Raw genomic sequence first — 234130 nt, 5'->3', positions numbered from 1 at the left:
AAGACCTTCAGCAACGTTCCTTTTTTTTTTTTTAGGGGGGAAAAAACAAAGCAAGAAATACACTTGAAGGGATTCTCAATCAAGAGGCTCCAAGAAAACCACTGCTATTCTGCACAATGAACGTTCAAGTTCTCCTACCAGAAAAATACTCGAGTTGAGGAAAGAAATTCCTTGTGAAAGACGCCAAAATGCATGCTGATTACATCAGCCAAATGCAGACAATAAACTATCAGCTGATTGAAAAAGTTGCCATGGTCCAGCAGTGATAAAGAGCAGTACCGAGGACCATCAGAATGGAGATACGACCAAGTGGCGAAATAAGTGAAAAGAAGTAAACAAGGTGGCACGGAGTTATTGACATTTACAGATGATACGGCTGTAAAATGAACACTTGGTCTCGGCATTTATTGCCACCAGCTCAATACTAGTCGATCAGTGTGGGATTAATGATGCTGGTTCTTCAAAACGAAAGAATGCACTGTTTGTTCGTCTGCAGATTTGCGCACGGGCCCAGCGGGTATCTCCGTCAGTTCTATTCTAATCCGTTCTTTTTTTTTGATACGAAAGAGGGCAAAGCCCAGAATACTATATTAGATTACTCATGAGGGGATTAAATCCCATACATTCAGTAGCAACTAAAGTGCTTAGATGAGGGGACAAAAATGCAAAAAAAGCAGACTTGTTTAGTCCTTCCTTCGCCAATAAATCCGCTACTTTGTTCCTCTCACGCGGGATGTACTGCAATTTAACTTGCCAACTGAGTGCCAAAAGGTTTCTTATCCGCAACATTAGCAGACTGTCCATGATCACGTTGTTCTCGCCCTGTAAAGCCTGAATGAGATTATAAGCATCAGATTCCAACACCACTTTTTTGAAGCCCATACTCGAAGCTAATTCCAGGCCTTTGTAGATAGCCCATTGTTCGGCCTCCAAAACTGAGCAAGATCCTAAGAAATGTTTGAATCCAGCAAGCCAGGTACCATTGTGGTTGCGCAGAACACCCCCACATCCTGCTCTCAAGGCTGTTGAAGACACTGCTCCATCCACATTCAATTTTATCCAATCCCTATCAGGTGGTCGCCAACACATTTCCATTTTGTATTCCTTTTCCATCTGCACATAATTTCTCCAACTATTCATAATTATGAAAGCTGGTTCAACTGGTTTATTAAAACCTGGGTTGAAGATGGTCTCATTTCTCCATTTCCAAAGTCTCCAAATTGTTACTCCCCAGATTAAATCCCAAGATCCATCAGCTGTTGATCCCAGATCCCTTTTCAGATTGAGTGCAAACCAATCTTTTAAGGATGCTGAGAAGAAGGAGGAGTAATGCACAGGATTAAGAATTTGCTCCCACAGGTTTCGAGCAAAGATACAGTCACGTAATATATGTAGGGTGTTTTCACAGCTCTGATTACAGTGATCACAAATAGGAGAGGAAGCTGTCCATGTACTTCTCCATGCCTTTGTCGGTAGCCGATCATGATAAGCAATCCACATAAAGACTCTTATTCTCTCAATTCCTCCCCACCTCCATATGGCCTTGTAGGTAGCATTTCGAGCAGAATCCTTTCCTTCTTCAATCAAATAGTAGGCGCTCTTGATACTAAATTCCCCACTTGCTGTTTCACTCCAGGATAGAATGTCCTCTCCAGCAATGGGCAATGGCGGTAATTTGGCTATTAGGTGCTGCAACACGTGAGAAGGGAGGATTGTGGAAAGTCTTACAAAATCCCAAGCACCATAGGCTACCCAATCAGCAACTTTACTCTCTTCTTCCCTTGTTGACAGTGGCCTAAGACTCCAGTCTTTTATCACTTTGTCTTGAATAAGCCACTTATCAGTAAAGAACTTCACAGATGTGCCATTTCTGATATTCCATTTTGATCCCCTGTCCACAATATGCTTCTGCTGAGAAATAAATTTCCAGAGTTGTGAATCACTCTTCTGTGCTTCCAATAAGTTGGATTCATTCCTTATCATGTATTTTTTAAACAAAACATCGGCCCACAATCCTTTTGTTCCAATTATGAGCTGCCAAGCTAATTTAGCCCCAAAGGCATCATTCAGACTAGTAAGTCTCTTAAAGCCGAGCCCTCCTTGGTTTTTGGGCCGAAGAACTTGCTCCCAACTAATAGGATGGAATCCATGATTCTTGTTAGAGCTACCCCAAATAAAATTCCGTTGGAGTCTTTCTACCTCCATGCAGATAGAGTTTGGGATTCTCGCCACTTGCATCGGGTAAAGTGGAATGGCACTGATGACTGACTTTGCCAAAACAATTCTACCAGCAGTTGTGAGACAGTTTTCCTTCCAGGCTGACAGGCGAGATCTAACATTATCAATTATATATCTGAAAGTATCTTTCGGTCTCCTCCCTCTGGCGATTGGAAATCCAAGATATTTCCCTATCTCACAAGAATTCTTCATACTGGTTATTGAACAGATTTTACCTTTCAAGTCAGCATGTACTTTCGGAGAGAAGAAAATAGAAGATTTATTGATATTGATTTTCCCCCCAGATGCTGCACAAAAAGTATTCAAACAGTCCATCATATTATGGGCTTGTCTCTCTGTAGCCTCTCCAAAGAGTAATAAATCATCTGCAAACATGAGGTGAGATATGGCAGGCCCTTCTCTAGTAACCAGAATAGGTTTCCAAGCCCCATTACCAACAGCATCAGCAATCATATGAGAAATTCTGTCCATGCACAATACAAAAAGTAAAGGAGAAATAGGGTCACCCTGTCTAAGTCCCCTTTTTGGAAAGAAAAAATCAGTATAAGTGCCATTCCATAAAACATTATAGGAGACAGAGGTGACACAATTCATAATTAAATTGATGAACTTGTCATCTAAGCCCACATCAGTCAACACACACTTCAAAAAATCCCATCTCAGTCTATCGTAAGCTTTTTCAAAATCTATTTTAATTGCCATTAGGCCTTTTCGACCTTTGGCTTTCTTCATTATGTGAAGTATCTCCTGTCCCACCACTATGTTATCTTGAATATGCCTACCTTTGATAAAACCAGACTGGAAAGGAGATATCAGCCCATCCATCAGTCCCTTCAGTCTATTAGTAATTACTTTCGTCAAGCACTTATAATGAACAGAGCACAGTGAAATAGGCCGAAAGTGGCTCACTAACTCCGGATTATCTCTTTTTGGAATTAGTGAGATTAGGGTCCTATTGGCTTCCTGGAGAGGTAGCTCCTGATTGAACCCAGCTTTAACAAAATTGCAAATAGAGGGTCCTACAGTATCCCAATTTGCTTGATAAAAGATAGGCGAAAATCCATCATATCCTGGGGCCTTATAGGGGCCCATTGCAAACAAGGCAGCTTTAATTTCCTCATCATCAGGCAAAGAATTCAGGGTAGTTAAATTATCATTATCCAAGATGGGAAAATTCGTATCAGTTTGCAGCAAATAGGATTGCTCGTTATCCATTTGAAAAAGGTTTTGGAAATACTGGACCACATGCTTTCTTAACACTTCATCCCCTTCTAACCAATCACCTGCTTCATTTTTTAGGGTGATTACTCTATTCCTCCTTCTTCTAACATTTGTTTTGAGATGGTAATACCGAGTGTTACGATCACCCTTTGAAATCCATTGAGCTCTAGACTTTTGGAACCATTTCAGTTCCTCAAGTTTGAGAATTTCATCCAGTTCCAGTTGAAGAGACTGTTCAAGATTCATCAGAAAACCAGAAAAAGGATAGGCAGGCGAATGTTGAATACCATTTAATCTTGCCAAGATAATTCTCTTCCTTTTTTCCACGAACCCGAAAACTTCCTTATTCCAGACAGATACCGAATTTTTAAAAATCACCAGAGACTCGTTGATATTATCAGATACCGACCAGTTATCTTTTAAAAGGTCCTTGAAATTATCATGTGAGAGCCACATTGCTTCAAATCGAAAAGGCTTCGGCATGTATACAGACACAGGGGAATAAAATTAAAGGGAGATGGGATTATGATCAGAGAATTTCGTTCGAGGAAGTACCTTAAGAAAGCTATCTGGAAAAGTAGTCAGAAAATTTGAATTACAAAGAGCTCGATCCAGCCGTTCATATAACCGTGAGCATCCTGGGCGAAGAGGACCACGCCAGGTAAATTTTGGACCTTTGAAACCCATATCTACAAGTCCACACTCGCTGACTCTGTCCTGGAACCAATTTATCCTGTTGTGGCAGATGCGCGCCCCTCCAGTTCGATCTGTAGCTTCCAGGATATCATTGAAATCTCCCATTACTATCCAAGGTAAGGAGGAGGAAGATGATATGATTTTCAGCTTTTCCCATATCTGTGTTCTGGATTCGATATTCGGTGAGACATAGACTACAGTCATCATAAAGGTTTGTCGGTCGGGAATCTCACACAGAACATGGAAAAATTGTCGGTCTTGTTCTATAATGGAGATCTGAATCTGCGCACTCTTCCAAGCTATTACCAGCCCCCCAGAACGTCCGTTACTTGGCGATACACCTATACCATCGAAACCCAAGGAAGCAAGACATCGAAAGCGAGTTTCCCTTTCACATCTTGTTTCAGCCAGACCAATAAAAATGGGCTTAGGCCCATCACAAACTACTTTTAGATTTCTAAGGAGCCCCGAATCACAGGCCCCTCGAGTGTTCCAATAAAAAAGACTATCCATAAGAAAAATGGAATAGAAAGGAAGCAAGCCCATCAAGCTTCAGAAGGAGTCTCTGGAACAATAGTTCCTACATTCCACTTATCCTCCGTTGGGTCAACCTCTGAAGGGGTGTCACATTCCAGCCCACTCGCATGGTCTCTCGAGTCCACTTGCATTTGGGCCTCCCCTGGTTCAATATGAGGATTAATGATCCGGCCTGGGCTTCTAGTCTGTGGGTCCAGATCTTCATCCACATTAATTGGGTCCCCTTCCTCCCTTTCATTCTCTACTTCCTCACTCTGTGACCCCACTGATGCCATCATAATTTCTCCACTTCTCATCTCACCCTGGTACATTTCACGCGTCCTTTTCTCAATTCTTTTAATTAGGCTATCCTCTTGATTTTCCTCTTTTTTTCCCCTTTGTGATATCACTAACTTCCCAGCGAGCGTGCCTTCGGTGGTTTCCTGCCTCTTTTTTGTTGCGTTCTGTGGTTTAGCTTTTTGAGGTCGTACCTGTATAGTGCGCTGAGGTGAGGAGAAATGATGTGCGTCTCCCTGAATGTCTCCCTGCACGTTGCTCAGGTACGGAACAACGGCCCTATCCATATCCTCACGGCTTTCTTCCACGTCAGCAAGGACGTTGAATCGTGATCCCCTGTTTTTCGGCTGGTTCACTCCCATCTTCGTGTCTCTGCTCTTCCTTTGCCGGCGTGTTTTTTGAACAACTCGCCAATGATCCTGAACGTAAGAGGGAGGTTCTTGTTGAAACTCACCATGGCTAGTTCCATCTTTTTTACTGCTCCCTGCATTATCATTCATCTCTGGTATTTTCATTTTTGTTGGACAAGTCTCACATCTATGCCCATACACGCCACAATTTGAACAGAGCAAATGCAGCCCTTCATATTCCAGATAATAGTCCTCCCCATCCAGCGAAAATCCTGACATCAATTGTTTCCCTAAATCCACTAAAACACAGATGCGAGCATAATGTCCTCTAAGCTGACAAGAAGTGTTTATATCGATTTTCAAGGTCTCCCCAATCCGGTTGCCTATATAGGTTAACGCCACTTCATCATAGTATTCAAGTGAGACTCTTGGTAGACGGACCCATACTGCAACTTTATTAATGGTTGCTTGAGAAGGTTTGAATCTGGGTTCCCAAGGACGAACAGTTAGGTAATGATCATAGATCATCCATGGACCCCCTGTGAGAGCATTGAAATAATCCTCCCTGTTCGTGAGTTTGACGATAAAGAATCCATAACCTATGTTTATGAGACTTATAACCCCTCTTTTTGCCCATAGAGTTTGAAGACGAGTTAATAAAGCCTTGTAACCAATGTTCCTATCCAGTAGCTTGACAATAACCGCCTTGTTCCAGGCTCTGTAAAGACGTTTCTTCACCCTGCCAGAAAAACAGAAAGTAGGGAAGTTCCTATCAGGATGCTCTATAGTCTTGCAAGGTGGTTCTTCCTCTGAGTCATTGGCTTGTTCCGAGTCCTGAGACATGTGAGACTCAGATTGTGTATCTCCGACATCTTCCATGTCTTCCTCTTGTTCGTCATTCTGTCTGTTGATACCTTTGAGCTTATCAGCAAAAGAGGTTCCTCTCTTAGCGTTATCATTCTGGTTTGATCCCAGCTGGGGCCAATGACCCCCAAGAATATTCTGCTGTCCCTCCATTATCACTTTCTTAATCTTCTTTGAACTCCGAGCCACAAGGTCGCTTTCTTCCGGGGAAGAAGGAACGAGAGAATTTGGATTTCCCGAGAGAGCCATTCCACTAACTTATCCGTTCTGGTTTAAGTGGGAATGTGCTGTTTCTTACTTATCGAGTCCAATTTACCTTTTTTTTTGGTCAAAAGAGTCCAATTCACTTTACAAACAACAATGTTCTGTGGATCTTAGCCCAAATGAAAACAAGCATAATTATCCACATCTCACTCTTCCGACAACTTTCTTCTTTCATAGGCATATTGATTGATTGAGAGAGCGAATGATTCTGACAGAGGATCCGAGTAAACCAGGCGAAGCCAATCATTTTAAACCGCCCTTCTGCAACTAGGGAATCCATCCTCGCAATAGGGGACGGGGCTTTGAGCTTTGAGGGGTTGCAGCGTCACACCCTTCATGCTTTCAGAGATTAGGTAAATGATATCCCATGGAAAAGTGCTATATCCATCTTGAGAGTACGAGACAAGTGGAGACGAAGCAACCTATGGATTCAGCGAATAGTACAAGACAAACCAAACTAACTTTAATCAAATCGAAGAATTTTTAACCTTTTTCATTTCAATTCAATTGTCCTAACTCCTAATTCACATGTTTATTATATTTTCCAATACACATCACGTTTCAAATTTCAAGTTGATTATTGTTTTTGGTCCAAAGAAGTTACAATTATTATTTGTTTATTTAAAATAGCACGACATTACATCGCGAACAAAACTTGAAGAGAAAAAATAACTTTTAAATAATGAATATATTTAGATTTTACTCTCTCTTGGATTTATATATATATAAATTTTTTTAACTTTATACTAAATAGAATTAGGAAAAAAAATACAAAGAATAATACATTGAAGAAGAAACAAGAATCCGGAGATCAAAAAAGTAAAGAGGTTTTACTTTTGCCCCACAAGAAATTTCGGACACCTGCAACATTAATATCTCTACAGCCTTTAATTATTGGCCAGTAGGATGACTACACTAAACCATCGTGAACAAGAATGGGCAAGCGGCGTTCAAGTTGCCCCATGATCTGCTTACTCGGTCCATTAAGTTTCTGCCTCTCCCATGGGCCTGTACATTGTTTGCGGAATTGTGGCTTCCCATGAAAGCTCTTCCCAGCTGGCTCTAGGGCTCTGTTTTAAACAGCAGAAGGGCCATATCTCGACCCATCATTCCACATGAGAGGAATCACCCTCGGATGGCATCATATTGAGATCTGGGATCAAGAAGCCACTTTCCCCGGATGATTCGGTCCGGCCTGCCTTCGAATCTGATTGTGGATCACTACCGTCCTCTGCTGTTCGCGTTTGCACCTTACAAAGCGTATTTTCACCGGATGCTGAACTCGGACTGTTCTTACATGTGGCACCTAAATCAAACTGTGAATGACAACAAAACAGGGTATCAGAAACACAAGTCCCCCACAAACTCAAGGTGGGGAAAGAGAGATGGATCAAGAACCCTCCATTTTACCTTAATCCTCTTCAAGCTCTCATTTCTAGCCCTCTGCTCGTTAAAAGTTGCACTCAGAGTTGCTAACTCCTGGCACATTAAGAGGGACATTAGAAATCAGGCATAGGCAGCATAGAAGGAGTCGGAGAAACGCGGGGGAGGGCAAAAATATATTCTTTTTGAGGGGGAAAAAAAATCCAGGCAAGGTCCCCCCATGGATACCTTCTCTAAATGTGTCCTTTCCTTCAGCAGAACGCTCTCCTCCTCCTTCAATTCAGCAAAGGTCTAAAAGATGGCCAAAAGAATCACGATGAACGCACTTACACATGACATGAGCGCAGCCAATCAGAGGAAGTTGGCTTGCCAACTCAGATATCATATGGACCACAGTGAACGGCACTTACATAAATTTATGAGGAAAAGGAATGGGCAGCTTTACCTTGTTTTTTCTACACCTCTTGGTGGAGGCAGAGTTCCCAGTACATGCACTCGTAGCAGAAGCCGAAGCCTGAAAGCTTAGAAGGAATAAAATAATTAGGCTATCAACCCAGAAAAAAAGCATACAATGAAAAAAAAAAGACAATCAAAATCACAATCGAGTCGCACTAAAATACAGCACCCCCTCTGTAAAACTAAAATACAAGGGAGTTTGACCACAGAAAAACTAAAAAAGGAAAAGTGAGTGAGGCGCGGGCCCTCGAAATGTCCAAGGGCATGGAAAAGACCGGGAGCCCAGAAGATATCAAATGTTGACGCTTGGAAATCAATAATCAACAAAACAAATTGCGGTAGAGGTATGAAGAAAGCGTTCGCATCTGCAGAAACAATGGTCTAAAGCGACCTACCACTCGGAGTCGGCCGCGCCGGATACCGGGCACGTGATGGTGAGGTCACGTGACATAATGACATGCCAAGTAGGGAGGACCCACCCCCTGTAATTAGTAATTTTATGAAGATAGAAGAAGGTAAGAGACATAAAATGGAGTATTCCACCTGTGAAGGCGATAAGACGCCGCTATCAACGTCGTCCGCCACCGCATCGACGCACAAAACCACCCATCTCTTCCCCTACCTGTTTCCTGCCCAAACCCTGCCAATGGATCCAGATCTACACTTGAATATCCAACTAGACCCTCCGCACCTCACTTCTATAATCTAACCCGAAAGCGCCGGATTCCATCACTTTCACTTCACCCATCCAACACCTAGCATTTCCCAGGGTGTTTTTTGTCATTTTCCCGATAAAAGAGGCGAGATGAAAACGCCATCTCTTTTCTTTTCTTTTCTCCCGATGCTTCTACTCATCGCCTCACACTTGCCCAAATATCTCAAATCCTCCCCCTTCACTCGCCCCAGAAAGACTTACTCTTGATTATTTAATCATTTGCTTATTTCAAGAACAAGAACCGTCACAATAATCAATTTCAGTGATGGAACCAAATTAGAAACCAAAAAAAAAAAAAACTGAAAATTCTAACGGGACAGATTTGTCCCTGCTGGTGTGGTCAACAGAAGAACTGGAAATATGCGCGATTAGAGGACGGTGACGGTTCTGAAGACGATAATGCGTCATCGGCACATTAAGCCACCCAAAATCGCAAGATGACACCACACCCTCACCCGAATTAAGTATGGTATATGAGGATGATGTTCGGGTCAAGCAAGGCAAATTCGGAGGCGCCACCCCACAGAGATCGGGTGGCACGAAGATGGGGGTGAGATTCGCGGAGACGGAGACGGAGGAGTGAAGAAATACAGAAAGAGATGGGACCAACCTTGGATCTGGATGCTTGTTGAGAAACAAGGGAGGGACGGCTAGATTCTTCGCAACCATCAGCGGTGATGGAGGGAGAGGCGGCGCCACTCCAAGAGAGGGGCGTGGTGGGGCTACATCTGGTAGAATCGGCGTCCTTCCATCTGGGTGCGAGCCTAGAGCGCGGCTGCTTGAGACCCCAAGAGAGGGGGGCGGCGGCGGCGGTCAGAGGGCGAGATTTGGGGGCAGCTTGGGACTGGCGGAGATGAATCAGGAGCTCGACCACCACCATGTCATTAGTCATGGCCGCTCCTATCCACTCGTCGTTCACCATGGCGTGGCAGTGTGGGAAGAGAATAAGAGAGAGAGAGGGAGGGAGACGGAGTGTGCAGGGAGAGGGAGGAAGGGTGGAGAGGAAGGAGTAGAGGGAGAAAAGAAGAGTAAGAGAATGACAGGAAAAGGTATGTGCATATATATATAGAGGGAGGGAGAGGGAGGGGGGGGGGAGGTGAGAAAGGGGGGGGGGGAGGGGGAGGGGGGAGGAGGGTTGGATCTTGTGTGGTGGAGAGGATGGAGTAGATTCCAGTTATTCGTTTTTTGTGCAGTTGGTCATCGATAGTAAGGTTATGGCGCCTCACCCCTGTGGGTCTCACTCTTCTCTTCTTGGGTGCTTTGGGGCCCACCCCCGACATGTGGCACCTTCCTCATTTTCACTTCCCTCACTCATCATTCATCTCCTGCGCTTTTTTTTTTAACCACCATTTTTATTCCTAGTTGACAAACATTCATTTTCCTTAATTACGCCGCTTATCAATTTATATAATTCCATATGCTTGACTTAATTTTATTATTCTATTTCATTTCTTCTCCTATTTTTATGTTTACGTGGGTTTGTATAGTTTTATACTAATAGATATCCTATTTCTGTTCATTATTTTCTTTACTTTGCAGTCTTTTTAAGGGATAAAAACATTTTTTTCACAAGGTAATTTCGTTTAACAATGTCTGTGTCACCCGACCCCAACAGTGGGCAGTAACATCCAGAAAGAAGGAACTTTGTTGCTGATGGTAAATGAGTTGCATGAGAGCCAAGTCTTGAGAAGACGTTTGTTGGTCGATTCCTGTTTTAATTCACGGCGTTGTTCCTGTATTCTGCATTCCTAATGGCTGAAGTGGATGGATAACTTCTGAAAAATCTAACAACGACGACGAAATAAAGTAAATGTTTTATTTAAGAAGTGTTTAGATAGAAATCAAACTATTATTTTAAAAATAATTTTATGTTATATAAAAAAAAATTTTTTATCTCGACTTGTTTTTAAAAAGTATTTTCAGAAAAACCAAACACCCGCATTGGTATTAGATGGACAAACTATACCCTGCCATCTCCAAGCAGCGAGGGTAAAAACAACTCCTCTAAGCTAGATTACTCCATGCGTGAGGAAAATAATTCTAATTGCAATTGGTTAAGTGACAAAACCCCCGCCATTTAATCAGTAAAAGAGCGTTTCTATTTTAAAAATACGATTACAACAATAAAGAGGTCAAGAATTAACACATCGTCTGACACACTTTATCAACTATAAAACAGTGATGCGTGCCTCAATTGCCTCAGTCGAATAAGAACACTCCGAGAATATGTGAAAGTAGCTTTTCTCCAGCAAGATAAATTAAATTTTTAAAAAATGAAGTTAAACATATGGCATGGCGTGAATGATTAATTATGGTATATTTCTGCGTGACTTGTATAAATGATAGCACCTGTCAATGAACTTTCATAAAAAATTACGATCAGGGCTAAATAATCATTAGTAAAATCGTTTGCCAAGCATTTTCATTAGAAAGCATTTTAGCGAGGCAAAATTACTTATAACTTCCAGATAAAAAATTCAGCATTAACTCAATCTTTTACCTCTTAAATTTGTCCTCGTTTTGATTTCAGTCTCTCAAATTTTAAACAATAAATTTTGGTTATCAAGTTTTTTTTATTTAAAACATTCCCCCTGATAATTCAATAAAAATTTAGATTATTTTACCTATTAGGTGACCAAAATCAAAACGATAACAAATTTGAGAGAAAAAAATTATATTAAATACAAAAAAGTGTACAAAAGTTCTGATTTATTTTTGCATGTGTTATGAGTTGAATTTAATTATTTGTACTTACAAATTAAATTTTTATATTTGTAAATCAAGTAGCGACGTTTACATGTTGAATTCGTTAAAAAATTAAATTCCTCAAAAACTCTTTATATTTATGTCTTCCTTCATTGAAGCTGTGGATAATTTTTCAGTATTAGAGGTCCAATAATATCTGATAATCTGAATATAAATCGGTTGATAGCAGTAAATTGAAGAAATCTAAGTTTTTAATTCCTCGGTAATATTTCTGTACTGCACATTGTGATTATTATCACACTAACATTTTCAAGGAAGATGCTCTCTTGTGCTGCCAATGCATGGCTCACAGTTTTCTGAAATAGAATTTCAATCCTGCCCCGTTAGATATTTTTCGTTTCACCCTCCCATTAAAAATTTCCTGATCTGCTCTCTGGGCAGATCAAGTACAGTGTAAATTTATATGCTGCCATGAATGACAAATTTGTGATTTTCCCTCCAAAGCATTCCTTTTATCATGCAGCAAATTAGTTTGTTTTGTTACTCTGCACAATCAAGATGAGCATTCTAATACTGTATATTTATAGAGAACACATTTATAATAAAATTTTCAAGTTTATTTTGTCAGATGCATATATTTTTATTGTTATATGAGATTATCAGTTATAAGCAGCCTTTTTTGAAAAAATTACTCCTAACCTAACTTTCCTCCATATAATAAAAAAAAATGCCTATTTGGAGTTAAATCGGTAAATCCCACGACTTCTCTTTAAAGGGTCATGAGTTGTCGTCTGAGTAAAAAGTTTTACCAAACCAGCACACTCACTATACGCTGCACTGGAGAAAAAAGTTGCGAGCACCTTTTTTTTTTTTTTTTTTCTGGAAGAAATAAAAAATCATCAGGAAATGAGACATCTCTCCATTTTCTCAACAGCGCAGACGCAGAGCATCTTTTCATTTTGAATGACAATAAAATTTAGAATCTTCGCTTGCAAATTTAGTTGCACTGTGCAGTGTACATAACAAAAACAGCTTATAAACAACTTTTTAATTATAATTTATAAAATATAAAATAAATTTGTGAAAAAAATTGTGTCTCGACTTATAGAAAATATACTCCTCCGATCCTTATTATAAGACTCAATTTGACTTTTTATTTGGTCCTAATTATAAGACCCAATCCATTTTCTCTCTTATATTTATGCATTTTTTCCAAGATAATCCTTCTAATAATGATAGTTTTAGCCAATATACTTAATTAGCAAGGATATTTTAGGAATAACAACACTTATTTATTATAAATAATCAACTTAACTTACTTCCTTAATCTCCTCAAATAAATCAATTGGGTCTTATAATTAGGACCGGAGGAGTATTTATAAGTGATTTTTAGAGTAATGCCAAACTGGCCCAATATCTCATAAAGAAGATGGGAGACTGACGGATGTCGATGAATTTCTTGAGGAATCACGGCCACAGTTCTCTCCAATCCACACAAATTAACAGTACTACTCAATAATTCGTTCATTGACGTAAACAAATCGACTAGTTTTCCCGCACTTGTTTATTATCCCTGAAGCTGAACGAAATTGCAACGAGATCAGGGCGTTTCGTTGAATTTAATAGAAGGGATTTCGTGAGAGTTTATAAACATTAACATGAATATTGAATATTGGAATTCAAATTATTATTATGTTTTTGTTTTGTTTTTAATACCGGCTTCAATCATAATTACAAAAATGCCTAGCAAAAGCGTGAATGGGAGAGAATATATTGGTCCCGGAGAAGAGAAAGGAAAGCTATAATAATGAGAGAATTACCCTAAAAGCAAAAGCGTGAATGTCAAAAGCTGCCTTTCGGCGACCTCACGTCTCCCTCTCTTCTACGCTCTTCATCTCATACCTCTCAGACCAACCCAATGAATTCAATTTATCTGTATACTTTTTCAGATTAATTACCTTGCTCGAAGAAAATTAACAATAACCATTCCCCATCTCCGGAAATTTTCTTAATCTCGAACAGTTTCAAAGAACGGCTGCCTCCGAAGGACAGAGAGAATGCTCTTTGGCAGTATTTGTTTTTATTGATTCAGCCTTTAGAGAAAAAAAATGATCTTCTTACTTTAAAGTATAGATTCTTCAATTTAAAATTTCAAGACTTTCCCCTCCTCAGAGCATCGGGTCTATTGCTGTGTCCTGATTAAGTGCCAACATAAACAAGCCGCTAGTGTCAACTCACGCAACCCATTAATCAACTTTTGTCAGTGGGGAAAAAGAAGTGGGTCGTTCAAGTCTAACGAGCGCATTAATAAAAACATGGCGATAAAGAATATTAAAATTTGAATGAAGTTTTACTTTCAAATGCCATGATGAATAGTAGGTGGCAGAGGAAAATATCTTCCCTTCCCAAAATTCTTGATAATAGCAGTACTTCAGGATACTCGGTAAAATTATCAGAGATTATGTAAATCGATCAGATGCAAGTTTACTTTTCTAAAGGCCAGCAGAATCTAAACTCACAATCGGCCGCCTCTCCCTCCATCTACTTTCCAATTAGCATAACTCACGCTAACCAGACTTATATACGAAGTCACATATTCTGGTAGATCACATACTGCGGTAATCGAAACTCAAGCTAATCTCTACCCCGACAATTTTGAATCTGATGGTGTTGGCGCAATTGAATATAATCTTATTATGATTGGTTTTGTGCTCTCTATTTAGAATAACTCATTATTTTATTTAAGCCCGACTCAATCACATTAATTGTAATTATTATAATTATAATTATTTACAAATTATATTTTCCCATGGGGTGTTCGTCGGGGTTTCCTATTCATATATTTTTTATTTTATGCATTTTATTAGTTTTCCCTTACATGTCAGCCGAAAAGATCCATCCAATCTTTTGTCAACTAACTTGCATTTGGGTACTCTCTGATTTGAAATGATAACTAATCTCTTGTCAGCCACCGTCAATTTTCTCCCCAAACAGTTCATGATGGGCCATCATAGGAAATGACCATTTGATCAAATTGTCTCGTCGTTACCGTTCGGGGTTGAAGAAAGAAAATGTACCGTGTGCCAAAGTATGAACAAGGGTCAGCAGCAAAAGAGAGGGAGGTGCTACAGAAGTTGACCATGTCGATTCCTGAACGCTCCAAAACACACCACATAAGCAAGGGGTGTGGTTTTTTAAAATCAAAACCATTTGCTGGTCCCAAAAAAAAGAAAATCAAAACCAGCGGCAAATCACTAATTAGGTGGCAATAAAATACCACAATGATTCGTTGCTTCCCTGATTTCATTATTATTATTTTATAGATTACCGGGGGAGTCCTGACTTGCGGTGGGAGAGCCCGCGTGATCTCCCAGAAATATCAATTCATTATGGGAAAGGTATGTTCCTTATTTTATGGTGATCTCGTGACTTGTCATCACAAAGCCGGCCTCGCCTCCCAAAATATCAAGCTTCTCTTTCATTAGTTCTATCATCAACCAATTCATCTTATAACATTCTTACATCAGAAGCAAATTATTCCGGAAGCGCACACAAGCCACGTATAAACTATGATCCAGGCTTAGGGTAAGAGGAAATCGGAGAAAGCACACAACTTTGTATTACGATAAGAAAGGAATTAACATTTTCACTAAACAAAATACGTATGACAGGACAGACATTGGCAAGTTCTATATGCTGGATACCTGCTGCTACGGGCAACTACAGAACACAAGACGAGCTACTTTTCATACAATTGTAAACAAAACAACCTAATCAAATCCTACCACCAGATCCAACAAAAGATCGAACAAGAAAAAGCTGAAGCATCTACTCAGGTCTAAATCCTAATAATCCTATGTACGGTGGTAGTCTGAACAGAGCGTCAAAATAATTAGAGCCGTCCACCCCATCTTCCCGCTGAAAAAATAAGAGAAGATCGAGGGTTACAAGCCCCAATCACCAAAGACCAGTGTCCAAGTCCTTCCAATCACAGAATAAGTAAAGTCACTGCAGATCCAACCGCAGAATCCTCCGCAGGTCGCTCGTAGCGTCACTGACTGCCTTCTTAGTGAAAAAAGCAGGCAAGGGGACTGAACTGGGCGGCGGCGATGCCACAAACATAGAGGATCCAGCATAAAATCCCACAAGTCCTTCCACAGGAGCTGGTTCAGGATTCGGAACCATCCTGGCCATCGATTCCAGGTCTGTCTTTAACAGATCTGCCCGCTCGACGACGGGAGCCGGAGCAGGAGCAGGAGCCGGAGTCTGAGCGTCGGTTAGCAGTTCACCACGTTTGAGGATTTTTATTTGACCCATGACAGGTTTATGGGGCTGCGGTTTGACCATGAACGCGGACGTTGAGCGGGTCGGGCGCTCATCATCGTGGGGACGTGAGGAGCTCCGCTTGGGACGGGTGTTGGGGCGGCTGCGGCTGCTCCGGTTCGCTTTAGGGTTTGTGGTCTGGTGAGACGTCAAAACTTTCATTCTGGGGAGAGAAGAGGGAAGGGGTTGGGGAAAAGATGAATTGTTTAAGCAATCTCGAGGATTGATAACGGCGACACCCATCTGGGAGGATAATCAAAGACCAGAAATCAAGCAGAAGAAGGGAGGGATTGAGAAGATAGGGAAAAAAATCAAAGGGGATTGTTGAGCAGATCTGATACAAGAAGATGGATTATACAATGAGCAACGAGAAGAGAAGCAAGGACTTCAATTTGTAAGGGCAGAGCAGAGGAGTCCACAAAAAGGCACAAAGTCTTGCAGCACTCCGAACCCGAATGCGTGTATTCCACGCGCGGACAAACTCAATCATGAAATGGGAGCTGGCGGAGGATACGCGTTGCCAGAAGAGCGTGAGGGAGAGGCGAGGAAAGCGCGTGAAATAATATGGGTGCACCTAAAACGCAGTCGTAGGTGGAAGAGGGAGGAGGGGTCGTCCGACGTGGGCTCGTAACATCGGGTGATATGCTTATCCTCAAACTCCACACTTACCCCTCATTCCTGCCCTTAATTACACAGGCTGCCATCCAATTTCCGTATTTTGTAATTAATTCAAATCAATGAATTAGCCAAGAGGAACCACGCATGAAATCGGAGCCGCAGACAACAAATGAAACTATGAGAAGGCATCAGATACAAAATTACTTGGAAATACATTTTATATGAATTGAGATAAATTTTTTTGCATAATAATTTTATATTTTATAAATTATAATTAAAAAATTATTTATAAGTTGTTTAAACAGTTTTATATTATCTAATATTAGGAAGGGGAAATAAACATGGGGGGTGTTTCTGTTTCACAAAACAGTAAAAGAAGGCGATTGTGACATCCGCCAAAGAGGAAAGCGCGGGTGTCGCTTCTTGGTTCGTAAAGTGGGGAAAAGCTGGAAAAAGTGGAGAAAGGGGGGCATTGGTGGAATAAAAAGAAGAGGCCCGTTGGGGGAAGACAAGTGGTAAGTAAGAATTGGATGACGTGGCGGGAACGGGGAACCGACCTTCTTAGAAGGCGGCCTCAGCTGCCGGTCGTTGAGGTCCGAAAGTTCCCCCCCACCTTTCTTTATTTTTCTACTTTTTTTTTTTGTTTTAACTTTATTCATGCATTCATGAATCATGAGAAAATTGGGGAAAAAATTCCTCAAAATTTTACTAGTGGAAAATATTTAAATCGGATCACTGGAAATAGAATTTTCAAATTACTTGCATTTGTTATATATAAAAATTTGTCATATTTTTCCCTAATAAAATTTTAATGATTTGTTTCTTTTATATTTTTTCCTCCATTTATTCTCTTTCGTTTTCAATTTCTCATTGGTGACTGCCTGCCCATTGCTGAAACGGCGCGTTATGTTTGTCTATCCCTTTCAATTTTTTTCTCTCTCCAGAAAAGCCCAACATCGTATCATCAGAAGAATGTGAACGCGCAGGGGCAGAAAGGGCATTATCTATACCGGGCAGGGGGGGGGGGGGGGGAAAAAAAAAAAGAAAAAGGAGGGGGGTGTGGGCATTATAATATATAACCTGCTTTTCCGAGTCTGTGACTTTTATTCAAACCGCCATCGCCCATCGCCCAGCCTTTCCCCACAAGCCGACTTCAACCTGTAATTTCCCCCAGTACTTGGGGTTTATTCACATGAATCATTTCGCTTTGCTTATTTTTACCTCATTTCTCAAGACTTGAAAGTTACTGTAAGAGATCAATTGACACAAAGTACGCCGGCAAAATTACATATTTAATCAGAGAGATTTGTTTAATCGGAATCATAACGGGGACACAGGCACCACTTGGATGGGCTTCAATGGAATCAGCTCCGATATGGGCCTTACAATCGGGTCAGGCCCATGGGTGGGTCGTGCCACGAAGAAAAATTTGGAATCACCAAACCATGGGCATGTTGAATGCTGTGCTGCTTGCCACTGCCTCAGATACAGCGGAGGTTAAAAGAGTTCTAATATGTGTCATTTATGTGTGTTTATTTGAATATAATTTGTGTCACATTGTTTCTTGCTCTTCTCAAAACCAGTTTCTGAGATCCTCACGTCACTTGCAATGGCCTTATCAAACACTCTCTCTCTCTGTTTTTTTTTTTTTAAGTGAAAAGGAAATTTATCAAACACTCCAGCAGCACGACAAATGTGTGGTTTCGTCCCCTCCTTTTCTCCTGTTTTCTTCTTTTTAATATGCCTTCTCAAAGAATCGAAATCCCCACTCCTGCACATTTTAAAGATGACTCCACCATAATTTGATTTGTTGTTTTCACTGTGTTTCATTCAATGGCATATATTATGGCCTCAAGTTATTATTATGCGAAAAAGACGCATATTGAAAGACGGTGAAAATATAATCCAGAAACGATATCGTTCCCCCCGATTTGCATGCCAGTTTTTGTTTAGCCGATGATATAAAACTCATAGAAAATGGCGGGGTCTGTCATCTTCTATATCTATAATTTTATAATACAAGAGGCATGATATGTATCAATAGGAGAGAAGAAAATATGAGTGTGGATGCTGCAGGAACGCACGAGTCCACGTGGTTGTGGCGCGCTCAGCCCCATTATAACATATTCACTCTCCGCTCTCCACAATTCTCTGTGCTTCTGCGCGCACACAGAACGAGTGAGAAAGACAGTTAGGAGAAGCACTGCAATCACAGACTATGAGAAAAGGTTGAGCCTTTGTACAACTCAGAGCCCTTTTCCGTATCAATTTCGAAGGCCTCCACCAAGTCTCACCATGTTTTCTTCTTGGCACGTTGAAGACTCCATAAAAATGAAGCTTCTTTTGTTGCTTCTTCTATTGTTTCCTTTTCTTCAAGGCCCCATGTCGGTTTCTGTTGCCGCCGAACCTCTCCTTTTGTCACCTACAGTCCCACCACCTGTGTCCCCAGCATCAATGGCGGCATTTTCTCCAGGTACTCGTTCTATTTTCAGTTTTTCACCCACCTTCCTCTTTGTTTTGTTCGCTGTCTCTATCGCCTACCGGTCTCTGCGCATGCGATATATGTCATTTCATTTCCACAGTATCAAATTTAAAATTTCAAAACTTGCCACCGGCATTTATTGATATGGACCATATTTCTTTCGCCTACGCTCTCTCAGCTTATTAAATCTTTGAAACGGTTAAAACCTTTCCATGTTGTTGAAGCTCACTCACGTCACGTCCCATGATGATCAGATATTCAGGTGGAGAATGAACGGAACGGAACAGATTCAGACATGAAGGTGGTAATAGCTCTCGTCGTAGCCGGCACTGCACTTGGTGCAGTCATTTTGTCCTTCTTATGCCTCTGCGTTTGTTACGAGAAGTCCCCGTCCAAATTAAAGAGGAAAGATGTCCAAAGTTCAGGTTTTTCACTATTCTACCTCTGTTATGCTACACCATTATTTTCTGAGTTTTGTTTTTCACTCCGTCTTCTGTTGATGTCCAAGATGCGGAGAAAGGGCTTGCAAGAACCCCATTTCTGAGAAAATTTAGTTCACTCAAGATGAATGGTGAGAAGGGGTCTGTTTCCATAGTATTTGATCATAAGACGATAGAAAAAGCGACGAACAATTTTCTGGAAAGTAATATATTGGGAGAGGGCGGATTTGGATGCGTTTACAAGGCTCGATTACACAATAACTTGGATGTTGCCGTCAAAAAATTGCACTGTGAAAGTCAGGACGCTCAGAGAGAATTTCAGGTTATATCTGCTAATAATTCATTCTGCTTCTCTGTTTTTGAAACCCAGCTAAGTGATTACACGAAATTGCAGAACGAGGTGGACTTGTTATGTAAAATTCAGCATCCAAATATAATCTCTTTGCTGGGTTGCAGCAGTAATGGCGACACGAAGTTTATTGTCTATGAATTAATGCGAAATGGATCATTAGAGACTCAGTTACATGGTAAAACAATTTATCTAGTGCCTTATTTTCCCAAAAGAAGATGAAGTTTGAAGATCGTGAGGTTATTTATTGATACCAATTTTATCTTCCGCATACTGTTAATTATTAACTTCAAAGGACCATATCATGGCTCGGCGTTGACTTGGCACATGAGGATGAAGATTGCTCTCGACACAGCGAGGTTAGCTTCCTTAATCAAAGTTGGACCGTTCTTGTGCTTGATGCCTGTATTAACATAGCGAGTTACGTTTGCTGTCTGTCAACCAGAGGATTAGAATATCTGCATGAAATCTGTAACCCCGCAGTGATCCATAGAGATCTGAAATCATCTAATATTCTTTTAGACGCAAATTTCAATGCCAAGGTAACATCTTGTTCAAGTTACTGTCTGTCCATATATTTTTCCTCCCTTTGACCTACTACCAGTAAATACTTTAGAATTTCTGCAATACGTTGACTTGATAATTAATTGCATTCACCAAAGCTTGTTTCTGGGTGAGCTTATGTACGTATTGGTGGATTCAGCTGTGTGATTTCGGTCTTGCCGTAGCTGATGGGTCCCAATACAAGAATGACATAAAACTCTCAGGCACATTGGGATATGTAGCTCCCGAGTATATATTAGATGGTAAGCCAATCAAATTTTGTTATCCTTTTTTTGGGGGGAAAAAAATTGTTATCCTTTCCCGCCATATGCGTTGTTCTGACATTTTGCTGCATGCTTCACATATATTGCTGAGCTACCAGCAAACCAGATCCAATATATTGTTTCTTTTGGACGCATGAGGACTTTAATGATGTCATGAGGCTCGAAACTCATGATCTGCGTGCACCTGGTGCCTGTCTTCCGCACCTGACAGAAGGCAGGCCATTTATTAGAGTAGATTATTAAATTCGAATGTGGTGACTCCCACTTTAAGATCTCTTGAGCCCAGTTGCTCAGGTTGGTAATTTTCAGTGATAAAATAATCATACGGGTAATCGAAACTGAAACCTGATCTCAACTGATGTGAGAGAAGTATGGGTGAGGCGGATTTGATTATCGTGAGAAGATGGGAAAATTACAGAGCCTTCCCTCAAGGGAAATGCTATAACAGGCCGTACTAGTGGATAATGATTTTTATATGTTTTGACTGTTGAATGGTATATGTCTTGTATATGCTCTGCTTCCACTGATTTTTAAGGAATAAGGAGAAATGGGTTAGATATAAACAAGATTAGAGTGCACTTAACAATGACATACCCATTATGTGGAAGCGAAGAAATTGAAGTTTTCATATATTTACAGGTAAATTAACTGATAAAAGCGATGTGTATGCATTCGGAGTGGTGCTTCTAGAACTGGTGTTGGGGAGGAAGCCAGTGGAAAAGCTAACACCAACACAGTGCCGGTCTCTTGTCACATGGGTAGGAAACTGCTTTTGATGCCTTTATATTATGATGAAAAGCCATTAGGTTTTGCATCTGGAAATAACAGAGGCGCATTGATGATTGCAGGCGATGCCACAGCTCAGCGACAGATCCAAGCTTCCCAACATTGTGGATCCCATAATCAAGAATACAATGGATCTCAAGCATTTGTGTCAGGTTCCTAATAAACCTCGGAATTCATAAAATCTTGTTATTGATTCAGCGAATTCTTAAATGCTACATACACTGATGTTGTAGGTTGCAGCTGTGGCGGCGCTGTGCGTGCAACCAGAACCGAGTTATCGTCCGCTGATTACAGATGTGCTCCATTCTCTCATCCCTCTTGTGCCTGTAGAGCTTGGAGGAACACTCAGAATTCCACAATCGTCACAGCCTCTTTGTTCAACATAATTATAGTTACTATTAACTTCTGACGCTGACCAATCGCTTGGGTTATACCGTTATAGACTCGGATGATCACTCAGACGTCTTTGGCAAACCCGTTGCTTTGTGTAATACCCGCAGCGTTCGTCAGGGAATGTAGGCCCCATCAGAGGTTGATGAGTTTGGAGTTGCTAATGATGATGCGGCATGTAAAGTAACTTCAACGAAGAACAATATATAGAGGAAATTTGATTTTGTATACTGTGCACCTTTTCTCCTTTGATAAGTTACGGTCTGCTTCAAACTTGAAAGAATTCCCACATTATTTCCCATTAATACGCATGGGGATTGCAACTCTCCTTTTCTGCTAAGAAACGGCATCCAATGATGATGTCTCAATGCCTCCTGGCGCTAAGGAAGTCCACCGCATGATTGTACGAATAGCCCCAAGCTATTACTTGTCTCGTTCTTCTTACTAAAAGATTCCCTCTCCTTCTCCATTTCTTGATACACACTTCATTTTTACCAAATATATCCTTAAGTATTTTAATTGCATGTTACAAAGATTCCATTAGAACTTAAGTGAATTATTCAATGCCGCATTATTGAAGACTTGAGGAAAAAAATTAACTTGTTTAGTCCCATCGTCCAACTATTTTTTAATGTTCTAGTAACCAGTAATCCCTAATCACACGAACAATTGATCATCATGCATAAATACTTTTGATTCAACTCGCTTCAGGTTTGAGGTTACAAAATTTCTAATGGAACTTTCAGGTACACCAATGTACGCCGATCATGGCAACACAATTGTATTATTTTCATGTATGTCTAAACACATGGCAGCATGTTATTACTCGCCAAAGGGAGGGAAAAAAATAAAGTGAGGCTCTACGGCAAATTTCACCGAGTTTCAGCTGACATTGTGGAAGGAATCAATAATAGCATCTGCAAGGTAGTCACATTTGGCCAAAGACAAACCCGCCAGGGAAATCCTCCCATCCTTTGTCATGTATACGTGCCACTTATTTGTCATATTCTCACTCTGTTCAGACAGAAGTAAAACATGCATTATACATCCGGGATGGCACAGTCAAAATTGTGAAGCTGCAGAAACAAATAATAGGGCACACGAGTGCTATGAAGATTCGTAGTTTAAGGTTTCACTACTTTGGAAGGAAACTGTAAGGGCAAAAGGGAGTTAATAATAGAGGGGTTGTTCAAGAATGCAGATAGCACAGACACGTCAACATGCTACTTAAGGATCGGGGAACATCGTCACAAGAAGGTCATGGGTTAGCAAAATAGCATTGGCTGTCAAAAGTAACTGCTACCTAGAACAAAACAGATACAAGGACAAAAGGGAGAATGTATACGTGTGACAATAAGTGTTACCTGGTTTTTGTCCAAGCCTGTGTACGAGAACATGCCTATTTGCTTAAGGATAAATGACCAATCCTTTCCACTCTTGTCCTTCGAAGAAATGCTATCAAATAGATTTTGTCTTACATTCTTGATCCTTCCAGCCATCATTTCCATCTCTGCTTTCCATTCATTGAAGAGAGCTGGGTCTCCAACAACATTGGCGACAATCCTAGCTCCATGAACAGGGGGATTAGAGTACATTGGTCGGGCAAGCCTTTTCAGTTGACTTTTTACCCTGAAATATATAATTTAATTAGCAGATTGTTGACCAAGACAGGATCAGTCCGGCATAAATTCCCCAAAACAAAATGAGGCATCTTCTGTCTTGTAACATCTGAGCATTTTTTGATACTGGCGCAGCAATTAGCATGAAAACATAGTAGGAAAGACGTTTCCGTATATCAAAGCTTGAGGAAATTTTAGGAAGAAAAAGTAGAAAATCCAGGCATGTATAAATACCTACCCGCAATTACTAAAAACGGGAAAGCCAGCTATACTAACAAGTATTTCAATGTTAAAGATTCCTATTATTTCCTACTGCCTACACTCATTAGTAGAAAGATCCCTTTTACGGCAAAGGAAGAAAAGTTGAACAGGATTAACAAGAATCACATGCAGAGGTAGTTTTTATACATCCCCCTTTCCTCAGGCATGCACATAGTCATACAAGAGCAACATCAGATATGAGCAAGCAGTTAAAATTTCTCATACCTTGCTGCAGCTTCTGGTGATGAGGAAATGAGGTTTATTGCTCCAATCCTTTCAGCATAAAGACCCAGATTCTTACTGTATGACTGAGCAACCAGAACTTCCATGCCACGTGCTACAAACAATCTCACTGATGCTGCATCTTCATCAAGGCTTCCACTAGCAAACCCCTAAAATTGAATGACTTTAGATATCAATAAGCATGTCAGGGCTTCAACAATACCCAACTGTTTAGAATTCATCTTTATTATCTAAACAAATCTGTATCATTCACTATGTTAGACTAATTTCATCATTTCACATATGACAAAGGTATCGCATACATGCTTTCTAGTTTCCAGAAATACACTTAAATAATTGATATTCTCTGAAACATCAGTACCTGGTAGGCTACGTCAAAAAATGGAATGTGGTTCTTTTGCTGAATAACATCAGCTATTTTTTCCCACTGTTCAGGTGTTGGGTCAATACCAGTAGGGTTATGAGCACATCCATGAAGTAAGACAAAAGATCCTTCAGGAGCTGCCTATAAAAATAGAAAACGGCCAACCAGGTGAATTGAATCAACCTTATAAAACAATGAATGTGTGTGTGTCACAATGTCTGTTGGCTTTGGCAACAGAATGCCCAAGCTCCTGATACTAAATCATGAAATGAATGCATAGTATTACACTGATATGGCATACCAACAGTAATGGTTGTCAAGACTCAAGATTATGCTAAAGAAAAAAGGAGCTTCGAATAAAACATCAATGAAATCAATTCTCATCCAACACAATTAAATTAATACTGTTCTTAGCATATAAAGTTAACTTTGCATCAGGAGGTAACCGTCATATCTGTTTTTAGAGAGAGAGGGAGAGAAGGATTAAATTAAACTACCTTGAGCATCAATTTCCCATCCCAGATAGCTTAAGAAAAACACTTATTAGTTTTTTCCACCAACAAAACTATCATAAGTTCATACAAAGTAGAATCTGAATCAGGACATTACCTCAATATCTGCTATCATCCCCTCAAAATCCAAACCAACTGTCCTAGGATCGTAATATCTATACTCAGACCATGGAACTCTAGCATCATTGAAAATATTCTTGTGATTACCTGGAAGAGGCCCATATTGTTATCAATGAATTGTAATCTTTGAAAACAAATGTTGCAACGATGTTGAGCAGAAGAAGAACTATGTACTCACCCCACGTTGGAGATGATATCAGAACTTTTGCTCCAGGAAAGTATCTTTCTATCAGAGCTGCAGCTAATCGCAGAGAACCAGTTCCAGAAAGACCTTGGACAGTTGCAACCTGGGTGAATTTGTGGAATATAAATAAAAGCTAAAGTGATTATTTGCTACTTAAAAGTTATACCCAATGAATATAATATCATTAAGACATTTATATTTTCTGAGTCCGTTACATACTCTTTGTTGTTTGATCACAGGGTTGTCCGCTCCAAGTAATAGCTCTGCAGTTGCCTTATTAAATGCAGCCAAACCCTCAATGGGAAGGTACTGCAAGTAAAAATTGGATCGGAGTCAATAATCCAAATAACAATAGTTTCAGACCACAAAGAAAGGCTATCAATGCAAAGCAAAATACCTCTTTGTTTTCTCCTCGTTCCAGCATAAGTTTCTCTGCCTATAAAATGGAAAAATTCCTATTTAACTCCATGTTTTGGAATACCCAACATGAAGTAAAGTTGGGAACAAATATAAGAGAAGTGAAATGGTAATGTTAAAAAAGGGGATGCCCATTGGTCATGCGTCAAAAACGGAACACTGACCCTCTTGACAACATTAAGCACGTAAGGCTGTAGATCTTCAGTTCTGTAGGCCCCAACTCCGAGATTGAGTTTGACTTCGTTCGTGTCTGCTCTAAATGCTTCAGAAACTCCAAGAATTGGATCAGGGGGAGCCATTGGAATACCCTCAAATCGAGAAACGTTAACGGCAACAGTCATCGATATCCGGCCAGAAGACTGAGCCAGAATTGACAGAAATAAGATCAGGAAGCAGAATAATGATCATAGAATGAAAAGTTAAGTATAGTAGGCATAATAGATGGATTGTAGCAGAAGTAAAAACTTTAGTTCCTTATACTATACCTTGGCAGATGAGAAAGGGTTGCCTTTTTCCTTGCTAAATCTCAGACCACTACCTCCAAAGTTCGGCTTTCCCTATTGAAATCGCGAGGTGAAAAAATTATGACAGAGAGAATTAACATGAAGTGTCAAATTATAAACACAATGATACAATGAAGTTTTATGCCGAAACCATTGGGTGCAAAACATAAAACAGGGAAGTAGTAAGACAAATCAGGCTTTTGGCGCATTTCTAGCCAGCAGACTAAAGCCAAGGAAGGGGAGGTAACGGATTGAAAATTTACAGAATCAAGCCGGGATACCTTGTGAGAGTCATGCATCGAGAGTGAGGCGGAGGTTGAGGGCGAAGTTATAGAAAGCATTGCGGAAGCCATTGTCGGTGAATCAGAAAGTATCTGGCAAGAGGAAGAAGAAAAAGAAATTTATCAGAAAGTTTAAGCTACAGCGATCTGAACTCGCGAAGCAGAAAATGAAAGTAACAACAGAGTTTATAAGGGAGACGAACCGAACTAGCACGCCTGTGGGTCGAAGATTGGGCGATGCGATCAAAGGTAGGTTTAGAAGAGAAGAAGCGAAGGGGAGAAGGGGCGAAGAGCACGAAGCAGCAAAGCAGGCTTAGTTATAATGTTGAGAAAACACGAAATGGGACGAGAGTGAAGAAGTGCCTGGTGCAGTGTAAATACTGGGGTCATCTTAGGGGGAAAATCATCTTTTTGGGATAGTGCTTGCTGCCTGCCGGGAATTATCGTCTAGTATTTTCCCGCCACGTGGCTTTTTTCATTCATTCTTTTTTATTCCCCTCTGCGAATCGCTGAGTTCTGAGTCATGATATTCAACTGTTGGCCACGTTCCTTTCCTTCTGATGTCACTGTAAAACTGGCGCTGCTAAATCCATGGTCGAAAGGAGAAAAACCAGCTGAACTATAAATTATCTATAGCGCCCCTTCATCACTTCCACTAGTCATCTCAATTAAGTCAATTCTTAAATTATTTAGCTTCACGTTTTCGCTCCCCACCAGGCTAATCAATTAGTGTAAAAATATATGATTTATATCTTAATAAATAACTTTCACAATGGAGTGTCTTGGCTTTTTTTCCCCCCCCCCCCCCCCTTTTTTCACTTGCAGCAATCCGATCAAAAAGTCCATGCGATAAAGGGGAAATAAAAGGTGGATTGCAAACTTACACATCAGAGTCCCTCATGACAATGGGATCTCTCACCAACTTGGGCCACTGCTTTCCAGCAGATGTTTTAGCCCCACGGATATTAGAATTTGTGCTTAGTCCACTGTACGAGTGCCCGGAGAAGGATAAAAAAGAAAGGAGAAAAGATTTTAATGAATTTGATTTAAAAAAAAAAAAGATGAGCATGTTGTAAAATTTTAATAAAAAGAAATGGATATAAAACTTTAAGCACCATTCTCCATTTAAAAAAAAAAAATTGAATTCTTCGGGATCTTTCCTGTGCGTCCTTATGCTCATCCGTAGCTTTGCAGCTTGGGCTTTGTGATTAGAGCTGACATCATGGTAATCCAAACTCCCACAAACACAACTACTACAATCAATCCAGATTACGCAATTTCATGGTGCGAAGTCGGCACCCATCAACGGCCACGAATTTTTTGGGGAGGGGGGGGGGGGACATCATCTTCCTTCTTTCGTTCTACATTGTCCGTTGTCTCTCGACCCCTACATTTTCATAATTCTAGGTTAGATTTTTTTTTCTCATTTCCAATAATTTTGAAGTATTAGCTGTCCTTGAAATTTCCTATATTTAAATTCCTTTTTTAGTCATTTTCCCTATTTTCTAATTCTACATCTTCATTTTTTTTACCCTATGCTTTATGTTTGGCGTAAAATTAGAGAGGAAATAATATCAGGAGGTAAAAAAACTCCCCTGCTAGTGTTTCCTTCCCCATTGTTCTTCCACCCCCCCCAAAAAAAAAAAAACCCATGGGTTTAGTTTTTCTTTTTCCAAAGGAAATGGAAATTTCATTCAAAGTGTAACGAAGGAATGAGTACAAGAAACATCAAAGAGGGGCAAAGCCAGATAGAAAACAGAGTGAGGCTTAGTTTTCTTCAAATGCCACCAGCGTAAGCAATCTTGTGAAAATAGAAATTACAGACTATGTTCGAACTTCTAGTTGCAAGGCCATACTTGATTCAAGTGACATTAAACGGAACACACACAAATCACGCGGAACAACAGGCTCCAATCTGCAGATGTTTTTCCCTTTAACGCCCGGGTGTTACTGAGTCCCCCCCCCCCCCTTTTTGTTTTTATGATTCTTCCTTGAACATTATACTGCTTAAGATGAGAATAGTAAATGGGCCGGTGTGCTGAAAAAAATATCAAGACAAAATCGCATATCCACATCGCGCTCTGTATCTAGATCGCGCACCGCCATCAAAAACCATGTCATCACCATTCCGGATAAACCAACATACATGTAATCCATCAAATCCAACCAAGTAAAAGATGGATAATTTTTATGAATATATAGATGAATTTAGGAGGTGAATAAACCGAACCTGAATGGTGCGGGTCCAGCCCCGCGTTCAACCAACACAAATTCTTCGCCAAACTCTCTTCTAAAAGTTTATCAAGCAGTTCGTCCGAAAAGCATCCGGGAATCTATCTGAATATATCGTGTTGTTATGACAGGCGCACAAATAGAAATCAGAATGTTTTACGAGAAGAATTCAAATTACTTGAATGTGTCAGAGGAGTTGAGACCCATTAATGGAGTACAGTGTGTTCATTACAAAGTGGTTCTTAAATCACAAAAACAGGAGACGTCATCCGAGCTCAGGGACATTCTAATGAAAGAGGAAAATAGGGGGAAACACCTCAAAATCCGAGCTTGGTCCGACGCCAGTGGCGGCGCTTGGCGTTGTATCTGAAACAGAAAAGAGAGAGAATCAGGGAAAAGATGAGGAGAGGGTAAAAAGGGAAGAAGAAAGAGGCAAGAACCTGATGGTATTATCAGTCCTCATGCGGATCCAGTAGGGGATAGGCCTGTTCTGCCTCATCTTCTTGGCCAGCTTCTTCTTCACTCTGAACGTCTTGTGCGACGGCTGCAATCAAATTAACAAACGTCAATCGTATCATACTTTACAAATCCTCAAAACACCATTTCTTTAAGCTTCTTCGGATCAGCGACGCCTACCATTCTCACTTCAACTGCGCCTCACTGCCCCAGCTACCACAAACCCTAGCCACCGCTCTCTTCCTCCGTTTCTAACAACAAGTATTTTTCATTTGTCTTTAAAAAATTACGTGGAGGACAGAAGGGAGCACATGGACTGAAAATCCGATAGAGGAGGTTCCGGAATTTTGGGTCCTTCCAAAGGAACAGGGAAGCATCGACCTTATTGTTTGGAACGGGATCGACATTGGGCTTTTGGTCTCACTTGTGTCTTGGGTCTGGGAAACAATATTGGGCTTACATGAGTTCCTCAGAAGCTGTACTTATTCAACGGCCCAGCAATAGGGTAACACAAGAACTTTTTTATTTTGGGTTAAAACACAAGAGATCTTTGATTGCGGGGCATACTTGAATATTTAGTGAGGCCCAAGACCGCCGATAATGACAAAGTAGTTACTTCTTTCCTCTGAGCTCCATTCAGAGAGATGTCACGTACAGAATTGAAAACAGGAAACTCCATTCTATTTGGGAAGAAGAATGAATATTTTATATCTATATTACACGCCCTTTAATAAATATGATATGTTATAAAAACTTGGATTCAATGATACGATGCGGCATTATAAAAATGACGTTATTATTTACATCTGAAAATACAGTTTTCATATTTGTTTATTGAGCGAAATATGACATGAGAAACAGTGAGATCTTAATTTGACAAGCAACGCGGTTTTAGTAGGGAAAATTTAGCTGGTTCCATCAAATGTGAGAGGTCGATCGTAAGAGCGACCTTGGCTTTTGCTTAGAAGTGAAGTCACATGGGCAGAGCTTTTTGGTATTGTCTTGGCCTGCCTTCCTTAATCATCGCAATCTCTTGTAATTTTGAAACATGAGTCCCTTATTTAAAGCCATTCACTTAGCTGTCATCTCCTCTGCTCTCTCCGTGACAACAGTTGAATTGACCGCTTCGATCGATTCACAATTAAATGTCTTGTTATTTTCATAACTTCTTTCATAAACCACCTACTTAATGTTCCATCGATCCATCACTTAACTTCATGATACTATGCCAGAAACACAACAAAACACACAACCATTTTTTTTTTTTTTTTCAAATGGTGGCTTGTTTACTCGGTCTTGGTAGTTTTAATTTCAGACCAAGCACGTGCCTCCCCTTGACTAACTTCGATGGGGACAAACTCTGACCGCTGACTCTTTTCTCTGCCACATTCATGGCCCTTTTCTTTTATGCCGTAGCGGGAACACAGTTACATGCATTCCTGTGCTCCTTTGAAAAACAGGAAGAAGAAAAGCAGTAATAAAAATAGAGATTTTGTTACATTCACTAAACAGAAGCGTTCCGGAAAGTATATGCATAAATATATATGATCGAGCACCAATTATGTGTAAGTTATTAAGTTTGCAAAATACACGTTACCGGTGGAGACAAAATAGGAACTCGCACATGGGGATGGAAATTGCATATAATCTTGTTCGTGACGTTCAGTCGTAAAGATAAGTTGTTGGATATGTGTGGTGTTAAAAAAAAAGAAAAGAAAAGAAAAGAAAACATATCCCATGTGAAGAACCACATATCATTGTCACATCACCTTGAATTACTCTTGAGTTTTTTTTTTTAAATATAATTTTACTCGTTCTGTAACGAAACCGCGTTTTGATGACGATGAAATTCCAGTTTGACCTTCAGTCGCCCGAAAAACCCTCAGCGAACGAGAAAGTCAAGTGTTGGCCATCGCCAATCTGTGAACTTCATCGCCTCCAGCTGCTTCCCCCGTTGATGCGTATACATCCAACCGCGAGACCTAAACAAAAGAAGAAAAAATATCAAAGACAGAAACAGACAAGTGAAGCCCGCGAATATAATACGTGCATGCATATGGGCGTTCAAGTTAGGACTCGACACACAGAAAAAGACACAAGCTAGCTAGCTTCTCATCAAGTTATATAGGTGTGGTTGGCTGAGAAAATCTCATGTTATAGTTATTCCCGCCCCAACAAGCAGCCCATCCTTAACTTCGGCAGCTCTATTCAATGGATTTTGCATGTGGAGCACTGCTCTGTGTGAGGATCTTCATAGACTCATGAAGGGCATACCTAGGTTTTTGTTTTGATCACCCATGTTATGTTTCTGGAGTCTGGACCCACTTCACGCGTATGTATTCATTCATGGGTCCCAACAAATTTATCTATATCTTACTCTCTTGACCTCTTGTGCATATCGGTTTGATGTTAGCTGTAAGCCCATCCAAAAGTTTTATTTATATTAAAATTAATCAAAATATAAATAAAGAATGGTACACAGAGAGGCTAGGCTGAGAGAGACATAGATAGGGATATCGGTAAGGCTCCAAATCTAATTAATCCTTCGCATACATGCTGCTTGTTCTCTTATGTCTCCCTTCCCCTATTATTTTTTCCTCTCATTCATCACTGTGCTCTTTTGCTTCAGATACTTAACAAAGAAACAAAAAGTAAAACAGTTTTACCTTTGATTCTTCCTTTGGGTAACTAGGCAATCCAACAGCAACGTGCAGCTAAAAAGATGCAAGGAGCGAGGACCAAATATTCTCTCTTTTCCTTCTCCTAAAAGTCCGAACAGTTATAATATATTCTGCCGTAAAAGTGATTTTGGTTCCCCGATAAAATGAACAGCAAAATATTGGTCATCATCTGATTACGTTGCGACACGTGGCGGGTGGGCAGCCGGCATGACTTCACCCTCTGACCCCATCATTGTTTTATTCAAATGAGAAGGTATTTTGCCATCGGGAGTTTGGCCCGTGGGACAGACAGATCACAGATGGGAATGAGAGTGAGTGATGCGACCAATATGAGTAGTGCAGAATTGTTTAACATATTACAGTGGTCATGTCTGTAATTACTGAAAGAGGCATGTTGCTTAATTTGCAGCATTAAGAAAGTGGTAAGAAGGCTTTGCTTATATTACCCTTTAAATTTAACGTTAACTTATCTTTCTCAGGACTTTTCATTACCATTTTATCTCAGGTCACAGAAACTAGCCAAGAAGCTTAATCCCTTGATAGATGGATCTGTCATGGCGTATAGTAGCTGCAAGAACAGGGGCCATTGTCGATTAAATTCAAGAACCTGGAGAAACTGTTGATGCATCCAAGGCACTAAGCATTATAACATCATGAAGAATAACACAAACGAAGAAAAGTCTCAACTTGAAGTCACTAACTAATCAAACTATACATTATTATTTCTCAGCAATTTGCCTGCAACTGAAGGATTGCTCTTTGAGCGCACAGCTATTTCGTTTTGCAAATTTTTTCATGAAGAAATAAACGAATTGAAAAAAGGGAGGCTGTTGCTGATGCTCACGTCAGACGCATCAATTTGGGCTGATAATACTGGAGATGACAGATTTGATCTGTTGGGCTAATTATGACGGTTCAAGAATGTTTAGTCTTTAATTGATGAGTCTCAAACTTGAGTTTGACCAAATCATAATATTTACATAATTACATTGACTGCATATTCTACTATTTCGGCAACAGTAATGGTGAACTGTTGCCTTAACCTGATCCTACTTTCGAGTTGCAGAATTTGATCCTTATCTTGGTCTCCAGAAGGCCCAGACCAAGGTCCTTAACTCTCATATAAACAGACAAGATGATGCAGAAACTTCAATTATAGGGTTTCCATTCTTTGGCTGCAACTGGCAAGGCAATGGGTGCTTTATTTATATATTTGAGAATGATATATATATATATATATATATGTTAAAAGATAATGCAGTTCAAACTTCACAACACAGGGACTACTCCAAACTAGTCGTTATCTACAATTGCCCCCTTACCCGCATAGTCACATGAGAAGAATCTATAAGATTGCGACCTTAGATAACAGGGCGATGCTGTTTCCAGTTTATATCTTAATCAGAGACGGAGAGACATGTGATTTCAACTTGCCTGGCTACTTGAATTGTCACTTGAAGATTGGGAAATACTTATTCAATAATCATGAGGTTCAAATTACAATATAGCCATTTGCCGGTTAAAAAAGAAAAGAAAAACACAGTAAGAGCTGAAAAATCAAAATCCAAGTTGGGCCCACCGTGCACAATTGGGTGCCAGAATGGTAAGAAAAAGGGGGCGTGTGACTGTGAAAGAACTCAACTACAAATACCCTCCTCTCCTCCTTCTGGTGTTGGGAGACAAACACTTTCATAAACACTTTGCGAGCAAGAATACGTTTCGTCTTTTCCCTAGCATGGCCAGACCACAACAACGGTATCGAGGCGTCCGACAAAGGCATTGGGGGTCTTGGGTCTCTGAAATCCGCCACCCTCTATTGTAAGCTCACCTTAGTTTTCACGTCCATGCACGTTTCATTTGCGTCTCAGTTGGACTTGTTTCAGTACATCATACTAAATCACAAGGTTCTGTTTCGTGCAGGAAGACGAGGATATGGCTTGGTACATTTGAAACTGCAGAAGATGCAGCCAGAGCATACGATGAAGCAGCGAGGCTGATGTGTGGTCCGAGAGCAAGAACCAATTTCCCTTACAACCCCAATGCGTCTCAATCATCATCTTCTAAGCTTCTCTCCGCAACTTTGACCGCTAAACTGCATAGATGTTATATGGCTTCGCTTCAAATGACAAGACCTACAGTGCCGGAACCTCTGCGAGTAACTTCGCCAAATGTAGTGTCCACGAGTACAAGCAACTCGTCCACTGTGAAAAGGAGAGAGAACAATATTACAATGTTGGAAGGGAAGACAGCCAAGGAGGAGAAGGAAGAGACTGAAGAATCAGAGGCAAAGTGGGGTGTGAAGAAGGTGAAGGTGGAAAGTGGTGAGCAATTCAAGCCTCTTGAAGAGGATCATATAGAGCAAATGATTGAAGAGCTTCTTGATTATGGGTCTATTGAGCTCTGTTCTGTCATGCCATCTCAGTAATGTTGCCTCCTTAATATGCTCAACAATTTCAACATTTTGCTGCTTCAAATTCTTCTAGGAAAAGACGCTTATTCTACTAATTAACCCATTCTTCTTAATTCCCAGCCTCTTGAAGTGATTAATTCACCTACCCTAGATTATCCAGGAAACCTTCCAAGTGACCCATTAGATAATGCTATATGTACAGCCAATTGTGTTGTGATCCATGAAATTGTTGTTTATGTTTCATGTATGGCCTTGTTCTTAGATCATAGCCTCTGCAATTAGCGTTTGTAGTAGCGGATTGCAGAGATACTCTGATATGTACTGGAAGGTTTGTCAAAGGGCACGGCTTTTTAGAAAGTGGCCGTATCTCTTTATTTCAAACAACGTAGAATTTTATGCACCCGTATACTTCTCTTCATTCTAGCTCAATCATTGCATTTTCTTTGGTTCCCAAATTAATATAAATAAAAATTATCACTTTATCCTGCACCCATGGTGATATAAAGTAGAATTAACTAGATTCAATTTGGCATGGGGAATGAAATGTGTGATTATCCAGGTATGATTCAATCGTGTCACAGAACATAATTGATAGTGCTTTAAACTAGATAACAGATAGTGTTGTATCTAATTCTCCCTCAGTATATCCCCTGTCTTTTTGAAAGCACGGCAACTTGGTCCTTTTCCCAAAGTAACAGCCACTCAACGTATATCAGATACCTCCATGCACTGCCGGTGAAAACAACCATTTTAGCAAAAGTGTCACTTGCGCCACTTTCAAACGCAGCACAAGTGATAAGTAAAATTTGGAATGTAAGAGTTGTACCATCTGCCGGGACTGGAGTGAAAAGCGTAGTAGTTAGCAAGTATTTATGGGTTATTTAGATGAAACAATAGGGTTTTGATATGCTGCAGGAAAGAAATATTTATTGTTGCTGTATGGGATAACATTTTGAGAAAGAAAATGAGGACCTTTTTAAATTTGATAACTTTTAGTTGAAGAGAATAACCCCAGCTGAAACGAGTGCGTGATCAATTATTTATATCCAGGGGTCCCATTTGGCTCCTCTGTTATACTGATCCGACATGTCTCTAATCCCAATCTCCCTTCTTATAACTTCTTGTAGAAAATTACTACTTGGGTCCTTGTTCATTGCCTGTGACTTGTATCGAGATGGTTTTTACGTGGAGGAAAAGTGAGCGAACAGAGAGGTGCTTGTGTTTTCAGTAAAAGAATCTTAAAGTGTAAAGCAGAATCTTTGAAACTGTTCGAATACAAACATAAAAAAGATAGTGTGATCAAAATCACTAAATCGAGTTGGTAATCCAGAAAGGGAGTCGTCGTCATCATCAGCGTGTGGAAAACGGACGAATAAAAACAGTCTGATTGCTGAGGATTTCACGTATATTTCAAAAGCGAATATGTCGTTTTCTGGCCATCCCTGCTACTATTGGAACTTCAATCAGCTGTAACTTTCATCTTTACCGTTTCGGTTTCTTAATTCCGTCTTCAAACTTCCATTAAAGGCTAATTTTTTCCTAATCATCTTTGATAGTCTCACGTCATCTTCATTAACTCCAAATCTTATTCAGTTTCACAATAATTATGTGATTCTGCACTTCTCAATAACAATTATTGTATCTTTTGGAGGAAATGCCCACTCAAATTCCACATGATTAAGCGGAACAAGCTCAGGGAGAATTATAATTGAACCAATTATGTATCTCTGCAGCGGAATTCATATGATTGCTGCAGTTTTCTTATTTTCCATTTCTACCTAGTTATCATCAATACACATTCCAATCAGTTCCTCTAATGAGATTACAGAGATTTCGATGGCGTCTTTAACATTATTGATCACAAAATCTGTGGGGCATTCAATAGGAAATAAGTGATATCATTAACTTCAATTCAAAATAGCATTTCATTCTTCCCAAAGACATAAATGTACACTTGTCTGTCACTCGTCTTGTATTGTAGCAGCAAAGCATTCAATTTGATTCCTTATTATTGAGGCCTCGCAGGCTTCAACTTCTTTCGAATTAGTATGTTGGAGTTTTGGTGTCACATCTCTATCAATGAAACTTCATGATTATTCTCCTGTGTGTTGGAATTGATTTTGCCCCCCACAAGCATCATACACTAAAAGTAGCTTGCTCTCACTATTTCGTTTAACTTTTGAAATCATGGCATGTTAGTGAGTCTCTCATCATCCACAGTCTGAATCTTGTGAGCCAGATGGATGCGTCAAGGATGCTTTTAAGGTTCGCCTCATGGAAACTCCAACAGTTTGCTGGATTAGGTCAAATTTACTCGTACCTTGTCACACAGACAAAGAAAGAGAGGGGGCAAATGCTTTTATGCAGCATCTTCCTAGTGCAACATTTCCTTTTTAGTTAGGCTGGGTTAATCAAATAAGGATCAGTGAATGATTTGATGGTCTGATAAGATATATATTGGACCCATTTTTTTGTAATTCTGACTCTTCATGATTATCACTATACTTTTGTGTTTATCCATGTTTTAAGAATTCAGTACAGCTAAGAAGAAGGATGATAAGAGTAAGTTTAAAGATGAGAGATTTGATCCATTTATACTCCATCAACAATGGAAGCCCCGGTTCTTGTTAGAGACAGAGATGAACAGGGGTGTACTGTAATGAGCTGTGTAAGAGGTGGACAGAAAAGGCTCTCCCTCAATTTAATGTTGGGGGTACAAAATTCAATCAAAAGGCATTTCACAGAGTGAAGAAAAAGAAAGATAAACGAATTGGTATGAAAGGTGAGATGTTTTTGTTGAAAAGCAGTCAAAGCCAATGATGATTTAGGTAGGAGAGAGACAAACATAAAAGGCTTTAAACCCTTTTGTTTTCTGAGTTAACATGCCACCGAACTCACAAAGCTTATTTTAATGTGAAAAGAAGGGTATCATTTGCGGTTGATGAACGTGCCTTGGATCAGGTGAAGGAGGGTCATTCATAAATCCAAAAGAGAAAAAAAGGTACGTTGGCAGGGAAAGAAAAACAAATTAAAAAAAAAAAAAAAGTTGGGGGGCCTGCTCAGCTTAAAAGCCAGAATACCTTGAGGGCCCTTTGGCGACTCGCAAAAGTTTTTCGATGGTGGATATAAAAATGAAAATAAAACATACTCCGTAGTTCAAAAGAATATTTGGTATGTAGATGAAATTTTATATAGTTTTTTTTTATTCGATATTTGGACATATAATGTGACCTGCCACAAATTCCCTTTTAGATTTTTTTCCCACTTAAGAAAATTGTTATATGAAAGTCTAAATCCTACTCAATCTAACAATTATCAGGCTTCACAGTCCCTTCACCATGATCCCCGTGATATTCAGTTTCTGATCTATAACTCGGCAATTAATTTATCATGTTGGGCCTTATTATTGCGGAATTATCGTTTGCCCCAATTTGTGGGTTTCGTGAGCCTAAGAAGCCCATCAAAGAGAAAGCCATATCTCGTCATATCTCTCGGGATATTCCAGGCGCCCATTCTTTGGAAGTTGGATCGTATTTATCCGGAGTAAGAGTTGACGGTATACAATTATTTGAAAATCAAAAAGAAATACAAAAACACAACTCATTTAAATTTTCATTCTTTTACGTTACCTTCAACGTGCATCAGATAGATCAGTTTCTTCGTGTATTCTAGTATTCTACGAAACTTGATAATTTGAGCTCGTTAGTGATTGCTTGTTTTAAATTTTTGCGTCCTATTTTGTCTGGGTGTGTGTGTGTGTGATTGATTAGTACTAGCATTTAGTAGCATTCGGGAATGACTTTCCAGCTATGGATTTCGCAGTTCCTTTAAAATCTACACTCATGCTTCTTCAGGTTAACCAAGGGCTGCTTTTTTTTTTTTTTTTTAACTTCAGTTTTTTTCTAAGGACGTTCAAACCAAAAGTAGATTCATTGTATTTTTCGAAAGCACAAGTAGAGCAATAGAGGAAGTGACAGTCTCTAAGAATTTCTGGCCTGCCGGTATTCCCTATTTACACATAACGCATTCACTCACTTGGCCAAGCGCATAGACCCCCCATTCAAAATTTTACAATTATAGTCTTTTTTCTTTATTGATTTTGTCCTCTCGCATGTGCGTTTACTTTGACCGATGCTAGTCTTCCATCTTCACATCACCAGAAAACGCCAAGTTGGTACAAAGGCTCCTGATGGGCAGATAATTTTGACGAACGCAAGAACATGGACCGCTTTTCCAATCTTGAAGGCCATATTATATTCCATGAATATTACCGAGAAAAAATAAATTGACTGTTACTTAGGAGGCCGTATAAGCAGTTCTTAATTTCCCCGTTTATATGTTGCTTTTTTGTTTTCCAACCAGCAAATGTTAAATATTATATCGCAACCATAAGACAGGTTCTATAGTAGTGGCAGATGAAATTAAACCACAGATTGTTCACTTCAAAAGGCATTAAAATCTTGTAAGATCGAAATGAGATGGATATTCCCCCTCCCTTTCGATGTCCTGATGGATCTAATTAGGCGTTCACGATCATATAGAAATCTAAGCAGTTCCATTGCCAAATGAATATAATTAATCAAGTGCAATTGCTTCAGTTCGTGCTCATCACGCAGGGGAGTAGCTAGGGGATAATTAATTAGAAGGGTTTTGATTTGTTTGACAAATAAAAGCAGCTCACTAAAACCAAAACCCCAAAAGAACAAAGAAAGAAACTCCGTGGGGTTTTAGTTAACTGCAGGTTGTTGCATGAATTAATAGTCTAAGTTTAGGTTTTGATGAGGTCAGTCAACGTCGAGATTGGGCCAAAAAATAAAAAATCAGCGATGAAAGTTTTATGTGATGACAGTAACAGAGAACATGGTGGACCTTGAACAAGCTAAGGTACGATGTCACGGGGTGAATAGTCGTCGTCCCTCTTCTTCCCCCTGCGTGCATGCATGTACCTCAAGTTTATTTGCTTGGTTTTTATATAATGGTCTTAACCTGTGTGTGCCCATTATAATTTTCTTCTACGTATATTTGCAGGTCAAACGTCAAAGTCTTTGCTCCTCTGGTGGTAATTAAAGTGCATGCATTTTCGTTCAGTTTTTTTTTTTCCTTCTAAACAGCGTGTGATTCTTATCCCCGGCCGGCATTTTTTAGGCGTCCATCTCATCAGCAGCTCGAGGTTGTCCTTTTCATTCGGTGCCTTCATGTCTCCTATTCCTTTTCTGTCATTTCCATGTTTCCATTATGGTTTCTGTTCTGTCTGGGCTCAGGGCCACCTTAGCTTGCTCCCCTTCCAGCCCTATGATTACAGGAGTCCGTTAGACATTAATTAATTCCCAGATATGTGACTTGTTCCTGGAATTATCAAGAATACACCCCCACACGGATAGAGAGAGAAGGAAACAGCGTACTTCATTTTCCGACACAGTTTAGATTAATTAATACGGAGTAACTAGGACAACGCGTATCCAAAATAGGAAGATGAAACTTAATTAAAAAGAAATGAGGGTATTGAGAATTCATATTTTAAGAAAGCTTTATCCTTATATACTTAATTTATTATTATCCTTTTAAAAAAGGCACACGGCAAATTTCAGAAAATGGTCTGACAAGATGAAGAATCTGAACTATTGATGTGCATGAATTACTCTTTAAACCAAGTACACATGCATTTAAATATCAATATATATGTATAAATTTAATCTGTGCTGTAAAACATAAATCCAAACCAAATTGTAATTCTAACACTCAATTGTATGCGGACATGTTAGACTTTCTTTCTGATATATCCGACTACAGTAGTTACAAAAAACTAATTTAGAGGGTGGAGGCTGGGAGAAACAAACATGTCGAACCCTCTTTCTGAGTTCCGGGGTAGCTTAGGGTCCAGAGATGCATCGCGGTATACGTAATTGCTTTGAAGTTAAGACAGTAGTCACATTAATATTACATGGAATTAAATATTTATGCCAGTAATTAACCAAGTCGACGACGACAGACTTGTCTCACAAACCTAACCAAATGAATTAGTGGATAAGTTGACCCAAAACAATAGTATTTATACGTACCTGTACAATCAGGCGGCGAAGAATGGTATGCACCCCAGTATTTGGAGTCGCTACGTAAATGAGAACAGCGAGAGAAAAATAGAGAGTGCGTAACCACTAATTTCAATTATTTAGCTATTATTGATTCAATGGTTTTTCCCCCCGGAGGATCCGTTGAATCATTGAAATTAAATACACGTAAAAAGGATATAGATTTTGTAAAATTTATTCATAAATTAAATTAATCCATAAACTCTCTCTCTCACTCTCTGAACTGCAGCCGAAATATGTTTAGCATATAATTAGGGCATATCAACAGTAGGATCGGAATTGATGCATTGATAAAATCGTATGTAAGATATAAAACATACAAATTAAATTCTCAGTGAGTGGACAGCATATTGAAAGAACAACGAAGATGCAATAAAGATGATGCGTTAGGACAAAGCTGTAAAGATATTTTGCAAACCAAATACGCAGCGTCGGCCAAAAGAAAAGGGAAAGCCACGCGGCCGGACGCTGATGAGGGAAGAGGAACACTTGCAAAGAGGAATGCGACAATCGACCTGGCTGGCGTTACGTCGGGCTTTGCATCGTTGTTAGTGTCCCCAGCTTGTGATCGCCCACCTTATCCCCTTCATGTCAATTAGTAATCAATATTTAATTGAAGCGAAGAAGAAGGGAAGGGGAAGCTTGAGGGAGGTGATTGAATGGGCAGGGCGTGAAGGAAACAAACAGGAGCAGCGAAGCGATGAATGATGCACACAGGTGTATGGAGTTAGCTAGGATGTTGATTTGGATGGGAGGTGTCCCACAGAACCAGCTGGCCAGATTTGACGCTCTTTAAAACATTTCATGTTTCGTTTCTCTGTTCCCTCCAGCTTACCGCCATTCATATTCACGCAGGTGGCTTACCGCCTTCCCTTTCTCATTGCGACGAACCAACTGGGCAGCACACTCCACTCCACGTCTTGTTTTTTTCTTCGAAATCGTTACATATAGCTGCGTTCTCTGAGACTGAGATTTGGCGATTTCAACAGCAGTGGGCCACCGCCTGTCTTGTTCCTTTAATTATTACTAACTTCTTTACATGTCGTGGCTGTCTCCCTGAACTGCCCTGCCCTTCACTACACGCTTACAGCTTAAAAGCCTTCAGCCTGATGAGCCCTGTCAATATTACTATTGCCCTTTCCATTTCTTCCCAGGCGTTACAACTCATCATTTAATATCGTCCACATCATACATGCATCGTCTTTTCCTCCCCCTTTTTCATCACTCCGTCTCCACGGGACAAAGGCAAGCAACACGACAACTTCTTCTTCTTTTTTTTTTTTGAGAAGTTCTCTCGCCTTGCATTATTATTGTTATAGATACTCCATACATGTATAAAGCACATCATACTTTTTTCCTTTCCTTTTTCTTTTGGATGAGAGAACAATTGGACTATTTTTTTCCCAAAAAAAAAGAAGGAAAGTAAAACGCCGGCCTCGTTGACGGCTCTATAATAATCTGCGAGTAACACGTGGGCTATATATATCCATTTTCTTTTTCCGGAAAAAAATCATATCATAATAAGTCGATGTATTTCTTAAAAGCAGAATAGAAGCTCGAATTCAAAAACTCAGTAATTGTTGGCGAATGGAAAGGTGAATTTGATATGAAACATTGAAAATAAAAAATACGAATTCTAATTGAAAGTAAAAAAATATATTAAAAAATTATTTATTATGAATAATTGTTTGTTGTTTAGAATTGGACAAATCGATACATGTGAAATTCGAAAATATCATGAGAAGATGTGGTATTCTTCAATTCTACCTCCATGGGATAATCTAATCATATACAATAAGAAATTACTTATACAAAATATTATTTAATAGTTTTTTCAATCCCAACTCTAACATTTATTCTTCATTTTAAATGCTTGGTCAGAACTTTAATCCCTCCCAACCGTAAATTCGCCCATTGGAGGTTTCTTGTATGCAGCGATTGCAAGATTTCACCGTGCGTCAATGGCATCTCAACTCACTAAAGATGCCTGTCAGGTCCGGGGGGAAAACACAACAAAGAGAATAATCTAGTCAAAGGTTTGGGAATGCCATGGCATTAGTTGGGAATGCTCAATTTTTTTTTTGTTTGCTTTGGGTTCGAATATAATAAAAACAATTTAGATTTAATGACTTATAAATACATTTTTAATTATGATTTACAAAATACAAGATAAATATGAAAAGAGTTTTATCTGGTTTACGTGAAACATAATTATAAATAACTCCAAACTCTCTTTCTTTTTTCTTTCTTTTTTGTCAAAAGATCAACTATATAAAATGAAGAAAATTACACAACTAAAACCAGCATTATTGGGTTCAGGGAATAGAGGTCAATATAAAACACCAGTTTTGTAAAAACCATTACCTTATGTTCTTAATATAAGATCTTATTTGATTTTTATTTTGGTATTAAATATAAGATCCTAATATACTTTGTTTTAAATACTTGTGTATTTTTTTTCAAGGTAGTATTCTAATAATAATAGTTCTAGCCAACACAATTGATTAGTAAAGATATTGAGAAAAAACAACACCTATTTGTTACAAATAACTAACTTAACTTATTTTTTAATCTCCTCAAATTAGTGAACTAGTTTTATAATTAGGAGCTGAGGTAGTATTCTTGAATAGAATCAAAACAGTTTATTGATTTGCCAAGGCCCGTTCATTTAATCCAAGCCGATGGTGGTTTGGTTCAATTTAAAAGTCAGCATTTTATTTAATTATGAGTAAACTATACCCATCAACCTTCTGTATTATTTTAATTACGTAGACATTTCTGGATTTTGTTTTTCCTTGCCAGAAACCAATTTCATAGAATGCAATAAAAATACGGGGGAAATACAAAAAAGAATCTAAAAATTTACTAGAGCCGTCAGATGAAGACTTTTTAAAAACGCAATACAGTGCAACTTTTGTATCGTCAAGCATTTTATTTTGCTGAGAAAATATTGAATGGGCAAATACGAGGTGGGGTCCTCTTCTCTTGATTGTTTCGCCGGTTGTTGCCAAATGGGTCAGAGGCCTTCTCTTCTCTTTTCTTCTCAGTCATGGTTCCCCTCTGGCCCTCTCCCTTAAAAGCCCCGCCCCTTCCTTTCCCTTCCTAATCTCATCGAAGTGAAACCCATTTCTTCTCGCAGAAGATCAGATCCCCCTAAAACCCCTCAATCCAACTCAATCACATCAATCATAAATGTCTTCCTGCTTTCGCCGCTCCCCTACCACCAATGACGGCGCTCCTCCCCCGCCTCCTCCGCCGCCACTCTCCACCAACCCCAACCTCACCACCTATCTCTACCACACCGACGCCGGCATCGTTTCCCTCACCTGGTCACGCTCCATTCTTGGTCGCTCCCTCCATCTTCACCTCCATCATCCCCTTTATGATTCCCCTCCTCCTCCTCCTCCTCCTTCTCTCACTTCCGCTTCCTTTCACCTCCACATCAAGCCCTTCGTGTTCTGGAAAAAGCACGGAACTAAGAAGCTTTCCCCCAATACTCTCATCTTCTGGAATCTCTCCAAAGCTAAATTTGGGTCCGGACCTGAGCCCCACTCTGGTTTCTACGTTGCCCTGGTTGTGGACAGGGAGATGATTCTTGTGGTCGGCGATCTCAATAAGGATGCGTACGCCAAGACTAAAGCTCGCGATCCCAAGAACTCCCAGCTTCTGGTTCTCAAAAGGGAGCATGTGGTGGCCAACAAAATCTACACCACAAGAGCGAAGTTTGGGGGCAAAATGAGAGAGATACAGATAGATTGCGGATACAGGGACGATTCCAGGCTCTGCTTCAGCGTGGATGGGAAAGCTGTGCTTCAGATCAAGCGATTGAAATGGAAATTTAGAGGAAATGAGAGGGTAGAAGTGGAGGGGGTACCTGTTCAGATCTCGTGGGACGTCTACAATTGGCTATTCGAGAGAGAGAACGGTGATGGGCACGCCATTTTTATGTTCAAAATTGAGGAAGAAGGTGAAGAAAGGGGTAAGGAAGTAGCAGGGGACAGAAATTTGGTGAATCTGTGGACGCAGCAAAACTGGCATTCGGGGCTGAATGAATGGGGGAGAATAGGCAAGAGCTTCTCGTCGTCGTCGGTGTCAGTGTCATCGTCGGCGGGATCTTTTGGCGGAAGCTCCTCCGTGATGGAATGGTCGAGTGTGGAGGAGAACGAGCTGGTCGTGCCCATCGGATTTTCCTTGCTCGTTTATGCCTGGAAAAGGTGAACACCGGGCGCTCTCTGTCCGATCCCTGATTAGTGAAATCCAGTTCTTCTAGGTGCTAACCAGTTAGATTAGATTAGAGTCCGCTAACCCATTTGTTTCGTGAACATAATTAGTGATTGAATACACCTAGTCACGGCATTTTAGAATTCAATACGCAGATTCATAGTTGAGATAAGGTACGACAGTTTCTTCCTCGCGAGCGAGAATTCCTGAATTTTCATTCCACAGTAGTGAAATATATTGTATTGTAATGTAAATTTTATGCAATAGGAGTATTATTTTGCGTGAGAAGCATAATCACCAAAATCTCTGGTTGCCAATTGCGTCCATTGGGTCGTGGTAATGAGCAGTTGTAATTTGTGGAATTTTAATCGGAATACCCCATTCTAGGCATTGCGGTTCGTGGAAGGGCCTTTTCTCTCTGGTAGTTTTGGTTGCTGTTGCCGTTATGAACCAAAAATTTAGTTGGCCTTGTACGGTACACCAACAATCTACCATATGCGAGGTAACGATTTAACAGCAGTAACAGGTTTAAAAGGAAAGGGAGAAGGAAAACTGGAAAAGCAAAGGACAACAGAAAAGCAAATAGGGAATAGAGATGTGAAGGCGGTGGAAAACGAGAAGAGAAAAAACAGTGGTGGGAATGTGGGATAGGAAAGCGCAACTGGGGGGAAAAGGGGGGAGAGGACAGTTGATAGTGGCGTTGCAGTTCAGAAGGAGATGGGTGATGCATGGTGGTCGACTGCGAAATATGCTCTCGATTCGATTTCCCACTTCATTGCTCCTCGGCGTGTATTGCGCCCTTAATATTCTAATTTTTCGAAATGAAAAAAATACGATTTAGTGAATTCTGAGAATTTTATAATGCTTGTCAGTTTAATATATTTTTATTTGTACCGTTAAACGAGGGATGTGGAGCCATGTAGATGATGTGGTTGAATTTGTGAACACCAACGGATCAATGTAGTCTTATTTTGTAAAAGGCGGAGGAGATTGTGTTTTCTACGAAGACGGAAGGGAAAGATTTGCGGATAGAAGTAAATAGAGGGAGGATGCATGGTACGTGGACAGTGGGTTTAAAAGCAATGAAAAGTGTAATAAGTAGGGAGTACTTTACTCTAATCTCCTCAGCCGACGTATCATTCCAATGTGGTGTCGGTTGCTTTTCCTTCCAGTTCCAACTTTCAAGCTGGGTTTCCTTCCCAATTCACACATTTGTTTCTTACTTTGTTCCGACTTTAATCTCAGCCCACTACCTGACTTTTAAAACCAAAAAAAAAAAAAAACAAAAACTGCTGCTGCTTTAGATTTCGTGTGCTGCGGAGTGCTCTCAATAGAATAATAATTTACAACCGCGTAATTTAATTGTATACTGTACACACATCATTTATTATTTGGGGCCTGGGCCTTCATTTTTCACTTATTTTTATTTTAAAAGATGTTTGCCTAATTTATTTTTGAAAAGCACTTTTTCACATATCAAAACAAATTTTTTTTTTATATATATATATATCATAAAAATATTTTTAAAATCATGATTTTATATCTACCCAAAGACCTTTTAAAATGACAAAGCGTAGGTAGTCTCGTTCAAAAGTCAATTATATATAATTTTCTTTATTTTTGAAAATTTAAAACTTAACACCTTGTTATTACGAAAAAAAAAAACTGTTAAGTGTAACATAATGCATGCCATGCCATATTAGTCATAATCACCTGGAAATGACGTGGAATCTGATATGCTTCGTCAATCAAATCTGAAAGATGATGATAGAGATAGAATGTATAAAGCTAACATTTTGAAGGTGGTGTATGATCTACACTTCATAAACTGAAATAGATAGCCAAACTACGAGAGACGCTGAGAGAGGGAGGCGACTATATTGGAATTAGGGACTGACATTGATAAAATGACAAAATTACACACGGTAAACAAAACTGTGTTCAATTGACAAAAATTTAAAAATTTTATGTAATTTACCAAGTTAATAATTTTTTAACGGCAAGAGGTTAGTGGTCCAAATTCAAAATCTAAACGGGGTGTCAGTTTTAAATCTGTTGAAGATGAGGGGTTTATCTGCAGTTAATGTATAAGCTGAGGGGTTATGGGTATTAGAAAAATTCAACCTGCACACGCGACGGGATCCAGGCTTGGATTTGATAGCGGGTCGGTGGTGAAGCCACGAGCAGGAAGCAAATATCAAATTTTATATTGAATCTGCAGTTGGTGGTTTCTAGGCGGCTAACCCCGTTCCAAGTGAGGGCGCGGTGAGCAACCAAGTTGTTGCTTTAGTATTATATATTATTAACACATATGGGTGAACAGAAAGAAAGAACGGGTGTCGTACACTTGAAGTTTTATAACCACAAAACAGGAGTGGGAGCGGCAAAGGAATATGAGCTCCTTCTTCGAGGAACTGGTAAGAAAAGTCGATACTTGTACTGGCATGCTTCTACGCTACGCTGACTTGACTCCTAAAGGGAAATGAACAGATGTCGCTTGCTCTTCACACATATAAGCTGTATCTGTATTCTGTCTAATTAAACAGGAATGGAGCCAAGAGCCTTGTTCATTTTTACTTTTATTTAAAGCACAGGCAATTTGTCATGGTCAATGAGGGTAAAGGCAAGCAAAAGCAGAGAAAAGAGGGAAAGATGGCAGGACCCGATGGGTTTGTTTTTTTGGTCAGAGGACCCGATGGGCTAAAGTTGCATTTTAATTAGTCTGCACTCGAAATTAAAAGCTTTCAGATACAATAATGGTGATGAGCGAACCAGCAGCGTTTCTAGAGAAGGGTGGGAAGTACTTGAACCACGCAAATTTGTTGCCATCATACCAAAGACTCTGAAATGGGTCCCTCTTGTATCTATATTTCTTCATCATGCTAGATAGTTTGAATCAATGCACTAACAGAGCAGTCAGGAACAAGTATGGGAAAAGAAATCATTCATTACAAAGAGATTCTCTTCCTAACGGCCAGCTATTGCAATTGGCCAGCCTAGAATAAAGATACACAGCAGATATGGGCAGTTGGCAGCTTCCCTTGTTCTCAATATAATCAGGTCGCTTCAAACTCGATGCTTATATAATCAGAAACTGCTATTTTAATCTGGGGTGCCTCGTACTCGGTGGCAGGGCATCTCACTTTCTTGTTAATTTTATTCTTCTCGGATCCTGCTCGTCCTCGAGAATTGTCAATCTTTGCTTCTTGTAGATCGGGCGGAAGCACACAGTTGCAGAGAAATCCTACAGGTTAAAACAGATGCATTTTAAGGGAAGAAATGTGGGTTGAAACGGGATTGGTGAGAATGAAATGCGTGAGTAACGCTTACCAAGTCGAGCAAGTCGATTAACCCAACGTGGGATAGAGTTTGCTGTCAATCTGAGACAAACATCATTGCAGAAGTGGTTGCAGTTTTTAGTGATAAGATGGTAGGTGTTCCCAGAGTAGCGATTAGCTAGTTTGTCCATGAATGTCGAAACATGTTTAGGACCCAGATCTGTTGTTCCTATGAAGATAGATTTTCTGAATGTGAAACCAGGACAGTGTCTGGGTTCCACCAGAAATATGCCGGTCGTATCGTATTCGTGAGCTCCAAATCCATATTCAACCCCGTGAACTACAACAACATAAAACAACCATTCAAAGTTTGTGGTGACAATCCTTGTAAATAATAAATATAATCAGTTAATGCTGGTGCGTGCACGTGTTTCAGTAAAGAAGAAGGTGGAGTGCGAACGTACTTTGAACACCAGAATGGTAAACACCGAGGCCAAGCCAGTAGGCATAGCCATTAATGGGGGTGAGATCATAGACGTTGAGGTAAACGGGATACCCTCCTAGCTTCTTTATCAACATTTTGCCCCCCATACTTTCTTCCTCAGACCGGTTGCTACTTGCTACCAACTTGGAATTCTTAGCGCAGAGAAGATCACACACTTGCTTCTCCTTTTACCCTTTTATACTTGTCGTTCCCAAGTTCATAGTATCACCCGACTCACTCATAAACATGCGATTGCTGAGCTCCTTGAGGGCCCTATGCATTTTACTCACACACGCATTAATTAAAAGGAATAAAAATGGGCGTGTTAGAACTGTGCATTGAGAAAAGCAAAAGGGTACAAGAATTCGCAGATATCAAGGGGAGATGTGAAAGGGGGAACTGAAAATGCTGCTGCAATGTCCACAAGGAATAGACACTGCTTTTGTTGAACTACAAGGGAACAGCTTCCTGCCTCTGCAATTATGATTTCGATTCCCCCCACCCTCCCTGGCGCATCCCATGCTTCCCTCCCCCACCTTTCTGACACCTTCAGCGTTTTGTCTTTTTTTTTTTTTTCCCCAAGGGAACAAAATTTTTCCGTCTTATTGAGCCCAAGAGACTTCGCTATCATGCGGCCGTTTCTTGAACCCATTTCCTAAAATCAGAGGCCCATGCTTCTGTTATTGGTCCATGGCCCTAAAACGTCTGATTCTCCCCTGTTGCTCACGTGCAATGCTTCCCCTATCAATGTTGCCTCGTCCACAGATGAACTCTATCTCTTAGCCCTATTCTCCGGTCAACTTTTCATACCAAACCTAATGTTGTGGGGACAGTGTGAATCCGTCAAAATCGAAGCTATTATTATAGAGAAAAGATGGGAACGGAATAATACAGAGGAAGTAGCTACGCAATGCCATGGAATTGCAAAACCCTTCGCATGGACTGAGGGACGGCAGGTTTTGATGACTAACATCCACGTTTGCTACATTATTATTCTACTAAATATCAACATCTCCGAATCTTTCCCAGATTTGAGGCCACTTGATGACAGAGACCTAGTAAGTGCGTCCGCATATATAGGACAAGCATACTCTCCTATGCTACGAGCCCATGACCTTAATAATAGAGCAAGTCTATATCTGATGTTCTGTTCCTTTTTTAATGTTTTGTGACCAGATCTGATGTTCTGTTCCGCACAAGGACAAAGAAACAGAATTATGTTCGTTCCTATAAGATATCTGTCTATTGTATAATTGTTATCCAACTTACTGGTCTGGTTTTTCATATAACCGTAGATACACGTTTCTTTTCATGCACCGCCAAGAAAATCACATGTTTATCCTTGTACCCACTTTTTGCCGTCATCCTCATTGTCCGTGTTATTTTTTTCAAACATTAAGTAAGAATCTTATTGAGCAATAATTGAGAAGCATCACTGAATCTAAAGAGGTGTTTAGAACACCTCATAATCACTTTTCGGAAGTATTTTTTTGTAAATTAAGATAAATTCTTCCACATATTTACTTCGTATACCGTAAAAGCACTTCAGAACCATGGTTTAATTCTTACCCAAACATCTTCTAAATTTTAAGAATTCCCAGGCATAATTTTTCAGAAGTACTTTTTTGCAAATTAAGACAAACTCTTTCATATATTTACTTTATATATCGTAAAAGAACTTCTGAAACTATGGTTTAGTTCTTATCTAAACACCCTCTAAATTTTAAGAATTCTCAGGCATAATTTCTCCTTTACGTTTTTTTTTTTTTCACTGCACTCAAAAAACATAAATCCTTGTCTGTTTAAATCTGCGTTGTCGCTGATTTGACGGAATATTCCTTGACTGATGAATTGTGTTTAATTGTGCTCCTATCCGAATCTGAACTATATTGTTTTTTGAACAACTTAATCCAAGAACATACATCATCTAGAATGGGTCAAGACATGAACTTTTCGTATTGGAGATGACAAACCGTTCAACAGCTGAAAGTGGAAATTAAGTTCAATAATTCCAGCATAACATTGGAACAAATTGCTGCATATTATAGGCCAGTTTTGTGACTGACGAGAGGTATCATAACTGAAAAACCCTCCTAAATCGGCACAACAAGTAAACACGTCAAGGTCTCGGAAAGAAAAGAACTCGACATTCTAGAAAATATCAGATCATTACCTCACAGTAAAGAAGTTTGATCCTCCACAACATTATTTTTCAGACAATGCGAGAATAAACTTGTCAAGATGCCTGGCCCTAGCTAGTACATATTGAATATCCTATACAAATAAGCCCTTAGAGCTTGAGGGATAAATCAAGGTGCTTTGTTTCTTCTTGATCAGTCTTCAATAGAGTTCCAGTTGCCAAATACCCAGCGATCTGATCACTAACTGCAGAACCCAACTTCGTCGTCTTTGCCGTTTCAAACCTTCCTACACTACCTCGTGATGACAAGCCCAACGTTGTTGTTCTATGAAAATTAGCCATCTCTAGCTTGCCTACTCTGGGTTTCTGATCAATTAGGGGTCTTGACCAGCCATGATTTCCGTGGCTGTTTCCAAACCCGTAATTAGAAGAAATATGAGAACGCTTGTGAATCATGGCGTGCGCCTGAATTCCAAGAGGTTTATTAGCGGCAGTACCGTGGAGGGGCAGAGACGCCATACTTGTATACCTGTTATTATGATGCAGAAAAGGAAGCCCAAAGTCTGTAGCTGAGGCCATTATCTCCCTCTGTCCTCTCTTCGCTATTAACCTCTCCCTCTTGTGCGCATTTTGGTGTCCTCCAAGCGCTTGCGAACTGTAAAACTTCCTCTGACAGTACTTGCAAGAAAATACTCGTGGCTCTGCCTCTAAAGCTCCAGAATTTTCTGAACTTTTGGATTTTTCCCTATCTACATCCAAATTGGTTATGAGATGGAGTTCTGGATTGCACCCGGCAGCAAAATCATCGCCGTTCACGTTCAGATCTAACAAAGAATCTGTCTTTGCATCTTCTTCTTCTTCTTCCTCCTCCTCAACAGATAGGTGTTTCTTTTCCTGTTGGCTCTGCAATGGACTACTTGGACTGGGACGAACCTCTCCAGCGAAGAGTAGGCCGGGGTTATTACAAACTCGTTCCATGGCAGATAGTACTAACTTTCTCATTCCCTTGTCGGTAGTTTAACACAAATATTACCCTGCGGATTCTTCAGACCGTAAAATGGGTTGGAAAAAAAAAAAGCATATGGTCAGGAGTTTAATTATTCATGGGATTCCTATATGTGGAATAGGATTTGCGGAAACAGTAACACAGCTTCTAGTGCACTTTTGACTTTTGAATGGAAATCCATTATATATTCAACCATGTGGCTGTATAAACTTACTGTACACAGCTGTAATTTGGTTGAGAATTTTGTAGCATATGGCAAGAAATTATAAGTCATCATTAACCTGAGGAAAACTGCATGAACTGGATGATTCTGAGGCGTTCCCTAAAGAACATGGCAAGCCGAGTCGTTGTCCCTGTTAGAGGCTCATGCAGGGACACGGTGTGGGGTAACTGCCGGTAATGGAAGGGAAGTTGGCCATTGGACATCGGGAAGACCAGAAGAATATTATCAAGTGATGCGATCACGCGCGGTATCGAAAGTAACCTAATCATGGAGGAGACAGAGCCAAACAACTTTCTCTGTACTTGGAAGTCCATCCAGCGGGGCTGCCATGTTCCCATTTATCCCAATGCTGTTCCTTTGCATTTCTAGTTTTCTAGTCCCTTGTGTTCGTCTCAACTTTCTTACTTTTCATGTTCGCTTCGCACCCATTTCCTTACAAGGGACCACTTCCGTGTCTTATAAATATCCACTTCGAAAGGAACGGATCAACTCAATTTTGCTCCTTAATCTGTCTTAAACATTTTAGGCCTTAATTTGGCCTGATAGAATTACGCTAATTAACTTATCAAAAGGAGGCAAAGAAAAGAAAATAAAGAGACAAACGGCCGACAATTAAAAGGGAAGGCTGATGTGGAGGCATTCTGGTTACCCGTGATAGCGGAATTGTGTATTAATTGTGGATTAAGTTACATTATTAAGATGTGAAGCAAGAGAAGCACATAAGGAATAAGCTGCTACTAATATTTCGGCCTAGGAGCAACTTGGGCTTCTGGTATAAGTAATGATGGTCAGCACCATCACAAGTGGACATATATATGTATATATGGGGCAACTTTAACGGCAAAGTCGTAAGTCGAAGCCCCACCGTAAATTAAAGTGGGATGAGTGAGTTATGGACTATGAACAAATCCCACAAGGCAAACAACTCGCAGGAAGTAATGAATGCATCGAACCAAATCTCTTTTGCAGATCCTCTTTGTCCACTCCAACACTTGGGAAAAAAAACATAATAAAGAACTGGTCCTCATTGGAAAGCCATCCCACGCAAAAGCTACCACCCACCATCATCTTCTTGGATCTTTTTTCAAAAGCTCCCCTGGACATCATTGGCCTCAGTGCTACATATACAGATAAAACTTGTTGGTTCTGGTTGATATAATCTCTGTACATCCTGCTTTCTTTAATAATGTGCCCATTAACCTTTTGTCTTTATTTAGTGCCGCGTAGTACGTCATGATCTTATACTCAGAGCTGCTATATTCACACATCCAAAGTTTCTATTTTTCAAGTGGTGTCTGTTATTTTAACTTATGGAGACAGGGCAAGTTGGCTTATAAAAGGGAGGGAGCGTATGTGCATCTGTTACTTTAACTTATGGAGACAGGGCAAGTTGGCTTGTAAAAGGGAGGGAGCGTATGTGCATGCGTAAGAGGCAATTCAATAGGAACACACAACATTGAGTGCGGCGGCGTATTGATATCGTGGCTCCAATGCATGGATTTTGACCAGAACCTCATTGTCCCGCCTTTCACTGCACGATAACCATACTGTTTTTTTCTTCTTCCCTTTTTTTTTAAAATACGCTACCTCCGCTCTTTAATATAAAAGTTTGTTTAACTTTTATTTTGGTCCTAAATATAAAACCCCAATCTATTTTATTTCTCATAATTATCCATTTTTTCTAAGACAATTATTGTAATAATGGTAATTTTAGCCATGATAGTTTATGAAAGATAACACTTATTTATTACAAATAACTAACTTAACTAATATTTTTAATTTACTCATATTAATTAATTAGCTTTTATATTAAGTATCGAACGTAATATTGTCATTATGATTGTTGCGCTACGATCCACCCTATCAGCTATTGCCCGACCATCATCCATGACTTAATTAATAGTTATCAGCAACAATAATTTTTTGTTATTACTAGTCAGCGCTGATGTCTGCCACCTCAATTTACTTTAGTCTCTTCCTCCTCATTGGATGATTATTTTAATCAGATTAAATTTAAATTATTTAAATTGTTGCTTTTATTTTGAAATTTTAATCTTAAAGGATGTATCGTAAACTTAAAGAAATCTAACTCATTTAATATACAAAACAATGTGCGCGGATTTATTTTAAGTCTGTTAGTTATATAGCCATTTTAATTTTCATAAAGCAATGCCATTTCTAGTAGTTTTGATTGCTTGGAATAGGCCGAAGGTTCGTTTTTCCTTGTTTCAAATTTAAGAGGTGTTTAGGTTAATGTTAAATTTTGAAAGTGATTTTACAGCATATAAAATAAGTATGTAAGGAAATTTTGTTTTCATTTTGTTAAAAATATTTGAAAAGAATGAAAACAAACTTGATGATCAAAATTTATATTAATTCTTTTTAATTTCACATTATCAAAGCCCGGGGTCAACCATTTGCCGTCATATAATTCTAACCTGCACCGGTGCGGTGATTTTAAACTTCTATTATTCTAGTAACACTAAAGAACGTTTGTTGTGATAATTCATCTGGTCAAACCTAAAGATTAGTCATATTCTGCAGTATGACTTACTGTAATTAAAATGAAAAGTCAAACGTAATTTTTTAAAGATATTAGGTCTGAAACATAGGACATTGTGAGAGAGGATAATGGCATTGAACAGCGCACGCAATAGTATGCGCCTGGAAGCAATTAGTCGCCATGATTGAATCCATTCATCCCCAAAGTCAGCTCCACTTTAATGCCAGCCAAGTCAGCCCAACGAAGTCAACGAAGGTTACGGCACAGATAGCAACACATCTATTCTAGATTAACACAAATAGCCTGGAAAAATTATACTCCTCCGCTTCTTAATACTACCTACTGTCTTTAAAATAAGACTCATTTTGACTTTTATGTTAGTTCTAAATATAAAATCTTAATCTATTTTGTCTCTCATATTTTCTCAATTTTTTAAGATAATCTTTCTAATAATTATAGTCTTAGCCAGCATACTTGATTAATAAGGATATTTTAGGAAAGACAACACCTATTTGTTACAAATAACTAACTTAACTTCTTTTCTTAATTTTCTCAAATTAGTCAACTAGCTCTTATAATCAGGACCGGAAGTAGTATAAAACCTAATTAATAAATTAATTTTGGTCCTAAATATAAAACCTATTTATCATATTTATCAATTTTTCTAAATTATCCCTATGGATACTCTATCAATCATAATCAAGTAAGTGATGGAGGGAAGATATTAAGAAAGATGATTATGGTATTTTAGAAAAAACATGTCACATTTCTTATAATTAACTAATTTACATAACTTCTTTAATATAATCAAATTAGTTAAATAGGTTTTATATTAAGGATTGGAGGAGTATTTAAGTCTTGAGAATTTGAACTAAATGTTAGCTAGCCTCTAAAAAATTTCTGAAAAAATTAGTTGCAAAATAGAGTCCCAGTTGTAAATAGAGAATTATGTCTGAAACTTCAAAAAATTATCTGTAACTAAAATTCTTAAATTTGTAGTTGTTTAGATTAATATTTGTAACTCATTCTTTTAAAAAATTTAATTTGTTGGGGGATAGATGTTCTTGATTCCGAATTCAATAGCCTAAGCCCAATGATATTCGACTCAGTCGTAAATCCATTGCCATCAGATTAAACTCTACGTGGTAAGAAACTCTGACCCTTACTTGGGCGACATTTGTCTATTACCTGTACAGGCGACGATTATGTAATTCATGAATTTAACACTTTTAACATTCTGAATCAAATCAAAGTCCGTTAATACAATTCCTTCCGATTTTTATTTTTCCAAAAGAAGGCTTGTTTGTATAAAAGACGACGCGAGCTGTTAATCAAATTGGTTCTCGTCTGTTTTATAACCCTATAATGGGTAGAGAGAGCAAAACAAGAAGACAAGGCGTCACTTTTCACTTGTTGGGCTACAGATAACTACCTATGACATTTAATATATATAAGGGCTGCCTAACTAATTAATTTGAATAAATTAAATTAGATAACTTAATTAATTGTAGTAAATATGACTTGATGTTCTTAAAGTAATCTTGTATAATATTAGATCAGTTATGTTCGAGCTTATAAGTTAGGTGAAGATGGATTGAGTATTATATCTACAATGAAATCCAACATCTTTACTAGTTACTGTGTTAGGGATTGGAGAGGTATATTGTAGGATTCCCCCCAGTAAAACATGTTGATGCATTAAGTTCACTCGTTAACCTCATGGGTGGTATATAACAACGATTGCTCTAAGCTGCATTCCCCAAAGTCCGTCGTTCTGTAATCAGCAAGTGGTATTGACCTTTCATGGCGGCCATTATGCATTATTCCTGCACATTATCTCCTTGTAACGTATTCAACATGTTTACCTTATCCTTCTTTTTTTTGGTTCGAAAGGAGCGTTGAGAAGAGCCGCCCATCGCTACTTCAGTCTCCACGCATAAATTATGCGCGTAAGAGCGACGACCTTGTCTTTCAGCCAAGGAGTTTTAGACTTTTATCTGTTTTGACTTTGTATTCTAGTTGTTATACCTTAGTCCTATTTTGTTTCACGTGCTTGATTGCTTCCTCATGTCCGAATGATTAGTGGAGTGTTCAATTCAAGGCCGCTTTCGCTGAATTGCTTCACAGCTTCCCAATTACTACAGCCAACCACAAGGGTCCCCATTCGTATAATAAACAACTAGTTCTATGAAAAACCCTATATATATTCAACTTGTCTCTTCGTCCCTTGCAAGTACTCCAACAAAACAAACATGACCTCCATGGCCATCCACAGCTTCATGCTCCTTCTGCTATTTGTCACAATGCACCAATCATCAGCCGAGTCCAGTCCTTCTTCATCTCCTTATCCAACACCATATTCATCTGTCAGAGCTGCGTATTGGCCTTCGGGTAGTGACTTCTCCACCTCTTCCATTAACACAAACTACTTCACCCACATTTACTATGCCTTCCTTGAGCCCGACCCTGCCGACTCTTTCCGGCTCAGCGTCACCGGATCTGCCCAAACTGAGATTACCAACTTCATCAGCGGCCTCCGCAATCGCAACCCTCCCGTCAAGACTCTCTTGTCCATCGGAGGAGGAAGCAGCAACTCCTCCGCGTTCGCCGCCATGGCGAGCACCCCTCAAAGTCGCTCCGTCTTCATCAAATCCACCATCCAAGTGGCTCGCCACTACGGCTTCGATGGTCTCGACCTCGACTGGGAGTTCCCGGACACCCCACAAGACATGTCCAACCTCGCTCTCTTGTTCCAGGAATGGTCCCGGGCCCTGGTTCTGGATTCCAGAACTCAACGCAAGCCCCGCTTGCTTTTAACAGCCGCAGTGTACTACGCCAATACCATAAAGCTCATCGGAAACCAATCCAGGTCGTATCCGGCCGAAGCAATCCGCAAATACTTGGACTGGGCTAGTCCCATGAACTTCGATTATCACGGAGCCTGGTCTAACTTCACCGGGGTCAACGCCGCTCTCTTCGATCCCAAGAGCAACATAAGCACCCACTACGGGATCGGGTCGTGGATCCGGGCCGGTGTGCCCCCTTCTAAGCTCGTCATGGGTTTACCGTTGTATGGCCGGACGTGGAAGCTTGAGGATCCGAATGTTCATGGGATCGGGGCTCCTGCTGTTGGGCCAGCAACCGATACTGATGGGACCATGGATTACGACAGGATTTTGGAATTCAACAAGGAGAATGGGGCAACTGTCGTTTATGATGGGCTCAGTGTGTCTTATTACTCTTACGCCGGCACTTCTTGGATCACATATGATGATGTCAGGTCCATTAAAAGGAAAGTCCAGTTCGCTCGCTCATTGGGCTTAAATGGCTATTTCTTTGGGCCGTTGATAAGGACATGGATTGGGCCCTCTCCAGACAAGGTACGCATAATTCTTCATTCCCCGCTTTTAATGACACCGGCGGGATAAATATAGAGTGAAAATCTTGACGGATGTGTTATTCTCCACTGCATATTTCAAATGAAAATTTACCTGACATGTTTGGTTTGTTGTGGCAGCTTCAAATACATGGCTTGGAGGGCACTAAGTTGCTGGCTATTTAAGGAAAGCACAGAGCTTTTGGTGATGCTCAGCCTTGATCCACAGAGGGAAAGGTTGGAATTGGACCAACTACCCATTTTAATCCAAACATAGATTCACCTGACATTAGTGGTGGATCAAAATAATGGTTGCCACCGTCCTGTTATTGACTATGGTAGTTTATTTGCAAGTGTAGTGCTTTCCCAGCATCAGAAATAAATTGAATTTTTATTATACGCCGGAATCCTATATTTCCCGTCCATCTCTCATGAATCGAAAAATGATCAATATATGTGCGTGTGTCGCATGCAAGTTCGGACCAGTTCACGTTTGGCCTGTTCTTACTGCCCGATCATGTGCATGCCCAAGTCGGGCCAGCCAAGGTCAACGGTTCAGCGCAAAGCCTCGGCCTGATTTTTGATAAAATAAAAAAATATTTATCAACAAGAATATTTACCTTTATTCAGGATATGTTCCTTTGAACAATAATGCAAGGATCAAAATATTTTTTTAAAAAAAAATCATGAATACTCAGCAATGATAGACTATTCTTTTACGTAATATTATTTTAAGATACTCATTCAAATACATGGCGCGCATTATTAGGCACTCAAAAGACAAGATGAAGTGATGAACACATTAACTTGGATACACGCGTTGCACTGTTCACCACAAGAGGAAGGCCATGTGCCTTCATAAAGCACGGGATATCCCGAGATTTTGTTCCAATAATGAACCTTTTGAGATAATCTTATTATATAAGATGTGGGGGAGCTCACGCTGCAAAGTTCATTTCCATTTCCAAATCGTATTGGTGGAGGCTCAATGATGTGCTTTGGATTTGGTTAATCATAAGAATTAAGTCCCTCCACTTTTGGACGCGTTGTGAATTGTGTGCGGATCTTCCAACATGTGACCTCAGGAACCAACTTCGAGGAAGCAAAGCAACTTTGTCTTCCCTTTTTGTTGCTTGGAATTGCCCTTGCAGGCCTCCAGCCGTCTCGGCTGCATATATCATCCACATCCTTCTTAACAAAACTGAACCCCAGAAATCAACAACCAGAACACACACATATCTAATTCTCACTGAGATAACTATTGGCATATACAAACATAATCAACCAAGAATCCATCCCACGAAAGAATTAATTGGCGATGTGACGATACAGAGCCATGAAAGCCAGGCAGCACTCTAAGTGAGACGGTCATTATCTGGGATCATCATTAACCAGCTCACTAAAATCGTCGTTATCCTGAGCAATAATGATGGGCAACCATGATTTTACTTTACTCTTTCCGCGTTAACTTATTTTTGGACTTTTCTTCGCGGGGCGGTGCGATAGGAACCCCACAGGCGTCAATCAACTTAGTGGCCTCTCAACCAACAAGCAAATGATTTGTTTGGCAAAATTTGTTTGCATTTATAGGTTACATAACGTTGTCTGCTTTTTCTCTTTCATTCTAGGAACTTACCTAGCTCCCTGGTGGGGGTGGCCGGCTATCCTGTAATAATAATATTACTATTATTCGAAGTGAACGGTTTGTTGGATTCTTGAGATGAGAGAGAGCACATGCAAGTTTGAAGACGAGAGCATATAGTGTGAGAGAAGAGACAAAGAATGGATGAAGCAGGAGGCGTCTGAGAACACAGGGGGGAAGGGGAATAAGGTTCTAAAGTTGCATGATTGCAGAATGCACTAAAGCCAAAAGCAGAAAAGCAGAGTGATGATAAGAGAGGGGAGGGTTGGGGGGGGGGGGATCAAATGCAAAAGACGAAGGCAACTTTATCAGTGAGTGGGGTTTTCCGTATACAAATAATGAAGCTTGGCTGCAGAGATTGATAGAGACAGAGAGTGTCCGTTGCTGTCTTCAAGCACGCTTACACTTTCTCGTTCCTCAGCTATTCTCTGCGCAGGCTTCCTTTCCTGTTTCTCTCTCATTTCAAAGCTTGGACCTGACCTCCCATCCCTTTATTTTTCACCTCCTCTGGTTCCTCTCCTCTCTCACTTCTAAATTAAATTTTTAACTTTAACATTCTCTAAAATTATTAATAAAATTTCATTAAAATAAATAAATTTAAATTTTAGGAAGGACCTACAGTTTGAAACTGCTTAAAAAATATTCAAAAAATAAAATATAATGCATTAAATTTAGACAGCTATGAAAAGTGAAGGAAAAAAACAGGGAGAATTCGTACCATCAATAAAAATTTAATTAAAAAAAAATAGAAGAGAATATTAATTTTTATTATTTTTTTTAAAAAAATACTAGAGTCTTAGTGCTTGCTTAGGTTGGCTTAAATAAGTATTTATAAGCACTTTTTGACCTAAACGAAAACAAAACTTCTCTCATATATTTATTTCCTACTGTGTAAATCATAATTAAAAAACTACTTATAAAATTATTCCAAACATACCTTTAAATTAATTCAGTTCTTATGCTTTTAGAAAGAAAAGAAACCTAGTTTTGACATTAGTCACGGTTGAGATTACATGTTGTTCCTCTATTTCAAATCATAATACTGCCAAATATACAAAAATTGAGATTTTAAGGTCTTCAAATTAGTATGATCATTATTTATTAGTATAAAGTTCACATAATTATTGGTAAGCCCCAGTAACAACAGAATAACTTGGAATGACAAGTTTTGAGATATTAAATGACAACTATTTAGTTATATATTTGTAGTTGATAATTATTTTCTTCTCTCTTATTAACATATGATGCAATAACGTGCCACAATGTCACATTCCTTGCTTACTGCATTCAACCGTCCATAAATAATGGCCCTTATCTTTGCTTGTTGACTGGCGAGTGCCCAGAATTTTTCAGTTTGACTGAATGATTGAGTAGCAGAGAAACTCCTAAAAAGACAAAACTTCAAATATATATTAATAATAATGCCCCAAATCTGTACGCACGGATTTCAGCTCTCAAGCCCCATAAAGGCATAAACAAACAAAAGGCTTCAATTTATGTTTCACAAAATTAAAGTGCCTGATTTGATGGAAAGCTGGATATCCAATTAGGAAATGCATTTTTCAGCCAAAAAAAGAAGAAGAAGGAAATGCATTTATTACAGATATGGCGAAATAAGGATGATTAATGCGGCCATATTCTCTTTTACCTGGCAACGCAAGTGAATCCGTGATCATTGTATCCATCAAAGCACCGTCCATCTAATGTTTATTTCATATCCTTTAAGCGCGTGCTTATGACGCATTGGTTTTCGGTGGATTCCTGGTATCCAAAACGATAAATAAGGTCCATTTGGTTCCAAAGTCTACGTTATTCAATCCCCTTTCACTGTCTATAGATTGTCGTAGATTCCATTTCTCACTCTACTGTTACGGGGCAAATAAGTGGAAAAAAAAAGAGCGAAATTCCTTTCAAATTTATGGTTTTTAATTCCTCTACATCATCACATTCCCCTTAACCCTCCCTCTTTCTGCTAAGGATTTTATTCGTTGGACTATGCGAATCCTTTTCTTGGCATCTCTTCTGTTTCACATGGTTTTTGGTTTCGCACCCATAGACCATATAACAGTGAACCAGTGATCATAGTTGAAAGTTAAATCCGTCTAAGGCTCAAAATCTCTTCCAACGACCACTGGTTGAGTTTGCGAGTACTGGTGTGAAGAAAATGACTGTGGAGACCAGAATGGATGATCCCAGAGACCAGTTTCCTGTAGGGATGCGTGTTCTTGCCGTTGACGATGACCCAACTTGCCTCTTCGTGTTGGAAACTCTTCTTCGACGATGCCAATATAACGGTTTTTCTCCTTCTTCTTTTGATTTATCCTTCATTATTCTATTTCCCTTTTGCGGGTTCGGGATTTCTATTCGTGCTTTATCATATAGATTTTGAATTTGAGCTGGTGTCTTTGTGCTGAAACTGTTAGTTCGTTTGGCTATGTAATATTGTAACGGGAAGGACTTGTATTAAGTAACTGCATGGGGGAGATTGTAACCAATATACGGTCCAATCTTATTCTTGGCTTCAATGGTTGGCTTTTCTACAAGGTGACATAAATTAGTTCACTAACTGGCTGCATTTCACAGTTCACCATTTCTTATTTTCAATCTCTCTGCCGCTCCTTCTTTAGCCTCCCTTTTCTTGACTTGACCTTTTCTTCCTGGCTCCCTATCTCTCTCCCGTGACTCTTGCTTGAGTTCACCCATGGAATCCGATCTCAATCGGATACCAAGGGGATGGTTTGAGCTGTTTTACTGGTTGGAGTTCTCATCCACAGAACGTGACAACTGTTTTGTGTTCTGTATATACATCTGAAATTTGCTAATGTGCTGTTTTATAATGATGTTTATTCTGGTCACTACTGATTATTTTGCAGTGACGACAACTAGTCAGGCAATAACAGCATTGAAGCTGTTGAGAGAAAACAAAAACAGGTTTGACCTGGTTATCAGTGATGTTCATATGCCAGACATGGATGGCTTTAAACTACTCGAGCATGTAGGACTTGAGATGGACTTACCAGTCATAAGTAAGCGCACAAGTCTTTGTCAGTCCATCTCTTTCGACGGCAGATACTTACTAGATTGTTGAAAATTAGGAGTTTTCAATTAAGAAAAGGGAAGTTTCGTGGCTGTTTTGACTTCGTATACACAAAAACTTCAACGTTTGTGGTAGACTGATTTAAGAATGCTTGCTGATGATCCTCTGAAGTTAATATGTTATAAAATGTTTGATTTCAGTGTTGTCAGCATATGGTGACCCAAAGCTAGTGATGAAGGGAATTACTCATGGAGCATGTGATTATCTGTTGAAACCTGTTCGTATGGAAGAGCTAAAGAACATTTGGCAGCATGTGATCAGGAGGAGGAAGTTTGACTCTAAGGAGCAGAACAATCCCCACAACCAAGACAAGCCTCATGCAGGTAGCGGCAGCAGTCTAGGATCAGCAGGAACATACCATATAGATCAAAAGATGCCCAAGAAAAGGAAGGATCAGAATGATGATGAGGAGGACGTTGATGAGGACCCGTCGACCCAGAAGAAGCCTCGGGTTGTCTGGACAGTTGAGCTGCATCGCAAGTTTGTTGCTGCTGTTAATCAGTTGGGCATTGACAGTAAGTTCTTCTCTTTGCCCTTTACCTGTAATCAAAACAACTGAAGCTATAATTTTAATTAATTTCCCCAAAGAGCTTTATCAAGGCTTGTTTCTTTTGATTTCTTTTAACATTCTTTTTAATGAATATTCTGGGTATAGTTTAGCTACCCAATTTTTAGGATATTATACGATATGATGATTCTATTTAGAATTAATATCACGAAAACGATATTGACTCCTCTTTCAAAGCATAAGTGCCCCTGGGGGGTAAATATCATGTTATGTTCTGGTTCCTGTATTTCTCTTTAGTGGCATAAAATTATCTGCTTCCAAAACAAGTCTGCGCCTCATGATCATGTTGTTTTGGTGGCAGAGGCTGTACCTAAAAAGATTCTTGATTTGATGAATGTTGAGAAGCTTACTAGGGAGAATGTGGCTAGCCATCTCCAGGCATTTTTCTAAACCTTCCTGTTTTATCTTAACATATGACCTAAACCCTCTATTTTAGGGAGCCTTATTGTTGGATATTCTGATGGTTGCAGAAATATAGGCTCTATCTGAAAAGAATCAGTTGTGTAGCGAACCAACAGGCTAATCTGGTGGCAGCCTTAGGTACTGCAGATCAATCGTTTTGGAGAATGGGCTCTTTGAGTGGGCTCAGCCATTTGCAAACATTGAGTGCTCCTGGACAGTTTCAGAACAATGTTTTCAGATCCCTCCCATCTATTAGGGCAATTGGTCGATTCAACTCTCCTGCTGGCCTGGGCGTGCATGGACTGCCTTCTTCAAGAAATATTCAGTTTGGCTGTGCGCAGAACTTAAACAATTCTATGAATGACCCACTCAAGTTCCAGTCAACCATTGTTCATGGTAACCAAAATGGCAATGCAGTTCGGGGAACAATAGGGTATACCGAGAGTAATCAATTACAACACCATAAGCATAAAAGCATTAGTTCTTCTCATGACATGACCAATGCTATTGATGTTGATGATAAAATAATGTTAGCCATCTCTAGTCAACCACTTGATCCAACACAAATAGTAACTGCTAGCTGCCCACTCACCCCACTTCAGAGTGTAGAAGACAACTCCTTTATGGTAGCAGCACATCCTGAAAACACACAAGGGGGCAGAGCATATGAGAATTTATCTTCAATAGATGCTCAACGTTCAGAAATTTCTTGCTCTTTGCTGGATCATAGGTGTTGTGGTGATGATTGGTCCGATGGTGTGCAGTCATCTGAAATCCTGCCAAATTCTTACCCACCAACTGGGTGTTCTAGACCAATGGTTGTATCTCCAACGGAGAACTTGACTGCTACACCGTTGCGTGTTGGGAATCCAAGTGATGCTTCATCCGTCACTTTCATGTACAGCCAACCCCAAGATGTAACAGCAAATTCGAATTCCCAAGGAGACATTTTTGCTAATACTTCCGGGCACATAAGCAGTAACGTACCCTTTCAAGGGTGGGATGACCGAAGTCAGGATTCTGCTTACCGTTCAAATGTTATTTGTAGCTCTGCAAACTCTCTGATTCCTGTAAATGGTAGTGTTAGTGGACCAGCTAGTCCTTCACCAACAGACCCAGCCTTGTGCAGAAACTTGGTCTTCAATTGTGGTAATCCCACACAAACTAAGCATCATGGAGTGGCAAAACTAGCTGAAGAGATCCTGTTGAGACAAGGTCAAGGGTATCTCATAGACGCGCAGAAGGCGCAACAGAGTCACATCAATAGCAATCTTGGTTCACTGGATGATTTAGTCGGTTCAATGATGAAACAGGTAGTAACATTTAATCAATGCTACTTGGGTCTTCCCAAAGGTGTTTCTGCACGACTCTTCTTTTTAATTTATAAAATTCAATTAGTCCTCAAATAAATAATGGCTTGACCATTTTAAGATCTCATTGTGACTTGTTGATGCATCTATCTGTGACTTCTGATTATTGTGTAGACACCATTACAGATTTTGAATTGGTGGATATTACCGTTAAAAATGCCAAATATATTACAGTTTCACTATACAATGACGTTAACTATCAGTTTCCTTCTTCTCTGCCATAACTGTCACTTGCTGGCCTTCTTGCATGTCATTCTCCTTTGAGTCGATGCAATGGATCAGCTTTGAATGGAAGATTTGCTGATATCGGCAGCATCAGTGCTGTTTTATATGCTAAAAAGGGACTCGAATTGGTTTAGTCGTTGAACTGGCTTCATGTGTTCTGTCTGGTTTTTGATATTGTTATTCCATTTTTTGCTTGTAAAATTGTCTCGTTTTATTGATCTACGTTGTAGTAGTCTAGTTGATCTACTGATCAAATGAACGATAGACAGACCTCGGCTTTATGAAATATGAACTTTGTGAAGTTATTCTTTTTGCCTTTCTGAGTGTTACACATTTCCAAAATTACACTGAATTTGCAAAAGATATTGAATTTTGGTGTTGATTTATTATCTGCTTGTTCTAATGACTTTATCATCTGATGTAGGATGAAGACAAGGTGAAATTATTGAATGGAGACTTAATATGTAATAATTACACCGTGGGGACATCTATGTGACAGCATTTTGGCACCTTATATAAGCATCATGCTTGTTGGCGAATTTTGTAGTTTCAGATATATTCTCTTGGAGTTCTAGTTTTCTGTAGGCCTAGCCTCTTTCAGATTACTCTCTGACATGTAATATAAGGGCTTTCTCTTACTTTATGAAATTGCATTGTTGTCTTGTCCATGGGTCTGACAGTGCATTATGGAATAAATTATGTCGTTTTAGCAGACATGCTTTGCTAGCAAATATGTTTAGTGCTTCAAAATCAAGATTAAGTGGATGATTATGCTAACAGTGAACATGGGTTTCCAATAAATAATGCGAATGCTTAGGCATACAATGCAACAAAAGGGCATTCATTTTATTTATTACATTATTTTGTCGACTCGTTCTTGTGTAATCGCTTACGGAACGACATCTCCGGTCCCGAGACAGCTTTTCGAGCAAACCCTATACGACAAATTTAAAATAGTACTGTATGTCCTATCACTTTACTTTTAGAATACATCATGATTTTTGCCCACGAAAGATTGCACAAATTTTCAATTTTGTCCTTCAAACTGTAAAATTCTTGATTTCGTTCCCCATGGTTTCATTTTTTCCAGTCAATTGAATCTCTCTAATTTGAGTTCTTGTTTAACTGACATGAGTTGGCTTAACAGAAAACAAGTGGCTATTGGACCGATAAAGTTGCCATATTTAGTGTCCAGAAAAGCTATAAGAAGACCATGGTCCCCAAATTCACGAACGTTTCTGCTTTTCTGAACGCCAAGCATGGCCACTTATATCACATGAATTCTGTTAGGCCAAATCTTATGGTCAGTAAAATTTATATCAGACCAATGAATAGAGAGATTAAATTTGCGAGGAAACGGAATTAAGATGCCTACACTTCGAAGAACCAAACTGAAAATTATATCTGTGTAGCCTTTCTATTGGCCTTTAGATAGGAAGTAGTCGGAAAAAGCAGTAACAACCTGAGGGTGCAAGCCAATTCTGACATCAACACCTCCATTGTCAGAAGGGTTGGGCATGAAATAAGCAACCTGTGGAACTGGAGATGCGAGAGCAGAAACACAGGCTGCTTTTCCATGAAAGAATCCGACATTATGGAATGGCATCCTCGTCCAATCAGAAACCAAGGTTAGCTCCTTCAAAGGAGGGAGGCTTCCCTGTGCTCCTGATTCCAATGCCTCCACGTAGGCTTTCACATATGCGTGGTTCACTCTATTCTTGGCCTCTCTTATCTTCTCCACGATCCTTCCATAGCTTGCCTCTTCCACTTCTCTCACAGACATCATGACAGACGCAAGAACATACGCGTTCCCGCTGAAACCCTTTGGTAATGGGGGCACCATCTTGTTCCTCGTATCCACTGCGAACTGCAAGCATACCTTCTTTTCTTTCCTCACTCCCAATCCCAATGCTTTGGTCCGTGCCTATCGCATAATTAAACAAATAGTTCACTGGCGTCGTTAAGGGGGTAAAATACCTTAAATATTTGCCATCTTATTAATACTACCTTTAGTCCTTAATATAAGATCTCGTTTTACTTTTATTTTAATCCTAAATATAAGACCTTAATCCATTTTGTTTCTCATATTTATGTTTTTTTTTTTCAAAGTAGTCCTTCTAATAATAATATTTCTAGCCAATACACTCGATTAGCAAGAATATTTTAAAAAATACAACACCTATTTATTATACATAACTAACTTAATTTATTTTTTTAATCTTTTCAAATTAGTCAACTAACTCTTATAATTAGGATCGGAGGTAGTATTATTTCAAAACTTAAGAGAAATACAAGTTCAAATCGGTTAATGTGTCTAGTTGCATTTATCGTCGGCTTGTTCACTAAACTTACATATTAGGTAGCTCAACTTATACGTGTTCAGTCTGTGTAGGAGAGTTTGATCATAACAAATGATTAAGGAACCTTACTTAAATCTTGTTGTAACTAGCTGAATTAGAATTATCGATTACCACTCAAAACAACTTGGTGCACATGATTAAGAGGAAGTGAGGATTTAAGTTACCTTCCAAAGGTGAGATGCAAGAACCTCGAAGGTTGAAAATATAGGGGAGTGATCTGTGCTCATGGAGAAGTGTTTCCTCTTTAAGTAATCTATGTGCGAAGTGCTTACGTGATAGGTCGCAAGCACATAGTTGTTTTGTTCGGAGCCTCCAATAATATTTTGCGGCTGAAAACCTTTGTACTCAGAAGCTGCTTGCATTATCAACTGATAGAGATGTTCTATTGCCACGGCCTTTGTCTGCTGATCATGATTAGAGGTTCTTGAGTTTGAAGGCATATTCACAAACACAGTTCCTTTTGGGGTTTCGAGACTTCCACTCAGTAGTATCCCTCTCTCATGCACCGGTTTTGCCACCTCGCCGGCATGCCTGATTCCTTTCAGAATTTCAGAATTAGAAGCCCATGCACTCAAGAAATCATAAGTTGCTGGTCCGTCAAATAGCGAGTGGCTAGTGCCAATCCCAATTGAGTACCCTCCGCATCCAAATTTTGTCACCTGTGAAATATACACATGTACATATAAAAAAATATGTAGTTCAAAAAATTGAGTGTCTAATTCAGTACAAGGAACGGACTTCCACACACCCAAGAAAAAGAAAAAAATTAATTAAGGTAAAGAAATTGTACCAAAAACCATGAAAAAAACAAATTTACAGGCCTTTATATTTGATGAATATATAAGCATCAAATTAAAGAAAGTAGGAAGAACTTGCAATCACCCTTGTCTACTGCGAAGGCAACATGTACTCGAATAATCTCATAATGCACATGTACATACATACATAATATATATGTATTAATTCAATGATCACATGGGTGCAACCCTAGTTTCTTTCATTTTTATATAGTACAAATCAACAAACATTAATTCTCCCATCTGTAGATTTGATAAATCACTTCTTTGGAAAAGAGCTACTCACAGGGGCGTAAGAGATCCATGTACATATATCGTGTAATTCTGATATTCATAAGAGATTTTATGCGCCTGTGGCTAGGTTGTAATACGTATATATGCATCTCACCTGAACAACAACCAGAGGCATGTTCGAGAAATTGGCATGAAAAGATGGCTTATAAACCAGCTTCTCAAAGAATTCGTTGTACTGAGACAAGTCCCCAAGTTGTGAGACTCTAAGAGGGGTGTGCGCCTCCACTATTATTGCACCCTCGTTGTTGCACCACAGGTTCAGCTTCCCATCACTTTGGTTCACCCTCAGTCTACCTGCAGCCGGGTACCACAAGCTTAGGGTTTCTTCCAACCCGGATTTCAAGCTGCTGAAAACTGAACTAAGGGTCAGATCTTTGAAAGCCTGAGATGGGTTATAGAAAAACACCACGTACATCAGGGTAGGACACTGCCTATCTAAATTGGAGAGGTTCAAGACCCTCCCACCAGGCTGCACATGCCTTGGATACACAGGCACAACCCTTGAAATTGAAACTAGGGCACTATTGCTAGGGCTAACATAATTGCCATGTCTGGTTGTGGTCATGATTGAATTCGGCTTAGTTTCTGATCAGATCAGTACTGACACAGATATAGGTGATCGACGGCAAATTAAAGGTTACAAAGAACAGAGATGGAAGATAATGTTACTAGCTATAGTAGGAGGCAAGCTTTATACATGGAGAAGCTGCTGATGAAGGGGGTTTATATAATAAGATGGAGAATTAATGTTTAGAAATGCATCTTCTTTTTGGTAAAATTAATATATATTCTGCATGGTACTGTGTGTGTTAGGAGCAAAAGAAGTTTCCGTTAAGTCGCCGACTGTATTATCTGGCTCGCACTCAGAGATAGAGGAAACGACCTACCACCCTCTCTATCATGATTTTAATTGGTCAGCCATTTCTATGCACTCCGCTGGGGTAAAAATATATGAATAAAGAAACTACAGCTTTCAAGGAAACTGTTATCAATTTCCGTCCAATTTTTCCTACTTTGCAAGAGAAGTCATGCACTGTTAACGCAAGTCAAATGTTTGGATGTTATCAGTTTTCTTAGCCTGTCAAATTTATTTTGAATTCTGATGAAAATAGATATAGATGCCAATTATAAAATTTTGAAAGCCCTTTAATGTACATTATATTGATATTGTATTGTCTCCTTCAATTACTTGCATGGTTTGGTATGCGTATATTACTAGTTTTTGTCTTGAAATGATTTCTGGAGAGACATGATCATTACTAAGATCCAAGAAAATCAAGCATATATTTTATGGTACTATTATGTGTACGTTCGAAGTTGCCCAGGCCAGTTTAAGATTTTAATCATCAAGAAAATATCCAAACATAACATATAGTAAAGGCCAAGCATAACTTATGCGCGCTATTATCTATATGTGGCAGAAAGTTGGTTATTATTTTTCGGGAAACATGGAAAATAGATCCAGGAGGCCAGAAATAAAGGTCAGTTCGCTTTTGTTTGGTCGTTGCAAACCAAAAATAATGAGATTGTATATATAATTTATGGACCAACCTTAATAAAGCTCACAGAACACAATAACAAAGAAAGGCATACGCTTTAGTTTTGTTTGCTAGCTTTGGGAATGAAAAGAAGCGGTGATCGAGATAAAGAGAAGTGGGGATGAAGCTTGTTGGAAGAACAGGTTGGCGTGTTAGAGAGAGATAAGTTGGTGTGGGAAAAGCATGCGTGCATTTGAAGCCCAGTGTTGTCTCTTCTTGTCCCCAGCTTTACCAGCAGTGGCCTCATTTTCAGGTTTCTAGCTTTTCACTTTCCTCTTCTCCCTCATCCGATCCCCACTCTTTTCTCTGGCTCTCTCTTTTCTATATTGTTTATGTCTGAAACGCCAACCTTCCTTTTGCCACCGCCTGCAGCTTCTAATCACTATACTATATTGCCATTATTGTTGAAACTTTGCAGTCTCCAGGGAATGTATTCCTTTTGCAATACTGCCTTGAGTGCTTGCAGCTTTTGCTATGTACGTACGTATACATCCTCAGGCATGTCTATCTAAAAAGTGAATACTTGTCATATATTGTGAGACAACTCAAAATTCGATTGGTGGTTGTGTGTGTGTATTTACAAGCATACACAAAATTATACCCCTTTCAATATATATATATATATATATATATCTTCCCCAGCTGTCTGCTAAGTGAAACCCAACCGCTAAAAACCAGGTAAGCAGAGAGGAAAAGAAAAGGAAAGGAAACCAAATTGATGAAAGAATTAATTGGAGAATAATGAACGAGGAATCGATGGAGTCATGATCATACATATCATAACATGACAAATGAATAATTAATTGACCACCCAGAGAGAGAGAGAGAGAGAGAGAGAGTTTCGTCGAATCAAAGCGTACGGGTTTTAATTACAAGCCAAAACCGATTCTATTCTGTCAATTCTTCATTTAAGTAATCAGTGGCTCTCGTAAGTCATGTGTAATTAAGTATTCTTCATTCATTCCTCCTTCCTGTATTGTGTCAGAACTGCTATCCTTATTCTGCCACCTTATTTAACCGAAAAAGATATGCTCGAATTGAATATATACCACGAACTTATTCTCTTTAATCTTTTGCAGGGCGGTGTGCGTGCGTGCGTGTCAAATCTCATGAACATCAGGCGTGCCAACATACGAATGCATTTGAACCTATATATTCATGTAAATATATATCATCTGTCTCAATAGTCACCAAATCCCATTTGTACATCCCTAATATATGTTCGTGTGTGTATACATATTTACATATATATATATATATATTTCTACGCGCAGTTTTATGTGTTTGACGCATGATGTAAAGGATAGCCCACGCATGACCATGAGGCAATATTTTAACAGTCTGATCATTGCATCAGTGGTGAGAAAAGGTGAAGGTAAGAATAAACAATATAATAAGGGAGAAGAGTAAGACACATATTGTGGTTTGAACAGATTCAACGGAAATAAAGGAGATTCCGTTTAAATGACCACCAACCGACGATCTAGTGTGAACTCTTTTTATCTTTCTCCATGTTTGAGTACTAAAAGATATAAAAGAGCACTTTGAGACGGACCCTTGTATTACGCAGCTAGCTAGGTGGAATCTACCAAGTAAGACTTGGTAGCCGTGTGCTTGATCGATTCGTAAATGTGAGAATATAATAAAGGAGCTACCGTAAGAAAGTCGAGGCTTCCCGTGCGCAGCTTCTGATTCGAAATTAACAGTACCTTGGGTCGAGAATTAAATAAAGAGTTTACTTTATCATAAGAGCTCAACACAAATTTATAATTTTTTTTAAAAAATATCTTTATTGATTGCACATAATAAGAAAATTTTTATCAATAGGTAATTAGTGATTACGATACATATAATTAAAAAAGATATTTTAGAAAAACCATCAAACATATTCTTTAATTTTATGTAAAGTTTTATTTTTTTCATTTATTATGTAAATTGTTTTTTCCAGTTGTTTAATTTTAATAATGTTATTTTCATTAGTAAAAAATATCGATATTAAATTTTTAAATGTTAAACAAATTATTCAAAAATACTGATATATTAAATTTATCTTTTTTAAAGTAATAATGATTGCTGAAAAATTATAATGATGTCATGGTTAGAATATTGAAATATATTACCTCCAATCCTAAATATAAGAACTAGTTGACTAGTTTAAAAAGATTAAAAAAATAAGTTAAATTAGTTATTTGTAATAAATAAGTATTTTTCTCAAATATCATTACTAATCAAGTATATTGACTAGAACTATTATTATTAAAGAAACTTCTTTGAAAAAAAAAGATAAATATAAAAGACAAAGTAGATTAGGATCTTATATTTAGAATCAAAATAAAAATCCAATAAGATCTTATATTAAAAACGTACCATTTAACTTCACTAAATTAATGTCTTTCGCATTCTGAGAGAAAGGATTATCAACATTAGTAGTGTCGTTGAAGTTGTTTTAGTAGAATCAACGTCAGCATCGTCCCTGGCACGTACAAATGACAAATTGATGCTTTCGTGCTCTTGACCTCGGAAGCCAGGAGCTACGAAAGTTCTGATGTCCTCACACTAAATTCAACCTGAACCTCAACCCGAACAGAAACAACCGTTAGGCAGTAGCGCAAAGAAGATATTGATAAATAATCGACAAATGTATAGCCAATTACGTTCACGCTATCACATAATATTAATTTCATCTAATTTATGGATATGTACACGGTCAAAATACTGTTCTTTGATAAAAAAAAAAATGTTCTTCAATGAACAAGAATACTTCCACCTTAGGACTGCTTCCCAAAGGTTCCAATGAGATGAGTTTCCTGAGTACTCAAGCACTTTAGCTGTTAAGGCCGATGAGCTTCCGAGTCTACATGGGACAGCGAAAACTGGGTAGCGAGAATATACGATGGATCATACGTTGTTCAATGCCTAGAAAAGCTACACGCTAATTTTTATGGACAGTTTCCACAGAGCTTTCAAAGGAAAATATTTCTTGACTAGTAGCTATGCCGTACTTACTTATTTCCCCCTCTAACCCCAGATAAACTATCGAGCTAAGGTATGAAATAGTTGTCTATTCGGTATTGCTTTTAATCATCCAACAAGATGACGTCTGCGTCAGATTTTTCTTTCTTTTCATTCAGTTCAGCATCATTCTCAGCTTCGTTCATTTCTACATCACTTCCCATTGTTTCTACAGGACTCGGTGTTTCCTTCTCTTCGACAGGGCCCGTGTTGTTTTCTTTTGCAAGTTGATCCTCCATCACCAGATCTGTTCTCCCGTCACCTACTGATTTAGGTTTGCCATCTTGAGAAACCACAATTTCATTTTGTGGCGAAACCTCTGATTTATTCTCTGGAATCAATAATGGCTTTTCTTCCGAAGGGTGACTTTCCTGCAAGGGTGTTAGAATTCTGCTGATGTCTTCACAAATGGGCTCTATTGCCAGCAATTTCTTCACGTCAACTTCTGCTGGTTTTCTTGCATCGATGTCTTCTTCCATGACTTTACACATCTGCCAGCACGGAGGGGAAAACAGTTCTCACATACAATAAGCCATAAAGCAATTTCCCACGCATATTTTAATGCATGAAGTGATTAATTTATAAAAGGAAAAAAACAGCTCATGGAGATAATGTATAACCTCATTGTAAAGCCGAATCAATTCCAAACGATTTGGATCACTATCAGCAACAGAAATCCCGTCTGAAGCTGCAGAAAATCAAACCGCTACAATAAAATCTCACAACAGATTTTTGTTCTATTCAAATTGCAATGAACTAGCTAATGATTGACAAAATTATATCCGAGTATAATAATGACAAAGCAGAAAGGGCAAAAATTATAAACACAACGAATTCATATGATTCAAACTAGGAGACTACTATTGTCTGCATATATCAATTGACACGGGAAAAGAAATAAAAAGGTCATACCTATAGCTTCCACTTGAGGCAGCTGATCAGACATTTGGGTGTCTGTCTCCCCTGATTTATTAGCAGGCACACCTGCAGCCTTGCGTTCACAATTAAGTCCATTGTTTGTTACTTCATTTACTTTTACTTCACCCTGCAAACAGAGGTCATGAAGGAGAAACTCACAAGCTAATCGACCGAAAATAAATATCTATACATAGCAAATGACCAATTATATTCAGACCTATGATCAAGAATTTAAGAAATACCAATCATTGTATTGTATAGAAGTAGACTAATCCAGTAAAGCCTTTAAAACTTCAATTCAGTACAGCCTATAAAATTTGAACTTACTAAGCATTCTTTCTGATACTCTGCATTGACCCCTTTTTCCAAGAGAAGCACCCTCTTTTTTATAAACTCAACCAGTCTTCTTTGCATGTCTCTAAAATGATATAATATGGAGGACTCTTGATATAAAAGTGATTGGCTCCTAGCATCCCCAGAAACAAGCGCACCATCAGGTGCTTTGACACTCCCATCATTTTCCTGAGATTGATTGCTGGCTGCTTCTGCGTTGGACAAATTTGCATTATTTTGTGCCTGAGAGCCTACTTGTCCTGGTACTGGTATATTTATTAAGGGAAGGTTCAACTCCTGACAGATGATCTCATGAATCTTCAGATCCTTATCATCAACAATAGCTTGCCACCTTCCATATCCGTGCCTTAGGGAAAAAAGAGAATCATGTTTGAGCGGTGTATAAACCCCGGGGAGGGGGGGGGGGGGGGAATCACAATGCTACCAACAGAGCCAACTAACAATATCACATTCAGCTGTCTCAAGTAATAGAATATATTCAAGGCAGTAGCAAAAATAATATACAAACACCGCCTAAGTATATTTGCGAAGACCATATGGTCTCCAAGCCTAAAAAAATAATGGCGTTTCCCATTATGCCATGACATGATACCCAATATCTATTGTACAGCAAAAAAGGTAGAGAGGACCATTTTTGTGATGAAGTAAGCCATTGCCTATGCAAGGAAATTAGACAAGATATATATATATATATATATATATTTATTAGAAGGAAAACATACTTCAACACAGCACGCAGCAGCACTAAATCGTGCTCCTCCTTCCAAAACTTTGCACCCTTCAAACTGGGATAGCGAAATAAGACTTCATCTGAAAAGAGCGGAGTCCGAGGGTTTTCTGATGCAAACTTCACCTGTCATTTCCATCCCAAGAGAAAGAATGTTCATCAAGTGAAGGAATATTATAACGCAAAGCCAAGCATTCACAGAATCATGTGTTTCCACAAGCACATGGTCAAAATTAAAATTATTTCCTGCATGATATTGTTCTACAACAGATGACCAATTTTTCAGGGGGGGAGATCAATTTTCTGCTTGTATTTCAACTGTAATTCTGTTATGTAATTATAATTCGTGTTATTTAAGTAAGAGTAGATAGGACAATTTACTTAGGATAGAGTAGCGTTAGATAATAACTTGTGACTATGTTGTTTCCTTTAGTTTCCTTCTATAAAAGGATACTTCCAGGATCAAACCGAATTGTTCTGACTATTGAATGAATTCCAGGATTATCCAGCAACCCTCTCTGTTCTTGTTTCTCTCTTCCCTCTTCTCTCTCTGTCTCTCTTTCCCTTCTTTCTCCCCTTTCCTACATTCCTAAATTTCAAGAACGTAACAAATTCTGTTTAGAATGATCATTCTTCAGGCTGCATTTCCCCATTCTATTTGTAACACCCAGCAAGTAAAATGATATATTTAAACTTGCATATAGTCGCTTGAACATCACACTCAAAAAAGTATCCCCATTCCGTATTCATAAATTATCTAAAAGTTGAGACTAGCTATGCAAGGACCCTCAGTTTAAACAACTCACGGTTGAAGCTACAGGTAATTCAGTCTCTGTTAGATGGTAACTTAGTCTCTGCTAGATGCTTATTAATTAGATGGTAACTTAGCCTCTATTAGATGGTTATTAATTTATTTTATAAAATCTGAAATGCCTTTAATATGAAAATGCTCTCTCTCTCTCTCTCTCTCTCTCTCTCTCTCTCTTCGTTGTTTGGGGGGGGGAGGGGGGAAGAAACTTACAGAACAAGCTGGAAACAACAGTAGTTGGTACCTTAGAAGTTAATCTCTCAGAGTTTTGTCCAATAAGGCACTTAAAATTGATAAAGCTTATTCGTCAGGTGCAAAACATACAAGTTTATGAGAATTTCTAAAAGTAAATACAAAGCATAACAGAGAAGAGATTACTGAGTTTGTTAGAGTTATGATACATCCATGCCAGACACAATCTAGAATTAGCCATATAATATTAACCAAACACATGGACGGCTTCTCACAAAGTGAAACCAGCGGCCTGAAAGTACGTATTCTTAGTGATTATATTGAGTATAGATAGTGACCATAAAGAAAGTTTCTTTGAAGGACTCACCTTTTCCCTTATCAAGCCCAGAATCGCAATCCTCACAAGTACGTCCTGAATTCTAAGTCCTTCTTTTGGAACGCCATCTAGGTCCCAATGAATAAGAAAAAAGATAAAATCAATAAAATTATGGGGAAAAAAAATTAAAATGCAAAAGGCCACATCTGCAAGAAGGATCCACTACCTGAGAATGTAGAGGCATCGGTTATATCTTCAATAATATGATTGAGGAAAAGGATTCCATATCTGAAAATTAACAACTTTGTCATTTTCACCCACAAAAAAATGACTTGAAGTAAGATGCAAACCAAAATATAGGTAACGAAGTTATAAATTATAAAATAACATCAACAAGTATTTCTTAAACCAATGTGCTGGTACAATTATAAATCAAATGTTGTTCAAAATTATACTACCTCTAGTCCTTAATATAAGACATAGTTGACTAATTTGGATAAAATTGACTAATTTAGGGAGATTAAGGAAGTTAAATAAATTACTTTAAATATTTATATTTATCGTTTTTCTCCAAACTAATTTGCTTGACTTGTGAACTGATATAATCTAATGATACACACAAGTATTTCAAGGACATCATATAACATATGCTATAATTAAGTTATTATTTAGCTTTCTTAATATCTTCAAGTTAGTCAACTACGTCTTATATTAAAGATCGGAGATAATATTTATTTAGTTTTGTTTATGGGACAGATATTTAGATTTTTCTATTTTAATACCTCACTTCACTAGAGGGACTGTTTCTAGTGACTCTTGCCTAAAACATGTTAAAGGTTTGGCACCTTAAGAGCACGTTCAGCTTTTCACTACCTTGCTAAGAAAGAAATTATAGAGCAAGAAGATTAGATATCCTCCTAAAAAAATCCGTGTGTGTGATAAGACTTGACAAGAACAAATGAAACAACAAATTAACTCACTCCCGATCCAGCGATATTCTACTTACAAACACCATCAATATTTATGTTACGTCATGCAGAATCAAAAAAAGGAATAATACCATTTTACTTGCAACTTTAAGCAAATATTCAGAAGGCCGAGCAATTATTTTTAATTGCTCACCAAAATGATAGTAAAACATTCTCATAGCAATTTAACTATAACCAAGTAAGAAAACCAGTAGACATTGCATTTTTTTTTCCCCTTGAGGATGAGCATATACAAGACAGGAATGATATATGCGCATACAAAAGGTCTATCAAAAATAAAATCCAAAAAAGTGTTCTGATCAGTATGCCATCATGCCCACAAAAATGAGAACTCCAAACTGTTACTGTGTTCCGTGCTTTGTCAACCATATATGAAAGCAAATGTCATCTACTTCCCACTTTTTTCAAAAACAAAATTACAAAAAGAAAAGGCCTCCATGTCTCACAGAAACAACAATAAGTACCTATATAAATTATCAAAGCTAATTTATGACATGAAACATCCCAAATATGCTAACAAATCAAGGAAAAAGTCATATCATTACGCTTTGATTTCTTCACAAGTCTTCTGTTTCATTCGGGAAGTGAACTCCTTCCAGTCATAGTCACCCATCCCAAACCTATAATAGACTCAAACTGAGATTAACTGCAGCAATAAGCATGCCAAAGCTGTTTCTTAAATACATATTCCAAAAAGTAAGAGATCAGAAATAATCAAACAGCAGCAAATAAAATAGAACCTCATCAGAATTTGCACAAATGCAGCTCTCTGATTCTGATTAAAACCAAGCACTCGAAATGATTTTCCTTCACCTTCCATCAGAGGATGTGGCTCTGTGCTATCCGCTGGTAAAGAATTTAGGAGAAAGATGACACCACAGTCAAGACCAGATCAAGAACTTCATCATTACAAGAAAAAAATTATTATTAATATACCACGGGCTCTCTTTTTATAAGGTCTTTTAGAAATAGTTCCATTCGAATTTGAATCACCATCAGTAAGCTCCGCATCAACATTGTCATCACCATCAGAGCTTACATCTTCCAGACCAGCAAGATCATCATCCTCAACAGAGACCATCTGAAAAGTTGAAGAATTATAGACATTGTCAATGCAAAAATAAACACCACAAAATCATTGCAGGCAACAAATAAAAGCCATTCTTTGCAAATTGATTAAAGTGCGTGGCACGGAACACAAGTACTTACCTGCTTGTGACGACTCCGCTTCCCTTTGCCCAAGGCGTCCAACTCTTGAACCTTATGCATTTCATATCTGTCTCCTAACAACTCTTCCCAGTATTTTGCTCTTTCTGTGCTTGCCACAGCGGATTCATTCTCCATAGCTCTCTTTTTCGCTGCCTCCTCGGCTGCAGCCTCGACTTCATCAATATATTCGAAATTCGCCACCTAAAACATCATTATTTGATTAGTCAATGAAAAACAATGAGAACAAGAGAAACTCAAAAAAAAAAAATGATAGCTTATAGGGGAAATTTCATCAATGCTAACATTACTCCATCCACAAGAATTCTTAGGCAAAGGCCACTCATATAGCTTTCTCCAGGATTCCGAAATAAAAAGTAGTGCCATCAACTTTCAACGAAGTTTCGAATGTCAAATTCATTTCAAGATTAACATAATCGATCCATATTGTGCAAATATCGTATGTTGTTTACGATATAGGGCAGCAAGGGTCAAACTTCATTAAATGCTCACAGAAGACTCTAATAAAATGTCAAGGACCAATTCAAGTCATTATGCAAAGGCTCGTGGTTGGACTTCTTCTTTCAGGTTGAGAAGGCAGAATAAGAAAATCCACAAGAACCTCACAATCATTGCAGGCTAATTGACATTTAAATGGCAGTACTAGAAACGAGCTCACTGTGAAGCTCTATAAATGCGAGTAGTTTTTTTAAGGTGAAAACTTCAAAACTGCAGGTGAGAAGGCAACCCCCACAAAGTCATTAGACAAATGCGAGTAGCTGTTACAAGCATAATGCTTTGGCAGCATATGTAAATAATTTAAAGCAAATATTCACAATAAGACAGCAAAAACGACACCATAGTCATTCACACTATATTAGAATACACGCCCAATCCATTCTATTTCATAGGACTGATTGACAACCATGCCACCAGATGCCCTTCTCTCCTTTTAATTTATTAGCATTTGTCTGTTCACATGTCTATTAAATATTTCTTCGTAAAGTATATGTCCACTCAGCACCAACCAAAATGGAGGGGGAAAATCTGAACAAAAATTGTATATGCATAATTGTTTGAGAGTCAACCTTAAAAGCCTTCAGAAATCCATCCTCGTCATCATCCATTGTAGCCTCTTCATCACCAACTTGTTCCCGATCCAGCAGTCTATCAATAAGAAAAGTATAAGATGAAATATACTACATATTTTAAAAATTTGATGTTTGAGGAACAAAAGTGAAATGATACCTATCTATGGCAGCATCATCATAGTGGATTTGGCGTGATTTGCCTGCTTCATCGTTCTCATCAGCAAATAACTCCTTGGAGCCATACCTTATAATATCATTCAACTCCTCCTGAGAACAATTAAAATAATAGTTATCATCACATCTTCTTAAATGCTTTTTTCAATTAAATCTGACTAATGGATTATTCAAAACTTAAAAAACACATGCCCTAATCAAGATTTAAAAATCAGTGTGTTGAACGTCGTGATGTCATATATTCCTGAATTAATCAATACACAGGTATTCACAATTGGGACAATTTTTTTTTTTTTTTGGGGGCAACCAGAGAGGGTAAGGATGCTTGATTAATGTAGCTTTGTCAATTGTACTGATAGTTGTTAGCATCAGCTTAGCCTCATCCTTGATGAAAAAGGAAAAAAGAAAGAAAGAAGGAAGGAACTAATTACCTGGTTAATATTTTGAGATTTTAGCCTTCCAACAACAAGATGTTCTAGCACCATTTTCTTCTTCGTCATCTGCATCATTCTTTCTTCAATGCTTCCCCGTGTTACAAGCCTGTAAATCATCACCTACAAAACCAGAGCCATTGTTATATGCAACATCAACAATGATAGACATCTACAAATTAACTGAAAAATAAACTCCAACCTTATTAGTTTGTCCAAGTCGATGAGCCCTAGCCATGGCTTGTAGATCAGCATGCGGGTTCCAATCACTGTAGATGAACGATTTGATCAGTGAATTATAGATATATTAAATCACATTAGATGACAAATATCACAAACAATATTTTCCTTCCATCATCATAGGGCTGCAAAAAAAGACACGCTATACAGGCATTCCTTACACTTGCTTAACAAAGATTATGAAACCAACATATCACATATGTGCATCGACTGTTAACAGATTTTCTGATAGAAAAAACTTAATCAAGCGTTGGAACAGTCATGAACCTCCTTTCATAGCAGCCAAAACATCCCTAGCCAATCAATAGAGCTTCATACAGGATGTTCCTCGTTTTAAGTAAAAGAGCATGATTATAACTATCACTCACAATAGTTTCCTCTCCAGCAAACAGAAATTTGGCAGCAGAAAAAAAGTTCTCTCATACAGGAACTCCATGCTTCTTTCTTGGAAATCTTTTCAGTATTCTCAAGAAATTAATTTGATAACATATTTTCAAAATCGTTTGTAATATGCCAGGCAAATATTTGCACCACCCAACTTTACATGCCTAATCAGAAAGTCACAGTGTTCCCAATGCACAGTCAAATGGCAATAAGGCTACTCTGATCCAAGTACCCACCATGCTTTCTGAATCCACTCATAGGTGTCTTATTCAGACCAATAGACAAGGATTTTGTTTGTAGGTTCTATGTGATATTCAGCTATTGGTCAATGATTTTTCAAGAGTGAGCCTCTTTTTGATATGCAGAGGAATTGCACAGAACTTTTTCAGGTTTAAATTTACTTGAGCTTTCTTGTTCTGTATAATTTATTTCTTGGGAGGGTACCTTAACCCTCCTTCACATCTTTCTTCTCTCAATAAAATTCTTCATTTAGCCATATTATTTGAACAAAAAAGGAAAATTACTAGCATTAAATATTCACCTATCGTATATAATAACTGTGTCAGCTGTTGCAAGGTTTATCCCCAATCCCCCAGCTCTAGTAGAAAGAAGAAAACAAAATCTTGAAGAATTTTTGGCATTAAACCGATCTATTCGTACTTGTCTTTCAGCTCCACCAACCTTGCCGTCTATCCTTTCATACTGCCACTTCTGATAAAAGGAAAAATGAAAAATGAAAGAATATCATGTAGCAACTTCTTACAAATCACAAGCAAAGTAGCTTAAACAGAATAGCCTCACACAGATACCTTGTAAGAACAGTAATCTTCAAGCAAGTCCAGCATGCGCTGAAATTGTGAATATATGAGGACTCTATGCCCTTGCTCTTTAAGCTTCACCATCATTTTGTCTAACAATTGCAACTTCCCTGATGATTCCAGCAGCTTTCTGTAATTAATGGAAGAAATTTAAGACACATATTATGCCAAGTTAGTTATACACAACAATACCCTGCAACACATACGAACAGGTACAATATAAATCACTACATAAGCAAAGCACCCAGATTTCTAATAGACTCCCACAATGGCATGGCACTCTCAGAGATGAATGAACATAAGAGCTTACTTGTGAGATTCTTTTGCATCTTGAATATCTGGCTCAACTCCTTCTAACATGTAAGGATGACAACAGAGCTTTCGCAACTCCATAACAACATTGATAAGAGAAATCTATTTAAAATAATCAAAACAATAACAGTATCAATACAGTATAATAAGCTTAAAACTGTTTTTTTCACATTTCTATTTCTAATATAGATAAAATTAAGAATGGAATGCCCAAAGGTTCAATACATCAAAGCATGAAAATACCTGAGCTCCACCACGACGAGTTAATATCTGATAATTACGGGTCAAAATTGCCTTATAATACTCTTTCTGTTCGCTGCTTAATTCAACACGTAAAATAAGTTCCTTTTTCGGAGGTAATTCCTTCATGACGTCTTTCTTGACCCCTGCATCAACCTCAAATATCTTAAGATACGTTTCAGCAGTACATGTAGTTTATTAATAAACAACCAACTCCATGGCTCAACTGCAAACCAATGAAGCGAAGCATTTGATATCCCTCAGTATTGTCCATCAATGCCAAACTAATAACTCTGCATCCGATCATCAGAATCTATAGTAATCTAAACAAGACCAGTAACTAAAAATCAACATAATGTCCAGTTTATGATTTGTTCGAGAGGAATGCACAGATCCCCAGGTGCACATCATCTTCATAAATTGTTTTTATGATAAATAATGGTGTGTGTGGCTCCCCTCTAAGCACATGGGGTATTTTCAAGGGGAACTCCTTATATGAAAAGAGACTGGATAGCTCCTGCACTCTATGAGGCTCTTGAGCGATTTTATTGATGTGCACTGTTTTGAGCTTTTCTTGTATTTCCGGTTCTGGTTTGAGTATTTCTTAACCTATAACCAGTAGTAATCCTCTTTCCAAAAAATAAAACCAATATAACAACCATATGCCACCAATAGAAAAATTAGGTTCACCATAAATCAATCAAGGTGGATAGGCAAAGGTAATATAAAATCCAATCAGAAAAGCATAAGAAATAACTCAAACTGTAAAGAAATCAACAATCATAAAAAGTAAGTTGTCAGTAGAAGAAATGTTAAAGAATTTTCTAAGTATCCCTAACCCAACCAGTAATGTGAAAGCCATCTAGGCATGAAGCCTTGACAAAGTCTGCCCCATATATCTTGTGCTGCATTATTCATTTCATTGGAGAATAATGATAGCAATGATAGAACTCTTACCATCATGGTCACGAATCATGAAGACTCTCATGCTACGTCAAAAAACCAACAATGATAAGCATTTTCATTCTAAAAGACTAAAAAAACTATCTCTACCAGCCATCACAACAATACAAGTATTAAAAGTAATCCAGACAAGCAAATGAAACGTAGCTATGTCAATAAGTTTAAGATGTATACTTCTAAGAAGATGGGGGGCCAACATTTTGTGAAGCCTTGAAATCTGCTCCTCTTGATTGATGTCCTTGAACTCTTCCTGAAATTCCTCTAAACTTCCAAACTACCAGCAGCAAAATAGCAAGTTTGTGAGATAATCTTGACATTCGTGTGTTGACTCAATAACAAAAACTCACATTCTGTTCATGGTAAAATTATCATACTAACCTTCCCAGCATCAAGGAAGTGCATGAGCATAAAAAGTTCATCCAAGTTGTTCTGAAATACACCAGACAACCATAAGTTGCTTCAACTTTCAAGACATTAATACAATATATGCACAGTAACTATTAAGCATGATTAGTTGTGAACAGTATGAGCAAAGCAGCCATAAGTCAATTTCAAAAGATAACTCAACATCCAACCACACGTGTTCATTAAGTAGAGTAGCTAACTGAGTATCAATCCAAAGTTAAATGTTTGACTCAAGAAACAGCTCAATATACTTTCAACACAAGCTGATTAGAAGTAAAATAGCCAATTTAATGCTCCATTACAAGGATACAGGATGAAGAGTACACAATCACCAGCATCCATTGTCTGAACAAACATTACATGAAAGGCTGAGTCATACAATTACAAAATATTAACTCATGGGATCATTACAAATTTAGAAGTGCATATTATGGGCAGTACTCATGTTATTAAATCAATCTATAACTAAAGACAAACACACATAAAGAAAGTTAATACAAGTTACCAGCATCAAATGACAGAGACTCACCAACAAAATTGCAACAGAATTTCATTCTAAACTGGTTAAGACATAAAATAAATCAAGTACTGAAGACCATCATCATATAAGGGGACAACACATCCAAATTAATTTTAGAAAAATAAATTTCCCCTAACTAACATATTTGCATGAACAATTACTAACATATAATAGCAATATCTTTTGCCACCAAAAAGTCTCGAGACTAAAATGTACTTTTAAGAAAAAGATTTCCAATCCAAGTTCAGAAACCATCTAAAAGACTAAAACCCAAACGACCCAATCCAAAAACCCACAAAAAATAAATATTAATCATGAACATTTTCCAGTGGAACACCTGCCAACAAACCCAAAAAGACAAAACAAGAGTCAGTTAATTGATGCTAGAAAACTAGGACATAATAGTACACTAAACAAGTTATAGGGAAATGGCAAAATCTGAAGTAAACCTGCAGAGGAGTGCCAGTCAAAAGCACACGATGTCGGCTAGAATATTGCTTCAGTGAAGAAAATAACTTTGAATCCTTATTTTTGAGACGGTGACCTTCATCAACTATCTATAGATAGATACAGATATCAAGACATTAGCATAAGGTAGAAAACACACACAAATAAGATCAGAAGGTAGAACATGGTGGAAACTCATTTTTCCAGTTCCAATATTAGAATGGCAAATAGAATATTACCATGCACTCCCACTTTATAGGTTTCAATGATGATGTGTCAAGGTTGATCATCTCATATGATGTCAAGAGGACATCAAATTTGATCCTATCTTGCTTGCTTTCACTGACTATTTGACCAGATTTCTTTTTCTTTAACTTCTTCTGGCTCTTTGGAAAGTAAAATTCATACTCACGTATAACGGCACGGGCTTGGGAAGATCCAACATACATAACCTACAGAAACAAGCATACAATCAAAAGAAAAGAATGATTTTCTGTGATAATATAGCTTTCAGATTCCATATACATACAACATTCATTTGTGGTGCCCAAGTTGCAAATTCACGTTCCCAGTTTCGCAATGTTGAAAGTGGAGCAACCACCAAGTGTGGAGAAACATTTTCTTCAAAAAGAGATGCCAAGAAAGCAATACTTTGTATGGTTTTGCCTGCAGTCAAAAATTTAAGCCATCAAAGTGCAATATCAAATCCTGCTGAAAACTCCAATTTAATGGGAAGGTGAGACAAGTAATAAAAGGAGAAAATAGACAAAAGGTGGACAAAAGGGAAACGAAAACTGCGTACCAAGTCCCATTTCATCAGCAAGTATAACATGAGTTTGCTTAGACCACGAGAAACGTAAAAAGTTTAAGCCTTCAAGTTGATATGGATGTAGGGTACCTTTATACATATGAAAAAGGAAATCATGTGATCACCGCACAACAAATATGCAAAAATAATTATAAAGCACATCATTATCATGAGAGGTTTGTCATGTAACATACCCCCTGAAAGAAATTCAGGGCTATGCTCATACTGATGAAATTCTTTCTGATGCTTCATCAGTTCTGCGCCATCCTTAACATTGCCTTTCTGCTTATTAGAATAAACGAGTTTCCTAGACCTAGACTGAAATCTATTGAATCTTTCAATTTCTGCCTGAAACTCAGAAATATCAGACTCAAACTCCCAATAGCATTCATCATATGAAAGCTCTCTCCATTTCACAAGATATTCCTTATCATCGTCACCCCTGAAACATTTAAATAGAACCTTTGATGAAAACATAAGCATTGAGTAACTTTGTTAAAGAAGAAATCACATCAAATCATAAGCATTATAACAACCTAAATACTACCAAAACAACTTTAATGCATAATTTGGAAAACATTCAAAACCGTCAGATTAAGCATTTTACAAGTTACAATGTGCAGCATGACCATTCTCTCATGAATCTCACGTAACAAATGGTAACTTCAACAGGCTTGTATCAACTTTTTTGAGGAACAAGGAGGGAGGGGAGAAAGGCTGGATGACAAATAAGAAAACCATTGGCTGAATGACAAATAAGAAAAATATTGATGCAGTAGAGGAGAAGAAACATAAATTACAAACAGAACCGTCTCATATTATTTTGCATATGCAGAACGGTGAAGATAGAACTTCAAAAAATTGAACCTGCAAGCAATAATCCGATCAATAGTTGTCCAGTCAGGTCGAATGGCAACATAGTCTTCATCAGAAGTATTAACTGATGACATTTGACGATGGAAGTTATTTACTTTCGTCTTTAGGCGAGGATGTAATTTGAAGGCTTTCAGAAACTCCTTTTCTGGCACCCTAAGTTAAAAAGAACTGTCACTAGTAAATATACAGTACCCAAATGATACACAGATTCAGAGCAAATAAAACGCCTTTCAAAATCAGGCTTCTTAAGCAAAATAGAAATATAATTAAACTCATACTAGGAGTAATAAGAAAATAAATAGACTGGGAGTGCGAAATGGGACACAAAATATAGCAGGCATTAGAGGACTTCAGAAGATTTCCAAAATGCCAAAGCAAAGACACTATCTTAGACTTGAAGGAGATGAGTCCAACAAATTTACCATGTGCAATGGAGATATGATAGCCCCTTCCACTTAACAAGATATTGTTTGACAAAAATTTGTTTTGACCCCAGTTTTGTGGCATCACTGTCATCAGCTACAGTAGGGCGCATCTCACAGTCTAATATCTTATCAATATCATTAAGTGGGCTAACCTGCACAAAAACAAGCATCATAATTCTAGGCTTCCACCAAAGTAGACAGATATTATGCATACTGCCGGTATGGGTACAAGCAATAAGCTTACACATTCAGGGCACCTCCAATTGTCTGGAGCAGGAGCTCTAAGTGGTGGAAGTAAACACCTAGGATGATAGGCATAATTGCATGTTTCACAGTTTAAAATATCTCCATTTTCTCCACAAGCTTGACAACTATTTTCTTTCTGTAGTTATGAGACATAAACATCAAAACAAGGTGGGAAAAGTTACATTTACAATATAAACCAAGAACACCAAAATGAAGAAAAAAAAGATACTATAAGCAATGAAAATCACCAAAAGTTTCTCCATGAAAGAAATGGTAATGTGTTTCAACTGTTAAATTTTATGAGGACTGACAAGGGCCGATTCACCCTCAAAAAATTATTGAAGAGGCTCATAAATGATTTTATCATCAACCCTAACACGTAAGCTTCACCCAAATGTTCTTTCAGCTTAAAGTGTGGACTAAGCCTTACCGTATCTAATGCTGAAGAATAATTCAATAAGGGGAATAGGAGAGAATCAAACTACTGATCGATTGGTTAGGAAGGATCTGATATCCGGTCAATAACCATTTCATCTCAATATCTCAAGCTATTAGAAGAATATGCAGGAATGATTGAATGAGCAACAACGAATATAATATTCCTAGTATGTGCTTAAAAATTAAAAAAATAATAATAATCCTCCATCTAGTTTCTTAACATGTAAAGCCTACATTTCAATGCAAAAATATATGATATTATGTCTTTAGCATCAGCAGTATTCTATCCCAAGTTGCAAGGGAAGGACCCACAAACAAATTTTAGAGGACTTATCCAGTTATCCTCTACCATATGATTCAAGGATCGAAGTAATGTCAAGATTCATATCTCTAATCAATGGCATCTCAAGTGGTGCTGAATATCTTATTGTGCATGAACAACATGAAATAGGGAAGTAAAAGTATTTCTCTGAACTAATGTAGATTTTCAGTCACCCACTAAGCACTGCAATATTTCTAAATAAACAACATTTTAGATAGAAGTGAACAAATTAAAATGATCTGACTTAAATGAAAAGCATTGAAATGAAAAGGAAAGACCCAATAAATATACCGCATCACTTCTGACTATCCTCTCAAACTTTTCCTGAGTTGGCTCGTGTTTCCCGGGCAAAATATCAGCTTCATCGTCTGATTCATCAATGCTGTAGATGGGCTTGCGATCTGTTCTTGCTCGAAGCCTCTCGACCAGACTGCTCATGATCTGCAAGAGGAAACAAAATTTGAAGTCAGCAAGAAGACTTTATAATTGTTAACAATTAACAACCATGCCAGGAACCCTAAATTATCGAATACTCGTCCAACATTATCAGAAAGGCCAAGACAGAAATTTGAAAGCTGGTCAGCTGTTTAGAGTAGCATTAGTCGTCAAACTGAAGTAAACTTAAAATTTAGAGTGGCGCGTACCGCAGTGTGCGAAAATTGCCAGTCGCCGCCGGATCTTGGCGGCAGAGTTCCCGGAATGCGCCGGGATAGGGACAATATCAAATTAAAAATTGGCGGTTGGGGAAGAAATAAGCAGACGCTAACTTTACCCCCAAAAACCAATTTAGTGGCCACATCATCAATATATATATATATATAGTGGTGTCATGTATAAATTAAAATCTATAGTCAGCAAAGAAAAAAAGTGCACAATTTTGTTTAAAACAAGTTGGAACCTGTGTATTATTTGGTAAAATGCAGAATAAATTATATTTTTTGTTGACCGCTTGTGGATAATATAGCTTAATATAATTTTTATACAACGTAATTATTAGTTATTATTAATATACTACAATATAAAAATTATGCTAGATTGAATTGTCTGTTATCAGAGCATTATCTTATTAAGGAAAATGTGTGTTGGGAGAAAAGTGAGGAAGTAGCAATATTTGCAATGTCTTCTAATGAATGGGATACTTAATGCAGATACAGATATCAGGAGGGACGAGCTTGACAATCTACGTTGGTATTGAAGCTGATATGTCTAATTGTTTGGAATAGTGATAAGATTGTTCAAAATGTGTGCTGGGAGAATTTTGTATGGGCTCGCGTGAACGTGCTTTCATGAGTTAGCTTGGATTTTCTTAGTTGGAGAAGAGAGGGAGATGGATAAATAATGTCTGGCTAATTAGCCAGCATGGTCACTGAAGGAGGGAGTTTTTGGCAAATGAAACTCACAAAAGGCATGACATGCACGCCTCGTCCATTTGTGAGTTCTGTAAAACTGATCCTCGGATTAGTATTTACATTCTTTAGGTTTGTATTCAAAGGCACATCAGAAAAAGCATATAAACAAGGTGACCATGTGTGAATAGAAGAGGCTTGAAATATAAACAGTTGTTCTCAGTTGACTTTTATAGTTGGATTAGATGTGGCATTAATGTTACTGGAAGTAGAAGATTGCAGATGTGGAAGGAGATATCCTTGAATGGCATCTACAGAGTAGAGATATTGTTGGGTGTGTTAGGAACAACGTTGTCAGGTTGTTTGGTACAATATTAGGAATGGTGTAATATACTTCTTCTTTTTTTAATATTTACTAAAGTGAAAAAAGACAAAAATAACCTTTTAATCTTGGTTGATCTAGACAAAGTGTTCCATGGTGTTGGATGGCACTCCAGATTGTTTATTTGGATTAAGGTGGAGGTGGGGTGTCGGGCAAGACATTCTCTGGAGTACTGTGGGAAAGACGTTGCCAAAGTTGGTTTAAGATGAGGAGGAAGAAGATAGTGAAAACTTGAGAAGGGTGAAGGGCATATGAGAAAATAGCAGACTACAGCATGTGGAAATGAGGATTACGTGGGCCTTTTAATGTAATTCTTATCACAATTATTAAGGTAATCATGATGCTATTATGTAATGGCCATTACATTGGACAAACCAAACAACGGAAATACAGGAATGCATGAGGATTACATGTAATCGGTTATATCTCTTGGAATTCGACTCCTCCCGGCTTTGGATTTTTTTTTTTTTGGGGATTTGTAAGCTCATCCTTCATTCACTTTATAATTAATTAAAAAAAATAAAGAAATGTGTATAAATACTGCGTAATCAAACTTTTAAAAACAAGTATAAAATGAAATAAAATTTTAACAAATATATTTTAAAAAATATACTACCATATTATACATACATATATATACATATACATACACATATATATATATATATATATATATATATAAAGGAGCAAAGTACAGTCCCAAAGCATAGGTATGCAGCCAAGGAGCCACTTTGCAAGTTTAACTTATAAGGTACATTTGAATTGGCAGTAGAAAAAGCAATTTATTTTTAATCTGACTTTTAGAAAAGTAAGATTAGGTAAAAATTAAATTAGATAAGATGAATTGTATTTGAATTGGAGTTTAAAAAGTTAGTTTGCAAAAATAAAATTGATAAAAGATTATTTCGATTATAATTGAGTAAAAATAAATTTGTTTGAGTAAAAAAACAGGACCCATACTTTGTCTTTCTCTCTTCATTTTTCTAACTCTATAAGCTACAATTTTTAGCTTTTGACTTAAATATGTTATTTTAGCATAAGCTCTTAATTTTGTAAACTCTTTCAAACACACTCAAACATATTAAAAAGCCAAAAGTCACTTAAAAGCCACTCAAACATGGCTCCAAACTGGCACATAAACATGTCCAAACTCCATGGCTAGTCCTTTATCTCGCGGTGTCGCTTTTCAAATTTAATTTCATGAAGCCCATAAAATTAGTCAAATCAATTAATAATCTTACGTTTGACAACCTTTTACCACGACCTGTATCTTGGGACAGAATTTTCGTTGAGCCAAATCATCATTCATGAAACTTTTGAATTGGATTGGCGAATTTTAATGTCGTATAGTACGCTTTGTTTTTGTTACATGGCCAGTAACATCAAAAAGATCCAATGTCGAGTTTGAAAAGCAAAAACAGCATCATATTGCGATTCTTTTTATTTTTTTAATTTCTGAACAGAAACTATATAACAATAAATCACAGAAGGAAAAACCAGGGGTGCAGTAGAAAGGGGCTCCATTCATTAACATCCATCGATAAACCGCAAAGTGCTTTTTTCAATTTTTTTTTTTTTGGGGAACACTCGGAAACTTCATTCACAATCACATGTTATTTTTTTTTGAAATAGAAAAGAAACTACAGTAGGGATCACCGTTGCGGCTTGCAAGATGTCACCATTCCTTCCCACGTGGTTGGAGTTGGAGGAACCCGTATCAATTTTACGGGGTGTTTGAGTAAGAACAAAATTATGGTTTCAGAAGTGCTTTTACGATATACAAAATAAATATGTAGAGGAATTTATCTCGATTTATGAAAAAATGCTTCTAAAAAATCATTATAGGATGTTCCAAACACCCCCTTGATCTCATGTTATTCACATCTCATAATACTAGATCGGTGTTATTTTCAAAAATGAAGTTTTACACTTTATTTATTCGCGTAAAAGATTCTTAATATCGTTAAATCAAGGACTAACTGCGGCTGACATAAATTAATGGAGGTGGCTTGATAATATTTTTTTAATATCAAAATTGAAATTAAACCTAACAAGCAAGCACCGAATCAAAAAACACTGAATCGTTTTTCTAATTATGCAAGAAAGAAAGTCAAGCAAGGTGTTTCGTATCTAGTTATGATATATGCCCTTGTATGAGCAGTTTTTTTAACTGTTATTCTCTCTACAAATGAAACTAAATTCATTTGTGAATAGGGAGGGTGCAATGATGTATCCTGCATGGAGATGCTTTGATCTTCTCCCTCAGAACGCAGTTCTTTATATGGCCGATATCTGTCTTCCGTAGTCTATGCAGCATACAATCCTAACTCATGCACTGTTTCTGCGAGTTTGTAATATAGGTTTGCTCAAAATGATATGACGGAGCTCGATTATCAGAGTCCTCAAACCAAGCACCAGGCGCGATACACACAGCGTGATCACGAAAAATGGCTGCAATCCTAAGGAATTATCATAAGTTATTATTGAAACACTAACTGAAGCGATTTACAAAGAACTCAAGCTACAAAACCACCAAGGTTTCAGTGGCAGATCAAGCAAAGACGAAAGGTTACAAGAAAACGACGACTTTTTGGCAGGGGTGTACACAAGCAAAAAGCTCACACTCGTTACTCTACAACCAATTATATTTGTTTCAATTAGCCTGTCCACTTTCGACACCTAACCCGTACAAGACCCCAGAATACTTCTCTGTGGAGCCATTGAAGAACACATCCCTTAACTTCCTAAATGTACAAGACGTGAGTAAGCTATCGGACCCGGCTTGATGGCAAGCACCAATCCTCTCCACTTCCAACAATTCTGCGAGTTTGTTCAATCCTCCGTGGAGGTTGTTGCAGAACTTCATCAGATGCTTAATATCATACAACGTAGGGAAGTACGTGTTGATCAAAGTAAAGAATCCCGATTGTGTATCAGGCAAGCTGCGGCAGGTCAATAACTTAAGGAGGTAACCAAAATCGTACCCGCTGTGAAATGTGACCCAACGGACTTGATCGTTCAACACCACCCCTGAAGACATCAGAAGCTCCCCAAATCGGTTCACGTCAATGCCCTTCTCATTGTTCTTCTTAAAATCAATTCCACATTGGCGCAGTAGTTCAATTGAATCACTCGCAAAGATGTCTTCGCTAACGTTAAACTCGCGAAAGTTAAATTGCCAAATGCAACATTTGTCAGTGCCGCAAGTAGGAAGATTTCCGTGCTCATCGGAGAAGGTGAGCCCCAGTTGGATCAACTTCAACATATCAACGTTGTCCTTCAGTGTTTGATAGTTATATTCATTGATGTTTTTAAAATTACCCAACGGGCGAAGAACCACACCGGGGAACTCCGTGTCCATGGCGATGTAATTATATTCGTCAACAATTTCACGGATCAACGCAAACTCTTCATCAAGATTGTCCTTCCAAACCTCCCTGATTTGAACCGAATCGCCTTTCTGTAGTATTGACATTTCCGACAAACAAATCCAAACACCAAGGCGGAAAATGCAATCAACCCCAGATCTGCAAAAAGACGCTTAAGCGTTCAAATCTAAAATAGATTTCAAACCGATCTCCGTCACAGACAACAAGAAATCTTCAAGAATACAGAACCTAGGGACCTAAAGCAGATTTGGGGGAATAAAGCCTCGAATCACAGAGTAATCTTCAAGATCCGGCTAGATCTGCACAGAGCGCAGCACAATAAATCCACTAATGAACGAGGAGTAAAGATTTCGAAAAGAAGTATAATTTTAGTAAGAACCCTAACGCTAGAGAAAGTGAGGAGTGAGAAATCAGACCTTGAACTGAAGAAAGAAAGGCTTGAATTTCGCAGATCTCACACTTAGAATCGAAAATTTTGCTTCGCGAAGAAAAAATCCAAGAATTGACCACAGACAGGAGAGAAAGAAAAAGGCGCGGGCGGGGTGTCCTGGATTACCGACTACAAGGGCAAGGGCGGCTCACCGACTGAAAAGGGCTCGCCACGATGGTAGTTATGAAGTCGTTTGCTAGTTGGGCTGCGACAACATAATACCAGTCGTTCGCTTCTCAGTTCTGACCATGCCACTCCCCTTAAAGTTTGATTTTAGAATATCAATTTCAAGATCAAGGGAGTGTTTTGGAACCACCAAAAAATAAGAAGTATTTTTTTTAAAACGAAATAAATTTCTTCACATATTTATTTTGTATATTGTAAAAATATTTTTAAAATTATTGATTCCATCCAAACATTCCTATAAATCTTCAATCAAAGGAAAAAGTTTAAGCCGGAATCAATAATTGCAAACCCAAAAAAAATCTTAAAAAAAAAGGGAAAATTGCAAAAAAAGACCTTGGAATTGCAAAAACGCAGATAGGGACCCTTGACAACTTCACTTTGGGTTTTGACAACTTCAGGACATATTATTCTTGTCAAAACCCAAAGTGAAGTTGTCAAGGGTCCCCATCTGCGTTTTTACAATTCCAAAGTCTTTTTTTGCAATTTCTCCAAAAAAAAAATGGCGTGTGCTAGTTCCCCGTTTTTAGGAATTAAGGTTTTTTATGGCCAGACTAATTAAGAGTTAGTATAAATAAGCATAAATAGAGCACTTGAGTCTAGACTGAGTATCGAAATTCAAAAGTGCGATGAGGTTGAATAAAAGTTTAGGACTCAAATCTTCCTAACACAGCAAAGAAAAATGTCAGCATAACTAAATGATATAAAATCCTGAAATTTAGCATCACGCCAATTTGTCAGGAACTTATGATTTAATGACATAAAATTCCTATTTTAAGCATATTTTAAATGTAAGAATTCAACATTATGGTAAAAATAATTATCCCATCTTGTATAAATATTTATTAATTAATAATCGTATTAATTATATTTTGAATGAAAAAAGTGAAGCCATGTTCTTTTTCTTACTTAAAAAAAAAAACTTAGAAGATACTGATAATGTGTATTTAAAGGGGTCTTAATCAAGGACCAAGTCCGGCATCAATTGAAAGTAACGTGAGGGCAATAATGGTGTTGGGTATAAAATATAAAGTTTGGGGGGAAAAGGGCAATCACTTCCGTCCCCATCATACTCAATATTCATACGGATGGTCCAAAATGGCAGGCTCCACTGCGGAACGTAAATTCCAATTCAAATAATTTCCCATCACTGCATTATCCTTTGGATTTGTGGGACGTATTTGGTCATCATTTTGTCCGGTTATAAGCAACCAAGCCAAAGTGTAAATGAATGGCAGTGATTGATTACCCATCTTTAGTTCTCATTCTGCATTTATTTTGAATTAAGCCTTTTCAATTTCCTCTGCCTCTGATATTCTTCTGCTAGCCTTTTTTATTGTTTAATAACCATTTCCTGATGATAAAATCACGTAAAGCAAATTAAATACTATTGTAGAGATTCCTCACGGGAAAAAAAAAATCCCTCAGAGAAGCGCAGGAGAATACGAGAGATCGTGTGGATTAGCGGTGAACAACTGTGATTTTAGATAATCGTAAATTTTATAAGTGATACTGACTATAAGTGATACTGGTTAATCGTGATTTCTGTTTGGATTTTTTTTTTATAAGTAATTTTAAGAATTGTGATTATGTTTGGTTTTTATTTATTAAAATTACTTATGGGTGTATAATTACTAAAAAGGACATGAAGTTAATAAGGTTGTTTACATTTTCATAATTATTATATTTAATAATAAATTTTATTAATATAATTTAATAAATGACATGAATATTTAAATATTATTTTTATTTTAAAATTATTATTATTTAAAATCACTTACAAAATTTATGTGTAGTACAAATATTAAATAAAAGACCCCATATAAATAAAAGATGAACGAAAATATAAAAAAAAATTTGATTAGCAATTTTAGTAACATAGATAAGGAAATTGAATCTTCAATCAAAATTATAACTAAGAAATAAAATTTAAAAGAAAAACAGTTTCATATTGTATGTTTTTTTAAAAAATTAAAATAATTACCATTAGAATGAGGGGTAGATTGGAGAAAATTTAGTTACTGAAAATTCATCGGGATTTTTCAAACGCATAAGCTATCTTTTGTTGCTTATCTTAAAAGTGCGGTGGAAGGTTAAAATCACGATTCATCAGGATTCTATAAAAATTATCCAAACACCCTAACTATGCTTCATAAGCACTTATTTAAATTTAAACGGACTTATTTGAGATCCCACCGCTTAACCAAACAGGCTCTAAAAGGATTTGAATCCTTGGACGCCGTTTGTGGCCGGCGAGAGCAAATAATTGAATGCGGCCGTGAATTGGAATATTTGAACAGATGTGGCGAAATACGCTGCACATCAAATAACCAAATAGAATAACTTTAAAGGTTTTCGTCTGGACTTCGTTCGCTTTTGTCCTTCAAATTTCTGACACACTGTAGCTAAAGAATCGCATAAAGTGAGAACTGGCACGTCTTTTTAATCATAAATGCATACTTTACTTTAGAAAAATGAATGGAATGAACTTGAACTCTACCTCCACGTTTGTCTAGGAGGGTTTAAATTTTTTTTTATAAACACGTTTTACATAAATCAAGATAAAACTCTTCTAATATATTTATCTTCTATTCTATAAATTATTATTAAAAAACTATTTATAAACTGTTCTAAACAGGTCCTATATGGGATACGAGATCAAAAGTTGTGCCACAAAATACCGAGGTGAGCTTTACAATTTATGTAATACATATAGCTTTTTTTTTTTTTAATATACTTATTATTCCTTCGTCATGGATAATGAAACGTGATTTTATGCACACTCGCAGCACAGCCCACTGTTGTGGCTGTGCACCGCTTAATAGTGAGGGGTTGGGAGGGTCTTAATCTCTCTGGATGGGTTTTAGAAGAGGTTTTTTAATGAATCTGTAGGATGCCAGACGCTGCACTCTTTCAAACAAAAAAAGAAGTGCTTTCACTATTAAGGGCCAATGACCCTACATGCAATGAACCCAACAGCTTACCAACAGAGTCAGGTCAACGAGAAATCGAACAAGGGCATGTGACTTTAAAATTAAAGATACAACTAGCATGTTTAAAAATCTGTAGCCAGTAAACAGAAGGGGGGGGATGAAATGGAGATAAATTTTTTTGGGGGGTGGGGAATAAGCAATTGATATAAGGAAATGACAATTGAATTTAAAAGATTAATTTAATCACAATATGTAAGATCTCAAAATACTTTGAAACACCATCAAGATCCTAAAAGGCTAAAGCCACTTATATCTTAAAATAATATATCCTTACATCGGAAAAAGAGATGGGAATGGCGACAGGGATAAATAATCCGTCCTTTAATTGGAAAATAACCCCGCAAGGTCACAATGAACAGTGCTTCAAATTCCATTTCAGTTTCCACTTGCCATTGACCAATGTATCTAGTTGGGCCTATATTTTCATTTGAGCCCAATGGGCCGATGGCTCCCCCAAAAGGATGCAATCGGTCTTTATGGGGCGCCACAGCTGCCGGGGCCAATTGAGTTTTTTTTTTTTTTTTTTTTGTGGTGCCAGCCAGTGGAGAAATTTGCATGTACATACATTTCCTTTTCATTTACCAACAGGAGTTGGGTCTAGCGGAAGAGATTAGTTCCTCATAACCTGACGAATCAAGATTCGAATCTCCGTTTGGAGAGAGGTATCCACATTTCCTTTTCATTTTACTAGCAGTTTTTTCTCCATATACTCTTTACCAAAAAGTTTAAAAATCACATCTTCACATTTATTTTTAAAAAAAATCAGAAAGACATTTGATGCTATTGGATTATAAGACTCTGATATCTTTCACTACACATACACTAAAGAAGCTGATGGAGTGATTTTTAGTAAGCCATAATTTATTGAATGACTATGTTATTAAGACTTACATTTGATTCGGCTCAGGTGCAAATTAAAACTCTGAGATTAATATATTGCTATGCTGAGCCATATTCACAGTGTACCGCCACCTGTACCTTGACATCGTCCTCGTCCATCTTCAAAGTCAAAACTCAAAACAAAAATGAGCTGAAAAACCACAGGGGATTCGGGGACCCAGAATAATAAAAACAATACCGGCGTGCGCGAAGCTTCCCTTATTTACACTGCATGAGCTGTCTCTTGGTAGCCACGGCGTTAATCGTTTCCCTTTATGCAAAACATCCAGTACGGTACAGTGACCTCCATCCACCTCCAAATCTTCCTGAATCCCGAGGCACTTTCCCCTCCACCATCTTTTTCTTCTCACTTTTTGATCTTCCCTCTCTTTCTTAACGTAGATGTGCCACCTCCATTTTACGAAAAGGGTTGTTTGTTAAAATGTTTAGAAATTAGTATGACCGTTAAAAAAAAAAAGGTGATTTTACTTTGCAATCAATGTATAGATCTAGTCATATCCACGTTCAAACAGCGTGTATATTGAATAAATTCAAGAAGCAGGGAAGGAAAAAAGAAGCAGCAAAGAGTTCGTCTACAGGTGATTTTCTTATTTTGCAAGGGCAATATAATAAATCATGTCTTATACTCCTCCGGTCCTAATTATAAAACCCAATTTGACTTTTTATTTGGTCCTAATTATAAGACCCAATCCATTTTGTCTCTTATATTTATGCATTTTTTTCTAAGATAATCCTTCTAATAATGATAGTTTTAGCCAATATACTTAATTAGCAAGGATATTTTAAGAATGACAACACTTATTTATTATAAATAACCAACTTAACTTACTTCCTTAATCTCCTCAAATAAGTCAATTGGGTCTTATAATTAGGACCGGAGGAGTACTTAATTATATTGGCGATGGATGAACTATAATACTCCTCCGGTCCTAATTATAAGACCCAATTGACTTATTTGAGGAGATTAATGAAGTAAGTTAAGTTGGTTATTTATAATAAATAAGTGTTGTTATTCCTAAAATATCCTTGCTAATTAAGTATATTGGCTAAAACTATCATTATTAGAAGGATTATCTTGGAAAAAAATGCATAAATATAAGAGAGAAAATGGATTAGGTCTTATAATTAGGACCAAATAAAAAATCAAATTGGGTCTTATAATAAGGACCGGAGGAGTACTAATTGCCTATCAATTTTACATTATGAATGGATGGAATTGGGAATAAGAAATGACCGTTTCAATCCAGAGGCCGAAGACAGTTTAAATCCTAATTTATAAGGAGGAAAACAAATGGAATCGGGCTTATGCGGAAAACTCGGCATAAATAGCAAGAACAGTGAACTGTTATCATTGACCAGACTTCCTATAACTCTGTCTCAACTGCCCCGTTCGAGCACTCCTCTCTCCCCACTCTCCCCCCAGTGTAGGCTACTAGAGAATGGCAAAGTGTCACCGGAACAACGTCAGACCATTGATTATTGATCGCCACGATCCTACTACGAATGCAGCCATCGGCGGCCACTTCTGCCTATGGAATGCGCTCTCGGCCTCCTCATTTCGCCGCATCATTTTTGATGCCGTGAGCTGCGGCGACAGCTCCCGTTATCAGCACTCCCATTGCGACGAATTCAGCTCCACTGCCTCAACCACGATATCAACCTCTGGGAACCCGAAGGAGAAGCTCTGAGAACAGATGCAGGGACCATCCAACTCCAAGCGTAACTCCAATGAGAAGTCCAAAAAACTATCGGATCTTCTGCATATGGGAGACTCCCAGAATCGGGTCGAAACGAAAAAGAAGGAATAGGCATCGGAGGAGTGCAAGAGTTGCAAGTAAAGGACTTGAGGAAGCGGCAAGTGGCGGGATCAAATGTTAGACTGCTCGCCAAGGAAAACTTGAAAGTCAGAGGGACTCTCGCAATGCTTGGAGTCATTCCTCCTCTGGTTGGGATGCTTGACTTGGAAGACGCCAACTCTCAAATCGCTTCTGTGTATGCGTTGCTCAGTTTAGAGTTCGGCAATGACGCGTGAGTTCAGTTTTCATCCAATGGTTTCAGTTCCCAGTTTTCTTAAATTATGTTACATCATTTTCTTCCTTCAACTCATTTAGCATGTAGGTGGTCATATGGTGTTTATCATGCTTTTCTTTGTTGATTGCATGTCGGCTTCTCTTCATATTTTAGATTTTATTGTCTTTTCACCTTGATGATCAATTATGTGCGAATGTGGCTAGTTTCTTTTTCTTTTTCTCCCTTTTGCACCTAATAATTCTTACTTCGTTCCTATGTTTATGTTCACCCAGGCTTTCGTTAGTTCTATATATATATATTTATTTATTTATTTATGCTGTTAAACTAGGTTTTTTTTCCAATAATAAGCCTGCCCTTTTCATTTTGATAGAACTTTCTGGCTTCCTGGTCGATTTCAGGCTCTTAACTTCTGTTCTGACTGTGTTTGTTTGTTTCAATCGTTTCTTGTACAGAAATCAAGCAACCATTGTCAAAGTTGGCGCTGTTCACAAGATGCTAAAACTCATTAAATCTCCTACTACTCTGGATTCTTCAATCTCTGAAGCGATTGTTGCAAATTTCCTTAGATTGAGTGCTTTAGATTCAATTATTGGATCCTTTGGGGCAATACCTGTCCTTGGTAGAGCCCTTAAAAATTTAGAGAATACATGTAGCCCGCACACTAAGCTAGATGCTCCGCGAGCACTGTACAATCTCTCCATCTTCCCAACCAGTATGTCATTCATTTTGGAAACCGATTTGGCTCCACATCTGATCAACACAGTAGGAGACGTGGAGGTGAGTGAAAGGGTCCTTCCCATCTTGAGCAATCTGGCATCAACACCAGAGGGTCAAAAAGCTATCGGTGCTGCGCCAGATGCATTCCCCAATTCTGATTGATATATTAAAAACTGGAATGATGCACCAGGATGCCAAAAGAAGGCATTTTACATTTTGATGATTATGGCACACAAAGCTTATGGCCACAAGCAGGCCATGATTGAAGCTGGGATTGTATCATCATTGCTAGAGTTGACACTTATGGGTACCCCACTGGCACAAAAAAGAGCCTCAAGGACATTACAGGTTTTCGGGAGTTGTACATGCAAATGTCTCTACTCCTATGTGTGGCTCTTCATCATCTTGTACAAAGCCTCACGAAGGTGTTAGAAGGTTCGTGGAGAGAGAGGAGGAGATGATGAGCGAGGAGAAGAAAGCAGTGAAGCAGTTAGTCCGACAGAGTTTGCAGAACAACATGAGGAAAATTTAAAGAGGGCTAACATCCCTCAGGAGTTTGTTCCATCAGAACATTTCAAGTCACTCACTTCAAGTTCGACTTCAAAGAGCCTGTCGTTTTGAACATTTTTAGTTGATGAAGGGGATGTCGAATTTGAAGAGGATAAACCATGTAGTTGATTTTCTTAAAATCATAATTTTACTGAGCTTTTGATCCTGTAGCTATTTGCTAGCACATGTAAAATATTGATAATTTTAATTATTAATAACATATAATAATCCAAATGCTTCTTTGCTTCCTTTTCTTTCTGAGTGGGTCTCAGTGGCAGATTCTATGTATTCAATATGATTGCCAATCCTCTAAACATGAAAGCTTTCTGTTTCAGACCTGAAGGCACGATCGAAATTCTTGTGATCATTTTGGAGGGATTCGTATCTATAGGTGGTATGACATGACTGGAGGATAAAATCACAAGTTCATAACTGACAACTCTAAATTCAAGATGCTTGGACGAAAAAATGTTACTGTCAAGTTTCTTTTTAAAATAACGATAAATATACGAGTCTTATTTTCTGCTTGAGAGATTCTTCCCTTGTTGCTTTCAAGTCATGGAAACATTTATTTCTTGCCAGTGTCCTACTAAAGACATAGCTATTTTACTTTTCCTTTTTTTCTTTTGTGAGTGACATTTCACTATTTCTAATTGATGTTATAGAGCATGATTTTATCTCCCACGTTAGCAGGGACTCTTACTGCAATTATTTCCTTTTATAGTTTATCGATTCCATGTGTCAAGTCTTTTGGAATCTGATAGGACCCTCTTATACACAAACTTACAATGAGACTAAAAGTCCAAAATAAACAGGGAACACTTGAGATTGATATGGTTTTACTGAATAACAAGGGAGTAGATGACTTTTACACACTGATTCAAAAGCTATATAACCTACAATGGAAGTGACGGTTACAAACTAATAAGGAACAGAACAAGATACACAAACAGAACAAGATACTACACAATGGACTGATAAACTTGCCAAACTTTCGAGAGGTTGGCTCTCTCCACCCTAAGGGCCAAGATCACAGTTCAAATTCTCCACCCCCCCGCTGAACCCCAAAGAGATGGTTTATAGACCTGAAAAGTGAGTTTCACCACCCCCAATTCATAGACCTTGACTATACCAGTCCTATACCTACCCTACTCCCTATTCTTTCTTCAGAATAGCAAGTCCAGCTTCTGCACAACAAAAAGTAATTTTCCCTTTTTATGCATCTTCCTAAACGTGATCCTATCAGAATCTTTAAATGATAAGAGCTTATGGAATTAATTAGGCATTCACAGTGGGATCTGTAAGCTATTAACCCCCTTACCTCTATTAGTTTAAGTACGCCATTAAATACTGCCTGTTTAATGCCGAGACCTATTTCACTGAACCATTTTCTTACAGCAGCTCCTCACAGATCTCAAGGGGAATGGAAAGATCCCACGTGGGATCTAGTTGTTGAGAGCTGACCTGTTCTTTGCAAAAAAATATCAATGCCATTTCGTCTTAACCATGTTAGGTTTTGTGGGGTTCAGTAACCTGTAACTTCCTGATGGCTGCTTTATTTTTTCTCTGACTCTTGGGTAAACATTCTAAGCTACAGTGATTATTGGTTTATAGTTTTTGTGACTCTCAAGTTATATTTGCTGTGAAAGACAGAGTTCAAGCACAGTCAGTTAGAGCGACGAAAATGAAAGTTGACAATTTGTTTCATAGATAATATGCAAAAATCAGAAAATGGCTCTGAAGCTTCATGATACATTAGGGTAAAAACTTGAACACCTGAAGAGTAATTGCCACTATAGTACTGTGCAACACAGAAGGAAATTTCTGGGTGTTTAGCCAAATGAGAACACTAAATTTATGCTTGTTTATGCTACGTGATATATCAAATACAAGAAGGGTGTAGGAAATTATTAAAGTACCGCACATGGTGCTACTTCATTTGTACAATAGTCAAGGACAGCAGGACTGTACATCATATGAGATCCACAAAATGGGAATGAAATGGTAAGCCTGTCTATGTGAAATAAATAAATAAGCATCCAACAGTACAATATGAAGTCCGCCTACGTTGAAAGAACATTGCCAAAACAACTTAGTTTTCAATAACCCTAGACTTATCACCAAACCCTTAAGTTCTCTACACCCTCCGCAGAGTTGTCACAGTTAGTGCAATTGCCTTTAATTCAATGCTTTCAACAATAAAATGTCTTGTGGGACTACGTGGTTCCATTTTTGTTGCTTTTCCAGGAGTAAAGGGAGAGTATGGTATGATTTCAGCTCTTTTTATGCAGATGGTGACCCTTTGAACGTATAGATATATTAAGTAAATAAAAGCTTTGAAAATGAGCAGAAGCTAAAGGTCATAGGAGGAAACTGATAGAATGATTGCAAAATGTTATTCTCAGCAACCAACCGCCGATTGAGCAATTAGCAAAAAGAAAAGCATACCTTTTAAGGGTAAAAGCTTCTGAAGGATCATCACGCGCGCGCACTTTCATCTAGGAGATAATCTAGAAAGAGAGGCAACGAGATGTGAAAGTGAGGTCCAGTGTAGAATTCATACGTGGATTCCATCCTAATGTCCATGTCTCTTTAAAAGATCCTTTTTATGACTCTACAGGTATAAACCCACACAGGCATGGCATAAGACTATTCTGTTATCTCAATGATACCCAGAATTTTATTACAACCTTGGTCCTTATATGGTCGTTGATCAAATTTGATACAAGGTACTTCTACCCATATTTAGGTTGTTCACATTGTGATTTTCTCCAATTATCAACAAGTATCTGGAGGTACACTGAGTTGTGCTCTTCCTTTCATTTGCTCAATGTGGGCATGCATTGAATTTTTCAAGATTGCAGAAGGGGAGGCCAAAAAAGAAAGAGACAGAAATCAAAATCCATCTATGGCTTTAAAGCATGTGACCCCAAAATAACGGTAATATTAATCAAGCAAAACATATTCAATAGTCAATGTATATCTCCCTCTAGAACTGGGAGTAGTGAGTAGCCACCAAAAATTTTCAAACGCATACCACAAACCTGTCAGATCAAATTTAGCAATTGACGTACTACTTCCGGTCATAAAAATAAGATTCACTTTGGTGATATAATATGTAGTACAAAGTTAATCTTATATTTAGAGGACCGAAAGTAACATTAGAAATAACGCTAAAGCAAGTATTTGAATAAATGATCTTGGCTTCTAGTTTCCAACTTGCTACTTACCTCCTGTTGTCCCCAAGCAATCCGAGTATATTTCTTATCTTGACTTTGCAGTTAGGCTTCTACGTCCACGTGTTGGCATCGGGTTCTTTGATCCTTCTCACTCCCTCCTACTAAGAGCCCACTCAAAATGAAACCAACGTCGGCATGAAGTTGAAAATGCAATTACCTCGTCTTCAGATCATATATCACGTCTCACCTCTAATAATCACTGGATCTGACTCGACTCTCATCCACAGCAACTCACCTATAGTTTATTCTAGTTAATAATATCACATCATGTACTGGTACTATAACATGTGTAGCAATAATTTTATTCTAATCACAGCTTAAATCGCATATATGCAATGGGAATCCAATACCATCAGAAATAGATAACTCATTCGATAATTCATTATAGGGAAGTTGATCTGTACTCGTGTCCAAAAAACTTGAAAGTGGAAGCACATTAAGATAGTACCGATTTTAGCACAGCATGAATTAGAGTGAGATTCGGCCCTTGTTTTCACCAAGATCTAGGAAAACGCGAAGTGTATATATTAGACATACAAGAAGGGTCAAACTCATAATGTAGACATCATAGACATTCTAGGTTAATAAAAAACGTAAATCTGAAAAAATCGATCACAAGATCTGGAGCAGTCAAGTGTATGTCTTGTTACCCTTCAGAGAGGCAGGATAGGCATAGGAAAAAGTAAAGAGATTAAAGCCTTTGAGCATCAGTTAACCATTCACAGTTCATTTACAATGCCAGAAACTCACCCCACAGCTAAAGGGCATCATACAAATAAATAATTATCCCCGTGCGTGTGAGAGAGAGGGGAGAGGGAGGTAGGCAGGGATTTATTCACCTGTAACATGTTGCTTACAGCATCTGGCGACCAAGTGCAATCTCAGATCTTGCCAAGTGTATGAGAAGCATACAAAGACAAGAGTGCAAACGGTGGTATTTTGAATATTGTATGAATGGGAACTCATAGCAAAGTCCTCATATCTATTACATTACTCACTTTTCTCTATATTTATTTGTAAGTCCACTCGAAAGAATTTAAATGCTACGCTAGCAAAACATAAAACATATAGTAATACACTGCCAATAAACTTCCACTAACCTCAAGATTGCCTGTTACCAATAATGCATATAAATGGCTGTACAAATCCTTGTCTTCGTCATGTGCTGCAGTCTAATAATTGTTCCACTCTCAATGGTCTCGGCTTGTTAAGCAGAAGTTCCCGGCAGAGGTCTAACAATCTGCAAAAGACTGTAGATATCCCATTAAAAAAAAAAAAAATACTAGAATTGCATCGTGAGAACTGCAAAGTAATGCCGCCTGGTAGAGTTATATGAGAATTGCATTGTGCAGCCTATTTTGAAGGTAGCTCCCATAAATCTGCCTACAGATAAATTTGAGACTGTGCATTATGGAATCGCCCTTAAATTTCAAAAGCTACCCAACTCCGTCCTTGCACGAGATACTTGGAGAAAACAGAGAAACCTCCTATCCACGCAATGGAATCCAATTCTCACCCTACACGACTACTTTTTGTCATGGCAGCTTAAAAGCCACATGAAACTACTGGGAACAACCTCAAAACGTGGCCAGGGGATTTTTGTTTGAGCAGTGCAAAAGATATTTTCTTATTCATCCTTTTCAATTGCAAAGGTTGTAGCCCAAAAGGAAAACGACGATGATCAAACGTATAATTTCTAAATTTAAAAAGCCATCTTCGATTGTAATACCATGTTGCATGATAACAGTGAAGTAGCAAATTGAAAACGTTAGCATGTGGCGAGAACAAATCTCTTGCCACAGAACTAAGGTATAATTACAATTACGCCCAGCCCAATCTACCATCATTTAAATTTGGCCAGGAGATTAAAAAGAGGTTGCTAGCACGCGACAGTCACGTGTCTGATGGAAACCGAAAATTCAAAGGCGGATTCTATCTCTCAAATTTAACCCAATTTCAGGAACCCGCCAAATCCAAGTTAGGCTCCCGTAATGCCCACAACGCAAAATGGCAATACAATCTGAACTGGCTGAGATCGATGGTACAGTGTCGTTAGTATTTTACGGAAGACCCTCTCGTCAAAATTCACATTATCTCCGCTCTCTTCTGTTAGTACCAAAAAGTTCAGAAAAACCCTAACTTATTGTGTTATCCCAGAAAACCACCCAATAACTGTCATAAACCGGCTCTGTTTCACTTCAATTCGGCTATTTCGAGGTCTTCGATGGAGTGAAGCAGCGGAGACCAGTGGAGAGCCCTCCAAGATCCAGGGAAAGAGACCCACGCAGTACCGATGGCATCTGCGGACAAAGAGCTCGAAGAGCAGCTCCGTGAAGCTGGAAATAAGCTCGTAGATCCTCCTTCTTCTGTCGACGAGCTCCTGCCCCTTCTTGATGTAAGCATGGTCTTTTGTTTCCTTTCAATTTCTGTTTTCTTGGGTTTTTCCCTGCTAGTCGAAGCCTTACTCGCGTTCTGGGGGTTTTTGTTTTCGTTAGGCCGTCATCTTCTGGGGATATAGGGTGTTTTTGGTGGTAAGGACTATCATGTATCGCATTTTTAATGGCAGGGTTCCCGTGTTTTTGTTAATCTATCTTAGGATCAAGGGAAATTTTCACCGTTGCATCCCCCTTAGTTTCCATATGGTTTCCATTTTTATAGATGCTTTCGGAAAATGAATCACTTCCGCCGGCTTTCCTGGAATTGTAAACAAGCATCTGGAATTGTTTAGGTTCTGACGTTTTAATCTTCCTTCGACTTGTTTCAGCCAACCCCGTTTGGCTATCCCTGCTCGGGAGAGATGTTATATAGCGCAAACGTTTTTGGATAAATGCTTTGATAACACACACACACACACACACACACAATTCTTACATTCACCTGCAATTCAATTGTGAATTTTATCATCAGTATTCTGGGATATATACTTCATATCTTGCTGCTTAAGGAATTACAAATATTTCTAATGCAAGCATTTATTGACTAGGTGAGTAGAGTAAGATGATCAAATCGAGGGTGCTGATATTGAGCCTTTTCAGTTTTTATAGATTGCCAGACTCTTAATACCGAGCATATGTAACATGCGTCCTTCTCTTTTCTTTTTTTAAATAGCAGTCAAACTTATTAAGACCCTGAAGGGTATGAAATTAAGGGGTTGCTGAGTGCTGACAATTATCTCTGGGATGGTATTGCTTGTAGCAAAAAAGAGGGTGATCTCTTGGGATGATGCTTAGACTCCTAAGTTTTCTACTGCTTTTTTTTTTTTTTAAATTGATTATTAAATCCAATTAGAAATACTATAGTTATTATTAAGCTGGCATGACTTATGTTCCAACTTTTAACAGTATACCTGGTTTATCTTATGCGTGTGCGTGTATATATATTTTATTTTATTACTCTATTGCTGTCTAGATGAACTATATTAGGTATATTGATATGTTTTTTCATATGCTCTTTTGTCTGGCGTCTACACTAACGTGAATGAGCAGCTCCTTTTTAACTAAAGAAACAAGATGCATTACATTACAAAGCAGGTTGTGCGGCCGTATGTGATTGTGCCACATACTAAAGCATTTGAGAACTGTTGCTGCTACTATTACGCTATGTCCTATTTATTGTTATGCATTCATTCCCAAAAGTAATTTGCATGGGGGTGCGCATGTTAGAGAAGACATTTCCACAAGCGCGTGTATTATTATTATTATTGTTTTTTTTTTTTGAAATTGTAGCAAATTGAGAGTTACCTATCAAGGGTGGAACAGTCTCCAACAAAATCTATGCAAAATGCGATCTCACCATCTTTGAAAGCATTAGTTGCTGATGAACTTTTGAGGCATCCAGATAACGATGTGAAGGTGGCGGTTGCTTCTTGCATCACTGAAATAACAAGGATAACTGCACCTGATGCTCCTTATGATGATGATCAAATGAAGGTGTGCTCTATAATTTCCCCCCTTTAGATTCAATTGACCCGGCCTTTGTTATGTAATTAATTATTTTAATTAAGAAATTTTAACGCCATAATTACTTGCAGGAGGTGTTTCAATTGATTGTATCTTCATTTGAGAATCTATATGATACATCAAGCCCATCATATGCTAGGAGAACATCCATTATTGAAACTGTCGCAAAGGTCAGATCATGTGTGGTAATGCTAGATCTTGAGTGTGACGCCCTGATTGTAGAGATGTTTCAGCATTTCTTTAACGCAGTTAGGTAAGATCTGTGGAGTATGAATCCAGCATAAAGACAGTATCTTATGCTTATCATTGTATATTTATGCTTTAACTTTATTTTCAGAAGTCTGTGAATACTGATGTGCTAGAATTTATTGCATTTGTAATGTAGTTTTGTATGTTCTGTTGAGCTGTCCTGTATAAAATTTTGGATGTGTTATAGTAAGATGGAGGCTTTGGCAAATTTCTAGGTGACCAAATGTGAATGGTGGATGAAGGTCCTTGTAATTGATTTAACCATTGTCTCTTGAATGTTATCTATTGGATTTGACTAATCCATTTATCTAATGATAAAGATGTAAATCACTGATTCTCCTCTTCCTTATATATGAACAACTAAAGAAACGCAACATTGTGCCATAAAATGAAATCCGACTAGCATCAAGGTGATGCTTCATTTTGTTCTGATCACTATTGTGTCACTCTGAGTTCCTTCGGCTTCTTGTGCTTGTAATCTTTCAATAAACTCCTTGCTGGCAGGTATTGACTGTTGGTAGTTATATTGTTTGCACAGGAGAACATTTGTGCTAAAATCCCACTGATTTATCAGTGTACTATCTTAATTTTGGAAGGGCATGTAAAATTCCAGTTCTGTAGAAGGCTGACTTTGTTTTTCTTGTTGAAGTTTGTTTGTACTAATAGATGAAATAAGGTGAAAAGTTCTATTATGATATACCAATGATCATGTTTTTTTTTAAAATTTGTGTCTTCACTAACAGATTTTATATGGTCGTAGTTTTTTTTTTTCCAGCAGAAAAGGTCTTATAAGCATTCAGCAGTTTATGTTCTTATCTCCCATACGTCTTTATCTAGTGACACATACATATATATATGGACATGGTGCTGAGCAGCTCCATTTGAAACTTCAGGGGACATCATCCAGAAAATGTTTTATCATCCATTGAGACTATTATGACCCTTGTTATTGAGGAAAGTGAAGAGATATCTATGGATCTGCTTTCTCCGATCTTAGCCAGTGTGAAGAAAGACAATGAGGTTTTAGTTAGATCATTTTGATTTTATTTGTTTTCAGGTATTATGATTTTGGAATAAAACTTGCCTTCATTGCTAAGATTTAAACCATTATCACTATGATTTAGGAATTTTCACCAAATGCTCAAAATTTGGGGGAGAGAGTCCTGGAAAGTTGTGCAACAAAGCTTAAACCGTACTTAGCACAAGCAGTGACCAACTTGGGCATTTCTTTAGATGATTATAGTAAGGTGCTTGCTTCTATATGTCAAGAGACGTCTGGCAGTTTGGAGCAAAATGATGCATGTGCTTCCAGCGAAAATGCGGTAGGCTCTTGAGTTAACTAATCTTGAGTTAACTTATTTTCCCTGATGGGAGCTTTTAATTTTCTTCTGGTTTTATTATATTGACTCCAGGCAGATGAGGGAAAGTCAGCAAAAGCAACGTTGAATGAGTCAACACAAGTACTTATGCATCTGCTTTTTTTCCTTTTGCTTCAACATTTCATCCTTCAGCATACTTTGGATTACGACTGAGCGTTGCAATGTGTTATAACTCTATTTTGATCAGGTGATTGGAGAGGATGCTGAAAAGGCTACCCCTGAACAAGTCACTGTTGTTGATGGTAGGTCTTCTAAGTCCGTCACGAGCAATGGCATTGTACAGTCCATTGAAGATGACGTGTTGGAAGATCCAAAGTCCCTAAAGAAGCAAGATGTGAATAATTCTGATCGCTCTAAAGGTGTGAATATATCAAGCAATGAAGATCCCGATAATGTCAGCACTAAAAAAGTTGACAGTACAGAACAAAAGCCAGTACAAGCCACCAGGAGCAGGAGAAAGAAATATCATTCTACAAAATTGGCAGAACCTTCTGAGGGTTCAGCTGTTACTCGTGACAGGGATGCTGATAAAATGCCTGACTCTAAAAGTAACAAGAAGGACCTTTGCAGTTCACTTCATGAAAACAATGCTACTGAGGGTGCAGGGCCTTCAGAGAATGACAAGGAGAGTCATGCTAAGATTTCATCAGGAAAGGTAGGAACTAATGAGCCTGAAGCTGTGGCTTCTCCCAGTGAAAGCCATCCTGATGAAATTCGTTCCAAAAAGCCTGGAAAAGCAAATAAGAAAGGAAGGCCGGCCAAAGAAGTGGTAATTTCCTCAGATGATGTTACCAAAAAGGTGTCAGAAGTAACAAGTGATTCAGATGCAAAACCTACCAAGCGGTCCTCCAAGAAGGCACCTGGTGGTGGCTCAAATGGGAAAAAAACTAATGTGGCGGATTCAGTTGAAAAAACAAGTGGGAATATGAGTGATCAGGAAGGCAAAAGGCGGTCAGCTAAGAAAGATGGGACCAACAAGGGCATCGGATCCTCTTTGAGGCACCTGAAGGAAAATAAGAGGCAGAAGCAGGACAATGTCTCTGATATGGATGTAGCAAAATCTGCTAAAGATGAAGAGAAGGTAACTCTAGAGCTTGCTGCTTGTAGCCTGTTTCTTTGATATTATCTGCCATCTCATCAAACTATTATCTATATTTTGCTCTTTTTTAGTCAATTGATTAATCAAATTGTCATGAAATCATCTAGGAAACTGTATCTTCACCAAAGTCAGGTACAAGATTGATTAAAGATGAACAGTGTTTGGAGGAAACACCCAAGACCAATTTGAAGAGGAAACCTACTCCGGGTCCAGGAAAAGAAAATGTATGACTCCCTGTTTCATTTTTTTAATCTTTCAATTGCAAAATGTTAACTGCATGATATCACGATGTATTAGGCTACTTAGGCTATGGAAACATATCTTCTGCAGCTATGTTATTTCTAAGCTAGACCTTTGCCATTATGTCAACTATTTTTGACCAATTTAAATGGCCATAGCTAACGTGGTGAAGTATCAGTATTTGATACGGTCTCCCTTGTATTTCTTCTGCTCTTTTTATGATGTGTTGAATTGTTTTGTTGTGAAATATTTTAAAGTTATTGTAAATGTAAGAAATGAGTTTTGTAAGTCTTTGTGTATGCTGGCTTATCTTGTTATGTGTTAATAATAATGTTTTTTAGTTCAAAGCATGTGGAGTTCCTTCCATTTATGCTCAATTCAGAAGTTTAATTTTCTTCCCGGCTTGATTGATAATTCATCTAAATGCTTTCTCAGAAGTCTGATATCAAGGTATATGATGGAAATCTTGTGGGCTCACGTGTTAAAGTTTGGTGGCCAGATGATCGTGAGTAAGTACTTGGCTATTCTTTTATCGCAGTGGAAATTTTGATGAGGGAAAGTGCGTTTTATTCTACTTTCCTTTGAATTATGGTCTCTTAGTTTTCATAAATAGTTGTTTGTGGATGTCTGTGTTATTCACCTATGGATGACCTTTTAATTTTGCCTCCTCTACCAATTATGTCATTGTATTTCTATACTCTATTTGCATCACTTAGATCACAAGTGTTGGTGGTTATTGTGACAAACCAATTTGTTCAATAGACATGTTCTGCACAAAGATGTCATTTTCTTGTTTATTTTGCTTGTCTTTCCTTAAATGGCCAAGTCTATTATTCCAAAATCTGATTACAATTAGCCCTAAGCTACCTATTTATAACTTTTAGCTACTAACGGTAATCTCTCCTACTTAGCCCCGGCCAGCTCTTGACTATCTTCTCTTATTTATTATTACATATCAAAAACATATATATATTGACAGAAATATGGCCTTTTTGTAGGTATTACAATGGTACCGTTGAGTCCTTTGATTCTGCCAAAAAGAAGCACAAGGTGATTTGAAAGTTACAAGGCTCCCCCTTCCCCACCCACCCTATTTTTCTGCAGCTTTTTCCCTTTTTTCCCGACAAAAAGTAATCTCACCCTTTCTTCAATTTTAACTATGGAAAGCAAAACTCATGGTGGTTTTTCTTTATGTACGTTTCTGACAGTGGTTTGCTATCTTGATTAGGTTGCATACGATGATGGTGATATAGAAATATTAAATCTTAGAAAGGAAAAATGGGAGCTTCTTCAGGTTGACTCTGAATCTTATTTAGGCGTCTGCCTTTTGTTTAGACTTTATCGATATCCAACATGATGTCAGTTATTTCCTTTAACAGGAAGGAGATGATCATGCAGGACCTGATGTTTCAGCTGATATGTATGTTTTATGTTAATTATTGTTGTTTAATTAAAGCATCCTATGTTTGCAAATATTGCTCTATCTCTTGCGTGGCGCTGATCTCTTTCAGAAAGTTGACCAAAACATGTCCTGAGGGTTGATGATTTTGCAGGGCAGGGTGGGGCTTCCCTTCCAAGTTCTCATCCCTATCTCGTTCTCTGTTGCAAGGGAAATTAAACATCTCCACACCCCCACCCCCCAAAAAAAGGAAAAGAACTAATCTCCTTGAGAATGCAAATGCAGAGGGATCCTTGCTGGGACTGAATTAAAAAAAAAAAAAAAACCTAAGAAACAGAAAAACAAATAATATTAAGTGAAGCATACATGTTTAGTGTGCCTCTGTTTTTGTTTATTCAATAATTAAACTGATGTATACATTAGGTATTAATATAGGCTGAAGCAAAACCTTAAACCAAGAATCCTAGATATCATATCCTTTACTGATTGTTAATGTCTTAGATTTATCCTCTTAAGATATAAAATATTAACAAGATATAGTACCTAAAACTAACCTAGGATATTATTAACGAAATAATGATAAAACATAAATACATTAAACATCTTTTTCTTCTCTAACCGGCAGCTTCAGCTCTAAGATCTCTAATAGATTGGGTGACCAGAAGTGGGTGAAAATATTTTGATTTGACATAAATATAAATAAAGAATATGATGGCTCAGAAACATAGTGGTAATAATGGAGCTGAGACCTTATGGGACACTTAATGATCCTAAGGTAGATTTACTGGCCCATCTTCATTCATCAATTTATGAGTTGATTATTTTCAGTCGTGTTTCAAAATTTACATTAGTGTAGTATTGTCTTTTTCCTATTGTAAAATTTCAATTGGATTTATTCCATTCGGTTGACTCTGGTGATTCTTTATATTGTTGTAGCAGAAAATACATGGTATGTTTTCTAACTGTATGTCTTGAGATTTTTCTGGGGCCTCATTCTCATTCTCTCTCTCTTTCTATGATTATTAATAGGCCTTCAAATAAGAAGAGGAAAAGAAGTGCTGGTCAGTCAACCAAGGGAAGAATTACGGATTCTCTTGCCAAGAGGTGTGGAAATCATAAATTAATTTCCTTGTCGTCCATTATTTGATATCTAGATTCTGAATTGTAAATGTTAGCAGTGGAGGAGCTGCATCCAGCAAATCGAAGGGCGCATCCACAAAGGCTGGCCATAAGTCGAAAGATGGCAGCAAAGTTGATAGCAAAGCCAAAGATTCCAAGAGCATCGGCAAATCGGAGGATGGCATTAGTAGAAAATCAAAGGATCATGGCTCGAAAAGTGGTTTCAATAAGTCGGCTGATGCTACACCAGTGATGACTGAATCCAACGACGTTGACACTCCCAAGGCCAGCAAATCAAAGAGCGATTCTAAGCCCAAGCAAGAAACCCCAAGAAAACCCAAGAAAGAAACATCAAGTACTCCTGCTTCTAAGGGGAGACCACCCAAAAGTGTTGGAAAGTCCAATGTTAATGCAACTGGCAAGGTCAAATCTGGTTCATCAAAGACAAAAGATGCCAAGAATGAGTTCTCGGCTGATTCAACAGAAAAGGCAAAAGACACGAAGGATAAGGGATCAAGTTCATCCAAGGCACAAGGAAGTGCTGCCAAGGCTGGAAAAAAGCGTCAAAGGGGCTAGAAATAGATATCTACTCATTGTGGTTTCCATCGAAGCTATTTGCTCGGCTTTGCCTCTAATATTCCATGCAGCATTTTCGGTATTTTCTCCGGGTCTGGGCTTTGTAATTTAATCTAGGCCGTGTATTACTCCATTTGTGGCGGATTAGTTATTCCCACAATGTTGCTACTTACTAGCATTGTTATCTATAGTTAGGCTAGGAGTTAGTATCTATCAATTTTTTTCACCTTGTTTCTAGGAAGACGTAATTTGGAGGCATTTTTCCGATGTGTTTGCAGGCAACCTAGCTAGTGTTTTGGTATATACGAAAATTTGACACAAACTCGGCGTAGTCATATGTTAAGCGGGCAACTCCACATGTCTCCGACCGTGGTGGTTTCCGGTGGGGTGGGTTGGGGTGGGGTGTTGAATGGTGGCCGTTAATTATCATATTGATATCATGAGTTGCACTTGAAGTTCCAAGGTGTCTGGCTGTCTAGGTCGGGCTATTCATTGTTTGCCGCCAAGGTGTGGAAATTGACTTAAATCAGAATAAGACTTCAGTAATAAACACAAATGGACGCCAAAATGTCTAGTAAACGAGCCAATGAAATTGTTTTAAAATTTTAGTTCGGGAGGTAAGTTAATTGGCGATTGGGCCTTGTCGGTCCATATTCGTTAAAGATTACTCACGGAGGCAAGAGACTCACAAGCCGTTTGCTGTAGAACTTGGCCCAAACCTGTTCTGGACACCCAAAAACTGTTGTAATATAAAATTATTAAACAATGAAAGATGTCTATGCCTGGCAAAGGGGGAAAATTTTTTTGCCATACCACATATTGGATTTTTCATTTTTGAAACACATTCTGTTCATATCTAGTCTATTTCCTCTTTACGTAAATTAAAATAATTAAGATGAGCTAAATTATTGTTGGCCCGAAAAAAGGTGCGGTTCATTTTGGCCTCCTTGAACTAAGGGATTCCGATATGAATGGAAAGCCCAATTATTATTATTTATTAGGCTTGTTGGACAAGGTCTATTGTTTCCATATCTCAAATTAAAATTCAATGTCTAACCCAAAAAAAAAAATTCAATGTGTTTATCGATAGCAGTTAGGTCTAACAGAAGATACTAATTTCTCACAATGTGGCAAATCAAGATTTGAATTCCCATTGGAAGGAGTGCTTATATTTAGTGTCCAATAGGCTTTCAATAGAAGGATACGTATGCTTTAGCAAAAAAAATCAATGCTTTTTATTTGTTTGTAATTTCTATTCCTTTTAGGTTGAGTGACTGCTTAATGAACAATTTACTCAAGAATCAACATCAAACAGGTTGTTTTCTGGGATTTGATCATATTGCTATGAAAGCAGCTTCAAATCTTACGGTCAGAACGTTAATCTAGTTGCCTGCAACTAGACTGTGATGCGAACAATGCTCGTTTTGAGATTTATATAAAATTATGAATATGCATCGATGCTGTAACGTATTTCACAGTCTTCTTTTAAAGAAAGTGCAATTTCATGTTATATGTTACTTCGAATTCGAACAATAAGACTGGATCATTTATAATCATCGTGGGTTACAAACTATCATGCGGTTATCAAAAGTGCTTTGTTTTTCCCCTATGCTGAAGGATAATATAAGAAAGTTGTGTCTTTTGTGATTCCATAATGCTTTATAAATTAGGATCCCCACAAAGCAATTATCTCGATTCCTACTTTCTTCAATTAAAACATCAAAAACAGTAGCAGCCTTTAAATAACATAAAGTTTTTATTTATATTTGATCCCAACTTTCTTTCAATGCATGGTTCCACTTTGTTTCAGGTATAAAGCATTTCAGTCGACTCTCTTAATATTTAATCCACTGATTCTAAACCTCTGATTATATACGTTTAAAAAAATTATGACATATTAAATGACTATATAACTGAATCATATGTGTTTTAGATAAATTAAGATCAGATGTAATCTAACCAAATAATATCAAGCTGAATTAATATAATTTATTCACACACGCACGCACAATACGTTGAAATAGATAGTGTAACCTATGCACGATATAGAGCGAAGCATACGGGCTAGATTAACTTGTACAACACATTTTGTTAGACAGGTTAGGTTGAATAAAGTCGGCTAAAATAAAAATTGGTTTTTCAGTCACAGTACTTAATTCAAGAGTTAAACGCGAGTTAGATTGTTTATTTTTCTTACTCCTATCATATATGATACAAAAAAAGGTATATCTATAGTTAAATACAATTATATGATTGTTTTATCTCTTGATGTAGATGATTAACATGGTGACTATGAATAATCAATGATTGAATTAATGTCAAATCCCATAAAAAATATTCAAAATTTGTTATGCTTATGATCAATTGAAAATAAACTTTTTATGATATTAGTATGATTGCAAGTGCGTCGTCCTTAATTATACAATGTGGCAAATAAACACGTATGTATTGTGTTATCGTAGTGTTTGGATGAAAAAAAAAAAAGTCAAAGCATTTTATGTTAATTATAAATTAATACTTAGAGTGAATATTAATTATATAATAAGGGGACTTAAATGGGTTCTATTGGTTAGAATATTAGGCTTGAAAAATTATTTAAATTTAAGAGGGAAACAATTTTATGTCGCTGGCAGGTGAAACCTCATAACCCACCAACCCATATGAGTTAACTCTTATAAGATGAGCTAAATTACTTTTTTTGAATGCTATATTGCCCATAAATAATGCTATTTATTATAATTATCAATGATTTGATTGTGGTTGGTTGATGATAAAAGATGAAGGCCTCATCCACATTATGTATATATATTCTTTGGTTTTTTGGTTGGTTGAAGATGGAAGAGGCCTTAATTTTCCTTTTGCTTTTCCATATTCATTCATAGTGGTTAAAAGGACGTCATTGATCGGTTCCCTTGCTGTTTGGTCAAATGTGGCTGCGAAAGCTAAGTTACATATATCACTTACCAGACCAATAAAAATAAAAGAAAGAGAATGAAGTTACATGTCATGCATCTTTAAAGAGAGAGGCTGCTAGATCGAAAACACTTGAAGATATGGTTCATGATTCATGAAGTAAAAGTGACTTTGCTTTTGTCTATATCTAAGCTGTACTGTCCCATATTTTCACACTTTTTCCTCCAATTAAATTACAAGTTGTAACCTTTTCATTTGTCCATTAAGAAAAGGAGTAGCATAACAGTGACAGAATTTGATGTAAGCAATAACAATAATCATAACATGTTGAAAACTTGAGAGATTTGTCAGTGATTAGATTGCTTATTTTCTTTTACATTTCTCGTCCTCCTTCAACTCATATGGCAGCTCCTGCATCTCTGCAATACACCCAACTAACTTTTTGCTCAAAAGACGTCCGAATATCCACTTGCAGAAAAAAACGAAGCATTAATATCGCACACATTATTACTGCGCAGGATAAAAAATTGTCGTTGGATATATGGATTGAGACATGTAAAGCCAAGAATTCAAATTTAAATGTGGGATGCCTATATCGAGATGCAAGCTGACACAAACACACACACACACACACAAGCATAGTGCAAAAGGTCAAAAGCTTAAATTTTTTATATGAAAAGATCAGTGAGAATGCACCAGTTTCAAAAATGTTGGTTATTTTGAATCCCTCAATGTATAGTTCTGGGGATGTGGGAAAGTGATGGGCTGTGGAAAAGAGTGAGGAGAAGATTACTGAAATGGCGATAGGTGTGGTGAGAAGTCGATCTCTTAGGTTTAGTTATCTATTTGTTGGAATGATGGTCCCTTCGGTGCATATATAAAAATATGGGAAGAAATAAAGAGAGTAGGTGGCGATGGAGAATAGCGAGCAAAAGGGGACAAAACATTGAATTATTTTTGCTTAGTAATAAATTTGTGGGGATGCATGTTGAGTGAGATTGCAGCGCAAACAACGGTACATGCAGCATCTATTGTCGATAATGCTGTCAGTGATTGTCATTTTTCGGTTCCAAATATTCACCCATCACACATGTTCACATGCTCATCCGTTCCCTTTTTTTCAATTTTATACATTTCTTAAAAAAATATTTACAAAATTGGTAAAAAAATTTCTGATTGAAAAATTTATAGTGTAAAAGTAACAAAAAAAAATTAAGTGAATTTAACTCATTTTTAGTATGTATAACTTTTTTCAACTTTATACAATATATCTTTAGTCATAGATGTCAATATTTTATGTTTCACATATAGTTGAACACAATTTGCATATAGTTAAAGAAAAGGTACACCCACTAAACATTGATTATTAAGACGTTTGGATTAACTTGATAGAAGTCATTTTACTATATACGAAATAAATATGTGAAAATAATTTTATTTTGATTTACGTGAAAGTATTTATTTTAAATGTTACTAGGAGTTACCAAACACCCCTATCTATTTTTTGCCAAAAAAAAAAAACACCCCTATCTATTGCATCCTAGTTTTAAATAAATTTCAAGTACCTTATATAATTAATTTTCTAGCAAGGAATTCTTGGCCTAAGAAAATTTCAAGTACCTTATATAGTTTTCTAGGCCACATTTGACATCCCACGACCAAAAAGGCTAAAACATATGCACTGTTTTTCGTTTAATTCTAAATCAAAATGTGAACTTTAATTTTGAAGACAGTAAGACCATGAAATATTAAACAAGTCCGCTATTTTTCAAGAGATGAAAATCAATTAGCTCGATAACAAACACATCCTGACTAATAGAAGAAAAATGTACTTAGTTACATCTAAAATCCTAACTAGTGGATGTAATACTTAATTAGTCTCAATTCCGTGCATGCACACACGTCATTGACTTCTTCAAAAACCGCATTTGCAAACAACGCCTGTAATTTAATGTGTCCTGTATCTTATATACTATTTCCACTCATTAATATATTCCTCTACTCCTATTTATAAATCATTTTCAACATGTTTCATACAGACTAAAGAAAACTTTATATTTCATTAACTCTTATTTAAAATTTAACAGCTTTTTAATTTTATCCCTATTTAATATACATTATACCTCATGTAAACAAAGTAAACATAATAATAAATGAAGAGTAAAATTGTACATCCAAAAAAAAAATTTCTCTCAGTGCCATATAAATAAGACAAAAAATATGTCTTCTCTCTCTGCCTTCTAAATAGGACCAGAGGAGTAAGGGCTAAAATTAAGAATTAAATTTGATCATAATTAAATATGAGATTTTAATATAATTTGTCTCCTAAATTTGTAATTCATTTTCTGAAGTATCTATATTGATTACATATATCAAGGATCTTTCATTCAATGATAGTCATGATTAAAAAAGTACTCTGAAAAAAATTAACTCACATTTATTACAAATATTTAGCTTAGTTAATTTTCTTAATCTGCTTAAAATAGTTAAATAGCTCTTATATTAAAGAGTGAAATAGTCTCATACAAAATAAACACGATTACTTTAATCTTGAAATGATGAATGTCTTTGTGACAAGTCGTTTCTGAAGGTCAAGAAGATAAAGCGTGGAAAAGATCAGACACTAGTCTGTGTGTGTAGAGAGACAATGTTCACATGGAGTTGCGACAATCCCACTCGTGAAGATTCCGCATTGAATGGATTTCTCAGAAGGGAAAGAAGCAATCACCATCTCGACAACTCACGAAAGCCCTCCTAAAAAGCTTTACAACGCAGAGGTTTATATATAGTTTCCCTATATATATATATATATATATATATATATATATATATAGGTGAATGTACAGCAAACGAATAAGTTAAACTAACATTTCATCCTAGTGGTTTGACATATATTAACGTGTCTGTTGTAATTTACCATCTCGGTTCTTGTGTGTATAAAAAATTTATACTCCTTCCTTTGATCCTTGATATAAGACCTAATTATTAAGTTGATCTTGACTTATTTTTTTATATTTATTAATTTTCTTTAAAGTACTTCTATTGATACTCTCTTAAACAAAATCAAGTAAGAGAGGGAGGAAGGATATTAAAGAAGATAGTGATGGTATCTTAGAAAGAACATGTCATATTTCTTATAATTAACTAACTTACCTAACTTTCTTAATTTAATCAAATTAGTTAAATAGATCTTATATTAGGGACCGGAGGAGTACTTTTATTTTTATTTTTCAACTTGTCAACTATGAGCGACATTAAAAAATGTCTGTGTGATATATGGTTATCATCTATGTAATGAATGGTGAGAATTTTTATTGTATGGTGGAACGGGAAAAGTTATGAAGAAATAACTATATAACTGGATATATCAAGATATTCATTCATACAAAATGGCCACTTTTAGACCCTAATTTTAGTTTGGTGTTGCAAAGATTGTTTATGCGTAATTCATCAATGTCCATTAGGAGGGAAATTAATTAGGGGAACATGCAAATTAAACCCGCATTGAAACAATACCTCATGGTAGAGACACCGTTTCTAGCACATATTACATTCTAAGAAATGAGTGAACGGATATTCATTTTTCTATGTTCAGAACTATATATGTTCCTTCACTCTCTTTTTTTTTTTCTTTTCTCTTGCCTCCAATGATTTGAGGTATTACTTATTAGTATTACTTTGATGTATTTCTTTCTATTTCGTATGAGTTGCTAAATCCCCCCGTTAATGTAGCCTAATTATCGGGATTAATCAAACTATATCATTAATACTTTCTGTGATAGATTAATTTCTCTATATATGTTTGCCCTTCAATGATATCCATCCCTTTTTTAATTGCTTCACATGGATTTTATATTATATGACTGTGTTCAATTAATGGAGTGATAAGTAGAGAAAGAAACCAGATCTTTATAATATGAATAACTGAACTCAACTTGGCTTTGGAAATCTGTGGTCTCACTTAATTAAGTTGCAACTTTATTGTTTGGTTAAAATATTGAGCTGTACAGTGCGAAGACAAATTTATCTCTAATATAACTAGATATGAACTAGTTGATCCACGAACAATTATGACATAAGAAACAATTATTATCCTAATTACGAATAGTCATTTAGTTAATTTTAAAAAATAAAAATTTGGTCATCCTATAATAAAGAATGACCCTAATACCCTAACTCTCCTACTAATTGGGTCAGTCTTAATTCTTCCATTATTTCTTTAAATTATTTTTGCCATGATCCACTTTGTACATTTGTGAGATTATATTGATCACACTAATATATATAATCAAACCAAAAGACGTCAAACTTTGCCCAGGTAATATGCATAGATAATATAGAGGAAGCCTTGCAAAGTTACAACAGATATCCCAGAAATCCAATTGGATGCCAAGGGTCACGTACAAAATAAAATAATTCTGAGTATGTGATTTTAATTTAAATAACGAGAGCAAATAAGGATAATGTGTTGATTAAATTATTAGAAGGTAATTTATATAATTTGCATATATGAACATTCAAAAATATAATATAAAGCTGAAAAGTATATGTCTCCCATGTGCAATAAATAAAAGAAGAGGAAAGAATAATAATGGGTATAAACAAGAGAAATGCACCACATACACACCCTCAATCGCTTCCAGCTTTGTTCTGTTTGCTTCACAGACCCTTATTACCTTAAATAATTCAAATTCAACTTTGCATATCTGAGCGTCATATTGCTTGCAAGAAGTTAGTCCCCTTGTTTGGCAATGAATTTTAGTTAGTTCCGGTTCCGGTTCACTCCCCCAGCCTGTGTAACATTGTATGGAGGCAACAAGAGGAGAAGTTTGTGGGAATAAGATTCACAGAAATCTTGAAGTAAGTAAGGCGAATGAGATAGAGAGAGTGAAAAGGGGTCCCACCGGTTGCAGCAAGTTGGAGTGGTCCAATGTGAAAGTTGAAACTGTGAGTATCCTCGCATTGAAGTAATGCACAAGTGGGCGCACCGTGTCCTGCCTTTACGGTTGCCCTTCAAGTGCAGTCATAATATGGACGCCAAGGACAGAGGATGAAACAAACCACAGATGGACATGGAAAAGAAGGGAAGGTGAGAGTGAGAGGGAGGAGAAAAGGAAGTGTGTAGGGTAAGTCCTAAAAAGGACGGAGGGAAGGGAGTGCCCTTTGGAGGTCCGGAAAGGAGGGGAAGGAGGGAGGTACTGATGCAGTGGGGAAAGTAGGTACCGTTTGTCATTATTATGTCCCCCTTCATCATTCTTCAACGCCCCTCTAATTATATTCCCCAAATTACGTACCCCTTTCTCCTTAAATATACTCACTTTGTATGCTATCTCTGTTGTTAATTATAAAAACTAATTAACTAATTTAAAAATATTAAAAAAAATTAAATTAGTTATTTATAATAAATAAATTGTCTTTTTTAAAATATCATTGTTAATCAAGTGTGTTGGCTAGAACTACTATTATTATAAGGACTATTTAGAAAAAAAATACAGAAATATAAGAAACAAAATAGATTGGGGTCTTATAATTATGACCAAACTAAAAATCAAACGAGGTTTTATATTAAAAACCGGAGGGAATAACATCCTCTTCATTATTCATTTGCTGCCTCCAAAAAAAAAAAAAGGTAATAACTTCCTTTTCTTTGTTGGACATAAGACAAAACGATATTCTAAACTAAAATGGGCTAATTAATACTCGCACAGTTAATGTTATACTTACAAGACCATATTGAGAAGAGGCGTATATATAACCGAAAGTAATTACTTTTGCAATACACAGGCGTTGAAATTAAATGATGTGGAATGAAATGATGGGGATTACCTGAAGTCTATAAATTAAAATTAATGATTTTTACGATTAATGATAGGGGTCTACAACGGATCAAATTATAAAAATCAAAGTCAAACAAAGTAAACAGTCAGAATAATATGAGATCAACTTTAAAAAAAGGAGATGAATTTTCTTACTAAGGATTCCAGAAAGTAATTGGTGAACTTTGATTACAAACAATCGATAAGCAATAATAATCCCCATAAAGAAATACGTGGCAACTAAAATTGAGGATAAGGTATCTTTCTGTGGGCTCCTCGGAATTCCATCCGCACCTTCAAAATCATCATCAATCATTTTTTGTTATCGTAAATTTATTGTAATATTTAAATAAATTTATATTTATATACTGCGTAACCTTATAATATACTGCTGTATAAGCTCTATGGTTTACAAGTGGTGCACAATACAGGACCCATTTAGAACAGTTTATAAGTAGCTTATAAGTAATTTTTTTAATAGTGATTTATAAAATACGAGACAAATATGTAAGAAAAGTTTTGTTTCAGCTTACATGAAATGTGCTTATAAGAAATTTTCACCGTGATCCCAAACAGACACACAAATGGCTACACGAGGTCATGTGTGATGGATATAAGGGGTCTGCTTTCCACTTAGAAGGTGTTTGGGTATAAACAAAATCATAATTTTAAAATTGTTTTTACGATATACGAAGTAAATATATGAAGGAGTTTGCTTTGATTTGCAGAAAAGTGCTTCTAGAGTTACCCAAACACCCCCTAGATTATTAAAATGCAAGAAGTGATTAAGTATTATTATTTTAAAAAATTACGCAATAATTATTTCGAATTTTTACCCAAAATATCGTCAATATGCCTTTCAAACTTTTTCGAATGTGGCTTTCGTAAATGTAAAACTCTTACAAGTGGTACGTCCCTCTTATCCGCTCCCTGCCCCTCCCCCCACTCTCCAGTCTCCTGTGCTCATCTTTCCCTTTCACCTCCATCTCTTTTTTCGTCATTCCTTTCTCTCATCGCCTTGATACTTTTTTGCCAGTGAAAATTACATTTTTAAACTTCGGCTCTTAAATAAATTAGACTACAAAAAAAAATCAAAGTTATTTAAAAGTTAATTTTGTCAAACACTCATAATTATCTTCGAGTTATACTTTTTTTAAACTTATTTTTATTATCTATTTTAAGTAATATGCTCAAGTACTTTTAGCATGAAATCAAATAATAACGTAAACATGTGTGCTAGTTTTAAAATTATGAACTCGTAACCCACAAAATTTAATCCAATTGGTAAGAAATTGGCCCACAATTTTTATAATTGTAAGTTCGAATCCCGCTGTCGATATAAAAATCTGATTGATTGGTGAATTATAAGTATCATATAAGTACTCTTTGAGTGTTAAGATATGTCTCAGTGTTGATAAGTCTTAACACCCAGCTCACAAAATTTTTTTGTTAAAAATTTTTTTTTACTAACTTGCGAATGAGCACACGATAATAAGGAGAGAGAGGGAGCCAGGAAAAAAACTTCGTTTGCTGTAGCCCTGGGCAATCACGTGTTAGTGATTGTGCAATGAGAGCCCTTAATGTCCTGATTAATGTGAGATCCGTTTGTCGCAGGGCAAAATGATTGAATAAACAGCCAGATAATTGGTCTGGCGGTTACAAGATCAATAGCCATATGATGGCTACTTCTAAATGGTCTATAAAAGGCTGCGTAGATATAATAATTATTTTTCTTAAATATCTTATATTCATCATGTCATATTATACTACTTCTCCTGTCCTTAATATGGGACCTAATTATTAAATTGGTTTTGATCCTGAATATAAGAATCATTTTTTATATTTATCAATTTTCTCTAAATTATTCCTATGGATACTTCCTCAACTATAATCAAGTAGAAGAAGAAGAGAGGGTATTGAGAAAGATAATTATGGTATTTTAGGAAAAACATGTTACATTTTTATAATTAACTAATTTACCTAACTTTCTTAATCTAATCAAATTAGTTAAATAGGTCTTATAGTAAAGAGCAGAAGAGTATATATCTAAAGACGTAAATAAGTCTTAAAAATAACATCAAAATCACACACTCCACTAAAACACACTACCATTACTTTTAGTTCCACTTTAGCCTAATACTGCTCGCCAGTCCTTATTATTTAATGCAAATAACTGTTATGAAGAACCGTGAGTGTAGGCTTGTTCGATTTGATAAGGCAGTAAATATTATATATATATATAGAGCGCGCGGGCGCACTTATATATTAAAATAAGGCTCGCAGTTGCATGTGATGGTTCATGAGCAATAATTCAGGCCTAAAATCTCATGTAAATAAGACAGATGATGACAGTGATATTAGGATGATTTATCGTTTGGTTAATTAAAAAAAATTATTTAGTGGGAAGTTGAATCATCATCCTCATTTTCGTCGTCCGTATGGCAGCTCCGTTGGGTAGCATCCGTGATGGCGTCATTTGTCTGCATTCCCTCACCTTAACGACTCCGCGTCACATACTTCGCCTCCCTCGCCCCGCCCTTTTCATTTGTTGCCGTTGATCTGATTTGGTTAAAAAGTGGTAGATCATGATAAATATAAACCCTGCAGATTTAATTCCTCTTCTTTTTTTTTTTGAGTAAAATACTCTAACCACCTCTCATTTTATCTTAATTATATAGACATTCCTTCTATTTTGAAAACCTATATAGACCTCCCTTAAAATTAAAATACAGGTTACACTAACCTCTTTTGTATAACTGATATTTTATTTCTATCTCTCCAAACTGTTATTTAACCATTAATTTTAACTTTTTAAGCTCTCTCTTTTTTTTTTATACCAAAATACCTCTCTTTATCATAAGAATTAATTAAACACTTATATTCCCCAAAAAAACTATACAACCAAAAACTACTCTTAATACATGAATTTTCAAACTTTTTAATGTATTATAAAATTTATTAATTTTGAATTTATTGTCAAGTTTTATAATTTTAATTTTTCATCATATTTTAAATTTCTTTATTTTGTTTTTTAAGTGGTTAAAAATATATATCAAGCACATATTTTTACTTACTGTATAGTATAAACTACGTAAGTTTGATAGATTGTGCAAGTCATTTGAATCTGTAATTTAAAATTGTTAAACACATTTTTCTACAAACATTTATAAACACATTAAGTTTAGATTAAAAACATTAAGCAAATAACTATTGCAAAAATAAGAAAATAAAAATAAGGAAAAATAAAATAGTTTAATATAAATTTTGGGGATTGATTAGAATGGGGTAAAATAGTAAATAAAATTTATTTTCATATAAATTTTAATTAAAAATTATATTTTTAGAATCTTTTGAGAATATTCTTAACTGTGTTAACATATTAGATTAAATTGTATGTTTTTAAAATAGAAGAGAGGTTCATATAATTAAAATATAATTGAAGGGTAATCAATGTATTTTAATAACAAGTCTATAGAATAGTCTATGGCAGACTCCAACCGTCGGCATTTTCCCGTCACTTTATAATGGTGTTTGGTTGATTTGAAAAGTATTTTTTAAAAAAATGATTTTACATAAATTAAAATAAAATTATATATATATGTTTATTTATATGTCGTAAAATTAATTTTAAAATTATAATTTAATTTTCACCTAAACATTTATTTATATTCACTTTTATATATGCATTTTAAAATTCCCTTCAAAACACTACTTAAGTTGGCAGAAAATTGTTAAGTGTACTACTTAAGAAGTGATAACCCTAATTACAGCACTCCTAGAAGTATATGCTGTATTACTTCATAAATTATGTTGGATGCTCGGAGCTCATCTTATATCCGGAAGCAAGAAGTTGGTGGTGCATATGCAAATATAGAATATTGATTCATTGAAATCGGAGCTATTAATGTTGCAAGTATTTCTCACTGTTAAATATATATATTATTGAAAAAAGCATGGCCGAACCCAAACATATTTTTTGATTTTTTTTTAAAATGAAAGGTTCTGAGTTCAATTTTTCAATGAAAAGTCTCATAGGTGGGCTATAGCACATAAAATACTCTCAAGAAAACATAACAGAATTAAAAGGAGAACATGTCTAGCCTTTTTATTTTCTAGGCTCTAAGCCTTCTCTTGGGTCAAAAAAAAAAAAGAATATAAAAATTCATATGGCAAATTAAATAGCTTTATCATTTTTTGATATAAACCATCCGGTATCCAACCGCGCCTTTTCTGGGCCCCAGCCTCTTTGGGCCAGTTGTACCCGAGCGATCGACTAGTCCGGATTCGGGCCGGGCGACAAGTAAAGCCCTCCCCGGTACCCTTTTTAACAAGTGAGGATTCGAACTCCCGCCCTCAAAGAGCAGAGACTTGCCTCACTTGTGGCCTAGCCAGTCACCACTAGGCCAGGAGTATTCGGGTATTAAATAGCTTTATCATGCGTCGGAAATAAGACAAAAACAATTCACGCCGTGTTCTCTCTCTCTCCCCCTCTCTCTCCGTTCTCCATGACACGCGGTGTTCACCATTAACGAGTGAAAATACTAAACGAAATTAGAGCCCCCCTCCCCCGGGGGGGAAAAGGATATGTTATGTTCATTTTTTTTTTCCCTTTCATTGATCTTCATCTCGTACTCGTATACTAAGCTGGCCGGTCCTCAGTTGTTTGGTTTCATAAAATTTAGTTTAAAAATTAATTTCATGCTTGCCCACTAGATGAGACGAGATAATAAATAGTGAAGAGTGCTGTTATCAAAATAAGGATGTAAATTCGAATAGTAAACTAGTAGGAGTTTATTTTTCTTAATAAATTATCATTAAGAGTATATAATTAAATAATTAAAATATAAAAATATAACAATTTCATTTAATAAATTTTAAATCCAAATAATTAAAATTAAACATATCCTTCTTTTACCAGCGAAATTAAACATATCCACGTTCTTAGTTTACCATATTGAACAAAGAAATTTTTATTAAATTTATATATAAAGTCACTAATTATAACTAAATCTGAAAAAATAGCACGGATTTAAGAACCAGTTGACATAATTTCATAATCTCTTAATAAGTTAGAAATGTGAAAACAATAAATTCGGTGAGTAAATTCATAAAATTCAACCTAGTTCACAGCGATCACTAATTTAAGAGTAAGTGACACAATTTTATAAAGTAAAAACCTTAAAAACACTAAACCCAAAAAGTAAACTTGTGAGCTTAATAACAATAGTTAATTTCTTCGATTCAAACACACCATATCTTTTGTGGAAGTCATAATAAATGCGTGAATTATTATTATGACAAAAAATGCATAATTTAAAAAATCAATGAAATATATAAATCAATTTAAATAATGTTGGTTGGCAAAAAATTTATGTTGAACTACTAAGGCACTTATAATAAGAAAAACTCTATTGAATAATATAAAAAAAATGCATATAATAATTAAAAACTATTAAAAGTAAAAACTTATTTTACCGCTGATAGATATTAAAGGCCCATTTCACCCAAAAAAAATATATTAAAGACCCATTTGAAATGACTCATAAACAGTTTTTCAACTATGATTTGTAGAGTATAAGGTATATATGTGAAAAAAAGTTACTTCAATTTACTACCTCCAGTCCTTAATATAAGACCATATTTGATTTTTATTTTGATCCTAAATATAAGACCCCGATCCACTTTGTCTCTCATATTTATGTATTTTTTTTAAAGTAGTCATTTTAACAATGATAGTTCTAGTCAATACGATTAGCAAGGATATTTTAGGAAAAACAACACCTATTTAGGACAAATAACTAACTCAATTTACTTTCTTAATCTCCTCAAATTAGTCAACTGGCTCTTATAATTAGGATTGGAGATAGTATATAAAATATGCTTAAATAAGCGATTTAAAGATAATCATAAACAGGAATTAAAATGACCAGAGTAACCCTTTAGGAAAGATTCGGTCCGCTGGAGAAGAGACGGAGGAGAAAAGGGCGTATGCTGGCGAGGGCACTCAAAAATGATGATCGTGGGCGCTCCAAGACGTCGCGGTCGTAATAAGGGCGCAATTCCCGAGAAGACAAGGAGGCAGAGGAAAGGTAAGCGCACTCGGGTGATCTGACGGCAGGGAATGGTCAGTCACATCAACGGCTCTCAGTCCCTCCCAACCCCCCACACCTACGACGGTTCTCCTCCTTTTATGCGCCCTGCATATCCCTCTGCCTTCCCCCAAAATACCTCACTCCTCACTCCTCACTCCCCACTGCCTTCCTTCCAGATGAGACCAGATTGAGATCCCTCCTTCACTATTCTCGTATCAATTTCCCTTCTCATCGTCGTTATCTTCGTCCCACCACCACCTTCACGAGTCGTCTCTTCCCTCTCGGATTCTCCTGATCCTTCCTGAAACCTCCCTCCTACGCAGTGTCTTATCTCATTTTTCTCATTTCGGTGCCGCTGATCGATGCCCGCCGTTTTGGTGCCCTCTGACGTTTCCGTTTTCCTATTCCCCAACACGTCAGAGGATCTGGTCACGTGTCATCGCCCTTCCCTCTGTACGTTTTGCATGAGTTTGACTCCCCGGCCTGGATTAGCTATCCCAAAGATGCATCAGAATTGAGGGGGGGAGAGAGTCTGCAAATATCTTTGAGCCTTTCCCATCCCTTTTTGTGGCTGTGAATTTTTCGTCATTCTCCTTTTTATTTTTTTTCCCCCATTCTACTTTTTATCTGTTATCGTTCAGTCCTTCTCTTCCTTTTACTCTCTTCGCCCCGCCCCTTTTTCCTGGCTTGCTAGTAGCAAACCCTAAAATTTCCAAATATACGCCGTTTTAAAGCACCGGGGCAGAAAAATAAGGATCCTTCCGATTTCTGCTTTTTGCATATTTCGTTGTTTTTCCTGGAATGGGTATCTCTATTTTCATCAGATCTGGGCCAATTATAGAAGCATTTGTTCCGTTGATTTATCGAAAGTGCTTTATTTTCTCGAGGTTTCCAAATTTGGTCATGCCCTTTTGTATTTTCTCCTCCCATGTTGCCTCTTTCTTGGGACATAGAAATTGACAGAAGAGAGTGAGCACACAGAGGCACTTGGTATAGCTGTATACTGTTGCTTTTGCGTGCTCACTTCTCTTTCTGTCAGCTTCCAGTGCTGGAAATTAACTTTGTTGCTATCTGGCTCTGCTTTGTTCCCATTTCCAAACATAACCATTCTTCTCTCTCCCTCTCTCCGGAATGCATCGGAGTTGGAATACCACTGAAGAAGTTGCATCGTTCATTATCCGACAGTGAAAGGCATTGCCTTCGGTGTTTGTTTGCCTTTAAACCTTTTTCTCCCGGAACTATTGCATTTTATCCTGTTTTTCTCCGATGGATTATATTATTATTATTATTTTATAGCAGCAATAGTAATTTATTATTATATATTATCGGTGGAAACCTGAAAGCGTGACTTTTGATGGTTCCCGCAGTAGCTACCCCTCAGTACTGTGCAGATTAAGCGGCAAAGATACTAGCATGGGACCATTCATATCACATAGTATGGTCCTCACTCTTCACGTATTTACTTCGTCTTTCTTTCGTCCCTCAGGATTTATGTCATCATCTTCCAGATTTCACTCCTGTCCATATTTTATATAATTCCTGCGCATGCGATGTTCACTCGGTAAGTGGTTCGCTTTGGCTGTTTGTTTTCGCCTGAATCTATGTCTACGTTCTGACTCCTCTTGACACTTTTATTTCAAATGGGCTCTTTTCAATTCTAGTCGGTAAACCTTACCATTACACTGTGTAGGTCCCTTTTGCTCAGATTACCAATTAAAGTCGTCTATGTTTGTTTGAGGATTGAGCTTTATTTTCTCGGACTCCCTAATAGTTTGCAATTGCTGTATCACTCTTGGATCTGGTTTTTCATAATATATAACGTAATATTTTACAGATTTACAAGACAAATCACACCAGTTGTTCCACACGATGCGAGATCTAATCTGTGAATAGACAGTGGGAAAATTGACTAGATTTGGCATGTGCATGAACTGATGATACCGAGCCTCCCTCTTTTTACTGATTCATATGCACATGCAGGTAAACGTAGAATGGGTCGTTCTTGGAAGACATCATCCTTGCTTTCATATGCCCTGAAAGCATATGATTTGACTAAGGATTGTTGGTAACTTGACATGAATTTTTTTTTCCCTTGTTTTTTCTGTTTTCACGTTATCACTGTTGCATCTTCTCATCTCCGATCACCGGTACATACAATTGACAGTCAACTATATATACTCACCAATTCTCAGGACAATTATGATTATGACACTACTCTTTCCTGAGCATTATAATTACTCTTGATTTTTCAGTTTCCTGCAAAACCATGTTTGAGTTGAACTTGTCAGGATGCGAATTGACAAGTTTATATGGATCATGCAGGCTGCATCAACGTGTCATTGAAAGGTTATTAATTTAACTTGTTCCTTTTTTAACCCCTATTTCTCTCATTCCAAAGTCGGGTGTCCTACTAGAGTCGGATGGTAGATGTCCTAAAACATCTGCAATTTCCTATCTCTTAGCGTACTTAATTTGCTTTCCTACAGTTTTCAACATTTACAGAGAATTATTTAATAATTAAATTTAAATTTAAATTTCTTTCCCCACGATTTTGTGTTGACTGAGTTTTGGGGTTGGTTTTCTGTTGCCACAGCCTTATTATAATATTATAAGATGGAGATGTATATATGCTGCATATAGTCTCATCTCTAATGTCATATTCATACGGTTTCCGGTTTGGTAATTAGCCCTATTTCTCTGTAAATTATTTTTTATTTTTTAAGTATTTATTATGACACTTCGTATTCATTTTTTCTCAATAATAATCCCATATTAATTTAGAAGCTATTATATCGCCTATTTTATCTTCTTCTTAATTACAGCATAAGCTTGCAATGTTTGCTCTTTTATAATTCCTTTTTAAAAATCTCAGTGCCTTAACCTATCAAAGCAATCACTTTCACAAACTTGTAATTTGATGGTTTTATTATACTTATACGGACTCTCTTCAGATTTCCGAATCAGTTATTGTGATTGCAACAGAGTGTTTTAGACCTGCCCATTATTCTTTCATCAGAAAAAGGCCATGCTTTTCGTGAGTGGAGCATTAATTTATACTGGTGCATGACTCTTTCAATTTGAATCAAAAATAAAGATTTCAGGTTGCGTAAATTTTCATGTAAATCATTTCATGTTATATATTTTATAAAGGTGGAATAGTGTAGTTTCCGTGATGTTGATGATTATCATTTTCATGCTTGCATGCTTGTTTTTGTCTATACTATATGAATGGATTAATACTAATTTATGGTTATCAACTGTACATGGTCATCATCATTGGTGGTTAGTTGTGAACTTTGCCCTATTATCATCAACATTCTTCTTATATATGCAAACAATGCCAAAAATCATATACTGTTTCAGATGGGAGTATAGTTCATGGTGTCTTCCACCGTTCCATTAAGACAGTGATTGATTTGGCTCTTAATTACCTTTCAAGCCTGTTTAGTTTTGTTCATGGGATATCTTGTTGATGTGATGACATACTTACACGAGAGTTTTTTGCCAATGATTAACATGTTCCAGCCCCGAAAGCACACACTGACGCGCTCTATCTCTGAAATTCTTCATATTTTAGCATGAAAGAAGTTTATGCATCTAATAGGTAATTGCTTGTCTGGTTTAGATAAGGACAAGGTGTTGGCAGAAAAATATACGGATCAGGTGATGACCGGTTTATTAGCATATTTTATGAAAATCTATTTTTTCCATCTTGTTTGAGCCCTCTCTCATAGTGACTTTACCGTCGATTTCTTATGATGCTTGCTCTTATTAGTGCAATGTTTTATACCTTAAATAAATGTAAGCAAGATTAGCTGGCCTGGCCTGGCTTCTATTAAACCACACATGGATATACACCTGCATCTGCATCTTTTTCACGACCGTTTAATTAAAAAATATACTAAATCAATACACAGCACAGCTCTTTTCGAAACATGGTGCTTTCTCATTCATTATCATGAAGACCTGGAGTTTCCGAGTTCCAGTGCTGGTGACAACAAATTGATCAAAAGCAGGAAAAAAAAAAAAACTATAATGTCTTTCTCTTTCTATCTTGGCAATGATGGCTTTTCCTTCTACATTTAATTTGGTCATTTAATGTTTAAAATTATTTTAATTTTTTTCTATCATGTTTATGCCTACATAAATATATTACAATAAAACTAAAAGAAATGCCTGCATATGACGTACGCTTGGCAGTGAATGCATGGAGGCAATCTCAGTACAGTCAAATGAGAAACTAATTTCTCGAAATTCTGAAGTTCCGTACCTTGAATTCCCAATTCCTAATCCTAACTTAACGCACAAAGCTATATTGTAAAAAAGTGTATCTATTGAGTTGATTAACATTTCAGGAAAGTAGGAATGGTCAAATTCAACAAATGGTTAGTTCTTGGATTAACTTCTACACCTACGAAAGTAGAATATAAGAACGACGTTGATATATTCCTTCAAAGGTGAGACTTCATGGACGAATAAAGCTATATTACTAAGTGCATCGATATGCCTTGTGATCCTTCAATGGCGATATTGCAAATGCTTACATTGCCGTTGGGCATTTACAGCCACTACTGCGATCAGTTACTGTGCACGTTCCTGCATGGCCGTGTGCTGAATGTTATAATCAACCTTTTCCAGCCTTAAGTTGGAGAATTGACACCGTAAATAGCAATAAATCACCAAAGTGGATAAACAGTTGTTATATGTAGAATTTTTACACCACGTTAAAGATCTTTTTGGGGCTACTCACGCTGATGCTGCACAGCAGTAGCATTTTAATCAAGCCATCACCATCATCAGTCATCACATTCACCATAGCTGTAATGGTTTAGGTTACTATTTTTCTCACAAATAATTCTCTGCGTCATTATCACCTTTACATCAATGTCAGTGTCTGGAAATAAACTTGTCTGTTATTCAGTTTACTTTTTTTGTTACTTTTTTTTTTAATTTTTAATTTTATGATTGCAGAAAACTAAAGAGGTGACGGGCGCGAATCATTGCAGGCGAAATATCTTCATGATTGGTATTTGGAAATGAAGAGAAGAGATATGAAGATAGAAACAATGGATCTAAACCTCGCTAGTTTGCGGAAACACTACGGCCAGGTATGCAGAAACTAAAAAAGATGATATTCCCTTGCATATATATGGTGTTCTTAGTGATTGACCCTTAGTAGTTTGAAGGGACTGTCTTAATTTTGTCTGTGAAAGACAACAGGTATTGGTGAATATGGTGTGTGTGTGTGTGTGTTCCAATGTTGATGGCTCAATAGTTATGTCACAAACACACACACACACACATCAATGGTTGTTGATATATATATATATATATATATATCCAAAGAGTTATTGTTAATGAAATCGAAACTTGCTATTGTTATGGTGAAAGGCAACAATTTTTGGTGTTGGGCATTACAAAGAAAGAATTTGGTCATGCCATTTCGGGGAACCAAACGGTATTCTCTCACAAGTAGCGTAGGCCTTTTAATTGGGCGCTGACTGCAATTGCAATCGGGGGATACTTTATCTAAGCCTTTGCTAATGTAGGTGTATGTCTAACCGTAGAAAACACACAGGCGAAGGCGGAAGGTCTATATTATTATGGTTTAGTTAATGTGATTAGAATGATTGTTTTTATTGACACAGGCTGCAGACTCAGTGGAAAAAATGATGCAAAAGAGAGTCTGGTTCGTCTTCGCACCTGTGATGGAATTAATGAAAGGATATGTTATTTGACAAGCCAAGGGAGAAAGTTTCAGTCAGCACACAGCACTCAGCACACCTGGACTGAGGAGGTGGCGCCTTGTTTGTGAATTTGGTATTCATTTAACCGTACATTTGAGAAAGATGAACATTTATGTATAATTTTCGGTGATTAAATCTTTGTCAAATTATAAGACAAGCTGGTCAAGTTCATAAAACGCATCTCTTGACAGTACACATGGCGTTTAAGGAGGTCATTCGGGAGTGATCCAAGGGTTCTTGGCCCCTCAGTTACGCTGAGCTTTGGAATATTGGGGAAGCTGAAAATTGCGCCAGTGTCCAAACTTGGTTCATGTGAAGTTTTCTTCTCTCTCTCTCTCTCTCTGTGGGATGATTTATTCTATGAGCAACTTAAACCAGATGCCTGTTATATCATCGCTTGTAAGTTATCATTGACTTGAATGACGACTGAACCACTTCGGTCCGAGAAAGATATATGCTCTTTTTAGTAAGTTATCATTGACTTGATTGATATGTACGAGCACTTGTGTATTCTAGTCTTTCTTTTACACTGTATGGGTTTCTGACGAGAAACGGTTGTTGAACGTTGATTACCTGCTTAAGATACAGGGTGTGTTATATGAAAGGCATGCCTCTTGGGGACTAATTAGTAATTAATAATCACTTTTCCCTGCCTGTAATCAAGATAATGGGCTGCTGGTTGCTAATGGTTATTTAATTGTTGAAGTCTTTAGTTAGAAAAGAGGAGAGGTAACAAACGCGAGAGCAAAAGCAGCTGCCGCGAAAACCGATCTGGTGTATCACGGATCAGTTACAGCCCCAATATAGCCCGTAATTAAGCCGGTACCGGGAAATAATTAGAGTAAGAAAATGTTAGAGCCATATTAAAGAAATCATTAATTAGGGTTTCATTTTTGCCCTAATACACCGCCTTATCTGTTTTAGAGGAATGGCGGCAATGGTTATAGAATGCTTTTAGTCACTCCCAATTTGTTATTAGTTTATAAGATACTACCTCCTATCCTTAATATAAAATCTTATTTGACTTTTATTTTGGTCCAAAATATAAGACGCCAATCCACTTTGTCTCTCGTATTTATGTATTTTTTTTCAAGGTTGCCCTTCTAATAATAGTAATTTTAACCAATACATAACAAGGATATTTTAGGAAAAACAACACTTATTTATTACAAATAACTAACTTAACTTATTTTCTTAATCTCTTCAAATCAGTCAACTAGCTCTTATAATTAGGACTGGAGGTGGTAAAAATTACCGCAAGGCATAAGATAAGTTGCTGAAATTTTTTTGAATTTTATTAAATTATGATATATTCATAATTCTTTATTCATTAGTCATTATATCTTCTAACTTTGACAATAATCTTTCTAGATTTTAAAATTTATCAAGAAATGTGTGAGTCTCTTGGATTTTATATCCTCTATCGATGTATTCTCATGAAGATTTGAATATCTATATATATATACACAACTTAAAATAATTCTTTTGATATTTCATAATTCTCTTAGTTAACAGTGAGTGAATTGTCACTTAAATGGCCAAACATAAAAGACGTACAAAATGAATCGTTTTAAGGAAGTTGGCCACCAAACAGTGTCAACTTTGATTTTTTGTTGTTGTTGTTGTAAAATATAATGAATAAATATTTTTAAAATTGTTCGTAATTCTTTTGAAGCACAACTATGCTATATTGCCCCTGCAACGTGTATGGGGCATATAGGCGTGAGTATATGAGTTAACAACGGGAATGCAAACTCATGTTTTTAAAATATTAATATTCTGCCAAGAGCCCGGCCTGCAAAACCGTACAATCCAAATCCCGTGATGCAGCAGCAGAAACTTCACAACGAAGGGGAATAATAAAACCCTAGCCTCTTCATTTGGGCTAAGGCCCACCGAAATACAACTTTTGGATATCTTCTCAGGTTGGGCCGAAGCCCATAATGAACAGAGAAAGAAAGGCCTTCTTGAACCTGTCTGTAATTTTTCATATCTCAGGGCCGATGCTAACTTTCTCACTTCATAATGGACGCCTATTCTTGTGGCCTTTGTGGGGGGGAAAAAAAACATAAAGTTATACTTCTCCGATCTTTAATATAAGACTCATTTAACTAATTTGATTAGATTAAAGAAATTTAGGTAGAAAAGTGACATATTTTCTTAAAACACCATAATCATCTTTCTTAATACCCCATCTTCGTCTTCTACTAGATTATGGTTGAAAGAGTATCCATAAGGGTAATTTAGAGAAAATTAATAAATATGAGAAATTGGTCTTATATTTAAGACCAGAAATAATTTAAAAATTAGGTTCTATATTAAAGACAGGAGGAGTATGTTATAAATTGGCATATTCATCGGTCTCAACATCAATTATTCTAACAATATCCAGTATAATACATTGTAAAATTGTGTGGTGCTTTTATCCCTTTTTTTTTTTTATTCCTTTATGACCAGATGATGTCTTTTTTTTGGGGGGGGGGGGGTTGAAGTGTATAGAAGGCAAAGGGACGAGAGCAGGAGTGGTGGGAAAATTATGCGCCAACTATAATGGGGATGGCTTGGCAGGTCAACTTCATTGTGTTTTTAAAAAATATATATAAAATTCAATAATTGGTGGCTTTGTCATATTCATAGCACCTGACCTTCATCTCCCTCCCACATGGCATGCCCTCCCCACATCCTCACGTCTCATCAATATAAGCAACAAACAACAATTGTTCAATGCATTGTTTTCCCCTTATCTTGATTTATTGCTTTTTTCCACTTTCTAAACCAAATTCAAAAGTTACTTGCCTCTGATACCAAATACTCACTTTTCCTTATGTTTGGGAGGTTCATGTTGTTTGAGTGCGAAGTAACGGTACATATCATTTGACTTGTAAATTTGTCTTATTTTTACAGCGTTTATACTTTATTGTCCAGAAAAAAAAAAGGTAAATGGTTGAAGTTTAACTGGTCAATTTGCACCGTCTACACAAGTAAGACTATAACTATTTATTATTAGACTTTATTGAAAATAAATTATTTCTTAATTTAGTCGTTCGTAATATTTTTTTTTCAGTTTTTATTTAATATTATATTTTCGATAATTTTTATTTTATTGGAGGAAAGGCAGATATTTTTATAGGCAAAATTATTTTTTTTATTATGTGCAGGACGAAACGGCTGCTACAAATTTGGGAGGCTGTGTCTGAATTTATCTATATTACCTAAAAACACACACACACACACACACATCATTATACAATACCGAGAATATTATTTGTTAAGTATTTTTAAGTTCATATTATAGAAAATTAGGCGAGGTTCTTTGGGGGACTGCTGGAGACGTGTCCCCCCGAAACCACCCGCGGATTGGAATGTTTTGAATTCTGTGTTTCTTTGTTTTTCTTTTCTTGTTTCTTTTTAAATTTTTCCAATGCCAGGCTGTATATGTTTCTAAAATGTTGTTAATTATTAGAAATAGCAGTAACTTAGATGAAAAAAATTATCAAAAAAATTAGTTAATGCAACGTCGGCCGGGAGTAAGAGGCTACTGGGTACCCGCCAATCATGGAAGGGGCGTGCCCGGCTAGAATTCGCCAACCCTAGTATCGGGTCCCATGTTACTCGTTTTGTTAAATAATCAGATTATTTAACTGAAAAATGCTTAAATGAGTTAAAAATAATTAAAAACATAAAAAATGTAGTTCATTTTTAGAATATTCTTGTCTACGAAAAAGATGGGTAGGAAAAAAGAATGAGTGGAAATAAAATAAAAAGAGAATGAGTGGTATAAAAAGGGGAAAAGAGATGTAACTAATGGAAAGGAAAAATAAAATGATACATTAAATGTTCAAACATCTCACCCGTAGTATATAAAAAAAAAATTATACAAACAAACAGAAGGAGCAATAATTGGGAAAACTATGAAAGTGATCTAAAGTAAGAGATATTTATTTAATGCTTGGTCATTCTAGATATTCACTTCTTGCTTTCTAGCTTCTCTTTGATAAGTATCAAGTCCACTAAGTTTTTTCCCCTCTAATTTTTCCAAATACTCTCGTGTTAGTGTTAGTATTTATAGGGTGTTTCGGAACTTAAAAAAATACTTTTCAAATATATTTTTTTATAAAACGAGATAAATTTTTTTACATATTTATTTCATATATCGTAAAAAGACTTTTAAAATTATAATTTGATCTCATCCACAAATGTTTTTTTTGATCTTTTTGAACAACTACAGCTTTTAACATTACCTATAATGAACGAGGATCATTCCCGCTAAGTCCTCCCTCTAATTAATTGCCGATGGGGTAAGGGGACAGGTGATGGGGAATCCGGGCCCACGACGCGATCACGGCGGTGCTAAAAAACGTTGCATTATTTGAATTGGGATTCAGTTAACTGGTCATATATAGAATATGGAATTACCACCGAACTCCCTCATTCCCTGTTAGTTGCACCTGTTTTGTTCCCTCTCACAAATGATTCCCTCTTTATTGCGCGCCCACAGCTTTAACAATTTTGATTTTTCCTTAAAAAAAAAATCAATAAACCTCCCCCACTAGATCATACATTTTCCCCTGTGCGCCGTATAAGTTGCTTAAAAAAGAATGATTTAATCCAAAATATAAATTATTTAAAAAATAATTAATGCTTATTTATTAAAAGTGTCCTTATAATTAATTTTTAAATACAACTCCTTTTTGTATTTACCGCTATTCTTCACAATCTTAAAAGTTAAAAAAAAATCAACTCGATACAAATTTAATGGATTAGGTACCGTTTTGAAAGGGCAAGAAAAAAGGGGCATGGGAAGGCAACAGGTGAGGGGAGGTGTTATCCTGTGGCGGGTCACGTGTATGGATGAGAGTGAGCAAAGTAACGATGGAGGCGTCGGGTGCTCAGGATGTGGGGGTATTTTGGGAAATTCAGAAAGGGGAATGCGACACGTGGGAGTGAGAGGAGAGGACGTGGAACCATAACTGAAATTTGTCCGCTTTTTCAACTGCTTCTGCCAGCGGAGCCCTCCGTAACTGACATCTGTCTCCGACCCTCTCGTACCACCAGCCCGCCTCGTCCGGTGAAGTGCTCATGGATTTCACTTTACCATTATATTGGTATGCTACAGTTCCCCAATGCGTCATCATGATCACCACGTGTCAGGCATCAACATGCCCTTCAGTCCTCAGACGCTGACTCTCCACCCCCAGAATTGATGGGCACCCAGCTTTAAGTTTCATCAGGCATTATTGCGTCTAAATATAAAAAACTAAAAACTGGTTTGTTAGTGTTGTTATTTAAAACAGGAGGCAGTATTATGCACGCCCCATTGTGCCACGTAACTTTGCCACCCCATGCTTTCGCATCCACACAGGCGCTCTCCCTCGTGCCAAATCACTCATCTTCTCACCCCATGAGTAATAATTTCCCTCAATATCTTTGGCTGCGCCCGTGCGGATCCTGCACTTCAGAGCTTGCCCAGTATTATCCACGAAAATTTAAGGGAACCACACTCCAACACTGATTTATTTATTTATTTAAACAGTCACATCTTAGTTCACTTATTTTATTTGTTATCTACGTACTACGGAAAAATTCATCCTCATACGAACATGTTTTGTTCTAGCCCAGGGAAACATATTTTTGCCAATACTGACACGGCCAGAAGAAATTAATTGCTGATCATCGTATGGGCACTGGCTACAAAGCCCAAATCACGTTACTGTTCCCAAAAAGAGAGGGGGGGGGAAGCTACGAAATACCCATACATATATCGTGGAGGAAGACAGACTCCAAAATACGTGTCAATCAGGCGATGGCGATTCTTAAGGGAATCGTTTTCATGAGGTGGGCCGCGAAGCACCAGATTATATGCCCAACTCCTGATGGTCTTCTTTTGACCCCCACGGCCCCACCTCCAATGAAGGAGGCAGAGAAAGCAGACCACCCAAAAAAAAAAAAGAGATCCATCATCAGATATTAATAATGTTAATTATGCTAAATAAGTGGAACGTTGACCATGATTGAAACTTGAAACCCCACCACAAAACGTGTCCCCCTCCAGATTTATCGGTGATATCTTCATTCTGTGGGCTTTCGAGCTCAAGGAATAGACCAAACCACTGGCTCCACCGCTCCAATGGTAACGAGCCAGCCCCTTCCCCTTATCCGTCCCACCATCATCATCACACATGCATCGCTCTCAGCCACCCTCCCTTTAATCCCTTCCTTAATCACCCCGCACCATGCAATGTAACCCACTCTCTATTGAATGCTAATAACCACTTTCTTCTTTGATTCTCAACACTTCCTAATGCGCACAGTATTTCTCGGTAAACCCAACCACCCAGCGTCTCGTGTCTGAGATTCAGAATCAATGGAGGAGAAAAGTACAGTGTTTGGCAAGTATGAAATAGGCAGGCTTCTGGGCAAAGGGACTTTCGCCAAGGTGTATCACGGCAAACAGATAGCCACCGGCGAAAGCGTGGCCATCAAAATCGTGAGAAAGGAGCAGGTCAGGAAGGAGGGCATGATGGAGCAGATCAAGCGCGAGATTTCCGTGATGCGATTGGTTCGTCACCCCAACGTGGTTGAGCTCAAAGAAGTGATGGCCACCAAGACGAAAATTTTCTTCGTCATGGAGTACGTCCGCGGCGGTGAGCTCTTCGCCAAGGTCGCCAGAGGCAAGCTCAAGGAAGATGTGGCTCGCAAGTATTTCCAACAGTTGATCAGCGCCGTCGATTTCTGTCACAGCAGAGGAGTTTCGCACCGGGATCTCAAGCCCGAAAATCTGTTGCTGGACGAGAACGAGAATCTCAAAATCTCCGACTTTGGCCTCTCGGCGTTGCCGGAACAGCTCCGTCACGACGGTCTCCTCCACACCCAGTGTGGTACTCCGGCATATGTGGCCCCCGAAGTGTTGAGAAAGAAAGGGTATGATGGGTCCAAGGCTGATATATGGTCGTGCGGTGTCATTCTGTACGCACTGCTCGCTGGGTTCCTTCCTTTCCAGAACGAGAACCTCATGAGCATGTATACCAAGGTTTTAAGAGCCGAATTCCAATACCCTCCATGGTTTTCTGCGGAATCGAGGAGATTGATTTCGAAAATCCTCGTGGCTGACCCGGAGAGACGGGCTACGATCCCAGCGATAATGCGGGTCACTTGGTTTCTGAAAGGTTTCTCGAAGCCATCTGCTTTTCAACTAGAGGAACCCGATGATAAGGAGCTGCAGAAATCAGAACTTGCAAACCCAAAATCTAAGCCTTCATCACCCCAGTTTTTCAATGCGTTCGATTTCATTTCGTCCATGTCTTCCGGGTTCGATCTGTCCGGGCTGTTCGAGAGCAAGAGGAGAACAGGGTCGATGTTCACATCCAAATGCTCTGCCACGGCAATCGTATCGAAGATTGTGACGGTGGCGAAAGGGCTGAGTTTCAGGGTAGGGAATGAGAAGGGATTCAAGATCAGGCTGCAGGGGCCGTCGGAGGGTAGGAAAGGGAGGCTGACCGTGACGGCGGAGGTGTTCGAGGTGGCACCGGAGGTGGCCGTGGTGGAGTTCTCAAAGAGCTCCGGCGATACGCTGGAATATGCAAAGTTTTGCGAGGAAGACGTTAGGCCGGCGCTGAAAGATATAGTTTGGACGTGGCAAGGCGACAGCCCGTGCAAGGGCAACATGGACGCCGGTTACGGAGAAGGATCTCGGGAACACGTAATCAGCAACGTAGCATAGGAACAGAGCATAGCCAGCAATCTAACTATGTTTGATTTCTCCCAATGTTTTCCCTTTCCATTTCTGCGGCCTGATTTGTTCAGTTGATGGTGCAAAGAGAGAAAAATGGGTTTTTTGGTGAGATTGTATATAAATGTAAATAGGTAATACAGGTAATTACTGTTGATTAGCCCTGCAGCTTTAATCGTAGTTTTTAGTTTCTTTTTTTTCTTTCACATGTAAACTCCATGGACAATTCGGAATTTAAATATCAAAACGCCGGTCCATTTTTTGTTTCAGGAGTTGCCAGAGATACTTCAGTATCCAAGATTCTGAAAACACAGGCAGAGCCATCCAGCGGCATGAAAAGGGGGGGGGGGGGTTGTTCCAAACGAAGGCCATACGCATATAAAGTTGCTAATGCTATTTTCTGTTCTTAATATAAAAATTTTATAAAAAAGAGAGTTAAAATTATTATTTGTCACAAACATACACTGATTTCTTATAAATAATTTTTTTAATTATATATATTAGATTATTAAAATTAAAATTATCTCTTAATAAGAAACTTATACAACCAGTGGTAAGGATATCATGAGAAAACATGAAGGATAAAATAAATTAATATATTATATTTAAGATTAAATATAATTCTTAATTAGTTTTTATAATAGGAAGAGGGGTATGCTCCGATGTCCTATTCAGAGAGGAGCCTTCGTAGGTACAAAATCATTGACGCAAAGGGTTGCTTTCTAGGTATGATTAGTGTTGATAGCCAAGATACGGGGTAAGGAGTTTATACCACGGACATGGGAAGGAAAGAGGAGCAATTAAATGCGTGCGCGGATTTGGCATACTATAGGGTAAAAAGGAGCGATGATGATAAAAAGATAGGCAACGGAATGAAGGAAGTGGCAAAGCTTAGGAGGAGAGATGAAAAGCTGGAGAGCGTCCCTTTCCGGAAGTGGGGTGGGACAGGTGGCAGCCAGAGCAGAGATGAACCCCGTCGCACGGAACGAACTCGTTCACTATTGGACCACAGACCACCACACCCTCACTCCCGAGTCCCCTTTCACCTCTCACCACATGCCCTCCCTCCATTGCCTCCCCCGGCCCATTGCGTCGCCTATCAATATTTCAAATGTTATGTCACACAGCCATCACAGCGAGTGACTCTTTTATAAGACCGACAGGGGTTGCGTCCTCTGTTTTCCCATCCAAATGGATAAGGGTCTCCCCTCTCTATTGGGCTTCAAAAGCCCATTTTAGAAGCCCATGGCGCCCTCGTTCTGCATCCACCTACGCCTTAATGGGTCATAAGCCCCCCAGTCCACGTTTCCGTTCGAAACCCAATATCTAAACAACACTTGCACTCCGGCCCAATCATCCAAGTCAAATTAAAGTTAGCTTCCCATGATTGCGTCATAATTAAATTCCATGAAAAAAATGATGTGTTCATAAATTTAATTGCTTTTAATGCTCACCTTCATTCTTAACCCGTCTCCCTGAATGTTTCCTCAACATGTGTGTGCGTACATATAAATTAAGACATAGCTTGCGCGCGCGTGTTTCAATAACAAGGCTAACAAACATGTTGCTTAAGAGAACCGTTCCAACAATTCTCTTCACACTTGTCCCCGCTCATTTCTCTAACACCAAATTATTGGGAAGATGAGCAAAATTGACGAACTAAATTAATAATGAAAAAAGCACACGCGAACGCACACCAGAAATTAAAAACAGGTGAAAGTGTCCGGCCTGCTACCGTAGGTGGACATGTACATATGTAGGATGCATGCACAGCAACCACCTTTATGCCAGCATTAAAGTATTTTAATTTGACCACAATAATTAAGTTGACTTTGAAAGTTATATGTGAATATACAAATGTCGGAGGGGATCTCATTCATCAGCAGTACATAAACAGCCTAACGAAATGCTCTAAGGATATCACATGGTCCCTAATTAGAATACACACACAAATCAACAAGCGCCTCGTTTCTATACGGGGAGAAAACTTTCAGGTCCTTTCGTGAATTTACAAAATCGAACAGGGATGATGCCATCTCGGTGACGTCATTTCGGGACTATGCCTATAAATTAGGTGGTGTAATTAACTTCAATGACTTAGTTGACCTGCCCGTGATTAATTAAAAAGCAGCACATATAATAATTGCCACACACTAATCTTGCCACATTTGTAACGATGACGCATGCCTTTCGTTTTGATCCCAGAAATCCACAGTCATAAGTGAGCCATATAATCACGTTATTACTTTAATCCTCAAGCCCTCACCACCATCACACCGATCGAAACCCCTAGATTTATACTAAAGACCGAAAGCCCCAGTCAATGCAAGAAATTAAGGCTTGAAAAGTGAATGATAGACTAATTATGTTGTTTATTTCCAGGAAGGGATGCTTCGGAATCATCCACATATCCAAACAGAAATATAATAATATATAGCTTCATTGCAATACAACGCTACGGTCATGTTCAATACACTTGCCTACATAATTTCCCCTCAATATAATATATTGACCGGAAAACATTTAACTTGATGTCCTCGCCGGGAACACAGTAGAAGCAAGCGTTGAGATTAGGGAACAATGGAGATATATATTACCATAGTCACCCGGCCTATTAATTAACCTAAGAAGTTTGGCTGGAAACTATGCAGCAAATATATATATATATATATATATATATCGAAGATAACGTACGTCGGCATGGTGACCTCATGGATATATATATCTTCACGTATCCAACATTATGAAGAGGTAGTTTCGATGGCTTAATAACGTAGCATATGAATAAAGGTTGATTGACGTGGTAAATTAAAATTGGTTTTTGCTGGACCCAGCAGACCAATTTAATTTCAGTCTTGCACGCACTTTTCCACATTACCGATTCCAAAGGGAAATAAAGACAGAGAGATCAGTTACTTGAGACATGGACCTTCGAACGGTCGGTGATGACGAGATAGACGACAATGTGAGCTGGTCACGAATCAAACGTAATGAACCTGTTAGGTTATTCCAGGATAAATATAGAATAAATTCTTGGAACGAGTTCACCGTTTTGAACCTACGCATCTCATATACTATTAAAATAAACATAAAGAATAGTTCTTATTATCTAGGTACAAAGTTGGAACCGTCCGCGCATATAAATAGAATAACAAATATTTGAGTGAAAAATAAACCATAAATGCAGTGTTGTTGTTGTTTTTTTTTCTTTTTTTTTTTTGGTTTTTGAAATTGTGTACGTGAAAGATAGAGGGAATTAATGTGTTCTATGTCAAAGTTGATTGAACGAAAGATGCGATTTGGTGGTGACTTGAGGAAGAAGTGCGTCTAGAAGGATGACTGGGCTGTGTGATTTGGTGTGAACTAGTCCCATTTCATCGTTTCAAACCAAGACTCGGTTGTACATAAAATATCAACCAATTGCTAAATGCTGGGCCATGATCATTTGATAGGGGTATTTTTTTTTTAATATAATTCAGAATATTTTCAAACCATATATTTTGAACTTGAGTCGAGCTGGGAGCGTTAATATTACAGGTGTAATTTAGAGATACAAAGTTGGATGTGTTCAGGGGCATAATATATCAGACGAGTGCATTTACACGTACCAGTCAAGGTCCCCTTGAATCCTTTTCCTTCCTTACGCGTAGCCTTTTTCTTTTTTCCCCACCTTTTCCTCTTTCTGGAAGTCTTTTGAACTTTGATATTCTTGCTCATCATCTCTCCATATTTTCGTCCTCTTGCACGCAGTCTTTGTCATTATATTCGGCTTGAAATTACCAATCCCATATACATATATGCTTTTCCCATTATATTTGTTTCTATGTTAAAGTTTATCATCCATCCACTACGTGTTTATTCTGTCTCAAGCTTTCGCCTTATTCTTAAAGACTAACCATTAATTTGGTTTAACTTACCACGAAGGAATACACAAAACTTTCAAATATTGAAAAACGTAGAGACCCGGGCAAGATAGGATGACCCTTCCCAAGAGGCATCTCAAAGTCAATGAGATAATGTTAAGATGCGGGTCAATCATCAAGAACATATCAAAATCCCGAAAATCATATTTTATATTTCTCTTCATTTCAACCCTCACGCCCTTCTAATTTAGCACCCTCTCTTCTGGGCAAGCCGATATATTAGAGCGCGTCAGTGAGCCACTTGCGATGATCGAAGAAACTGTAAAACAATAGGTGACTTGCAACTTTCGTAATTTCCTGCAACTTTCCTATTGCCTCACCAACAATAACCAAAATCAAAGTCTTTTCTTCTTCTCTATATATTGCCATCCAGTTGGCTCGGATTTATGAAGTGTTTCCTTTGCTTTTAAACCATCGGTCTCTTTTCCTCTCAGATCTCAGTCCTATTCTTTTCCTTAGCAGTGAAGCAATTTCTGATATGGAATCAACATGCGTAGATACCTCTCTCCACCTCAACGTTGGTCCTCGGGACTCACAGGCTATCTCGGTTCGTAAAATTAACTAACTGAACTCAACTCATTTAGCCTTCTGCTTCGTTTATTTCAAAACTAGTTCTATGTCTTGTCTGGTTATCGACCTACAGACTTTCGTGATCGCTGCAGGCTGAAGATTTGGTGCAAGAGTTGCATCGTTTGAGCAGCGAGAATCAGAAGCTCACCGAGAGCCTGACTCACATGCGTGAGAACTGCAAGCTTTTGAAAAAGCAATTGAGCCAAGCGATGATCAAGAACACTTATAGTCCTGAAAGGGATCCAGCTAATCAATCATCAAAGAAGAGAAAGGCGGAGACGGATGCCTGTATCGATAATATGATTAGTATTAGCGGCAATACCGAGTGCAGCAACATTACAGACGAAGATTCGTCATTCAGAAGGCCAGCCACTAAGGTTTCCAGAGTTCTGGTGCGAACCCAAGCATCAGATACTGGCTTGGTAAGTTCTTCAGTTCAACATACTGTAATTAATCGTCGATTTAATTAGTCTTTGAAAAGCTCTAATTATTACCATCAATCTCTCCGTTTACTTTTAGAATCCAACTAACATATATATAGCTAGCCAGCTAAACCAGTTCTTATAGTCTTGATTTTTCTTATGGTTTCACAGCCTTAAGTTTACTCAATGGACTGTTTTCCTGTCAATCAGTTTGTTGTAGCGTGTCAATATAATTTGTAGGTTGCAGTTACTAAATAAGCATGGTTATTATGTATAAATCTACAGTATGTGAGGGATGGATATCAGTGGAGGAAATATGGTCAGAAGGTGACTCGAGATAATCCTTCTCCGAGAGCTTATTTCAGGTGTTCCTTTGCACCAAGCTGCCCTGTGAAAAAGAAGGTACTTGGTATATCGAGACTAAGATCAACCCTCTTTTTAATTCCACATAATGATGATCTTCTTGACGATGATACTGGTGTGTGTGTGTGTGTGTGTAGGTGCAAAAAAGTGCAGAAGACCCAACAGTGTTGGTGGCAACCTACGAAGGAGAGCACAACCATGGGCGACATGGATCTGAATTACCATTACTAGCCTCGAACCAGAGCCAAGACGATGGAGCCCGTGATTCAGGATTAATGGCTGAAAATGGTGGAAAGTCAACACAGCAGTGTTTGGTTCAACAAATGGCTACTTCTTTGACCAGAGATCCCAACTTTACAGCAGCACTTGCCACCGCCATTTCCGGAAGAATTTTAAACCTTGCGTCTAATTAATATCATCGAACATCATCTCGTGTATTTAGTTAGTTCATCACAATATAATGCTTCGGAGACTGCGCGAGTAGGGATGTATAAATTTACTATTACTTAATTATGATAGCAAACATTCTTGTGTTATGTACTCTTCACTGGGTTGTGCCATTTTTCCTTCGCTGTTCCTTATTACGAATGCTATAATATGTTGTAAATAGCCAGTGATGACAAACAAAAGCATAATATTACAGAAAAGACGTCTAGGTTAAGAGATAGCCGGGAATTGAAGAATCATATATAATAGGAGATGGAGCCGACATTGTACAGTGAAAGAAAACAGAATCACCTGCGCCGTATATGTTTGACCAATTCGGAGTGGTTAATTACCCGTCGACATCTTCTTTGAAGACTCGAATCATGTACGCATTCATATACATAGTCAACGTTTACTTAGTAATTTACCAATTGGCATTCCAAAATACCTTCTGCGAGGTTGGAAAGGACATTATCAAGTTGAACCCGAACGTTTAATGATGGCCTGGCCCATATATAAGCAGATAAGCAGATTAATTGAGAGTAGGTGAGGGATTCACATTAAATGGGAACTGTGCAACCACAATATTAAAACCAACTTAACTGGTTCGTAAGCTTGGAATGGAAGTTGGAGCCCCGATCGAGTTAGATGTGTATGTTTTGGGATTATAATTTCCGAAAAGACTCGAAACTTTCACAAGTCTTCTCAACAGCCTGAAACACGTTGGATTCTGTATATGCATATGATGAAAAAGGAACGGAAACTCAGTTAAATTAATTTCTACACGGAGATTAGCTCATTTGGGATGACATCACATGCTATGCATTATGCTCAAGAGATTATCGTTTTTGTTCATCAAGTCCTTCATTCGTCATTTATAAATTTATCACTCAACTGTCTGGTCTCGCGTTCTTCAAACAACTATAACTAAGAGTTCAAACAACTTAGAAGACAGTAGTAGAATAAACTAGCTAGCTAGCGAGTGGAAGTGTTTGGCTACTCTAGTCTTGCAGTACAATGGATATAGAGTTATACCTGTGAGGGCTTCGTTTTGGTCAATCAAACAAAGTGGTTGTAACTTTAATGTGAGATGTCAAAAAGGCCTTTTTACTTTGGGCATAGTCAAAACACGGAAGAGACAGTGACAATAAGACAAAGTCACGCAATAATATATATATATATATATATTTATATGGCCCTCGTCGCAGCTGTTTATATTGACCAAGTGAAATTGGCACCGTCCCCAAGACCTCTGAGGATCTGATGACCATCCATCTTCGACAGAGAGATTGATATAAAATATAGTACTTCGCCAACGACATCATGAGTAGTTAAAGATTTCAACCTTCAACTAACTTTCACAGTACACTTTTAATTTTAGGTCTGAAAACTGCAACTCTCTAATTGGCTGAGAGTGGCTGACTAGATCATGAATTCTATTCTCAACTCTGTCTGTTCATCACTGACGTCTTTGTAAGATATTTTAATTATATATTTTATATTATATTATATTATTTTGTTTTAATTAAAATATCCAGAGTATGACCCGTTAGTCAGTTAGGCCCAGTCCAGGTAAGATTCTAGACTCAGTACTTTTTAGTCATTCTTGACCTTGATGGTGGGTTAGGTTTTGACGGTTAACTGAGTGAGCATCTGTGAAAACCTAATACATGGCTCTTGAGATTCCCTGACTGGTGGCAGCTCTTTCTTATTCCATCACTGTGCCCACCTCCCAGTCAGAAGAGATCCTGATATCTTTTCTATTAACAACATCTGAATAATTTCAGTTATTCTAATCCAGATCAAGGCCAGAAGCATTGTGGATTACTTCTTCAGACTATCTAGCATGGCGAGAGGTATTTATAAGTCTTCCGCTGCTACTCTGATGATTGTAAAATTCTATATAACTATTTGGATAAATATATGTGTTCATATGAATTGTTCTAACAGTCTTTTTTTTTTTGGGGTTAATCATCACTTACAACTTTATATATTCAAATTATTGATATGAAATATTTTAAACAATTTCTTGAAAGGGGTTTGGATTCTAAACCAACCATCCCCAATTATATACTTTTCAAAAATGTGTTTCATATATATACACGTATGTGCTCATCAGTAATTTTGAATTAAAATCTTATTACTCCTTAAGTCTTTAATATTGGATCTAATTGGGAATTTAATATTGCTACTATATATATGATCTATTTAACATGTTTATCAATTTCTTCCCTAATTAACCCTATTGATATTTTTTCAATAATAATTAAGTAGGGAATGACAAGAGGAAATTGAGAAAGATGCTTATAGTGTTTTAGAAAAAAATCATATTAAATAATTTAATTAACCTTACTAATCTACATGAATTAGTTAATTATATCTTACGAGACTGGAGGAGTACTATTTACAGCGGTGCTGTACTTAAAAAAATTAATGAAGTCGTGGTTTTAGGGTGATGGTGGATTATCTTTTAATGGAACAACTTTTGTTACTTATATTCACGAATTCATAGCATTATCAGAACCTCTTTATTTCAAATTTGCTTAAATTGAACATGAATACAAACAGTTGGAGCAGTTATCATATGTAACTGATACGGTTGAAGAACTGGTTTTGTTTTTGGGGAGGGGGCAAATTCGATAAAATAACTAAAGAGGTATGAAAGTAGAAAAAGCTTGGACCACGCAGATACCACGATATCTGTGTGTGTATAAAGCAAAATGGTTCACTAGATTTGTTTATTTTAATATATTTGACAGCCTGTTAGACTTTTAAAGTAAAAAAAAAAGTTTTAAAAATTATAGCTATGCTTATAAACAGTATGACATATAAACAAATATGGATGAATATTAATATCGACAAGTCTATAAAAATCATTAAAAAAATAAGCTGAAAGAAAGTAGTATATGCGAGCGAGCTTTGGCCAGGAAACCCAATAGAAGCTAATTAAGGTAAGGTGGCTCAGGCGTGTGGGAGAGAGATGGGTTTCGCGTAGAGACAGCGTTACGGTTGTTTAGGAAGGAAGGAAAGCGCGGGAAAGGGTCCCACAATAACGGCTCCATTCCTTAACGAGGCAGCCACATTTGTTGGCTTTGTCCAACTCCACAACGCAACCTTTAACTTCTTCTTCTACGCTCCTTCCCTCAACATATATATAATTCTCCACCTGACCCTTTCTCAGTAAGTTTTTCCTCGCCGGCCGCCGCCTTCAGCCTCCCACCTCCTCTTTCTCTTTTCCAGAATCTCATTTTGGAGTTCCGCTCAGTTACAAGAGTAAGGCAGCATTTCCCATTTTATAATCATTTCAAACTCTAACAACCTTCATCTACATGTATCATGTTATGCCATGAATGGCGTTGACTTGACCCTCGCATTCCTATATAATATTCCCATCTCTCTCTTCCATCACATGTCCCCGTCTCCCTTCTTTCCTCATTTGTAATCATATTCCTGGCTTACTCAACATCGCTCCTGATCCAGCTTTATTCATTCTCCACGCTGCGTTTTTCTGTTCTTTTTGCCTCTCCTCCACGCAACATAAACAATTTGAACTAACGATATTATGTTTCGATTTGGAATAATAACGTTGCTTCTTCTGTTGCTGGGTTCTTCTGCGACGCCCAGAATGGAAGCAGCAGCAGCAGCAGAAGAATGGAAGTCTCAGTACACGCTGGATTCTGTGAGGGAGGCTTTGAAAAGAGAAGAGGATACCATCATTTTTTATCTCATCGACAGAGCTAAGTTCCCACTCAATTCTCACACCTACGATCAGCATTACTCGATCATTCCTTATTCTCGTGGCTCGCTTCTCCACTTCCTCGTCAAGAACACGGAGGCCATACAAGCAAAGGTACTATCTCTCACCTTATTAATTAATTCCTCCCTTTCTATTCTTTCTCAATTAACTTGCCCATTTTGACATCTAAATCCCGTCATTATAACTAATGGGTAATGTGATTCATTATATTCATGAATCTATATTACCAGTGATTTATAATTACATGTGTATTACTAGTAGATTGAGGTTTTATATTTAGATCAAACCAATCTATCTTCATGTTCTGTAGCTCTTATAGTATAATACACACACACACACATGGGTATTGCTTTGGAAAGTGCATGGTACATGACATATTGTGGTATTCTACAGGCAGGTAGATACAAAAGCCCCGAAGAGAATCCCTTCTTCCCAGAATATTTACCACAGTCGGTTGTGCCTGATTACCCCTTCTCAAAGGTGATTCACCATCACTCTAGTGTGGTTTTCCTCAGTTCATTCCGATTAAAAGAAAATTAAACGTGACTTTTTCTTCTTTAGATTTTGCATCCTGGAGCCGCTTCAGTCAACATAAACAAGTCCATCTGGGAAGTTTATTTTAATGAGGTGCTTCCGCTCCTTGTTGCTTCCGGTGATGATGGTAACTACGCACAAACTGCAGCTAGTGATCTTTCCTTATTGCAGGTAATATTTTTATCTGGATATCTGTGACGACTATATAATTTTCTAAAGTTATGGGGATCAGGCATCTTTACCAACTCTTTGAAAAGTAGCCCTTATCGTCCGTGTTGGTTACCGATGGCGTTTAGAACACGAAATTGAAATTTATGCAGGCCATCTCTAGAAGGATTCACTACGGAAAGTTCGTAGCAGAGGTTAAATTCAGGCAATCCCCTCAGGACTACGAGCCTTTAATTCGTGCTCGGGTATATATTTTAGTCAGCATAACATCATGATTTCATCAGCAGTGAATGAACAATCTCTGTTGGTTAGCTTCATTTAAAGATTTGGGGTTTGACTCATGCAGGACAAAGAAGGATTGATGAAATTGTTGACATCCAGGAGTGTAGAAGAGGTGGTGAGGAAGAGGGTTGAAAAGAAAGCAATGTTGTTTGGGCAAGAGGTGAGCCTTGAGCATGACGATGATGACAAACCAAATTACAAGGTCGAGCCTTCCGTTGTTTCTCGCCTTTACGAGGAATGGGTCATCCCCCTTACCAAGAATGTTGAGGTCGAGTACCTTCTTCGCCGTCTCGATTGATGACCTTTCAATCCAAGTTTCTGAAAAAAGTAATCTCCCTGTTCGGTAGAACGGCAAAATCTTGCGTGATTGTGCATTGTCAACTTCCTCGTGCTTTACCTGCGAAAGTCAGCTCTGTATAATTTAAGAGAGAGAAAGTCAACTTTGTAGCTGTGGACCACATTAATAGAAAGTTATATGACGCAGGATCATTTATCTGATTTTTGTTGCTAATTGATAAAAACAATTGTTGGAAGGAAAATGGTCAAGGGAGACTATTCAAAACTACTTTCCCAGCGAACATCCAGTTTCAATCTGAAAAGAATAATAAACAGGGATGAGTATGTTTCACATTTCTCAGATCATGCTCTCTCGCTCTTGCTAGTATGTGCCGTTTTACTCTAAGAACAGATGTTTGATGTTTTATGTAATGAAACAAACAGTAATGCATAGTGAAAGCATCAACTTCACAGAGGTTCCACCAGTTCCAAGTGAGCGATTCTCCATACGATGCTTGACTTTTAAGGAGCTTAAAACCCTTACACAGGTCAATTTGAAATTTCAGCTCAGGACCTGGGTAGTACATGCGAGGTACAGTGGATATATTGGCTTTATTCAATAGTAGCTTTTTTACTTTTTAGTGTGTCACCGAATCAAACTATCAAAAATAACGACCAGACACAGTAGCCGTGGCTCTTGAAAGTCTTTTTGATCCTGACCATAGTTCCAATAAAGTAACTTCGATTATATCATGAAGATAAATATTACACGACCCACTAATCAAATAACCGATATGGAACACTTTCACAATGCAAACGAAAACAAGCACTTCTAGGATGAAAAAGAAAGGCGTTGTTCCAGTTTTTCAACTGGCACACAATAAGGTGAATTCCAGTCAGCATCAAAAATCTCCTGAAGTTGTGAAACAATGGCAGGGTTGTCTGTTCCAAAGCTGACCCCTGATGTGGTATAAAAGTAGTCCCATACGAGATTGCTAGTTCCTATGTGAGCCCGTACGTCAGTAACTGCATATTTTCCGTGATTGACCCTCGTAAAACCAGGGTATGAATTTCCTGTACTGGCTCCGCCCTTAATGGCAGGCCCTGTCAAATTGAAACCTGGAACCACATAGTACTTGATCTCAACTTTTCCAGAGCACTTGTTGTACTTCGAAGATGAACAGAGATTGTTGGAGTAGAGGAGAGACTTCAGGTACACATCTGTACTATTGGTGAAGTGACTCCAATATGCCACCAATATTTTTACTGTTGCATGCTTGGAAAACACAACCTGGTAGAAAGAATATGCATGTGGAATATATTACTATATATAGCTCTTGGCACAAAAAATATGTTAAAGCTTCAAAAACAAAAAAAAAAAAAAAGTAGTTCTACAGGTTGAGTTCATAGTGCTGTGACACGAAAGAATATTGACGAGGCATAGGGACATGAGATCCATTAATTTATTTCTTTTCCAGATAAAAGCTCCCCAACTAATTCTGGGAGACAAATATTAAAGTGTTTCGGCGAATCAAGTATAAAGTTAATCACCTAAAGAAATAACTATACCTCTGATATCGCAGAGGACAGGGATGACCAGTAAACAGTTTGGTCAGTATATTGTGACTGACCCAACCAGTCCATGGTGTTGATTCTAACTGTTTCCTTCATTCCAACAGATTTAATTGTATCAATCCAAGCCTGTTCATCAGCCTGATACTTCCCAAATGACAGCTGCAGCCACCATTCATGGTGAACAAATGAAGACGGTCAATGCAACATCAAAAGTCGAATATGAGCTTAAATGGGATATTTCTCTACTTTCTTTCAAATGGATTTAACATGATACATAGGAAGATAGTCAAGGAATTGTTAGGAACCGAGGGGTAGTTAGTTAATTTGGTAGGAACCCATCAAACCTCTGTCAGTATAAATAGAGAGAAGGAATAATATATGCAATGGTGAAGAATGAAATAGTACTTTGGTCATGTTATTTGAGGTTTACCATGTACCATAACACTATAAAATCTTCAACAGAAATGCAATAAAGATATTTCTGAATAGCTGAGAAACAGTGCCACAAACTAAAAGTATCTGGCAACGCTTGCAATCATATTGAAATCAATAATCTCGATACAGTAAAATAACAACTCTATTGTATATATGTGGCTTCAGCTATCATATTTTGGGGCACAGGCAGCCCAAGTTATATGAAAACAAACAAACCAGCATGACCGAGTCATCTGTCGTTCACCATTATTTACGGAGTAAAATAAACTGAAGAAGAAAAGCAACTTATTTACCCATGGATATGCAGAACAAGATTTGGAGAAATTTTCTTGATTAATATAATGGCCATCCTAGGACTAGTCTATTTCAAGTAACAAATTACATGAATGTTAAAAGCCAAGCTCCTTACCTCAGGAGGAGCAAAGGAGAGATAGCTAGCTTGGGGAAGCTTTGTTGAAAGGTTACTTCCAGGAGTCTCAATTGAAACTTTAAACATATAGGGATCAGATAGAACAGGATATCCTGTAACATGGGGAGTCTTTACATACTCAGGAAGAGGAGACCTGTGGTAACATGATTAAATACGTTAATATGTCAAAAAATGAATAGCATTCTTACCTCACTCTGCATTCATTTCCATCAATCTTCAACTGTTTACATATGTAATATAAATCTCATTTAAGATGTTACCATGCTTTATAGTGTCTCTCATGTCGGCAACCATGCTAGACACTACTTGTAATGTAAATGATATTGAATAATTAATCAGCCTTTCAACATTGATATCTAACATAAAAAAACTAATTTCAAAATATAAATCTCCCATAAACTGAAATCCCAAATAGGGAAGAAACTTTTCATAGACATAACCTGCACCACACTATATCGAAACCGCAAGGTCTGAATATATAAAAGATGCATCAAGGCAGATAACCATGTCAATTAACAAGTCTCCGAATAGAAGCACATTGGAACAACTTCAGCAAAAACTCTAGTTACACTTGTGATCTATCACAAGAACCTAACTTACTCGCATCTGTTTTTTGGGTCGATGAAATGAGACCAGCAAGGAACCTTTCTTTCAACTTGCCACTGTTGATCAAATACTGTTTTTGTGCAAGCTGAAGAACTGAGTGATGCGAGTCTCCATAAATTGTTGAAGTAGACTTCAACGCTTTCAGCTATTCTTGGACAACCAGTAAGATAGATTCCAACTTCCTTAACCTAAAGCAGCCAATAATAGTGATCAGAACAGGCATCACAGATCCAACAGATAACCAATGGCGTCTATCCCAAAAAGAATAAAAGAATTACGTCAACAAAATATCCTAAGATTGATCAACCTTTAAGAAAGACTTCAACTAATAATAAGACAAATACTTATAATCCATGGAGAAAGGCAAAAAACCAATGGCATATGTCTTTGGGGGAGTTGATGCTTCATTAATCGAGATTCTTAGGAGCCCTGAAGAAAGTGCCTGGCTCTGTGCACAAATATAACCATAATCACCTGGGTAAGAGATTTCCAGTCATTGTTTGCGGATCCAATGTATAGGTGCCGATTATCTGATATCCAGACTTTGGCATGAACAATGCCCGAACCCCACCAATCTTCCAGTAACAAGGTCACATTCTTCACATTTGGCCTTCCTGAAGCAAGTTTAGATGGTTCTGTGGTGTAGTCTGGATACACTCCCGAGTGAGACAGTAACCTACAGTAATTTCAATTTGAAATGCCAACAGGTTACCGTCTCTAAGAAACAACTAAATCAAAGCCACTATTCGGCAACACACATTAAATCACACCTGATTTTAACATTACGATCAGCAGCAGCATCTACGGCTTCATAAACGGCAGCACCTTCATGGGCACCGAATTTCCGCATTTCACTTGGGGAGTAGCCGTAATCTCCGGAACGAGGATCATGGGGAGAAGCCAACAGCTGCCAGTACTGAGCAATTATGTCGAGCCGCCGAGTCGAGTTCGCCGCGAGCCACCGGAGCACATCCCCTAAATCACATCACACTTCATTTTAAAAAAATCCAAATCGAGAAAATATAAAAGTGAAAACAAATAAAGGACGCATATGTAAATAGGCATTAAACCCGTAGAGAGAACGCCGGGAACGCGGGAGAGGTCGGGCATATCGGTGGGGATGGATTGCACGAGCCATGCTTTGCAGGGGGGGCGGGAGACTTCAGAGGCGCGTGAGTGGAGAGGATGGGTGAAGAAGATAAAGAAAGCAAGTAAAATAATTTTTTGTTTGGGAAAAGGTCTCATTTTGTTACGGGTCCTACCACTGCGCTATCCACTTATATTCAGGCCGAAGCCATAAACAGTGTTTGTTCTTCTTCTGTTGATGGGGAACAGAGAGTGTACAGTGGACTTGAAGATGGGTGAAGTAATCATGAAACGGTGACGATCGCCGGCGATGCAAGGAAACGCTCGCTAGATTGAAATGCTCCCGGTTGGCTTCGCGCCGCCAAACCAACTCTATTTTATTATTACTTATGGTTGATATAAATATAAGAGTTATTTGGATAATTTGAGTATATTAAGAAAATTTATTAATTTAATTATTTGAAATAAATAAATGTTATTTTTTTGAGAATATTTTTGTTAATCATGTGTGTTAGATTAAAGTACTCCTCTGATATTTAATATAAGACTCAATTGTTAAGTTAGTTTTGGTCTTAAATATAAGACCTATTTCTCATATTTATTAATTTTCTTTAAATTATCTTTATGGATGCTCCCTCAGCCATAATTAAGTAGAAAAGGGAGAGGGGTATAAAAAAAGATGATTATAGTGTTTTAAGAAAAATGTGTCACATTTATTATAATTAATTAACTTACTTAACTTTTTTAATCTAATCAAATTGGTTAAATAGGTCTTATATTAAGGACCGAAAGAGTGTCATTTAATAAAACATTTAACATGTACAACTACTATAAGGAATATTTTAAAAAAAAAAGATAAACAGTAGTATAATAGATAAAGTGAATTGAGTTCTTATATGTATAATCAAATTGAAAATCAAACCAATAATAACTAAACTAGATTTTAGTTTTCATTTTTAAGTCTTTTAGTAATATACTTTTTAATTCAAAGTTTTGTTTCAACCAATTATTTTTTAAAACAGTGACAAAAAAATGTTCTCCAATTTGAAAATTTTGCCATATACTTAAAATGTAGTAGTTAGTTATAGTAGGACTTGCAGCCATTGTCGTTACTCTCGGTGATAAAAGCCATTTTTGTAATAAAGGGTCATTTTAATCACCGAGGATATTGTGCCAGAAGAGAGATTAACGTGATTTTGGGGCCAAAAACACTGACTACATTTTATAATAACAGTCATTAGGACGGCCACTCCTTTACGTCTAAGAATCCAGTCATTCACAAAATTAGATATCGTATCGTATTCATAACGATACGATGTCACCCTGCGTTACCAACCAATCATTTAATGAGCACATGTATTTATATGATTTTGAATTTTGAATTCGAATGATTGCTTAACGAGTATGGGTGCTTAATATCAGCAAGTCCTATGAATGATATTACTATGTTTTTCTATGCCATAAATAATATAAAAATATAATATCAATACAATGAAAAAATGTTTCATACTAGCTCCAATTCTTAATACTCCTATAGTTTTTAATATAAGATCTATTTAACTAATTTGATTAGATTAAGAAAGTTAGGTAAGTTAGTTAATTATAAGAAATGTGACATAATTTTTCTAAAATATCAAATCATTTTTCTTAATACCCCTTCTTCCTCTTCTACTTTATTATGATTGAAGGAGTATCCATAGGGGTACTTTAGAGAAAATTGATAAATATGAGAAACGTGTCTTATATTTAGAACCAAAACTAACTCAACAATTAAGTCCTATATTAAGGACTGGAGGAGTATAAAAGTTTGTTTGACTTTTTATTTTGATTATAAATATAGGATCCTAATCTATTTTGTCTCTTATATTTATCTTTTTTTTTCAAAATAATCCTTATAATAAAGGTAATTTTAGTCAAATATTTAAAAAAACAACGACACATATTTATCATGAATAACTCACTGAACTAGTTTTCTTAATCTACTCAAATTAGTCAACTAATTCTCCTCTAATTAGTAGGGATCAGATACTAATAAGAATCTTCTGGGCATGTTCGATTCTACTATTTCTGCAGCAATGTTGTGCCTATATATTACTACCTCCAGTTCTTAATATAAGATCTCAATCAACTTTGTTTTTCATATTTATTCATTTTCTCCCAATATAGTCCTTCAAATAATGATGGTTCTAACCAATATACTTAATTATCAAAGATATTTTAAGAAACATAACACCTATTTATTAGAAATAACTAATTTAACTTATTTTCTTAATCTACTCAGATTAATCAACTGGTTCTTATATTTAAAATCGGAGATAGTATTATAAAACTTTGCTCACAAATTCAGATAAGAAAATTTTCTGAAATTTTTTTACCAGATTTTCCTGAAATTTGAAAACAGTAAATCTTTAATAGATGATATTAAATTACAACACAGTTTTTGATTTACATTAATAATTACTCTAGCATCATCATTAATGTAACAGTGTAGGTCACCAATAGCGTGCAGCACATTTTCAATTGAGCCGATATGTCGCATTAACTAAAAATAAGTTACTTTATTCCTTAATAAATAAAGTTCAAATATCTTTAATATAAAACTTATTTAACTAATTTGATTAGATTAAAAAAATTAAATAATTTAGTTAACTATAAAAAATATAATATGTTCTCCTAACACATTATAATCATCTTTCTTAATATTTTGTCTTTTTTTTTTTACTTGATTGAAAGAGTATCAATAAGAGTATCTTACAAAAAATTAATAAATATGAAAAACAAGTATTACATTTTAAACCAAAATCAACTTCATAATTAGACCCTATATTAAGGACTGAAAGAGTATCTTTTAGTAATAAATTTTACAATTTAAAATTTTCAACAATTTTCCCAGTCAGATAACCATTTATTAATGTTTTCCATCCCGCTGGTCAAAGCCAACGGCTTGAACGAATGACCTCATTTTCTCAAATATATCTAACTTCTCCTCAGGATGCGGGGGAGTCAACATAAGTGCTGAATTTTGTCCCATAGATTGCATAAAAGCTTCGAATAGGAATGATGGCCTCAACAGTAGAAGATTGTCGATATTCTCTCTTTAAAGTTTGCAATTTCTAATTTCTGTGGCCCCGAAGAAACTGAAATCCTTCAATCCTTCAGCTATTGAAACACAAGTTTTAAAAACAAATTTCAAGAGGAATCAAAATTCACTAAGTATTTTTCCTTTCAACTCCAATACCAAAATTTCAAGATAGAAATGAATATAAAATCAGCACAAGATTGACAGATAACTCTCACCTTCTGGTGGTCCTGTTACTATATCTTCCAGAAGTTCATTGGGAAAAACGATCATGATTCTATACAACAAAAGTTAAAAACACTGAATAAGCCTAATGATCAGGAGAAGTATCATAAGCAGGAGGAAAAGAGATCCAAATCAGACAGACCAAAAATCACTAATTTTCTGCAGTATTTGTGGCCTGCTTTCCCAATTACACGCACTGCAGATATAACGGTAACTACAACGCACAAACACCAGCACTTCATAGCAGATAATCCTCCTCAAGAGACAGAATGCCTCCTGTGTCTAGAAGATGAACTTCCTGGGACAAAAGATGTCGGGCTATTTGAACTTCCGGATGTCTCGGAGCTCTTGTTCTCTCCCTGTCCTTTACCACCAATCCATAACTTGTCAAAGAGTCTCCTCGAACGTGAAGGAAGTAATTGCATTCCACTTCTGCTGCTTTTGCTTTTATTCCTGTTCAGTTTCCCATTCCTGGGAAATTCCTCCTTGATCTTCACATCACACATCTGGTTCTCCAGGGGTTGGCAGTTCTCACCAACTATTTTCTCACATTCTTCATCCGTGCTCACTGCGTACGACAAAGGCATTGAATTCTTATTACCAAGTGCCTGGACGCTGGCAGAAGCTCTGACCTGCTCAAAAAAGAGAACCTGCACTACAACCCGAAGTGGAAGCCGCTCATTCTGAGCAGCATGCATAGATGCATTCACAGACAGTTTCTTCACATCCATCAGTCCACAGAGCTTCTTTCTTTCAGCTTTGGTCATATTTGGGTGCTCCTGAACGCAAAAACCCGTCATCAATTAGGCTCTCTCCCTAATGACAGCTGCTTATTGCAAAGCAACAATGAACGAAGTGGCACAAAATAAAGTTCTATTCTGGGTTACAGACAGAAATTTAATATCAGATCCGCCAAATAAGAAACAGGAAATGTGTACTGTTCATTCTACAAACCAGTAGCAGATTAGAATGAGAGAGAACCATCAACAAATTCCAAACAGTGGCCGACTAGTACTTCTACAAGCATCGCTCAAACATAAGAGCTCCATAAGTAAATTTAAAAAATTGTAAACTTCAAGGAGCACATTAAGCATACCTTCAAGTATATGTCAATAGCTCTGTACAGAACATCGTGATTAGGTCTAGCGAATACCGGAATCACTTGTGACAAGTCAACAAAACTAGAAAGGCTGAGATTCGGATCATGTGCAATTTCTGCAAGAAAATTGTCCGCCAAGCGGCCCATATTCACAAAGAACATATGCGCAAAACTAGCTTTATCATTTCCTTTATCTTTCTTCTCTGAAATTTTCATATTGCTGCTGATGCCCTTTTCATTCATATATCGATTCAAAAGACATTGTACCAACTGAACATCATATATGGTAGTCTGAGGAGGCCTTGCAGGGATCAGTAGATCTTTGATGGAGGCTTCATGCAATTTAAGGCAGGTGCTCTTCACTAATTCCTCTTTTACGGACTCATCTACACCTACAAGGATGGCCACTTTCAATAGCTTCAGAAGGAAAGTACAAGAACAACCCACAGCATTGTCAGGTGGCAATAGACACACAATTGTTTCCACCAGAAATTTGTTTCGCCATGCGTGAGCTTCAGAAACTAAAGCCTCAATAGAATCAGGCAACCACCTAATTGCATACGTTTTCAGTGCCTCCCCAATCACAAGACCATCCATCCTTCCCTTTGACTTCACAGTAGTCATTAATCGTTTGTAGATATCAATGTCCAGCTCACAAATATCTTCAACCCACCAATCCTTAGGAACAGACTCTACTCTCTCTTCACAAGTCATCTTGTGCTCAGTACTTCTATCAGGCTCAGTTAGTTTCCGGTTATATGTGTAGGACCATGTGATGTTAGCTGGGTCCACAGAAGTTTTAGAAGCTATAGAATCTATACATCTGCCAATGATCTTCAGATCCTCAGACCATGGGAGAAGAGATTTAGCAGTTTGTAGAACAATTATGGAATCTTTCCAGCTCTGAAAGATGCTTGAGTTCAGAAATACCTCAATTTTAAATATTAAGTTTCCCCTCTCAATATCCTCAGTCATTTCAAGATACTCAGCTGCACAGCGAGCAGCCACAACGTTGTAAGCATTTAGAGTAACAGTCATTCCATAACAGAATTTTGCACATAATTCAAATGCCTTGGCCCCTCCAGGAAATTCATTCAAGAAAATTTCGTCAGAATCGTCTTCATTAGCTCTTGACATTTGCTTTTGTAATCGATTGCTCTTGGACAGTAGAGGGAACTGCAACCCATGACAAAATCAAATGATGAAACAGTTCTACGATAACTATAACGCGCCGACCATACTGTGGCCGCCTAAATCATTTTGCAAAACGGGACACATCAAAGATTCAGAAATTGCCTGTACCTTATGGAGGTAAAACTTGACTTCGCCGACATTTATGACAATATCTGCAGTCAATTCAGATGACGCATACCTGCATAAATTGTAATGGGCACATCAAGTCGGTAACAATTTTCGAGGAAAGACTCTAAAAGAATACTATCTCCACCTCTTAATATAAACATTTAATTTCATTCTAAATATAAAATATCATTTTATTTTGTTTATTATATTTATAATTTTTTTCAAAATAATTATTGTAACAGTTGTACACATATTGAATATTACATCAAGTGATAATACTAATTAATAAACATAATTAGTAAGAATATTCTTAAAAAAATAAACATATTTATTATAAATAATTAACTTAATAAACTTTCTTCATCTAGTTTAATTAATTAATTAACTTTTATATTAAGAAGTAAAAGTAATAAATAAATGTTTATTGCTGAAACAAAAAGAACCCAGAGGTTAAAAAACACCTAACTTGTGTTAACAAGAGATGAGAACCGTGCCAGGAAATTTCAGCCAACTCTTTTTACGAGGAAACACGGCTTTAAGGCCAAGCCCCGGACTCGGCCCTATCCAGTGAAATTAGTACCCACTTTAACCTCTCCTTTTCTTTATTACTACCTCCGAGCCTCATTAATTAATTTAAAGAGATTAAAAAAAATTAAATTAGTTATTTATAATGAATAGATTTTTTTTAAAAATATCCTTATTAATTAAATATATTGACTAGAACTATTATTGTTAGAAAAACTATTATAGAAAAATGTATAGATATGAAAGACAAAATAAATTAAATCTTATATTTAAAACCAAAATAAAAATCAAACAAATCTTATATTAAGAAGAAAAGGTAATATTTTTTTCCCCCATTCGGCGGATTCAAAAAAGATAATCCATCAATAACAATTATCAATTAACTTGTTAACATCTAGTTTCGATACATAATTAATCTGCATGCACTAGGGAGGCACCAGCTAAGATAGTCAGTTATGAGTGGAAGGAAAGAATATATGCGACTATGCGAGTAGTGGAGAGAGAAAGAGAGGCAAGTAACCGGATTAGTGGTAGAACTGATAATATTGCTTAACGAGGCCTCTCGTCAGGTTACGAGGAAACGGAACAGGACATCCTAACAGAGATCTGGCGAATCCACGTAACTTTGCTATGGTTGGACCACACACTCAAAACACCCACACACACAGATCACAGATCCAAGGGGGGACCACCTCCTACTTCTTCACGGTGCTCCTCCTTTTTTTCATCTCACCGGCAATAAAATATTAACATCTCGACCAATTTGGTCCATTCATGAAGCTCATTCTCTTTTCCACGTCGTGTTTTTTGACGGTGCTCATAAAATTATGAAATAGAACGGAATGATTATGCAGGAGACTAGAGCCATCTCAGTTCTCAACTCATCCAGGAATATACCACCTTCCCTCCAGTAGCAGAGCCTCACTCCAATTATAATTTTAGTTCGAATTCAATGCAAAACCACAAACTGTACGAACATGAATTAATATGGCTCTGACGAAAACTACGACCATAACTATCAAAAAAAAAATGTCGAGGATTCTCGAACACTTGACAACAGCAAGTTGAAACAAAAATTAAGATCTGGACTCCGCAGCTACCACTACACCGAGAGTCGAAAAAAGGAAAAGAACATTCTCATAACGACTTCATGTTCAAACACAACTTAAGGAAAGACAGAAAAAGGAGGCTTCTCAAGTCTCACCTGATAGACTTTCCATCAGCTTGAAAGGCACCCGGCTTGGAACCCAACTTCATAAACTTCATTTTCTCTCGAGGCAAAAAACCACATATAACCACGGAAGAACCGTCAGACTAGACGACAAACTGTTACTTCTCCGTTGCAGCCGAAGTCATATACGAACAGAACAACGCCTCTCTCTAACGGCGCCCTGTGATGCCTGCTAACCTCTGGCTACCAAGTCACAGAACGAAGACAAGCTCAACCCGACTCAGTTTACCAAACTGCAGGCCACAAAAGGCGTTCCGCAGAAGAATGCACTCTAAAACACGCAAGTCAGCCCTGCAATAAACATAATGCCGAGACCTTTACTGCCTCCCACTTACAACTCGTTTTTTGTGACGGTTTATTCATTGATGACGCTAGAAGGAGGGAATCGTTGAAAAGCAGGCTCAAAAGAAAGAAAAAGCCGGAAAATGCACTGAGAATCAAAGCCGTATTCAACCTCTAGAGGGTGGAAAAAGAAAGTGGGTGAGAAACTCAGAGCACTTATGATTTGTTTTGGGAATCGAAGAGAAGATATGAATGCAGCATGATCAGCGGCTCTAGAATGAGGCTCTGCGCAAAGACAAAAATGACATCAGAAGGGGGAAGAAGTGGGTTTGGAGAAAAATAACAATGGCGTCAGAAACACAATTATTAGCATGAACTAGCTCAGGGACTTGAGAGAAAGGAGGGAGTGCGTCTCACTCTGGGTGTTGAAGTGAAATGAAAGGCATAATAAATCTTCGCCGCCTTTGCTTTAAATCATCCTGATCCGCTGAAGATCTTCTCGGCTCTGGTTGGCGCAAATATCAAAGAGGGGGTCTGGGTTCTCAGAACGGAGATGGACAGACCATCCTCGCTCTAGCCTGGGGATATGGATGATGATGTTACAGGGCCTGACACGGTTGTCTCTCCAACTTCCGAACTTGGCAGCAAGAGAGAACGGAGGAGAAAGAGAGGAGAGAGAGAGAGGAGAGTAATGTAATGGGAGGGTACTGAATGGCACAGAAGTGTGCATAGGGAGTAGGGGACTGTGTTACAGGGTGGCTCAGATGACTTTTAATAGGGCTTTTATGCCGTTTAAGCACGCCATCCTCCCTTTTTACAATTTTGTCCCTAACCTCTCTCCTTATTCTCTACAATGCCCGCCACGCCACCCTCCCGCCTCCGCCACCAGCCGCTGAATTGCTTTTAACCACTCTGGAGTCTGGACCCTTTACATGCCCTTCGCCTTGCTCCTCACATGCTCTTATTTTATTTTATTTAAAATTAAAATTTCAGGCCAATGCTCATCACATGCTCATTACGTCATCACACATGGCACATGCTATTTTCTTTTTGTTCCTTTTTTGACTCGCTCCGTTTTTGTTTTCCTTCCTAGCATTTTCGTGAGAAACTTCATCGCCAAACGCCAATATTGTCCTTCATTTCGAGACTTCGACAGTGATTTATAATTTATTTATTTAGATTAATTAATATCAACGTTGTTAATTTATTTAATTTAGAATCTTTGGCCATTCATTCGTCGGGGGCGAGGATCGACGCGTTACCCAGCTTATTTTAGCATTTAAAGTTATTTTTTGCCAGCAATATTGTAAAATCGAGTATAAACATGTCTCACGTAAGTAAAGATAAAACTCGTTTCACATATTTATTTTATATTTTATAAATCACAATTTAAAAATTATTTATAAATTATTCTAAAAAGGTCCTAATATCAAATTAAAAGGATGATGGAAAACAGAACGGGTTTGCATCTTCAAATCATTAGTGGATTATAAAAACAGTAGAGAGGATTAAACATAGCGGGTGGAAACTGAGAAATCCCAACGCGTCAGGGATGAAGCATATTCAAGTTATTCATACACTTCGTTTCGTGTGCTCCTGAAGGGATCCTATGTCTTTTTTTTTTTTAACCACAAAAGGAGATATATCCTATGTCCCTACCACTACCACTACCGTTTCCACGCACGCATATTTGTTTGGCCTTTTTTTTCCAGACCATAAGAAATATTATCATATTTTTCTGCAGTCATAATAGTTTATCTGGAGCTCTTGAAAGTTATATAAAGCATTAATTATAATTTGAACACAAGTCTTTATTTATAAATTAGGGATTAAAATAGAAAGTCAGTCTACTTTTTATTTTTTTTAAAGTGAATAACTGTACTTTTCTTTGACATGGAATGGCATATAAAATAACTGAAAGCAGAGAATAAAGGTATAAACGGCTGTTTTTGTAATCCCAAAGCGTCAGCCGTCAGGCGGCAGCACGTTGGTACAGCTCCTTAAGTTTATCAATCCGAGGCTCGTTGATTTATAAATTATTTTTTAATCATGATTTATATGCTAATCTAAACACAACCTAAAAATCTTAAAAAAAAGGGTTGCCCATTTGAATTGGATTATATAACTATTTATTAATATGATATCTCATATATTTACATCATATTTTATAAATCACATTTGAAAAATTGTTTATAAGTGATTAGAAATAAGTTTTGTATCATGCTTGATTCCTTATTTCAATTAGCGCCCCAAGTACTCTTTCAAGAACAAAAGTTTATTGATTTCTTATTCAACCACCGTCTCGGCAATTTCATATCAAGTAGATGTACATTTTATTTAATTACGTTTATGCACGAACAGGTGAGTATAAATGTTGATAGAAATATTTGAATATGAATAATACTCCTATGGTCCTTAATATAAGACCTATTTAACTAATTTAATTAGATTAAAAAAATTAGGTAAATTAGTTAATTATAAGAGACGTGACACGATTTTCTTAAAATACCATAATTATCTTTTTTAATACTTCCTCTTCTTCTTCTATGGTTGAATGAGTAAATAGTACTGATACGCTCTTATTGACAGCTCCTATAAATATGGCGTCAAATGATCGCCATGCATGTTGCATGTTTACCGATCTTCATCAGTGTCAACCCATCACATTTGCAAGTACACGAGACTCGCTGTTTTTATTATTTCACGGGATTAACGGGCCTTTTTCCCCCCTCGCGGACACCCTCCTCTTCTTTCTTTCGAGTCGTTCTTATTTGCTGTTCCAATAGAATTTAGAATAAGTTGCGTTACGTAATACTACTTCCGGTTCTAATTATAAGACCCAGTTAACTTATTTGAGGAGATTAAGAAAGTAAGTTAAGTTAGTTATTTGTAATAAATAAGTATTGTCATTTCTAAAATATCCTTGCTAATTAAGTATATTGGCTAGAACTATCATTATTAGAAAGATTATCTTGGAAAAAAATACATAAATATAAGAGACAAAATAGATTGGGGTCTCATAATTAAGACCAAATAAAAAGTCAAACGGGGTCTTATAATAAGGACCGGAGATAGTATATTGTTAATAGCTAGATTTGTTGTGGATTTTATGTTTCATGCTTATATATGTGTGTGGATGATTACTACATACTTTCAACAACTGTTTATTCACTTCCAAGATGGAAGCGGAGCTCTGACGTTCAATGAATCATTCCCTGCCATCCCTCATTATGAATCGTGGGTCTTCAGTGTATTTTATAATATATCACGACTTTGTATATAATCCCCTCAATAAAAGCAACTTGACCATAAATAAACAGTGCGACATTTGAAAATATCATTTAATAAAATTTTTCATTGCGCTCGATTTTCATATTTGTGTTATCTAAATATCTTGTTTCCCTTTGGTTTTTGTTCATCCAGCTAGCATCCTTCGATGCATGGTTTGTTGCGAATCCGAGAGTTTTAAAATTCGTTTGCACGCCTTATTACTAAAGTCTGAACACAACGGTAGGGAACGTGTGATGGATAGCAGTGGGCTCCACGAGATCTTCTAATCATGAGATGGGGTGAACGGGACCACGATGCCATCCTCCAAACCTGTTTTCTTTTTTGGTTTTCCTATTAGGACCTGTTTGGATAGGAGGACAAATCATAGTTTGAAAAAAAAAAAAAATCATCTAAACAGGCACAAATTATCTGAAATCATGATTTGGGTCAAAATTATGGTTTCGGGAGAAGTGAATCTATTTTGTTTCTTCCTCAAATTGGAGAATATGATTATGCCTATAAGAGTAGATCTCAACAATAATATGACTTTAGCACCATTTAATTCTTTTATAAACATATTTAATCTTATATCTTATAAATATATATACATATATTAATTATTTATTAATTACATTATCTTATGTATTATTAATTATGTTAGTAAAAATATATTATTAACAATTTTATTCCTTCAAATTAAAATATATCATAAAATCTATCTTTTACGTAATTATCATACTAACTTATGTCCTTTTTAGTAATTTGTATATATAAAAAGTACTTCTGATAACAACTATCCAAACACTTTCACTTCTCAGAATCACGTTTTCACATAACTTATTCTCTACAAAATCTATTCTCCAGAAGCTATTCTCTAAACTATGATTTGATTTCATCCAAACAGTTTAGTAAAAATAATTGTGGGCTTGTAGCGTGGTTGTTAATTCCGATGGGGCTTTGAAGGAAGGAAGCACAGGCGAGAGGAGGACACAAAATCATCAGAAGGGAGGCGTGGTGGTTAATTATGACCAAACTCAGTTTCAATCTCAACTGGAGTCAAATCATACGCGCATGTGTGGTGGTTGTGCCTCCAATGATGATGCGCGTGCCCATTTTCGCGTTTTCCTTCACCGCAGCATAGTACTTTCGATTTGATTCCAACAATGATACATATACCCCCACACATATTCACACACACTAACGTTTTCAATTTACGCTTTTTAAAACGATATCGGGGTTTTAGTTAACTTGGGTCCGTGACAAAATGTTTTACCGTGCATGCAATTCCATATTTTACTACAGAAGCCGGGTTTCACTTATTCTTGTCTTCTCCCACCTTACATTTTGCATTATGCTCCCAACCAAACGCATTACTGGCATAATTAATTAGCACGCGTATTCGTAAACTTGTTGACCCGTTATTTTTCGAACTGTAATTATCATAATAATGCCTTAATACGCATAGTGGGGGAAGCCTTTTAATTAATTTCCTTTTATATTCCACCCGTACACGTGGAAAATAAGTTATTTTTGCTTGAAACTGCGTAGTATATATGTTTGTTTGTTTTATTTATTTAAACTTGGAGGCTTATTAAATCATGACGATTATGATTAATTATCACGACACGAACTGCTTTATTTGATTGCCAAGTAACGTAAAAACGAAATCATCATTATCATTCTATTATTAGCTTTAGCAACGATGTCCTCTTCATACATATTATTGCACGGTCGCTCAGTTACATTATTAAGTATTAACTACATCTTCCAGGATAAAATAATAACCTGTCCCTGCCTTTTTATTATTAGAATCGGATGACAGTGTTCTTTTTCCTATATATAAAAGGTAATTCAACTATTGCCTGGTACATTTAATGTGTTATAGTACTGCATCTCGTTGATTGTGTGAAATAATTTAGTGTCATGAATGAATCATCATATCATATCGTTAATATGAGCATTTTTTTAAAAAAAGAATTCTTAATTTAAACATATTAAAGAATTTAACGGAGTCCAAACATAGTTTTTTGACATTGACGGTTCGCTTATTGCCTCCGCGGCTTACCGCGATGCTTGTTTGTTGCAAACAAAAGCCGATAAACTTTTCTAGTACTACTTATAAAACAGAAAAAAAAAGATATTTTTGATACTATTTATAGGGTACTAAGAAATTTTTTTTAATATAAATGTATAGTTTTACTCTTTATTTATTATTTTGTTGATTTTATTTAAATGAGGTATAATATATATTAAATAGGAATAAAGTTAGCAAGTTGTTAAATTTTAGATGAGAATCAATAAAATTTCAAGTTTATCTTAATCTGTGTGAAACATGTTGAAAATGACTTATAAATATGACAATAAGAGTACAGTGGTTATATCTAACTGAAAAACAACTCAAATCATAACTGTTATTCCCCCCCTCTAACGTCTCACATGCATAAAACTGACTAAAATATACCGAATTTTCATTTCTTAGTTGATGAATGTGGTTTGGTGTCAAATACAGGATGTTAACCCATCATCATTTAATATTCTTTTCACTTTGCCCTTTTTTTCACTAAGCATGAATTTTATTGGAGGTAATACTATTCGAGATGCTGTCTGACACTAAATATAAATCCCTCTGCTAATGAAGTTTCAAATACTACCTCATATCCTAATTATAAGATTTTATTTATAGATTACAAACAAGATTTTATAAATAGAACCGGAAATAGTATTAATTTGCCTGCTAGACCCAGCCCTTTCGTTCACTTTGCAGTTTGCACTAATTGATTTCAGTCTCTCTCTCACCTCACTCATCACACTTGATGTTCCATTAAAAGAGGCCTAAAGCAAAGTCCCATACCCCATTGGCCCATTCTCCGCCCATGAGGAAGTGGCGCTCCACATGGACTCAACTTTACCCAATACCATGTGTCCAAAGTCAAAGGGTATCTAACTACCCAAAAAATATCATTGGGCCTGACCCCCAGTGGCCCAATACTCATAACTCCGTCACCTCCTTCCCCAGAACAGACCACGTTATTATTGGGGGAAAAATAAACATCCAAGACCACCTTGTCGTCGGTGAGTTATTTTCAGGCAGCAATTCATTCTTTATTTTATGTTTCCTGTGACGCAATGAAAATACCAAAAGCAGTAAAATGTCCAAGGATTAGGAAGCAAGCAAACGCCATTTCTACCACCCAGTTATTTCAATTGCCAGCCAAAAAACGTTCGACATTTTTTTTGCAGACATTGATTTTTTATCTTTCTTAAATTTTACTACTATGTTTTTTGATAAATTCACTATTTTTTGCTTCGTTGCCGAGTTGAAGCGGCATAAATAAAAATCGCGTCACTGCAGGAAAATTCCAGATCTGAGGCATAAAAATGGTTTTTATAATACTACATCCGATTTTTAATATAAGAGTTAATTAATTAACTTAAATAGATTAAAAAATTAGTTAAATTAGTTATTTATAATAAAAAATAAGTATTGATTTTTTAAAATATTTTTTCAAGTTAAAATTTATTTAGTTTCTGATCATGTTTCCATGGTTTCCCTGCGCGGCCGCAGATCTGGGTAGTGACGTAGAAAATAAGAAGCTTTGGCAGGTTCCTTCCTAATTCTCATTTTGTGAAATCCCGATAATACCCTTTAGGTCGACGGTTGTTATGGTCAGATCCAACTCGAACCACTTACGTGGCACTATCTGATAAGCGGATGGTGTAACCGTACCCAACGTGTAACCGGAGAAATACCCAAGTCTTCCATCTCGTCGCCGCAGATCTCTTTGTCTTTCTTGTTCTTCTCCCTTTATAACTCACGCGTGACGGACACAACTATTTGAAAGAGCCCATCCTCTGTTGAGATCTACATCGCCCGCCCTTTCGATCTCTAGCGCCATGGCGTTGTGGACATCTTATTCCTTCCGAATTCTGACGTTCGCTGCTACTCTTCTGCTTCTTCTTCATGGTGCTCACTGCTTCTATCTCCCTGGCGTCGCTCCGCAGGATTTTCAGAAGGTCAGCTCCATTTCTCTTTCGCATATTCACTTGTTCTTGGATTCATATAAACTTCTTGATCTGTGTTCAAGCTTCAGATCCATGCTAGATATAACAGATTCTAGGTTTTTCACCCCTTGTGCGATTGAAAAATGAGGCATGGGGAATGTAGTGAATGTTGGAAATTTAACTCTAATAGATCACGTCATTGAAGAACGTCCGATGCGTAGCCCTTAACTTGGTTTTGCTTCTCTTCTCTCTTCGTGTTCATTTATGCTTCATTGAGAATCGGAGGATTGGGAAACATCGAAATGCTACTACCCGCAACTCGTTCTTCACTCTCTTCTGCAATCATCCAACATTCCACTATAATTTATAACCGAACGTTGTTGTTTCGATGTGAATGTTTAGTTGCTAAGGGTCTTTTGGATCTTATTGTGAACTTGTAATAGAATTGAGATTTTGCTGAGGAGTCATGTGGGTTTTGGAGCTTTGGATGTAAAATTTTTACAGAATCAGCTAGCCGTTAAAGATGACGGATGTCAGGAATTGCAAGTGAGGGTCTTTGTAGTTTTCCATATTACGCGTCTGGGCATGATTGAACTGCCTTTTAACATCATTATGATTTCATAACGACTGATGGAGTGTATTGAGCGAATTATATGTATCTCGTTTTCAATGCAACCGCTCCAAAAGTTGCCTTCATCTTGATGGCTGTGTGCACAGGATATTTCTATTGTAAACTTGTAAAAGATTTGAATCTGATGAGTGTGATGTCTATCATATTTTCATTTTATGCCCTTCTGATATGCTCAAACAAATTAATTTTCTTTGGTGCAGGGAGATACATTGCAAGTCAAAGTGAACAAGTTGACATCGACAAAGACTCAGCTGCCTTACTCATATTATTCGCTCCCTTATTGTAACCCTGGAAAAATAGTTGATAGTGCAGAAAATCTTGGTGAAGTGCTTCGTGGTGACCGCATTGAAAATTCTCTATACGTGGTTAGTTTTATTTTGAGCATGATGGTGAGCCTCTTTTCTATTATTTTTTGCGTCTGATTCTAAGTTTGAGATATTTTTCAGTTCAAAATGCGTGAGCCACAAATGTGCAATGTTGTGTGTAAGCTTAAACTTGATGCCAAAACTGCAAAGGAGTTTAAAGAGAAGATTGATGATGAGTACCGTGTGAACATGTATGTATACCAATGACTGAGCTATATTTTTGTGCCGGTGTATTGCATCAACTGTTTTGACATATCTTGGTATGGTACTGCATTTTATGTGCAGGATCCTTGATAACCTTCCTCTTGTTGTTCCTCTAAAGCGGATGGATCAGGATTCTACTGTTTATCAGCTTGGTTTCCATGTTGGGCTTAAGGGGCAATATAGTGGGGTATGCTTATTGCCTAGCATGAACCTTTTGTTGTGAATGACATTTATCTTGTTATGCTGACTTTATTTCTAATTGCTCAGAGCAAAGAGCAGAAGTACTTTATCCACAATCATTTGTCGTTTATTGTCAAGTACCATAAAGACGATGTAACTGAATCGGCCAGAATTGTGGGTTTCGAGGTTAAGCCGTTCAGGTCACTAAATTTGACCTTCACCTCTTCTACGTAATTATCTATATTGATTATTTCATCCATGGTCTGTCGAATTGATTTTCTTTTACTCGACTGTTATTGTGCAGTGTTAAACATGAATACGAAGGGAAATGGGATGACAAGACCCGATTGACAACATGTGACCCTCATACTAAACATGCAGTTGTTAATTCCAACGCTCCTCAAGAGGTTGAAGAGAATAATGAGATAATATTCACGTATGATGTTGAGTTCCAGGTGAGATTATTATGGACGTGATATCATGTTACATATGTCCTTTCTTGGTCAGGAGCAACGGGACGAATTTCCGGTTGTCATAACTATTTTAAATCTAAATGGTTATTCTCATCGTTCCCATTTATTATGGGCTATTTATTAGTTTTGCCATACTTTCTAATTTTTCTCTCCGGAATTTAACTGTTGAATGATACTACCTCCATTCCTTAATATAAAAGCTAGTTGACTAAGTTGAGTATATTAGGAAATTAGTTGAGTTAATTATTTGTAATAAATAGGTATTACATTTCATAAAATATCCTTGCTAATCATATGTATTAGTTAGAATTACTATTTGATGAAAATTTTAAAATGTGTAATTAACTATTTTGGAAAAAATGGATAAATACGAAAGAGAAAGTGGATTAAAATCTTATATTTAAGACGAAATTGAAAGTCATATTAACTTTTTATGTTAAGGATAGGAAGTGGTAGTATTAGTTTTATTGCTGCTGCCACCATTATTGTTGTCATTATGATGCTGGTGATGTCTTATTCATAAGAGCTGTTTTGACCTTTGGCTACAGCCCAGTGACGTGAAGTGGGCTTCAAGATGGGATGCTTATTTGCTGATGAGTGATGACCAGATTCACTGGTTCTCAATTGTAAACTCATTGATGATTGTTCTCTTCCTCTCGGGCATGGTGGCAATGATAATGCTGCGGACACTTTACCGTGATATCTCGAAGTACAATGAGCTTGAGACGCAAGAAGAAGCCCAAGAAGAGACTGGTTGGAAGCTTGTCCATGGAGATGTCTTTAGGCCCCCTAACAACTCGGACTTGCTGTGTGTTTATGCTGGAACCGGCGTTCAGTTTTTCGGAATGATTCTAGTCACCATGATGTTTGCCATCCTCGGGTTCCTTTCTCCTTCAAACCGAGGTGGGCTAATGACAGCCATGCTCTTGCTTTGGGTCTTCATGGGACTTTTTGCTGGGTACTCCTCTGCCCGCTTATATAAAATGTTTAAAGGAACCGAGTGGAAGAGAATCGCCTTCCGGACTGCAGTCATGTTTCCTGCAATCGTCTCTTCCATTTTCTTTGTACTAAATGCTCTCATATGGGGCGAGAAATCATCTGGAGCTGTGCCTTTTGGTACTATGTTTGCACTGATCTTTTTATGGTTTGGGATCTCGGTTCCACTGGTTTTTGTGGGTGGCTATGTTGGATTCAAGAAGCCTGCAATTGAGAATCCCGTGAAGACTAACAAAATCCCGAGGCAGATCCCCGAGCAGGCCTGGTACATGAACCCGGTTTTCTCAGTTCTGATTGGGGGAATACTCCCATTTGGAGCTGTCTTCATCGAGCTTTTCTTCATCCTCACCTCAATTTGGTTGAATCAGTTCTATTACATCTTCGGTTTCCTCTTTTTGGTCTTCGTCATCCTGGTCATCACTTGTGCAGAGATAACCATCGTGCTCTGCTATTTCCAGTTGTGCAGTGAGGATTACTTGTGGTGGTGGCGGTCATACCTCACGTCCGGCTCTTCTGCACTTTACCTATTCCTTTACGCGGCATTCTACTTCTTCACCAAGCTTGAAATCACAAAGATGGTATCTGGAATCTTGTACTTCGGGTACATGCTTATAGCTTCGTATGCATTTTTTGTGCTGACTGGTACCATCGGATTCTATGCATGCTTCTGGTTCACAAGGCTCATCTACTCGTCGGTGAAAATTGATTAAGTGTTATAGTAATTAGTTGTTCATTTTTTTTCCGATACAAGTAATTAGTAGTTCTTCTGATTCATCTTGTATGCTTGTTGAAGGACGAAGAAAATTTGTGCTAGGTTTTGAAATTCGGGCATTACATGTCATGTTCAGATGTAACCTATTCTATACAATTTTGAATTGCATGACACCGTGATTCTTTCGTCTCAGTACATTGAATGAAATTTTCGCAGGGGGGGGGTGTTAGAGAATAGGTTTCTAGGTGACATCTTCATTTATTCGAAGAAACTGTCATTGCACTTGCGATCCACTGGCAATGATGCAATTAAGATGAAAAATGTGGCATGTAGGATAGAGTATTATAAATAAAAAAGTATTTGAATGGGAACCGATTTTAAAATATACGAAATAAATTTGTAAAGAAATTTATCTTGATTGTGAAAAAATATTCTAAAAAAACATTTTTAGCTATAGCCAAACACCTCCTGAATGACTGTTGGTGGTAGGACTATGGCATTAAAACAAGCAAAATTACAGTGATTGTTATGTCATGATGTACTTTTTTGTTTTCGGAGTGAAATTTATCATGTACTTTGTAAGGAAGGGTGAAAGACGGGGAATTGTAAACACGCGAACACGATCAAAATCATAACAAAGAATGCCGAGAAATAAATCATACCACTGATGGAAAAGACAGGGAATTTTGGAGAAGGGTGCTGAGAACAAACAAGGGATTAGTTGTTGTCTCAGGAGATTCTGAAGAAAAAAAGGAAAAGACCCAAGGAACTATTTGCCGGGTCGAGTATTGTTGTGGGCGTCAGGAACGCCGACAGCAACCTTAGCAACATCGGAGGCGGTGGCGTCGGGCTTCTTGTGGACGTATAAGACGAAATAACCGAGGGCAGCGGAGAGGACCAAACCGGTGAGAGTGATGGTGGTGAAACTGAAGGGAAGGTTTCTCCTCTGGTGAAGGACTCCTCCGGGAGGGCGGCCGCTGCCAGGGGGTCTCTTGGAGGCTTCCACTCCTGCCGCCTTCACTTCCTCCGCAGTCATCTTGTGTGTCTCCGCATTCTTCCTCCATTCTTCTTCTCCCGCCATTCCTCTGTTGTGCCGGCTTCCTCTTCGCTTCCTACCAGCTACAAGAAGAACCCACATTGTTTGCCGCGTCTGCTGCCGCGTCACGTCTTCCTGACACGTCGCTGCTACGTGTCGTCATGCATGCTCCGCTTCTGATTCTGTGTGCGCATCATTATATCATCCGTTTTACTTGTCTCTGGAACAGGTTACAGGCTTGGATTTAGATTTAGATATTTTTGTTTCCAATACGATCTCGGTTTCTAGCTTGCCCATACAATGACAATGCCTTTGCTCTTCCTTGTCCCCACTTCTCTCCAGCCAAACGTTCCCCATTTGACCTTGTCACTCGAACAAGACAATACTCCTCCGGTTCTTAACATAAGACTTATTTAACTAATTTGATTAGATTAAGGAAGTTAGGTAAGTTAGTTAATTATAAAAAAAGTGACACATTTTTCCTAAAACACCATAATTATCTTTCTTAATACCCCTTCCCCTCTTCTACTTGATTATGGTTGAGGGAGTATCCATAGAGGTAATTTAGAGAAAACTGATAAATATGAGAAATGGGTCTTATATTTAGGACCAAAACCAACTCAAAAATTAGGTCCTATATTAAGGACCGGAAGAGTACTAAATTCCCCATTTAGCATCCCTTTTCCCCATTTAAAAAGAAAGATCATAATAAGTGAATGAATTTTCGCACTTGGTTGTCATCTTGTGCTTGATTATGAATTAGAAAATTCACTCAATGGTTTTTTCTCATATTGAGCATAAATTTAAAAAAAATCAAGTATGAAACAAATCTATTTTATTTTAAAAACACAGTCCAACACATTTTAAGTTCGATAAAATTATTGATACTTGTTTGCAGCTAAAAAAGGGAAATTAATTATTCCCCATTGGGCCTGGCTTTTCATTCGTAGGCTTCAACCTCAACCGAAAAAATAAGAATTCGTGAGATAAAGCCCAATCTGATACTTCTGTGTTGAGTGATAAACTAATAATCGAGCATAGTCTCGTCCAACAGAATTAAACAAAATAAAAATGGAATAAACACAAAATTTATCCGTCAAAAGTATTTTAGCTAAAAAATTGATCGAGGAAGCAGGATAATAAATTAGGATCCCAGAAACGTACTAGCAGTTTTAATAATCAAGGCTTAAAAATGAAAATTGAAGAAGGCAAGCTACTTGAATAATCGCAAAATTCTGGCAAAAAAAAAAAAAAGCAGTAATCACAAAATTGAATATTCCGTTTCCCCTGACAGCTGCGAAGTTTATCCGTTTCTGCAAATCCTCACATACCTGAGCAGAATCCGCTTTCAGTGACCGTTGCAAAACAAAACGATGATCCTCTTAAATAGTACTCCCCACAACGCAAGTGGGTCCCACTGTTGCATGATTCATCGGTCTGGGGCAAAACGTTTCCTTCCAACGGAGACATGTGGCCCCCCCTCCATGCTTTCTCCACACTCTTTAACGGCTAGTTTCTTTCTTCCTCCTCCATAAATACTCCGAACCCCTCCTCAGCTGTTGCAATACAAAACAAAACATCTCTATCTCCATCATCTAACGCCCCCACGAACTTCCCTTCAGTTATCAGAATCCATGGCTTCTTCCTCATCAGCTTCTTCTTCTCTTGTCCTTTTATTCCTTCTCTTCGGCCTATCTGCAGCTAGGGAAATCTTGGTGGGAGGCAAGACTGATGCATGGAAGATCCCCTCTTCTCAATCTGATTCTCTCAATCAATGGGCTGAAAGGTCCCGCTTCCAAGTCGGCGACCATCTTGGTATGTTTAATCTCTTTACTCTTATTCTGCCACATTTCTGGTTTTATGAGACATTGCATATTATGACAGTATCTCTGTTTTTGCTGATTAGTGTGGAAGTACGAAGGTGGGAGAGACTCAGTTTTGCAAGTAAGCAAGGAAGACTATGCTAACTGCAATACCGCCAACCCCCTCGGAGAGTACAGTGATGGCAACACCAAGGTGAGGCTTGATCGTCCTGGGCCATTCTATTTCATTAGCGGAGCAAATGGGCACTGCGAGAAGGGCCAAAAGCTCGTTGTGGTTGTTCTCACTCCCAGAAACCGCCACATGGGTATTTCTCCGGCACCTTCTCCGGTCGAGTTCGAAGGTCCTGCTGTAGCTCCCACCAGCAGCGCCACTGCTCTTCGGGGTGGCCTGATGGCGGCTCTTGTGGGAGTATCGGCTTTGTGGTTTTTCTGATGCTAATGGCTCCATTTTCTTAGGTGTTAGAACAGAGATTTCTTTGTTGAGAGCTTTATTCTTTTTGAGGGGATTACATGATTCTTTTCCAATTATTATTATCATATGTAAAAATTTAGGTATCTGATTTCACACTCCAGTGGTTAATGATACCCATATATTACATTACCATCGTGTGTTTTTGTCTTTCCAATGTCATATTGTGAAAGCTTTTCTGATTCACATTCACCCTCTCACCCAACCATACCTCCCTAAGTACTAGCAAATCAAGTTTTGCTGCAGGAAATCACATTTTAATTAATAAAGAAGCTAATTGCTGAACCGATGAGAAAAAGCATGAAATAACTAGAAAAAACAGTGCCACTAGTTGATCATGAATGAATCGAACTTTTTTCTGCCGAACATGTAACTTCACTTGCTCTACCTTTATTTCCGTCGATTATGCAATTCGTGGTTTTCTCCCACTCTTGATCCACCCCCCCTTTCCCTTTCCCTTTCCCTTTCCCTGCTTGCTGCCCTATATCATTCTGCATTAAAGGGAACAGTGTCATTTTTTTTTTTTGGGGGTGCAATAAACATTAATTCGTAGGTTCTATGCACAAAAAAGTAATTCACTTTGAAAAGTGAAAAACACAAACCAGCTTCCTTATTCCTGGCTAAGTCAATACCTCATTGACAACCATCTCCTCTCCAACTTTAGAAGACCGTGAATATATAAGGTACTCATAACGTTGCCTCAGAAACCTAAACAAGGTGAAAATACTGAGTCACAGAATTATTCAATGAAAAGGAAAGAAATAATAATAACCATGGATGAAATCTTCATGTTTCACACCTAACTTCATGCACAAGTGTTTCTATTTTTCGTCTGGCCGATCGAATTTTCCTTTTCTTTCTGACATTCTCCTGCAACAAAATAATCATTTCTCTCTTATTCATAATGTTAAGAGCCTTTGGGCTCTTAAGAGCGATCATAATTTCTCTTCCTTATCCGCTATCAAGCAGATAATTAAGGTACATCAGACCAAACATTTCATCAACTTTCAAATTATTAATATTACAACTGCATTATAAATTGTGTGCGTGTGCCGTTTGAGAGAGGGAGAGAGAGAGAGAGAGCTCCAACCTTTTGCAGGTCCAAATAATCTTGTAATAAACTGTTGAATTTTGGATCTCTACGAGAAGCATTGGATTGATGGAAATTAAAGACCAAACCCCTTTTCATCTTATCCGTCAGCTTGAAATTTTGAAGGGAATGGAGGCCGAGGTAGAACCCCAACGTTTCTCTTCCATGTCTTTACGACCCGGGTTCCTGGAGGCAAAACCTTTTGCTGGAAAAAAGAAAGGAGAGAAAGCAAGAAGCAGAAAAAGGGTGAGAGAGAACAGAGGGATATCAGAAGCCAGGAAAAGCCATGAAAAATTAAGGAGAGAGGAAGAGAAGGGGGCATTTAGGTTTTTGTTCATGGTAGAGTAGGATTATAGCATTAATCATCAGGAACTGGGAGGGAGGAAATGGAAGAGAAAGAGAAGTTATCATGATGGAGAAAGAAAGAAGCAAAGAATGGGGGATGATCACGATAACAGATAAGGGTGTGTTTGGATTAGCGGTGGGAGAAGTAACTTTTTTTCAATCTGACTTTTACAAAAGTCAGATTGGGTAAAAGTCAGATAGGATAATGTGATTTATGTTTGGATTGGATTTTGTAAAAAAGTCAGTTTGAGAAATGTAAACTTGTTTGGATGACTAATAAAAAAGTTAGTTTATATGTAAAATGAACAAAAAGGATATGAATTTTATTAAGTAATACTACTTCCAGTCCTTAGTATAAGAGCTAGTTTTGATTTTAAATTTGATTCTAAATATAAAACAATAACTATTTATTATAAATAACTAATTTAACTAACTTTTCTAGTCTCTCCAAATTAATTAACTAGCTCTTATATTAAGAATTGGAGGTAGTACATATTTACTATTAAATGTATATAATGTGACAATTGTAAAAAAAAAATTCAAAATAAAATCATTTAAAATAAAAAATTAATTTATTATTAGAAAGAAATTAAAAAATGCTACCTTTCCACGGCACTGTTACTTTCCACCGGTAAAAGCAGGATTGAAGAGCTTCTTCCATAAGTCCATTTGAGATCTAAAAGTCAGATTATATAAACGCTGTGCCAAACACTACATTTTCTGAAAAAGCACCGTTTGCCATTTGAATCGCACGTTTTGGTGTCCAAACGTGAATGCAAACAGGCCCTAAATGGCTCCAGATTGCACTTTTGTAACCTTGTTGCTGTGACTGGGAACACTGCTATTGGGGCCCCGGCAAATTACTAAAACACCCTTCCAAAAATCTTAAAATGCGTCACACATCATTTCATGCACAGGAATTCTAAAATAAGAGCTTGCTTTAATTTGACTAATATATAATGAATTAGTTTAGGAAATTAAATGTAATTCTTTTTTCTATTGCATCCATTTCGTTTCATTTTGAAATTACTATATGGGCAGATCTCTGTTAACTTCTAAAGCAAAAAAATGTAAATACAAAAAAGTACTAATGACAAGTTAATTGCATGGACCTGTTATTTTTCATACTAAAATGTATCATTCGCATATCAAAAGATTGTATGATAATAAAATTCCTCTCTTCTGACGACATGATAACTTTTGTTAATTGCATTTTTATGGCAAACAATAACTAAAATGTCAGGCAGCGAGTTTATAGGGTTCGTTGAGTTCAAAATTATAAGCGATTAGATTGCTAGAAACTTAGATATGTTTACGATATCCAAATCGTTTACTCGAACACAATTAGTGGACTATAACTACGACCCCACGACTTAAAATCTTATCGAACTTTACGGATCTTGCAATGCGCGATCTGAAACTGAGGAATTTTTTTGGGTGGGGGTGGGGTGTGTGCTAAAATTACAATTATAAATTATAAATTATACAAATACTGATGAGAAGAGTTACAAGCAAAACAGGACGCGCAGTTCAGAAGTGAAAATACTAGACAAAAGATAATGGAACACAATACAACATTGGATATTTTATACGGAGAATTGTTGCATTAGTGTATTATTTCTAACCAGTGGTCAGTGGCACACCCTATACAATCCACATCTGAAAAAACACAACCTGCTCACTCACTCTGGCTCCTCTCCCCTGTATTGGCTTCAGCTTCAGCAGATGGCTCTTCTGCTTCCGCTGCTTTGAACTGGCTGGGTTTCTTGAACTGAACCAATATCATTGTCATATTATCACATCCCTCGCCGCCCACAGTTGACGGAGCCAAACACCGATCAAGTACTCTTTCACACACCGCGGAAAGTTTACTTTCCTGCACTCGTGATCAATTACTCTTTTATTAATATTATATATATCTTTATAATAGTCATCATCAGTAATTGTCAGTTACTATACTCATTAAATAATCATTTTATCAGGAAACAAGTTCAAGCTCACCGAACGCAGTTGTTCATGCACAAAATCCACCAACTGCTGGCTTGACATGCAATCCCTGAACACAATCAACATAAAGAAAAGCACAACATCACTCACTGCTCATTAGGTATGCAACTTACCAAGTGTTTAACATGAGAACCCAATTGCAGTACATTTTATTGATTTCAATCACCATTTTTTCCCTCTAAATGTCTGACAAAATCAGCATTAAAACTGGAATACAAAAAGATAAGGCGCGTACCATATGCCATCACATGCTAGCACTATAAACTCGTCATCTTCACAAAGCTCAACCTGTAACATGTTGATAACGAAAAATTGTGGGAGTCAGAAAATACGAATATTTAAAGGAAAAATACTTGAAACAAGTTGCAAGCCAATTAAGTTAGTTGAACTGAAAAAACACTTAACAGTGTTTATATCAGGATTGGCAGTCACAATTTGTTTTTCAGCAGGCAGAAATTTATTCTGTTTAAATTCCATGTCACCTGCAACAAAACAGAAATTAAAAACATTTAGCCATTCTTAAACCAAAAAGAATACACAGAGAGAGAGGAAGAAGAAGGAGAAGGAAATTTAAAGGGAATTTGCGTCCAGAGCAAACAAGAGAAGGTCATGTGCGTGAAATTGCAAATGAACTTGAGATCTTCGCTTATTCTACAAAGTTACCTTCCATTTATGGTTCTGTTATTTATCATGACTACTAGTTTCTTTAACCAGCCCAAAATAAAAATCGAGGACACCCACACTACTCTGTCCTGCTAAAGGTTAATGCACCTAGAAGGTTGGGGTGGGATTTGGAATTAAATTAAATATCACAAGGTTTACCTATAGCTCTTGCAAGATTTAAACTGCCATTAACTCGTCCAGCATGAATAAAACCACCAGCTTTTAAAATTCTTTCCTTCTCAGCCTCAAGGTCAGGTTTGTGATCTCTAGACAAGTTGTATGCCTGTGAAAAAAACCAGAGTCATAATAATCAATAACCATAACTATCCGCAACAAATCTTCAGTCGCAAACATTCATTATAGAACCTACACGAGAAGATTTATAAAGCTTATTGTAAATATTCAAAAAGTCGTCTCATTAGCTTTAACCAGTATACAGATTTATGTACCTAAAGAATATAATAATAAACACGCAAGCAGTTAACACAATAAAAAAGTTCAAGAATTTCTGTTCCATAAATTACCTGACCATTTCTAGATATCACACAACGAGAATCACCAGCATTCGCAACAATTAATTGATTGTCTCTAATAACTGCAACACATGCTGTGCTCCCCGAAGTTGGTCCAGCAAAATCAGAATGTGGGCCCTAAATACACCAATCAAGTTGTAATTATTGAATGGCCACAAAAGGAAATAAAACACAGAGAAGAAATTTTAATGAAACAGAGAACCAGAAGATCAGCACATCCAAAGAAACATGTATCTTATAATGGAAAGATAAACATATCTTCGCTCAAAGACATGTTTCAGGCACCATAATACGAAGCATAAGCAATGATAGCTGCGATGTTAAGAACAAAGTTTATGGTAAACCTCCTAAACTGTTACACCTACCTCCTCAAAAGCCCAATCGTCAACATGATCATTATTATCACTGTTTCTTGGAGACCAAATCAACCCTTCTATCATCCCAGTAAATCTGTTCATCTTATCCCCCAAGACCGCTAATTCCCTCCAACCCCTTTGGCCACGCATCATCTCATCCATTCTGCATAAAAATAAAATGGCCAGTTCAAAACTTTCTATCCTTCCACGGGAACGAGTGTAGGAAGATAGTGAAGTGTACACGAGGAAAGAGCAAACACTTCTCTCTGTCTCTTCCTTTTCCAAGGGGGGAGAGAGGAGGTAATGTCATACTTCATTTTCTCAGCTTCATATAAGTTTTATGAAAATGAGATGTAGCACTGAAACATACGCTATACCATCAGCATCAACTGGAAAGATGGTTAACCATCAAGAAAAGCTAGATACTTGATTATCATAATCTTCCAATAACTAAAATTCGTGGAATGTTTCTATATGACTAAACAATGAGGACAATGTCGAGTATAGGATTTACATGTTCAAAAAAATATTTAACTATAGGACTTACGTGTTGAAAAAATATTTGGTATTCAGCATTGATTTTAGACCTAACTGACTAAACAGGAGGAGCTCCCCTCTTTCACTAACCTGAAAAAGGCTTTCTGAAGGGAGGTTCCTATATCTCCAGCTTGATATGATTCGCTTGTGAGCACCTGCTGGTGAAGATACTTAGCACAAAACTTCGCAACCACCTTCCCTGAAAAGTGCAAGGGTAAAGTTAGCAACCTTGACAGAACACACTGCTGATAACACGCAACCTGTAATTCCTCTTCAGTACCAGCCCCTCACTCCTACTTTCTTCTCTTCCTTACAAGAGGTGACCAGAATCATACTCATGCATTTTACTGTACTTACACCTTCTACATTTGGCTATATGGCTGAGAAATCAACACAAATGTGAATAACATGCTTATTGCAAGAAAATCTCTCATATATTCACAGATTAGAAAAGCCTCTTATTGCAAGAAAATCTCTCATATATTCAGAGATTAGAAAAGCCTCTCTTCTTTTTAGTTTTCTTGCACTGACAACTTCTCTCTCACTTTACTTTTTATAGATAACATAATCCGATTCTCATTTTGCTAATTAAAAGATAAACATAAAAAAAAAAAAAGTTATCAAGCTCAATGCAACATATGAACCCATCATCTTTAGAGTTGAGATAAAGACTTCCATCAACCCAAGTAGCCAAACATTTTTAAATCTTACCTCCATGTCCATCATAAACACCAAAAAACGAAGTGGACGCATCCAGATCAAGACATGCAGCATGCTACGTAAAGAGAAAAGAATTCTAAAATCAATAACATATAAATATTAATAGTATATCCAAAATCAATGCAAGTCAAACCAGTTCATTGAGTTGGGATGTAAATTCTAAAATGAAGACAATCGATTAATTCACATTATCTATAAAATGCCAATTCAATTAACTAGTAATCTCATCGGCCCTTTATGGCATGGAAAAAAGGATGAAAATATAATTATCATCTAGTTCCTCCAATAACACCAAAATTGCAAGGAACCTTTGGGACTTTCAATTTTCCTACAGATTTTGAATAAAGTTTTATATGTTTATACCATAAATACAGAGTGTACAACACTAAAAGAGCTATTTAAAATGCTCATTGTGAACTGCTGATGCGGAAGATTCAAATAAATAAAAGCAAAACTGTTCTACCCAAGTCAGAACTTTTGTTGATATATTCCCAACACTCCATCATACTCCAAAGAAATGGCAGAAGAGCCTATTTATTTCATATTAGAAATGAGAACATACGATGAAGACAAAAGGTATCGCGACCAGACAAAGGAATGTAATAAAATTAAGTCAAGGTGTGAAGATCAGAATCTCTGCTAGCTGATAGAATGTGGCATACTTATCTTTATCAAATTATGTCACGCATATTCATTTTACAGGATTTAAGATCAATGTGCAAAAAGTATTTCATACATAGAACTAGAATATATTACAATAAATACTCACAGCATCTTCCATTGTTGCACGCCACCCTTGCATGGACGATAAACCATATCTAAGATGGTCGTTCTCACCATCTTCGGAAAACTTCTCAGTTTTAGGAGTGCTGAGGTAAACACCCATTCTTCTCTAAACTCAAACAGAGAGGCGCTACTTTACTATCTTTGGGGCAACTGAAGTAAAACACAGACGAAAACAAGTTACAGACGAGAAAAATCCGAAATTCATTTGAAGCTGTGCCCTGTAATTTCAAATGTTGCAGATATATAATTGTTTGTCAGATCTCTATGAGCGAATAATTTTTTTTTTTTAAAGCAACAAAGTTTGAAAAGTTCCTTATTTCTCAGTTCACATCATATAGTTCTCTTCCAAGAAAGAAGTCAAGAACAACAGTAAACAACGGAGATAAATCCAGCGACATTGTGTGTGGATATGCCGATAGAGAGAATATCCCAATAAAATAGACTTAAAAGTAAATGTAGCAGACATTATGGAGAATTTTATGATTCTGCGAGACAATCACAGTTAAGGAGAGACAAATTGATCACGAAATGATTTTAAAGTTGGGAACTAGGGAGAAGGCTCAAGCCAATAAAATTGTAGGATATTTTCTCTCACTGACACAGTTTAATAAAAATGATATTGACCATGGAATGATCTTACACTGTGCCACGTAATGAAGGGGAAGTCATTAACCGTGTTGGAAGATAAACAACAGAATAAAAATAAAAGGAATTAGGATTGTTGGGTGAAAAAAATTTGAGATAAGCAATAAATGAAAGTGAAAAAAAAAAAGACATAAGAAATTAGATATTGATGGCAGACTGCTACTTTGTTGTATTGTTGGTAAAGATAGGGAGGTGCACATTGGAGGGAACAAAAGGTTCGGCAAGAAGCCCAGGTTAGGCACGCACGTCATGAAGCAGAATAGTCGTTATAAAAAAAGGAATAATGGGAGCTGATCAAACCATGAGTTTCCATTAATTTAACGAGTACTCGCGTTAGAGAGATAACAGAAGGTATTGTTTTGAAAGACACTATACACAAACTTGGAAGATGACCATAATGTCCAGATGCTTTGAGGTAGGGAGCTTAAACTCACGAAGGAGTCACTGCAGACCACACCAGAATGGGCAGAATTAACCAACCAATATATATACATATATCAAACAAAGTACATCGGTTAAAAATTGATGTATCGTCTGCAAATGCATTCCGAAAGAATTCATAAGTTTTAAGAATTTCGAATTGCAATTATAAGTTTGCTAGAATATAGCAAAAATTAATATGGAAGTTACTCTGATAGCTGATGAGAAATATGCGGGAACAGAAGAAATTCAAGAGCGGTAGAATAAAGGAAGACCCAGATGATTAAAGAGGCAGAAAATAAATTAGAAAAAGGATAAAAAGAAATTATAATTCACAACTAGAATCCATAATCTGAGCATACTCACTTGGCCAGCAAAGGCCCCGTGCAGACTCAGAGATCAGAGCTAAAATGAAAGCAAAGGCAAGTAAGGGAGAGTGACTTGAAAGTAACTCAGCGATTCAGGCACGAGAATTTTACAGTCTGCTGGGAGGATGGGAAAGGATGAGAAAGCTTAAAGGGGCGAAAGAAGCGAGGAAAGCGACGGCCTCGAGCAGAAGGAAGGAGGAGTACAGCGGCGACTGACGAGAAAAAGAGAAGATATTTCATAAGACAATCTTTTAATCAACGCCTCTGAGCGACTCACCACGGGGCTATGACAAGTTGACAACATTTCGTTCCATGATTGCCTGTCTCAGTTTCTTGAAAAGAAGAAAAATTAAAAAAAAAAAAAAAGGCCCTTCACTGTCTTGATTTCCCGGTTTTTTTTTATTTTTTTTATTTAAAGCATCTCGCATCCTTGAGTTGAGGGCGTTGATTTCAGAACCCCAAAAAAAAAAATGTATAGAAAGAAAAGGACTTCGTTATCCATCCGATCGAAGCATTCGCTCACTCCCAAAGTCAAGACGCTCGGCCTAATTTTTAATATCCACGGTAAGGCGGCCCTGAGCGCGTAAGCATTATCCACATCGAAACTTTTTTTTTATTATTCTTAATAAAACAAAATAAATTTTTAGATATTAGCCAAAAAAAAATTATGCTCTCGAATGAAAATACACAGCCACTTTTAAAATGATGATATCAAGGATATAATAAATATTTTGTTTTCTTGGGGAGCAGCTCTCACGGTGGCATAATTAATTTGGTATTATTTTATATGTAAAGGGCAAAAAACTTAGGAAAACTTGAAATTACTCGTCAAATCATACAGCCAAATCTTTTGGACGCAAGGCTCCTTCAACAGCTGAGAAACAGGAGAAGATGCCAAGTGCTGTCAGGAATATTAGTTTGCGCTAGAGTTTGTGGGGCTTACTAACAAAATGAGCCTGAATCTTGTGGAACAAAGCATGGTGTGGAAAAGCGGAAGCTTTTCGGCTTTGTAAATCTCGAGCCACTCCAATTGAGAAGGGGCAAGATCTGCGTCGTAATTGCAACCCATATCTTCCTAAAGCAATGAGAAGATTCACGCAATCACGTTTCCTTGTACGAAATCTGAGAATAGTGATGCAGAGAATGAAATCTTAGAATAATATTAAATTAAGGAAGCGGATCAGAGATCTTGATTCAAATCCGGGAGCTCACATGCCCAGGAAGCTTGTTGGCTGCTAAACCACATTCACATGTCTCCCAACAAAGCAATGCTTCCACGTTCAAGAGCCAGTACCACACGTAATGTCACAAGGCCTATAATTTCCTCTTACTCACAGATTCAGGGATGATTCTAGTTCTGCCGCAATCATCTTGCTTTCCATTCTCAATAACGCGTGCGGATTCTGTCGTTCAGGGATCACCTCTTCTTCTAAATATAGAATCTCTCATTCTTAATTGAGATTCGCTGCTTTGATCTAGCATTTTTTAGCCGCTTTCAAATCTCTCTACATGACGCGTATCTCTGCGCGTGTCCGTGTGTATCCATCCACACACATGGATATATTGTCAGTCCAACGAAGTAACACCGCAAGCCCATTTTAGGGCCCAGAAAGCAGAGTGCTGTTTGGGCTTTGTATGGAAGCCTGAAGCCCATAGCCTAAAGACTAAACTCATCAATTATGTCCGCCCATGTATCGTTTTTCATTCATAATTACTGATGAAGTATTGCTTTCTTTCTAAACCTTCATGTGGAACCAGATATGAATCCCTGTGTGAGTCCTTTTTTTTTTTGGGGAGCCAACGTGTCAGGTTGTCTATATTAATGCGCCAACTTAATTTTTTTGACCTTTCTTTGAAAAAAGGGTTGAGAATCTTAACTCCGGTAACGCCTCCTCCAAATGCGTCCGGTGATTTGATGCAGATTAACAGTCTTGGCCCAGCCCTAGAAGACTTTGGATGTTTCTGTTCTCGGCCGAAGAAGACACTGGATTAGATTTCAGTTTATTTTATTTTTTATATTTATTTATTTATTTTAAAATTACTCTTCTAATAATAATAGTTATAACCAATTAACAGATATTTTAAAAATAATAATGTATATTTATTATAAATAATTAATTTAACTTATTTTTTTAATTATGTTACCTCAGGTCTTACTTTTATTTTGGTTCTAAATATAAACCTTCAATATTTTTGTTTCCAATATTTATACATTTTTTTTCAAGATAGTCATTCTAACAATAATAATTCTAATCAATACATTTGATTAGCAAGTATATTTTAAAAAAAACAATACTTATTTATTGTAAATAACTAATTTAATTTTTTTTTTCAATCTTCTCAAATTAATAACTAGCTCTTATAATGAGTATCTATACATTTTGTGGATTAAAAACAAAATGGATCCAGAACCTACGTGGCTGCGTGTAAGCGCCATTTTCATAAGCACCGAGAGGGCCTTAAATAAAGTCTCCACGTTCCTTCCCTCAATTTCACTGCGAGGGGCATCGGATTCGGACTCGTAAGGCTTAGCAATTCAAGCAGTTATTCGGCTTCCATGGCTTTCGCGGCAGCCTCCAGCTTCACTACCCCTCTTCACAATTTCTGTCAAGCTAAAGTGATCCCAAATTCTTCATCTTCATGGCCATGTATGGCCTTCGTTCCGTCCATTAAAACCTCATTTGGTTCCGCCAAGTCGATCTTCTTTCAACATGGGTTTGCCCAAATTTCATCCGATTTTCCTGTGTTCACTGCTAAGTCTCGATCTTCTGGTGTTTATGCCAGAGCAGCCACGGAGAAAAGCATTCATGATTTTACTGTCCAGGTATCGGCCGGATTTTCTTTTCTATTATCCTCTTAATTTGACCGTGGAAATTTCTCCAACAGTACATGTTCTCTCGTCGTCCTTAGTTTATGATTCCATTTTTCTCCATCTTGGTTAGTCTCGCGTTTCTGTTTCCCCGCTTTTTTAAACGTGATGACCTTGGAATTTCAATTTAGCGTTAGCTGTTATATATATGATATATGGCTTGATGGAATCGATATTTGATTTTTCCAGAACTGTAATTTCGAGCACGGATAGTGCGCTCATGATTATTATACGGTGCAGGATATTGATGGGAAGGATGTTTCTCTTAGCAAGTTCAAGGGCAAGGTTCTTTTGATTGTCAACGTTGCTTCAAAATGGTACTGAATCCACGATGAGGCTATATACCTACTAGAATTTGTATTATAGCCAAACTTGCCCTCTTTTAGTCTTCCTTCCTAGTCTCTCTTTGTTCAGTTTAGTGCAAAAATCGAATCAGCTTCAGGGGCATGTGGAATTATGCAGTTATGCCGAAGTTTCTGTAAGTTTTAACTTGAATAAATTTTCTTTGAATGACAGTGGTTTAACATCGTCAAACTACTCGGAACTTTCACACATATACGAAAAATACAAACCTCAAGGTATGCTGTGGCACGGATGACTTTAGAAGAGTTGTTGGTAAATTTTTTGTAGAAGTTTTAAATATCTCCTGTTGTTGGTTTCCGGCCCCCCTTTTTCGTATTTTCAGATGTAGATGCCAAGTACAATTACGTTTGTTATGAGGAACTTACCTCCCCTGCATGTTTTACTGTTCAATTTTTGCAAGACTCCATATTGTTGATAAAATCACTAGGAAAAACATTCATTTTAGGTCTTTCTTCGCAGGATATAATATATTTATATGGCAAGCTATTGGTTATTTGTGGCTTTTACTGTATATTCTCGTTGCCTTTTGTGATGCTTTATTCAAATTCTTGGTGAATAGATTAAGTGACTTAAGTCCATTCGAGTGAATCATCCAAGTTTATAGTTGCTCTCTGGAGTATGACACTAAGACTTTTAGCCAAGGATGTGATTTGCTTCATTATCCTTACGATTCTTAGTGCGCTGTGCGATTTGTTTCCACTTTCCAGGGTTTGAGATCTTGGCTTTCCCCTGCAATCAATTTGGTGGGCAAGAACCTGGATCAAATCCTGAAATTAAAAATTTTGCTTGCACTCGGTTCAAAGCAGAATTTCCAATCTTTGATAAGGTTTAGTCTATATGATTTTTCTTTCTATTAGTAACTGTAGCTCAGTTAATATTAGTAAAAAATGTCAAAGTTCTGTATCAGGTTGATGTGAATGGACCAAACACAGCTCCAGTTTACCAGTTCCTGAAATCCAATGCTGGAGGCTTTCTGGGTGATCTCGTGAAGTGGAATTTTGAGAAGTTCTTGGTTGATAAAAATGGTAAAGTTATTAACAGATACCCACCAACAACCTCCCCGTTTCAAATTGAGGTATGTTAGCCTTCCTGCTTGGTTCCCTCACAGTTTGGTTGTATTCCTGAATGATGGAATATTCTTGATAGAGAAAACTTTGAGAGCATATATGGGTAGTTCTAGAATTGCTTGCCATCCATGACTATATATCAAAGCCAAGGATCGTGATCATTGGAAGAAAGCTGAAATGAAAATGTTTCGTAATTTGTTATCAAATGCTGATGTCCCCCAATCATCACAGACCATAGTCTGTGATTTATGCTTACTATGGTATTTCCTATTTGCAGAAGGATGTCCAGAGATTACTTGCAGCGTGAGGTTGAGAGTTGGAAATTGTAGCAGTAATAGGAAACAGAATCCCGGTCATGCCTTGAGGAGGAAGGAGCCTGTAATAATTTGTGACAGATTGTCTATAATTATCTTACCTGTTTTTAATAATAAGAGTATTGACTTTTATTTTTATTTTGTTTTCCCAATAGTGAGAGTATCAGTTTTGGGAGGGCAAGTCATATACCATTATAGGCTATGAAAATGTATTGAATATGACTCGTGAATTTTATAATTTATTGTAAATTTTATATTTGACATTTTGTGTGTGATATAAAAATTCTAATAAATTGTGTAATTAACAAACAGTAATGAGTCATTTCTCCAAGTGTAACGCATTTGCTGTTTGCTGGGCTCAGCCAACTGGTCCGTACTCCATCCCAATCCAATAGCCGAGTTAACTAAAGGGAGACAATTGTGCCAAAACCCAGAGACTAAAGGGAGACAAAAAGGGCAAAAAGATTTATTTATTGAGTTGGTTGGTGCCAGACTGGTTTCATTTTCTTTTAATTGAATCAAAGTAATTTTCCCACCCTTTTTATATAAAAATTAATGGCTAATCTAAAGAAGAGACCGGGTTGTTGAGAGACGGAGAGGAAAATAAAATGTTAGGGAAAACTTTGATGGATATGTAAATTAAATTAACAGACCATGGTGCCGGTCATCACCTGTGCTCGGAGAAAAAAAATCCGAAACAATATTAATTATTATTATTTTGATCATACTCTCATTCCTATTAACTTTAATTATTTTATTATAAATCAATATGGGTTTAATAAATGATTTCATTATTAAATATTTTGATTTTTGACCAAACGAATGGAAAATGTGAAATTAACACGTCGAACGTGACTGGTGGGTTGACATGCTTATCCCACTGGGGGCAAAATAATGGACCTTCATTGTGCAAGGACGAGTAACAAATGAAATATGAACTCGTGTGTTTTTCCAAAAAAAAAAAGGAAAAAGAAATATGAACTCGCATACCTAACAAAGAGAATGAGATACAGCACTTGCAAGAGACAACAATCCAGCACCGATATAAATCGATCATCACGTGGAAAACAAATACAGCGATGACCGAGAGATAAAATCTGGCTAGGGTCAACGATAAATTACTACCTCACATGTTTAATAAAAAATTAATTGATTAGTTTAAATAGATTAAAAAAAATTAATTAAATTAATTATCTTAATAAAATTGTTCTTAATTTATATACTTACTAATTTAGTGTATTGGTTAGAATTACTATTATTGCAAGAACTATCTTAAAAAATAAATAAATATAAAAAACAAAGATAAATTAAAATATTATATTTAAAATGAAAATAAAAATCAAACAATTTCTTATATCAAGGAGTAGATATAGTATCAACCACTTTTTAGGTGTTAAAAAAAGGTACTTGTTTAAGAGAAAATAAAGCCTTAATGAAAAAATGTTTTTGTATTTTCTTTTCCCCTTTTTCATTACACGAGTATAAGTAAGAATTTGAAAAGTGTTTTATACAAGAATCATCCTTTTTTTTTTAATGAAAATGGATATATCAATAACTTGTAATGAGGCAACATCAGAGTGACATCAAAGAATCTTAGTCAAGAAAAGGGAAGAACCAGAAACAAATATTTAAAACAAGATGATATTAAAAAAAGTTAGCTCAATCTTCATCAACCTCCATCCCTAGTCGAAGTTCAAAGGGTCAAAATATATGATCATCCATATTTGTCTGATAATTTTTGCGCTAGCTTGATTATTTTATTTAATTGTATTGAAAAACATAATAAATTTGATTACTGTCGAATTAACACCCTCTGCATTTGAAACACATCAGCGAGGGAATTGATTAATGTCGCAGTCAGTCCCAGACTTCCAGGGAAGTGCCGAAGACTGGGGGGTTTTTTCTTTTCGTTTTTTTTGGGTTCAATAAGATCAAAAGTCTGGCCACAAAACCACCTCACCGATATCTGTCAGTCAGAGTCAAGAATTAAGCAATATGCAATTTCACTCACAGATTGTCTGCCATTTGCGTTCCCACTGAACCCAGATCCAACCTCCATGCCCTCTGAATCCACACCAATATTCCCTCTCACTATTCCCTCAGTTGCCCGTAACCCATTTCACCATGTCACCTCCAGATGATCGAAACGAAGATTCTGATCCCTTGAAAAGTCCTGCAAGTCCAGCCCCAAGAACTACCGGCCTTGTTTCCTTCGTCCTCGAACCCTTTCAATGGCTGACAATGCTATCTTCTCAGCTGAACCCCACCTTCATCGCCGGTGTATTCCTCGTCTACGGTCTGGGTCAGGGCTTTTCCGGATCTTTCTTCAAGGTGGTCTCCGACTATTATTGGAAGGACGTACAGAAGGTCCAGCCCTCCGTAGTTCAGCTTTATGCCGGTCTCTACTTCATTCCCTGGGTCATGAAACCGGTTTGGGGTATCTTCACCGATACGTTCCCGGTTCGAGGGTACCGGCGCCGGCCCTACTTCGTGCTTGCCGGAGTTCTCGGCGTCGTCTCGGGATTGACGATAGCTGTGCAGGCGAATTTGCCTGTTGTGGTGGCTTTGCTTTGTTTGATTGGCGTGTCGGCGTCTATGGCCATTGCCGATGTCACCATTGACGCCTGTATTGCGAGGAATAGCATCGAGGTTAGGTCACTGGCCCCTGATTTGCAGAGTCTTTGCGGATTTTGCTCTTCTACTGGAGCTCTGATTGGGTTTTCCAGTAGTGGCTTTTTCGTTCATCATCTTGGTCCGCAGGTCAGCGCTCATTTTCCTTATTGCTTATCCATGCTGTTCTTTTTTTTTTAAAAGAATCATAAACGTATATTCGAGGTAAAAAGATTATAATACGAAGTCACTGTTTAAAGCCCAAGGAGAAACTGTTCTTGTAATTGCCGCGCGCTATATTTACTATTTCTACTGTTTTGCATAATACACTAATATACTAATGTATTTGCCAGATTACTGCTAAAAACGGCACTTATTTTCGTATCTATATCATGATAATTTTCGCATTATTGCCTCCTGTAATCTTCGCTATATATTTTATTTTGCTTGACTTCAGGTTTTTCGCAGGGTTCACTGGGTCTGTTGGCAATGCCACCGGCTTTGCTTGTTGTGCTGGGTTTTGTGATCTATGAACATAAATTAAGCGGCTCCCATCATGGAAAGAAGCAGGTTAGCTACTTTCTACTATAGACTCATCGTTGGCAATCTGATTCTACCTAAAAGTTAGCGATAAATTCTTTCATTCAGAAAAGGCATGTTGTTGCTTGACATGAAAGTATCGATTTGATGAGCCATGAAGCAAGGGATATGATATTTTGTAGATTTTTCTTTGGTCTGAGTACAACATAAGCATCTCCACGTTATAAAGAGAGAGCAAAGAAGATAACTAAAACCAAGACATCTTCCCTCTGCATGTTTCCAACATCTAGCGTTAATAATTATAATGGCATTAATGCCACTTTCTCTGATCTTAAATGTAAGACTAGAGGTTTTTGCTTTGGTTCTATCATTTCCCTCCCCCCCCCCAAACTCTCTTTGTTAATTGTATATACTACTTCCTGTCCTTAATATTAGATTTTGTTTGACTTTTATTTTAGTCCTAAATTTAAGATCTCACTCCATTTTATTTCTCATATTTATCTATTTTTTCCCATGGTAATTCTTATAATAATGATAGTTCTAACTGATAAATTTGATGAGCAAGGATATTTTAAGAAAGACAATACTTATTTATTACAAATCACTAACTTAAGTACTTTCCTTGATCTATTTAAATTAGTCAACTAGCTTTTATATTAAGGAGCAGAAGTAGTATATCAAAAGGGTTTTTCACCAGTAGTATCCATTACAAATTGATTAAAATAAGTACTTCAGAAAAGTTAGCTCATTTTTATAAACAACTAAACTGATTTTTTAATCTTTGCAAATTAGAGTATTAAGTATTATCCTTTTAGCAGGTGATGGAGAACGTTAGTACGACCATTAGGAGCATGTGCCAGACAATAATGTATCCTCAAGTGTGGAAACCTTCTCTGTACATGTTCCTGTCTTTGGCTTTGAGCATAAGCACTCACGAAGGCCATTTCTATTGGTACACAGATCCAAAAGCTGGCCCTGCATTCTCTCAGGTCTTTCTTCTATATTCTATATTCTGCCATTGCTGACCGACGAGAACCATATTTCTTACACAACACTCAACTATTTCTTACTATTAATGCAGGAGTTCGTTGGCATGATCTATGCCATTGGTGCAGTAGGTTCGATAATAGGTGTTCTGATCTACCACAAGACTTTGAAAGACTTGCCATTTAGAACCTTATTACTCTATGCACAGCTCCTATATGCCATATCTGGTATGCTGGATCTCTTGTTCGTCCTACGTTGGAATTTGAACCTGGGAATCCCTGATTACTTCTTCGTTGTCATAGAAGAAACTGCGACTCGAATCTCAAGCAAAATCAGATGGATGCCCATGATTGTATTGAGCACCCAGTTATGCCCTTTAGGCATTGAGGGCACTTTCTTTGCTCTGTTAATGTGCATTGATAGTATTGGCATGCTCTTGTCAAGAACTATAGGAGGTGTGGTTCTTCATCTCTTCCACGTCACTAGGTCTGACTTCACTAACCTCTGGTTAGCTGTTTTTCTTAGGAATATTCTGAGATTTGCCACTCTTTCTTTGATCTTCCTTGTCCCTAAGGCTGATCATCCTGAGGGCTTGCTTCCTTCTGAGGTTTTGGGAAAGAGAATGAGCGAGGATGTTGAAGAGAGCTTGCAACTTGTCCCGACCAGAATCAATGAGAAAGCTGTCCTTTAGGCTATGTTTGGGATGGTATTTTGCCATGCCAAGAGCTGACTTTTTCAATCCAAAAAGCTGATCAATGTTAAACATGCGGCAGTTTTACGGCCTATATGTAGAATAATACGTTAATAGAGGTCGGTTCTTCCTAATACGAGTCAATGAAGCACGACTCTGCTTGTACAGCCTAATATATATATTTTTTTAATTGAAAAACTGGATACAACTAGACAAACAAGCCTAATGTTCTAATTCCTGACCAATCCGGTGATTTCTCGATAATTTTTTTTCACTAAATTAGTTTATAAATGATATTTTATAATTAGGACCAAAGTAATAACTATGTAATAGTAATTTAACCAAAAGTTGGTGGGAGCGTGATATGAAAAACCAATAGAAGCACAATGCAATATTTTTTGAGTTAAGAATAACTTTTATATTATCCTAATTATAAGAGCTAGTTGATTAATTTGAGGAGATTAAAGAAAGAAATTAAATTAGTTGTTTGAAATAAATACGTGTTTTTTTTCTTAAAATATTTTTACTAATCAAGTGTATTAACTAGAACTATAATTGTTAGAAAGACTACTTTAAGAAAAAATATATAAATATGAAAGACAAAGTGGAAGAGGGTCTTATATGTAATGTAAGACCAAAATAAAAGTCAAACAAGATCTTATATTAAAGACCGGAGGTAGTATTAATTAAAATTAAATTCATCAAAGCAATGGCCCTTTTTTCTGTTACTGTCATTAAATCGCATCTTCCGTCTTATTTGCTCTGCTACCTCTCACTATCGAATTTTCCGTTATATTTTTATTTTTAACGTATTCGTCTAAATATTTGTACATTTTTTTGGGGGGGGTAATATTATTTGTACATTTTGTTCATTAACTATAATTTTAAAAGACGTATTCCACGGAATTTGGCATCCGGCCAAGAAAAAGGACGAAAAAAATTCCGCGCAATTGGGCGCCCCGGCCATTAAAAAATTCTTTTAAATCCTAACTGTAAATTTTCCACTCAAGCAGTCAAAATTCAACGACAGCCAGTCATTATTCGTAAACCGTGTACCATGTAACATAACCTTGACCACAAGACTTTTTCTAAATTCAATTGCAAGCCTGAAGAAATATGGCTTGATGTGAAAAACTTACGTCGATAATCAGTATAATCAATATAAATATATATAATCTATAACAAGTCATACTATTTATAAATATCACAACCTAATTATCAAACTTTTTATACGAAGTCGATGTCCAATTAGATATATAATAAACCATTTTTTTGGAGAACAAAAGTGCTCACTACTCCAAACTTTTTAAGTCAGATGATACTGTTTTACAATTAAAAGTTACAACTAAAAATTCTAGCCACATCATCGAGTTTCTGTCCAGTTGAACATACAAATTATGCTTCACAAACGATCATGTGGTAATCTCTGGCTTCTTTCTTGAGAATTTGTCTGAAAGGTTAGCCAGAACAAATCCTGCAAAAACCTGCTTTCCATGGACATTAGTGGAAAGTCAACAAGTAAATATATAGATTATGTTAAAAGTAAAAATACAGAAATTTGCACTATTTATAAGTCATAAATTAAACTTGTCATAAATGCAAGAGATGAGTTCCGAAGAGAAGGGTGGAGCCGTGGAGCGATACCTGAAAGCATCCGAGGATGTAGACTGCAGAGTATTGGCGGCCATGTATTGCCATGTCAGCTATCATTGCTAGAGGAATTGTCAATGACATGCCCAGAGTAGCAACCAGAGGAGTCGTCCAAACTATTGAAAGCGCCCTGTCACATTGTTCATTTTAAGGATCATGTTTATCAGTCACTGATATTAAACTTCAAATCCCGACAAATCAAGGTTATTAATAATAGAGAGGGCTCAACACACCAAAAATAATCTGAAATTATGTTGGACAAAAACCCATTTGCAATCACAATCTCCTCGGTAGGCCAACAACTGGGAAGTTCAAATGGAGGCTCAATACCCACAGCACTTAGTGGCCATGCTGCATCAACGAGCTCAAATCAGCAGAGTTCCACAAAGAAAGGAGGCTGAAATTTGAATCCTCGCTTATAACAGGAGAGGGCAACCACAGAACACTTTCCAATCAATAAATAGTAGAGGGTAATGTGCTTACCTAGCCACCAAAAGCCAAGGAGACAGTAGAGACCAATGTAGCCAAAAAGCTTTTGCATGTCAAGCTTTTCTCCTTCTGCTCCAGCAGATTTCTTGAGAAGCACTGCAGTTAGATGACTCTTTGATTAATTATACAATATGCAGAGTCACAATTCAATCTGACTATAGAACGGACAGCAAGTTTGATAGTCACACCTGTGAATAAGCCATAAAATATTGCGGAGAGTAGACCGAAAGTGTCCCCAGCGATAGAGTGATTTCTAGCCCTTACCAACAAGAACAATTCCCAGTTTCAGAATTTGAAAGAATAATTACAACAGAAAATGAACATGGTGGGCCAACTCTAATATTGACAAGTCAGATAAAACATCATAGGAGAAGTCCAGGAACATCAAACTTACTCCTTGTCATCTGCTGCCCACGTTTTTCCCATTGTTGTCATGGCAACACCTGACATGCTGATCAGCACAGCGATCACCTTAGTGATGTTTACTGAGTCCTGACCAAGAATAACTCCAAAGAAAAGGTAAAAAGACCTGATGTGGAGCTCAGAACCGTTGTACTCGCAACACTGGTATTTGCAAGTGCCAGGTTTGACATATACTGCAAGTCCAATCATTTGCAGCAAACATAGATGAGATCAGATAGGGAAAATGTTCTTGAGAGATTAGGTTGTAATTCTAACAGGCATGTCTCAGTTTACCCCTATTGTTTAGTTGTTCATAACAGTTAACTGTCTAAGTTTTTCAAGAAACAACGCGTTCAATGTTTTGTCTTTGGCAACATTAATACGATTCTGTTTCTACCTGTAGCCACCTTGCATATTGAGTCTCCAGAAACAATTTGGAAGGTAATAGAGAGCCAAATCTTTAAATTAAATAGGATATTCACAGCAATGTTGTTACCTCTGATGCAAACCATATTGGACAGAGGTATAAGCCACACCTGGCAATTTCCCAGGAAGAATATTCACAATTTTCTGGGAGCAAGTGGGGTTCCTCTTTCTTGACAAAAGGCTTTCCCTCTTCTCTTTCACTTATTTCCTTGTCAACAAGTAAACAGTTCTTTAGATATGTGTCTGCCGCTTGGTGAGTCTCTTCAATTCCAAGAGTGGCACTAAATCCAGAGGAAGAGGTGACTGAAGAGTAATTCTTGTGAAGGTTTCTATATAACATTTTCAATAATTTGCAGATCTTCTGTCTGAGGACTGAAATAGGTAAATGAATCGCCATCAAAGATATCCAAACGTAACACAGTGCAAATGGCTGTTTATACTCTGTAAAAATCCTCTGCAGGAACAGAGCACATCTTCAGTATAACCAATCTTAGCATATATAATAGAAATTTCCAGATGTTAATTATTGAGAAGTAAGAACAAATTACAAAGAAAACAATTAGAAACACATGTCTGAAAAGGGCACCGCACAGGACCGAACTGCCTGCCCATATTATATTTTCTTAACTGACACATTTTCAGTTTCACCACAACTAATTTGTAAAGTTCTGATCTCGTACTCACACAAAGTAACATATTAAAAAGAAGTTAAACGGATCCAGAGAGCACATGAAAAGTGTCATTTAAGTCAAATAAAGTAAGAACAGGGAGAAAACGGAAAAACCAAAAATAAAAAACACCCAAACCTGAGTTATCTCTGCAGAAGCAACCCATATCAACACAAATGCTCCAATCAGCCCTAACCCAGCCAAGTACCTCAAACCCATCAGATTTGTATATTCTCTTGTGCTGTGAAGTGGATAAGCAGAGATGAGCTCTGTTATTGCTATAAAATTAGCATGATCGGAGCTATAAACTAAATGTGAGGGATACTGGGAATTTGAGTTGAGCAGAGGTTGTGTTGTCTGTTTGCATGAAAGGGGCAAGAGTCTATCAGCGCAAGAGGTGACGTTTGTTGTCACTCTTGTAGTTGTCTGGGGGCGTTATCGTCATTCAAAGCGGAGACCGGTGACACCTGCCTAACTAATTAAATATAAACTAATGTGGCAGCCATAAATCCTTTGACTCGTGGATTCCAAGGATCTCGCCACGCTTATGTTATGATGTATTTGGATGAAAACGAAATCATAGTTTTAAAAATAATTTTACAGTATACAAAATAAATATATAAAAGAGTTTATTTCAATTTAAAAAAAAATACTTTCTAAAAGTATTTTTATAGTTTTCTAAATACCCACTTAATGTATCACCTAAGAAACACAAATGAAATTATCAGGTTGCACAAAATGCATTGAAGATGTGCTACGTAGCACTCTATACATACTGAAACCTGCTCGTTCCCAAAGTCCTGCTGACACTCTTCAACTTCGGTGTTCCTACTTAATGATATTAATTAATTAATTAATATTCATAAAATACTGGGAATTATTCTGCCTCGTGCTCACTGGAGCCCTCAGTTGTAGTATTAAAGTTGAGACCAACTTCCGTTAGAAAAATAAAAACCCTGGAAAGGAAAGGGGCAAACCAGAGGAAACATGGGTTTATTATTTTTAGCGGGGCAAAATCTGACAGTTTTTCTTTGTGAATATTAAGATTTAAAAAGAAAGTTTTTTTCCCCCCCTGTTGGGCGGATCCAACCCTAGATATTTCTTATTTCCGACACCCCGCGTTTTGCTGTCGAGGAAAACACGTGCATTTGAGCTTGTCCCAAAGTATGACTCACGGATATCGCGAACAGTGGTTATATGACCAAGAAGAGTAAGTGGAAACGCAGGAAAAAACCAATGCCATTGCATTATTTTCAGACGGTCTCGCCATCTAAATAATGAAATGGAAATGGAAATCGCTGAAGATCCTACTGAATCCACCAAAATTGCCTGACTGGAATAACTATTATTCTTTGGCCCCCAAAAAAAAAAAGATTAACTACTATTCCTAGTGGGCCCGTTTGAACTTATCAGTTGCCGTTGGGCTGGTTATTTAGTGCGCAGTTAGGCTTATTATGCCTCACCTTTGGTTTACTCTGCCTTTCTCCGCGTCGCTGGAGGTGTTTCGCTGCTGCCAAAAATATCTTCTAGAGGTACTTTGTTTTTTTTTAAATCAAGATAAACTCATCCAAGTATTGTTTTGTCTGCTGTAAAATTACTTTTAAAATATGATTTTCATCCAAACACCTGCTTCTTGTGTCTGTGCTGAGCTCCTTATGTATTTGCTCAGTGATTTAACGCAGCGTGCTGTTAACCCTAGGACGCGGATGAGACGATGGCCGCATATTTTGCCTTTATTTCCTTGGGCTTATGTAAACCCGGATCAATAACATTAACGGCGGTGATTTCTCTGGAATTTTTCATCCTTGTGCAATTTTTACTTCTGGCAGGGAACTTCTTTGTCTAACAAGCTCATGAATGTCGCGAACAATCTCGAATACAACATCTGGTCTTGTCTAGCCTCGCTCGCCGGCTTTTAGAACAAATCAATCTGCAACCATTCTTGCTATCTCATTTCAACATCCGTCTTCAACTAGCTTCCTTTGTAAGAGAAACTCCAGTAACTTCAGCATTTATTGTTCTTGTATGAAGAGATATAGAGCTCTCGGAAAATATTTACAAGTGACTGCAGTGTGGAATTCTAAAGCTGCAATGCATGCACTTGGGTCCAACTGATGTCACAACGTCACCGGATGGTTTCACAATTTGTTCACCTCATTTCTCTATGTTGCCCTCTGGGTAACTGAAATATAATATTTCGTTGACTTGATCGTTATGTGCTATTTTAAAGCAAATGCTAATTTTCAACTTGATAGCCACAGTAAATTTGGCTCGAGTTCGTCTTCCAAACTGCAAATGCAACCCTAAGGAATGATCTGGCGATATGAACAGATTTTTTATTTTTAAGTGAACAGAGACTCTATTGAGATTGAATAATGAGAAATGAGAGGTTTACGTACAATCTGCTGCTTGAAAAAAAGAGAGAGAGAGAAGCATCTAAATGATGCAGAACAAACTAACAGAGAAGCATCTAAATGATGCAGAACAAACTAACGGTGGCATCTATAATCTTTGCTAGAGCAGCTCAATTGCTTTCAACAATAGCTGAGAAGAGCAGTTTGTTCACGTCTCCAGAGTCCGAATCATGGGTTTCGTCCCCTGCAACAACACGCAATCATGGTAATTAATCATGGGGAAAAAATCCACTTCAACCCAATATCCCCCTCTTTTTCCCTTCATCCCACACAGCAGACCTCAATCCCAACGTCCTTCCATCCAAAGCCCCCAGGAACTTCAGACACAAGCCCCCCCCTTCCATACATTAGCTTCGAGAGGAATACAAATAAATGAAGCACGAAGGTTAAAAACAAGATAAAGGATAAATAAGTCGAAAACTATGGTCATAAATAAACATCCTCACTTTCCGAGATATGAAATCTATGCAAAACAGAATTCCTGACATCTGTATATTGTCTTGCATAAAACTGTCATTTAATTTGAACCCTTATTCAGGAAACAAGCGCTTCCACACATAGATAAAACAATCATTATTTGAATGAGGAAAATTTTTTACCTGTTCTTGATCTTACTTGTGCTGTCCATTCTTCAATAATCTACATGGTCAGTAAAAATTATGGCATAAGTTAGTCATCATGATTCCCCCCCCCCCCCCCAAAAAAAAAAGTAGTTATGTAGGCTGAGCAGAAGGAAATCAACAAAGGAATCTTTGCTTTGATGAATGCTAAGCAAAGGCCGTATATTTTAATTTTGGTTGCTTGCTGGCAAATGGTGCAAAAACTTTAAACACCATTTGGAAAATAGGCAACCCTTGAAGATGGCAAGAGATACGTGTATAAATTATCGTCTCATTCACTCATTCACGCTTCCTCCAATACACCCATAATGGAAGATCATATATTACACTTCTATTCTCCTATGCAGGAAACCTCAGTACAAATATTTGAAAAGACTGCTCAACAAAGCCATTCATGAGCTATGATGTTCTCGCTTTACACGATGTGAAATTTCCCTCCTTTGCAACAAAACCACGCACAAATATTTGAGAAACTCCCCAGTATACAGTCACTCAGGTGAATGTCTTTCTAGCACCTCTTGCCTTAAGCATTTTACAGGCCTAACGGCGCGAGTGTCCTTCACCTTTGACTACATTACTGGGAACTGGAAGCATAGTGGACCTTGGAATAATAATTGAATGAAAGAACATATCCAACTGTAGAAATTGAATAATTTCATTATCCGATGGCAATCTTGATTTTTGAGCAACTCACCAAACAAACAAACATATATGCATGGAAAATACAAACAGCTATTTTTATTCAAAATAGTAAGGAGCTACCCTTCTTTCATTTTATTTTTAAAACAGCGAATTACCTGCTTGAAGTTAGTGAATGCAGAATCATCTTCGCCAGTGAGAGTTCTCTGAGCCTTATCAATCAGGTCCTGCATAATTAAGAAGCAGCAACAACTTCAAAATACGATGAAGGAATCATAATGCATACAACGATTTTGGTCTGCTAAGGAAATGGCGAAACAAACTGGTAAGCTTATCCAACACGCTGCTGAAATTCCTTTTCTTCCGCGCACATTTTAAAAAGCATAAATTATATACCTGTTTAGCTGCCAATAGCTCGTGGCACTGCTCTTTCAAGGTTGATATATCTTCTTGCATCTTTTTTATCCTAGAAACCAGCTTCATAGGGTTTGCCTGCCAACACATCACCCGATAACTTGGGAAGTGAATCCAAATCGATTACGCCCACAAAAACTACAATGGCTTGAGATGCTCAATATTTAAGGAATTCCGATAAATTAAAGAGACAAATATTAAGGTAAAACTAAAATCCGGGAAAAGATTGAAGAATGAGTTTACTTACGTTGTCGGGGTAAATTTGTTGAAACTCCTTCTCAAGCCTGAGATGAACTAAAGCAAGATCATGATTCGCTTTTGTGAATAAGCTGAGAAGTCCGTCGGTTGCTTTCTTTGCTTTGATGAATGCTAAGCAAAGGCCGTATATATTATTTGGTTTGCTTGCTGGCAAATGGTGCAAAAACTTTAAACACCATTTGGAAAATAGGCAACCCTTGAAGATGGCAAGAGATACGTGTATAAATTATCGTCTAATTCACGCTCCACTTCAATACACCCATAATGGAAGATAATATATTACACTTCTATTCTCCTATGCAGAAACCTCAGTACAAATATTTGAAAGACTGCTCAACAAAGCCATTCATGAGCTATGATGTTCTCGCTTTACACGATGTGAAATTTTCCCTCCTTTGCAACAAAACCACGCACAAATATTTGAGAAACTCCCCAGTATACAGTTCACTCAGGTGAATGTCTTTCTAGCACCTCTTGCCTTGAGCATTTTACAGGCCTAACGGCGCGAGTGTCCTTCACCTTTGACTACATTACTGGGAACTGGGAAGCATAGTGGACCTTGGAATAATAATTGAATGAAAGAACATATCCAACTGTAGAAATTGAATAATTTCATTATCCGATGGCAATCTTGATTTTTTGAGCTACTCAAACAATCATATATGCATGGAAAATACAAACAGCTATTTTTATTCAAAATAGTAAGGAGCTACCCTTCTTTCATTTTATTTTTAAAACAGCGAATTACCTGCTTGAAGTTAGTGAATGCAGAATCATCTTCGCCAGTGAGAGAAGTACCCATGGATGCTTGCATGCGCTGCACCAAATCTCTGTTCTCAACCAGAGTTCTCTGAGCCTTATCAATCAGGTCCTGCATAATTAAGAAGCAGCAACAACTTCAAAATACGATGAAGGAATCATAATGCATACAACGATTTTGGTCTGCTAAGGAAATGGCGAAACAAACTGGTAAGCTTATCCAACACGCTGCTGAAATTCCTTTTCTTCCGCGCACATTTTAAAAAAGCATAAATTATATACCTGTTTAGCTGCCAATAGCTCGTGGCACTGCTCTTTCAAGGTTGATATATCTTTTGCATCTTTTTTATCCTAGAAACCAGCTTCATAGGGTTTGCCTGCCAACACATCACCGATAACTTGGGAAGTGAATCCAAATCGATTACGCCAAAAAACCACTACAATGGCTTGAGATGCTCAATATTTAAGGAATTCCGATAAATTAAAGAGACAAATATTAAGGTAAAACTAAAATCCGGGAAAAGATTGAAGAATGAGTTTACTTACGTTGTCGGGGTAATTTGTTGAAACTCCTTCTCAAGCCTGAGATGAACTAAAGCAAGATCATGATTCGCTTTTGTGAATAAGCTGAGAAGTCCGTCGGTTGCTTGATGGCGGTGCTGATAATCATACCCCATTTTTTCTTTCTCTTTTCCTTTCCGTCCACGGACTTTCAAATTTCAATACCCCCAGAGTCCCAGACCCAAACCAAGCACCCCATGTCATAAAAAAGGAGCGAACGAAGTAAAATATCTGTTTTTTAAAATTACATCGACCTCCAAAACTATATTTGAATTGCGCTCTTTATTTAATATGGTCAATTAATTAATTAATCAATCACTATCCATCCAGTTAATTACCAGAAACAGCATTTTAGTTTAATTTTTAATTTTAATTTTGATATCATAAAAATTTGCATATACCAAATCTAAAAAAACTTTTATAATCGTTAATCCATAATATATTTCTTACCTTTCTTTTCGTTTTTTCTTGCATGTACAAATCTATATATTTCGACATTTCGTTGGCCAAAACAAAAAGAAAAATCTATATATTTCCCTCATATTTTTCCAACCCTTTTAGCCCTTTTCTGATTTTCACGATAAAAAATTCAAAATAAACTCTTGAGCACATATAATTATTTTCTTGGGGCCATCCAAAGAGAAGGCGTTCAAACTAACGTCCCTGATGACCCCGATCCCTCGAATCCCCGGATTGCTTGAGCCCTAGCATTTCCCTCCGTAGTTTATTTTGTCTCCAAAAAGTTTGAAAGATGAAGATAGCAGTGGAAGGTTGCATGCATGGCGATCTTGACAATGTCTACAAAACTTTGCAACATCTTGAAAAAGTGCACAACACCAAAATCGACCTCCTCCTCTGCTGCGGCGATTTTCAGGTAGGTTCGCCCCGAATCATAGTCTTCACTTCGTCAATTCCATTAAACTTCTATTTTTTCAACGAACATAGTTATCTTCTGGGTTCAGGCTGTCCGAAACGAAGAAGATTTGAAGAGCTTAAATGTGCCGCCGCGCTATCGCTCTATGCAGTCATTCTGGAAGTACTATTCGGGGTTGGAGGTTGCCCCGTATCCCACAATATTCATTGGTGGAAACCACGAAGCGTCTAATTATTTGTGGGAATTGTGAGTCGGGTACTTTAATCTGATATTATTCTTCATTTTTAACTGAGCTTGTATTTAACTAATTTTATCCTTCCCTAAGTGCTGGTTATTTTCTGAGTTACCTATTATTTGCTTTAAACACGCTTGCCTTTCGTAGAAGTTTATTGTAACATGGCTTTGGCAGCCTAGGCCCTTGTTTTGTTGGTTATTTCTTCTAGGTACTATGGAGGATGGGCTGCGCCTAATATATATTTCCTGGGAGTTGCAGGGTGGTCAGGTTTGGGAATATCCGAATTGGTGGAGTGTCTGGGATTTATAATGCACGTCATTATAAATCAGGTTGTTTATTTATTTTGCATCTTTGATTATGACATGAATTATGGGTTCATGTCGATACCATCTCAACTGCCTGCTGCTCGTATGTCATTTTATTTGATTCATAACACCAAGAGTTATATGCAAACGTACCATAAGCTGTAGCTTTGCACATGGCATTTATCCTGCAGGAACAGTGACACAGGTCTTTTCTTTGAGCAGGACATTTTGAGAGGCCTCCTTACGACCAAAATACAATCAGGTCTGTGTATCATGTTCGTGAATATGATGTTCACAAGCTCATTCAAGTCGAGGAACCGATTGATATCTTTCTTTCTCATGATTGGCCAGTCGGAATCAGATTGTGGGAATTGGAAGGATCTCATTCGGCGGAAACATTTCTTTAAGCAGGAGGTAATTGTTTAATTGATTGTTAAATGATGGGTTGGTGTCTTTGTTTTTTAATCTTTTGCAAACCTGGTCACCGGTTCTGGGTACTTTTTTTGTTAGTATTTTGTGAAGGACATAGCAGCCTTTCAACTGATGGGGAATTAAGAATAACTGCGAACAGAACGGATATGCCATTTGGATGAGAAATTACTAAGAACTGATATCACATGTGATTTTCTTATCCAATGGAAGAAACCAACGATGGTTTCTGTGTAGAGTTATGGTGTTGCACATCTATTAGGAATCCCTATTAACAAATTAAATCATGTTAGATGAGTATTCAATTATCAATGCGGATTTCACTTGAGTATCAATTTTCTGTCAGAACTCTGGAATTTAACATTTAGCACGCGTAGGAAAGGGAGGTAGAGAAGTTCTGAGATGTTAAATGTTCAATTTTAGTATTCAATGTGGAATCTGTCATCTTGGTTTGGTTTTATGTTCATGGAAACTTGAAAAGGAGTTGTCCGCTCATCATTGCTTGGGCAGGAGGCACTTTGTTTATCCGTGGTTTATATCACTGTTTTCTGAATGCAGGGGCATGTCAAATTAGACTACTGACTTTTTGGCACAAAAAACCAATCATCAATGACACAAAGTCTTTCCATCATACGCACCATCTTGTTCATATTTAATTTTCTTTTTACAACTGTTATAACCACTATCTTGTTGGCTGTGTAACTGGCATTAGCGTTTTGGCCGGGGGGAAAAAAAAAGGCAAAAAAGTAATGGCCATTTGCATTGGCACTTGACTGTATGCAGTAACTATGGAAATGTGTGACCAACCACCACCTTTGCGTGTAATGTTCAATTGTACAGCATTTAATGATCCAAAAAGTATGATATCCTCACTTCAGTTATCTAAATAAACATGTGCTAGATAGAGGAAAGAAGACTTGGGTAAAGCTGCTGCGCAACTCCTGGAAAAATTGAAACCACAGTATTGGTTTTCAGCTCACTTACACTGCAAGTTTGCTGCTCTTGTTCAACATGGGGATGGTGGTCCTCAGACAAAATTTCTTGCACTTGATAAGTGCCTTGCTGGTCGGGATTTCTTACAGGTATTTTATGTGAATTTGATATCAATAGTGTCTGGGGAGCTTATTGCAATCAATATTTGAGTTAGTGACTAAAATTTTGGCATGTTATGTGTCATTAGATTGTGGAAATTGAATCAGAGGCAGGACCTTATGAAATTCAGTATGATGAAGAATGGTTAGCTATAACACGGAGGTTCAACTCCGTCTTCCCTCTTACTGCCAAAGCTGCAGATTTCAAGTGAGTTTGCATGTGATGTGAAAATACCTTAGCATTTAAAATTTGAAATCTATAAAATCTTTTGTTTTTGTCCTCCCTTTCTTCCCCTCACAAATAAAATGATGCTCTGTGTGCTTGCTGATAGAGGTATAGATCTTGAGATGGAGGACTGTCGTCAATGGGTTAGAAGCAGGCTGCAAGAGAGAGGTTACAAGCCTTTTGAATTTGTTAGAACTGCTCCACGTTACAATCCTTCTGAATCCAATATTGAGGGTACCTTTTCTGGTAATTATTCATCCCACATCATTAATTTTACGTGTTATGCAACAAATTTAGCTTCCTTCTGCTTGTTTTTTGGTTAATGAAATTCATATTTTCATATCCACCATCACTTAGAGTATTCGCAGCTCTCATCTTATTTCTATGCATTTTCCACTAACATGCTTGCTCATATTTCTTCTTGATTCCTCTTGATTCTTTGCAGTGAATTCTCGAAATCCACAGACAGAATCTCTTTTGCAGTTCCTAGGACTTCCGTATCTTCTTGATAGCGCTCCAGAACCTCAGGGCTTATCACCTTATCCTTCTCCTTCAATTCCAAGAGGTAAAGTTCAGCCTCCTTGTTTTGCCAATTGGTTATAGATGAAAAATGAATCCATATCGTATGAAGCACGAGATGGGGCAGAGAACTGGAGACGATGTCTATATGTTTGCACCTTAATGACATCGACATTTCTAATCTCTCCTCTCTTGGTTGGTTGCCTGGTCTTGCAGTTTGAGCTATATCTTATTGAGTAGCTGGTTTGTATATTTTAATAATGTTGCTGTGCCTATTTACCAAAAAATAAAAGCTGTGCCTAGGATTTTGTAAGGAACCATGATCCTGTGTGGCACGAAACATTCAAAATGAGGGTTAAGAATTGGGATTGGGATTGAGTGTTTATTATGAGTAATGTCTTGTTACATAAGATTAGACAATCTCATCTAGGTAGAATTGGGGAATATCATTTCTCTTCATGGTATTCCCTAATCCCACACATATGGATTTGCTTAATCCTAAGTAACAAATGATCTTTTATGCTAAATACTCTTTTAATATATTTTTTTAAATCCCAATTGCAATCCTTACTCTTAATTTTCAATGCTTGGTATTAAACGGGACCGTATAACCAGCCTTGAGCTGAACTAATTGGAGGTCTGACCATTTGAGATTCTATTATAATACTTCTTTAGAAGCTGAATAACAATCCCCGCCTTATAGTGTTTCTGCTGCTTGGGAGTGTGTTGACAGCTGGATGCTAAGGGGAAATATAGTACTCTTCTGGTTCTTAATATATGACCCATTTAACTAATTTGATTAGATTAAGGAAGTTAGGTAAGTTAGTTAATTATAAGAAATGTGACACATTTTTCCTAAAATACCATAATCATTTTTCTTAATACTCCCTCTCCCTCTTCTACTTGATTATGGTTGAGAGAGTATCCACAGGGGTAATTTAGAAAAAATTGATAAAGATGAGAAATGGGTCTTATATTTAGGATCAAAACCAACTCAATAATTGAATCATATATTAAAGACCGGAAGAGTAGTATATTTCGTGACTGCTGCTTTACCTTGCACCTGCTTCATTTCAAGATGGCTTCCACGCTCATGTTTCGTGTCTGCATTGAGCTCTATAATGTTAATAAAAGAAAGCTTCTTGCTGATTGTACCTTTTAGAGATTGACCAAACTCCTGACGCTATTAACTAGGATTGTACCTTTTAGAGATTGACAAACTCCTGACGCTATTAACTAGGATTGTACCTTTTAGAGATTGACCAAACTCCTGACGCTATTAACTAGGAATCTAGAAACACGTTCATTGTACAACATTATCATTACATAGCCAATTGCATTAACCTTGTGCTATTTGTATATTTTCCACTTCTCTGAGTTGCTTTTTTCTTGTATATATTTTCTAGGTCCCATTAGTGATGACAGCGAGGACATTCCAATTGATGATGGGGATGATGTCGATGATGACGAATAAGTCTGAGGAGTTAATGTGGTAATTGAGAATGTAAATCTGTGAAGCGTCATTCCAAATATGCTGAATTGCTAGGGTCCAGCATCTGGCAAACTATGACAAATGCACAGTCATCTGGGCCTGAATCAAAACGGGAAGCCAATTGGATTAATTCAAGCGATACCTAACAATGCCCATCCTATCATCTTTGTAGTCGCATCATCTTTGTATCGTGTGAAAACAAAGCCACCGTAGATGTTACGTTGGTGCTGGTCCGGTCCCTCCGTTTTTGTTCCTGGATGTTTTTCATTTATCAGGATTTGGTCTAGCAGTAATGTCACGCATCTTGTGGAATGATAAGAAAAGTGATTTATATTACAAAAAGAATGAGCTTTTATTTAATTTCAAATTACGATTTTAATTTTTTTAAGCAAATAATCTCCAATGTAAACTTTAGAATAGGATTAAGAAAAACAATTTAATCTTCAATGAGGTACAATAACAGAAATCAGTGTGACAATATTTTCTTTTTTTGCCAATACAGTGTAGCATAATATCTTATTTAATAGTTTAACAAAAATGTGTTTATATTTCAAAAGATATTTCGTTATGTTAATAATTTTTAAAAAAATATATTTCATTATGTTAATAATTTTTTAAAAAATTAATATAAATCATTTAAAATATTCTTTTTCACGCGTCAAATAAAAATAGGAGATGAATATAATATTTCTTTTGTTTCAAGTTATAAGTCTAACTTTAAAACCTTTTATATTTCTATATTTTTATAAGTCATTTTAAAAAACTTAGGAAGCAATTAATATTTTTTAATTAATACTTTAATATGGATATTGTTGTTGTTCAGTAATTAAAATGGAAGGAGGGATGAGTAAAAATGAGTAAAATAATTAAATTTTGAATCATCCAGATATATGAAAATAATTCATCCCTCAAACATTCTTTTGTTTATTTTCCAACACACCTCAAACGTTATATTTTATACAATATAAAAATTAAAAATCATTTAGTTATAATGAAAAAAAGGAAAAAAAAATTAACCTCGAGTTAACAAAAAAACCTTCGGGGAAGAGTGTTAAAAAAAATAAAAAAACAAACAACCGAGGCAGGAGAAAAATCACGAGGTAGAGGGGTTGGGGCAACCGGGCAAGAAAAACTAACTAAAACCTCTATAGAAAAACCCAAGGAAGCGGCAAGCCTCCAGCTACCGTGGTTCGGGCTGCTTCGTTTTCTTTCATAGATTTTCGCTGAGAGTTCTATCTGAAGAATCTGAATCGGAAAGCCATAACAATTGTTGCTGGTTGAAGTAGCAGAAATCAGACATGGCGGATGTGGCAGTGATGACAGAGATTGAGGCGACGGCGTCCCGTCTCGGCGTCGATCTCTCCACCATCGATCTCGACTCTATTCGCCTCCCTCCCGGCGATGACTTGGGCATAGTAAGGTACGTCTTTCATATGCCGATTGTTTTCAAGTAACCTGGATTTCTTAGGACAGCAGCGTGTCTGCATCCTATTTCTGCTGTTCCTGCAACTTGGAACCCCAGTCTTACGGAGGGGTAGCTTGCCATTTTCTGATTGATTTTGGCTACCTGCGCATTGTGCCCTTCCATTGGCCTGCTATATAGAAAAAAGATGATCTTGCGGGCCAAACTTTCATTCCTCCTTTGTTCGTTAGGGTTCTTATATATTTAAAACTTTTAATGTTTAAACTCGCCAACATTTTCCCCTCTGTATACCATTCGGGACCAGTTTCAATCATCATTCATTATTTTTGAATGACAGTGATGATGAAGATATTTACCACGAGGACAGTCAGGAGTTTGATAATGGATTTGGCAACATTATAGTTGTGGACAACCTTCCTGTAGTTCCTCGGGAGAAGTTTGAGAAGCTTGAAGGCGTGATACGAAAGATCTATAGCCAGATTGGCGTGATAAAGGAAGATGGTCTGTGGATGCCTGTTGATCCAGATACGGATAAAACTTTGGGTTATTGCTTTATTGAGTATAATACGCCTCAGGTGCATCATTACCCCCAAACTTTACTTGTTCACGCGTATAGACGAGTCTGTTAACTTCACTAATTTATTTACAGCTTCGTATTTTATTTTTATTGTCCAATTCTATCAAAAGCATGTTTGCCAAATCATAGTTCTATAAGCTCTGATTTGATATGAGAAAAGGTGTCTTATTTGAATATGAAAACCAAAAAATATGATTCTGCCTCCACTTCATTTCCCTCTTGGAGGAGCGAAAGTGTCTGGGCAATTTGCGGTGCAATGGGGGAAGCGGGTGGTAATTTTGTTATTTTTTGTATTATTTTAGTTCAATCCAATCCATTAGATCTCATCTGTGTCATGTTATTGACTTTTTGCCCCAGGGTATTGAGTGTTGAATATTATTTGTTTTGAAATTAAACTGTGTAGAAGTGCATATCACATTGGCAAAGTTTTTTTACTTGTGCTGGTGTCCAACACATACTTAAGTTTTTATGCTCTCTCATTTTGCTTTAGCTTTTTGTGCTATCACAAAGCTTTTACATGCTTTCATAGGTTGGCTCATTCTGTTGCACGGCCTGCAAGATAAAGTGTCTTTTCATCACTTCCCATTTCATTGTGTGTGGCATTGTAGGAAGCAGAGCTTGCTAAGGAGAAGACGCATGGATACAAGTTGGATCGCTCCCATATCTTTTCTGTGAATATGTTTGATGACTTCGAGAGGTTCTTGAAAGTTCCAGATGAATGGGCTCCCCCTGAAACTAAGCCATACACACCAGGGGTAATATGCTAAAACAATTATGTTCTTGTAAGATTGGGTGCCTTTTTTGTTGTCATAGACATACATTGTACAATAAGATAAACTGCAGATGCTGCCAATAAGTATTGATGCAAATTGTGTTTTTTGATGAAGCTGTGGTACCTATGAGGATTCAGTCACATTTTTCTTTGGGCTCCATCATAAAAATTAGTATGAAGTGATGTAGAATTTCATGTTTTAATCAGTGCTAATAAGGCATATGCTAATTCCAAATTGTAATCTACAAGTCAGTACATGCTAATTTATATTTCATTTGGTATGTCAAGGCTCAAGTCCTAATTGACATGAATCTTCTATATTCAATGATGAATTATTACTTTGTATTACTTGTTTTCTCATGCTCTCCTTTCTTTAAATGTTAAATTTATATTTCATTTGGTATGTTAAGGCTGTAGTCCCAATTCACGTGAATTTTCTGTATTCAATGATAAATTTATTAGTTTGACGTATTACTTGTTTTCTCCTGCTCTGCTTCTGTAGATGTTAAATTCTTTTTCCCCCTCACCCTTTTATGCCATATCATTTTTTGTCGTAATTATTTTTGTCTATTTGGTGGAGATCATGAGGTTTTTGCATCATTCTCAATTACTGGTGAATTTATGGAGACAAACAGATACAGCTACTCAGTGATCTTTACTATTTTGTCTGGTCGAATGCTCTTGCAGGAAAATCTTCAGCAGTGGCTGACTGATTCCAAAGCGCGTGATCAGTTTGTAATTCGCTCAGGCTCAGATACGGAGGTGTTGTGGAATGATGCCAGGCATTTGAAGCCTGATCCTGTTTATAAGCGAGCCGTGAGTGGAGTCTTTTTCCCTCCTATATTCTCTCAATACCAACGTTCTATTTGTGCATGAAGATGATGAGTCTTTTTTTTTTTTTTTTTTTGGGGACCAATAAGATGCTGAGTGTTTAAATATGTTTACTTTGCAGTTTTGGACTGAAAGCTTTGTGCAATGGTCTCCATTGGGAACATACTTGGCAACAGTTCACAGACAAGGAGCGGCAGTTTGGGGAGGTGCAATAACATTCAACCGTCTCATGCGTTATGCTCATCCCCAGGTTAATTTGGATTTTATCTATGCATAATTTGGCCTGCACATTGTCTTAATTACTTAGTATTGAACATATATAACTGCAGGTTAAACTTATTGATTTTTCACCTGGTGAGAAGTATTTGGTGACCTATAGCAGCCACGAACCTAGCAATCCTCGAGATGCAAATGTAAGCACTTGCTATCTTGAATTCTTTACTATTTTATTTATATCCCGGTGATGGTTCTAATTACTTTTTTTTTACTCAGAGGGTAGTCATAAATATATTTGATGTGAGGACTGGAAAAGTAATGAGAGATTTTAAGGGAAGTGCAGATGATTTTGCAGCTGGAGGTGCTGGGGGTGTCACTGGGGTCTCATGGCCCATATTCAGGTTTGTTCTCTTCTTTGGCCCTTTAATCATTTTTGCTTGTGACTCGTTGGCATAATGGAAGGATAATGTTCTTCTAGATGGGGCGGAGGAAAGGATGACAAGTATTTTGCAAGACTGGGAAAAAATATGATCTCTGTCTATGAGACAGAGACATTTTCCCTCATTGACAAAAAGTCCTTGAAGGTTGAAAATGTAATGGATTTCAGCTGGTCACCAACGGATCCAATCCTTGCACTTTTTGTTCCAGAGTTGGGTGGTGGGAACCAGCCTGCTAGGGTGAGACCATTTTTACAGATCGGCCTTTTATTATTCATGGACTTAGGATTGCTTTGGGTGTGAAATAAGATGAATTAAGCCCTGTGCCTGCATATTTTACAGGTGAGTTTGGTTCAAATTCCCAGCAAAGAGGAACTTAGGCAGAAGAATCTTTTTAGTGTAAGTGATTGCAATATGTACTGGCAAAGCAATGGGGACTACCTGGCAGTTAAGGTTGATCGATATACAAAAACCAAGAAAAGCACGTACACAGGCTTTGAACTCTTCCGTATAAAAGAACGAGACATACCTATTGAAGTTTTGGAGCTTGAGAATAAAAATGACAAGATCATTGCCTTTGCCTGGGAGCCAAAAGGCCATAGGTTTGCTGTTATTCATGGTGATAATCCAAGGCCTGATATTAGTTTTTACTCTATGCGAACTGCTCAGCATACGGGCCGGGTTTCAAAGCTCACAACTCTCAAAGGAAAGCAGGCGAATGCTCTTTTCTGGTCACCTGCTGGTCATTACATAATACTTGCAGGATTAAAGGGCTTTAATGGACAGCTTGAATTCTATAATGTGGATGAGCTTGAAACCATGGCAACAGCGGAGCATTTTATGGCTACAGATATTGAATGGGATCCTACTGGAAGGTGAATAGAGTTAAATCAGCCTGTGCATACATTAAATAAATGTTCATTTTAAGTAAATAGGCTGTGCTTTTCTACTGCTGCTGATTAATTCAATGCGGGTGGCCTTTGTGCTTAACTTTTGAAGTAGGGTTGTTTTAAGGTAGATGCTCGCAATTTGTACAGAAAGTATACGTAGTTTAAATCACATGGCTTGCTTTGTTTGCTCTTATTGTTTGCTTATGAAGAAGGCCTAAATGCAATTGGCTGTGATATGAAATGTTTCTAAAATTTAAGCTAATTGAATGAAATGTTACCTCACTGTTGATTTAAAAAAAAATAAAATAACTGTTCTGTTTGAGTTGGCTCTAGTATCTGTATTTTTTTTTTCTTTTTTGGGACCGGAGCTCTAGTATCTGTATTGACCTGCTTGTTTCTGTAGGTATGTTGCAACTTCGGTCACCTCTGTTCATGAAATGGAAAATGGTTTCAATATATGGTCTTTTCATGGCAAACTCCTCTACCGGATACTCAAGGATCATTTCTTTCAGGTAATTACTTTATCAACCTTGCTTTTATCTGTCCATTCTGTGCCTGAAGAAGTGTTCATGCACCAGATGCCTGCCTATATTGTTCATTTTGTATGCCAAAAGTTGTCAATCAATCACAATGGTTTCTTGACTGCTGTTAATCACAGTTCTTGTGGCGGCCAAGCCACCATCTTCTTGAGTCCTGAGAAAGAGGAAGAGATAGCCAAGAACTTGAAGAAGTATAGCAAGAAGTACGAGGCAGAAGACCAGGATGTATCAATGCTGTTAAGTGAGCAGGACCGTGAGAAGCGGAGAATGCTGAAAGAAGAGTGGGACAAATGGGTTAATGAATGGAAAAGATTGAATGAAGAAGAGAAGTTAGAGAGACAGAAACTTAGGGATGGAGAAGCTAGTGATGAAGAGGAAGAGTACGAGGCCAAGGAAGTTGAAATTGAAGAAGTAGTTGATGTCTCAGAGGAGGTCCTCCATTCGACTACGGTGAACAGTAAAATGAATGTACGCTAGTACGTTCCCAATTCCTCAAAGTTTCAAAACTTAATATTCATTTTTAGTGTCTGTAGAATCTCCTCCACTACCAAAAGCAGCGAGCTCTATTTTTTGTTTTTTTGTTTTAAATTTTAAGAAGACTGATGTTTGTAAGTTTATGACTCCCATGGAAACCGTATTCTTACTTTCATTAGAAGACCCGTTGCCGGACGCTTGAGTTCATTCAGTTGGCCGGCTTTAAGTTGCGGGCAATTGAGCTGTGTCTATTGTCATAATTAATGGGTGGCTATCTTTTTAATTTTTTGCTAATAAATTTTTCACTTATTTTACAAATAAAAAATGAACTTAAATTCAACTTCACAGACAAAAATATGAAAAAGTAAATTTTATTTTGGGTGAATTTAACAAAGGAAATCTATTTAAGCAAATGAATGCGTGTTAGAATGAAACTAAAATTAGGCTCTAAAATATTGAGTGGAGTAATTTCTAATAAGTTAAATTCTTTGTATGTTGAAACTAAAGAAATATAATTTTGAAAAAGAATTAACATATACTACCTTCACTCTTTAATATGAGAACTGATTTGATTTTTATTTTGATTCTAAATATAAGATTTCAATCTACCTTATTTTTTTATATTTAGTCATTTTTTTCTTGATAGTCTTTGTTTGTAGTATGATAGTTTTAGCTAATATACTTGATTAGTATGGATATTTTAGAAAAATAATATTTTTATTTACAAATAACTAATATAATTAATTTTTTAATCTATTCAATTAGCTAACTAGTTTTTATATTAAAAACTGAAAAAAATAGTATATAATTTAGTAGTTACAGTGGCAACGCCACTCACCATATTCGAATGAGTTCCCGAGTTCCACACACGTTTACAAGCATACCTGCGTTTAATTGTTATAATATAAAAAGGCCAAAAAAAAAAGAAATATGCATGACATGGTAATGCTTGCGCGTGGGCATTTGCTCTTGGAAATGTACAAATCCGAATGAACTGAACTGAGCTAAACCCTTATACATACTAGTATAAAGATCTTATATTTAGGACTGAGTGAGTATTTCATTTACTGTCACGTCCTCTTCAACTAAACCAAGTTACTACCACATAAATCTTGAATGAATGTGGTCTTACAAATTTGATTTTTACTGTACATTCGACGACCCACGTTGATTAAAACAAGTTGACATCGCTTGCTCTGATGCCCTGAATGTTTTTGAAACAAATTATGATGCTTGATGATAATTAAAAGGGTTGACATTTGATTTTATGTATGTTTGGATGTAAACCAAACCATGGTTTTAAAAGTGCTTTTACGGTTCACGAAGTAAATATATAGAAGAGTTTGTCTCGTTTTACGGAAAAGTACTTTTTAGAAGCACTTTTAAGCATTCCTAAACACTTTTTTTTGTAAAGCAGACTGGTTCAAACAGGTTGGCATAATGAAGGAAATTAAATCGCTGGAAGAGGCTCCTACTTAACCAAATTGCACCATTATTCGATAATTGACAGCGAAATAAGCTCCTTTGCTTCCCTTTTTGCATTTTTCTTCTTCCTCTCAAATCATACCAGTTTGTGGAGAATATTATATATATATATATATATATATAGGAATATTGGACGATTTCAATCATTCGTGTGCCTACATAATTGAGCAATGAGTGGTTCAACTCACATCTTGATTTATGCCTCGCCCAAAAACAAAAAACTCTGCATGCTTCTTTTGCGGCCAAGAAATGAATCTATGCAGTATGCACTAGTGTAAAAAAAAATTAGGAGCACGATTTAGTGTTTGTTGGTATCACTTATATAAGTACTTATAAATACATTTCATATAAATCAGATATTTTTTTTATATATTTATCTCATATTTTATAAATTACAATTAGAAATAATGATCTCTTAATTGACAAACAAATGAACTTTCAGTTCGGTTACTTTTACATATATTATGTGCCTATTAGGGACTGATTTAATTTTTTTTAGAGAAAAGAAAATTTAAACAAAATCATAGCATCCTTTTTATAATTGGATGGGAAGTTGAAATTTAAATGTTCTTTTAATGGTTTATCAAGAGTGAGATTCTTCATAAATTTTTAAACATAGATGAATATTGTGTTGATATAATATAGGAGACACCGAATATTAAGATTACTTAACTATATGAGGTGAAGTGAAATCAGGAACATTTGGAGATGTTTACACACTGAATAGGATTATAATGAAACAGTTTCTTCCTAAATAAATTATCTTAGCTTGTTCCCTAATACTTTTGAATAAACTGCTGAGATCACAGACAGTGACCAATGGAAGACACAGAAATCTTCTTTACAGAATTAACAGCCTTCGTTATTTGTTTCGTGAGAAATGCCGGAGGGAGGATCATGTGCGCCTGCGTTATTTAATTATTATACAAATTAAAATTAAAATTCAAAAGAAAAGGGCGTGGGAGGCGGGGGGTCGGCTGTTTTGACTTCCAAATTCCAATGCGCCCTACTCCAAGGGTGGCCACCACCTGTCACCACCGGGTCGTGGGTCCTTTTACTATCGCCAAACCCCAATATTACAGCTCAGCAAGAGGGATTAAAAATTTATATTATTTTTCATCTGAAAAATTACTAAGAGCATTGTATTTAATTTTGAACAAAATAATCAAACACACAACTGTAGCCACTAACACGATTTTACTCGGCATACGTAATAATCATTACTCATAATTCAGAGTTTTCTGAGAGCAAATTAATTAAAATTTAAAGATAAGAGAAGCAGAAGGAGAGAAGTGTCACCGGAGATAAATGAATTTAGGGCACGAGGGATATGAGGTGAGCGACCAGAAAATCCAAGAATGAGATCAGCGATGGCGTTTTTTGTTTCTTTGTATGGAAAGATCAGATAAGCCGCATACAGCGACGGGGTCATATCATGGGTGTCCAAAAAGGCCATAAGGGGTCACAGCTCCCAATATCTCAACGAGAGCGCTATTCGGTACCGACCCCCACTAGCCTCTCTGGGTAATTTACTTTGGGGCTCAAGTGGGGGTCCGTGTAATGGAATCTTTTTGTGACGCAAGGCAGTGAGTCACACAATTCTTTAAATCATATCTATTTAATGCTTCGAAGCCATAGCGACAGTCTGTATCAACATGACTGTTCCTTCACCAAACAATCTATAAGAAGAATCAATTCCACACACTGTATTGATTTTTTTTTTTTTTAAAAAAAAGGGTATAGATTGCAATTTAGTGATGCAGGGCAAATCGCTTCTCACAGTACTCTATTCTTATAATAGTACTTGCTTCACTTTACTACCGCTCTCCTCTGTCTTTCCATATTACCTGTTTTTTCAAGGGAAAAAATCTGTAGTAATATAGGAGTAGCAGGACAAGTTTTTGACGCCGACCCCCTTTTCAGCGTACCCAAAGCGGAAAAGATTCCTGCGTTGCCATGCGGCTTATATCTCCCGTTATTTAAAAAAAGTGTGATTCCCAGTGGAAGGTGACGAGTTTGATTCCGCTTCCTGCTCTTCTTCTAGATCATGAACTAATTCAAGAAAAAAAGTGTGATTCTTTTCCTACACAGAAGACTACATTACACACTAAGCTCAACCAAAAAGCAAGAAGATAACACACAGATGATCAGATTCCTTTTGCCTGCCTTGTTCTGTTTTCAGTCTAACTTTTCTTTAATTCAGTGTCAGCTAACAAAAATTCCATTCTCAACCTTTTTCATGGATATCACCATATGGTGCTGATTTGTGGAATTCTATGCTTTCACACATGAAGACTGCCAACGCGTAAAATGGAATTTTATGAACACCGAAATTATATTCGGTTATTATCTGATATTCCCAAGTGACCAGTCCCGGAAAGAGAGACAAAAAAAAAATACATTACAGAAACAAGAAAAATAATTTAAAAAAAAAAAACCTTCCGAGTTAAATAAATTATTTTAGCCCTAACTAGGCATTTACCCCTTCTCCATCGTCAGCTGATTTATCGTGATTCACCTTCGACAGCCCGATCGCACGCGCTAACGGCGGAGTATTATCTGTAACGACCTGGACACTGCCGACACTCTCAACTGACAAAATCTCTCCGGCACCTATTAATCTCTCCGGCAATTCATCCTCCGTTTGCGATTCCACTAGAAAGCCCATGTCGATAGTGACGCTCGTTACATATCCCAATGCGAGATGCAAAATAGCGTTCGCGATTGCCGAGCTTCCAATATCGATGTCGATTTCTAAATAATTTGGCCCTCTGTGATAATTGCATGTTAAAGCCTTACCTAACAAACAGGCACTATAATTTCCAACCGCCTTCTTCACAATCCACGGTCCCTTCACGATCCGGTTCACCAATTTAAACCGCTGATTTCTGAAGGCGTCATCGCCATTGATGAATCGATAAAGAAGTGAGCCGGAAGGAACTGGATCTTCCGTAGCGAAATAGAACACTGCGCTGTGATAATCCTTACCAGGCACTTGAAGATTCACGGCAAAGATAAAGCTCTTCAACGATCTTCCTTGATCTTGGGCTATCCGGAGTGCATGCGACACACGGTTATCGGGACGGCCGAGCACATTATCGAGCTTAGTATTAGATTTGAGCCAATCCATACCTGCAGGAGAAAGCAGATAGTCTCCGGCAGGAGCCTTCTGTCTTTTTGTTAGGTAGTTTTTGGAACGGAGAAAGAAAAGGTCGCCGGGCGGTGACGCCCAGCCGTTAGTTCCATGGTGCATGTCGACGCGGCGTAGAGATCCGCCAGCGATTGCCTCGGAAATCCAGTCAACCGCGGATGCGGAATCGTCGGACCTGGCGGGAGAGGCATCGGAGCCGGAGCTCCGGCAATTATTCTTCTTGGGGCACATGAATGGATTTTTTATACAAAAATGAGTCTTCAATCCGGGGACGAGAACGCTTGCACCAGTCTCCACTCCACACAGAACTCCCTTTGAAGATAGGAGTGTGTGCGTGTGAGAGATGTGTTTAATATTGAAGCAGGAAGCATGAGAATAAAGACACCCTCGCGTTTCAGTGAAACTACCAAAATGCCCCTCCCAAATACACGTTTTTTCTCTCTCTTTTCTGTTTATTTTCTCTTTCCAAAAAAGGCCTCTATTATGCCGTCCGAACCCGCCAGCTATTTTTGGTAGCCCTGAAACGCGCTGGCGGGATCCAGATTATGGAGTAATAATAGTTGCTTTATGGATTAAAAATTGAATTTAAAAATATTGGGATATGGCCTAACAGCTTGAAAATCCAACACTGCTTGATTAAATTTTGAATAAATGTGGTGACCAAAAAATATAGATAATTACAATAATTAACCGATTCAGTTTCCTCGATAATATATTAAAAATATTAGATCTAGTTGGAAAGAAATATATGATCAGACCTACTTTGTTGTATCAAAAGTTGCATGTGAAATTATACGTTCAATATTTACAAAATGATCTTGTTGTCAGAAAAGTAATTTATTGATAAAAATCAAAAAAAAAAAATTATTGATATATGCGAGAAAAAATTTTTGGAACACAAATTGATATGCTTGAAGTATTTTATACCAATGAAATCATTGTAGCACGATTTATTTTATAATTAAATTATATTGTTAATATTATTAATTTACTTTCAAATTTAGAATTCCCTTGTTTGGATTTGATACATATCTAAATATATCAGATATATCAAATACAAAATGTTTTAATGATATTCTTAAAAAGTTCTTTTTCCCCTAAATTAAAAAGTACTACTATCATGATATGAATAGATTTCTATGGTTGTGGGTTGCGGCAAATAATGTTGTAGCTCCCTCTCCACACATATATTCAATGATGCCTATACAATTATATACATGAAGACAATTCCCATAAATTTTTCGTCCTTGAATTCTCTATGTATCTCTAATATTTAAATCAAAATTAGTCAGTTTAAATTGTAATTCATTTTTATAACTCTGATGTCTTTATTTGAAATGGAATGAAGTATGAAATAAACATACTTGTTTGATTTTCAATATTTTTAAAAAATATTTTGAACACAAAATAAAAGAATGTAAACCTTCTACATTATATCTGAACATTTCATATGGGATAGTGGGATACCACCGCACGTCAGCAAATAGCAAATACTACCTTTTTTATTTTTAATACAAGAATTAATTGATTAATTTGAATAGATTAAAAAAATTAGTTAAATCAATTATTTGTAATAAATAAATGTTGTATATCCTAAAATATACTTGCTAATCATATGTATTAGTCATAACTACTATTTGATGAAACATTTAATATACATAACTACAATAAATATTATCTTAGAAAAAATAAATAAATATAAAAAATAAAATAGATTGATTTTTATATTTAAGGCTAAATTAAATGTTAAACTAGTTTTTATATTAATATATATCATGCTTATCCCAGCAGAAAATTGAGAACAAAAATTTTGTCTACTTTCGGTATGACCATCATTATCATCATTTTTCACACAACCTTTTCGGGCCAACCCAGTTCAATCAATTCCAATATCTTCCTATCTCTTCACACCACTGCAACCGAATTGATGAATTTTAATGTTAAATTTGGAATTTATAATAATGTACAATCGACATTGTTCCCTCAGCCCCACGAGAAAAAAAAAAAAAAAAAACTAACTCAACACTACAGATGGAAAGGGATGAAATTAGTCATTTATGGCATTGACATTAAATTTGAATAACTAATGGTTGGTTTGGTATGAAAGAAATGGAAGAGAGGGGATGAAAAAATTTTAATGAGCTTCATTTTAAAAATTGAAGAAATGGGGTTTTGAAATTTTAACAGAGAGAAGTTGTAAAATAAAAGATTAATAAAAATTAATTAAAAGCTTTAACCTCACTTTTTCAATTTCTAAAATCAAGTGCATTAAAATTTTTCCTCTTCTCCCTTTTCCTCCACTTTCCTTGTACTAAACATAGGGTAAAATGTTCGATCAAAGTTTCCAATATTACTCATGAATGTATTTCTACTTTATTAAAATTTCAGTATATGTATATGTTCATAGTTAAAAGGGATGGATATATATATATATATATATATATATCCGCATGTATTCATTGTCCATAAACATCACTTCATATTTACATGGGCCACCCTGATCAAAACATGTTCATGAAAATAGCCTAAACATGTAAAACTACACAGCCCTTTCTTGTTTTCACAATCTGAACCAATTTCATACAAGTATTTTTTTCAACTGAACTTCGTCTGGGAGATGCTAACAATCATATTGTAATCTAATAGTGTTGAGGCAAATACCAATGTTTTTTTTAAAAAAAATAAATTTTTAACTTTTTACTCAATATCATTAGATCACGATCTGATGTTCCAACCGAGGGGATTCAAATCCATATGAACACAAGCGCCACCCACACTTTAAATTGAAATATCAAGCCTCCATACCGATAAAGCTGCGCCTGGATGAAGGTAAAAGAGGGAGGAACATAAAGGAAAGGAATACTAGGAAGAAAAACTCCCAAACATAGTAAAAAGAATTATTATTTTGGGAGTTTACCTTCTCCTAATTTCCCTCCTAATTTCCCTCCATCCAAACATAGGCTAAGTTACACTTATAAATGCAGAAGCATCCGCTTGGGTGACTTGGGCCAGAAAATGGCAGGAGAAGAAGACAAGAGGAAGCTGGAGATTTTTGACGCAAACATGTCGGCAAAGGCAAGTTAAAACAGGTAGCATGTTGTTTTCTCAACGCTTGTGATAGCGACGTCAATTAACCATTACATTGAGGTGACATGAGAGCGCAGACGGCAAACCGCACTTACATAGATGTCATCGTCCACGATTCCGACAGCGACACACAAAGACAAGGATCAAAGAAATCCACAAGTGCGGACAATAAAAAGTTCCTAAACCCTTCAGACGGGCTTCTTGAACTCTCCAGTCATTCCATGATGCTCCTCCCTTTCGCCTTCCTGTCTTTCTTGTTTCTCTGTATCTTACCCCCATGACGGCTCCTAACTTCTGCATATGTTTTCTATATTTTGGATTGGGCATTTTTTTCAAATGAAAGGAAACACCTGGGCACGTGCAGCCCAACTCAATAATGCACCTCCAAGTAAGTATTGTGTGTACCAGCAATGCACATGGATGGAACTTGAGAGTGGAACAGCAAAAGCTCGCCCTGGTTGGTGCATACAATTTTTCTCAGTAAGAAGAAAAGAGAGCACTAGGAGTCCAACATAAGACTGCTTATTTTGTGAATATGGGAACTTGCGCGATGCTTCACTAGAAGGGAAGTACCGCGTAGAAGAAATCTTTTTGGGATCTTTTTATCTGTGTTCTTATATGCCAAACGAATAGCACCTCAGTGATGTCACCATTGCAATTGCCTGACAACTGAATCCATTGATGTAATTTTCTTGGCCAAACGGAAAGAAAACTTCATTGCCTAAAAAATGTTTCATTTACATGACAGCAAACGGGGACAAATATAACTCAAGCACGCCCACTGGCCACATAGACCAAACTAGAATCCATAACTGAATCCTAGACACACCACAAAGCAGTCGACCGTTTTAGCCCTCGCTAACACCAGTTCCATACAGATGAAATAGCAATGATGTTCAGAGACCTAGGACAGGATGATCCAAATAACCCCTCAAGATCTGTTATGCCGATTTTGTAATGTCCGCAGCCAAATTTCCTTCAAGGTAAACTTGGATCACTGCAATAATTTAGTTGCATAAAATCCAGTTAACAAGTAAAAAATTGCCACAGGATTTACACATTGTGTCCCGTTTTTAGCTGCATAATTTAGTAGACACTCTATGCTCTAATGTAAGTCATACAGGCAATGAATGCTGAAAGATCTTTTGACCTTCTTATTTTCTTAAAAAGACAACTAGAATCAGAAGGGAAATTATTATTTCTCATAAATAATGACAGCAATTTTGTTGCATGCTTCAGAAGACCATAACTTGTAGGATACTGATGATTACAAAAATGATATGAGGAACCATCTTTCAAGAGCCAGCTATTGAAGAGAAGGAAAACAATCCACTTAAAATGCCCCATAAAGTGTCTCAATTCTCATATAACTCAATATGAGATTGGGGTATCCAACACTCATAAGTAAGATGGAAACCTGCCCCCTAAAGCTAGTTATTGAGGTGGCAAAACCTTAGTTTCCATCAGATACCAGCATTATAGTTTCAATATATACTTGAATTGTGTTGAAAAATCACATTAAGTCACTTGTGAATATCTTATGACCTTTCATTTTCATTTTCTAATCAGTGTGCAGGAAAATACGATAACTGCATGGGGAAAAATCTGACCTTGAACAAGCACTATAAAAAACACAGCCAGTGAATCTTATGCATAGAAAAGCTAACTCCTGTGCTCATTCTTTGGCTAGATTTACTAAAGATAGTGTAATAAGTTTCAATAACTTTGTTCAACCCCCACCTCACTGTTGGAAGGTGGTGGATGATGAAAGGAAGGTGAAGGTGTCAGCAGATAACTTTTGAGTCGTCACTTTTTTGGTAACGCTTACTTTGGGGGGAAACACAATACCATGCGTTAACAATCAATCCCATTAGAATAACAATTGATATGAGGGGTTGAGTGAACATTGTAATATCACATTCCCTATTAACTATTCGCAGCAGACAATAAAAAATAGAAACTTTCATCAGCATTCAAGTTCTATTTGTGCCCAGATGTAACTTGAATAGAAATTCTCTAAATTTTGAAGGAAACTTACCCAGTGAACCTTACTGAATCTCCACCATTCATCAACAAATTTTCATCGGCTGATGTTATGTTGTTCCACATTATTATACAAGGTTGGACAAAAACACACTATTTAGTCATCTTCGACTTTGTTTACATACTTGCTGCCATCATTGAATAACTTTGTTAATATTCACGTTTTTTCTTTTTTCTTTTGCTTAGCTCACATTCAATGGCTATTCTCATATATCCCTATTCCCAAACAATTCTCCACCGGATTTTGTTTCCATTGCCACCGTAGAAACAAATAAGGTAGAGAGGATTTCAAAGTGCAAGAAAAGAAAATTCCAAAGAGAGGACTGCGCAAAGAAAGAAACCACCACTGCCTCGGAACACAGAAGTTCAATTAGTTTCAATGGAGCATGAAGAAAACAGAGAGTATGACTTGTTAAGCCAAAGTCTACAGATCATGAATGATCATAGGAGTTCAATGTGATAAAAGAAAAGTTTCTAAAAGCTAGGATGGAAGATATAAGGATACTGGAAACGGCACAATTGAACAGTGCGGTAGAATATATATTTAGTATATTAAGTAGGTTTTCATCCTGAAACCAGTAGCTCTTCCCAGGTACAGAAAAAATACAAATAAAAAGTAATACAACAGCAACGAGGCAGCATAAAAAATGAAGTTGATTGCAGCTTAACCTAATTTTCCAAGCAAACTATTTCCTTATGGCAAAATAGTGAAACACAACCAACTTAAGAATTTTGTGCAGCATCCAACCAGCAGATATTACCCAGAGTTAAACTAACTCTACAGAGAACTCAGTAATATTCAATCATATTTCAAAATTGTTTATATCTTTCACCCTACCTATTGCTTTGGGGTTTCCTGTTCAGTCATGCATGTTTCATATCATTTCATATAAACACATTCATCTTTAAGTCTGACAGTGACAGCCCAGTATAAAATAGCTGAGACAGAGGAATCACTAACTTACGATCTCAACGACTTTAAAGCCGTATCATTAGATTCTAGTGAAAACTAAAACCATTGGGCACATAGGCAAGTGATGGATCCTAATGTTAGAATAATAAATTCCAACTGCTCCCAACATGCTTGTACGTACAGTATAACATGATTCCGAGCAGTTTCACACAGTGCCCCAATGAATCAGCAATTTCTGTATGCCATTGGTAAGATTATAGTGACAGCAAAATACACCCAGACAAACTTTTGCAGAGCATTATATTAGTTTGAATTTGGCATACAACTAAAGTCAAGAACTTAAGATAACTAAGTCAGAATCAATGAATTGCTCAATTCAGACTTTTATCCACATGAACTATTGATCAAAATCCCGATAATATAAGGTGTGCTTAATCATATGATGAAACCAACACATAAACTCGTCATTATGGATTTCAACTTCAAACCAGTCCAATTCCAGCACTTCAAGTTACAAGTACTTTGAGCAATGACTACAGAATCATGGATTATTTCGCTATCTATTGACAATGGTTAGAAAAATCATAGCTCGATGACTGATTAAAATTTCCAGCAGATCAATTAGGGTTCACCAACCTTCGGCTTCAATGCTTAACAGATCAATCTGTTCCTAGTGAGCCTTTCTCCGCTGCGGTTGTCTCTCAGTTGCTAATCTGTAAATCCAGTATACCTAAAATCACAAGAGTAAATAATTAAAAAAAAAAAAAGATCACCAGTTTCTGGCAATACGAGATAAAGAAAAGCAAAAGATAACATTAAAGGAAGAAGATCGACGAGTGAATGAGTACCAAAGCGAGGACATGAGCTGCTATTAAGACAACCACCAAAAAGGTACTAGGTCGAGGAACCATGGTCGCAATGTCTGCTGCTCGTTTGCCATTGTTGAAGAAAGTTGTAAACGTCACAGACAGAAATAGGACGCAATAAAAAGCTCTATCAGGGTGAAACCACTGTTTCGTATGTCACTTACAGTTACAGGACAGGCATCGATTTCTTGCCTAATTGCCTTTTACCCTTCCGGAAATTCTTCTCACTTCTCAGTAACGTAAAACTCAAAAACCCAAGGCCCCAACTGAACCCCGCCAAGTAAAAGTGCGAACTGCGAACATTTTACCGAGGGTTTCTTACCATTAGAAGATTACGTGTTACTTAAATAGGCGGCAAAAGATACTTGCGCCGTGTTTCTGTTGAAATAAAATTGCAATCTTTTTCTTTTTGTCCAAAAAAATGCGACCTTTTTTCCTAAAAAGAAAAAAAACGTTGCAGTTCGATTTTCCTAGGAAATTTATATTTTTAAGCCGTTGTATTTTTAACATATACATTGTTTTCTACTTTTTTCCTTCATTTCATTCTATATTGTTTTAATACTCATGCATTATAAAGGGTCCGTTTGACAGGGCTTTTGAGAGGCTTAAAAGTAGCTTATTTGTAGTGTAAGTCCGATTGGAAAAATCATGCTGTTTGGTTGGGTTTAAAAAAAAAAAGGAGCTTATGAAATTTAAGCCAGCAAACGTACGTTGTCTCTCAGGCTGAATTTTATAGCTTATTAAAAAGCTTATATTCTACCAGAGTTTCTTTTCTCTCACTTCTGCCATATTTTCTCATTTCAACTTTCTTCGTTTTTTTCACCTCAGCTCTCCCACAATTTTCGTTGCTGTCAGAGGGTCCTTTTTTTTATATTTCCTCCTTTGTTGTTCTCCCACTTCTATCATTATTCCCTATTTACTCTTTTTTTTTTATCAAGCTTTCATCACCCATGACCCCTCTCAGATTAACGTAAAGGCTCATTACTTTGCCGTCCAAGGAGCTTCATTTTTAAAATATTTTTTTTTATTTTTAAATTTTAAATTTTAAATCACCTGTTAAATTTCACTTCTTCATATTAAATTAATTTAAATTCATTATATTATACAAATTTTTTTATCATGTTTCGTTATTTATTAAAACTCATACTCATTTTGGTCATTTTACAATCAGACTTACTTTTACTCAACCATAATCCAAACAACTTTATCAATCTTACTTTTGCAAACTAGCTTTTTTAAACTCCAATTCAAACACAATTTAGCTTTTACCCAACTTCACTTATCCATAAGTTACTTTTTCAATAAGCTACTTTTCTAATCGCTAATCCAAACGGACACAAAATATAATGACCTCATTTGAAATTGAATTAAATTATAAGGAGTTACGCCTTTTTTTAAAAAAAAATATTTGAAAGCTTTGACATTTTTAATTGGCTCTGTGAGGGCAAGTCGTATAACCGGGAGCTGCAATCACCAAAAGGCTCAACCATCGGTCATTCGTCCAGGGCGGTTCGTGCCCATCAATGTTGCCAAGTGCCTCCTAAACTCGGGACGTGTCAGTTTGATGAGCGCTCAAGTTACAGCTTCGCAAGCAACTACCTCTCTCTCGCCCTTCCTTCAAGGCGCACAGAGGCATAGCGCTGTTCGCGCCATATCAATGTCAGGCCGCCCGGGCTTCCTATTTGTGTTGGCTTACTGGTTTGTGCTGCGCATTGTTTCAAACAGTTTGTGTTCAGATTTCTTCCATGCGTCACTTCTGCGAAATCTGCTCTAACTGAACTTCCGTCGAAGATTTTCTCATCGGTCAATGAGGAATGCCTTCACCTTTGCGACTATCTACCGTCGCCGTGGCGCCTTGGTTCTCTCCAGAAGTATAACCGCTAGATACTTTCCTGACAATTTTAGCTTCATCTAATGCTCCCCATTCTGTGCGAATTTAGTGTAAAAGTTGATCGGTTGATCAGGGTACCTTGCATTGTTACGTGTTAACGTAGCTGATTTTTAGGTTAGGTTTGATTTTCTAACGTAGTTGCTTGTTTATTATGTACTTTCCTTTTATCATCACTATATTTTACAAACTAGACTTTGTCTGCGTGATTTCTGCAATTGGAATGTTCTGTTGTTGCCGTTGACTCTAGTTTACGTTAATTTCATGTTTAAGCGATTTTAAGAGGTGTTTCAATCGAAATATTTAGGAGTAGCGGTACTTCGACTGTTTATTTGTTAACTGATAGGGAAAGATGTTGTTTTGGTAGTCTGTGAATTTGCTGGATGATGTGTGAGAGCTGAGTTTTTCATCTGTTGGAGAAATGCGTTATTGTGGTATTAGCCATTGAGTACTATTGTTTCTTCATCTAAACTGTTTTTTAGTGCGGTTATCTCATTATGGGAGCACCTATCTTGCAGAGTTACAGCACATGAGTGCAACTGAAGTCATTTTACGCAAATGCATGCCACTCGGATGTCTTAAGCACATTGAGGCTGCGAGGAGATCAGATGTTGGCTGGTTGCCATCTTGCTTGTTGCATCAAATTTGTGAGTGGATTGCTACCTTGAATCAGATTAGTGCAAAATTCTTTTGTCCCTCATATGTTATGGTTTCAAATGTCTCGTTCTTGGAGTCTTCTTCCGGGGTTGTTGCACCTGAGCTTGGGGATATTGGTGCAGGTATTCCACTGGCTTCACCAGTGTGCATGGGGACAAGCCATCTGCTGAGTATGCAAAGCTTAGGAGAGAATCATTAGAAAGTGAATTTGGGCTTGCTCTTGGAACTTATGGCTCCAAAACTTTCTCCACTGTCTATCGTTTTGGCCCATTTCTGGCTTTGTACAGGGCAGCTATTATTTCATTTCATGTGTTCAGGCTAGCATTTTGGCAGCTTTTTGTTCAAGACATAGAAAAGCGTGCAATCAAGGTAATTTATTTTCTATATCAAAACTTTGCATTGCATTTGCGCCGTCTACTGTAATTATGGATCTTACCATCACATTCACATGTGTTATCAAACCCCTGGCATATTTGCTTATACTTTTGATTTTGGGAGATGGCATAAAATTAGTTCCCTTTTACTTTGATTTTCAGTTGTATTCCATTGACCTTCCCCCCCAGCAACAGTGTACGGACTCATTGGTTTATATCTGTTGGGGGAGAAGTGACTGAGTGGGATGAACAGTGATTTCTGTACAATTTTTGCAGTTTCGCAAAACTCTAATACGCTTGGGTCCCTTCTACGTTAAGGCAAGTTTCTTGTACATGTTATTTCCTAATTCTATACTGACTCTGATTCATCATTTGTCCATTCATTTTGTTGTTCTTAAAAAGTGGGAAAATACTTAAATTTGCCAAGGGCACCAGTTTTTCACACACTGGATATGCGAACACGATCAATGGGCAAAATAGCAAAATGGAAGTGTTTATGAACTCAAGATATTTGTTGTTTGGCCTTATGATCATTTTGCAGGCAAAGACCACAAATAAAGTAATAGATGAATAATTTTTAAAAAAAAATACTAAACAAATAAAAGTTGTATACTCTTCAATAAGCATGTAGCCATTCTTTGTGAAACACTATCCATGCTAGGAACATGCTTAATGGGCCAGTACTGCTAGGCTTGCTTCACTTCTATCTGAAAACGAGTGACGGCACCTGAATCTTGTGATGCAAATAGCTGATGAAGTTAGCAAATCATAGTCAGAAGAAGCATTGCATTTCAATTGCATCGCAATTTCTTTTCTCCCAAGTCAATATCTTTGTGGCAATTTTGTATGCAATTCATGGTTGCTCTCAGTTATGCCACTCACTATTTCTCTTGGCCTCCACTGGATGAACATTTATTTTCTATAATTCTCATGCTGCGCAGAAGAAGGCTTAGAAATTCATTAAGTAGGGTTTTCTTGGAGGGTTTAAGGATGAAATATTTGTGGAGTCCAAGGATTGAAAGGCAATTGTGTGTGTGAGTACAAGTTTGTTTTGTGGACAATGAGAGCCCGTGGCTTTTCGTACCATGAACAGTGCTGCAAAAATGCAAATTGTAGATATAAGATTTGTTGGCTTCTGGAGTAAATGCAAGGAAAAACCAACCACGAAAAGATGATTTTCTCTTTGTTTCCATTTTTCCAGCTTCATCTATTGAGACCATACTTAGTGAAACCAGGATAAACAATTCTGTTATCTTAGATTTCAATATACTCTAAGGACAGTTCTTTATTTTGAATCTTCTTACTGTTACAGCTTGGCCAGGCTTTGAGCACGAGGCCTGACATACTACCAACTATATACTGCCAAGAACTTGCTAAGCTACAGGTACACAGGCCTCTTCATTTATACTTGAAAGAATCTATTTGATTGCTGCACATCCTTTTTTTCATGCCACTCTATTGTGTTGTGTCAGCTTGTCTGGCACTGACTAAGCCTTATTAATTTCTTTTTCATGTCAGGATCAAATACCCCCATTTTCAACTCATATTGCCATTAGATCTATAGAAACCCAGCTAGGTGCCCCTGTTTCCGAGATCTTTAGTGACATTAGCCCAGAGCCTATTGCAGCAGCATCCTTAGGGCAAGTTTATAAAGGTTAGCTTTTTTGAAATGATTGGGAGTTTGTTCTGATTATAGTTAATACTCCCTTTGCTCGTTGAAAGTTCGTTTCAGTATCTAGAGAAGGATTTACATGCTTCAGGAAAATTAAGTGTTTACTGTTGTTACTTTCAAGTGTTGCAGCTCACCTGCATTCTGGAGAGCTAGTGGCTGTAAAAGTACAGAGACCTGGTATGTCACTTTCATTAACCCTCGATGCCTTGTTGTTCCATATGATTGGTGGTCAACTAAAGCGATTTGCCAAGGCTCGTAGAGATCTTATTGTAGCAGTGAATGAGATAGTGAGTACCTTCACTCCAGAGTACTCAGACATCTTGGTTGCTTTTGTATGACATGTTTTCACTTATCAAAACCAACATTAAAATTCCACTTCTAAATATAACTTATTATCACCCAACTCCTATCTAGACCCTCGTTTGTTTAAATTGAATTTGTGTTAGACAACAATCGCTGAAAACCATTGCCACAGGTCAGGCACATGTTTGATGAAATCGATTATGTCTAGAAGGAAAAAATGCTGAGCGTTTTGCTTCTCTTTACAGCCTCCAAGCAAGTAAGTTAATGCTTAGGTTCTGAAAGTGCTGATCACTACTTTCTATGGTGATCACTTTAGCGTTGTATTATTATTACCAGATGTTTGAGTCCAAAAATTCTACTTTTAAATCATTCTGAATGTTATGCGTCTGTTGATGCTCAATTTTGGAGTCCCACTTCCCACAGAAAAGCAAATGCTTG

The 234130-nt window shown here is 37.3% G+C and overlaps 34 protein-coding genes, 1 long non-coding RNA gene and 2 pseudogenes across 64 annotated transcripts; 18 read left to right on the top strand and 19 right to left on the bottom strand.

Annotated features, from left to right (window-relative positions):
• Positions 1-3966: 3966 nt before the first annotated feature.
• On the bottom strand, positions 3967-4701 carry LOC114754555 (uncharacterized). The gene has a single exon (XM_028943339.1). It carries the CDS (start codon positions 4699-4701, stop codon positions 3967-3969), a length of 735 nt encoding a protein of 244 aa, XP_028799172.1.
• Positions 4702-7208: 2507 nt separating this feature from the next.
• Positions 7209-10082, bottom strand: LOC114754483 (uncharacterized). Of its 2 annotated transcripts, XM_028943248.1 has the most exons (5): positions 9611-10082; positions 8275-8343; positions 8058-8120; positions 7857-7925; positions 7209-7762 (listed from the first exon to the last, which is right to left on the bottom strand). In XM_028943248.1, the coding sequence occupies exons 1-5, from the start codon at positions 9920-9922 to the stop codon at positions 7553-7555; spliced, it is 723 nt and encodes a 240-aa protein (XP_028799081.1). In that variant the 5' UTR covers positions 9923-10082; the 3' UTR covers positions 7209-7552. The 2 variants fall into 2 exon arrangements, with proteins under 2 accessions (XP_028799081.1, XP_028799082.1); XM_028943249.1 differs by lacking the exon at positions 8058-8120.
• Positions 10083-15292: 5210 nt separating this feature from the next.
• On the bottom strand, positions 15293-16396 carry LOC114754479 (uncharacterized). Its single transcript, XM_028943240.1, has one exon. It carries the CDS (start codon positions 16270-16272, stop codon positions 15712-15714), a length of 561 nt encoding a protein of 186 aa, XP_028799073.1. The 5' UTR covers positions 16273-16396; the 3' UTR covers positions 15293-15711.
• Positions 16397-18689: 2293 nt separating this feature from the next.
• Positions 18690-22149, top strand: LOC114754486 (probable receptor-like protein kinase At1g80640). Of its 2 annotated transcripts, XM_028943252.1 has the most exons (10): positions 18690-19120; positions 19384-19554; positions 19638-19891; positions 19964-20096; positions 20214-20277; positions 20364-20460; positions 20622-20724; positions 21385-21503; positions 21594-21683; positions 21765-22149. In XM_028943252.1, exons 1-10 carry the CDS (start codon positions 18715-18717, stop codon positions 21915-21917), a joined length of 1590 nt encoding a protein of 529 aa, XP_028799085.1. In that variant the 5' UTR covers positions 18690-18714; the 3' UTR covers positions 21918-22149. The 2 variants fall into 2 exon arrangements, with proteins under 2 accessions (XP_028799085.1, XP_028799086.1); XM_028943253.1 differs by lacking the exons at positions 21594-21683; positions 21765-22149 and having other exon boundaries at positions 20844-21468.
• Positions 22150-22590: 441 nt separating this feature from the next.
• Positions 22591-26790, bottom strand: LOC114754510 (aspartate aminotransferase P2, mitochondrial). 2 transcript variants are annotated; one of them, XM_028943280.1, is made up of 12 exons: positions 26629-26790; positions 26426-26518; positions 26127-26198; positions 25806-26000; positions 25622-25660; positions 25444-25533; positions 25219-25327; positions 25018-25127; positions 24406-24549; positions 24027-24193; positions 23286-23550; positions 22591-22935 (listed from the first exon to the last, which is right to left on the bottom strand). In XM_028943280.1, exons 2-12 carry the CDS (start codon positions 26495-26497, stop codon positions 22804-22806), a joined length of 1395 nt encoding a protein of 464 aa, XP_028799113.1. In that variant the 5' UTR covers positions 26498-26518; positions 26629-26790; the 3' UTR covers positions 22591-22803. The 2 variants fall into 2 exon arrangements, with proteins under 2 accessions (XP_028799113.1, XP_028799114.1); XM_028943281.1 differs by having other exon boundaries at positions 26634-26790.
• A 1761-nt stretch (positions 26791-28551) lies between these two features.
• Positions 28552-29397, bottom strand: LOC114754512 (60S ribosomal protein L39). Its single transcript, XM_028943283.1, has 3 exons — positions 29294-29397; positions 29098-29201; positions 28552-29023 (listed from the first exon to the last, which is right to left on the bottom strand). Exons 1-3 carry the CDS (start codon positions 29294-29296, stop codon positions 28975-28977), a joined length of 156 nt encoding a protein of 51 aa, XP_028799116.1. The 5' UTR covers positions 29297-29397; the 3' UTR covers positions 28552-28974.
• A 4085-nt stretch (positions 29398-33482) lies between these two features.
• Positions 33483-34633, top strand: LOC114754511 (ethylene-responsive transcription factor ERF003). The gene is made up of 2 exons (XM_028943282.1): positions 33483-33612; positions 33715-34633. Exons 1-2 carry the CDS (start codon positions 33530-33532, stop codon positions 34217-34219), a joined length of 588 nt encoding a protein of 195 aa, XP_028799115.1. The 5' UTR covers positions 33483-33529; the 3' UTR covers positions 34220-34633.
• Positions 34634-43365: 8732 nt separating this feature from the next.
• LOC114754548 (uncharacterized) lies at positions 43366-44882 on the top strand. The gene has a single exon (XM_028943333.1). It carries the CDS (start codon positions 43486-43488, stop codon positions 44509-44511), a length of 1026 nt encoding a protein of 341 aa, XP_028799166.1. The 5' UTR covers positions 43366-43485; the 3' UTR covers positions 44512-44882.
• A 2358-nt stretch (positions 44883-47240) lies between these two features.
• On the bottom strand, positions 47241-48715 carry LOC114754549 (deSI-like protein At4g17486). The gene is made up of 3 exons (XM_028943334.1): positions 48257-48715; positions 47845-48132; positions 47241-47758 (listed from the first exon to the last, which is right to left on the bottom strand). The coding sequence occupies exons 1-3, from the start codon at positions 48381-48383 to the stop codon at positions 47571-47573; spliced, it is 603 nt and encodes a 200-aa protein (XP_028799167.1). The 5' UTR covers positions 48384-48715; the 3' UTR covers positions 47241-47570.
• Positions 48716-50260: 1545 nt separating this feature from the next.
• Positions 50261-52084, bottom strand: LOC114754545 (zinc finger protein 1-like). Its single transcript, XM_028943328.1, has one exon. It carries the CDS (start codon positions 51416-51418, stop codon positions 50567-50569), a length of 852 nt encoding a protein of 283 aa, XP_028799161.1. The 5' UTR covers positions 51419-52084; the 3' UTR covers positions 50261-50566.
• Positions 52085-56313: 4229 nt separating this feature from the next.
• Positions 56314-57921, top strand: LOC114754485 (class V chitinase CHIT5a). Its single transcript, XM_028943251.1, has 2 exons — positions 56314-57528; positions 57666-57921. Exons 1-2 carry the CDS (start codon positions 56401-56403, stop codon positions 57708-57710), a joined length of 1173 nt encoding a protein of 390 aa, XP_028799084.1. The 5' UTR covers positions 56314-56400; the 3' UTR covers positions 57711-57921.
• Positions 57922-60944: 3023 nt separating this feature from the next.
• On the top strand, positions 60945-65544 carry LOC114754527 (two-component response regulator ARR12). The gene is made up of 6 exons (XM_028943305.1): positions 60945-61460; positions 62040-62192; positions 62404-62778; positions 63133-63209; positions 63302-64546; positions 65253-65544. Exons 1-6 carry the CDS (start codon positions 61331-61333, stop codon positions 65322-65324), a joined length of 2052 nt encoding a protein of 683 aa, XP_028799138.1. The 5' UTR covers positions 60945-61330; the 3' UTR covers positions 65325-65544.
• An 84-nt stretch (positions 65545-65628) lies between these two features.
• LOC114754554 (brassinosteroid-related acyltransferase 1) lies at positions 65629-68844 on the bottom strand. The gene is made up of 3 exons (XM_028943338.1): positions 68374-68844; positions 67353-67847; positions 65629-66752 (listed from the first exon to the last, which is right to left on the bottom strand). The coding sequence occupies exons 1-3, from the start codon at positions 68842-68844 to the stop codon at positions 66246-66248; spliced, it is 1473 nt and encodes a 490-aa protein (XP_028799171.1). The 3' UTR covers positions 65629-66245.
• Positions 68845-72458: 3614 nt separating this feature from the next.
• LOC114754501 (CHD3-type chromatin-remodeling factor PICKLE) lies at positions 72459-88233 on the bottom strand. Of its 2 annotated transcripts, none has more exons than XM_028943269.1 (31): positions 88124-88233; positions 87771-87920; positions 86718-86855; positions 86471-86625; positions 86040-86201; positions 85367-85614; positions 85167-85262; positions 84894-85030; positions 84604-84816; positions 84367-84474; positions 83371-83421; positions 83167-83266; positions 82033-82175; positions 81788-81891; positions 81469-81607; positions 81201-81370; positions 80238-80304; positions 80036-80158; positions 79588-79697; positions 79428-79506; positions 78343-78543; positions 78070-78214; positions 77874-77979; positions 77679-77753; positions 76371-76432; positions 76196-76272; positions 74824-74954; positions 74075-74447; positions 73742-73874; positions 73450-73517; positions 72459-73320 (listed from the first exon to the last, which is right to left on the bottom strand). In XM_028943269.1, the coding sequence occupies exons 2-31, from the start codon at positions 87915-87917 to the stop codon at positions 72895-72897; spliced, it is 4287 nt and encodes a 1428-aa protein (XP_028799102.1). In that variant the 5' UTR covers positions 87918-87920; positions 88124-88233; the 3' UTR covers positions 72459-72894. The 2 variants fall into 2 exon arrangements, with proteins under 2 accessions (XP_028799102.1, XP_028799103.1); XM_028943270.1 differs by having other exon boundaries at positions 77874-77976.
• Positions 88234-91655: 3422 nt separating this feature from the next.
• Positions 91656-93294, bottom strand: LOC114754482 (probable CCR4-associated factor 1 homolog 7). Of its 3 annotated transcripts, none has more exons than XM_028943245.1 (3): positions 93013-93294; positions 92825-92895; positions 91656-92734 (listed from the first exon to the last, which is right to left on the bottom strand). In XM_028943245.1, the coding sequence occupies exon 3, from the start codon at positions 92680-92682 to the stop codon at positions 91861-91863; it is 822 nt and encodes a 273-aa protein (XP_028799078.1). In that variant the 5' UTR covers positions 92683-92734; positions 92825-92895; positions 93013-93294; the 3' UTR covers positions 91656-91860. The 3 variants fall into 3 exon arrangements, with proteins under 3 accessions (XP_028799078.1, XP_028799080.1, XP_028799079.1); XM_028943247.1 differs by having other exon boundaries at positions 92833-92895; XM_028943246.1 differs by having other exon boundaries at positions 91656-92895; positions 93179-93287.
• A 5247-nt stretch (positions 93295-98541) lies between these two features.
• LOC114754515 (U-box domain-containing protein 13) lies at positions 98542-100569 on the top strand. Its single transcript, XM_028943289.1, is given in 5 exon segments — positions 98542-98917; positions 98920-99130; positions 99586-100221; positions 100223-100377; positions 100380-100569. Coding segments are annotated over 5 exon segments (1470 nt in total). The 3' UTR covers positions 100472-100569.
• Positions 100570-105663: 5094 nt separating this feature from the next.
• Positions 105664-113980, top strand: LOC114754513 (uncharacterized). 5 transcript variants are annotated; one of them, XM_028943285.1, is made up of 16 exons: positions 105664-105679; positions 105796-106033; positions 106134-106169; positions 107364-107567; positions 107669-107850; positions 108740-108866; positions 108971-109168; positions 109259-109306; positions 109413-110306; positions 110432-110548; positions 111000-111073; positions 111563-111614; positions 111793-111858; positions 111944-111984; positions 112993-113067; positions 113142-113980. In XM_028943285.1, the coding sequence occupies exons 2-16, from the start codon at positions 105932-105934 to the stop codon at positions 113656-113658; spliced, it is 2733 nt and encodes a 910-aa protein (XP_028799118.1). In that variant the 5' UTR covers positions 105664-105679; positions 105796-105931; the 3' UTR covers positions 113659-113980. The 5 variants fall into 5 exon arrangements, with proteins under 5 accessions (XP_028799118.1, XP_028799119.1, XP_028799121.1 ...); XM_028943286.1 differs by lacking the exon at positions 105664-105679 and having other exon boundaries at positions 105698-106033; positions 111003-111073; XM_028943284.1 differs by lacking the exon at positions 105664-105679 and having other exon boundaries at positions 105699-106033.
• Positions 113981-128475: 14495 nt separating this feature from the next.
• LOC114754530 (uncharacterized) lies at positions 128476-134741 on the top strand. 9 transcript variants are annotated; one of them, XR_003741203.1, is made up of 3 exons: positions 128602-129914; positions 130314-133587; positions 134128-134736. It is a non-coding gene; the product is annotated as an uncharacterized LOC114754530 (long non-coding RNA). The 9 variants fall into 9 exon arrangements; XR_003741197.1 differs by having other exon boundaries at positions 128602-130040; XR_003741200.1 differs by having other exon boundaries at positions 128602-130544; positions 130732-133587.
• Positions 134742-140329: 5588 nt separating this feature from the next.
• LOC114754528 (CBL-interacting serine/threonine-protein kinase 5) lies at positions 140330-142110 on the top strand. The gene has a single exon (XM_028943306.1). It carries the CDS (start codon positions 140591-140593, stop codon positions 141944-141946), a length of 1356 nt encoding a protein of 451 aa, XP_028799139.1. The 5' UTR covers positions 140330-140590; the 3' UTR covers positions 141947-142110.
• A 3983-nt stretch (positions 142111-146093) lies between these two features.
• On the top strand, positions 146094-147769 carry LOC114754529 (WRKY transcription factor 18-like). The gene is made up of 4 exons (XM_028943308.1): positions 146094-146425; positions 146541-146870; positions 147156-147272; positions 147371-147769. Exons 1-4 carry the CDS (start codon positions 146357-146359, stop codon positions 147644-147646), a joined length of 792 nt encoding a protein of 263 aa, XP_028799141.1. The 5' UTR covers positions 146094-146356; the 3' UTR covers positions 147647-147769.
• Positions 147770-150860: 3091 nt separating this feature from the next.
• On the top strand, positions 150861-153062 carry LOC114754547 (chorismate mutase 2-like). 2 transcript variants are annotated; one of them, XM_028943332.1, is made up of 6 exons: positions 150861-150932; positions 151284-151509; positions 151810-151896; positions 151978-152121; positions 152271-152363; positions 152465-153062. In XM_028943332.1, exons 2-6 carry the CDS (start codon positions 151285-151287, stop codon positions 152696-152698), a joined length of 783 nt encoding a protein of 260 aa, XP_028799165.1. In that variant the 5' UTR covers positions 150861-150932; position 151284; the 3' UTR covers positions 152699-153062. The 2 variants fall into 2 exon arrangements, with proteins under 2 accessions (XP_028799165.1, XP_028799164.1); XM_028943331.1 differs by having other exon boundaries at positions 150867-151509.
• Positions 153063-153369: 307 nt separating this feature from the next.
• Positions 153370-157145, bottom strand: LOC114754543 (phospholipase D Y). Of its 2 annotated transcripts, none has more exons than XM_028943326.1 (7): positions 156793-157145; positions 156493-156697; positions 156197-156398; positions 155717-155910; positions 155096-155249; positions 154246-154410; positions 153370-153967 (listed from the first exon to the last, which is right to left on the bottom strand). In XM_028943326.1, the coding sequence occupies exons 1-7, from the start codon at positions 156965-156967 to the stop codon at positions 153509-153511; spliced, it is 1554 nt and encodes a 517-aa protein (XP_028799159.1). In that variant the 5' UTR covers positions 156968-157145; the 3' UTR covers positions 153370-153508. The 2 variants fall into 2 exon arrangements, with proteins under 2 accessions (XP_028799159.1, XP_028799160.1); XM_028943327.1 differs by having other exon boundaries at positions 156985-157144.
• A 2510-nt stretch (positions 157146-159655) lies between these two features.
• LOC114754542 (BTB/POZ domain-containing protein NPY1-like) lies at positions 159656-165238 on the bottom strand. 5 transcript variants are annotated; one of them, XR_003741206.1, is made up of 6 exons: positions 164243-165238; positions 162514-162583; positions 161209-162387; positions 160255-160891; positions 160106-160164; positions 159656-159967 (listed from the first exon to the last, which is right to left on the bottom strand). XR_003741206.1 is itself a non-coding variant. In XM_028943324.1 (5 exons), the coding sequence occupies exons 2-5, from the start codon at positions 164302-164304 to the stop codon at positions 160370-160372; spliced, it is 1833 nt and encodes a 610-aa protein (XP_028799157.1). In that variant the 5' UTR covers positions 164305-164836; positions 164941-165238; the 3' UTR covers positions 160222-160369. The 5 variants fall into 5 exon arrangements, 3 of the variants coding, with proteins under 3 accessions (XP_028799157.1, XP_028799158.1, XP_028799156.1); XR_003741207.1 differs by having other exon boundaries at positions 160338-160891; XM_028943324.1 differs by lacking the exons at positions 159656-159967; positions 160106-160164 and having other exon boundaries at positions 160222-160891; positions 164243-164836; positions 164941-165238.
• A 6387-nt stretch (positions 165239-171625) lies between these two features.
• LOC114754546 (transmembrane 9 superfamily member 8) lies at positions 171626-175591 on the top strand. The gene is made up of 7 exons (XM_028943330.1): positions 171626-171835; positions 172655-172819; positions 172901-173010; positions 173105-173210; positions 173291-173403; positions 173508-173658; positions 174225-175591. The coding sequence occupies exons 1-7, from the start codon at positions 171716-171718 to the stop codon at positions 175380-175382; spliced, it is 1923 nt and encodes a 640-aa protein (XP_028799163.1). The 5' UTR covers positions 171626-171715; the 3' UTR covers positions 175383-175591.
• Positions 175592-176153: 562 nt separating this feature from the next.
• Positions 176154-176465, bottom strand: LOC114754552 (uncharacterized). Its single transcript, XM_028943337.1, has one exon. It carries the CDS (start codon positions 176463-176465, stop codon positions 176154-176156), a length of 312 nt encoding a protein of 103 aa, XP_028799170.1.
• A 1439-nt stretch (positions 176466-177904) lies between these two features.
• Positions 177905-178862, top strand: LOC114754477 (early nodulin-like protein 1). The gene is made up of 2 exons (XM_028943238.1): positions 177905-178235; positions 178327-178862. Exons 1-2 carry the CDS (start codon positions 178055-178057, stop codon positions 178674-178676), a joined length of 531 nt encoding a protein of 176 aa, XP_028799071.1. The 5' UTR covers positions 177905-178054; the 3' UTR covers positions 178677-178862.
• Positions 178820-180201, bottom strand: LOC114754478 (uncharacterized). The gene is made up of 4 exons (XM_028943239.1): positions 179803-180201; positions 179512-179582; positions 179345-179420; positions 178820-179203 (listed from the first exon to the last, which is right to left on the bottom strand). The coding sequence occupies exons 1-4, from the start codon at positions 179899-179901 to the stop codon at positions 179048-179050; spliced, it is 402 nt and encodes a 133-aa protein (XP_028799072.1). The 5' UTR covers positions 179902-180201; the 3' UTR covers positions 178820-179047.
• Positions 179770-206039, bottom strand: LOC114754551 (uncharacterized). Its single transcript, XM_028943336.1, has 8 exons — positions 205909-206039; positions 205352-205499; positions 204593-204769; positions 204328-204423; positions 204090-204158; positions 203272-203311; positions 202719-202856; positions 179770-179795 (listed from the first exon to the last, which is right to left on the bottom strand). Exons 1-7 carry the CDS (start codon positions 206037-206039, stop codon positions 202783-202785), a joined length of 735 nt encoding a protein of 244 aa, XP_028799169.1. The 3' UTR covers positions 179770-179795; positions 202719-202782.
• Positions 181609-188615, bottom strand: LOC114754475 (probable protein phosphatase 2C 60). Of its 4 annotated transcripts, XM_028943234.1 has the most exons (12): positions 187181-187442; positions 186770-186838; positions 185733-185899; positions 184955-185018; positions 184334-184442; positions 183716-183869; positions 183342-183467; positions 182977-183100; positions 182560-182636; positions 182390-182442; positions 182149-182203; positions 181609-182023 (listed from the first exon to the last, which is right to left on the bottom strand). In XM_028943234.1, the coding sequence occupies exons 3-12, from the start codon at positions 185847-185849 to the stop codon at positions 181826-181828; spliced, it is 1077 nt and encodes a 358-aa protein (XP_028799067.1). In that variant the 5' UTR covers positions 185850-185899; positions 186770-186838; positions 187181-187442; the 3' UTR covers positions 181609-181825. The 4 variants fall into 4 exon arrangements, with proteins under 4 accessions (XP_028799067.1, XP_028799066.1, XP_028799069.1 ...); XM_028943233.1 differs by lacking the exons at positions 186770-186838; positions 187181-187442 and adding an exon at positions 188126-188615; XM_028943236.1 differs by lacking the exons at positions 186770-186838; positions 187181-187442 and adding an exon at positions 188008-188095.
• On the top strand, positions 189670-192062 carry LOC114754476 (probable phospholipid hydroperoxide glutathione peroxidase). Its single transcript, XM_028943237.1, has 6 exons — positions 189670-190006; positions 190292-190368; positions 190568-190629; positions 191122-191240; positions 191322-191489; positions 191759-192062. Exons 1-6 carry the CDS (start codon positions 189740-189742, stop codon positions 191786-191788), a joined length of 723 nt encoding a protein of 240 aa, XP_028799070.1. The 5' UTR covers positions 189670-189739; the 3' UTR covers positions 191789-192062.
• Positions 193757-196669, top strand: LOC114754472 (probable folate-biopterin transporter 6). Of its 2 annotated transcripts, none has more exons than XM_028943231.1 (4): positions 193757-194555; positions 194874-194975; positions 195764-195934; positions 196027-196669. In XM_028943231.1, exons 1-4 carry the CDS (start codon positions 193920-193922, stop codon positions 196621-196623), a joined length of 1506 nt encoding a protein of 501 aa, XP_028799064.1. In that variant the 5' UTR covers positions 193757-193919; the 3' UTR covers positions 196624-196669. The 2 variants fall into 2 exon arrangements, with proteins under 2 accessions (XP_028799064.1, XP_028799063.1); XM_028943230.1 differs by having other exon boundaries at positions 195761-195934.
• Positions 197891-200630, bottom strand: LOC114754474 (thiamine-repressible mitochondrial transport protein THI74-like; annotated as a pseudogene).
• Positions 206040-206619: 580 nt separating the features above from the next.
• On the top strand, positions 206620-211454 carry LOC114754544 (lariat debranching enzyme-like; annotated as a pseudogene).
• Positions 211455-212207: 753 nt separating this feature from the next.
• LOC114754518 (eukaryotic translation initiation factor 3 subunit B-like) lies at positions 212208-217490 on the top strand. Its single transcript, XM_028943296.1, is given in 13 exon segments — positions 212208-212514; positions 212855-213092; positions 213703-213849; positions 214554-214682; positions 214819-214947; positions 215027-215110; positions 215190-215314; positions 215392-215590; positions 215693-216225; positions 216644-216752; positions 216899-216912; positions 216914-217215; positions 217218-217490. Coding segments are annotated over 13 exon segments (2154 nt in total). The 5' UTR covers positions 212208-212392; the 3' UTR covers positions 217241-217490.
• Positions 217491-221208: 3718 nt separating this feature from the next.
• LOC114754550 (protein ENHANCED DISEASE RESISTANCE 2-like) lies at positions 221209-222216 on the bottom strand. The gene has a single exon (XM_028943335.1). It carries the CDS (start codon positions 222118-222120, stop codon positions 221209-221211), a length of 912 nt encoding a protein of 303 aa, XP_028799168.1. The 5' UTR covers positions 222121-222216.
• A 3452-nt stretch (positions 222217-225668) lies between these two features.
• On the bottom strand, positions 225669-229067 carry LOC114754484 (uncharacterized). 2 transcript variants are annotated; one of them, XR_003741190.1, is made up of 4 exons: positions 228781-229067; positions 228569-228662; positions 227015-227147; positions 225669-225973 (listed from the first exon to the last, which is right to left on the bottom strand). XR_003741190.1 is itself a non-coding variant. In XM_028943250.1 (4 exons), the coding sequence occupies exons 2-3, from the start codon at positions 228841-228843 to the stop codon at positions 228603-228605; spliced, it is 123 nt and encodes a 40-aa protein (XP_028799083.1). In that variant the 5' UTR covers positions 228844-228857; positions 228963-229061; the 3' UTR covers positions 225669-225973; positions 228569-228602. The 2 variants fall into 2 exon arrangements, 1 of the variants encoding a protein (XP_028799083.1); XM_028943250.1 differs by lacking the exon at positions 227015-227147 and having other exon boundaries at positions 228781-228857; positions 228963-229061.
• Positions 229068-231387: 2320 nt separating this feature from the next.
• Positions 231388-233839, top strand: LOC114754509 (uncharacterized aarF domain-containing protein kinase At1g71810, chloroplastic-like). Its single transcript, XM_028943279.1, has 6 exons — positions 231388-231395; positions 231466-231712; positions 231994-232035; positions 233030-233101; positions 233236-233371; positions 233519-233839. Exons 1-6 carry the CDS (start codon positions 231388-231390, stop codon positions 233725-233727), a joined length of 714 nt encoding a protein of 237 aa, XP_028799112.1. The 3' UTR covers positions 233728-233839.
• The last annotated feature ends 291 nt before the right edge of the window (positions 233840-234130 follow it).

Source organism: Neltuma alba, unplaced genomic scaffold, assembly GCF_004799145.2.
Source record: "Neltuma alba isolate B1F8T4 unplaced genomic scaffold, ASM479914v2 tig00010148_pilon, whole genome shotgun sequence".
Lineage (NCBI taxonomy): Eukaryota > Viridiplantae > Streptophyta > Magnoliopsida > Fabales > Fabaceae > Neltuma > Neltuma alba.
Note: the sequence above shows the minus strand (reverse complement) of the source record. Positions and strands in the feature narration are given on the sequence as shown.

Coding starts and splice junctions, on each gene's coding strand:
- LOC114754555 (XM_028943339.1), bottom strand. CDS start 4,701: ATGGGCTTGCTTCCTTTCTATTCCATTTTTCTTATGGATAGTCTTTTT.
- LOC114754483 (XM_028943248.1), bottom strand. CDS start 9,922: ATGGTGAACGACGAGTGGATAGGAGCGGCCATGACTAATGACATGGTG. Junction 8,344..9,610: donor AACAAGCATCCAGATCCAAG/GTTGGTCCCATC, acceptor CTAAGCTTTCAG/GCTTCGGCTTCTGCTACGAG. Junction 7,763..7,856: donor AGAGCTTGAAGAGGATTAAG/GTAAAATGGAGG, acceptor TGTCATTCACAG/TTTGATTTAGGTGCCACATG.
- LOC114754479 (XM_028943240.1), bottom strand. CDS start 16,272: ATGGGTGTCGCCGTTATCAATCCTCGAGATTGCTTAAACAATTCATCT.
- LOC114754486 (XM_028943252.1), top strand. CDS start 18,715: ATGCTGCAGGAACGCACGAGTCCACGTGGTTGTGGCGCGCTCAGCCCC. Junction 19,121..19,383: donor AATGGCGGCATTTTCTCCAG/GTACTCGTTCTA, acceptor CATGATGATCAG/ATATTCAGGTGGAGAATGAA. Junction 19,892..19,963: donor ACGCTCAGAGAGAATTTCAG/GTTATATCTGCT, acceptor ACGAAATTGCAG/AACGAGGTGGACTTGTTATG.
- LOC114754510 (XM_028943280.1), bottom strand. CDS start 26,497: ATGGCTTCCGCAATGCTTTCTATAACTTCGCCCTCAACCTCCGCCTCA. Junction 25,328..25,443: donor CTGTGATCAAACAACAAAGA/GTATGTAACGGA, acceptor AAATTCACCCAG/GTTGCAACTGTCCAAGGTCT. Junction 23,551..24,026: donor TCACCAGAAGCTGCAGCAAG/GTATGAGAAATT, acceptor TATATATTTCAG/GGTAAAAAGTCAACTGAAAA.
- LOC114754512 (XM_028943283.1), bottom strand. Junction 29,024..29,097: donor AGGACTGATAATACCATCAG/GTTCTTGCCTCT, acceptor TTTCTGTTTCAG/ATACAACGCCAAGCGCCGCC.
- LOC114754511 (XM_028943282.1), top strand. CDS start 33,530: ATGGCCAGACCACAACAACGGTATCGAGGCGTCCGACAAAGGCATTGG. Junction 33,613..33,714: donor GAAATCCGCCACCCTCTATT/GTAAGCTCACCT, acceptor TGTTTCGTGCAG/GAAGACGAGGATATGGCTTG.
- LOC114754548 (XM_028943333.1), top strand. CDS start 43,486: ATGTCTTCCTGCTTTCGCCGCTCCCCTACCACCAATGACGGCGCTCCT.
- LOC114754549 (XM_028943334.1), bottom strand. CDS start 48,383: ATGGGGGGCAAAATGTTGATAAAGAAGCTAGGAGGGTATCCCGTTTAC. Junction 48,133..48,256: donor TTACCATTCTGGTGTTCAAA/GTACGTTCGCAC, acceptor ATGTTGTTGTAG/TTCACGGGGTTGAATATGGA. Junction 47,759..47,844: donor TAATCGACTTGCTCGACTTG/GTAAGCGTTACT, acceptor TTTAACCTGTAG/GATTTCTCTGCAACTGTGTG.
- LOC114754545 (XM_028943328.1), bottom strand. CDS start 51,418: ATGAGAAAGTTAGTACTATCTGCCATGGAACGAGTTTGTAATAACCCC.
- LOC114754485 (XM_028943251.1), top strand. CDS start 56,401: ATGACCTCCATGGCCATCCACAGCTTCATGCTCCTTCTGCTATTTGTC. Junction 57,529..57,665: donor TTGGGCCCTCTCCAGACAAG/GTACGCATAATT, acceptor TTGTTGTGGCAG/CTTCAAATACATGGCTTGGA.
- LOC114754527 (XM_028943305.1), top strand. CDS start 61,331: ATGACTGTGGAGACCAGAATGGATGATCCCAGAGACCAGTTTCCTGTA. Junction 61,461..62,039: donor TCGACGATGCCAATATAACG/GTTTTTCTCCTT, acceptor ATTATTTTGCAG/TGACGACAACTAGTCAGGCA. Junction 64,547..65,252: donor TCGGTTCAATGATGAAACAG/GTAGTAACATTT, acceptor CATCTGATGTAG/GATGAAGACAAGGTGAAATT.
- LOC114754554 (XM_028943338.1), bottom strand. CDS start 68,844: ATGACCACAACCAGACATGGCAATTATGTTAGCCCTAGCAATAGTGCC. Junction 67,848..68,373: donor TGCCTCTGGTTGTTGTTCAG/GTGAGATGCATA, acceptor TATATTTCACAG/GTGACAAAATTTGGATGCGG. Junction 66,753..67,352: donor TTGCATCTCACCTTTGGAAG/GTAACTTAAATC, acceptor ATTATGCGATAG/GCACGGACCAAAGCATTGGG.
- LOC114754501 (XM_028943269.1), bottom strand. CDS start 87,917: ATGAGCAGTCTGGTCGAGAGGCTTCGAGCAAGAACAGATCGCAAGCCC. Junction 85,615..86,039: donor GATCGGATTATTGCTTGCAG/GTTCAATTTTTT, acceptor TAAATGTTTCAG/GGGTGACGATGATAAGGAAT. Junction 79,507..79,587: donor GATGATGCTGCCATAGATAG/GTATCATTTCAC, acceptor TCTTATTGATAG/ACTGCTGGATCGGGAACAAG.
- LOC114754482 (XM_028943245.1), bottom strand. CDS start 92,682: ATGTCAATACTACAGAAAGGCGATTCGGTTCAAATCAGGGAGGTTTGG.
- LOC114754513 (XM_028943285.1), top strand. CDS start 105,932: ATGGCATCTGCGGACAAAGAGCTCGAAGAGCAGCTCCGTGAAGCTGGA. Junction 107,851..108,739: donor CATTTCTTTAACGCAGTTAG/GTAAGATCTGTG, acceptor TTGAAACTTCAG/GGGACATCATCCAGAAAATG. Junction 109,169..109,258: donor GTGCTTCCAGCGAAAATGCG/GTAGGCTCTTGA, acceptor TATTGACTCCAG/GCAGATGAGGGAAAGTCAGC.
- LOC114754528 (XM_028943306.1), top strand. CDS start 140,591: ATGGAGGAGAAAAGTACAGTGTTTGGCAAGTATGAAATAGGCAGGCTT.
- LOC114754529 (XM_028943308.1), top strand. CDS start 146,357: ATGGAATCAACATGCGTAGATACCTCTCTCCACCTCAACGTTGGTCCT. Junction 146,871..147,155: donor AAGCATCAGATACTGGCTTG/GTAAGTTCTTCA, acceptor ATAAATCTACAG/TATGTGAGGGATGGATATCA. Junction 147,273..147,370: donor GCTGCCCTGTGAAAAAGAAG/GTACTTGGTATA, acceptor GTGTGTGTGTAG/GTGCAAAAAAGTGCAGAAGA.
- LOC114754547 (XM_028943331.1), top strand. CDS start 151,222: ATGTTTCGATTTGGAATAATAACGTTGCTTCTTCTGTTGCTGGGTTCT. Junction 151,897..151,977: donor CTGATTACCCCTTCTCAAAG/GTGATTCACCAT, acceptor TTTCTTCTTTAG/ATTTTGCATCCTGGAGCCGC. Junction 152,122..152,270: donor GTGATCTTTCCTTATTGCAG/GTAATATTTTTA, acceptor AAATTTATGCAG/GCCATCTCTAGAAGGATTCA.
- LOC114754543 (XM_028943326.1), bottom strand. CDS start 156,967: ATGAGACCTTTTCCCAAACAAAAAATTATTTTACTTGCTTTCTTTATC. Junction 156,698..156,792: donor TCCCGGCGTTCTCTCTACGG/GTTTAATGCCTA, acceptor GATGTGATTTAG/GGGATGTGCTCCGGTGGCTC. Junction 155,250..155,716: donor GACCCAAAAAACAGATGCGA/GTAAGTTAGGTT, acceptor ATGTTACCACAG/GTCTCCTCTTCCTGAGTATG.
- LOC114754542 (XM_028943323.1), bottom strand. CDS start 164,304: ATGAAGTTTATGAAGTTGGGTTCCAAGCCGGGTGCCTTTCAAGCTGAT. Junction 162,584..164,242: donor GCTGATGGAAAGTCTATCAG/GTGAGACTTGAG, acceptor CAATTTATGCAG/GTATGCGTCATCTGAATTGA. Junction 160,892..161,208: donor CTATTGACATATACTTGAAG/GTATGCTTAATG, acceptor TTTTGCGTTCAG/GAGCACCCAAATATGACCAA.
- LOC114754546 (XM_028943330.1), top strand. CDS start 171,716: ATGGCGTTGTGGACATCTTATTCCTTCCGAATTCTGACGTTCGCTGCT. Junction 172,820..172,900: donor TTGAAAATTCTCTATACGTG/GTTAGTTTTATT, acceptor GATATTTTTCAG/TTCAAAATGCGTGAGCCACA. Junction 173,211..173,290: donor TTAAGGGGCAATATAGTGGG/GTATGCTTATTG, acceptor CTAATTGCTCAG/AGCAAAGAGCAGAAGTACTT.
- LOC114754552 (XM_028943337.1), bottom strand. CDS start 176,465: ATGGCGGGAGAAGAAGAATGGAGGAAGAATGCGGAGACACACAAGATG.
- LOC114754477 (XM_028943238.1), top strand. CDS start 178,055: ATGGCTTCTTCCTCATCAGCTTCTTCTTCTCTTGTCCTTTTATTCCTT. Junction 178,236..178,326: donor CCAAGTCGGCGACCATCTTG/GTATGTTTAATC, acceptor TTTGCTGATTAG/TGTGGAAGTACGAAGGTGGG.
- LOC114754478 (XM_028943239.1), bottom strand. CDS start 179,901: ATGAAAAGGGGTTTGGTCTTTAATTTCCATCAATCCAATGCTTCTCGT. Junction 179,583..179,802: donor ATTATTTGGACCTGCAAAAG/GTTGGAGCTCTC, acceptor ATTTTGTTGCAG/GAGAATGTCAGAAAGAAAAG. Junction 179,204..179,344: donor AGGAGATGGTTGTCAATGAG/GTATTGACTTAG, acceptor CCTTTAATGCAG/AATGATATAGGGCAGCAAGC.
- LOC114754475 (XM_028943233.1), bottom strand. CDS start 185,849: ATGGGTGTTTACCTCAGCACTCCTAAAACTGAGAAGTTTTCCGAAGAT. Junction 185,019..185,732: donor GTGCAACAATGGAAGATGCT/GTGAGTATTTAT, acceptor CTCTTTACGTAG/CATGCTGCATGTCTTGATCT. Junction 182,204..182,389: donor CTAGCATGTGATGGCATATG/GTACGCGCCTTA, acceptor GATTGTGTTCAG/GGATTGCATGTCAAGCCAGC.
- LOC114754476 (XM_028943237.1), top strand. CDS start 189,740: ATGGCTTTCGCGGCAGCCTCCAGCTTCACTACCCCTCTTCACAATTTC. Junction 191,241..191,321: donor AATTTCCAATCTTTGATAAG/GTTTAGTCTATA, acceptor GTTCTGTATCAG/GTTGATGTGAATGGACCAAA. Junction 191,490..191,758: donor CCTCCCCGTTTCAAATTGAG/GTATGTTAGCCT, acceptor TCCTATTTGCAG/AAGGATGTCCAGAGATTACT.
- LOC114754472 (XM_028943230.1), top strand. CDS start 193,920: ATGTCACCTCCAGATGATCGAAACGAAGATTCTGATCCCTTGAAAAGT. Junction 194,556..194,873: donor TTCATCATCTTGGTCCGCAG/GTCAGCGCTCAT, acceptor GGTTTTTCGCAG/GGTTCACTGGGTCTGTTGGC. Junction 194,976..195,760: donor CCCATCATGGAAAGAAGCAG/GTTAGCTACTTT, acceptor TTATCCTTTTAG/CAGGTGATGGAGAACGTTAG.
- LOC114754551 (XM_028943336.1), bottom strand. CDS start 206,039: ATGGGGTATGATTATCAGCACCGCCATCAAGCAACCGACGGACTTCTC. Junction 203,312..204,089: donor CATTCACTAACTTCAAGCAG/GTAATTCGCTGT, acceptor CTGACCATGTAG/ATTATTGAAGAATGGACAGC. Junction 202,857..203,271: donor ACAAGTAAGATCAAGAACAG/GTAAAAAATTTT, acceptor GTGTTGTTGCAG/GGGACGAAACCCATGATTCG.
- LOC114754550 (XM_028943335.1), bottom strand. CDS start 222,120: ATGTGCCCCAAGAAGAATAATTGCCGGAGCTCCGGCTCCGATGCCTCT.
- LOC114754484 (XM_028943250.1), bottom strand. CDS start 228,843: ATGGTTCCTCGACCTAGTACCTTTTTGGTGGTTGTCTTAATAGCAGCT. Junction 228,663..228,780: donor CAGCTCATGTCCTCGCTTTG/GTACTCATTCAC, acceptor TTGTGATTTTAG/GTATACTGGATTTACAGATT.
- LOC114754509 (XM_028943279.1), top strand. Junction 232,036..233,029: donor TGGGTCCCTTCTACGTTAAG/GCAAGTTTCTTG, acceptor TTACTGTTACAG/CTTGGCCAGGCTTTGAGCAC. Junction 233,102..233,235: donor AAGAACTTGCTAAGCTACAG/GTACACAGGCCT, acceptor TTTTCATGTCAG/GATCAAATACCCCCATTTTC.